The following is a 233,839-nucleotide window of genomic DNA, read 5'->3' on the forward strand; positions in this document are numbered from 1 at the left end:
TACTGACTTTATTAACTCACAATCCATTTGAATGCCCATTTATTAGTGGTCACAGTTTAACACCTAACACGCCCTGGATTGTGGGGTTTTGCTGATGCCATTGGTGCTTCACAACCAGCTTAAACCTGACAATGGTCGAAAATTTTGCCAGGCTTGTATGCCCCATTGAGCTGAGGCCCCTGGGTCCAGGCATGTTTGGGTCAAGGTCCTAGGCCAGAGCCAGCTTGACAAGCCAGGTACTTGGTCCTAGTGGGGTCTGGCCCGGCTGGCCTGAGCCCACTTCAAGTGAAATATACACGTCAAGTGAAATATCTCAATTTGCCAGTTACCTACCTCTCTTTAATTGTATTGAGGACTCGATGCAGCCTTGGCATTTTCCGACATTGGTAATTAATAAAGTGCCAACTGCCAAGTGAGTATGGTATATAAGTTAGCAAAGGACCACTTTTTGGTGTGGTGAGAAGTTGAGAGTGTGATGGAGAATTATTAGCCGAAAGGGTGTTTTACGATATTGGATATGAAATGGAGGAGGAATCTCAACATTTCTAGTATATTAGCAGCTTGGGTTGTTGAGGGAGTTGTGGATGAGCATTAGTTTTGATGCTGGGAATTATTGTGCCATATTAGTTTGAGGAAAATCTAATGAGTTGCATTCCTGGATTTGTTTTATCTTTACTTATATATTAACCAGTTGGGCCTGTAATTTCATCTATTATTTTGTGTAAGTTCCTATGGTGCCAAAGGGTTGACCATCACATTGTCATAATGATAAATTTGTATATAAGAATATGAAACTAGTTAATGGGTTATGGTGTGAACTTCCAGATAATGGCCTATAAGATAGTATTTATTGTAGGTGGGTGCTATGGTGTATGTGTATTCTTACATGAAATCTGATAATTCCATCACATGTAAGTCTCTAATAATTCAGTACTGTTGAATTGAATACCTAGTTTTAGGTTTTTAAAATTTTCTTAACACTTATTACATCGAGCTGTACCTTAAAAGAACTTATTATATGTAGTTCACTGAGTTGAAATTTTTCAGATTGCTGATGTCACGGAATATTTTCACTCTCTTTCATTCAATCATTCTTTTACTGTTCAAATTTATCTTATTTTCTCTTCTGATAATTCAGTTGTATCACTTATGATATTTCCAGTTTACATCTCAGGAAGTAGTTCTTTTGTGTCCATGGATAACGTATTACTTTCTTCAGTCATTGTCTGTGTGCCATTGTTCACTTTTCCATATTATTTCATTGTTTCATTTTGGTTTTTCATGCTTGTGTGCTGTTTTATGTGCTTCAGTTTGGCCCTACGCAATACCGGTCAAGGACAATCATAGAGAATGTGACACCTGAGCTGATTCGAGATTTCTTTTGGGATGACGAATTTCGAACAGAGTGGGATGACATGCTTTTTTACTTCAAGATTTTACAAGAATGCCCTCAGACAGGAACCATGACCATCCATTGGATTAGAAAGGTGTGCTGGAAATATATATTTTTAGGGTATGCTCTGTTGTGTTTTTTTTCGATAATCTCTCTCTTAGACTTTCTTCCTTTTCCTCTTTGCAGTTTCCTTTTTTCTGTAGTGACCGAGAATACATTATAAACCGTCGAATCTGGGAATATGGAAGGACATACTATTGTCTAACAAAGGTATGATTTTTAGTGTTTCTGGATTTCTTTAAGGACCAACTGCAATGTAAATTGGCTTTTGGTGAGTTAATGTTCTATGTTGTTTAGAAGCCTATGTGAGGTTGTGCTTCAATGGCGTCAACCATGTCTTCTTTTTTGCGAGCTTTGCATGTACAGAACAGTGTTTGTATACCACTGGTTGTAGAATGAGAATGGCAGCCAAATATATAGCTAGAAATTACTCATATAAAAAAGGAAAAATTACGAATACAACTGCCCAAAAGAAAAAGGTTGGATGGGTGGGGGAAGAAGTTATATCCTAAATGCTGAACTGCTCTGGTTCATGGTATTTGGAATATGTTCATTGTATTTGGAATACGTTTTTTCTTTGTTTCAATGACGTGACGGTGCTAATCCTAACCAATGACTCGTGAATTAGATAAGAGACTGTGCAAGCAGTTAAGGTTATAAGTAGAGCATGGATGGAATTCTCTGCTTTCTCAATCTGATTATGAAAATTCAAACATTGGTTGTGGATTGTTGGTGGTGGGAGATCCATGGCTTTTGTTTTGAGCGTGAGGCTCAGTTCTAGAGAAAACACAGGTTCAAGCCGATTATCTAGATTGCTTATGCCATCCTTAAAATAGGGGAGGTGTCCACTGGGTTTAATTATGTGGAAGAATACTCAAATATTAATGTCCAAAGACCGCAGACTCTTTTCATGTGCGGCCCTTTGGAATAACTTCCAAAATAGGAAACATACATACTTCTGGGGGAGCAAAAGATGCTTGATTGCCTGTCTTACTTAATATCAATTACTGATACTTGTGCACAATTGTTTCAGAGCACGCCGTATCGTTCATTACCAAGACTTAGAAAGCCGAGGCGGGTTGACCTCTACTACTCGAGCTGGCGAATAAGGGCAGGTATATTTAATTGTGATCTTTTTACTCCTCATAATCTTCTTTCCCCTAAATTCCATTACTCTTCTAATTCTCTGACCAGTGAAATCAAGAAAAGGTGATGGACAATTGACAGCTTCTGAGGTTCTGCTCTTCCATTATGAAGACATGGGGATCCCCAAAGAGCTCGCCAAGATCGGGATCGGAAGGGCAATGTGGGGTCTTGTCAGGAAAATGGAAGCTGGGGTTCAAGCGTACCGGGTGGCACAAGCCACTGGAGCTTCTCCATCGAGATATGCTCTAATGGCTCGAATTAATACGAAGATTTCGGCAGATGGGCTCTCCACTAATTTGAAGGACGCACTTGATGAAATTGGGAGAGATGGAGAGGTTCGAGAGTACGAGAGACCTAAAGAAAGAAAGAATGTGGTGAAATGGTTGATTGTGGGTGGAGTGATAGTGGTTGTTTGTGGGCTTGATAGAGGTTTGATTAGTAAAGGGCTATTATTTGGGTTCATGAGAGGGTTTAATAAACTAGGCAAGAGAAAAGAAGAGAGATTCGGATAAAATTTGGAATTAATATATGTATAACATGAATTTTACCTGCTCTGAGTTTTGATCATAGGAGCAAGACCCCTTGCATTCAGGGTGGCCATATTTGTAGTTGATCCTTTGTAGAGAGGAAATCTCTATTTAGAAAATACACGAGTAATAATGTGAGAAAATATTGGAGACGTTTGTTATTGATTTATTAATTTTCAATCTACTGGGTTTAAAACATGCTTTCTTGGGTTAGGTTTATAAATCATTTATGCGTCTATGTATAACCTGGCCTGGTATATTGGTATTTGGTTGTTTCTAATAGTGTGAATTAGTTCAAGTAGAAGGCTAATCAAGAATAAGGGATGGATTCAAAAAGACATGATTAGAAGTAGTGAGAAAATATATGAGGGTTTATGGTATCGTGAGGAAATATATGAGGGTTTATAGTTTAATTGATAGTATGATTTTTAATAGAGCACAATGACGGATCATGATTCGTATAATAAATTTTTACAGGAATTCAAAACATTATCTAACTAGATAAAGTGAGGGAAGGTTTATCACTATATTTATTTTAGATGCAGAGGGACGGAAAGTAAACAAAAAGATACTATTGATGTATTCATTTGCTAACTATGGAATTCAAATTCAAAACATGCCCTTTTTGGGCAAGTTTTTATAATAATTGGGGCCTTTATATGCTCTTTCCACTTTTTTTAGGGGCTAAAGTTTATAAATAAAATTTTGCCGTGCAAGGATACTATCAATGTATTCATTTTCTAACTATTGAATTCAAATTCAAAACATGCCCTTTTTGGGCAAGTTTTTATAATGATTGGGGCCTTTATATGCTCTTTCCACTTTTTTTAGGGACTAAAGTTTATAAATAAAATTTCGCGGTGTAAATTATAAAAGCTTTCCCGCCCACCGTGGGGTTCGAACCCACGACCACAAGGTTAAGAGCCTTGCGCTCTACCAACTGAGCTAGACGGGCACGTTACATTATTGCATGCCAGATAGAGTTATTTCAAACAAATTGAGTAATAATCGCTTTTAAGTCATTGCTAGCATGTGAATTTAAAACTAAGAAATATGCAGCATCTACATAATGTGATTGCAAAATAGAAATTTGTGACATTTCCGACCGTTAAAGCTATGGATTTCATTTCAAGTCCCGATTGGATTCTAACAGGATGAAATTTCTATACAAAAGATAAACGGTCTCATTGTATACAATCATGTTCTATGAAGCCTAGAATTTATGAAAACAAAATAAAACCTCACTTTAAATCCTCATCTAGATAGCACTTTCGGCAATGGAAATCTCCATGATACATATAAAGTCAATTTCCAACACCGACAATAAAATTTGAAACAAAAAAAATGGTACATATCTTGCTGATCCATGAACACCTATTTTTAGGGTAATATAAACGATTTAGATAATTTGTTACAATATACACTATTTTTAAAGCTTATAATCCTAATTTTTTTCACAACCAAAATGTTCAAGCCAAGATAATCGATGTAAATGTTTTCCAATACTTGAGTAATTTTCGATGAGTTATAAGGTGAGGCTTTATTTATTTTAATAGGGCTGTAGCCCTATCAAACCATTTTCCTTCTAACTTGGCCGAGCCAGTTATGTGTACCCTGCAGGTGACCTGCTTAGAGTTTGATCCCAAGTTAGCAGTTTTTAAATTGCCAGATTTAGCGAGGTCCTTCAAATATTTAATTATCTTTACATAGTAGAAAATCCATACACACTAGGATCGTATTAAACAAGTTTTGCTTGCCCATCTACTTATAATTTCCTTGGATGTATGGGATTAAGACTTCTTTTTTTTCTTTTGGAATATTTATAAGTTGTTATTTTAAGTAATAGAAGAACTAAAATTTTTTATTTTTGTTTTGAAAATGTATATAATGAGACCATTTACTTTTGATACAAGGAGGTCACAATATCATCGATTGTTAGATTTGTTTGAGATCGGGTAGTTGATGGTATGTCATTATTTGGACACAAAGTCCAAAGCAAAATTTCATAAATGTTGTTATATAATTTCATATAATGGATTTTACATTCAATAGTCAAAAGTGATTGTAATATCTTTGTACAAAAAATAAATGGTATGTTTAAAAAATAAGTTGTCCCAATGTTCTAATAAATTAATAAGTTGTTTCATATGGATGAATTTGAGATATCAAAGGATTTCTTTTCCAATTAATGAACAACACATACAAATTTTAACTTCAATCATGAATTTTTATCACCCTATGATGATGATGAATACTACATTCATTTTAATTTACAAAACAAGATTCAAAAAATAATTCATTATACATGTGAACTCAGATGCAAATGTCAAGAATGGGATTCGAACCCATGCCCTTTCGGACCAGTACCTGAAACTGGCGCCTTAGACCAACTCGGCCATCTTGACCGGATGCTCTAATCTTGCCTCAATATTTATTATAATATTAAAAGACTACATTCTAAGCAACCCACAACCAAAATATTGGGACCCCAATTCAGAGTAGGGCAACGCCTGCAACATAAAAATTATATATTTCCCCTTATCGAACCTTCCATTCTGAATGGAAGGCTAAGATTGTCTCAATTACAATCTCATGTCTCTAGACTATTTTATTTTTAATTTTGTTTTTATAAACTATTTTAAAACCGAATTTTGTACGTCCAATCCTCTATTAAAATCGCACTAGCAATAAATATATAAAAAATATTTCAAATAATATAAAATGACTAAAATACCCCTAAAAGTTTAAAGGGGTATTTTGGTTCTTATATTTTATCGAAAATTTATTTTTAATATTTTTTATAGGTGCGCCCCAATAAGAAGATGGAACATACCAAATTTCATATTCATAAAATTTGTATAAAAAAACTAAAAATAAAATATTTTGAGACATTGGATCTAAGATCAAACGGTGAGTGGCTCTCTTGATCAAAATTGGATGGCTAGATGGTAGGGGAAGCATAGATCTTCTATGCTGTAAAGGAAATATAGAAACTTTTCCCTTTATAATATATAAAGTATAAAAAGAAACTATTTACTTTTAGTACAAGGATGACACAATTATTGTTTTCTATTAAAATTCGATTAGGTAGTTGTTAATGTGTCATTGATTAGACTTAAAGTTAAAAAAAACAAATTAAAAATCCTCCAACTTCACACCCCAAGCCATTCAATGTGACATCTAATAGTTATGAATAGTTGTGAACTCCTTGTAACAAAGATAAATGACCTTGTAGTATATAATTCCAAATAAAATAAGTAGACAAGTTTTTTCAAAAATGAAAAAAAAATAACTGTTTAAATACCTATATCAAACCATCCAAACAATTGGACATTCGACCAATGTTATCAAATTTGCTTCGCTTTGGCCAAAAGGCCGAAGCCTTCAGTGAACCAAAGAGAAGCAAAGCATGGTGCTGCTGCTTCGGTCAGATTCGAACCGCTTCGAGATGCTTCGGTCAATTTCGGAACCTTTGGGTTTGGTTCGGGTCTGCTTTGGCTAGCATTTTATTTTATGTTCATTATTTGTATATATTTTATATATAAATATTTAATTTATTTATACTAAATTTTAAAAAAAGTCCGAAGTCTATCCTAAATACACCGCAATACCAAAATGCATTATTTTTTTCACCAAACCGAAGAAGTCTCTAAAGTGAATATGACAACATTGCACTCAACGCAATTTTAGGACATTGTTTTCTTGGGCATATTTTTGGATTTTTTTTTTTTTGGGCTTTTTATATGTTGAGAATGTTGCATTCCAAAACTGAAAGATATAAAATACTACTAGACAGGGTTCTATTTGAGGACATAAATACTCCAAAATAGATCTTAGAAAAATAACATTTTCACGTGGTGGATGTCAAATTGGTATTGGACATTAAGTGTTTCGTAGGAATTTATTTACCTATGAGTTTTGAATATGCAAAAATAAGTGAAACTTTTGTCAGTAATTTATAAATAAATTTTTTTTCGGGTGATTCTGCCCTTGGTGATAATTATCTCTAATAAATTAATTATCAATTCTATGGAGAAAAATTTTGTTGTTGATTATAACTCCAATGTATATTGGTAAAATGAATTTATCATGTAATTTAGGGGGTTTCAATATTATCACAATCAAAACATGTAGTGATAACAATTTCTATGTAGTATCAAAACAAAATTAGCGATTTGAATTTGAAAATAAGCATTTCATTTACCTAGAAAGAGTTTTAAAAATATCAGTTAAGCAAATGGGGAGCAACTGACAAGTAATTGACTTACTTGTCAATGAGTATTTAGTTAAGGACAAGCTTTATATATTTTCCCTGTAACGTAAAACTCATATACTTCTCCTTATCCAACTGTTCATTTTGAATGGAGGGTTAAGATTGTCCCAATCACAATGTCACGTCTCTATATTATTTTATTTTTAAAATTTTTTTATAAACTATTTTTATACCAAAATTTGGATGTCCAATCCTCCATTAAACTCGCACTAGAGAAAAATATAAAAAAATATTTTCAATAAAATAAAATGATCAAAATACCCATGAAAGTTTCAAGGGGTATTTTGGTTATTATATTTTATAGAAAAAATAGTTTTAATATTTTTATAGGTGTGCCCCAATGAGGAGATAGCATATACCAAATTTCATATTCATACAATTTGTATAAGAAAAACTAGAAATAAAATACTTTGAGATGTCAGATCTAAGATCAAATGGTGAGTCTCTTGACCAAAATTGGACGGTTGGATGGTAGGGGAAACATAGATCTTCGATGTTGTAAGGGAAGTATAGAAACATCTCCCTTTAATTAAAGCTGTTCATTATTATCATCATCATCATCCCCAAAATGATTAAGCAAATAGGGAGCAACGGACAAGTAATTGACAATGAATATTTAGTTAAGGAAAAAGTTTATATAGAGCCGAGGCTCTAAACAATCACATTCAAGCCTACATCAAAAATTTCACTAGACAAGATTGTTTTGATGCCCAAAAATCCTCAAATTGATCATCTCAACATCAAGATGCATAAACATGAGTAAAAAATTGATTTTAAGTTATGGAAATAATGTATTTTGTAATACATTTTTTGACCATCAATTTTCAAAATTTTCAAGTTTTCATAGATTTGTCGATCTACACAATTTTTGAAGCTTTAAGATTTATAAATAAAGATAAAAATATATTTTAAGGCTATCACAAAGATTTCCAGTATTGAAACCACATTTCTCGACACTATTTAAAGGTAGGCTCTAATTTGATTGTTTAGAGCCTAGGCTCTATGCAAATCGCATCCGTTAGTTAAAGTAGTACATCATCATCATCATCCCCAAAATAAAATTGGGTAAGAATGAATGTGCATTAAAATAGGTGTATTTGAGGTAATGCATCCATAAAAATATAATATAATTATAATTTATTGGGCAATAATTTCATGCAATGGTTGTATCATAGTATAATACAACAAAGCTTTTAGAAATCCATGTTTGTGGTATTTGTATGATCCAAAATTTTTCACACACACTCTCTTTACCTCAAAAATCAATCCAAAAAAAAAATATTTAATTTTAATTCTAGATATGGTCAAAATGTGTCCCCTCCAACAACGAATCTAGGCCATTCATTTGGTGAATTTCAAGATCTTAGCCTTTACAAACTCAAAATATTTTTTATCTTTTATAATATTGTTCATCTAATCATGATACAACCATATAAAAAAATTGGTAAAGAAAAAAATCCTTCTAAGGCCTAGATCTAAGCATGTCAATAAAATGGACGGTCTATGTTAATTGGGCAAAAAAAATACATTCTACGTTGCATTTTCAAATTTTTATTTTTTGTGATTGTTCATTAGAATAAAAATAGTATATATGTCAAAATTTAGATTTTGAAAGTTGTTCCATCATATTACTATACAACCGTTGCATGAAATCACTGCCCTAATTTATTTCCTAGAGAAAGATAAGGGATTGTCCACAAAGAGATCATTTATTTTTTTGTACATGGAGGTTGTAATCATTCACACTCACTAGATGTCAAATTAGTGGCTTGGGGTGAGTGATGAAATCTGAGAATTCTTCTTTTAAAACTTTGTATCTATTCAATGGCATTTCTATAACCACCTTTTTTTTAAATTTAAGGGACAAGAATGATTGTGATCTCCATGTAGATAAATAATGTATTTGTAAGACGATCTCAAATGATAATAATGATTAAGCAATTTTGTTGGACGTAGGTAGGAGGCTCCAGGCTCTCTTACGAGCCTCAAAGCCAGCCTACTTTAAGAGCATTTCTTTGCTAAGTTACTTATAGAAGAGGTACAGAACTCTCTACTCGAATATTTTCAAATTAGATTTTTTTTTTTTTTTTTTTTTTTTTTTAAATTTGGGGGTTCGTAATGGAACATATATTAATAAATATATCCGTAAAAGACAGAAGGGTAGAGCTTATGTTAACGGGCCGGAGGGCCCAACATGCTTTCAAGATGGGCCCAATGGGCGCAAATCTTTTTCCTTTGGGCCCAAGTAGGTCTTGGCTTGCCTTGAGCCTTGATTTGATTTTGTTTATGTATAGATATTCATCATCATATGAGACTTATCCTAACTATTTGGGTCGGCTACACGAATCATGTTCTATCAAGGGACAAACCATTATTAAGACCAAAAATCACAATATCTTTTCTCACTACTTTTATCTATCCATCACTAAGACCATAAGTCACAATATCTTTTCTCACTACTTTAATTTATCCATTGCAGCGTTCGTAAAATCGAATTGGAATAGTTAACTGGACATGGGCTTGGAAGTGGTTTAACCGGTCTAACTGGTAAACTGGTCAATTCAACCGCTCTAACCAGACAAGTCTCGGGAGGTAAAAAAAGCATTGAAAAAAAGTAAAAGAAATACAAAAAAAAATCTACTAAAATATGAAATGCATATAAATAATGATTAAAACAAAACACATTCAAATGAAATTGAAAATTAATGAACAAAAATGCATTTTAACCCATTTAATATTTTCCAATAGCTATTTTTAAAATTTTCTAAAAAAGATGGGAAAATATAAAAGTGAGTATTAACGACCAAAACAATTTTTAATCTTTACTATATTGTAAAGAATATTTAAAAAATGCATTACAAATAAAATTCTTTAATTTTGAGAATTTATATACATTTTTTTGATTTTTTTTAAAAATACCGGTTGATCACCCTAACCGCCAAAAAACGGAACCGGCCACTGGTCGGTTCCGATCTAATCAAGCAATTAGTGGTTAGATCAGGCAATTTTACAAACAATGATCCATCTCTAAGACCATAGGTCACAATTTCTTTTCTCACTACTTTCATCTATGTCATTTTGAGTCTTTCCCTTTTCATTGTAGAACGTTTATATATTTTGTTAAGTATATATATGGTGTGCATATTATATAATATTTTTCCCATGTCCATATAGGGTTAACGCAACTGAGCTGGGATAAGGCATCATCATTGTTATGGCTAATCGGGGCTACCACCAAATGTTTCAAATGAGGCCTAACCATGGTTACCCAATAGCCATGGCCAAGCTGGTCCGGATCCGGTCTGTTGATAGGGGTGGCAGCGGTTCGGGTTGTGTTTGGGTGTGACCGGACCAAAACCTGAATTCATCGGAGTGTGGAACCCAGATCTAGAGCCGACCCAAAAATTAAAGTATCTAAGTATTTAACTATATTTTATATATTGGGATATGAAAAATATTACGGGACCCAAATCCATCCCGATCCAAGGCTGGATAATGCTTGGGTTCAAGAATTAGATCCAAACCTGTGTCCAATTTTCAAACCCATACCTAAACCGAATCTAGCCAACCCCTCGGGTCCGGGTCCATCGCGACCCTTGGACCGTTGACAGCACGATCCGGGACACACAGAACGAGGGAAAACGGTGGAGAGTGATTGATTGGTGAGGGAGAGGGACACGACCTTTGGACCACACCGTGTCGGAAAGCGAGTGTCGATTATCAATCGTATAATGTGGAAAAAGGGTGCGGTCCAAAAATAGGAAAATAAAATACGCGAAAAAGATGCGTTACCCGATCTGTCTCGTAAGCGGCACTTGCTTCAATCAACACTTCGTGACGTTGCCTTCATTGGACGTGTGTTGCAATCAATTGATAGAGAACGAGTCGGCTTAAGACTCTTTTGTAATATTAAATGAGAGAATATCACTTTAAGGGGTAAATTTTTTTCAAAATACTCATTAAGTTTATATTAGTGCTGTCAGATTCGCATTAATTCATATTTTAGGCTTGGATCGAAGCGAAGGTATAGAAATAAAAAAAAAATTATATAAAAGTTTTTTTCTTTATTTTTTTTTTTTAAATATTTTTATTTTTACTTTTTTACATACTTATAAAAAATATCTATTTTATTTCTATTGAATTAAATTTTCTTTTTTTTAAATCTTCCCTGAAATAGGCTGAAGCACCAAATTATTTTGTTTTTCTCTACCACACTTGATCGGTTTATTTACCTATTTTATTATTTTGCTTAAATACTAGAGGTGCCCATGTTTTTTAGATTGGAAATCAGTAACTCGAGTCATTTGGCTCAAGCAACTTAAAAGTCGAGTACAATGATTTAAACATCATGCTTGTTTCATATTCCAACTTTACAAGAAAAACAGAGGTGATATTTTAACCGTTTGGCTCAAGCAACTTAAGTCGAGGCAAAAAATTAGCTAGATCCCCATCAAATGATTTTTAAGAAGAACCAAAATAATTCATGCTCCCACATGAGCATTTTCTCTTTGTTGTTTTCTAAGGTAAAATTCATTCTAGGAGTCTTTTTGGGGTCTTAAAATTTGGGGTGAATAAAAATGAATTTTAAACACTATTCGATAAAAATAATATAATGAGATTGAACAAAGATCATCAGTATTTCAGATAGTAAAATCAAAGTGTTAGAAACTTAGGAATGAGGTTGAGGTTATGGTGGTAGCATTATCTGAGTCTCAGCTACTAGTCAAAGTTTTCATTCCCATTGACGCATTTGAAAACCACTAGCGCCACTGATCTACCAAAAAAAAAAGAGTGCTATCAACTTCAAATTCTAGGTTCATTTCTTGGGAAATAACCATTTGATGATTGTTAAGTTGGATCATCAGATTTCACAGGTAAGAAGTATGATAAGTAGCTTTCCCGCATGAGAAAACAAGTATACTTCATGCTCCAATCGGCGCACAAAATAGTTGGATGTGTTTTAGAGTGAAATCACTTTCTCAAATTGATTAACATTTTTTTTGAAGTGATTTGACCATTTTAATTATATATTCAAAAATTAAATCAGAAAAGCAAATAGTTACAAGAGTGGACATTGTCCTGTGCACTTAGATATCCACCATTCTTGATGATAAATCACTCTTGGCTAAATATTCTTCGAAATACTAGTGCAATTCCCTAAGGACTGTACACCACATACCTAGGTAAAAACATATGCTGAATAATTCAATAAAAAGGAATAGATAAAATGATGAGCACATATACTATACTCTCACATGGTAAAGTTTATATTTAGGGAAAATTTCATATAGAACCCAAATTTCTCATATTATTTCATGGTAGACTTCTTTTTATTTTTCTTTCAAACGGCATAAAGAAGCCCCTAAATATTTCACCATACACCCTCATCTCTTATCTCCCTCATTTATTGGCTTTTCATAATAAAAATTAACCTCAAAAAAAATCTTTTCATACCATTTCAACCCAAAAACGTTTTTAATGGTTGGAAAGGAAAAAATAGGGTTAAAAAAGTTTTTGAGTTGAAATGGTGTAAAAAGATTTGTTGGGGTTGGTCAAAAGTCAATAAAAGAAGGAGATAAAAGATGATGGGGTATGGTGAAATCTTTAGAGGTTTTTTTATGCTACTTGAAAGAAAGCCATGAAATAATATGAGGAATTAGGGTTCTATATGAAATTTTCCCTTATATTTACTCTTTCGGTTAGAATACTTTCCTGGGAGGATTTTTTCAATTTGAAATTTCAGAAACTACCTAAGTATTATTAAATGATTAATCTCAAAAGAAAAAAAATCTGAAATTCAACTTTTCTAACATATAGATCTCACCCTCTAAAAATTTGATGGTCTCATTTCATCGTTAGATGTTATTTTTTTCCATATGCATAAGACATTTATTCTATTGAGGTTAATCTATGGGTTGTAAAGGTTATATACCCAAAATTTGAATTCCTAAAATTAGAGTAAAATATCTTTGGGCTAAAATGATATATATAGATAATCTCTTACGTGCATTTTAATAAGCAAAAGGTTTATTTACTTCCCCTACTGGCTAGAAGATATATGCTTCTCCCCATCCAGCCATCTAATTTAGATCAAGTGAGCCACTAACTAATTGATATAGATCCGATGCCTCATAGTATAATTTTGTATATAAATTACATGAAGATGAAATTTGATATGTGTTATCATCTCAATGGGGCACACTTAAAGAAAATATTAGAAATAATTTTTTGATAAAAGATAATGACCAAAATTTTGGTATAAAAATAGTTTGTAAAAAAATTAAAAATAAAATAATATAGAGATGTGACATTGTGATTTGAGCCATCTGCGCTGTCCATTCAAAATGAACGATTGGATAGGGGGAACATATAAGTTTTATGGAGTAAGGGAAGTGCAAAAAGCTTCCCCTTTTAATAAATTTCTATAAATGTAAATCATAGCAGTGTTTGAAAAGTTGGATTCCGGCTTCCACTCGACAAGGCATCGAGCCCAATCCAGACGACCGGTTCGGACAGTCTCAATTGAACCAAGAAAATATTAATAAAAAATCATAGAAAAAATGATGGAGAAATTCTAGGCTTTTTTTTTCCGAGGCAGACCCAAAAATTGTAATAAAATTTTGAAAAATAATTTTAGGACTTTTCAGCTTGGAATCATCTTAGGCTTCCGATCCCATCTCAGTTCAGACCGGCAAATTTTTAAGCACTGAACTAGAATAATCAACCCATAATCAAAGTGATCAATGGCGATGGGGCGAGTGGTCCCAATTTCAATGCCTCCATCATGTCCGTCCATTTCCACCGTCAACTATAAAAAGGAAAAATATGTTGTCCACATCATGTGGACGAGTGGGATGATGCACAAATACCCTTCATATTTCACAAGGCCATATCGAATGGCCAAAATTTTATTTATATTTATTTTTTATAATAAATAAAATATCTATCTCAGTTTTAGGGTCCAAGTTTATTTTTATAGTAGAATTGAATAAAATGATTAAAAAATATTGGATAAAAAATGACCAAAATATCTCAATATTTATTGATCAAATCATTTTTTATTCAATTCCAATTATAAATAATCTTTGTTATATAGACACAGATACATATATCTATTTTTTAATTCAATTCTACTTATGAATACCAACCCTTACATAATATTTTTGTCGAACATAACTTTCTCCTATATGAAACTATTAAATAATGTTTAACTTAAGCAAAATATTTTTAAATTCTGACCTTATTTTCTCACAAATGCTTGGGCGTATTAAACTCAGACAACCTGTCATATTTTATATTTTTTAAAGGATGAAATTTCTATAACACCTAGGCTTTATGAAAACAAAATAAAATCGCACCTCAATTCCTAGTTTAAAATCAATTTCGAACATCAAAAATACAATTTGAAACTCAAAAAATAGTAGAGAGCATTTATTTTTAGATTGAAATGGCTAGATTTGTCATACTATATATTATTTTTAGTCTTAAAACCCTAATTTTTTTTTCACCTCTAGATGCATCTGTACGCAAACTACACCCAAGTAAAAAAGTACCAGGAGAATCAAGAAAAAACAGGCCATATCTCCATAGAAAGCCTATAAAGGACCCCATAGATAGAGATAGAGCGAGAGGAGAAAGAGATGAGGAGAGTCTTGGTGCTTTTACTGCTGTTTCTCTCTTCTCAAACTGAAGCTACAGTCCCTTTCACTGAGCTTAAGAGGCAACACTTCCCACCAGGATTTATATTTGGCGCTGGTTCCTCTGCTTACCAGGCAACTAACTCCCATCAATCCTCCTCTTCATTCCATAATTGGTTTCTCAGTTAGTATTGGGTTAATGAATATTGAGTTGATGAATTGGAGTTATTCTCTCTTTATTGGGTTTGATGAATTGAAGTTTCTCTCTCCCCTCCCTCTCTCTCTCTCTCTCTCACAAATTTTTTTTGCAGGTTGAAGGTGCATTTGCAGAGGATGGGAGAAAACCCAGTATCTGGGACACTTTTGTGCATACTGGTTCGTTTTGTTTTCTGTTTTTGGTTTATTTATTTCATTTTATTTTTTAAAAAAGTGGGTCTGAGTTTTAGAGAATTTCAGATAAATGGAGTTTTTTCCTTGAAGGTAGAAGAAATTCTAGGCAGGAAAATTCAGCTTGAGAATTAAGTTGAGTTTCGGCATTTGCTTTAAACAAATTTGGTCCAATAAATGCTTTTAAAATTTCGAGTTCGAAACCATGTTTTACTGCTATTGTATTTAATCTAAACATATAGTGGTGTGGTGTAAATAACAGGGCGTATGCCTGGTCAAGTCACAGGGGATGTCGCCTCTGATCAATATCACAAATACAAGGTAAGCAACCCCAAGTAAAAGAGGAATATAAAACACCATTTAAAAAAAAGAAAAAAAAAAAAGATGAGTAACTCCAAAGCTCTCTAACTGTGAAAGCATTTCCCAAAAAAAGAATTTATTAAAAAAATATAAAGGGACTGATTTGGAATTTGTTGATTTGCAGGAAGATGTGAAGCTTATGCATGAGATGGGTTTGGATGCTTATAGATTTTCCATATCCTGGTCTCGGCTTATTCCTGGTAGTAATTCCTATTAATGATGATAATAATAAGAAAATAGTTTATATAAAGATGCGGCTCTAAACAATCAAATTTAAGCTCGCCTAAAAACTTCATTAGAAGAGATTGTTTCAATAATACTAAATCCTCAAATTGATCATCTCAACTTTATGTACATGAAAAAAAAAAAAAGATTCGAAGTATTGAAAATAGTGTATCTTGTAATGTATTTTTCGATCTTCAATTTTCAAAAGTTTTAAGTGTTCATAGATATGCCCGATCTACAATATTTTTGAGGCTTTAAATTTTATAATTAAAGATGTCTAATATTGAAACAAACATCTTTAGACAATATTTAAAGGTGCACTTTAAGTTGATGGTTTAGAGCTTCGGCCCTATACAAACCACCCCCTAATAATAAATTAGATGGTTATATTTTCCTAATTGAAATTGGCTAAACTTGCATTTGGGAAAATCTTTGATGGGCGAGTGTGGCTAGCTATTGGCCAGCTCGCCTAACCCAACCTTGAAAACCTAGGGCTTGGGCCTTGGAATGTGGTCCGGTGAGAGCCTGGTCACGGGCATGGCCTAGGTTAGGGCCCCTCCAACCCTATAAGGACCTGAGCTGGGCTTAGGCCAGGGCTAGCCTTGGCCAGACCCAGCCCGTTACCAGCACCATGGCCATGTGTTGTTTACCCAGGGTAACCCATTTTCACCATTCTCTTGGCTCATTTGTATTGTAGGAGAGTTATATCACTTAAAAAGTCCATCAAGGTGATTAATTCTACTAATTTATTATACAGTGGTTATTTTTATCACTCGTTCCTCCTTGACAATTTTATTAAAAATACCTAAAATGCTAGCATTATAAATTTGAAATGCCAAAAGCAAGGGAGTTTTGTTTGTCCAAGTAGAGTTTCATACATATCTCTACTTTTTTTAGGTTCCAAAATCAAATTATATATATATTTTTTGTATCGGGTTTGGAGCCTGAAAAACTTACTTTTGTCACTTGGCTTGACTTAAGTTGCCCAAGCTAAAAGACGGAATGATCCCCTCTTGTTCGGCTTTTGAAATACATAGCATTTGTTTTTTTTTTTCATTAAAGGCTAAAAGCGTCTTTTTTGGATAAGTAATATAAAATAAGTAGGGGCATTTTTGGTAATTCAGCTCATTCATATTACAATCTAAATTATCAAAATGCCCATACTTGTTCAAAATTTTAAAGGCATATTATTAAAGTAATTATTTTATTGATAAATTGGTTGAAATATTTAACGTTATACTTATGTCTCTTTATTTAATTTCAAAACACTATGACGTGTCAAAAAAGTTGTAAATGGGTAAATGTTGAATAATTAATCTCTTATGGTATTTAGATAAGTTCCCTTATTATTATTAAGAAAAAGTTTATATAGAGCCGAGGCTTTAAACAATCAAATTTGAACCTACCTCAAAAATTTCACTAGAAGAGGTTGTTTTGATGTTCAAATATCTTCGAATTGATCATCTCTACATCAAGAAGCATGGACATGAGAAAAAAATGGATTTCAAGGTTTGAAAATAGTGTATTTTGTAACACATTTTTTGACCGTCAATTTTTAAGATTTTCAAGTTTTCATAGATCTATCAATCGACAATATTTTTAAAGGTTTAAATTTTATAAATAAATATAAAAATATATTTTAAGACTATTACAAAGATTTCCAATATTAAAACCTCATTTTTCCATACTATTTGAAGGTAGGCTCTAATTTGATTGTTTAGAGCCTAGGCTCTACACAAAAGGCCACCCTATTATTATTTGTTTTTGAATGTTGTTATTATTATGTTGGAAAAAGCTTATATAGAGCCCAGGCTCTAAACAATCAAATTAGAGACCACCTCAAAAATTTCATTAGAAGAGGTTGTTGTGATGCCCAAATCTCAAATTGACCATCTCGACATCAAGATGCATGAACATGAAAAAAAAATGGATTTCAAGTTTTGGAAATAGTGCATCTTGTAACGCTTTTGAACCATCAAGTTTCAAGATTTTCAAGTTTTCGTAGATCTGCTTGATCTATACTATTTGTTTTAATTTTTTTAATTAAAGACAAAAATATATTTTAAGGCTATCACAAAGATTTTCAGTATTTAAACCATATTTCTTAACACTATTTGAGGGTAGGCTTTATTTTGATTGTTTAGACTTTAGAGCCTCAGCTCTATGCAAACTGCAAATGTTTAATTCGTTTCTTGTTTTTACTTTAAAATTTTCACTGCAAATGTTTAATTCGTTTCTTGTTTTTACTTTAAAATTTTCATGATTTTGTATGGAAAAAAAGAAATCCCATCCAATAAAATGTTGGTGTTGGAATTGCAGATGGAAGAGGAAGCGTTAACCCCAAGGGTTTGGAGTATTACAATAATCTCATCAATGAATTGCTCAGCCATGGTGATACTCTCTCACTTTCCTTTCTCTCTTTATCTTCATGCAAATCTCAACAAGGATCCAATTTGAGCAACCTCTTGACAAATCTCAATCGTCCATCAAGATATTGGTCAGCTCTACCGCAATACTTAGATTGACAGAGAACCGTTATAATATAAAGCCCATGAGCTTATACTGTAGCATAGGTCTATTGGATCTAGAGGGGTTTGTGGAAACCTTAAATTTCGCACATATTCACTTTTTCGAGGCAGTGAAAAAAAAAGGGTGTGGTTTGTATAGGGCTGCAACTTTAAACAATCAAATTAAGGCGCACCTCTAAATTTTATCATAAGATGTACTTTTGGTGCCAAAACTTCTTAAAAAAAAGGAAAAAAATTTGCAGCAAAAACAAAAAAAAAAGGAGAGTAGGAAATGACTCTATGCTCTCAACGTAGGCTGTCCATTTGATAAATGGTGAATAAAGGCATTCAAGAACTCGGATCTGCTTTTTTCAAGTTATTATTTTCTAAAAAAGGTGCAAATTTTTAGTTTTAATACATCCCTCTATACTTTTATTGTAAAAAAATATATATACATATTTCTCCCTATTCAACCGATCATTTTAAATGGACAGCTGAGATGGTCCCAATCACAATGTCACATCTCTAAATTATTTTATTTTGGATTTTTTTCTACAAAAAATTTTGACACCAAATTTTGGCATCCATTCTTCTCTAAAACTTGCACCTGTCGAAATATAAAAATAATATTACTAAAAAAATAAAATGATCAAAATGCCTTTGAAAGATTTAAGGGTATTTGATCATTGTAGTTTATCAAAAAATATTTTTTAAGTGTACCCTATTGAGATGATTATTGAGACGATGGCAGCTATCAAATTTCATATTTATATAATGTGTAGAGAAATATTAAAAATAAAATATTTTTGACGGTCAATCAATTGATCAAAATATCACATTACAAATGGAATATATTTAAGAGTGCATATAATGTGCTCCTGCCACTCCTGCGGGAACATTCTGGGTATCTACTTCCTTGGTCAAAACACAGTTAGTTTTTTCGACTAAAACTTTGGAAACCATACAAAAGTTTCTAGATGATTATTTTTAAGAGAAATATTTGAATTTTGAGTTTTGTGACAGTTAAATCTAGCCCTTTAAAAATATGACCGTCTCTATTTAATCTTGAGGCATTAGTTTTTTTTATTACATTGGGAGTTTGTTTCTGAAATTTTTTTCACTAAGATTATTCAATAGGTCGTAAAGATTGCATCCCCAAAATTTGAGATCTAACTAGTATTCCTAGCATGTATTTTGCCCGAGAGAGGAAATAAATAGTATACTCCCTTAGGAGAACGAAGTCTTTTTTCTATATTTAATGTAATTGTATTGGGTAGTGACCAAAGAAATGCCTCAACAAGAAGCGGCACTCAAGTGACAATTGACATCCACTAAAATAGGGTCAAATCAATATAATATAATAAGGAAAAAGTTTATATAGAGCGGCACTCAAGTGACAAATGACTAGTAAAATAGGTTCAAATCAATATAATAAGGAAAAGTTTATATAGAGTCGAGGCTCTAAACAATCAAATTAGAACCTACCTCAAATATTTCACTAGAAGAAGTTATTTTGATGCCCAAATATCCTCAAGTTGATCATCTCGACATCCAAATGCATGGACATGAGAAAAAAATGGATTTCAAGTTTCGAAAATAATGCATCTTGTAACGCATGTTTGGATCGTTAATTTTCAAGTTTTCATAGATCTGCTCGATTTGCACTATTTTTGAAACTTTAAATTTTATAATTAAAGATGAAAATATATTTTAAGGCTATCACAAAGATTTTCAGTATTGAAACCATATTTCGAAGATGCGCTTTACTTTGATTGTCTATACAACCTGCACCATATAATTATTCCTATCCATATTTTTGTAGAATTTTGTTAGATCCTCTAATGACAATGGCATCCGCTAGAGTAGGTTCAAATCCATATGGTAACCTAAGCCTATCACAAAGATTTTCAGTATTGAAACCATATTTCGAAGATGCGCTTTACTTTGATTGTCTATACAACCTGCACCATATAATTATTCCTATCCATATTTTTGTAGAATTTTGTTAGATCCTCTAATGACAATGGCATCCGCTAGAGTAGGTTCAAATCCATATGGTAACCTAAGCCTCCTTTTATGGAGTTTTGTTTTATTTTTATGTGATAGTATGCATCTACTCCCTCGGTCACGGTACGTACTTAGGAAGTTTTTCGCAATCTAAAATTTGGGGAATTATCTAATAATTCTATATAATTGTTTTAAAAAATTCAAATTTGAGTTTTCTATTGCTTAGATCTCACCCTCTAAAAAATTCAAATTTTAGTCTTTTAACACTTAGATTTCACCCACTAAAAATTGGACGGCCTCTATTCAATCGTTAGGATACAAGGTACAATTAAAGAGTTTTTATTATTATTGAGGTTAATCTATGAGGTTGAAGTGCTTAGATCTCCAAAATGGTCCTAAAATTAATCCTAGATGGGTTTCACCGAAGGCATAAATGGACCATATAATAACTTTGGGCTTTCTTATTGGCCTTGGGTCCGATACTAATAACTAATGTGAAAACATTTCCCGGCTTTGGCAGGAGCATGGTGTTCATTTGCTCCCATGGTAAAAATCTAATTTTGGGAGATGCTTGCTCAATTTTTTATGAATTCAATTTTTTTTTAGGAAGTAAAAATATTTCAGAACAAGTAGTCGATGCATAATATTGTTTTTAGGGAAGTGCTTTCCGAGGTACAATTTTCATCTTAAATTCCACCTTTACTTATTCAAATGTCAATATTAGTGATTTAAAAAAAATAAGTGATTTGGTTTGCCGCCCCAAGTCCTGGTTAGAATCGGTTGGTTCGGCCCTTCATATGTCAAAATCTTTGGAAATTTCTTCCATTTAGAGAAAAATTATGTTTTTATTTGTTAGTTCTTAAATCATCAAGGAAAAAACTATGAAAAATGGCTCTCCACAAATCTTCTTCTTTTTTGTGCTTTAATTTTTATTGTATTTCTATTGCCAATTTGCCCTAATGCAGATCGGAAACGGTGATCAGGCTAAAGCGGATCCACCCCACTGGTTCGTGTTTAAAACACTGGTCAAAACAAAAATTTGGTTATGACATGGATGTTGGAACCAATTCATGCATTGAAAACACTTCCGTTTTTTTTCTAAATTAAATTGTTTACATTCCCTCCCACATATTGGTTCAATATAGACCAAATTAAGGGGAGGGATTTGGTATTAGGTCTAAATTCCATGTAAACTTAAGCATCATCATCATCATTTTGAGCGTTATCCCAACTATTTGGGATCGTATGAACCTATAACGATATTTGGCAGTTTAAGGGCCTAACTTTATGTGTTTCTATCACCCAAAGGTTTTGGGTCCTATTGGTTAGGTACCTAATTTGGTATCAGAGCAACTATGACCTAGGTCCAAGGCGACCGGTGGAAAAGGCTACCTATAAAAATGACTACTCGAATAAATAAGTATTAGAATGAAAGCTGCCATAGAGAGTGAGAGCCACCTTAGAGTGAGACCTAACCTCAGCCGAGGGGCGTGTATGTAAAGATCCTCGGTGGTTTAAAGGCCTAACTTTCCGCTTTTTTATCACCCAATGGTTTTGGGGAGTATTGGTTAGGTATCTAACATTCATACCAAAATTCTATAGACTATTTTTAAACTTCTCTATCGATTTGCCATGTCGACTAGAAATTTGGGTGAACTTGAGAAAAATGGCCATAATGAATTGAGTCTCCCTAGTTTGGTTTGGTATGTCAATAATCATTTTAAAAAGTATCAAGTTTTTTAACAACAAATCATACACAATTGTAACGGTGAGTACTGCAAAACATTTGACCTGTAGTGTATTGGTCCGTAATGTTAAACATTTACTTGTTGGGACTTCGTCTTTGTTACAAGAAAGAACAATCACTTCTAGTTATCGGATGTAAAATCGTGTGATTAAGAATGTCTTATTTCTATGCACAAAATTTTAAAATATTTTATCAAACTTCAAATACTGTTCATGTTCCATTCACAGACTAGTGCTACATCTGATGGAAAGGGATGATTGAAATTAATATATTTTCACCAATCCAAAATAAAGAGAGAATCAAGGGAGGAAATAAATCTATTGTAAATTCAAAAAATTATTGCAGATTGTAAAATTAGAATATGCCCTGCCATATAAAGCACACCACAATGGCATTTATAATGTTTAAAATTTTTGGAGTATGAGATCCTAAGTTCACTTGGGGTTGTAAACGGGTATGGTGGGGGCCGACTGACCTGGAGCTGACCTGAATGGGTCCATGTTGGACATGTACACAGGTTGGGTCCAAGTCATTGGACCTGAACATGAGCCACTGGGTAGGGTCAGGTCTTGGTCTAAATAAAAAAAGTCTAGATCTTTTTTATTATATATTTTAATACATGAAAATATTTGTTATAGATATTGTATATATAAATATATCTGGCCGAGCCACCCAAACCAGACCGACCTAAGCCTGGACCCAAGTTGTGTTGTTTGGGTCGACAGGACAACTCAACCCAATTGCCTTATGTAACTCTACTATTAGGATGTTGTATTATAGGAAACAATCGCTTGATAGCATATAAGTGTGATTAGTTTCTGCCATGATAGTTGCTTAACAAAGTGTGGAGGAAAACTAACAAACAAACTAAACTTTCAGAAAAGATTTGCCCCAAAATTTTTCATTTAAAAAAAGAACTAGAAAACCAAAATTATCAAGAACAATGACAAAAGCTTATGTTAAATTATTTCTTAAAAGACAAGGATATTTTAAACATAATGTGAACTTAAACCATGTTCTAAGTGTAAGGAACATGAACCTCACTTGTAGAGTAGAAATAAGGTTGCAGTCTACACCATCCATTTTAGTTGGCAAATGTAGATTTGACAATATCTCAAAAAACGTGTTAGATTTTCGCATTATCTAAGAAAATGTGCCAAACTTACATCATCTAATTAAAATGGATGGTATAAAACACTACAATAAGGTTACCGCCTTATAAAATCCACACCCTTAAGCATAGCGTGCAAATGCATAAAGGGAATTGAGATTAGAATAGTAAAATTTGAGCACACATAATTACATTAATGGGACATGAACATATGAAAATAATTAGCATAATAACTTGAGTTCAATTGAACGTACCAAAGGACATGTCATGTTTCTTATGAAAACAATATAAATCTCATAAATAGCAAATAGGTAAGTGTTTATAAAAAGTATTCATTTATCATTAAAAGAATAATCTTTAAGTTAAATATTCAATTAGTAATGTTAACTATCTATAGCATGAAAAAAAAAAGCAAAGGAATTTATATTGTTTATTGTAGATGTAAAGTTACCTTTGAGAATTTAAGAGCTAAGCAAAATCGTGATCATCTTCACATAATTAGGAATATCTGAGTTTCATGAAAGATATAAATTATAACTTATATTAATTTCTAAAGCTAGAACACATTATGGTAAAAAAACGTGAGTATTTCAAACTCTGGTCCCATATGTGACACTACAAGGTGCGGAATGATATATGAAAAGCACAAAACTCTACCACATATCCTTTTTTTTTTTTTTTTTTAATATATATATATATACCAATTGTTTGTGCAGTTACAAGAGGTTTTATTCCTTTTCTAGATGCTAATTTTTAATGCTCTGAAATCATAAAGGAATTGAAGCTCATGTTACCCTATTTCACTTTGATCTACCCCAATCCCTCGAGGATGAGTACAATGGATGGTTGAGCCCAAAGATAATGTAAGCCTCCTATTTCCTTTAGCCATCTTGTTAATCTCTCTCAAGTTCTTTCTTATTCTACTGATCTCTTACTAGATGGAAAGTATACAATAGGAGCCGTTTATCTTTGGTATAAAAAGTCATTATCCTCTCAGCTGTCAGATGTGAAATTTGACGGCTGGGGGTGTGCCATTGACCTGTGCTCACAAACTTTATGCGGAGAAATGACGTACCCAAGCCTTTCAGTTTTATACCTGAAAGCTTGGGATGTTTGTGACCTTTATGAAAGGTAAAGATCTCATTATATACAAATTCATTGCTACAAGTTAGCCACAATTTTAGTGTATGTATTCCATCATCAATGCCAACTCCTCCCATTCTTTTGTTTATTTAGTCTTTTTTCTTGCTATGTGTTGCAGTGAAGATTTCACTGCATATGCAGAGGTTTGTTTTAGAGAATTTGGAGATAGGGTGAGTTCCTGGAGCACCGTCAATGAACCCAATATCTTACCGTTAATGAGTTATGATGTTGGACTCTTTCCACCATGTCGTTGTTCATATTCTTGGGTAGTCCATTGTTCTGAGGGAAATTCATCAGTTGAACCATACGTCGTTGCACATAACTTCTTACTGGCACATGCAGCAGTTGTTCGTCTATATCGAGAAAAATACCAGGTTATTATATTCTTTGTCTTTCCTTTTGCCTTTATTTTTCCATTAGGCTAGCAGGCAGTTTGTACAGGAGCCCCATTCATTGTCTTAATCTCGGAAAGTGTGTACATTAGGCCAAAGAATATAAACTCTTTGGTTTGTACTTCAGTGGGTATGAGTCAAGATTTCCTGCCATGATACCTAATTCTATAGTTAAAAGGAAAGTATATGATGTGCTACTCATTTATATTTCATTTCTCTGCTGTCAATTTTCATGTATGTTACCAAGTCTGGTGATCATTCCTTTTCCAAGTATTTCTTTGAATGATGTGCCTTCCATTTCTATTTGCATTTTTTGTTTTTAACTCCATTTATCTTGATAAGGCAAACTGCTATGTCAATTTGAAAATATATTAAGCTTTTCAGTTTTCATTTTTACCTTCTCTCATTTTTCTTTTATAGTTGTATGCTTATGGATGTATGTTGGTATGAGTTTATGTATGTGTGCCTATATAAGAATGTATCTATGTATGTATGTATTTTCTTTTGGGTAGCTCAGATGCATGTACTTTATTTATATATATATATATATATATATATATATATATATATATATATATAGTTATGGATTTATGTGCACTTTCATGTTTGCATCATCCCTTATGTTTTTTTCTCAATGAAGAGGATCATTCTTTATGCAGGCTAAACAAAAGGGGAAAATAGGAATCACACTCCTAGCATTTTGGCTTGTACCTCTTACGAACTCATCGACAAATATCGATGCTTCCAAACGCGTTAGAGATTTTCACCTTGGTTGGTGAGCACAAAAAACTGCAATGGAAATTTTAAAACTGAGGTCCAATGTTACTTGTTTGTTCTTCATTAGTAAATGTTTTCTTTTCTGGACTATTTTGTTTAGGTTTATGGATCCCCTAGCGAAAGGTGACTACCCTGTTACGATGAAAAAGATTGTGAAGGCCCGTCTACCAAAGTTTACAAAGACAGAGTCGAAGTTGTTAAAGGGTTCATTTGATTTCATTGGACTTAACCACTATTCTACAATGGGTGTAGAAGATTATCGTTTTACATTACGTACAAAAAGATTGGACTACATTACCGATGTCTCCGCCAAATTAAAAGGTAACCTTTCTCTCTTATTTTTTTTGATATTCTTTACTTCTGGGCAGGACTTGTTCAAAGGAGCTTCTACTCAGTAAGTATCCCTTAGCAGAACTTTGCAAAACTATATTTGGGTTTGCTCTTCTGCCACATCTCCTCATAGAATGAATAGCATGCGGTAATCCTCATGGGCATAGGAAAACAGATGTCAACACTATCTGATCAATGGGTTCGACAGTGATGAATAGAGAGTGGAACCCACCATCAAATTCACGTCATGTTCTGGTTGGCCATCGCCGTCCAACTCATTGATTACGTGGTGATGATCTTCATGCCCACGTATTTCAAATCTTCATGAGGATTGTTTTACACTTTCCTATAGAAGGCACAGAAGAAGTAGACTTAAGTAACAAGCAAAGAAGCAAGATTTTATGGTGATTAGACACCATAGTGTTTAGGGATGGCTCCTCTATAGTCTATACATGAGAACATTTGTGAGGTTTGACATAGTTAACCTCCTTGTTTTCCTCTTTCTTCTTCTCTCTTGTTTTCTTTTTTTGGTGAAGGTTTTACATGGTTAGAACAGTGGATTAAACATTGCTGCATTTGTTTGTTGATGCAGTTTGGAGGAACATTTTTGTATCACCTACCGAGGTAATTCTTGAATACAAGAAAGGAATAAATGTTCAACCATTTGATCAATTGGGGTTCCTCTTTTGAGGCATGAATGATATGTTTTGAATGTGCAGGAAGACGGTTCTTCATTTGAATATCTTTCGCAGGGTTTGCCACGACTGTTGAAGTATATAAAGCAATATTACGGAAATATTGCATTAATGATCCATGAAAATGGTGAGTCTCAAGTGTTTTATAGCTACTTTTTTGCTGCCTTATTATGACTTTGAATTTCTGAATCGTAGGTCTGGGACTTGTTGACAGTCCTAGCACTCCACTTCTTATGGAAGCTGCAGATGATGGTATAAGAGTAAAGTACCTTGAACAATACATGGGAAGTTTACTCTCATCTATAAGGTAATTAACAATCTTAACAAAAATATAAGTTTTCATGACATTCTCCCAAAACCTCAGGTTTAATATTAGACTCTCTCTCTCTCTCTCAATGTGAGACCACAGTAGTGAAATCAGGGTCTTGTAATGCATGAAGTATCTACGTTCACTTTTAGGACTCATTTGCTGCCAAACCATGAATGGGGTATTGTTGGGGCAGAATTTTAGGTGGCAAATTCATGGTGGAGTGGTGCCATTTAATATCTCAAACAGGTGTCCACTTAGGTGTCTCAATGGACCTGGACCCGAGGGGTAAAACCGATCCAGGTCTGAGTATGGGTCCATAAATGGGATCCGGTGGGTCTGGTCCAGGTTCAAGATTTGGACCCGAACACTATTCGGATCTAGGTCCTGTAATATATTTCGGGTCTTAATATATGAAATATATTTAAATATAGTTAAGTACATATATATTTTAATTTTTGAATTGGGTCTAGGTCTCGATCTGGGTCCCACACTATACCAATTGGGGACATTTTGTGGGTGACCACGTGATCTAAAGATCATTGGTATCCAAAGGGTTAATGTATTTCGTTGCTAGGCATGAATGCGGCTTGCTGGTAAAATACGTTGCAAATTGAATTTCTCGTATGATATTGGTTGTGGACACACGTATCTATGGTTGCTTGCACGTGTAAATACATTAGGACACAACACCTTTGTTTAGTACTTCAAGATACTTATTCTAAACCTTTCTACTTAAAATTTTACTATAGAAATGCTTAATATTACTTAAAATTTTTACCACCGTTGTTTTTTTAATTAGTGTACGTACATGTCATGCTTGAAAAGATAATTTTAAAGCAGGTATGTCTTGACACCCATATCTGTATCGGACATTGATCCACATGTCCATGCCCTCAAATTCTGAGAGAAAAAAGATTCTTTTTACTTATTTTTTCCTTCAAGAAGAGAAGGATAGTTTCCTCTTTCTAACTCTTGAAATTTTGAGAATTATGTGTAGGAATGGGTCGAATGTGAAGGGGTATTTTGTGTGGTCATTCTTGGATACTTTTGAGTTTGGTTTTGGTTATATGGCTCGTTTTGGTCTCTATAGTGTGGATTTTGAAGACAAGCATAGGAGGAGGTATCCCACTCTCTCTTCCAAATGGTACACCAATTTCCTTGTTAAAAATAATCAACAAAGAGAGCTTGGGCATTTGATTCTCTCTCATGGGCAAGACCTTCTCTTTTCTCTCAAGTCAAAGTTCCGATAGAAACATAAACTTTTACTCATATGTGAGGAACAATAACATTATTGGGTCCTAAATCTATGAGCAGTATTTCTTTTTATTATTATTTTATAAAAAACAGGTAGGGGCCTTCTCTCCCACTTATTTGCGGAAAAAAAAAAAACCTTGTCACTGTAGTAGGAATATCTTGATTTAATGGAATTGGAACGCTGGTGATACTGGATTGAAAATTTCCATAATAGCCATGTTTTTCTATTTTTTTAGAAAAGCAATTGTTACTTGTAGCTTTGTTTGACTTGGGAATCGTTTGAGTCGAACTAAGGGTATAGGAACCAAATCCGTGCCGTCCGAGCCGGATTCCGAAGTTTGCAACACTGACGACGATCAAAACTGAAAACCCTCTTATTTTCTTTTCTTCTTTTTGGTGGAAATGTATCTCATGCAAGTGTTTATGCTGTTTTGGTTGGAATCAAGCATTTATGATATTAGATGATTAAGACAAGGTTCAAAACCAGAAAACACGCTAAGGCAACGGTCCGTAATAACGAAAATATTACAAGAATAGACATGGGGATATGAGCAAAATATGGAAAAATGGTAAACATCTATTTGAAGGGTCATGGGCTCCAACCCTCCTAATGACTAAATTTAATTTAACACATCCCAATGGACATTAAGGGCTTACCAATATGCAATAAATAGCAGCTAGGGATGCCTATCTTAAAGGGACTTGAATTCGACACAATTAATTAAGCAGTTATAAAATGCTATTATAACAATTTTTTTTTTTTTTTTTTTTTTTTTAAAAAGGAAGACAAATGAGCTATTGAGCTGAAAATGAGGTTGGGATTTTAGTGGTAGCACCGTTGGAGCTTCAGCTAAGGTCTTGACTTCCATTCTCATTAAACAAAATAAATGATTTTAGGGGTTTGTCATCCCCATTGAATTACCCCAAAAACATCACATAGCCTTTTTCCAATTAATCGGGGTCAGCTATATGAGGTCTGCCACATGCTGTATGTCCATAATTCATAAATTTTGGCAAAATTTTACGTTGGTTGCCTACCTAACAAAACCCATCCTCTTTTACTTAAGTATGAGAGACGTTAAGAGAAAGTTTAAGGTCATCACCCTTCTTAGACCATATTATCGTCTTTAGTGTTTATGTAGAAAGGAAAAGGGGATTTTTTTATTTTTTTTGGGTGCAAGAAAAAATTCCATTGATCACTAAGGGATTTAAAGAGATGTAATACGCATCGCATTTGGAGTCACCCTATTTAGTTTTTATTTTCAAAACAAAATAAAAACATGTATCCCAATATTGACAAGAAATGACCATTTAAGCTGGCCTTTTCTTTTGATTGCAACCCCTTTTAGTATGGCAATTTCAGAAAATATCGTATGCATTTATTATTTTATAGTTTGCCCTCTCAAACTATATGGTATAATATAATAGAAATTCTCCCTTTCATAACTAATCATATAATTCTATTATCAATTTTGTAACGATAAAGAGATTTGAGATATAAGTGGTTTTGCACATGAAAACCAAATGAGGGGGCCATTTATTCAATTAATAAAAAAGCAAAGGTGAAACGGATGGAGCAAGCCCAAACAATTGGCTGCCAAATAAAAACTAAGGCATACAAGCCCTTTTGAATCTCTCTCTCTCATGCATAATAATTGAACTCAAATTTGTTGAAGTTCATTATAAAATATGACAAGATTTCAATAGATAATATTAAATAATAACTCTGTAAACAAACAGCTGATCTAAATAGGGGATTTGTAAATAACGCGAATTCCATCCAAATAGCTAAATCCTAATAACCAGGTTTTGGTATAACGGAGGATTGACAATAATACGGATATGATCAAAACCTGGGTTAATTTGGATGTTTGTGCTCGGAGCCGAACGAGCCATTATATATGACTAGAATTGCTCATTTGGATGCTTTTGATATCAGGGATGAAGCACATGTAACTCTATACCAGTTTATGGGTTAATCCAAGAGTAATCAATTTAGCTGGTGATTATGACCATGCACTGATAATTCTAAAAATGGGTCATGAAAAATCGAGTCTCTTTCTTCTTTTTTGAACTCCAAAATACTCGTTATCTACCATTTTGGAAGCAATGTAACAAGGATCTGTGTCGAGTGCATTTAGGAGAATCCCACACAATACAGACACAAGAATTAATTTATACAGAAATATATGTAGACATGTACACTTGATTTTCAGTTAATTTTATTATCAAAGAGTCAAATTAATTTTGGGTGTGTAAGATACCAAGACAGGATCCCACTAGCAAAGAAAATATTTAGATTTTTTTTCTTTTAGTAGATAATATGCATATGAACTATCTTTGCTAGAATTTGTTTTGGTGTGCAAACTTTCTCCATATTTTTTGGGTGCATAACTTCTAAAGCATAACAGAAAAAAGAAAAACTGAGTTTTTACTTTTATGTTTTTAAGAGATCAGATAGTTGACATAGCATACTTGCATTGCCATTTGACTATGTTGTGGTGGTATCATTGAGGGTTTCAATCCATCAGAAGGGGTAATTATCAGATCTCTCAAGCGATGATGCACTGATTTTGTCAGTGTTCCATGACTCAGCCGAGTTTATCTAGACTCACGAGTTCGAGTAGTCCCGAGTTCTGTGCACAACTTGGGGCACATTAAAAAAATTTAAAAATTCAAAGAATTGTAAAAAATATATGAACAGCGTGTAATTCTTTTAAGTGATTTATATGTTTTTGGAAATGATTGATGAGTGTTTTTTGCCATAATCCCCTTTTTTATAATTTTCTTTTTGTGGATTTTCTAAAATCTTCCTATCTACAAAATCAGCTATCTATTTGTAATACCTTTTTAAGCTTACTTGAACTTTTTAAGGTTGCTTTTAGTTTTATTTTACTTTTACTACCTTCATTATATATATTTTTGTGATTTTATTTTTAAATTTTTCTAAAGCCTTTTTGCCCTGTACGGATCGAGTGGACTCGCCCGAGTCACTCAGCCAAGGGCTGAGTACATTGGCCAAGTCGAGTTTTTAACACTTGGAATGTCTTATAAAGATTTTCATGTGGAAGACAGGGGAGCAACCAGTCTTTCCTCGGGCTATGATAGAACTCTTGGAGTACTTCAGGCACTCCTACAAGGATGTCAAGATCTTCATACACGAAAATGGTAAGCACAAGGCACAAGTCTCCCTCTCTCTCCCTGATGCTTGCACACAAAAGGATGAGTAAAACACATAAATAATTGCATAGTGCAGTAATATGTACTGAAGTTTACACCAAGTATGCATAAAGAAAAGTTTCATTCCCCAAACCAAAAGCCAATAAATGTGGAAATCAGCCACATTAGACAATGGTTTTGTTTTTGAACATTCACATTAGACAATGGTCCTTGTTGGAGGATCACATGTACCCTACACTTAGGTGCTTTCGTGCATAATGCGAATAAAGGAAAATAAATCTGGTTCACTCATGGTGAAAACTGTGTTGACTGTTTAATGTGTACGAATAAATCCTCAGGCTTTGAAACGCGACATTCTGATTCCCCTCCTAGTCTCGAAACCGGAAGTGATGATACTCGGGTTCGGTACTTGAAGGTGTACTTGGAAGCTTTGCTCCTTTGTAAGGTAAAATTCTTAAAAACTAAAGATTATATGCTCCCACAAGAGCATATTGTACATTCACTCCCTCGGGTAAAGCCTTATGTAGGAGTGTTCTTTGGACTTCAGAATTTGGGGATTTAACCCAAGGTTGAAGAAAGATTGTACAATTTTTGGATGCTCAGACCTAAGTGTTTAGGAAGTCAAAATCTTTTTTTTTTTTTTTTTTAAATACACCTAGTGATTCTAAAGTAAATTTAACCCTTAAGTAGATCTTTTTTTTTTTTTTGGTAGATTAGTGGGGAATACAGGTCCCTACCTATCTTGGAAAGGGAATCAATTGTTTGTAAGTGTTAGTGAGAATGGAGTTTTGGGCTCAGGTGGTACTACCACATAACCCTGTTTCGCAAAGAGTCAATTAAGTGTTAGTGAGAATTGAGTTTTGAGGCTCAGGTGGTACTACCACCATGTCCCCAGCTTCATTCTCGGTTTAAGTAGGTCTTTTGCCCAAGGACAGCACACCATGCTACCTCGTGAGAGTGCCACACGCACTCATTACTAAACCTTGAGAAATTTGAACTTGCCTTCGACTCAAGTAATAGGCTTCACAATCCGGTGTAGATTATGACTATAAGTTGCCAAAATGTGGTCTAGATTATGATTATAAGTTGTTCTGCTACCTCTTTTAACTAGAAGAAGGATTACAACTTTCTGGGGAAAACAAATTGCGCCGGGTATCTTCAAAACTTTGGCCTTTTCTGTCTGACTTATGAAACCCAATTTTGTAAACAGGAATAGATCAAATATTCAAGGGTATTTTGTCTGGTCTTTTGTTGATTGTGTGGAGTTGGCACCTGTAAAGGTTGTTACATTTGGTCTCTACTATGTGGATTCGAATGACAAAGACCTCAAAAGGTATCCCACCCCCTCTTCTCAATGGCACTCAAATTTCCTTCTTCAAGGAAAGAGGAAAATAAGCAGGCATATGAGCAAACAAGCCTCAATGACGTGTTCAGCAGAGTAAAGGGCTCCTGTGCTCTCCATCACAATATGATGAATAAGATTTTGTAATTTTCCTCGACTTTCTTTCGTAATTGTGATAGAGAGATCCCATGCTTTTATCAATTCCAAATCTGATATATGTGGTGTCATTATCCATGAGTAGGATATGATGCTTTTGCTGTGATATGTTAAAGATATCAGTGGCAGGGTTGCATCAGTTTCAAGAGCCCATACTTGTTGGATGATTTGTTATATGGTCTTAGGTATGCATATGAGAGGTGGTTTGTATACTTGGGGCTGATTAAAACGGGGAGAAATTATGAGCTTATATTTATTCGAAGAAAAGGAAAATTATGAACAAGCAAATATAGCCTGATTAGTCTACTTTAGAGCAGTGTTATAGGACTCCACCAAGTTACTTGGGCCGAGGCTGAGTTTCCTTGCGATGTATGTGCAACTCGGGATATATAAAAAAAAATCTAAGAATACCAAAAAAATATAAAAAATGAATGTTGTATAAATTTTATATTTATGAACCCTGTGTATGATTGTATGGTACTTTTGTATCTTACCAAGGCTAACGCCTTTAATGGGGGACTGCCAGTTTATTGACCTTTCTGAACCTTGTGTATGGTTGTATGGTACAATTTTTAGGAGAGTTATTTGACGATGGTCCCTTCTCTTTTGTGCTTGGTTTCTTCCTGCTAGCTTGATGCCAACTCTTCTCCAGTTCTCGTTATCTTTATTTTCTACTCGGCTGCCGCTTTCTTTCTCTTTTAAAGCCTGTTTTTCAGCCGCTGGTTGTGCCCAAACCCCACGGCTACATTACCAGGTCTCTTTGGCACCATTTATCCTGTGATGGTTGGAGCTTGTTCCAACCCTGGCTTGTAAGGTTTCTATTGATAGCTATATTTTTGACGGTCTTGTTGGTGGTTCAGTTCGAGTGGGACGCTAAGGAGTTTGTTGCCTGTGGAAGCTGTTGTGCTTGGTTTTGCAGGGATTCTGAGGTTGCTAGTGTGTCTGGGCCGTATGTGTTGAGGGTTGCTTGTGCTTTGTTTGTCTCGAATGGGTCATATTTGGAGTAGAGAGCTTAGTCCCGTTATTTCTTTTTTTCTTCTTTCTATTGTATTTTGTAATTTCGAGCGATGCTCTAACTTAATGAAAGTCACTGTTAAATGTTTATATATATATATATATATTTGGGTGGTTTTAGCAAGTGAGTATTTTTTGCCACAGTCCTTACTTTTATATTTCTTATTTTTTATTTTTAAAAAATATCCCCAACTATAAATCAGAATTTTTGATATATTTTTTTATACCTTTTTAAGATTATATGAACTCGGGTTTGCCTTGGCCCAAGGCCGAGTACTTAACCCGAGGTGAGTTCTTAAACTTTAAAGAAACTTAGAACGTCCAAGTACAACTCTTTATGAATGTTAGTGGCACTTATGTTACAAATATTATTCACATGGTTTATATAAGTCAGTATGAAAAGAAAGAGTTTATACTTTATACATCTCCGACTGAGATCGAGTTGTTGTGAGCACAAAGTTGACTTGTTACCAGGCCTCCCACTGGAGCTGTTCTGGATTCTCCCTCAAACTGTTCAACTTTATCATGGCTTCTTGGGGAGGAGTCCATCTATTCAATCTATATCTTTTGGGTGGATTCGATCTTTTTTATTTCAATAAAGTGGGTCTCAAAATCAGATGTGCTGGAGCCCAAGAATTCCTTACGAAGTTCGGGCATTTAAATAATTATCACTTTTATTCTTGACAGTGAATGTCTCCGAGCTGATGCTTCGGAAGGCCCTGCAGATTCTTCTTGCCATAAGACATTAAAAAAATATATATGTAAAACTCTATTATCAGAAAGTGAGATTCGAGTCCTACTTATAGAGAGGGAATTCAAGTTATGGGCTTACGACTGTTTAATGTCTTTTTGATCTACATTCTACTTGACCAATGCGTAGTTGTAATTCAGTTTCTTCTGTTGCTTGAATATAATGTTAAAGAACATTTTATAGGTTATAAGCTGATATTTTTTTGGGTAGATCAGTGGGGATTACAGGCCCGACCCGCTCTTGAAAAGAGTCATTTCTTTTAAAAGTGTTAGTGAGATTGGAGGCCATGACCTTTAAGTAGGGCTCAGGTAGAATGGAGTCCGAGACTTCTTTATGGGTCATTGGAGCTACTACCACCTTGACCTCAACCCATTTCCAAAATGTGGATCATGATGCATCGGCTCTTTGGCTAATTCAAGGGAAGTGTTTGGATACATTTAGAAACCAATATATATATATATATATATGCGCTCTAAGATCTATTTAAAATATATCAATGTTTTTTAAATTTTGAATATCATGGATGTGGTTCTATTTTTTTTTAATGTTGTATAGGTATTTTTAACAAATTTTGAATATATCTGGAACACTTCTAGTATTAATACCTATATGATTGAAATATATCAAAGTGCAATTCACATCAAATTATTTGGTATGCAAAACCCAAAGACTTTATACTTCAGCAAAAGCAAAGCGAATCCGATAAACTCTGGTCTAGAACCGAACCATTCATATTGACTGATGGAGCTCTCAACTGAGTTGTTTAGTCACATAGGCTTCCGGTTTCGTTTCGAAGGTTACTGATGTATCGCATAACCGTTTTTTCTAAACACTGCTGTGAATCGAGGGGAGAGTCGATCTATTTTCTGAACAGGAACCGATTGATAGGAAAGATCAGCCAATTATTCAGTTTAGTTTCTCTTGTATAGCATTGGTATCTTCAAATTCAAATTCTAAGTTCATTGAAATCAGCCAATCACAATGGCACTTTTGTTATTTTTAATACTGTTCTTCCTAAAGCCTCATAACTGTACACAACAAACAATAAATTGAAGTAACCCATCAGGGAAAAAGAAATCAACCAAAATTTACTAGACAGCTGAACTCCATTTGTAATAGCCAATTTCAACTGCACATATTGGTGATGGTGCCTTCAAAACTAGGTCTTCAATATCTGACTTGCCAATAAACCCTTTCTTTTCATGCCGGAATGGATCAAATGTTGAGGGGTATTTTGTATGGTCTTTTGTGGACTGTTTTGAGTATGCAATTGGAAACACATTTGGTGTCTACTATGTAGATTTTGAAGACAGATACTTCAAAAGGCACCCCACCCCGACTTCTATATGGTACTCAAACTTCCTTCATGGAAAGGTGGGAAGCGAAGTTAAGAGGACATGTGTTCCAAACAGAGCTTTCATCCTATATGAGATGATAATCCAAAGCAAAGAGCTCCAATGCTCCACTTCACAGTGGTGATTAAGATTTCAAACTCTGTTAGGCTATTTTGCAATGGAGAGGCCATGTTTTGTATCAACTTTAGAGTATGATTCATGGGGTAGATACCCCTTGAAGAGGATATGGTGTTTATGGGTTCTCGCTATGATATCTTGGAGATTGAGGTTATATCTTGTTGGATGTAGAGTGAAAGTTTTGTTGGATATAGAGTGAAATATAGCATTCATATCATAATTTCTCTCTTTACATTGCGCCAAGTTATTGCCTGTGTATTCTTTTAAAAAGCAATGAGAACCTCTTTCTTTTGTGCGCATATATGCTTAGATAACTAAATAACAAAAACTGTGAATCAAGGTATACGATTATTTTCGAAGAAAAAAAAAATGCCTTCAATATATGATCGTAGTTAATTAAAAGAAAACGCGAAGACCCAAATATATAAAAGTGAGATTGTCTATGAAGAGACCATTCATCTTTTGTACATGGAGGTTACAATCATTCCCACTCATTAGATGTCAATTTGGATGGTTTGAGATGTGTCGCGAAGTCCGAGAATTTACTTTGAAAACTTGTGTCTATTCAATAACATTTTTGCAACCACCAATTTTAAAATTTGAGGGACAAGAATGATTGTGACCTCTAAGTACAAAAAATAAATGGTATCTTTATAGACAATCTCATAAACTAGTAGTCCATCCAAAATGCTATTATGTGGTATACACTAATAAAATAAAAAATAGAAAACAAAAAATGAAATTAATCAAACTTCTCTATTCATAAAAAAGAAAAGCAGCAAAATGCTTAAGTAAATTTGAATCTCGCAGTGAATTCCAAGCTACCTAAAACTCTCGTATAAGTGATTCTATCTCTCGTGATTTATAAGGATGCATAAGTTTAAAAAAAAAGAAAAAGAAAGATTTTTTATTGGGTTGCTCTTCTTCTAATTCTACCTATTATTTTGAGATATACAATTGCTGTGATTTTTTTTGGGATATATTATTTATAATTTTTCGGATATTTTTTTAAGAAAACTCATTGGTGAAATTTTTTATGGAAATAATATTAAATTAATCAAAAATAAAGTTATAGAGAAGAAATTTTTTAAAAAAGTTTTTTTGTAAAATAATAAAATAGATATTTATATTGGTCCCATTATTAAAAATAAAAATATTTCATGTGGGCTGGACCGTATTTCTATAATATGTGGCCTAGAGGTATAAAGTATCCATCTTTAAGATGGATACAAATTGGTGGTCAATCTAAAAACAAGTGTAAACTAATAGTCCAAATATTTTCCGAACATAATTATTATTTCTAGGTTTCAATTTTATTTATTTTTCATATTCATGATCTCCATGTTACAGAATATATAATCCATAAAAACTAGAATCAAATTATATTTTAAAAAATATTTATTATCAAGCCCACAATTCTACAATACGCGAGTTGGCTGCATACAAACCGTGCTATAAAAATGTGATTATGTGACTTTTTGAAGATCTTGTGAAAAATTCAGAATTCTGAATGGATTTCAAAAAATCAGATATGAATGTTTATAGATCTACTTTATTTTAATTATTTTTGGAGTTTAAATTTTTATAATTAGATATAAAAATAGATTTCTAGACAATCCTAAGTATTTTTTACATCAAAATTACATGGTATGATAACATTTTGGAGGTGCGTCTTAATTGGATTGTTTAAGGTTGCAAGCTTATAGAAACTACATACTAGAACAAAATTTATATAAGTTGCAACCTTAAAATGTAGAACTACATATGCACCTTAAAAATTCATCGGAAAAGGCTGTTTTAATGTTGAAAAATATTGTAATCGGTCATATCGGCATCAAGATGTATGAATATGAAAATAATAATAATAATAATAATAATTTGTCCAAAAAATAATGCATCTTGTAACGTATTATCTAGACTGTCCATTTTCAAAATTTTCATATGGTTATAGATCTACTTGATTTTGACTATTTTTAGAGTTTAAATTTTTATAATTAGATATAAAAATAGATTTTTAGATACTCCTAAGTATTTTTTACATCAAAATTATCGCCTTAATTTGATTTGTTTACTGTAGCAACCTTATAGAAACCATGCACTCAAAAATGAAAAGGTTTATATAAAGTTGCAACTTTAAAATGTAGAACTACATATGCACCTTAAAAATTCATCAAAAAAAGCTGTTTTGATGTTGAAAAATATTGTAATTGACTATATTGGCATCAAGATGTATGAATATATATATATATATATATATATATATATATATATATATATATATATATATATATATATTTCAGAAATAATGTATCTTGCAACATATTATCTAGACCGTCAATTTTCAATATTTTTTATTTTTAACTATTTTTAAAATTTAAATTTTTATAATTAGATATAAAAATAAATTTTTAAATAATCCTACATATTTTTTACATCAAAATGATTATAACATTTTGGAGGTGCACCTTAATCGGAAAGCATACCCTTTCGAAAAAAAATCTGATGTTTCTCGAAAAATACAGTTGTATATTAAATGGAGACTTTAAGTATGGCACGAACTACGAAATCAGTGGGCCAAGGTGGAGCGTGGAAACATGGCCACATGAGTTTTACAGTGGTGGTCGTGCCAATGTTATCTTTAACACCGAGGTGGAGCGTGGAAACATGGCCACATGTTTTTTTTTAAACTCTTTAAATTTCCTTTCTGTCTGGCTCATATTATGGGCTACAGAGACAGCAAGAAAGAGAGAGATGGAAAGGCCCTTCATGTTTCTGGTCTTCCTCTTCTTTCTCTCTCCTCAGATTCAAGCTTCTCTCTCTCATCTCACAAGAGACCACTTCCCTCCTGCCTTTCTATTTGGTGCGGGCACTTCTTCATTGCAGGCTGGTACCTCTCTCTCTCTCACACACACACACTGCACCCACCTCGAATTTTCTCATTTCGACTCTCTCTCTCTCTTGTGCAGGTGGAGGGTGCAGCACAAGAGGATGGGAAAAAACCCAGTATTGAAGAGACATTTCCAGATGGAATACGTGGTTCGGATAAACTTAAAGTGGCCGCTGATCAATATCACAAATATAAGGTATTGTGTTTTATGTGCTTTTTTACTTTCTTCAATGGCAATGGCCATGGCCTTATGAAAGACAACAAATAGAGAGCGAATTTGGTGGTTTCCAGGAAGATGTGAAGCTTATGCATGAGATGGGTTTGGACGCCTACAGGTTTTCCATAGCCTGGTCTAGGCTCATTCCTGGTAATGATCATGATCTTAGTAGATGAAATCAATCGTTTCCTTTCTTTTTTTGGGGGGCGATTAATCGATGCTTCTATATTTTAAAATAACAAAAAAAGGTTTTTCCTTTATTTATTTTTCCTTTTTATTTTTATTTTTATTTTTTGTTTGCAGATTCATATATGTAGTTATTTTAGAAGAAAAATGGTGTGGAGGTCTAACCCAATGAATAAAATGTTGGGGCTTTGGATTGCAGATGGACGTGGAGCTGTGAATCCATTGGGTTTAAAATACTACAACAGTCTCCTTGATGAGCTCCACAGCCATGGTAGGATTCTCTCTCTCTAGATGAAATCATTAACCATGGCAACTCTCTACGGAACATAGTTACCTCTATAACCCACGACAAAACCCAGCAAACATTTTTAAACTGCTCTCTATGTTTTTTTTTTTTTTTTTTACTTCTAGCAACTATTACCAACAACACTAGATAGAGACTTGTAAGCAATGAAAAACTGATTTTTTCTCTAACTAAAAAAAAAGAAAGGAAACAGCTTAAAATTTCTATAAGAACCTCTGCTCTATTATAAACAAACATCTCAATCTGCATGAGGCACAATCACAATGTTTATGTACAAGAGGCTCTGATAAAGCATATAAATTGTTTGCACTTTCATACCATATATATGAATTAGGAGTCCAACAACTATCCCGTGACTTGGCGTGGAGCTGCTCAGCCAAAATCACAGCCTGTGACTTTCTTTTGTTTTTTTGGGTAAATCATCTGTTTTTTTTTTTAATTAAATAATAAAAGATAGTACAACTCATAATTTTACAACCCTATAGTAGGAATATCATAAAGTAAAAGTGTTTTAAAATAAAAGAAAAAATTTTACAATAGGAATATCATAAAGTACAAGAGTTTCAAAATAAAAGAAAATTTTACAATAGGAATATCATAAAGTAAAAGAGTTTTAAAATAAAAGAAAAAATTTTACAACTCTACAGTAGGATGCAGTATCATGAAGTAAAAGAAAAACTATAAAATCATTTTTCAAAAAAAAAAAGAAAAAAAAGAATTATAAAATCCAGCTACTTTAGCAAGTACTTATAGTTTCTCTCCAATTTTGGACCCCTTCTTATTCAAATCTTATCAGCCTACGAACCCTTTTTCTCTTCTTTAAATATACTAAATATTCCAAAAATTTGATGTAAGGTATCAACCACATAGTGGACCTAAAAAATTCACCCATAAAGATTGTTTCAATGTTAAAAAACTCAATAATCGATCAATATCAACTCATGGTGGACCTAAAAAATCCACCCATAAAGATTGTTTTAATGTTAGAAGACTCTATAATCGATTAATATCGACTCATGGTGGACCTAAAAAATCCACCCATAAAGATTGTTTTAATGTTAGAAGACTCTATAATCGATTAATATCGACTGCAAGATATATCGATATGAAAATAAGAGTGGATCTCAAGTCTTAAATATAGTAAATCTAGTAACACATTATTTATACTGTCCATTTAAAAAAATTTGAAGTCTACCCCGTACAACTTAGGCCAACTTAAAAAAAATGAGAAAAATCCTATATCAATAAAAATAGAACATTGATGTATTAAATATTTATATATGATTTAGATGCAATTGGAAAAGATTAGATTAATAAGTTTTATTTTTTGGCCATATCTCCGATTTTTATAATTTTTAGATTTTTTTTAAATGTTTCTCAACTAAAATAAGTTGTTTTAATCCATATTTTGTAGACTTTTTTAACTGTATATTTTGTATACTTTTTTAAATGTATGAAGCCTAATGCGTGCTTAGGGGATGGCCTAGCCCTGGCCCACGACTGGCCTGGATCACTAGAGCGCCAGCTGTGGCTAGGGACAGGTCTAAAGGAATCCTTGATCAATCCTGCCCTAAATCCTTGACTATGTAGCCTGGCCCTGACCATGGCCCGGTTCAAGCCGTGCCTAATTGAATTCAAGAAATAAAACATTTAAAAAGAAAAAGAAAAAGAGAGAAAATGATAGGCGAGGCTGGACTAGCCATGGCTTTAGCTACGGTGGCTTGACCCTTAGACAACTCTTGGGTCTTGGGCCTAGGCTTATAAGGTTTAGGCCAGGATAGGCCTCCCGGCCCATTGCCAGCGCAACTTATGTTGGAGCTTTATTCATTACCTCTCACTACTTATTCAACTGAACCAAGCTTGGTCTGCCCAACCTAACCAGGAAATGCCCAGTCCTAAATCACTAAATTTGGAACGAGGCCTAGGCCACTGCCTAAAATCTAGTACCCCAGTGTCCGGGCTGGGTTATTATTTTCATGAATTTTACAAAACAAAAAAACATATATATTTATTCCCCTATGCTCGGCACGATCCCTTTAACAAGGGTTGGGCCAAGCTATCTCACCGAGCCCAAAAGTACGTCCGAGGCATAAGCTAGGGTCCCTTTTGTCAGGTTCGGATATAGCCAACCTCATAGGTTTGGGACCGGACCAGCCCTGACCCAACCGTGCCTGGCTCTGTGCCACTCTTACTTATCCTGCCCTCAAACAAAGCCTGATTTCTATATTTTGTTAGTTTGCAACTTTAGTTACTCAACTTGTTGGCTTGGAAATAAATCTCTATTATATATTACTTGTGCCTTAGTTTTATTTCTAATTGCACATTTGGATGATTCTAAACTCTTCAGGGATTGCAGCACATGTGACCCTATACCACTTCGATTTGCCCCAGTCACTTCAAGACGAGTATGGGGGATGGGTAGACCGAAGAATAATGTAAGCCATCCCCTCATTTCTCTCTAAATTCATATCGAGAGTCTTATCCTAATTATTTGAGGTCGGCTTTTTAATCTCATTATTCATCATCATCATCGTTCGAGCCTTTCTCTCAATATTGTTTTTCAAATTTTGTTATATATAGTGTTGCACTAAGTGATTATAGTTCCAAATATTATTTTGTTATAGCTTTGCTTATGGGTAAGGTTTAGATGCATTCGGGGGCGTACCTGTTATGGCAAGTCCGCCCTCTCAAAATCCATCGCGTCGATGGATTTGGATTTTGGATGCAATGTTTTGTGGGTCCATCATCTAGACCACCACGATCATGAATATAAGAAAAATAAAATAATAATAATGACAATAACAATAATAATAGGTTTAAATTTAAAAAATAAATAATAAGCTCTAAGTGGTCTATTTTCTATACTTTTCTTGGACCGCTCATTTTAATTCTTCAAAGATCATAAATTCTAAACAATTTTGGAGATCTATATTCATGGACAGAGGCAAAAATAGATTTATAGTGATTTGGGATGTGTTTCGGGCCCTAAATACTTCGAAAACCAATGCAGGTGCATGCCTGATGACTGAGAAGATGCTCACAATTTCCTACACACTTCTCTTTTCTTTTTTTGAGTATTTCAGTTTCCAATGTGAACTATACTACATCTCAATCAATTTCCTATCTGATTTCCATGGACAAACAATCTCACTTTTTTTATGTTTTTGTTATATCAGTGAGGACTTCACCGCATATGCAGAAGTTTGTTTTCGAGAATTCGGGGACCGAGTAGTGGCTTGGAGCACCTTCAATGAGCCCAATTTTTTCACACTCGCTGGCTATGATGTGGGTTTGGCCGCACCGTATCGTTGCTCGATTCCTTCATTTTTTAATTGCTCAGAGGGAAACTCTTCAGTAGATGGCTACCTTACTGCTCATAACGTGCTATTATCACATGCAAATGCTGTTCAGTTATACAGAGAAAGATACCAGGTTTTCTTTTTCTTCTTTGCAAATCTCTTTGTACATTTCCAATTATAGATCTTCTAGAAAGACTCGAATTCTAGAAAGACTCGAATTACTTTTTCTGGGTGCAATTCTCATAGGGCCATGGCATTACAAAATTTGTATAGTTGCACTACAAATGTCTGCTGGAAAATCCAGTTCTAGCACCATAAACCCTTATGATAGGCAAATATATATTTGCCTACAATTAGAATTTTGAAGATCGAAAAATGGTACGGATATGGAAAATTTTTAAAGATTTGAAATGGAGTATCTGAAAAATCATGGTGCAGATCGACCATTATTAGCATTTGAAAAAATTGAATATCTGCAAAAAGATGGTGAAGATGGACCATTATTAGCATTTGAAGTCTACTTTTTCTTCAGATCCATGATCATTGAGGTGGAGATGATTGATTTACTGTCTTTTTTAATTATTAAATCCAGAACTGTGCTTTCTAGCTCCACAAATGGTTTTTACCATGATTGTTGAGGTGTAGAATTATAAAACTACGTCCCTATATAATACTTTCCCACTTTGTGATGAATTACAAAAATCTGAAGTTCTGTGCAGCCTAAACAAGGGGGTTCAATTGGACTGTCACTCATGTCACCCTGGTTTCTACCTGCTACAAACTCTTCCAAGGATGTCGCGGCAACCCAAAGAGTAGTTGATTTTCAATTTGGATGGTAAGTATAGTCATATATCCATGTTTCTCCCCAGATACGGCCTCCCCCGCCGTTCCTTAGGCTTAGGCTTCGGCTTAAGGGAAGAATTTACAGTTTCGGTGATGGAGGTCACAGGATCGAACCCTTCGTGTTTGTACTGAAATACATGACTTGGCCTTTCTTTGCCCATGTTTCACAAGTGTTGGACAAAATTGAAACTTGTGTATGTGTGCTTATGCATGAGATAGATATTCATTGTTGCATGCCAATTACCGATTCTCAAACAGGTTCATGGACCCTCTTGTACATGGAGATTATCCCTTGATTATGAGACGGATCGTGGGATCTCGGTTGCCGACTTTTGGAGAAAAGGAGTCTAAACTGCTAAAGAGCTCCATTGATTTCATTGGCCTCAATCATTATACAATATTTTATGTGCACGACGATCTTGGCAACTGGGATATGAATCAAACAGATTATATTACTGATGTTCATGCCAGAGTTTCATGTGAGTTCTTGAGATCCAACATACTTGTTCTTTGTGATGTTTGAAGTAGTCGGTACTAGAAGTCTTATAATCATCCTCTGGAAATTTGTTGATAAAATATCAATTAAATTGTCAAGCCATCTAAAAGAAGAAATCAGTGCTATGCTCAAATAAATCTATTGATCAACAGAGTGGCTACTTTGAAAAGATCATTTCATTCAAGCATCTCCTCAAGCATTATGTTTACAAAATACTCACTTTGTTCCGTTTGTTCTAGGTTCCAAATCCATATCGATTGTTTTCTTGTCCAATATTCCATATCCAAAGCATGGTAAATTTGGCCATATTTTGATAAATAATTGAGGAGATACTTAAGCGAAATTATCTTATTAACTTAGACTGCTTTCTTTGTTGATGATTGTTCGATTTGACTGCCTTAGTGATTTATTGATCCCACTCTTGGAAAAACCGGGCAATCTAACCGCTAATTTACCGGTATTTAAAAAAAATTCAAAAAAGTGTATAAATTCCCAAAAATAAGGAATTGGTTTGTAATGTAATTTTTAATATTCTTTATATTATGGTAAGAGAAATGATTCTATGGGACCTTCTCCCACCAATGTGTGTAGGACCCCTAAAGGATCACCATTAAAGTTGGTACAAATCTCTCGAAAAGTCAAGTTTCACACCTATGTGATACATATTTTAGAGATCCGTGTCAACTTTAATGGCGATCATTTAGGGTCCTACACACATGGGTGGGGGAGGGTCCTATAGGATCATTACTCTTATGGTAAATATTAAAAATTGTTTTGGTCATTAATACTCACTTTAATTCAAAAATAGATTCATTAAAACCCATTTCTTTAATAATTTTCAACTTCATTTGATGGTGTTTTGTTTTAATCATTTTTTATATGCTTTTCATATTTTAGTAGATTTTTTTTTTTTTTATCTTTTTTATTCTTTTCAACGCTGTTTTGACCGCTCGGGACTTGCCTAGTTAGAAAGGCTGAATCGGTCGGTTTAATGGTTTGACTGATTAAACCGCTTTCGGACCCATGTCCGGTTAACTGTTTCGGTCCAATTTATTTTTTCGTTTTCAGGGGATGGTTCAGGTCACTAGCAATGAAAATATGCAGAGAATGTTTCCATATTCTTGTATAAAATGTTCAATTCCAATGCTTTATATAACACATTGTTATCTAAACATACTTCATTTTTTGTTTGAAAATAATGTTGTGCTAATTTTAATTGCAGTTCCTGGTGTCAGTCCATTCGAAGAGGTAATTCTCATACCTCTTATGTGATGAAGCCCTGATTTTGTTGCATGTAGGGCTGCTAACAGGCCCGGCTCTAGCCGGGAGCCATACATAGCCAGAGCCCGATCCAATCTTTTTAAAATGAAGTTCAAGCCTGGCCCAAGCCCGAAACGATTTTGTCAGCCAAGCGCTGTTGCAGTATATTTGTTTGTACTACTTACTGGTATATATTTTCATGTGGTAGAAAGGGGAGCAAGAATCTTTTCCTTCAGCAATGAGTGACTTGTTGGAATACTTCAAGCAGTCTTACAAAGATGTCACGATCTTTATACATGAAAATGGTAAAGCCCTACACATCTCTCTCTCTCTGGAAGGCCTAAAAATGGACGTTATATAATCTGATTAATGTAAAAGAACTAAGGTTTTTCACACCTATAGTAAAGATTTTGCTGTTTGTTTAATGTAACATGTGTAATCTCTCCTCAGGGTTAGCGTTGCCTCATGGTAATACCCCTCCTTCTCTTGAGAGTGGAGATGATGATCCTAGGGTTCAGTATTTGCAAGGGTACTTGGATGCCTTGCTCACCTCTATAAGGTACACTCAATAAACTCTAACCTAAAGGTTAAAAGGTTTTTCACGTACATTCTACTTCACCAATGCATAATCATAATTCAATTTCTTTTGGAAGTGTTAGTGAGAATGGATATCATGATCTTAATCGGATCTCAGGTGGTTATAAGCCAATATATCGATCATTGTAAATTTTTTTTTTTTTTTTTGGTGGGGTGTGGGGTGGGGGTAATTAAGTGGAAATTGAGGGCCCCTAACCATGTGGGAATCGAATCCAAGACTTCTTTATGGGTCATTGTCTTGCCTCATTGGAGGTACTACTGCTCTAACCTCAGCCCATTTCCAAAATAAATGTGGATGATGAATGCCTCAGCTCCTTGGTTTATTCAAGAGAAGTGATTGGGTGCATTTAAAAGCCAAAAAATAAAAAATGCTCTAAGATCTATTTAAAATATATCAATGTAAATGATAACACTTTTCAAAATTTGAATAGCAAGCAACTGAATGAGTCGGATTGTCATCTTTGTTGCACTTCCTTTTGTCGCTCGACTTGAATCTCATTCCTCCGTTACTACACGACCTTCATTCAAAGCAAGTCAAGCAGCAAGGCCTGTGAAGTTCATAAATCAACGCCGTAGGCCCTGACACTTTTAAGTATTGGCGACGTATAAGGGGAGGTGTCTCGATGAGAGTGCTTCCTTGCTGCCTTACCTTTACCTTGGAGAAGTAGCCTGTATTTCTAAAAAAATTTAATGTTGTATAGGCAGTTTTAACAAATTTTGAATATATCTGGGGCACTCATGATATTAATACTTTAGCAAGAGCAACGCTAATCTGATAATACTGGTCAAGGACCAAACCATGCATATTAACTGATGTATCGCATGACCTTTTTTCTAAACATTGTTATGAATAAAAGGGAGAGAGTTGATCAATTTTCTCATCAGGAACCGCTTGATTGGAAAGGTCACCCAATTATTCAGTTTAGTTTCTCTTCTAAAGCATTGGTACCTTCAAATTCGAAGTCTTAGTTCATTGAAAATCGCCAAAACTTTAGCACAATGACACTTTTTTTATTTTTTAATTCCTTTTTTTAAAGCTTCATAATTGTATACAACAAACAATAAATGTAAGTAACCCATCAGAGAAAAAGAAATCAACCAAAATTTACTACACAACTGAACTCCATATGTTACAGCTAAGGTTATAACTTTCTCAAAAAGCCAATTTCAACTGCACATCTTGGTGAAGGTGCTTTTAAAACTTGATCTTGAATTTCGGACTTGCCAATAAACCCTCTTTTCCCATTCAGGAATGGATCAAATGTTGAAGGGTATTTTGTATGGTCATTTGTGGACTGTTTTGAGTTTGCTGCTGGAAAGGCATTTGGTCTCTACTATGTGGATTTCGAAGACGCAAACTTCGAAAGGTACCCCACCCCTTCTTCTATATGGTACTCAAACTTCCTTCATGGAAAGGAGGGAAGCAAAGTTAAGAGACATGTGTACCAAACAGAGCTTTCATCCTATATATGAGGTGATAATCCAAAGCAAAGACCTCCAGTTCTCTACTTCACAGTATGAATAAGATTGCAAACTCCGTTAGGCTATTTTGCCATGGAGGCGCCATGTTTTGTATCAACTTTAGCCTATGATGGGGCAGTGACCTTAAAGGAGGATATGGTGTTTATGGCTTCTTACTATGATATCTTGTAGATCGACGTTTAATCTTGTTGGATGGCAGAGTGTAAGTTTAAGTCTTGTTGGATGTGGAGTGAAATTTAGCATTCGTATCATAAATCTCTCTATACAATGCGCTACCTTCCTGCCTTTTTTATTCTTTGTTATAAGGGATGAGAACCTATTTCTTGTGTATGCATGTATTCTCATGCACGTATGCATGTTTGTGTGAGAGACCTAAATAACAAACAAGAACCAAGGTATAGGATTATTTTTCAAAAAAGAAAAGAAAAAAGAAACCAAAATATATAAAATTGGATTGTAGTTAATTAAATGAAACCGCAAACACCAAAATATATAAAATTGGGATTGTCTGAAAAAATGTTATTCATTTTTTGTACATAGGTCACAATCATTTTCATTCGTATTCATTAGATGCCATATTGGACGGTTTGAGATTTTAAAATTTAAGAGACGAGAATGATTGTGATTTCAAAATACAAAAGATAAATGGTCACTTTATACACTCTCATAAAATAGTAGTCCATCCAAAACGTTGTTATGTTGTATATATTAATAAAATAAAAAATAAAAAGTAAAATATGAAATTAATCAAACCTCTCTATTCATAAAAATAAAGTAATAAAATGCGTAAGCAAATTTGAATCTCACGTTAGATTTCTAACTACTTAAATCTTTAGTATCATTGAATTTATTTCTTACTCTTTATAAAAGTGATATCGGTTAAAAAAAAAAAAAAGAGCCTTCATTGGTTTACTCTTTTTTTAATTTTACTTATTATTTTAGATATAGGATTGTTGTGCTTTCTGTTTTGGAATACATTATTTGTATTTTTTCATAACACTTTTTTTTTAAGGAAACTCATTGGTGAAATGCTTTATGAAATTTTTTGTTAAATGAAGAGATTTTACTTACTCCCACTGTAGATGTATTTATCGTTAAACCAAAATTTAATAATATTAAATTAATAAAGAAATAAAATTATAGGGAAAAAGATGTTTTAAAAAATTTGTAACAAATAAAATACAGATTTATATCGTCTCCATTAAACAAAAGTGACTTTTAGAAGGTCTTTTGAAAACATCATAATTCTTAATGGATTTCAAAAAATAACATATTTCTTGAAAAAAAATCGTGTTTTAAATGAAGACTTGTTAAATATGGTACGAACCAATGTTTAAAATATTGGTGACCCGATCTAAAATTAGGTAAAAATCAGTGATCTGATCCGAAATTGAGCGATCAAGATCAAATATCAGTTGAATGACATCACGACCCCATGATTTTGTACAGTATATAAAATCGTTATTATGGCACGTTTGGAAGTACAACCATCTTTTAATACTTGACATGGCACCATAGTTAGCAAGTCGGGGAATAATAATATATCGGTAAGCCAAAACATCGATAATGAATCGGTTTTGTTTCAAAAAGTTGGTGGAAAAAAATCGAGTAAAAAATATGGATTGCCAAAAAATGAGGTAAGTTACAAAGTCGTGAATAATTCGGATTTGTCTTAAAAAAAAGGAGTGAAAAAATCGGATATGTAAAGATGACATAATATAGGATTATGATTTGTAGTTATTGTATAGATACATTAAAGCCATTGAACAATAATTTTATGACCTAACCTAGTGTCCTTAGAGTGATACTTGACAATTTATTGTTTAAACTTTCAATAAGTCCAACAATAATAGTGTTTATTCTATTGGCACAACACGAAACATATCACAGATTTATTTGGAGCATAAAATAAAATATAAATAATACTTAACACAGGAACTACGTTAATAAATAACAAGAATTGTAAACTAAGATATAGGATTATTGTCTGAAGAAAACAAAAAACTCAAAAAAGACCTTTAGTATAGGATTGCAATTAACTAAAACAAAATACATACCCAAATACGTAAAAAAAAAAGTATAGAATGAGACCATTTACCTTTTATACAAGGTGGTCACAATAATCTTGACCATTTGATGTAAACTTGGGTGGCTGCAATTATTCCATTGACCAAGCTCAAACTTTAAAAGAATTTTTCTCGAATTTTGTGACACATTCAAGCTATCAAATTTCACATCAAATGGTTGTAAAGAATTGTGACCACCTTGTATAAAAGGTAAACGGTCTCATTGTATACAATCCATATGTAAAATAGCAGTCCATCAATTACTTACTGCCGTTAGAGTGATACTTGACAATTTATTGTCTAAACTTTCAATAAGTTCAACAACAGTGTTTACTATGTTATCACGACACAAAACATATCACAAATTTATTTGTAGCATAAAATGAAATATATATAATACTTTACACAATAACTACATTAGTAGATATCAAGAACTGTAAACTAAGACGTAGGATTATTGTTTGAAGAAAACAAAAAAATAAAAAAGAACATCAGTATAGGATTGCAATTAACTAAAACAAAATACATACCCAAATACGTAAAATAGCAGTCCATCCAAAATGCTATGTTGTACACACCAATAAAATAAAAAAATAAAAATAATCAAAGTTCTCTAATATAAAAAAGCAACAAAATGTTTAAGCAAATTCAAATCTCACGTTGAATTCCTTTCTGCTTAAATCTATAGTATACAAAATCTGCTTAAATATGCTTAAATCTTTAGTATTCAAAATCTTTAAGCAATTTTGAATCTCACACAAAATGCTCTTTATAAAGATGCATTGAGTTTATAGAAATATATATATATATATATTTTTCATTGTTTTTGTCTTCCCACTCTACCTATTATTTTGAGTTATACAATTGTTCTAATATCTTATTTTTTGGAGAATATATTGTTTGCAATTTTTTGTAAACTTTTTTAAAGGGAAATTATTGGTGACATATTTTATGGTATTTTACTTTAAATCAAGATTCTTAATTTACTCCTACTATTAATTTGCTTTTCTTTAATAAAAATTCAATAATATTAAGTCAATGAAGAAATAAAGTCATAGGGGAGAAGGTATTTAGTAAAAAGATAAAATACGAGTTGCATCGGTTCCATGAAAAAACACGATTTTTTGAAGATCGTTTAAAAAACTCGGAGTTCTAAACGGACTTCAAAAAATAAGACATTTTTTGAAAAATTCGTATTTTAAACGGAGAATTGCTAACTATATGTGGCCCCCCAAGTACCTTAAGATTTTAAACAATTCACATATTTTTTGAAAAAAATCATGTTTTAAATGAAGACTTGCTAAGTATGATACCAATTTAAAAAATTAGTAACCGATTTAAAATTGAGAGAAAATCAATAACCTGATCTAAAATTAAGCGATTCAGATCGGATTATAAGATCAATGGGCTAGAAATGCAATCTTTTTAAAAAAATGCATTATATTAATACTCAAGGGTTTAAATGTATGAATATCTTAATACAAAACTACAATATATATATTCTAGCCTAAAAACATGGTTTATATACATTTAAATAATAAAAATTCAGCCCTAATATGTCCCTTACAAATCCCATACCCAAAAATACATTTAAACTCATACAATATTCAAATACTCACAATCTACATCTCTATAAAATATTACATAACTTGCACTCGCAATTCCTCATTATATCAAAATTATATGATAATTCTATCTTCATTCTTCATCCTCATCATATATCACAATGTCTCATACACATCATACACTTGATCATAATTGTCCAATGAGATTTCAATTCACATAAACAATAAAGTATAAAATTAAAACTTATATCGCAAGATTAAAGAATAATTTCAATATTTACATAACATGCTCAATTTAATCAATCATGAAGCACTTAATAGATGTAAATACATCAAATTAACATACAAAAATTTATGGGGGAAGCTATCGTTTGAACTTCTTGTGTCCGGGCCACGAAATGGCTTTTTGAGGACTTAATTTGGTCGCATTGTCTTGAGCACGAGTGATAGTAATAACTCAATGAGATAAATCCAATGGGAAAAAAATAATCAGTTTTATTTCACTTAATAGGGATTAAATCATAAGAGAGACATATATCAAAATAGTCCTTCAAAGTTTGAGAGAGATACTACAAAAAATAAATGAGTTATGATAAAACTACACCATGTGGTCCGTAAGGGACCACATTAACTTTTCAACATTAAAAAAAGAACTCAATGGATTATTTCATGTGCTCAAATATGATGAAATTAATCTCTCATCAGTTGTATATTCTCAATAAATATTTCAGAAAAATAAGATCAATAAAATCAATGTAAAACTACTCAAGATCATGTAGTAAGCAAACTAGTCTATACATACAAATGTGCATGGACAACACTATTGCTTTGAGACTCCTAAGATATCAAGTTTTCATAACCAAAAGATAAAAAAAGCTTCTGTAAATTAAGAATTACAACAAGATTATAATAGAAATGATGTAGGAATTGAAATATATGATGAAAAATCATTACCTTAATGAAACATTAGTATTAGGTTGAGCATACATATGAGGGACTACTCCATAGAAGGGTTTCAAATAAAAGCTCAAAGAATAAGATAATGTCATGGGATGTCATGTTTTGTCAAGGGGGCTATCTCTCTCTCTTTGAAGTGAATACTCAAAGTATAGTTATAATTGATCTCATAAGTTACTTTTATACTTAGATCATAAAAATGGATTTGATCTTAATCCTTGATGCTTTAGATCAATGGTACATGATATGCTTTTATCCAAGCTACTCATCCATATCGTATCACCAAGATCAATAGATGATTTTTTGACATATTTCACTCCTTAAAACCTAGGATTAAAGTTATTTTACGTTAAAGCCCTTAACTCCATGTTTTATTTTCCATTAAGTCCAAATTCATGTTTACACTTATGCCCATGATTTTTTAATAATTTGTGAGAATAAAAAAAAGACAAGGACATTGACATAAAGGTAATATGAGACATCCACACAAATATCTTATGATACTACCAATAGGATTTCAACAACTCGAAAGTTTCACATGGGTCAAGCCCATAAGGTGGTGCCACATAAAATATGTCTACACGCCACAAAATCATATGTGGATAATAATATAAATCAAATTAATTCTCAAAATCTCATGGCTTCACACATGCTAAAAATGACACATGTGAGCAAAAACAACATGTGACTTAAATCAAACTTAAGTCATAAAAATATATAACACTGTAAATAACAAGATAACATGTTATAACATAATACCAACAAAATAACTAATGACAAATAGGTCCCCACATGGATATGACATCATCATGATGTCATCCATGAGTATGGAGATGCATGTACTACGTCGCATTCCTACGGCCACTTGGGATCCATGTAGCATGCTTATAGGATGTTCTTGTTTGGTATTTATGTCAATCATATTTTTTATGATTTAAAAATTATGAAATTTTTTTAAAAAATCTCAAAAATTCTCTAAACGATTTTTCAACATTATTACACATTTTTCATTAATATAAAATCTTTTCTCATCAATTTTAGTTTAATTTGGGCCAAATGTAATGAGATTTCTAAACTTATAACATTAGTCGAGGTCTTCCATTTGGGTTAACCCAAATAACATTCCACATGTATCTTAAGCCGATCCAACGGACCTATGCTCCACAATCCATGACAAAGACACATAATTGGTCACATCATAATTGCTGAGTCAGAGCTTCCCGTCACTAAGAGTTCAATGGATTACTGGTGCACCTGGGATATGTTCCTACTCAAATACAGATCTCCTGTCAAAGTACATGTGTACTAGTTCTTTTAAGTTAGATAATACTATAGAAGAGTGGTTTCTCCAAACGACTGTGGGTGCACATATCATGAAACAGTCTCATGTCAGGATACGGGCTCATGTCCTATGAGCCAACTATTCCATATAGAACAAATACGCTTTTAAATACTCAGGTTTTAATATTCTCGATTGTATTATCCAAATTCTGACTTCTTGCATCAACTATGAGGCATTCTAATCAATAAAGTTCTGACTGGGAGGTAACCCCCACACCTCCCCGAGAGTTCACACTCTCAAAATGCATACTCTCAATGTCTCAAGTACTTGAGGTATATGCATATTGGCCCCCGTGCGTTAAACACTCAAATTCAGTATCTCTCTAATTCCCACTGAGCGTAAAACTATTGGCTTCAAGGCCTTGAAATGCCACATAGCCAACATTCTCCCACTTGGCCTTTTGAGGCCTTATTACTAATTTTTTCTCATTCTTATACATAATGAAATAATTCAAAACATCCATTCTCTAGCATAAAAGCAATACTCATATCAAGCAAGGAAGCAAGTTTCAACAACTAAGTTAACTTTCTCAATCTCTTATCATGCACAAGCATAAACTATTGTATGCTCCATAAGCATAGTCAATCAACATGGCCCATTAACAAAATCAATAATCATGAATCAATAAAAGCAAGTGTGGTCAAACATACGCAATCGTAAGAGCAAATTGTCATGAACTCTTTCTATGTCTGGTGTATATCATAAATCACATTTTAAATGTCATGTTTGATCTCATTCATGCACGTATTTAATTAAATATCATGCAGCTTATGTGTCAGCATTTCACATCATACTCATGTCAATGAGTTTTTGACACCTTTCACTCCTTAAAACCTAGGTTAATAAGCATTTTACTTAAAGCCCTTAGCTCTATGTTTTATTTTCCATTAAGTCCAAATTCATGTTTACACTTATGCCCATGATTTTTGAATAATTTGTGAAAGTTAATAAAAGACAAGGATATGTACATAAATGTAATATGAGACACCTATACAGGTGAATAAAAGATCTTATGATACCATCAATAGGATTTCAACAACATTAAAGTTTCACATGGGTCAAGCTCATAAGATGATGCCACATAAAATATATTTACATGTCTCAAATTCATATGTTGATAATAATATACATAAATTAATTTTCAAAATCCCATGGCTTCATACATGCTAAAAATGACACATCTGAGCAAAAAAAAGCATACGACTTAAATCAAATTTAAGTTATAACAATATATAACACTTTATATAACAAGATAACATGTTATAACATAATACCAACAAAAGAACTAATGACAAATAGGTCTCTATATGAATAGGACATCAACATGATGTCATATATGAGTGGGGAGGTGGGGGTGGCACGTGGCATCCCTATGGCCACTTGGGCTCTATGTGGCATCTCATAAGATGTCTTTGTTTGGAATTTATGTCAAACAAATTTGAAATTCTCATTTTTTATAATTTAAAATTGTATTTTTTTTTTCAAAAATCCCAAAATTATCTAAATGATTTTTTAACATCATTACACATTTTCTCATCAATATAAAATATATTCTCATCAATTATAGATTAATTTGGACCAAAGGTAAATGAGATATCTAAACTTCTAATACTAGTCGAAGTTTAGAAGTTTTACAGGTGTCTCAAGCCGACCTAATGGACCTATGCTCCACAGTCTATGGCATGCATACATAATTTGTCACATCAAATCGCTGAGCCAGAGCTTTCCGTCACTGGGAGTTCAATGGATTACTGGTACACCCCTGTGGGACATGTTCCTGCTCAATACATGGGTCCTCTCAAAGCACATGTACACTAGTTCTTTTAAGTCAGATAATACTATAGAAGAATGGCTTCCCCATACGACTGTGGGTGCACATGTCATGGAACGGTCTTGTTTCAAGATACATGCTCATGTCCCATAAGCTGACCATTCCATACAGGACGAATACTCTTTTAAACACTCAGGTTCCATTATCTCAATTGGATTCTCCAAGCCCTGGCTTACCACATTAACTATGAGTCATTCTAATCAATAAAGTCATGACTGAGAGGTAACACTCACACTTCATCAAGAGTTCACACTCTCAAAACGCATACTCTCAATACCTCAATTACTCGGGGTATAAGAATATGGGCCCCAGTGCACCAAGCACCCAGATTCAATCTCTCTCTAACTTCCATAAACGCAAGACTATTGGTTTTAAGGCCTTAAAAGGCCACATAGCCAACATAAACCTCCACGCTTTGATGCGAATTGTTGTCTTAATCAATTAAAAGTTGAAATCTATTTCATGGAACTATCAACGACAAAAGCTAGCTATGCATTACTACATTAAATACCCCCTTCTTCTTTTATGTAGTGTGTTGTGCTGTTGCCGTAATCAATTAAAAGTTGAAATCTATTTTCATGGAACTATCAACAACAAAGGCTCGCTACGCATTACTACATGAAATACCCCCTTCTTCTTTTTTTGTTGCGTGTTGTACGCCGAGATGTTGATGGATCCAATCATCTCTGTTTCAAATTTTTATTTGTGTTATTAGCTTTTACATATTTTCTCTTTTGAAAAAAAGTCAACTCATTAGCTTTTATATATTTTCTCTTTTGAAAAAAGTCAACTCAGTTTTGTAAAACTTATAGGGGGTTTTATTTTTGTTTTTAATCATATAATATGAAAATATTTTTTCATAATTTTTAATCATATTTATTATAATATTATAATTAATAATTATACATTGATAATCAATTATTCTATTTATTGCGTTGTTTGAATTATATATTGGAAAAAGTTTATATAGAGCCGAGGCTCTAAACAATCAAATTAGAACCCACCTCAAAAATTTCATTAGAAGAGATTGTTTTGATGCCCAAATATCGTCAAATTGATCATCTTGATATCAAAATACATAGACATGAGAAAAAATAGATTTCAATTTTTGAAAATAGTACATCTTATAACGCATTTTGGACTGTCAATTTTCAAGATTTTCAAATTTTCATAGAACCGCTTGATCTACACTATATTTGAGGCTTTAAATTTTATAATTAAAGATTGCCGTTCAAAAAACAAATTAAAATTAAAGATGAAAATATATTTTACGGCTATCACAAAGATTTCCAGTATTGAAATTGCATTTCTCGACACTATTTGAAGGTAGGCTCTAATTTGATTGTTTTGAGCTTCGGATCTATGCAAACCGTAACCTTATAAATTATGTATTATATTATATTTTCTTATAGTTGTATATAAGATTTTTTAATTAGATGGTATTATAAAAAAAATTAAATATTTTTTTATTTGTACAGTCAAGTAATGATAAAATATAAACTAACCATTTCAGTTTTAGTATATAATATTACAATTAGTTAGGTTGTGATACCTCTGGATGAGTAAAGCGGAACTAATAAATGTTTGATACTTTGATGTGATCCTAATTTCATTTGATATGAAAAGTTTTTTTTGGATTCTTATAATATGAAAGTGTTTTTTAAATATTTTTAAATTATTTGATGCAATAATATAATATTATATTTTAATTAATAATTATACAAACATCCAAACATGAAAAGAACGTTTCAATATTCACTTATTTTTACAAAGTAATGACAGTACATAATGCATCACTCCTAATTTTTTTTAAGAACTAAAAAAATATTATTTTTTATTATTTATAGTGATTTTTCGAAAAAAAAATTGAGACAAAAATTATTAATTCAGCCAATTTTTTTTATCCAATCCACCGATCTACGGATCCGACGTCATGTATGGGTGGAGGTCAATTCGAATGACGGAACCGATTTTTTAAACCTTATACGAACTATGGAGTACGTTCCGTTGAGGTTTGGAGCGATTTCCATCTCTTTACATTTCCATATCCTTTGGGTGCATATTATGAGCCACAGGTTTGAAGGCAACACAACACAGCAGGAAAGAGAGAGATGGAAAGGCTCTCCTTTCTCTCTCCTCAGATTCAAGCCTCTCTTTCTCTCTCTCATCTCACAAGAGACCACTTCCCTCCTGCCTTTCTATTTGGTGCGGCCACTTCTTCATTGCAGGCTGGTACCTCTATCTCTCACACACACTGCACCCACCTCTAATTTTCTCATTTCGACTCTCTCTCCCTTGTGCAGGTGGAGGGTGCAGCACAAGAGGATGGGAAAAAACCCAGTATTGAAGAGACATTTACAGATGGAATACCTGGTTGGGATAAAATTAAAGTGGCCGCTGATCAATATCACAAGTATAAGGTATTCTGTTTTATGTGCTCTTTTGCTTTCTTCAATGGCAATGGCAATGGCAATGGCCTTATGAAAGACAACAAATAGAGAACGAATTTGGTGGTTTCCAGGAAGATGTGAAGTTATGCATGAGATGGGTTTTCCATAGCCTGGCCTAGGCTCATTCCTGGTAATGATCATGATCATAGTAGATGAAATCAATGGTTTTCTTTCTTCTTTTCGAGGCGATTAATCGATGCTTATATTTTTTAAAATAACAAAAGAAGGTTTTTCCTTTATTTATTTTTCCTTTTTTTTTTGTTTGGAGATTCATATATGTGGCTATTTTAGAAAAAAACTGGTGTGGAAGGAATGAAATGTTGGGGCTTTGGATTGCAGATGGACGTGGAGCTGTGAATCCACTGGGGTTAAAATACTACAACAGTCTCCTTGATGAGCTCCACAGCCATGGTAACCCTCTCTTTCTCTCTGTTGATGAAATCGTTAGCCATGGCAACTGTCTCCCTACAATAAGATCCTCACTACCCCACACCCTGGTGTAGAGGGGCTCAGCCAAAATCGGAGCCAGGTTGGAGCTGGGATTTTTTTTGTTTTTTGTTTTTTAGGTAAATCACCTATTTTTGTATTTTTTTTCAATAAAAAAATAAAGCTAACGTACAGGCTCATAATTGTATAACTCTTCAGCAGAGCGAATTGTGCAGCTTCATTTGGTAAAAAAAAAAAAAAAAAACTATAAAGTACCATTTTTTAGTTAGAAAAAGTTTATATAAGGATGCAACCTTATAATGTAGAACTACGGATGCACCTAAAAATTCATTGGAAAAGGTAGTTTTAATGTTGAAAAACCCTTTGATTGATCATGTGGACATCGAGATGTATGACCATGAAAAATAAAAAGATTTTAAGTCTCCAAAATAGTGTATTTTACGACATATTATCTACACAGTCCATTTTCAAGATAATCTTAATTATACTTTATATCAAAATTATATAGCATAGTAAGATTTGAAGGTGTACCTTACCTCTACAGCTACATATGCATCTGTATACCAACTGCACCCTTTTTAGTTTGGCTAGGCTCTAAACAATCAAATTAGAGCCTACCTTCAAATATTATCGAGAAATGTGGTTTCAATACTAGAAATATTTGTGTTAAAATATATTTTCATCTTTATTTATAAAGTTTAAAGCTTCAAAAATAGTGTAGATCGACATATCTATGAAAACTTGAAGAATGGGTTAGCCCTGGCCCACGACTGGACTGGATCACTAGAGAGTCGGTATGAAGGAGCCCTTAATCCTTGACTCAATAGCCTGGCCCTGGCCTTGACCCAGTTCAAGCACGACCTAATTGAATTCACAAAAGAAAACATTTCAAAAAAAGACAAAAAAAATAGAGCAAATAATAGGGCACGGCTAGCCATGGCTTTAGCCAAGGTGGCTTGACCCTTGGAAAATTCTTGAGCCCTGAAGCCGCCCTGGCCAACTCTTGGGTCCCGGGTCTAGGCTTATCAGAATAGGCCTCTCGGCCCATTTCTAACCCTACTTGTGTTGGAGCTAATTCTGTGCCTCTCATTACTTATTCAGTTTAGCCAACCTTAGTCTGCCCAACCTAACCCTATTCAATGACACTCTTACAACCATCCATTTTGAAATTTAAGAGACAAGAGTAATTGTAACCTCCTTGTACAAAAGATAAATGGTCTCTTTATATGCAATCCCCTTCTTTTGGATTTTTTAGTTAGCAACTTCAGTTACTCAACGTGTTGGCTCGGAAATGAATCCCTATTGCATGTTACTTGTGCCTTAGTTTTCTAATTGCATATTTGGATGCTTCTAAATTCTATAGGGATTGCCGCACATGTAACCCTCTACCACTTCGATTTGCCCCGGTCACTTCAAGACAAGTATGGAGGATGGATAAACCCAAGAATAATGTAAGCCTTCCACTTCTCTCTCTCTAAATTCATCATCACCATCATCCAAGCCTTATCCTAATTATTTGAGATTGGGTTATTTTCTCTCAGTATTCATCATCATCATCCGATCTTTTCTCTCAATATTGTTTTCCAAAGTTTGTTATATAGTGTTCTGCTCAATGACTATAGTTTGAAATATTATTTTGTTATAGTTTTGTTTATCGATAGGGTATAGATGCATTCAGGGGCATACCTATTATAGCGAGTCCGCACTCTCAAAATCCATCGTGCAGATGGATTTTGGATGCAATGTTTTGCAGGTCCATCATTTAGACCACCACGATCATGAATATAATGAAAATAAAATAATAATAATGACAATAGCAATGATAATAGGTTTAACTTTAAAAAATTAAAATAATAAGCTCTAAGTGGTCTATTTTCTACATTTTTCTTGGACCGCTCATTTTAATTCTTCAAAGATCATAAGTTCTAAACAACTTTCGAGCTCTATATTCATGGACTGAGTAAATAATTCGAAAACCAATTGAGGTGCATGACTGATGACTCCCACGACATCCTACACACTTCTCTTTTCTTTTTTTTGAGTATTTCAGTTTCCAATTTGAACTATACTACATCTCAATCAATTTCCTATCTGATTAATATGGACAAACAATCTCACTTTTTTTATGTTTTCCTTATCAGTTAGGACTTCACCGCATATGCAGAAGCTTGTTTTCGAGAATTCGGGGACCGGGTAGTGGCTTGGAGCACCTTCAATGAGCCCAATTTTTTCACAGGCGCTGGCTATGATGTGGGTCTTATCGCACCATATCGTGGCTCGTTTCCTTTATTTTCTAGTTGCTCAGAGGGAAACTCTTCAGCAGATGGTTACCTTGCTGCTCATAACGTGCTATTATCACATGCAAATGCTGTTGAGTTATACAGAGAAAAATACCAGGTTCTTTTTCTTCTTTGCAAATCTCGTTGTACATTTCTAATTATAGATCTTCTAGAAAGACTGGAATTACTTTTTCTGGGTGCAAGCTTCACTGAATTTGGTAAAGTTGCACTGCAAATGCATGCTGGAAAATCCAGTTCTGGCACCAGAAACCCTTATAATAGGCAAATATATATTTGCCTATAATTAGAATTTTGAAGATCGAAAAATGGTACAGATTTGGAAATTTTGTGAAGATTTGAATTGGAGTATCTGAAAAAACATGGTACAGATGGACCATTATTAGCGTTTGAAAAAATGGAGCATCTGCAAAAACATGGTGAAGATGGACCATTATTAACATTTGAAATCTATTTTTTCTTCAGATCCATGATCATTGAGGTGGAGATGATTGATTTACTGTCAGTTCTTGGGAATTTCAGTCCATTGGAAGAAGAGGTAATTCTCATATCTCTTATGTGATGAGGCCCTGATTTTGTTGCATGTACGGCTGCTAACAGACCCGGCTCTGGCCAGGAGCCATACATAGCCCGAGCCCAACCCAATCTTTTTAAAATTAAGCTCGAGCCTGGCCGGAGCCCGAAACAATTTTGTCAAGCTCAATGCAAGCCCTGTCGCAGTATACTTATTTGTACTACTGACTGATATATATTTTCATGTGGTTGAAGTGGAACCAACCAGCTTTTCCCTTCAGCAATGAGTGACATGTTGGAATACTTCAAGCAGTCTTACAAAGATGTCAAGATCTTTATACATGAAAATGGTAAAGCCCTACACATCTCTCTCTCTCTCTCATGGGTTCGAAGATTAACCACATTAGCGTGTCTCTCTATCTCTTTTGGAAGGATCACCAAAACCCTAAAAATGGACGTTATATAATGTGATTGAAGGAAAAGAAACTAGGTTTTTCAAACCGCTAATAAAGATTTTGCTATTTGTTTAATGAAACAATTTATAATTTCTCCCCAGGGTCATGGTGATACCCCTCCTCCTCTTGAGAACGGAGACGATGATCCTAGGGTTCAGTATTTGCAATCGTACTTGGAAGCCTTGCTCACCTCTATAAGGTACACTCATTAAATTCTAACCTGAAGGTTAAAAGGTTTTCACTTGCATTCTACTTGACCAATGCGTAATCGAAATTCAGTTTCTTCTGTAGTGTGAAAATAATGTTAAAGAAAAAAAACAGTTTTTTTGAAAGTCTTAGTGAGAATGAAGGCCATGACTTTTAATTGGGATTTATGGGGCCCTGGTGGTTATAAGCCGATATATCAATCATCGTACCTTTCTTTTGTGCGTGATAGTGGGAATTGAAGGCCCTTGCCCCTTTGGGAATGGAGTCTAAGACTTCTTTATGGGTCATTGGAGGCACTACTGCCATGACCTCAGCCCATTTCCAAAATGTGGATCAATATGCCTCGGTTTGGCTAATTCAAGGGAATTGTTTGTGTGCATTTAAAAACCAAAAATAAAATATAAAATATGTGCTCTAAGATCTATTTAAAATATTTCAATGCAAATGATACGTTTTTGAGATTTCGAATATCATGGATGTGGTTCTAAAATTTTTTAATGTTGCGTAGGTATTTTTAGCAAATTTTGAATATATCTGGGGCACTCATTGAAGTGCAATTCACATCAAATTATTTTGCAAGCAAAACCCGAAGACCTCAAACTTCAGCAAAAGCAAATTGAATCTCATAAACACCGGTCTAGGAACGAGCCATTCATATTGACTGATGTATCCCATAACCTTTTTTTCTAAACATTGGTATGAATCAAGGGGAAAGAGTTGATCGATTTTCTGATCAGGAACCGCTTGATTGGAAAGATCACCCAATTATTCAGTTTAGTTTCTCTTCTATAGCATTTTTTTATTTTTTTGGAAGCGACTCTCAGCTATAGCATTGTTACCTTCACATTCAAATTCTAAGTAAATTGAAAATCGGCCAAAACTTTAGCACAAACCCATCAGGGAAGAAGAAATCAACCAAAATTTACGACAGTTGAACTCCATTTGTTACTACTAAGGTTATAACTTTCTCAAAAAGCCAATTTCAACTGCACATCTTGGTGATGGTGCTTTCAGAACTTGATCTTCAATGCCTGACTTGCAAATATACCCTCTCTTTTCATGCAGGTGGATCAAATGTTGAAGGGTATTTTGTATGGTCTTTTGTGGACTGTTTTGAGTATGCATTTCTAAAGACATTTGGTCTTTACTACGTGGATTTTGAAGAGAGAGACATCAAAAGGTACCCCACCCCATCGTCTATATGGTACTCAAACTTCCTTCATGGAAAGGAGGGAAGCAAAGTTAAGAGGACAGAGACGTGTGTACCAAACAGAGCTTTCATCCTATATGAGGTGATAGTCCAAAGCAAAGAACTCCAATGCTCCACTTCACAGTGATGAACAAGATTTCAAATAAAAGTTAACCTTTGTTATGGCTTCAAACTTTGTTAGGCTTTTTTTATAACGATTTCAAACTTTGTTAGGCTTCTTCTGCAATGGAGATGCCATGTTTTGTATCAACTTTAGACTATGATTTATGGGATAGTTGTCTTGAGGAGGATATGGTGTTTATGGGTTCTCGCTATGATATCTTGCAGATTGAACTTATATCTTGTTGGATGTAGACTGAAAGTTATCTTGTTGGATATAGGGTGAAATATAGCATTCGTATCTTGTTCTCATCCCTTATGTAAAAAGGGATAAGAACCTCTCTCTTGTGTGTGCCTATATCCGCACGCATGTATGCATGTTTGTGTGAGAGAGAGGGGGAGAGAGATTCTTGAAAAGCCTACGTGAGATAGAGATAGAGAGAGAGAACGGGCGAGAGAGAGATCATCCTATAAATGTCCGAGAGAAAGAGGGAGAAGGATTCTCATCTTCATCATCATTCGAGCTTTATTTCAAATAGTTGAAGTCAGCTACACAAATATTTTTCCACCATTCTGTTCTACAAAGGATCATTCCCTCAGTAAGAGGGTAAGTCGTCATATCTTTTCTCGTTACTTTCTTCGATGTCCAAAAATGTCTATAAGAAAGAGAGGGGGATCCAATATTAGGACAGCCTATGTGAGAGAGGGAGAGGTTATTCTATAAACATCTGAGTAAGGGAGAGTGATCCAATTCTAGGAAAGCCTATGAAAGAGATAGCGATCCAATTCCAGGAAAGCCTATGAGAGACTACGAGAGAGAGTGTGTGAGAGAGAGTTTTTTTTTAACACAGTCAATATACATAAGGTCCAAGAGATCTTTGAGTAAAGTTCAGGAATACCAGATATAAACTAGAGGCTATCTGCCTGCTTACCAATTAGCCCTGTAATAATTCCTGCAAGGAAAATGTTTCCATAGCCCATGGGCTTATGCTACAGCATCGACCCGAGCTTTTTTGGACTGGAATTTTGCACATCTTTGGATAGAAAAAGAAAATTGATATTTTCTTGAAGGCCTAGATCCATCGGCCATCAATTGGATGGCTCGCGGTAACAAAAGATGGCGGACTCATTTTGAACTTCGATTTTATTTGAATTAAAAAAATTGGATCGCCTATGTAGATGGCTTGAGTCAAACTTTGGGTTCCACCATATCCCTCTAACTCAACGCGAATGGGCATATGCTACAGTATAAGCTAGTTCACGTACAGGATCTTTTTCCTCCTAAATTATATTACAAAGCAAGGTATATATGACGTCAAATCTTTTCAAACATGCAGCAAAGAGAATGGAAGTAGGTTCCAAGTTAAAAAAGGAAAAGAACTGTTCAAGTTAAAATGCTTATACAAATGAAGATTCAAACTATACAACAGCAAAGAGAAGCCCACCCCTACAAATATAATGCCAAGTACAGTTATAGCAAATGAATAATCTATACAAAGCCTATAATAACGGATGGAATTCTCGGGTTAAGAACATGCATATTTTAACAGTTCGAAAAGAACTGACAAAACTTGGCCAACTCATTCATCATGAACACATTGCTTTCTCCAATAGCTCTTGCAATTCCCCATTTTTATATGCCTCTGTCAAGAATACCATAATTCAGGAAAATAATGGTGGCACTAACCACATATACACATTTAGTTGGTAAGCATAGATTAAAAAACTTATAGAATAATAGTAATACAAGGTGACCTTTCTATATGTCTCCACAAGCATATAATTTATATGTCAAGAGTCATCCAGCCGAACAATCTTGATCACATGCTTAATTATGAGCTGATAACAATGCATACATTAATTATAACCAACCACGGTCTATAAAAATGTCCACAGAGACACACAGAAAGGTTTTCCATAATAATATTGAAGCTTGAGGATTCAACTGTTCAGGTCCAGCAAAGTGACCAACACCAGGTTGTGTTTTCAAGAAACAGGGGGATTTGTAGTATAGAAATGGGAACAGATTAGAATTGGATTTTACCCCAAAGAAGTTACTATACATATTCAATTACACATACCCAATAAAGTGGGAAGAGATTAGAGTTGGATTTTACGCAAACAAGTTACCATACATATTCAATTACGCATACCCAACAAAGGTTTTTTTTTCGCTTTTTTTAAAGCCATACTAGATAAGCTGCTCACCACCACGAAATTTCAGAATGACTTAAAGAACTCAGTTTGGCATCTAGACATGCATTGTTTCTCCAGGGGTTATGTTTATTTACATTCAAAATGACTTAGGGCACGTTAAGAAAGGGTATTGAAACTGCCAACACCTACCCCCATTCAAGAATAGATTTGGGAAGAGTCCCCCAGCCCCTTTCTTTTTCTATTTCATGGAAATGCATTGGGAAGCCACAGCTATCGCATTTGTGATTTCAACAGGCCGCTCTCCCAAACCCAGCCATAAATGCAGGTTGCTTTATCTCCTTTTATTTGCAAGTGACGATTTCATATTTCTTAAATAATCAACCATGATTAAGGGCTGAATTTGCACATAAATCAATATATGTTTCGGCGAGAATTAGGAACCAAAACGGTATGTGTAAATCTACAGTACTCCACCCCAAAAAGCTTAATCATATAGAACTAATAAGTGGGCGTGAAGTTATATACATATGAAAATAAGGAATTAGTTACTAAGTGCAATGCATGTCAGTATTCAGCAATAACTAGAAATTATTACAAACAGGTGATATATTACGCATATAATGCATGTAAATGTAATATCTTCAAAACACTATTACTTGAGAATGAGGCAGGGGTCATGGTGGTAGTACCACCTGAGCCCATTTAAAGGTCATGGCCTCCATCCTCACTAACACTTTCAAAGAATTGAATCTTTCCAAAAACGGGTAAGGGCTTGTAATCCCTACTGATCTACTCAAAAAAAAAAAAAATCACTATTATTTAATAATGTAAGCATGCATTTATATAACAATGTGGAGCATAGCATGCTAAGAGGATCATCATAGAACTTCTACTTCCTTTGTAATTTATACTATGTCCTATTTTTTTAATCTTCATTCTTCAAAAATTCAAAAATATGAACTCACCAAAATGATTTGCAAGAATTTCCTTAAGTAAAAAGCCGAAAAGATGTCAATGTAATATGAATGAGATGGTTGATTGTTTCAAGAAAGAGGCAAAAGAAGTTTTAGGAGAATCTTGAGGGAAATGAAACTTCAATAAGGAAACTTAGGGGTGGAATGATGAGGTTCAGAAAGCCATTAGTGAAAAACGATCATGTTATAAAACTTGACAGTATAATAGAAATGATCAAAACTTAGAAAAATATAAAAATGCTAAGAAAAATGCTAAACAAATAGTAAGTAAAGCTAAATTTAAGGCATAAGATAATCTATATAATAAACTGAAAACAAGATAAGGTGAAAAATATGTCTTCAAATTAGCAAAAATAAAAGAGAAAAAGTGTAGGGATCTAAATCATATTAAATGCATTAAGAGTTAGGATCAAAGGGTCTTGGTGAAAGATGATGAGGTAAACGAAAGGTGGAGAGTTTATTTTCAAAAATTATTAAACGACGAACACAATGGGAACATAACGGTAGAAAGAACTGGTGATACAAATGAGGGGAGAGGTCATAGATATATTCGTAGGATTATGATGTCGGAAGTGAAAAAAACTTTAAAAAAGATGAAGATAGGAAAGGCTTTAGGATTAGATGGTATACCGATAGATAGGAAAAAGTATTGTGGTACCTATTTACAAGAACAAAGGAAATATACCAAATTGTGCGAACCATCGAGGGATAAAGCTTATAAGTCATACTACGAAACTTTGGGAGAGAGTGATTGAGCAACGACTAAGACATGAAACGAGTGTATCTAAAACCAATTTGATTTTAAGCCAGAAAAGTCGATAATTGATACTATTTTCCTACTTAGGCAACTGATTGAGAAGTTTAGGGCGAAGGGAAAAGACCTCCACGTGGTATTTATTGATCTAGATAAAGCTTATGATAGAGTACCTCGAGATTTGATTTGGTGGGTGTCAAAAAAGAAAAGAGTTTCAAGACACTACATCGACTTGGTGAGAGATATATATGATGGAGTGTTAACTAGTGTGCGAACAACTAGTGGAGAGTCGAGTGAGTTTTCAGTGACAATAGGTCTACATCAAGGGTCAATATTGAGCCTGTACCTCTTTGTCTTTGTTATGGATGACTTAACTAGGCACCTACAAGATGAGATACCATGGTGCATGTTGTTCGCAGATCACATAGTTCTAATCGATGAGACCCGAACGACGTCAACACAAAGTTAGAACTTTGGAGGGATGCTCTAGAATCCAAAGGTTTTAAAATTAGTTTTAAAATTAGCAGGACTAAGACAGAGTATATGGAATGCAAGTGTAGTAATAATATGAATAGAAACGAAGTAGTCAAGATTGATGGCTAGGAAGTACAAAAAAGACCACACTTTCGACATCTTGGGTCAATAATCCAAGAAAATAGAGGGACTGAGGAAGATGTCGCACAATAGAAATAGAGCTGGGTGCGCAAAGTGGATATGTGCAATTGGATTTTTATGTGATTGCCGCTACTAATGAAGTTGAAGGGCAAGTTCTATAGGACAGTTGTGAGACCAGTTTTGCTCTATGGGGCTGAATGTTGGGAGGACAAAAATACAACATACCTATAGAATGAATGTAGCGAAGATTAGGATATTGAGATGGATGAGTGGCAAGACAAGAAGAGATAGAATTCAAAATGAATCTATTCAGGAGAATTTAGGTGTGGCACCAATAAGTAATAAGATGAGAAAGAGTAGACTTAGGTGGGCTAGCCATGTGTGGCGCCGACCAAGTACAACACCTATTAGGAAGTGTGAGTTAGTTCAAGTGGAAGGAGTTAAAAAGGCAAGAGGTAAGCCCAAAGATGTGGTTGAAAGTAGTTCGAAAAGATATGGGGATTGGGGACATATGGTCTCAAAGAGGATATGGCCTTTAATAGAGCAGAATGACGGACCAGGATTTGTGGAGCCAACTCCAATTAATTGGAAAAAGACTATGATGATGATGAAAAGGCCGAAAAGATATTAGTTATTGAATGATTTTCCAAGTCAATAAATCATTTTATATCTCAGCAAATATTAGATTAAAAAAACATGCTGTTACAATTAATATCCATACTAGCAATGGAAACATGATGGAATATCAAGATGATTCAAACTTCGTTGAGTGAGGCATCTTACCAACTGTAATATCACAACCACCAAAAAATTCTCCATCGATATAAAGCTGAGGAAATGTTGGCCAGTTCGAGTACTCTTTCAATCCTTGACGCAACAATTCATTCTCGAGAATGTTGAAAGTTTCAAAGGGTACATTCAAAGACTTCAATATCTGCACAACTGTGTTGGAGAATCCACACATTGGGAAGTCCTTGGTCCCCTTCATAAATAGGACCACTTTGTGTGATGTAACAAATTTGTCCAAAGTAGACGTTAACTCAGGATTCAATGCTGAAGAGACATGAACAACATGTAATAAGCATATAGAATTTTTAAATAAACCAAAACCTAGAAAAACCTTTATATATTTAATATTTATTAATCATATATATATATATATATATATATATATATATATATATATATATATATATATATATATATATATATAACCAAATTTCATACTTCAAGCTTCAATAAGATAACAGGGAAAACAAGTTTCTTCCCAAATTAAACATTTGTAAAATCCTATATTCAGTGAATAAACCTCAATTCCATAAAGTTCTAAAATCTAGCCCTTTATGTGTCAAGCCCTAAGATTGTCCAACGGTTATGCAATTAAAATAGCATGGAATTGACTTCGAAGTAAGTCAGAATCAAAGTGTCCGATCTCAAGCTCAAACACAAGCAATCAACAACAGAGAAATGGAAATAGAAATCAATGAAGAAGAGAAATGAAACAGAAGATCAAATGTCTCCGCACCTGCAAAACATTGAACCGATACTCTGTTGCTCTCAGATGCCCCATGAACTGGAAACCCAGGGTTACTGAAGATTCCAGAGAACTTGATGGGAGGCGGCAGTGAACGAGGAGAGAGAGAGGAAAAGCGGCTTCTTTTGCTCAATCCCCCACTCTTCTTGAGAGAGAAAGAGGAGTTGAAGCATGGAAGAGTAAGAGAAGAAGAAAGAGACATCCTCAGAACGGAGGAGAGATAGAGAGAGAAAGGGCTTTATAGAGAGAGAGAGGCCTGAAGAAAAAGGCCCTAAATCTGGGTTTTCCTGAGGTTGAGCTGCTGTCAATTTCGTCCTAGAAATTCCCTTGTTTTTATATACGTGATGGAAGTTTCATCTCCCCTCCCTCTCTTTCTACCGCCGTTTAGAGAGAGAAACACAGCACACTCGTTAGCCAGGTATTACAGCATGCGGCCACAAGCATAAAAAATCCATATTAAAGATAGATGGATGCAAATAGGTCGTCCATCTAAAAAAAACTGAAACTAACTGTCCAATTATTTTTTTAATTCTTAAAAGTTATTTATGTTTTCATATTCCTGATCTATATGTCTTTAAAAATTAAGTCCAAAAATCCATTTCAAAAATAGCTTTTTCTCATTTCTATATTAACTCATAGAAACCATGTCTATTATATAATTAAGTGACAATTTTAATAGGAAAAAGTTTATATTAGGTTTACATATTAAAGTAAAATTGTATACAATGAGCTATTTACCTTTGGTACAAAGAGATCACAATTACTTACAATCATCCGATATGAAATATGATAGATTGGATATGTCACAAAGTTCGAAAAAAAAAAATTGAATTTTGAGAATGGCCAATGAAATAAATACAGCCAACCACCCAATTTCACATCCAATAATCAAGATTAATTATAATCATCGTGTACTAAAGGTAAATGGTCTCATTGTATATTTTCTCCCTTAAAATGTATATCTCTAAAATCCTTCGAAAAAGGTTGTTTTGATGTTGAAAAACCATCCAATTGATCATCTCGATATCGAGATATATAATTATGGAGAAAAAAAGAGATTTCAAGTCTTAAACAATGTACATCTTGCAACACGTTATATGAACCGTTCATGTGTATTTATAAATTAGACTTATTTTTTAAGTTAATAATTTTGTAGTTAGAGATAAAAATATATTTCCACACTATCCTATGAATTTTCGACACCAAAATTATATATCATAATACGTTTAGTCAATGTTTCCATCAGTTCTTATTTTTATCAAGCACACCCTTGTGAAAGGTCTGAATGCCCCAAATTTTACTACCAAATGCTTTATAAATAAAATAAGAAATAAATTCTCTAAGTGATCCGATCAAGATCAGATGCTCAAAAACTAAGTTGCGACATTATACCTGAAGTTATTTCAATCATCCATCCATATCAAACAGTTGGAATCACATGTCTATTATATGTAGGTGGTACCACACGCATACTTTTTCAATTTAGAAATTTAACTATTTTTTTTATCTTCAAAACTGAAATCTCAAAATAAAAATAACTATTATGATTTAAGATACTATTGAACGTTATGTATTAGAAATTATACGTGTATCTACGTGCCAAATACTCACAGACATCTATGTTGTTATAATATGAAAAAATATATAAAGAGACCATTTGCTTTTAATTAAAAGAGGTAATAATCGCTTTTGTCTTATAGATTTCAAATGAGGTGATTGTGAGTATATCATTGACTAGACTTAAAGTTTAAAAATACATTCTCAAACTTCACAAAATGGCCGACAACAATTGTGACCTCATTGCAACAAATTGTTTACAACCCTCACAATATAGCTCTCTAGGTAACTAAGTGGTTTCAACTCTTTCGACAAATGAAGATTGGCTCACTCAATTTCAATATATTCACCCACTATATGGGATGGATCATCTAAACAATGAATGGTGAAATCAAGAGCATGATGGCCTTCTACAATCGAATCATCCCCTGCTCTCCAAAAACATAACAATAACCCTTGCCTGAAAATGAGTAAGAAAGTCTTGTTTTAGCATGCAAAACATAAAAAATAGTCAACAAGGTCTAAATTAGTAAGAAATTTTTCTCTAAGTCCCCATATACGTATAATTTTATACCTCCTTATCAATGTCACCTACCAGCTCCGATCAAGACTAAAGGCTATAGTTTATAATGTATATAAAAACCCGACAATGCAAAAATAATTAGGAGGCATAAAAATTATGATCATTGCTTTATTTTCTTTCATCGAAGTAGGTTGAACCAACAAATATTCTAGTCTTCCAATCCATCTTCAGGCTAAAAGCCTAGAAATGAGGGGCAAATTTCATCAATGGCTTCCAAATTCCGGTGGTTGGTTTCCCATACATACATCTCTGGCCTTAAAAATTAATTTAAAAAACAATAAAAACCATAATAACTAATAAGACCTTTTGCTTTTGGTACAAGGATCTCACTGTAGGGCATTGGATGTTGACTAAAATCAAAGCCTAAAAGAAAATTATTTTTATTGTGACGCCTCCAATTTTTTAAAATTTTTCATAAGTAGATTTCTTTTTAATTTTCATGCCTTGAAACTCCTTCTATGTGAACAACTCGAAAAACAGATCACAACACGTGAGCCAACCATTCCAATCTGGACATTAGAAACCAGAAACAAACATTGACCCGAAAAAGGAAAGAGGAAGTCAACGCCAATGTCTCCCAATTTCGAGAACTAAGGCTTTTCTTATTAAAGAAATCATCCAAGCCAGTATTATTAGAACTAGACTGAAACAGCAGGTATAACTGGTTGGAGGGCAAACAAGAACACAAACCTGTTCGATTCAATAAAATTTCAGATCTTCAGAGAAACTGGATTTTTAATGTGATTTTCGATTCAATAAAAATTCAGATCTTCAGAAAAACTGGATTTTTAATGTGATTTATCAAAAAACTTTGATTAGCTTTCGTTGGTTCAACCAGGTCTTCAAACCACTAATTAAACCAGACCAAGCACTTCTCTGGTATGGAGACCAGTCTGGTTCTGATAACACTGATCCAGACAACATGCAAAAAGTATGTATTATCTCCACAATTAGCATTGCTCCCAAGTCCAGCTCACCAAGGAGAGGCCCATCTCGAGAGAATTTAAAGGACATCATCAATGTCCAATCAAGAAACCATTTAGTCCCTCTAAAGAGAAAAGTAAATGAAAACCAAGCTCACTCATACTGCAAAAAGAATATCGTCCCAAACCTTGAATCAAGCAACCAGTTCCTTATGAAGAAAAAATGAAAAGCAAAACCCAGAATTTACATCAAACAACAGGGGGAAATGCAATAGTCCCAAAACCCCCCCAAAATCCTTTTTTTTCTTTAAACAAAGTCAAATTCTCTCTATGACTCTGAAACCTTCACATAAAGGGCCCCATCCTCGCAAGGTGGGGGGCCCTCTGGTAAGGGTTACCATCTTGTCTCCCTTGGGAAGGCGCTCTCTCCATCATTGAAGCAATGTACCTATGGTGAAAGTAAACCCGACCGCTCATGATAGGCTCCGAGCTCCCTCCATTCTGAGGATTACCAGGACTTGGGAAGAACGGACCCCACCATTGGGACTCTCCTTCAATGGGGATCCACGGGAGAGGGCCAGCAACTCCTTCACGAGCCCACCCATAGAAGCGCCTGCCTATGCTACTCCCACTACCATCTCCTCCATCTTGTCGAGCCCTAGCGTAAAAGCCATTATTAGGGTTATTGGTGTCAGAGGAGATGAGGGTTAGGCCCCTCGGTATGATCCTCCTCAAGGAAGGGGCAGCAGCTGTGGCGAAATGGGCCCCCCGTAGAGGAGGCGACCCTGATTGCTGGTTGTAGATGTGGGCACCACGCGCATGGGCCCTGTCGGGGGGAGCCACAAGTGAGGGCACGGCGCCATTGCCTGCACGCGAGGCCGACCTGTGGCAAAGATGATCAATCCACTGATTAATGATTGATCATCCTCTTGTGCATGAAATTTGAAGTATGGCACAGACCATGTGACCGTGATAGTGGTACAGTCATGGGGGTAATCACTATCGCGTCTATAGAATGGTCAGTGATGGAGGAAGAGTGGGGGCCACTCAGTGTAGAAAAAATCAAACCGGAATGGTTAACAGGACATGGGCCCGGAAGCAGTTCAACCGGCCTAACCGATAAACCAGCCGGTTCAACCGTTCTAACCAAGCAAATACCAGGCAATCAAAAAAATGTTAAAAAAATACAAAAAATATCTAATAAAATAAGAAAAGCATATTTAAAGAATGATTAAACAAAATACATCCAAATGAAGTTGAAAATTAATAAATAAAAAAAATGGATTTTAAAGAATTGATTTGTGCCGATGGGTATTTTTAATTTTTTTAAAAAAAGATGGGAAATTATAAAAGTAAGTATTAATAGCCAAAACAATTTCAATATTTTCCATAATGATGAAAAACATTAAAAATGCATTACAAAACAGAATTTCTTATTTTTTGGGCTTTTATATAATTATTTTAAATTTTAAAAAAATACCCGGTCGGTCACCAAAACCAACCGAAACCAGAACCGACTAGTGGCCAGTTCTGATCTAATCGGGCAGTTACCGGTTAGACCACCCAATTTTTCCTTCAATGGTTCCACCAGATATGTCATCAGTTAATTGTATGTTCCATTCTGCCTCCATATTCGCCCAACCCATTATTGATTGGATGGAGATGACCCATTGACCATCCCGATACCATGATCACAGGCATCTCGTTATACTTCTCCCATGTAGTCCAAGTCAAAGAAAACTAGTTTGTCTCGCACAAAAGTGCTTCAGTATAGAAAGAGCAAGTGTACTACAGCCCAGCGGACTGTGTTATTCCAAGGACACATGATCACTGTTGACTCCAACAGATGGATGGCTGTAGAATAACCGTACAAGGTGAATGTCACTTATAGGTCCGCACCTCCAGTTAATCTCCAACCGTCAATTGGGGGAACAGACACTACTTATAAACTTGAAGTGTCGACCCTAGTCTTACTTTTTTGAACTAGTATACTTTCCCAAGAAGAGAGTTAGCTAGAAGCCAATGGACTACAGAAAACCTATAGTCCATTGGGACATCCCCGTCCAATGAAATGGACAGAGAAGACGCTGGACCACACCAGAACAGCACATGATATCAATAGTGGGCCCCCCGCTCTCCCCCTCAAACATCCATTTGATTCTACAAGGATGACCCTAATAGACTACATGTTTTTCCATGGTCCATTGCATTAAAGCTTACTGTTCAAACCAACAATACAATACTCACCCGTGCAGAAAAGGAAGCGGATGCACAAACGATCCAAACCTCTGAGGACCATTTGGTTCATTCCTAGTCGACCTGGAAGCAGATTGAGAAGCAGGTTGATCGCCACTGTTGTGCAAGGTTCCGGTTGCAGGGATAGGAAGCGAAGGTTGTGGCCAATTGTGGTGGCGAGGCTCAGTGGCAATGAAAACATGAGAGCCCAACATGTCCCCAGTGGCGGCTACTCCAGCCGAGCTTGGATGTCGATGAAATGAAGCAGCATCAGCAGCAGCAGTATCAGAACCATTTGATGGTGGGGGGTGATGTATAAGGTTAGAGAAGCCATTGAGAGCTAGGTAAGGGCATATATGAGCACTGCTTGATGCAGGTAAAATGTCTGGAAACGGTGTGTTTCGCAGGTCTTGATCTGTGGAGATATCGCATAAGAAATTAATGCATCAGAACACATTATATGATGGATCAGGTGAAGGCGGAAGTCAATTAGAGATCGGATATAAAAGGCTGAGAGGTACTTACAAGTATTTGATAGGGCTTCCCCTTCCCTGCAAAAGAAAAGGAAGAAAGAAATTGTTTAGTATCCAAAATTGTTTAGTATTCATCATAGGAAAATCTCACAGCTTATAATAATATGCATTTTGAATAGAAATGGCTTCATCAATGGGTTTCTTTTTTTGAAATATCATCAATTGGTGTCTTTGGTTTTATGATCATAACATGCCAAACAAAATGGACATAGTAGAACATGATTTATGCATCGATTTCAAAACTAGATAAGGAGAAAAATACGAGAAATGCTGAGAGGCTCCAATGGAGGAACATCATGGCCATCCATGCCCTCACTTCCAAATTAAATTTTTCCACGAACAAATTACTAGATAAAATTATTTCAAAGGGCAGGGCAGTCTACATGAGTTAATAGCCTCCATAAAATTTATAAAATAGCTACTGTAACAGAGAGCTAACAAAGCCAAATTCCTCAAAATCGTCCTGCAAATACAATCTTTGTCACATCAAGCAATGCAGTTGCATTGAAAACAAAGTGAATAAAATCACAAGAACATTTTATAATCTTTTTAAGGGAAGTCCAATTTAAGAATCCAAATTTAATATAGTGAGCATCGAAACATTCAGCAGATTCAACAGGTATCCATTCCCACACCCTACCAGTTATATAAATGCAATTCAACAGGTATTCATTCCCACACCCTACCAATTATATAAATGCAACAAGCTGTGGGAATAGCACTTTTCTTTTATGTTTTTTGGTGGAAGGAGCAATGAAGCATCACTCTAAACCGTAATTGTGCAACATAACAACAAATTGTTTGAAGAAAGTTCTGAGCAAACAAGCTTACTCAAAGGCTGATGATAGTTGTGTAAATCCACGGAATGGACACCATTGAAGCCCAAATGGCTGCATCAAGTAATCAAATAGCAAAAATGTCAAATGTAAAGAGATTCAGCAACCATTAAGCAGTAGAATATTCCATTTCTTAATCTGCAAGTATAACCAGGAAGACATTGACTATAAATAAATGAAGTAAAAGATGAGATAAAAATGATGCAGCAGAACATGATAAATAGAGATACAGACATCCCAACACCGATACTGATCTCCTAAACCAATGAAGATAACCAAACTGTAACAATAGAAAACTATTAGGCAAGCTAAAAAAATCACATAGTATTGGAGATATGCGGCTTGTTTCGATGATCAGATTCACATGCATATGCATGTGCTGCGTGCACACACACGCACACAATAATTTAACGACTATGGAGTAATTTAAAGTTCCTTATTTATTTAATAGAAGTTTCTGACTTCATATTATTAATTAAAAATGCTGGGAACTACCCTATAAACCCAGGCATCCCTATTTAAACTTAGACAAGGATGTCGTTTTCCAAGTAAATGGAGCACGCTGTTGTAAAATTTTGTTCCATACTATGTTGGATCATTTTCCCTATTCGGTCCCCACGTTAAGAAACTCAAAAACTAGTGCATGGGAACTTTGTTTCCAAATCAAAGGATCTCGCTCCCTAATATTACAATAAGTAATGCCATCTAATGGAGGAACTCAATCCCCAACACACAAGGACCGTGTTCCCCACATTCGAGGCTGCACAAATATTGATCCCAAACATAGGGATCTTTGTGTAGCTTCTATCCATCAATCCCGCCCTTGATCCCGGAACCATTCCCGATCCTATTCCCAACAACTGTGGTCTAGTTATAGCAGGTTCATCATCATTAAAAAGCCTTTTCCCAACTATTTAGGGTCGGCTACACAAATCCTGGTCCGCCAATGTCTCTATCAAAGCCCATACCCTCAGTGAGGCCATAGGTCCCCATATCTTTTTTTACTATTTCCAACCATATCCTTTTGGGCCTACCCATTGCCCTTTTTAGCCTTTCACTTGAACTAACTAACACCTCCTAATAGGTGTTGTACTGGGTTCAGTGTTTGCAAAATCGAACCAGAACAGTTAACCAGATATGGGCCCAGAAGCAGTTTAACCTGCCTAACCGGTAAACCGGTCGATTCAACCATTCTAACCGGGCAAGTCTCGAGTAGTCAAAAAAGTGTTGAAAAAAATAAAAAAAGATATAAAAAAAAAATCTACTAAAATATGAAAAGCATATAAAGAATGATTAAAACAAAATACATTCAATTTTATGAAGTTGAAAATTAATGAAAAAATGAATTTTAAAGAATCAATTTGTGCCTAGAGGTAATTTTAAAATTTTTTAAAAAAGATGGGAAAATATAAAAGTGAGTATTAATGACCAAAACAATTTTTAATCTTTACCATAATGTAAAGAATATTAAAAAATGCATTACAAACCAAATTCTTTATTTTAAAAAATTTATATACATTTTTTAATTATTTTTTTAAATACCGGCTGATCACCAAAACTGCCCAAAACAAGAACCGGTCAGTGGTCGGTTCCGATCTAACTGGGCGGTTACCAGTTAGATCGCCCGATTTTTCCAACAAAGACTGGTTTCGCACTACACATGGTCAAGCCACCTAAGTCTACATTCTCTCATCTTATCGCCTATTGGTGTCACACTTAAGTTCTCTCGAATGTATTCATTTCAAATTCTATCCCTTCTTGTCTTGCTACTCATCTATCTCAACTTCCTCATCTCAACTACACTCATCCTATGGATATATTCTTTCTTGACCGCCCAACATTCCATCCCATAAAGCAAAGCTGGTCTCAAAGCTGTCTAATAGCGTCGATTCAAGATTCATGAGAAGTTTTGACAAAGTTTTACATTGGCTGCCTACCTAACACAGCCCACCTCCTTTTTCCGACATTGGGACAGGTTAAGGGAAAGTTATAACAGGTTCGAAGCTTTAAATATACAGACACCTTAGGCTTGGGTTGCATCAAATTGCATAGCAGGTGCAACTAGAGGGCCATAAAACCCATGAAATAATGAATAAACTGAAAAATTAAATAAAATAAATTGGATTTAATATTGGATTGGGTGGGTTGGGGTTGGGGTTGGGGTTGGGGTTGGGGAAGGGAGAAAAGTCCCCCGTTCATATTAAAGGAGGCCCTCTATTGAGCCAACAAAAGCCACCCTACAATCATCTCTTCCAAACACATCGAAGTTGAAGATAGGCTCACCTTAACTACTATAAAAACTCTTTAACACGTAAAAATTTCAAGACAGCCATCAGCCTATAGAGCTTGATTTCTTGGTAATGAGATGAAATAAATGAAGCATGAAACCAAAAGCATCCCAACATTCCTTCAATCTTTCTAGCATGATTCTCATGGCGAATATCATAAATGTCAAAGCATTATGAGTGCATGAGTATTTGAAGAAGAGTGGCTTGCCCGCCTCAAATTTTGTACAAATCCGCCAACAGCTTACCAGATCATAGAGGTCTTCATGGACCCAATCTTCTATATTCAGTTCAGGTAATGAACGATATCCATTTGCATTGAGCCACCGGCCTCTCTCAACTTTCCGACAGTTTGGGCATTGCATGGCACCTTTTGCATTAAATGCAGAACCAATGCAATCTGAGAAAGAAAAGTACAACAACTTAGTCAACAGGCATAAAGCAGTGCATATATAAGTAAATATTAAGTGTGACAATAGGGAGAAATCCATCATGGACAAGGTACAAATTATACAGTTAAGCATTTTCTAAACTGCAGGAATCACGGTCAATTGTCCAGGGTAACCAAATGAGACCAAAGTTATATTCAAAGGCACAACCTCAGTCCGAAGAATATCACATGCCATGTTTTGTACATTTTGTACACCAAAGAATAGTGGCCTAGAGCACAATGAATACCGAACCACATGCAAGGATAGGAGCGACACAGTTTTTAAGGATGTAGAGTTACACTACACACAAGAGCAACTACGCCATTAAAGTACAAACTTTCAATGGGATCACTTGGTGGCCTAGAGCACCATGAATACTGAATCACATGCAAGGATAGGAGCGACACAGTTTTTAAGGATGTAGAGCTACACTTAACACAGAAGAGAAACTATGCTTTTAAAGTACAAAATTTCAATGGGATCACTTCTATAACCAAAGGATTTTTCTCTTTTATTGCTAAAAAAATTATAAAAAAAGAAACAGACATCAAGGTGAACTCAGTGATTAAGCCCTTCCAGCTCCACTAACACAGACTCCCAAGAAACACTGCTAAGTGCCAGTGCATCAGTAACACCGTTGGCCTCCCTGAGTTCATGGCAAATGAGAAATGACCCAAAGAACATATGTATAAAAAAATTCTCATTGAATGAACACCAAAATTGCTATGGGACAATAGCGTCCTTTGTTGTCTACCACATCAAATTCAGACTGTCACCTTCTACTAAAATGTGTCTGGAGGGAAAAGTTTGAGACCTATGAGATGGCATGGGCCTCAACTAAAGCATTGCCAATGTATCTATTACATCTATAACCAAAATCATACAGAGGGATGCCTCTAGTTTTTAAAAAGGGGGGCTTCCCCCACATTAAGCCCACATATTAGATTTTAGGGTTTAAGGAAAAAGAAAGAAAGAGAGAGAGAGAAACAGAGAGAGAGAGAGAGGGAGAGAGGATTCAAAGGAAGAAATATAAAAGAACTAAATATAGAACCATCATCTTTTTACTAACTAAAATGCATACAATCGCAAAATAAGCAGCCTTAGGGGGTGAACACTATTCATGGTTCTTTAGAAGAAATTCTAGGATGGAGAAATGGAGGGCTATGTGCTATGCTACCAATTGCCTTGTCCTTCCTATTTTTTCAGACAAAATTACCCCCCACTCAATTACTTTTGTTTGCAAAACTGAACCCCTAGACCAAGCTTTACCTATCTCTAAATTATGGCCAAAAATGTAACATCTTGTTCCACATTCCCTAAAAAGCCGCTTTCCTGATTTATATATTCTCTAATAAATGTGAAATTTAAGGTTGTGCCATTTGCTTTCCAAGAAAGACCTCTTTATAATCACATTATTTCATAAGATCACTCATTTGGTAAGGATGGCTTAGGGTGTCCCAACCTTTGGATTCCTCCTTAGATGGCCAGATACGGATATGGGAATGGATGGAGAGAGCATGGACACAACTAGATCATCATCATCATTTTAGCCTTTTCCCAATTAATTGGGGTCGGCTAGATAATTTATGGAAAATACAGGACATGCATATTGCTAGGCATATTCGATTTGAAACATCGATAACATATTTTGTAGCTTGAATATATAACACATAAATGCATGCTTCCAATACATATATACATATATACATATTATACACATCAACAATGCATGAATATAGTATTTTATTCATAATATATTTTTTATAGTTATGTCAAATTATATTTACAAGTATCTTAGGAATGTATGGTATTAGTATCAATGTCGATACGAAATGATATGACAAAAGGCATGTTAAGCATATACAAGTATCAGTACATCATAGGGTTTCCTCTCTGAGAGCGGATGGCACCCCAACGTTTCCCTTTCCTTCTAAACAATCATAAGGACCTCCAGTATCCAATTCATCATCATCATCATCCGAGCCTCATCCCAACTATTTAGGGTCTTCTAAACGAATCTTGTTCCCCTATTCCGCTCTATCAAGGGCCATACCCTTAGTCATACCATAAGTCAGCACATCTCTTCCCACTACTTCCATCCATGCTGTTTTGGGCCTTCCCCTTGCACTTTTAGAGCCTTCTATATGAACCCAATTGCCCCTCCTAGCTCGTATTGTTCTAATTCTTTAACCGAACAAGAGAATGATTTCAAAATTATAGATACTTCTCCATATACAAGATAACCTAAATCTCATGACTACCAAAGCTGGATAATCCAGTGTTCCACAGGTTATGAATTTTAGTACACTACGGTCACAAGTGGCCACATATTGTATCTAGTATCCTCAAAACCAGCCAGCTTTACATGGATGAGGACATGGGTATCACCTGTCTATTGTCAACATAAAGTAATAACACTTGTCAAGAAATTTCCGACTCGGACGCAGCATATCTATGACTCGTAATGAAAAGCAGAAGTGTTGAGATTCATGCACACACATACAACACTTTTAGGAAAACCAAATTGGCCATCCGGGTATCACCGGATCAAGCACATCACTCTTTATGAAGCCTAAGAAATCGATTGTTCCAAACCTTTTTTTCAGAAAAAGATACGATCCGAAAGTAATGTTATTAAAGGATATGATCTCCAATATCCAATTACATTCTAAAAATAGGGTTAGTGATTTTTCAATAAATAAAGCGGCATGCTACTGTTCCTTAGTAGGTAGATGAATTGACAGGATTCAAACAGGGATTATGCAGCAGCTAACGATCAAGCTAGGAGCCCATATCCCAACAATAAAAAGGTTATCCAGCTTGGTTTGTGGCTGGGAAGAACTTCAGGGTCAAACCTTTAACTTCCCTCATGCATAATAGATGTATGCCACTAGGCTAAGGCCCAAGAGACTCATGCAAAAATTTTCATAGTAAACGTATTTCGTGCTATTTAATAATATAAATGGTAATTAGTTCATGACGGTTACCCACAAGAAACATTGGATGTCCCAAGAAGTGCATCCTCCTAAAATGGAACTTATGCAACAATCTTACTATTAGTAAAATTAATATTGTGCAGACACTGTCATTTTCCTCACGAAGATAGCTTCTCCTTTTCTCACAAAGATTCCTTTTTTGGAAACTTCTCATTAACCCAAGTCAGCCAGAGAGGGAAGACTTTTACCAAGTACCCTTTTTGGCCTATATAGACAGAAATGTCAGTTCAATCCACTTCTCCAGGAATAGAGATTTATTTCTTTGAATTATTAGATCTGTGAAATTTTCATAATTTTACTTAGATGCACTTCTGCATGTGTGTGCGTGTGTCACATGTATCGCTTGGTCTGATTACTAGTTTAAGGGAAATACTAGAAACACCCTCACATTTTAGATATTTGAAAAAGGTTCTTAACTTGAAAATGCTGTTTTTAAATAATGAAGGATAGAAAACGTTCAACTTATATGTAAGGCTCGCATGATGTAATGAGCCAGTGTGCATCGTGTCTCAAATCAGCAGATTGTTCCTAAGAAACTGTTTTTGCCGCTTGGGCTCCCAACGATGCAGAAGCAATTTAATACCCACTGTATTTCAAATGGATAGTACTAGATACTCCATATTCAGACAAACACATGACAAACCTCAAACATCAAGTATCATAGACGCATGCACATATAAAAAAGGAGGTCACCTAAACATGCACAAATATATTGATGATAGTATAAGCTAAAAGCCACACATATAAATATGTGCAAAAACACATGAATACAAGACAGAACCAAAGCAAGAGCGGAAGACATGCAAGCAAAAATGCCCACTAGTACATGCAAGCCTGCCAAATTTTTACCTCATCAAATCTATAGATGAACTGTCAAATTATGCTCCTCGCTTTCAAATTGAGAGTGTGTTTTTGTGAGTAAAGCTATTTGTAGTTGTAAACCATCGTCATGAAAGGATGAGAACCTTCCTTTGCTCTACTAAAATTTCACCCTTCCCATTTTGAACAGTTTTACTAGGCTAAGAACCAATTTACTTCTAAACTGACCATACCACGGTCTTAGAAATACGGGACTAAAGAACGTAATAAGTTAAAATGTATTTTCCATTCTACTTTTCATGGGCTAAATATCATTGAATCCTCTTCCTCTCAATTACGCATAGCACATTTGGCCATTCTTTGTTCATGGGAGGCCAACTGGCAACCAGGACAGCCTCCCTTAGTGGTGGCACTGGTGATGAGAGGGCAGTGCAATTTTCAGGGTCTTTTTCAGAAAGAATAACGAGAGAAGAGTGATCAAACAGAAATGGGGCATGTCAAGGGATATAACGTATATTTTCGGTTAGGTTTGAGCAATAAATTGTCAAAAATTTTAAGATAATCCAACAATTAACCCCAGATTATTGACAAGTATTGACATCAGAAAGCCCCACAGGGAGCATTTTTTTAATCAATTTTGAAAGTAAGAAGTCGTAAATGAAGAAAGCCAAAAAAAAAAAAATTCAAGATATGCGCTTTAAGTATAGGCTAAAAAAAATTAGAAAAGGAGCTGAACATGACTTCAATGCAGCCCCCAGAGGGCATCTGTCACTATTACCGAAAGTATACGAGGCAGAAATCCCTCATTTAGTTGACACGATACCATCAGATCCATACACAACAAAACATCTATTCATTGAATGTGCTAAAAATGGCTATAACCTGTTTCCAGCTTCATTAAATCATGGCAGCAAGTAAACCGCAGATCAAAATAACCACGTGGACTGCATTAAGCTTGTGCAGACGCAACCTAAAAGTAACATCCCAGAATTGAAAATGGTAGCAAAGTGCCCACTTCTAAACAAATATCTAGCTAACTGCTTCAGTTCATGCATTTAAAATTCAATCACAACATTCTTTGAGAACTGAAACCCATTGCCAAGTACGGAGGGAAACTAAAACCATTTTTTATCAAAACCAAAGCCCAGTTGAATTGATATATAAAAGAAATAAACACGATAAGAGAGGCAATGTACCCCCAATTGTGTATCAGTGCTTGCTAGAATATCACACTGCCATATATGCAATCCTAAAATGCTTCTGCATCCCCACCATGAACTCACACACCAAAAATGGGTGTTCCAAAAATATTTGCACCCATGTCTTGCAAACGCTCAAACACCATAAGCACCTGGCAACACCACTAAGAAACATCTAATCTAATCTGCAACCTGTGAAAAATGCAACCTTTGAAGGATCCCCTAATATGTCATGCAGTATACACATTACACAGGTCACATTTCTGCAGAAGGATACAATAGAAGGTATTCATCCAAACTGTAACAGAAAGAAAAGATTCTTCCATAGAGAAAGTACGGAGAAAATTGGAAGTAATTTACTCAAGCAAATGTTAAATTTCTATGAAATAATAATGAGGGGGCCAGTGATGCTGCTACCAATAGAGAGAACTGGATCAATCAGGACCTCACAATAGCTCTAAAAAAATAAAAAATGTCAATTTAACCCGACATGCAAAGAAAATCATATAGGATGAACTAACAATTAAAATATATACAAATAGGATAGAGTAGATTCTATGCACAAAGATACCAAATTTGCAGACATCAAGAACAACTGTGTAGACACCAATAAGAGAGAGAGAGAGAGAATATGTAGAATAAATAAAAACAATCAATGGCTCTCCTGGATCTAATTAAATAGTTAAATACATGATCATGAATTAAACTGGTGATCCAAGAAGCCCTAAAAAGAAGAACTTTTGAGATGCCAAAAACAAAGAGAAGATTATAAAGCTCACCTAGATGAAACTGGTGCCCACATTGTAGCTTGGCAATGGACCTATCACCTCCTTCTAGTACTCCTTCGAGGCAAACGGAGCATGAAATAGCAGACATGCTTGCACATTTCAAATCTCCATTTTGATCATCTGAAGAGCCGGAACCCCCCGTATCCATAAACCCTAGAAAAACTCATGCAATTGTTTAAAAATCAGCACTTTAGAAATCTCCGACACAAATAAAAGAAAAAACCCTAAAAATATCTAACAATCCCAATGTGCATGCAACCCTACAGAGATCCTCCAAGCTCAAGCACGAAAATGCACCCAAATTTTGTAACGACACAGTTTCTCACTCTGACGAGCTTCAAAACGCTAAACACTTTATTAATCACTGTAAATCCACAAGGATCAACACCCCAAAAACTCAAAAGAAAACCCAACATACAAATCCCCAAATTTCTCGATCAACCCCAAATATTCTCAAAAGAAAACTCAACCTTACCCCAAATCCAACCATGAGACACTCATTTTACAGACGATCAGGGCAATTTGATTGCGAAAAGGGAAAAATGGGAGGTTTTAAACCGAAATTGAAAGGAAAGAGAGAAATAGAGGAAGAAGAGAGTGAGTTAGACAGTAATTTTATAGACGATCACGGCAATTTGATCCCGCAAAGAGAAAAAAGGGAGGTTTTAAGCCGAAATTTAAAGGAGGAAGAAGGAGAGTGAGTTAGAGAGACAGATAGGGAGGGAGAGTCCGAATACAGGTTTACATAAAATGAGATTATACAGCTCACACACCTCTTGCTCACCAAAAGAAAACCTCGGTAATTTTCTAGAAAAAGTGACGGTGTTTTTAGAGAGAGAAAATTTAGAGAAAGGGGGAGTTGTTGAGGCCTTCAAAACTACCCACCCCCGTAACAGATGAACCAAAACAGGTCCAAGGCTCCCACCAAGCTACGACGCCTCCCTTTCTTTGTTTAATAATTTTTACTCTCTCTCTCTCTCTAACGTCCCTCCTCTTTATATATCTCTCTCCTCGCAGTCTCAGACACGCAATTTTTCTCTCTCCTCTCGCCTTTGGACATTTGTTCCTCTCTCTCTCATCCACCATTCTTTCACCCTCTCTTTCTCTCTCTCTAAATCTCTTTCTCTCTCTCCTCTCTCTCATTCACGCACGCGTGCGTTTTGACATCGTCAACTTTAGGATGCTCATTTTCCCGTTATTACACGCCTTGTCAACGCCCACTGATCCATTCGTATTTTCAGTTTGGTAATAAAAGCCAAAGTTTTGTGACAGCAGTTGGGTTCCCTACATGCTGCTAGCTCCTTTCTAACCGTCAGATCTTAACATGGACCGTTCGAAATTGTTTTTGAAAGATAGCTCTCTCTTTATCTCCCCCCTCTTTAAAGCTAGAGACAGAGATGAGCCCGCATCTCATGTTTCACCAAGCTTCCGCTAGAGAGAGAGAGAGTGGTGGGGTATGAGTGAGGGTTAGTTATTTATATAAATCCTTGTAAAATATATGGATTGTTTTAAAAAAAAATTTAAAAAATTAGTACTTTTATACAAATTCTAAAAATGTTTTAAGCAGCTCGTTATAATTAATGGCATTTTTTTCATGATATTATGTATGGAACGGCATGGTCAATTTATCAAAAAGTTGATTCTCGAAAAAAAAAAACAAAAAAAAAATCCTTAAAAAAAAATTATGTGGGATTCATCGAATCTAATCTGATAAGTGAGATTGCAAATAACTATTTATAATTAGTGACAAAATTTTGAACCACTTACACAAGGTTTTAATGGGTCTTGGGCAAAGAAGCCAAGCTCCTAAAAGTGAGCCATAGGTTCCACTTTTAGTAGAGAAGCCAAAGGCTTCTAATGATTCATCTCATCACCAACCTAACCATGGTCCCAACCTTAGTTGTCCTTTTTGCATAGGACCAAGGTGCATGTTTGGATTGTCCCCATTTGAAAATAGACAAGACCACACAATAGTTGTCTCTTTACAAAGCCTTAACCTCCTCCATCTCTTGAACAAAGTGCACAAACTTTTAACTATGCTTATTTATTTAGAGAAGCTTAGGAAGAAGAAAATTGTCTCAAAATATAAATAATCAATTATGATAAATTAAGGTCAGAGACATTGCCAATATCTGAAAAAAGACACTAGCTATACTATCTATTTTACATACAATAATTTTCTTTGATTTAATACAGCAAAGAGCTTCCATATGTCTCATGTACCTTGGTGTCTTCACCATTGTAATCTAGAATTTTTTTCATATATGCAAGTGACCCAAATTGATTGGATTTTTAGATGAGGCTTCCCTAATTGTTTGGATTTTTACGGTTTTTTTTTTTTAAAAAAAAAATACATACTTAAATTCTTGAGTTTAGCAACACTTTTATTTTTAAAAAATTTATCCTTATTTTAATTCATGCATTTTTTGACTTTACTTCTTAATTTTTTATAAATAAAATATATTATCGTTATTTGAAATTTAATTACAAAAATTATTTAATTTCAAATTATGATATTATATGTGAACAATATCTTAAATAGAGAATAATATTTAAACTAAAAAATAGATATTAAACTTTTAGAAACTAAATGATTTGGGCTTTGGCTTTTGCCAAAGCCAAACGGCTTATCTTCCATCCTTGTCTTTTTCTAAATAAAAGCACTGTTCAAATTTAAATTGCCCTAAAAATATACTGCCAAAACTTATCTTTTATCCCTCCTTTTCTTCCAAATGGCTACCCATGCATGGCATCAGATACTTTACCCGCTTGGTTCCACTAAAGATAGATATGTGTATCTGGCATCATAAATTAAAGACTTATCCAATCACATTTGTATATTCATAAAAAAAATTTATTAATCTCGACCATTAAATTAAAAAATATAAATCCCAATTATATACAACGGTCCAGATCATTCCAACCCCTTAAATAAAAAGAACCTTTTCACCAATCTTCATGCACGTGCATTCTTTTTTTTACATATAAAGACTTTCAAGTATCAAATTTTGATCAGAGAATTGAAAATACATCAAAAATATTATGTGACATTGTTGTTGGCTCCATACAAAATCATTAGTTAAGCCTAATCCAATTATGAGTAGATATTGGTAAAATTTTCTTATTAATCTCAACCGTCAAATTAAAAAATGCAAGGCCCGCCTATGTTAAATGGTCTATATATTTTAGGGATTGTATACTATAAGTTTAATCCAATCATAGTTGCATATTCCCAAAATTTCCCTATTTGCCTAAACCATTAAATACAAAATACAAACTCCTAATATGAGGAGTGGGGAAGCCTAGCCTTTTTTACAAAATATTTTCACGTTAAAAAATTTCTTTGTGGTTAGGTGTGCGAATATTTTCATAACAATCACCGGTCAATTAGTGTGAAAAGATGCACGAGACCAATTGATATAGAAATATTCTCACACTTAACCACATGAGAAAATTTTTTTCACATAAAAATATCTCTCGAGAAATATGTTCAAGTGAACCAAACGTGTAGTTAGACGTACTTCTTTTTTTTAGACATATTAAGAAATTTATCATATGTAAAGTGTCGTATAGGCTATCACTTAATATTATACAACTGTCACTTAATATATTTCAAATAAAGATATTGCAAGCTTCTATGTTTTAATTTAAATTTGCATAAATTGCATTAATTAGTAAAAGATTGTGGGTTAAACTACGATATGCAAGCCGAGCCTACAGATCTAGGCTCAGTCCCATCCCAATCTCAATAACTAATAGGTTTGGGTTAGGCTTGGCCAACTCCAGTAAGGGCTAGGCCTAGGCCTAGCCCATTGCCACAACTACCTCATATATAGAACGATCTAAACCGTTGCCGACCCTTAAAAAGGAGGAACCTTTGATGTGTTTTTACACATCACTTATATGTGGTTGGAGACCCACAACCCCACAATTATCTGATTTTGATTGATCGAATGGCTAGGAGTGAATAAAAATAATATTATAAGTTATCACTAGCTAAATTTATCAGGTAACAATTAATGTGTGATATTATTATTATTATTATCAGCCTATTCGATAAAAATATTAATAGCTAGATGTTTCTAGACAAATGTAAATAATGTGTGCATGGACACACATAAAAAGCTCACCCAAAAAATCGAAATTAATAAAGCTCATCTAAACTTGAATGAGTCGTGCAAAATACATCACATCACTTCAACAAATATGAGCAATGATACTAAATGGTGGACTACTAAAAATCAACATTCGACATTTTTGTGGCTTTTCTTTTCTGATGGTACAATATAAGGTAGTTTATATTTTAGTACAAGATGGTCACAATTACTTAGAAGTTAGATAATAAATTGGATAGCTTGGGGTGTGCAATACCCTACTCAAGGCCTCTAAGAAAATTTCTTTTAAACTTTAACAGTGGTGAATTAAATACCCCCAACGGCCTGATTTCACATTGGATGACTAGGGGGTCATTGTGACCTTCTTGTACTAAATATAAAGAGTCTTATTATATACTCTTCCGTTTTTGTTCCTAAAGATTATGGTTTTGAGATTAGCATGCATGACACTTTTTTAATGCATTTCATACTTGAAGTCAATCGGTAAAAGATACAAAGTGGTTCACCAATTAGAGCCCATCCCGAACTAGCAATCCGTTGGTTCCAATCGGATCAGGCGATTCCAATCTAAACCATCTGTTTTTTAAACATTGTTTTGAGCATTGCACTAATGCTATTTTTAGATAATTTTGAGAAGTATGGCTTGCTCATATCCTGCATTTTACTTAAGTGATATGGTTCAATGTATCTGTAATAGTCTAAAAGATGCATTGTCCCTTGACATTACTCACCCTGCTCTTTAAACACCTTTAATTAATAAATGTAAATGACAGTGCACCATAAAAAGCATTTAATTGATTTATCAAATATCCTATTAGCATCTATGAGAAGTTGGTAGAAGCAACACAAGGTTTTGGAATTAGGTTTATTTTTTTAAAAAATAACGGGAATATTTCTCTCTCTTTGGGCTACAATGGTGCACCTTCTCTTGTCATGGAGGGTCTTGGAAATTAGCAGAAGTAACACAAGGTTTTGGAATTATGTTTTATTTTTTATTTTTTAAAAAAACATCACTCTGTCTCTCTCTTTGGGTTGCGGTGTTTCTTCTCTTCTCATGGAGGATTTAGGGATATTTGTTTTTGCCTCTCAATGAAGTTGCTGTAGACCATGCAAAGGGGGGACTATATGTAATCATTAAAGAACTCAAAATCTTTTTTATAATTTTTTAATCTGCTTATAATGAGCCGATCTATAAAGTTTCTATACTTCCTCTACAGCGTAGAAGATCTATGCTTCCTCTACCATCCAACCGTCCAATTTTGATCAAGAGAGTCATTCACAATTTGATCTTAGATCCGACATCTCAAAATATTTTATTTTTAGTTTTTTTATACAAATTGTATGAATATGAAATTTGATACGTGCCATCTTCTCGTTGGGGCGCACCTATAAAAAATATTAAAACTAATTTTTTGATAAAATATAATAACCAAAATATCCCTTGAAACTTTCAGGGGTATTTTGGTTATTTCATTTTATTGAAAATATGTTTTTATATTTTTTGCTAGTACGAGTTTAATAGAGGATTGGACGTCCAAAATTTGGCGTCAAAATAGTTCATAAAAAAAAAATTAAAAATAAAATAGTCTAGAGACATGACATTGTGATTGGGACAATCTTAGCCCTCCACTGGAGGGTTGGATAAGGAGAAGTATATAAGTTTTATGCTACAGGGGAAGCATAAAAAGCTTGCCCCCATCTTAATACTTCTATTTAACACTATTTTTTCTTTTCCAAGTGAATGGGCCATATTTACTACATTTTCTCTCTCCTAAAAAAAATATTTTCTATATTTTTAGTCGTTTTCTTTGTATAAACAACTAAGGCCTAACATAGTTTCTATAATCCCCCAAAGCCATATGTAGAAATGCAGTCAGCTTAATATTTTATTTTTTGTATAGATTTTTTATCCTAATTTTTAGAAAATAAATAATCCTTAACATGAATGAGTGGCACGACAAGAAGGGATAGAATTTGAAATGAGCACATTTAGAAAAATTGAGGTGTAGAACCAATAGGCGATAAGATAAGAGATAATACATTTAAGTAGGTTCGTCATGTGTGGTGTAGACCTAGTATAACACTTGTTAGAAAGTACGAGAGTGGAAAATTCAAAAAAGATAAGGGGTAGACCCAAAAGGAAATGGTTGAAAGTAGTGATAAAATATATGGGGATTTATAGTCTCAATAATGGTATGGCCCTTAATATTGTCGAATGACAAATCGAGATTCATGTAGACAACTGCAATTAGTTGAGAAAATGCTTTGACGATGAAGATATAATCCCTAACATGGAGACCATTAATCTGTAAAAAAAAATAAATTTTAAAAATTAAAATGATATTTTTATGAAAGACATTTTAAAATTTAAACTATTGATTTTACCTCTCTTTTCTTTTTCTTTGTTTAAGCAGGGGCCATAATTTACCTCCATCTTTGGTTTTAAGGAGGGGCCATAATTTACATCCATCTTTGGATTGATGGTTTATGCCCTGATATCAATATGCATTAAATGATCGCGTAAATAATTACATGATTTTTCAATGGGAAAGTCCATTACATGTAAAAGATATTCATAATATTTAGGACCCGGTTTCCAGGCGGCCAAGCCTGCATATGTAGAAATACGGGCCTCTTAATAAATATATTTTTTAGATGAATTGTAAGACTTAGTTTTTAAAGACATGTAATCTCTAATGTCGAGATCATGAATATGAAAAAATAAATATATTTTATAAATTAAAAATAATAATTATAGTAAGAAAATATTTGGACCGTTAGTTTCTATTGTTTTTAGATGGAATACCTACTTGCGTCCATCTTTAACATGGATGCTTTACACTTTTCGGAAAAACATATGTAGAAATGTGGTCCAGTCCGCATGAAATATTTTTCCTAATAGTTTATCTATGATTCTAATTAACTATAATAATATAAATTATTATCTTATATTTAAATTAATTATAACCAATTTAAAAAAAGTATTTGTATTATTTTTAAATAAATTAATAATATTTATTTTTAATAATTCTATATCATTATCATCATAGCTTTTTCTCAATTAATTGGGGTCGACAACATGAATCAGTTAATAATTTTATATAATTTTTCATAATTATAATTAATGAAACTATATTTATTATTGTTATTATGCATGAATTACTATATTAATATTAATAAAATTGTAATACATATTAGAACATTTATAATTAGAAATATATAATTAAGATATTCATAAAATCATAATTATTTTGTTATTATTTTATTAGTAATATGTTATAACTATTAAAGACATCCTCAGATTAAATTAGTTTATTAATTATTTTTATTTTTAAAATTATAATTTTTAATATATAATTATATTTAATATCACCTATAGTTTTAAATAATTTTAATTTTTAAACGTATGGTCATAAAATTTGTATATTTTGAAATAAACATTAAAAAATAACATGCATTTGGCATTTTATTTTATAAAAGATACCTTTTCTATTACATAATTTATTTATGTGTGATTAGGCCCTATGTTTTGAATGTGAATGGGCTTTCATAGATGCCCCCGTATAAAAAAAATTTAAATACCAATTCATCTTCAATTTTCAAACTTTAGAATTCAAGGTCATACTAAACAACCGTAGAGTTCAAGATCCATTTGAACTTAGGTGGGAGTTAATTGTAATATTTTCTTTTCAAATTAGAAAATTAAAAGAGAGTTAAAGAATTCAGAGCTTCCTATTAATTTTAACTTGAATTTAGAACATTGGAAGAGACCAATGGTAGGTATATTTTGAATTCACTCAGTAAAAAAACTAATATCTCCTTAAATATTATTCATCAGTTAATTGTAATATTTTCCATTCAAATTAAAAAATTGGAAGAGAGTTACAAAATTCAGCACGCTATCAATTTTAATTTACAAGACTAATGATGATTATATTTTGAATTCACTCGTAAAAAAAACTAATATCTCCATTAATATTCTTCACCTTAAAAGTAAATATTCCATATTTATCTTTCTTTTTTTTCCACCGTGAACCAACTTTGCTGCACGTTTTACAAATATATTACTTCACCAATTGAGAATTAATTTTTATAATATGAAAATTCATGTTTGTTAATACATGAGTTACTACATTAATATCAATAAAATTTTAATAAAAATAACATAAAATTAAATACATATCCATTATATTTATCATTATTATAAAAATACCTCCAAATTTCCGTTATTACACCTATATCCATTTTTTCAACTTCATAACTTTTTTTTAACATAGAACTACCTTGTTTTTTAAAAAACCTAAATATTTACAGTTTTAGGTTTTAGGTTTTTGAAAACCGAAATCGGAATTAATTTTGAATTTATTTCTCTCTATTTGTAGGCAAAATATCTTATGCTGCAGTGAGTCTTGCCCTTAAGATTTTTGAAAAACCGAAATTGGAATTAATTTTGAATTCATTTCTCTTTATTTTTCTAGGCAAAATATCTTAGGTAGCAGTGAGTCTTGCCCTAAACATAGAAGACGGACTCTGGTTTGCAATGAAGTCGGTGAGTCTTTCCTCAAAGACATACAAGAATGACTCTTGTTTGACTCATGTATTAACGAACATGAATTTTCATATTATAAAATTTAATTTTCAATTGGTGAAGTAATATATTTGTAAAACGTGTACCTTGAAGGTTCCCACAAATAAGAAAGAATGTTGAATTTGTTCATGGAGTATATGGAGGTGGAGACCGTGTCGAGAAAACCAAACTATTACTGGAAACTGCCATTAAAGCTTATACACCTCTATTCTGGGATGATGGGAGTTATGCAAAACCTTCACCATTCTTTTCTTCTTCATTGTGATGTTAAGTTCAATAGAAGTTTCACTGTGATGTTAAGAACAAGAATGTATTGTGAGTAAGTGAATCTCAACGGCAAGAATGTGGTATTGAAGTTCAAGAGAATGTTTCCTTGTGATGTTAAGGACATGAATGTGATATTGGGGTTCAAGAGAATGTTTCATTGTGATGTTAAAGGGCAACAATGTGCTATTATTAGTGTTGTGGATAAATGAAACTTGCCGATTTTCGCTATGCGAAAAGGTTTTGCTGAAAATAATGACACACTTGATTTTTCCGACGAGTTTCTTTATCTTGCCGCAGTACTTCGAAGATCCATTTGGATTTTTGGACGAGTTTGTTTATCTTTCCACAATTTTAAAGTAGATCGCATCTGAAATTTTGAAGAAAGAGAACAAGCCATTACCTTTCATATATGGCAATTGTGGAAACAACAGTAAAGTAAGCCGAAAAATTCACCGGATTTTCATGTTTCCGACCTGATTTTCTTGAGAAGTGTCTTACTCAACGGCTTTCGATGAAATTTGTACTCACGAGGGAGTTCAAAAAAGGCCAAATTAGAGGATTAAACTCTAGAGAATGAGATATACAAAGAAAAACGAGAACATGCCATTGCCTTTGATATAGGCAATCGTGGAGATGGCCATAACGAAGTTGGAAAATTCACCGGAATTTCATATTCCTGATTTTTTTTTACTGAAACCTTAGAAAATTTGAGATTTCTGAACGCAAATTAGAGGATTAAAATCTAGTGAACAAGAGATACAAAGATCGGAGTAGTGTGTGAGAAAAAAATGAAAGAGAAGCAGAAATTCAATTTTTGAAAAACCTATTTAAGTCCTATTTTGGTTTTTGAAAAATAAAAAATGGGTAGTTTCATTTTTTATTTTATTTTTATTTTTAAATGTTATGCAGTTGAAAAGCCAGTTATAGGTGTAATAAAAAAAACTTGAAGGTATTTTCACATCGTTAAATTGGTTTATTAATTATTTTTGCTTTAATATATACACCATATTTAATATTTTGAGTTTTTAAAAGTATTAAAAAATAACAAGCATTTCGCATTTTATTTAGTAGAAGATGCCCTTTCTATACCTTATTTATATGTGATTAAGTCACATGCTTTGAATGTGAATAGGCTTTTTATAGATGCCCGGCCAGGCCTTCCCGACCTTAATAGATGCGCTATATAAATGCTTTATTCCAAATATCCAGTATAACTGTTTTATTCCAAACACCGTTTTAACTTCAATTTTAACACTTTAGAGTTCAAGATCGTCCTCAAAAATATTGTAGAGTTAAAAGATCCATTTGAATTTGGATGAGAGTTAACTGCAATATTTTCTTTTTAAAATTAGAAATTTTGAATAAAGTTAAAAAATTCAAAGCTTCCTATTAATTTTAATCTTAAATTGGAACATTAATGGATTTAAATGAGAGTTAATTGTAATATTTTCTTTTTCAAATTAGAAAATTAGAATAAAGTTAAAGTTAAAGAATTCAAAGCTTCCCATTAATAACTTGAAACATTATCTTTTGCTTATCCAGACTCATGGCGAGCACTTCTCGAGCCCGTGACAATGATGGTAAAACAACTGCTTACTCATGGCGAGCACTTCTCGAGCCGATGGTGACAATCACGGTAAAACTACCCCTTTTATATAAGCTTTTTACCCTTTTATATAAACTTTTTCCTTTTAGAAATATTATTTATATTATAAACTTTTTTCCCTTTTACATAAACTTTTTCTTTTTAGAAGAATTATTTGTATTGCAACTACAAGGAGGGGTATACATCGTTTTCCTTATAAAGCATTATCATTATAATCAATAGATTAAATCCTTTGGATATCTTCACCGACTTTATATCATTATAGCATTCCATCAAGACTTTAGACCTCAAATTTATCCTGAACATACCTATTTCACTCAACATCCTCAAATCCAAACCATTGGATAGTATAATTCTAATCTCCTGAATTTTTGGATATTTCAACTCATTAGTTGGATCAGCAATTCATCCCCAATACAATTCTTTTGATATTATTTATATAAGACTTGGAAAATTAGTGATGCAAGAGTTAGAAGAGCAGTAAGAAATATTTTTACATTATTTATCGAAGACTTAGTTATACAAGAGTTAGAAGAGCAGTAAGAAATCTTTTTACATTATTTATCCAAGACTTAGGAAGATTTGTTAGAGAAGAGTTAGAAAAGCCGTAAGAAAGCAAAGCTTAGCCCAGCCATCCCAATTAGAAGACCGCCTTCTTAGAAAGCGGAAAACAAGAAAACAGGGTCTAAACAATCAAATTAGAACCCACCTCAAGAATTTCACTACCTAAGTTTTTTTTTACTCAAATATCCTCAAATTGATCTCCTCGACATCAAGATGCATGGATATGAGAAAAAAATAGATTTCAAGTTTTGAAAATAGTACATCTTTTAACCTATTTTTGGACCATCAATTTTCAACTTTTTCAAATTTTCTAGTATTGAAACCAATTTCTCGACACAATTTAAATGTGTCCTTAACTTTGATTGTTTAGAGCCTTAGCTCTATACAAACTGCACCCATTAATAAAATAAGAACATTTAATCTTCTTTCCATTTTTTTTACCCGTACAAATTACAAGGTCGATGCTTTTATCCGAACCCAAAAAAGTTGTGATTAATAAAATTGGAACACATTAACTCTTTTTTCCACTTTTTTTCATTTTACAAATTACAAAATACTTTTATCCAAACCCAAACTTTATATAAAGTTTACACCTTATACCGTATAATCAAAGTATCATCTCGACATCGACATCGATGTATGTGAATATAAAAAAAAATAAATTAATACCTAAAAATAATACTTCTTGCAATACATTCTCAAAACCTTCCATTTTCAGGCCTTTCATGCGTTTATAGATGCACTTTATTTAAACAATTTCTGAAGTTTAAAATTTATAATTAATGATAAAATAGATTCTCGAGCCATCATAAAATTTTACGACACCAAATTACATCTTATGACAGTTTGGATGTGCACCTTACTTCGATGGTTTAAGGTTGCAACCCCATGCAAACCATACCGTTTCATAAATCCCTCGTCCAAACCCAAAAATAATAATAATAATAATGGAAATGGGTTAGTATTGGTAGGAATGGACACCCTGGCCGATAGGATAAGGCTTAGATGGTACTACCACCTTGACCTCAACTCCAATCCTACATTTTAATTTTTCAAAGATCATAAATGACTTCTGGAGCTCCAAATTCATTGATCCGAGGCGGAAATGGTGACTTTCGGGTTCAAAACCCCTTTGAAACCCAGGGCAGATATATGACTAGGCAGGCTCACCAAAAACTTTTCAAAATGTTAATCCATCAAATTACCAGTTCCTGGCAACACCTAAAATACAAGATATACCAGTTGCTCACCAATGCATTGCACACAAACCCATATTTTGAAATAAAAAGGATAAATACTTAAAACTTTGCAATCAAATGGAAAAACAATTAAAAGAAATCAATCGTGAAAAACTCAATGCATGGGAAAAAGTACAATGATCCAGACCAAATCTGAAATTTATGGGGAAACTCCAACGAATGAAACAAAGTACAATGATCGAAACCAGAAATAATTCTGAAGACCAAATCTGAAAATTCAAAGATCTGTGTAACTTACCCTAAAAGAAAAGACTATAGCATTATTTTATCAACCCAAGGAACAAAGAGCTTTCTAGGTTAACGCATAATGCTCATAGGGTAACAAATTGAAGAAGAATTCCAGGTAAAGATGCCAAATCCCAGGAGTTATATATAGTTTTGGAGAACTGCATTTTACAAAGGAAAATTGTACCATCCCGTGCCCACTGGCTCACCAAATTTGACCAAGAATAAACTCAGATTATTGATTCAACGTACCCAAGTGAGAGAACAGCCCCACAATATCAGGCTCTAAGACCAGCTCCTACTTTAACAAGCTCCTCGAGTTTCTTGGTGATCTGGGTTTCTGTCAGCCCCTCCAACCGAACGCATCTCTCAACACCAAAATCTACAGCAAGAAATCAGAGGGACCAACTGTGTAAGAAACAAAAGGTTACACTAAAAAGAAGAAAAGAAAACTAAAGCATAATTTTCCCTCAGCAGTAAACTTCACTCAATGCATCAAAGGAAACTTTAACCATCCCAAAATGGCTGCAGAGAGAATGACCTTGCATCAAACAAAAATCCCACTTTCTTCAAAAAAAGAGATCGAATTTAAACATGATTTTCGTGCACCAATTTGTCTAGACTGTTAACAATAGTTTTTCTCTCATTTGTCATAGTCTAGCACACAGCATTGACTATTTGCAGCTAAAAGAAGAACTATTAATGGGATGGGATAACAGCTAAGTTCTTTAGTTTGGATTGGATGCTTAACCGCATGTCTTGAGACAATCAACGCACTGATGGTTGGTGGAAGAGGACGATTTCCTGATTTCAAAAAATAACATCAGGAAGTGGCATATTCACAAAATTTACTTAACCGTCAACCATTTTGACAAAGTCCGAAAAAATGTTCTCTACCATTTTGAATCAATCTGATTCCTTTGCAGTCTATTTTGGGTATGAAAAGTGGTCACTATTTGAATGAAATAAACGAAGAAACAACAGTGATACTCATACTTTCCTACTAGCCAGTCCACTTGCCAAATCTATCAGTGCCGACCCCATTGACAAGCAATGTGCAATAAATGAATATCTCTAATGTGCAGCAGTGTGGTGGTCGTAGGTGGGTGGCTGGTCTGTGAGTGCATTCTGAGGGATATGTGTTGGGTTCAGAAGATCAAATATCAGAAGTGCTATCCACTAACAGTCTTGGTCCTTTTTGTGAGTCAGACAACACAAGACATCAAATTTTCCAATAACACCATTTAGAGGAAGTTGCAAGATAACATAAATGAAGATTTCATTTGGTTTAGAAAAACAAAAAAGAAAAATCTCATATTCAAAATTTGGTGGGATACAGGGGCTGCTCTGAAACAAAATTATTTTAGCGCACAGCAACACATGATTTAGAAGGAACTTTGGAACTCAAATTCAGCTACTCCCAACTCAGAGAAAGACAATCTGGTTCCAGTTAATGGTAAGAAATTCAGTGAGAGGGGAATAAGAAACAGTCATCCCTCAAAAAAAAAAAAGAAATAAAGAAGGAAACAGTCCTTCTAATACCCAGTGACAGGGAAAGGAGACTGATAACAGTGATGGGTTTTGGCTTGTTGATAAAGATTGCTGTGGCCTGCTTCACTTGTTGGTTACAGTTGGGCATTACTATGTAAAGAGGACTCTCTCTCTCTCTCTCTCTCTCTCTCTCTCTCACACACACACACACTGTAAATAAGGTAAAACTATTGTGAGGTGCAGAATGAAGAAAGTTTTAGGGTGATGCCAGAGATGAAGAACATTGTCATGGTTGGAGATGGGCTGCAAAAGACAATTATCACTGGAATTCAGAGTTTAGAATGAGGAAAGCTGATATTGTGCCACTCAATTATTGGTTTGTATGTCTCATCTTAAATTAATACGAAAGAAGACCTCTCGAAAAAAAAGTTGATGAAAGCTGAAAAAACCCCATCTTATTTCACGGTAAACCCTCCTTCTATTTTTCTTTCAAACGGCATAAAAAAACCCCTAAGTATTTCACCGTATCCCCTTATCTCTTATCTGCCACATTTATTCACTTTTGGCCACAAAAACTAATCCCAACAAATTGTTTTATTCCATCTCAATCCAAAGTGCAAAATAGGGTTAAAAAAGCTTTTAGATTGAAATGGAATAAAACAATTTGTTGAGACTAGTTTTTATGGCCAAAAGTGAATAAACGTGGAAAAGAAGAGATGAAGGAGTATGGCGAAATACTTGAGGGTTTTTTTATGCCGCTTGAAAGAAAAATAGAAAGAAGGTCTACCGTGAAATAAGATGGAGAATTAGGGGTATGTACGAAATTTTCCCAAAAAAAAATGTTGATGAAGTGTAGCTCAGTCCATATATCAGCGTATGCGAGAGAGAGAGAGAGAGAGAGAGAGAGAGAGAGAGAGAGAGAGAGAGAGAGGTGCATTGGCTCATTAAGTAGGAAACCTGTGTTGATATTTGAATGAAATAAAAGAATAAAATAACAGGTGATACTTGTACTGACCAACTAGCCAGTCAACTAGACAAATAATTTGGAATAAATACGACATCTATAATGTACAGCAGCATGGTGGTAGTAGGCGGGTGGTTAGTCTGTGAGTGTACAAGTGCTGAGCAAAACCTATACATTGACAAAAATCTGAATCTCCAAGACAAGCTCTAGAAGTGTATGGTTAGGAAGCATGTTACACAGTAGGAAGGCTCTCCCATTTCGCATCATCACAACTCACCTCCATCCAGTGTTTTTCCATATGTTATAGACATTTCTCGAGCAATAGCACTTCATCCTTATTAGATTTCATGCTTATTTTAAACTGTTCAATATGGAGTTGTTGCAAACAGATAGGAGAAACGGCCGTGTAAGTGCATGGGAAATTTCTCAATGTTCGTGTATTCCGCTTTCAATGTTGTGGTATGAGACCATTTGCACATTTTCCTTTACATTCACCCTTTCGATCGAGATTAAAAAGCCCCAGCAGCCACAGAAGAAGTTCTGGGAGGCATTGAATGCAAGGAAGCTAAGAAAAAAATCATACCACTGAACACGAAAAAAAGAAATCCTTTGATATAAGGGTGTGGTTTCTATAAGGTTGCAACCTTAAACAATCCAATGAAGGCGCACCTCCAAATTTTATTCTAACACGTAATTTTGGTGTAAAAAATTCTTAAGATTATCTTAAAATCTATTTTCATATCTAATTATAAAATATGAAACTCCAAAAATTGTTAAAATCAAGTAGATCTATAAACATATGAAAATTTTGAAAATGGACGGTCTAGATAATGTGTTGCAAGATGCACTATTTTAGGGACTCAAAATCTTCCTTTTTTTTCATATTTATATATCTCAATGTCGAGCTGATCAATTAGAGGGTTTTTCAACATTAAAACAACCTTTTCTGATGGATTTTTTACGTGCATCTATAATTCTACATTTTAAGGTTGCAACCTTGTATAAACTTTTTCCTTGAAATAATTGGGTTCAAACCCAAGCTAAAGTCATCTCTGTCTATGAAACAAGTTGAATGATTTGAGCTGTTTGATATTTGTGAATTGAACAAGAAGGACAAATATCGAAGCACCCATAAAACAAAGATAATAAAGCCCCATGGGCTCATGGGCATTCAAAATCTGAATGAGGAGAAGGCCACATGTAGGAACTGCCATAAAAGTAAAAGCATGTCTTATAATATTTGCTTGTTAAGTAGGGAAATTTAGCGAGATCCTTTTGCACATATCCCTATTTTTTATTTACTACAAGACACATTGTTGGCTGTAATCAGATAAGGCAGAAAGCAGGGACTATCATTTCACACCACCTTGACATCTCTCCTTTTAAGCCCATTCAACTCTTTCCTTCTGATCATCTACTCTTTACTTTTGATCATCTTGTTATATTTACTTTGGTTCTTTTGAAAGTCAAGAAATAGCAAAGAATACGTCATCAAAAGATTATCTTGCTTAAGGTTTACTACTACTAGAATATAGGAAAACATTTATCCATTGTACAAACTAACAATTTTAACACCATTAGGCATTTCCCAGTGTGGCTTTGACCCTAAGTAGGCCAAACATATTTCCTACATAAAATGAGTGCCTAGTAAACACAAATCGACTTTGCTTCTAGAAATGATATCATTTTGATTGAGTATCTATATCCTAACCAAGTTACTTCCTCTTGGCAGAGTTTTTGTAAAATTAATTTTCCTCCCTATTAGAATCTTGTGGAAAAATGAGCCTTCTCTTTGGGACCCTAAAGAATGTGCAAGAAAGCCTTAGTGAGTATCTTCCTCAAGTCTTAAACTCCTCTAGAGCTTTGTCATTATGCATAACTCTCTAGTTTGGAAGCATGAAGAGACAAGTGAGTATCTTCTGCTAGTGTTAAAATCTCTATTTTTTATTTATTATAAGGCACATTGTTGGCTCCAATTGGAATAGGCAGAAAGTAGGCACTGTCATTTCACTCCACTTGGCATTCTAACCAAGTTACTTCCTCTTGGCGGAGTTTTGTAAAATTAATTTTCCTCCCTATTAGAATCTTGTGGAAAAATGTGCCTTCTCTTTGGGACCCTAAAGAATGTGCAAGAAAGCCTTAGTGAGTATCTTCCTCGAGTCTTAAACTCCTCTAGGGCTGTCATTATACATAACTCTCTAGTTTGGAAGCATGAAGGGACAAGTGAGCATCTTCTGCTAGTGTTAAAATCTCTATTTTTTATTTATTATAAGGCACATTGTTGGCTCCAATTGGAATAGGCAGAAAGTAGACATTATCATTTCACTCCACTTGGAGTTCTATCATTTTAACCCCTTTCAACTCTTCACTTTTGATCTTCTTGTTATATTTACTTCAGCTCTTTGAAAGTCAAAATACAGGATGCCCTGGGATTTTTCTCTTTGGGCTTGGGCTAGCTAGATTCTCAAGAAATGGCTATTGGAGATTCTAACACCGGATTTATTTTTATTTTTTTAAGTTATCAAAAAAAAATACACCGGTGACACGATATTACATCCAACTGCCATTATCATGGAATCCAAGATCTCCATGCTGTAGACCAAATATAACTGCCATTATCATGGAATCTAAAATCTCTGTGCTGTAGACCAAATATGTTGCATAGATCTCCGTGCTGTAGACCAAATATGTTGCATGGATTTGACACAAGTACTGGGTGATGGATTCCTCATGCCATGAAGAAGAGAACTTTGTAACATGGTTATGTTATAAAGAGATTAGTATTCCATTTATGATAAGTAGCTAAAATAATCAATTATACTTTATTTTCAGAGTTTCATATACATCTCCAAAATTTACATGTCTGCTCAAAACAAGAAAAAAGCATCAAATCTCTGAAGTTATGCAATCAATGGTTAATAAACAAGAAGAATTCCAAAGAACCTGCATCTGTATGTGTGTGGATACCAGTTGGACATGGGTCGGCACTCAAATAGAAGAATCCATGTAGCATATGACCAAAATAACTTCGACGGTGAGGAGCCACTTTCTGGGGTCACTCAATAAGATAAATATCCCAAATTTTTCCACATATTTCAGTGCAAGAAACCACTTAACTAGGAAAAGGAAAGAAGATCAAAGCATAAGGAGCCTCATGCTTGGCCCTATCGATGTGAATCGCTGATAAAATGCTCATATTCAGGACATTTCAGTGGTATCACTTACCGAGGCAAAAAAATTAGGAAACACCGGCTTGGGTCTATCAATGTAAATTATTAAACCAGTTTCCCTAGCCAGAGAAGAATTAAAATTCAATATGATCAAGTTGGATATAACTTTTGCCCTCTTTCTTTGAGGGAAAAATTACACATGTATGCTGTGCAGATAAAATAAAGGGAATTGCATACTACAAGACCATTTACCTTTTGATACAAGACAGTCAAAATTACCGACCATTTACCTTTCGATACAAGACAGTCAAAATTACCCCTAGTCATCACTTGCGAAATTTGGCAACTAGTAGTTTATTACAGCGTTCGAAAATATCTTTTGGGCCTTTAGCCTGGTTAATGGCACACGGCAACGTGGCTAAGCTAAGGATGGTAGCAATCTCCTTAAGCCAAAGGTAAATAGTCTCACTCTATACATTTCTCATAAGGAAACAACTCTAAATGCTTCTCATATAATTTCAAGACACATCGTCCATGTTTATTTCTCAGATAGTTCAGGTTTATTGAAGCAAAAATATAATTAGTCCGAAAAATGATCAAAACCCCATAAAGTATAAGAGGAATTGTAGATAAAACTCACCATATCGAGCCCAGAGTTGAGGTTCAACTCCACTGCACTCTCTGACTAAAATAGGAAAAGTGGGGTTCAGCGTCTTCAAATCTGTATAATTCCTCTGAACAAATTCTCTGCCCAAAATGAGGGGAAAAAAAAGAAAGTCAAATTAGTCACCCTATAACATTGAATCTAAAGCAAACAAAAAATACTTCATACAAATTAAGAGAATTAAGAAGAAGTCCATAGTTTAAGAATAGCGATTCAACAAACTTAGAATCGAACAACCCAAATTAAAAGGAAAAAGATCTCCAAAAAGACCTAAATTAGAAAATGAAATACCCAAAGGCGCAATCTTTAGACAATATATTAGCTGAAAAATTGAAGGTAAACAGATAGATTTAGGGAAAATTTCTACAAAAATGAGAAAGGAGGATAAAAATTTTCATCTTTTTAGGGAAATTATCTAAAGAAAAATATCAAAATAAAAGATAAAAATAAAGCGTGGATTTGGTGTGACAGAAACCTTGTAGAAGCACTAGCAGGCGATGTCTGGCAGAAGAGAACACGGAGTTCCTTGAGGTTGCGAGACAGATGCCCTCTCCATGCCATCTTTGCTCCCCAACTCTCTCTCTACTTTTTACTCTCTCTACTGTTTCTTCTCTCTCTCTATAAAAATGCCCCAAACAGGACACTATACAGTATGCAACCGAGGGAGAGCACTCCAGGTTCGGGTCCACATCTAAGATCTTCGACCCGGTCCAGTACCCGAAGCATAGACCTGACCTAGGTCCGGGAATGGGTCCAAAATTTGGACCCTACGCGTTGGGGCCGGGTCTAAAAAATCTTTTGAAAGATCTCAGACTTCCGGATGCGGCTATGAATAAAAAAAAAGAAAAGGGAAATTTACGTTTAGACCTGGTTTTTTTACTATTATAACGGTGTGATTAAAAAATAGCATATTATTATACGGAATGATGGATCTTTGATTTTTTTAAAATTTTTAACAACATTGCCATTGGTCCGATTTTGCAAAAATCGGACTGCTTGACTACCCCAATACTTATCTCGACTTTTTATGTATGAAAAAAGCGGTCCAATAGTTAAAACATAGTACCACATTCTGTTGAAAAAACATAGTGAACAAAGAGGTCCAATGTTATAATCATCGAGCTACATTATATTGCAATTTTTTGTGAAAAATCAAGCAGTCAGTTGTTTCTAACATTGGACTACATTTTGTTCAATTATTTTTCGATTTTTTTACCATCGAACTGCATTTTGTTCAATTTTTTTAAATGAATGATGCAATCCGATGTTTGAACCATGAGACGGTATATTGTTGTAGTTTTCTTGTAGAATCAAGGTGTTGGATAGTTGTAACATTGAACCGCATTTAATTGAACCAAGAAAGCTTGGTTCAATGGTCTATTTGGTTGATGAACAGTTGGCCCAAGTGGTGGCAAACGACCAACACGAAGGCAAAAATATCGAGAGTCCAGAGAATGAAAATTAGAGGAAGAAGAAAGGTGAGGTGGGAAGAAGGAGACAAAGAAGGTGAAGCTGGATGGGGATTGTGGAAGAGGCGCATAATGTGAGGGTGGTGGTTTCAGGCGAGAAGGTGATAGTGCTAGCACATGGGTTCGACACCGATCAGTGCCCTAAAAGCACTTGGTTCCCCATCCGGTCCATGACCACAAAGTGATACCACTTGAAGAGAAATTTAGCTTTGCGAATATGAAAAGCTCAAATGCTAGAAATAGAGTGATTTTTCAGAAACAAATTTCTCTCCTAAAATTTGGGCCTTTTTGTTTTCTTTATCTGCAGAGAGAGAGAGAGAGAGAGAGAGAGAGAGAGGCCCGAGATAGGAGAAAGAGCGAGAGCCGAGAGAGAGGACCAAGAGCATGCCAGACAGAAGAGAGAAAAAACTTCAAAGCAAAGTTTTGAGGGCGTAAATAAAGCTGTCTGATGTTCGAAATACTGGACCCAGAGTAAATTTGGCAAAAAATAAAAAAAAAATCTAGATATGTCTTTCCAAGTAATAACGGGCTATTTTTAGGTAATATCATTATAACGATAGAAAAACTCGGTCCGTACATAAATTTTCCAAAAAAGAATTTCGAGAAGCGATTTGTCTACAAGGAGACCATCTATCTTTTGTACAAGAGGTCACAACTATTCTAGCTCATTAGATATTATATTGAATAGTTTAGAGTGAATCACGAAGTCAGAGATTTTATTTTTTTTAACTTTGTGTCTATTCAATGACACTCTTACAACCACCCATTTTGAAATTTAAGTGACCAGAATAATTGTGACCTCCTTATACAAAAAATAAATAATCGCTTTATAGAAATTCCTAACAAGTTATCTAGGCCGTCTATTTTCAATATTTCCAAGTATTTATAGATCTTCTCTATTTATACTATTTTTGAAATTTTAAATTTCATAATTAAGAATAAAATTAGGGTGTGATTTGTATAAAATTGCAACCTCAAACAATCAAATTAAGACGCACCTCCAAATTTTATCATAAATATAATTTTGGAGCAAAAAACTCAACTCGAGAATCTATTTTCATCTCTAATTATAAATCTTAAGCTTAAAAAATGTTTCAAATCAAGTAGATCTATAATCACTTGAAAATCTTGAAAATGGATGATCTAGATAATGTGTTATAAGATACACTATATTTTTAATACTCGAAATCTATTTATATTTGGGAAAAGTTTATATAGAGCCGAGGCTCTAAACAATCAAATTTGAGCCTACTTCAAAAATTTCACTAGAAGAGGTTGTTTTGATGCCCAAATATTTTTAAATTGATCATCTCGACAGCAAGATGCATGGACATGGGAAAAAAATGGATTTCAAGTTTTGGAAATAGTATATTTTGTAATACAATTTTGGACAGTCAATTTTAAAGATTTTCAGGTTTTCGTAAATTTATCGATCTATACTATTTCTTAAGCTTTAAAGTCTATAAATAAATATGAAAATATATTTTAAGGCTATCAAACAGATTTTCAATAATAAAACCACATTTCTCGATACTATTTGAAGGTCAGCTCTAATTTGATTGTTTAGAGCTTAGGCATATACAAACCACACCCTTTATATTTCCACATTCATACATCTCTATGTCCAGATAAATCTTGCAACCTTATATAAATTTTTTCTATAAAAATATTTTTTTAATCATTATAATGTTTGTGACATCGGAACTACGTCTCTAATTAAATTTAAAAAATGCACCTCATTAAAGTGTAAAGAGGGCGCCTTAGACAAACCTCCCCGACAAACTTCCACAAAATCATGCCATTTTTGGCCTCTCACTATACTCTTTCCACAAAATCACAATTCCACGTTATTTTTCTCAAACAATCGACTAGCTCCTAGTGGAATATGGAATACATTCATGCAAAAGTACTAGATGATTTTTCTGTTATGAAATTTTAGAAAGAAAATTGTTTCATACGGGCTAGACTGCATTTTTACATATGCGGTCTAGAAAGTGTAAATCATCCATTTTTAAGATGGATGCAAGTTCCATCTAAAAACAATAGAAACTAACAGTCCAAATATTTGTTTACTAGAATTATTATTTTTAGTTTTAAAAGTTTATTTATTTTTTCATATTCACGATCTCCATGTTAGATATTACATGTCCTTAAAAATTAAACCTTAAAATCCATCTAAAAAATAGATTTATTAAGAGGCCCCGCATTTCTACATATGCGGGCTTGGTTGCATAGAAACTAGGTCCATTTTAGAATTTTGAGTATTATTAGATAATTATTCTTAAAAAATATTAAATTTTGAGTATTTCAATACTTAAATCTTTCCCTCCAAATTAATATATATAGTCCTAGCCCGAGTTTTACCTGAGGGAGCAAGATAGTATGCTCCTGCAAGGGAAGTATACCTTATGAGATAACCCTAAACAACCTACCCACCTCTTGTGGGACATCTATGCCCATGTTTTCATCATTATTCCATTCGAGCATCCTTATTGATGAGAAGTTTATGATTATTTTCTAATTTTTTTTGTTTCAATTTTTAAAGTTTTAATGATATTTTTATTTCAGATCTTAAAGACCTAAAGTTATATCTAGATGAATATTGGCACTTAGATATTTGTGTTTTGGCTCTCAAGCCAAAATAATTCAAAGTATTAGCTTTGTACCCTTACGTTTTCACTTTGAAGCCAAAACTTATGAAGTATTGGCTTCGGAGCCCATCCCAAAACAATACAATTCTACATTTTTGCAACTTGGTTTTGATCATATATCCGGAACAGATATCGAGTAGGTTTATCTTGGAAGAAAAAAAAAGAAAAGAAAAAGGTTAATAATATAAGATACTCTTTGGAAAATTTTATACAAAAAATTGTTCGAACATGAGTACAAATTTCCCTCCATTGGATGATTTTTTACCTTGGCCAAAATGAAGGGCAATTTTATGTTTTTGGGATAAAAACGTTTTACTACCAGCATTGTATATTATGAGACAATTTACTTATTTTTATAAAAAAATTACGATCATTTTTAACTATTAAATATAAAATACAATAAATCAAAATGCGTAACTCGAAAAATTTTATTTTAATTTTTCTAACTAAACAATAACACATACTCAATTACCCAATTTCAAATCCTCACTACCCAATTTCAAATCCTCTTTACACATTTCCTTTTCCTTCTTTTTATTACCTCTAAACTCGAAAGCAATTTCGATCATTCATGACCATCTTACACCCTACCCACGCCAAGGGCAATTACGTCTTTTTCGATAAAGACCATCACCGAGGGCAATTTCGTTAGTTTTACACAAAGCGAGCTCGTCATCCGCGAACAATGGCGAGCCCCGTGCTTTCCACGACCAGAGGAATGTACAGCGAAAGCCTAACCAGAAAACCCTAGATTTCATGGCCATGGCGAAGCCCTAAACACGAACTCCTGGTTCTCCATTAATTTATCCTCTATTTTCTCGGCCATCCATGGAACCGGGAGTTCCTAGGCGAACCTATATTAGGTGGGCAAGTTTCTGTGGTTTTGGACTTGGAATTGAAGCTGAGATATTAGAGGAGTTTCAGAGTAAAGGGGGCATAGGATAATGGAAAAGAAGGTTCTTTTAGTGGCTATTGACAATAGCAAGGAGAGCTTGTACTCTCTGGAATGGACTTTGGACCATCTCTTTGGTCCCGTGGGTGGGGAGGACCACTTCAAGCTGGTGCTCATCCATGTTAAGTTGCAGGCCCTTTCGGTTCTTCGCTTTGCCGGACCTGGTAAGAACCCATTCCATGATTCATAAGAGAAATTTGGTCTTCTTCTCAATGGTAATGCTGATGGTGTTGATGATAAAGTGGTGGTGCATTTCTTTTCTATGGTTTCAGTTTGAATGTGACATGCACTTTTGTGGAGTTTGGGTTTGAACTTTTGAAATGAGCCTTTAATGAAGTGGATATGTCTTAAGATGGATTATTTTATTATATATATATATATATATATATATATATATATATATATATATATATATATATATATATATATATATATATATATATGAATTATTCTAGAACACACTGCAAACCTAGAATTCAGTACTCCAAATTTTTAGTGTGGCTCGAGAGAGAGAGGGCAAATTTTAGTGTGGTTTTTCGACAACATCATGGATTACATGCAAATGTCAAATACAATCAGCAAAACAAATGTGATATTTCTCTTTCAAAGAAATAATTATTTACTTCAAAATAAACGTGATATTTTCACTTCAAAATGCAGTGATACTTTTCCTTGTTATTTCAGGGAATCAATCACCCTTTTTTTTGTTGTAGTAAGTACCCTGGAAGATTATAGTTAATGAAATGTGAATTGGTGAATTCATAACAGGGATGGGCGATGTGTTGCCAATTGTGGAAGCGGATATAAAGAAGACGGCATGTTCCGTTGTCGGGAAGGCAAAGGAGCTCTGTCATAAAAAATCAGTGAGAATTAATTCCTTGAACATCAAAGGATATCGAAAAACACTATCTGTTTTTCTTTTCTTTTTTTCACTTAAAAAGTTTCAGTTTTTAATTGATGATTTGTTTCATGTAGTTATATGATTCCTCCTGACTTCCTATGCATAGTTCATTGTTTAATTGCCAAAAGAAAATAAATAGATCGAACCTTGAGAGTGTACCGCATGATTAGGAACAAGGAATTTAAAACTCATGGATTTATTTTGTGGATTTATTTTGTGTATGGTAAGTCCAATAATTTATTGTCCAAATGAAGCTTTAAACTCTTTCTTTCTTTTTTTTTTCTTTTTCTTTCTCTTTTAGTTGAATGGTGAATCTAATGATTGTTGTTCGTTGATGAAAGAGCGTGACAGATGCTCTTTACCACCTGTTCCCCAAAAAAATATATTTTCTAGTTATCAAAATAAAAGAACAAAAAAAGGAAAAAAACCTTAGGCAAAAAGAAAAAGAGATATTCATCATATAAATTATTCGACATTTTATCTATATTTTTTATTTTATTTCAAAATACACATCAAAATACTCGTGACCATGAGTTGGAATAGTTGAAAATTGCATATTGTGAAATTGTTGAAAAGTTAGGTGTATTTTGATAAATTTCCCTAGGGAAAAAAGAAAAAAATAAACTCCTCCAATTATCTCTTCTTCTTATTATTTTTTTTCTTTTTTTCTTTTTCTTAAATAACAAACCACCCAGCAAATATCTGAGTTAGCATTTGGTGTTTTTAAGATGAAGCTTGGTCACTGAATGAAGGGATTTTGTGGAATTCTTGGGGATAGGTAAAGGACTTCGATGTGGAAATTGTAGAAGGGGATGCTAGAAGTGCATTGTGTGAGGCTGTGGAGAAGCACCAAGCTGACATGTTGGTCCTCGGCAGCCATGGCTATGGCGCCTTCAAAAGGTTTGCCTGAAAATTCTCTCATCTTCCCCGCACCCTTACCTTCCCTTTTTTGTAAGTTTGAGTTTTGCATGTTTCTTTTGTATGTGATTTTCATGTTTTGCATACCAATGGATGGATTACTAAGTTTTTAATGTCCATGCATTTGAGTCTTGCTTTGAGCACTGCAAATTTCTAGCATAAATTTCCCTATTCTGAATCTGGGCAGTCTTTACAGTTTAACATTGCTTGAAGTTCTTAAACTTTCAATGGTCATGTATCTCTTTCCCCTATTCCATCTTCTTTTTTGTATGTGAAAAACTCATGTCAATTGTGTTCCAATTTCCAATGCATTTTGACTGCATAGATCTCTCTTTCCGAGTAAATTCCGATTAACTATCATATTCTTTTGAGGTTTGAATAAACAAGTTATTGGTCTTCGAATTTATTAATAAAAAGATAAGAAAACAACAAATTTTTTTGGGGCTCAGAGATATTTTTTTTTCTTGTAATGCTTGTAGGGCCATTTTGGGGAGTGTGAGTGATTATTGTGCTCACCATGCTCATTGCACTGTGATGATCGTGAAAAAGCCAAAGACCTGCAACAAGCCCAAGCACTAAAAGAAAAACGTGATGGATTTTGCCGATTGATTTGTCCCTTAGAAATATTTTTGGTTGAAATATTTTTGGTTTCAAATGACATGTGGAACTAGGATAAGATCTTGTCTTTTAAGTGTGCTTGGATAATCTCTATATTATGCTAGTAGAACAACATTGTTCTCCTTCATTTGTGTACTGATATTGTATTCATTTTTTGAGTTAGTATTTGTGGTTCGAAGTTTTTTCCTTAATTTAGATCTAGCAGATTTTCACACGAAGATCATCATCTCAAATCCAAACTATTCACAATTATGTGTGAAGAAATTGCTTTTCTTGGAAGATGAGATACATCTTGTTTTTCCTCAAATCTGCATGGCCTAACTAATAAAATAGAAACCAATGTTATCAGTGTCGCTTTTCTTTTGCTGATTGGGCAAAGTCTTCGTTTTAGACCCAAAACTTAAATGAAGTGAAAAACCCAACGATCCAAATGAAGAAAAAAAAAAAAAATCATTTTTTTTAAAAAATTATTTAATATTTTCTTAGGTTTCCCCTTAATTATCACCACCAAAACTCCTATTTGATTTTTATTTTTTAAAAATAGTTTTTAGATCACTGATTCAGGTTAATTCGCACTGATCTGGATCCTTGATCTTGTTATCTGACATGAATATATGAGTGGAGATCCACCTCACTGGTTCGGGTTTTGAAATATTGATTTGAATATATTATTGCACCAAGGGTATGGTCTTGGTAAAGCAGAATGGTGGATTAGGGTTCATGTAGCCGACCCAAAAAAGTTAAAAAAAAGCTTTGACGATGGTAATAATATATTTGAAATTTGACAAAAAAAAAAAGAAAAAAAAGTTATTGATATGTTACCATTAAAAGAAGTTAGCCACACATTGCGCCCAACCATTGAACATGGTCAATACTAGTTAGCTAACATTTATGAGGCATGTTGATTCCTTCTTCTCAATCATCGAGTACAGTTAAAGCTAATACTAGGCAGGCTAATCAAAATCTTTACGGCAATTTATTCAAATACTTATGAGAGATCAGCTATTTGACCATCAATGATCTATCATATCTTTTGATTAATTTTAAAAAGAAAATTGTTTTATGTGGGCTGATCTACCATATCTTTTGATTAATTTTAAAAAGAAAATTATTTCATGTGGGCTAGACCTCATGACTATAGATGCGGTCCAAAAAGTGTAAAGCATCAATCTTAAATATAGATGCAAGTAGGTGTTCAACATGAAGACAACAGAAACTAACCGTCCAAATTTTTCTTATTAGAATTATTATTTCTAACTTTTAATTTTTTTATTTTATTTTCATATTCGTGATCTCCATGTTAGAGATTACATGTTCTTAAAAATTAAGTCCAAAACTCCATCTCAAAAATAGATTTATTAATAGGTCCACATTTGTACATATGCGGGTATGGCCGCATAAAAACCAGGTCCTTTTAAAAATACCTATGAAAAGACACATGATCGGGAATGTGAATAGTTGCAACTAGGTAAGTATTGAATAGTTCAGTTCTCATGGATATTTTGATAAATTTCCTGGGGCATCATAAACTTAAACCCCGGCAAAATTCATTAGATATCACCACAACACCATTCTGATGAGCTGGTGTAACGTATCGAGTATCAAAAAGTGTGGGCACTTAGGCAACCCACAATGCTGGTTCCGAAAAAACGACACAAGGTAAAATGTGGAAAGGTCACTCCTATTGCTAAAGTAGTTATGGCAATGGGCCAGGCGACCCGGCCTGGCTTGAAAAACTAGGGCGTGGGCCACAAATTTCCTAATATAAATAGGCTTTGGACGCGGTTAGCATGCAACCAAGCCTGCACATGTAGAAATGTAGGTTCTTTAATAAATTTATTTTTGAAATAAAATTTGATCCTAATTTTTAGAGAATATATAATGTTTAACATAGAGATCATGAATAAAAATAAATAAATAAAATTTAAAAATAAAAAATAATAATTTTATTGGACCATTAATTTCAATTGTTTTTAGATAAACCACCTAAAGATGGATGCTTAATACCTCTAGACCGCATATTGTACAAATGGAGTCCACATTTTGTACAAATAGAATCCAGCCCGCATGAAGCAATCGTTCATTGTCTGCTAATACGCAATCCCTATTTTAACCCCTTAAATGCAATCAGTCCACCAACTGTGAGACCCCCGCAGGAAGGAGCCAAACCCAGGAAGGCAAGACCGAATTTCGCCGAAATTTAACTGAAATTTTCAAACCCTATGGCATGACACGACCTCGTCCTCTGGTGTACTCTGATAAACCCTCCTCTTCTAGTCTTCTCTGGTTTCAGGCTCTCTTATTATAGTTTGGCCTATGAAACCTTAATCGCCATTTTTGGTCCTTCTTCTGAGCTTGAGAACTCCCCCTCTTCTGCTCTTTAATGGAGGGCAGGCAAAGCATGGTCGAGATAACAAAGGCCATTCCTCCTCCTGGTCCTATTGCTCAGGTTCAGACGAAGTTGAAGGAGCTTGAGTTAGGGTTTAAGACATGGCTTTCGAAGCAGTCTTTGCCAGTCGAGGCGGCCATTGTTACTGTGACAAGTGCGGCGCAAGGGGCGGCCATTGGAGCTTTCATGGGAACCCTAACTGCTGATGCTACTTCTTCTCTTCCCACTGCTCCTCAGGCTGGGCTTAACCCTCAGGCCATGGCTTCTCTCAAACAAGCTCAGGTAAGCCCCAGGAAGCGTGGCCCTTTTTCCTCTATAGTTGCATCTCTGTCTTCTCTCTGGTTTCTTGCTCAGTGATGTCTATTTCTGCAAGAATATGATTTTTTGGGTTATAATTTGCAAATTTTGTGGATATAAATGATTCATGGTGAATTTTTCTCTCTTTTATTTTAGACTGGTTATTTGCAAGGTGGCAATATTGGTGACATATTGATAGCTAAAAGCATATTGAATCTCCAGTAATATCTCTTAGCTTGCATTGATTTAATCCTATTTGATTTTATCATATTCTAAGCTCGGTATCTATTGTATGAAGCAATTGATTTATTGCAGTATTCATCTCAATCAACATATATTGCTTTCAAGAGATTCGACTAGTTTTATGCTATTAGACTACTGTAATACATTATCGTCTATGAATTAAGGATAGAAATGCTTAAAAGGATCTATTTATTGATTTTTTAAAGATGCATACACCGCACTAGAGAATATTTGAAGTTCTTTCCTTCTGAAATTTTTGCCTGTATGTCCCACTTTCACAGCCTCTACTAAGAAGTAATATCATATTTCCCATTTCTGCTGCTTATGTGTCGATTCATTCACTTCTACCTTCTAATGGCAAGGGAACAATAGTGTTATCTTTGATCTGCGCATAAAGAAAAGAATCTCAATGATATCTACTGCTTTCAAGAAATTGATATCATTTCAAAGTGTATTGTTCTTAATGCCATATGGTTAATTCCAGTATCCAATAGAAGAATAAGGTTAATAATGTGATATATGCAGGCTCTTACAGGTGGTCCTCTTGTGCAAGCTCGTAACTTTGCGGTCATGACAGGTGTAAATGCAGGGATATCTTGTGTCATGAAACGAATTCGTGGGGTGGAGGATGTGCAGTCTAGGTATGCCTTATGTTACTGTTTTAACTGTTTCTCCCATTGGTGTTTAATGCTGTCCTTTGCCATGGTTTTAAGAATCTGATAATCAAGAAATGTTCCATTCATGGGCTGCACCTTTTGAGCCTCTCTTTAATTAATTTAATTCCATTAGGAATTTATCCAGAAACAAAATAAGCATTGTGTTAGGAAATTATCTTTAGAATTCATTGTAAAACAAATCCCTGTTTATGTTTCGTTCCACATGGAATATATACAGAGTATATTATATCTAAATTGCATACTTAGTGTACATTGTTTTTTATGCTTGCATGCTGGAGCATGTGTACATATACCTTTGCTATGTAACATGTTCCCTACTTCAAGTTAATTTTTGTGGAAATGCTCATTGGACTGACAATTAAGCTTGTTACTACTTTGCAAATTGCTTGGAAATGTGACCTTAACAACTGCTTATATTGAACCAATCTGCAGTATGGTGGCTGCTTTTGGTTCTGGGGCTATGTTCTCATTAGTCAGTGGCATGGGGGGTCCAAATCAGGCAGCCAATGTCATTACATCCGGGCTTTTCTTTGCTCTTGTTCAAGGTGGACTTTTCAAGGTTTGTATGACTAGGACATGATGGTTTTTTTTTAAATAGATATTTCACATTATTTGATCGTTCCATTAAATATAATGAAAAGTCTAGTGCAAACAGAACAAAAAAGAGAAGTTCTAAATGGTTCGCTGATTAATTTGAAGGAAGTGTGTTAATCTAGGAATAAACCAAGAGCAGCTGGGTTTGACCTTGTCTCTCTAGAGATGATAGTGGTGGTATTTTACTGTGTTGCTGGTAATTGAGTGGTGGTATTTTACTGTGTTGCTGGTAATTGAGTGGTGGTATTTTACTGTGTTGCTGGTAATTGACTTGAAAACATGGAAGAATGATCAACTCAGAGGCTTTTTTGAGTTTATGGCCAATGGTTAAGAACTCGAACTTAGCTCAATACTCGTATGACTCACCTCACCGAGTCTTATAAAACTTGGATATTATTTAGAATATTCACTTTATTTCCTAACACTCAATTAAGACTTGGCATGGACTAGGGATTCAGGGAGTCTTTAAACACTGGCACAAGCTTAAGTAAAAATGATTTTTTGTAAAGGGAAAACCAATGTTTTTTTGTAAAGGGAAAACCAAAATACCGCGTGCCCACACCCAGGCGGCCCTACACAGGCGGATGTACCTAGGCCGGCTAGGCGGGTGCCCAGGGACATGGGCCTTTTCTTTTCTTTTTTTTTTATAGATATCAAAAGGGAAAAAGGGGTAATTTTGATCCCCCCAAAAATGTTTATTTTCAACCCCTAAAATTAAAAGAACAATTCCATAAACCCTTAATCTCTTAGCTATACCTATTTTTGAGAATCAAAAATATTTTTTGTGGTTTGAAGAAGCTTCCTAACATTTTTCACTTATTATGGAATATGGAGAGTTGGAGACTATTACTAATACATATCCTATTAGACTTTTAAATTTTTTATGGTTTGAATTTTGAACGACTTTGTTCTCAACTTGCGATATGTCATATGTTTGTATATAAAAAAATATCTTATAATAATACAATATTTTAAAATGCGATAAATTACAAAATTGACACACATATATATATATATATATATATATATAGAACTTGTACTACGGGGTGCCTACCTAGGTGCTGGGCATCGGGCGCCAGGCCGGCCGCCTAGCATTTTTTTAAACTTTGGGTAAAACATAGGAGCTGCCCTAGGCAGCAAGGAAATGAGAATACCTAGTTGCGCACTAGGTGGGTTCCCTAGGCAGGCGTGCATCTAGTTGTCGGCCTTGGCGCTCTCCTTAAGGCGGGTGGGCGGGCGCTTAGGTGGTGCCTCGATGCAGGCTGGCTGAGGATGGATATAGGCCCATGGCCAAGGGTATTTTAGGTATTTTTCCCCTGCTAAAAATGGGGAAAAGGGTTTTCCAAAAACCCCTTTTTCATGTTTTAGAGAGATAAAAACTCTCCCAAAACTTAGATTTTTAGATTTTTCTTTTTTTTTCAAAATCGAAAAATTTTCAACATTTTCAATTTCTTGCAAAATAGAAAGATGTACTTCTAGATATTTTTTTGAGCTTGGAGTGGTCACAGAAGAGAACTTTTGGCAACCAAAGGTCACTGATTTGGGCCTACATTGATTTCATTTTGAAAAAGTTGGTGCATTACGAAATCTCAAATTAGGGTTTGGAATTTTTGTGTCAAATGTGTTATGATTTCTTATTCTTTCATTTATTGTTTTTGTTTTATGCAATGTTCAAAAAATGGAGGCGGGCGCATAGATACTAGGGCACCCTAAAGTGTTCCTTTTTTATTTATTTATATATCATGATCATCGTCATCGTCATCATCAATCATCATCATCATTCGAGCCCTATTCCAACTATTTGGGGTAGGCTACTTGAATCCTGTTTCGTCATTCTGCTCTATCATGGGTCATACTCTTAGTCAAACCGTAAGTCACGATATCTCTTCTCACTACTTTCATCCATGCCCTTTTAGGCCTTCTTTTTCCGCTTCTAGAGCCTCCCACTTGAACCTTCGCCCCTCTTAACGGTGTTGTACTAAGTCTACATTGCATATGGCTTGATTCTACTTTCCCACATTTTATTGCCTATTGGAGCCACCCCTAAGTTCCCTCATATGTATTCATTTTGAATTCTGTCCTTTCTTATCCATCTTAGCATCCCCATCTCAGCTACACTCATCCTATGAATGTATTATTTCTTGATTACCCAACATTCTATCAAGCATGACTAGTCTTACAGTCATCTTATATAACTTCCTATTTAGTTTCATTGGTATGCGGCGATCACATAAAACTCCAAATGCATATCTCCACTTCGCCCACCCAGTTCTAATTCTATGCGTAACATCATCTTCAATCGCTTCATTCTCCTAGATTATTGACCCAAAATATTGAATATAGATATGTGTTAGCGTACTCCTGCATATGGAGTATTTCTTTAGTGTACTCAATATTTTTTGACACTTAATACACCCTTACTCTACAATGTGGTCACTTTATTATTTAGGGGTGTTTTAGGTAATTAGTCAAAGACAATATAAATTCTTTATAAAATGAAACACATTTATTGATTATAGCGGAGAGTGACATCCTCCACATGCGGTGTGATATCACCCACATGCCACATTAATTACAACTAGTTTCTCATAAAAATATCTATTGTATCCCTCTTAATGACAGAAAATGCCTTTGCTTGAAAAATATTTTATTACAAAGCAAAGGTAATAAATATCAAAAAATATTGAGTACATTAGGAAAATACAGCATGTGTAGGAGTACCCTAACATACATACATATATATATATATATATATATTGAAGATACTACAAAACGCCTATAGGATAAAATGAATAGTGATTTCGCCGATCCTCTTCACCATCTAAAGTTCATCGTACGGTCACGATTGTCCGATAGTGTTTTATTTTTCATTTTTTTTCTGCAAATCGGAATGACCTAAAATTTGAAGGATGTGTTCATCAAAAATAGGTGAATCTACAAAAAAATATAAAAACATATTTTACAGGAAAAAATTGACCAAAATACCTCCAGAAAGTTTCAGGGGTATTTTGGTCAACATTGTTTTTCAAATTATATTTTTTTTATATTTTTATTAAGTGCACTTCACTAAGATGTACATACGCTTTAAATTTTAGGTCATTCCGATTTGTAGAAAAAAAATGAAAAATGAAATACTACCAGACAAGTGTGACCGTGCGATGAACTTTGGATGGTGATGAGGGTAGGTGAAATCACTGTTCATTTTCACCTATAGGCGTTGGGAAGACTTTTCCTATATATATATATATTTATATATATATATATATATATAGATATATATAAGAAAACACTAAAAACGCCTATAGGAGAAAATGAATAGTGTTTTTGCCCTGCCACGGACTTGCTATGTTTGTGGCGATTTATTGAACGGACCTGCAACGGATGGCGTAACGTCCGTGTCGCTTCCGTGTAATTTTTTGACCGTCACAGACCTAGCATGTTCGTGATGGTACCGCCACGGACTTGCTCGTTTTATCAACACCACGCAAATTTTTCGGACAGTAATGAGCGTATATGCGAAAACACCGTTCATTTTTGCCTATAGGCGTTTCGTAGATTCTTCCATATATATATATATATATGTATATGTATATATATGGCACGTTTGGGAGATGATTGAACTGTTTCATCTGAAGAAACTGGGTTGCGGCCTGCTTCAGCAAATATTTCTCGCATTTGTTGTTCAAGAGTTTCTTTGGTGGCATGGGGATTGGTTTGGAGCATATTTCTGAGATATGTACGGAAGTCAAATGAAGTGTTGGTGGTAGAAGTATTATAAGTAGTAGGATTGGGATTATAAATAGGTTTCTCTGGTGGTATTCTTTTGGGTACAATAGTATTGGGATCCATGTTGAAAATATCCCACCACTTTACAGAGATGGTTTTTCCCAAGCGAGGGATATAGGTATAATCGGCTGTATTATTAAAAGTAACCTAGTATTCCCATTTCATAATCCATGGGAGTTGATATAAGGTGATAAAATATAAATGTGGATCAATATTGCTATCAATCTTATTGAATAATTCAAATTGCTCATGTGCTTTCTTAAAAGCAAGAGGTAAAATATCACTTTTAGAACCCCATATAAGAAACCAGTTTTTGAACCAACTAGGGAAACGTTCAAATATAAGCATCCGGAATTGGATGTACCAACTACGAGTATTATTTGGATTTTGATAGGAAAATGTTTTATGCCATGCCTCAATATACTCTGCATACTTATAATATTTATAGGAAAAGTCTGAATTATCTAATTTTTTCCCTTGGGTGGGGTTGCAACCCCACTCCTCATAGGATAAAATCTTTTTTATTTGCATTTTAGAGTATGCAATAACTCTTGTATTTTGTTGATAATAATGGACCGCAGAGATGGACCCTGTTTCCATTAATATGACTTCATAGTATTCTTATGGTTTTTGGCTGAACTCATTGGGGTCTTCTTCTTCATCTTCTTCATCCGGGTCTATTTCTTCCAACGGAAAATATCGATTGGCACGGTTGGGAGATGATTGAACTGTTTCATTTGAAGAAACTGGGTTGCGGCCTGCTTTAGCAAATATTTCTCGCATTTGTTGTTCAAGAGTTTCTTTGGTGGCATGGGGATTGGTTTGGAGCATATTTTTGAGATATGTACGGAAGTCAAATGAAGTGTTGGCGGTAGCAGTATTATAAGTAGTAGGATTGGGATTATAAATAGGTTTCTCTGGTGGTATTTTTTTGGGTACAATAGTATTGGGATCCATGTTGAAAATATCCCACCACTTTACAGAGATGGTTTTTTCCAAGCGAGGGATATAGGTATAATCGGCTGTATTATTAGAAGTCACAGAGTATTCCCATTTCATAATCCATGGGAGTTGATATAAGGTGACAAAATATAAATGTGGATCAATATTGCTATCAATCTTATTGAATAATTCAAATTGCTCATGTGCTTTCTTAAAAGCAGGAGGTAAAATATCACTTTTAGAACCCCATATAAGAAACCAGTTTTTGAACCAACTAGGAAAACGTTCAAATAGAAGCATTCGGAATTGGATGTACCAACTATGAGTATTATTTGGATTTTGATAGGAAAATGTTTTATGCCATGCCTCAATATAGTCTGCATACTTATAATAAATATAGGAAAAGTCTGGATTATCTAATTTTTTTCCTTGGGTGGGGTTGCAACCCCACTCCTCATAGGATAAAATCTTTGTTATTTGCATTTTAGAGTATGCAATAACTTTTGTATTTTGTTGATAATAATGGATCGCAGAGACGGACGCTGTTTCCATTAATATGGCTTCATAGTATTCTTATGGTTTTTGGCTGAACTCATTGGGGTCTTCTTCTTCATCTTCTTCATCCGGGTCTGTTTCTTCCAACGGAAAATATCGATTGGCACGGTTGGGAGATGATTGAACTGTTTCATCTGAAGGAACTGGGTTGCGGCCTGCTTCAGCAAATATTTCTCGCATTTGTTGTTCAAGAGTTTCTTTGGTGGCATGGGGATTGGTTTGGAGCGTATTTCTGAGATATGTACGGAAGTCAAATGAAGTGTTGGCGGTAGCAGTATTATAAGTAGTAGGATTGGGATTATAAATAGGTTTCTCTGGTGGTATTCTTTTGGGTACAATAGTATTGGGATCCATGTTGAAAATATCCCACCACTTTATAGAGATGGTTTTTCCCAAGCGAGGAATATAGGTAAAATCGGCTGTATTATTAGAAGTCAATGAGTATTCCCATTTCATAATCCATGGGAGTTGATATAAGGTGACAAAATATAAATGTGGATCAATATTGCTATCAATCTTATTGAATAATTCAAATTGCTCATGTGCTTTATTAAAAGCAGGAGGTAAAATATCACTTTTAGAACCCCATATAAGAAACCAGTTTTTGAACTAACTAGGAAAACGTTCAAATAGAAGCATCCGGAATTGGATGTACCAGCTATGAGTATTATTTGGATTTTGATAGGAAAATGTTTTATGCCATGCCTCAATATACTCTGTATACTTATAATATTTATAGGAAAAGTCTGGATTATCTAATTTTTTCCCTTGGGTGGGGTTGCAACCCCGCTCCTCATAGGATAAAATCTTTTTTATTTGCATTTTAGAGTATGCAATAACTCTTGTATTTTGTTGATAATAATGGACCGCTGAGACGGACCCTACTTCCATTAATATGGCTTCATAGTATTCTCGGGTTTTAACTCCATTTGTGAGATTGAGATGGTTGATCAAATAAAGAGGAGCAAGTTTGGTTGGGTTCATATGGGTATGTTGATTCTCGATGGTTATATCCATGAGAAAAGCTGCTTCTGTAAATGTGGAACGAGGAGCATTTGGATTAGGCCTTTGGGATGGCCTAGATTGAGCCGGTGTAAAAGCTGGGGTTGATGTATTATGTTCCGGGTAGGTTATTTGATGTATAAGTGAAATGGATGGTGAGAGAGTAGCCAAGGGTAGACTTTCAAGTAATGATGGTACTATATCAAGAGGGCGTTTCTCGCTGTGAGAATTGCTGCGAGTGCCCATTGTAGTGGATAAATCAGCGTATTATTTTTATTAGCTGCAAAGAGCTGTAGTGCAAGTGAGAGTGGTGTATCGTCGTTGGCGTCAGTGTGGCCCTCCCTGCAAAAATTCACGGGTAAGAAAATCAGGTAAGGAATTAGAAGAGCCGTGCAGATGTTCAATAGTGAAATCGAAAGCAGAGAGAATCGCCTGCCAGCGAGCAAAAATTTGTTTGGAAACAAGATTGTGAATATCTTTTTGCAGAATATCTTTTGCTGCCTTGCAGTCTGTGCGAATAAGAAAGCTTTGATTGAGAATATCGCATTGAAATTTTGTTACATAATGAACAATGGCAAGGAGTTCCTTTTTGACGGTAGAATAGTTTTGTTGGGTTGAATTCCAGGCCTTAGAAGTATACCTGAGGAGTTGTTCATGGTTATCAACCTGTTGTTTTAGGATTCCTCCTAAACCCAACTCTGAAGCATCACATTCAATTATTTTAAATGCAGTAGGGTTAAGAAGAGAAAGGCAAGGTAAAGATTTGACTTTTTGTTTAATTATTTGTACCGCCTTGGTATGAACAATTGTCCAAGGTGGAGGATTCTTTTTCAATCGATCATGTAATGGTTTGGCATCAATAGCAAGGTTTTGATAGAAATCAATAACATAATTTAAACAACCTAAAAATCTTTGAAGTTCTTTTTTATCTAACATTTTATCTGGAAATTTATCAGCAAATTGAATTGAGCGATTTATGGGAATAATAGTGCCATGATGAATATTATGTCTTGAAAATCTAATAGTAGTTTGGAACAATTTAATCTTTTTAGCCGATACTACTAATCCTAATTTAATCTTTTTAGCTGATACTACTAATCCTGCATGCGTTACTGAATTGTTTAAACTCAAACGGGTTAAAGGTTTTATTGCTATTTGTATAAGTCCAATATGTAAATATTTATAAATATGGAAAAACATAAAGAAAATAATTATAAATATTTACATATTGGACTTATACAAATAGCAATAAAACCTTTAACCCGTTTGAGTTTAAACAATTCAGTGCTCGTACGCCTAATAGATACGAGGCACAAGAAGTTTTCGGACTCCCTTCTAGGTATGGTTGAATCCAGCCTTTGTAGTGGACCCATTTACTTTAATTGTTTTCCAAATTTTTATGTTTCATTAACATACCCTAATATCCTAGATATATTAACAATAAATCTTAAAACCCACGGATTCCATACGACTCTTGGATCTCAAAACTTAGCCATTGTATATCGTATCTATTATATAGTCATGAATACTCTTTGTCCTAATATTATGCAAGCAGATACGACAAACAAACTGTATTATTTCAAACAAATATAGAAAAATCAAACACCATTATTCTAAGAACTATTGCATGGTCAGATATTATTCTACCCTAGTCATGGTCAATTCAAAATGACAACCAACCAAAAGAGGTACCAATAAATAATATCCTTAATCAAATTATTGAACATCAAAATGGTCATATAGAAATAAAATTTCAAACTAATAGACGATTAGTACAAGATGACTTAGAGACAAATAGAAAAAGAATTAGAAAACCAATAATTCCAGCAAGAAAATCTTGTCATACAACCCCAGAAATAATCATTCTTCCTCCAGCAACACATACAGGATCCTCAGATTTACAATTAAAAGGAACAAAGAGAACAGCAGATCATGTGGTTATACCTACTTATACATCTGAACCAGATATAGCTGATTTTCACATATTAACCCTACAAGTCGAAGATATGGAAATAGATAAATATCTCCTAACATCAAAAAAGGAAAAAGTAGATATCGAATATCTAAAAAATGATTGCTCGGCATCAGAAAATCAAGGAATTAGAGAATGGTATCTCAAAGCTTTTCAACCTAGATTAATAGAAATATTTCATAAAAAATATAATAAATTCCTAAAGAAAGAAAAACGAATTAAAGGATTTTTTATATGGTTACAAGACATATGTACTCAATATAATATCCAAATTCATCAATTTGATATTCAAACAATAGAAGAAAAAACTTATACAAGTACGGATGGAACTAGTACTTAAAGTATTCATCCACCTGAGAAAAGTATAGTACTCAAAGGTACAAAATCTCCACCTTTAAAAGGAGAACCACCACAGACCTTATACGAGATTATCGCAACACTTTATAAGGTTATACCCAAAGACATAGGTAAAAAGCATGAATTAATACCCCATTTATTGGAACAAAACAATTATACAAATTTATATATGCAATCCTTAGGAAAACAGGCAGAACGCATAGAAAAATTAATTACTCTGCAACCTCAAATAGTAATCCGTCGTGTTCCTAAAGCTGTTTTGTTCAAACCTCCTCCAGAACTCAATAAAACTAAATTTCATATTGGAGAAGATAACAAAACCTTAATGGATCAGTTAATCTCCAAATTAGCTCAATTGAATATCAAAGGAATCCCCTCTCTAAAAATAAATCTCCCTGTACCCATACCTAGAGTCCCAGAATCATCCGATAAAGGTAAACAGAAGATTCCTGAGCATGATAATTTAATGCTTCAAGAAGAAGAACCAACCATAATAGATAACTTGCATAATAGAGAACTAGCTTTTATGGATACCTCAACCAAAGATCTCAATCGAATAGCATATGGTAAATCATGGAAACCAATTACAGCTTTACTGTATTATAAAAGACCTACACCTGTTGATGGCCAATTAGAAGAAGATGCTATACAACAGGCAGTATCATATTCCGGCAGATCAATTGTAAATTGGACTATTGATGGCTTATTTGATTTAAAAATATTAGATGTAATGCGACGTATGACTATGTTTGCATCAGCCAATAAAATAGCTGGCAACCCTGATCAAGAGGTTGCCAAAGCAATAGTCAATGGATTTACAGGATGGCTAAAAGGCTGGTGGGATTTTTATGTTGATGATGAAACAAAAAATAAAATCCTAACCAACACCAGACAATGGACAGCTAGAAATGAACATAATCAATAAATAATTTATACAGAAAGTGATGTTGTAAATACTTTGATTTATACTATCACCCTACATTTTATAGGCAGTACATCCTCATTAGCAGCAAGATCAGAAGATTTGTTGTCAAATCGAAGATGTCCTACCCTATCCCATTATAAATGGTATAAAGATGTATTCTTTTCAAGACTATAATAAGAGAAGACTGCCAGCTTGATCATTGGAAGGAAAAGTTCATTGCTGGTCTTCCCTACTTATTTGCTGAAAAGGTCAAAGAAAGATTAAGAAAGAAACATAACGGAGTTATTATTTATTCTGCTTGTACATTAGGTGAATTATCAGCAAAAATATGTGCTGAAGGATTAGTCTTATGCACAGACCTGAAACTCAAACGCCAACTCGACAAAACACAAATTACTAAACGAAAAGAGCTTGGTGATTTTTGCGAACAGTTTGGTTATCACATAGATCACAAAAATAAACCAGAAAAATTGTATAAGAAAAAGAAAAAATACCATAAAGACAAATTTCGACCAGACAAATCACATAAAAAATATAAAAAGTCTAAAAAACAAAAGTTTATAAAGAAATTTAAGCCTCATGACAAACATAAAAAAAAAATACCTGTATGTTACAAATGTGGAAAACTTGGACATTATAAGCACCAATGTAAATTAAAAAAGAAGATAGATGCTTTACACTTGGATGAGTCATTAAAAACCAAAATATATAATATTATCAATTATGATAATACATCCTCATCTACTACAAATTCAACTGAATCTTTATTAGGAAATATACAAGTTGAATGGACAGATTCTTCAGATTCCTCTTTCGCATCAGATACAAGTTCATCCAATCTTATGGAAGAAGCATCGTGTGCTTGTCCAATTCAAACACATAATCTCCATACAATAACACAGGAAGATAATTTAATTGTAGATCTCATAGAAAACATCACAGATCCCGAAGAAAAAAGATCTGTAATTACTAAATTTATTAATCTAGCAAAAACAAAACCAAAACCACCTCCTATAGTCAAAACCCAAGATGAATATAATTTTGCAGCCATTATGAAAAGAGTAAGTGAACAACATATGACTGTCCAAAAAGAACCTTCCATTTCAGAATTAAAACAAGAGATAAATGAAGTAAAAAAAGAAGTACTACAGCTAAAAACAGAATAAAAATTTTAGAATTACAAAATTTATCTAATCACAATTCGGATACAGACGAATTAGAGTTTAATCATTTAGTTACAACATATGCTCCTTTCTCTCCTAGTCCAGAAGAAAAAATGGAAACTCTAGAATCTTCATAGAGTAAACCAGTTTTGGTAAATGATAGTCCTACTTCTGTCAATCTCATTGATAGAATCATTACACAAAAATGGTTTGTACTAGTTACCATTATAGTAGCAGAAGACTATAAATTCCAAACTTCAGCATTAATAGACTCAGGTGTTGATCTCAATTGTATAAATGAAGGACTTGTACCAACCAAGTATTTTGACAAAACAACTCAAATACTACATACTGCTGATGGCAGCAGGCGTTTTATCAATTATAAATTATCAAATGCTTCTGTTTGTAATAACCAACAATGTATCCAAACACCTTTTATTATGGTCAAAGGACTAAGTCAGACAGTAATTCTAGGTGTACATTTCTTGCATTACTATATCCTCTTTCCATAGACCATACAGGGATAACATCCACTTACCAAAACATCCCTCTAAAATTTGAGTTTATTAATAAACCAAAACTAAAAGAAATAAATAATGTTAAAATCCAATTGAAAAACAAAGAAAATTTTCTCTGCACGTTAAAACAAGAAATTAGATATAAGCATATAGAAGAACAATTACAAGACCCATTTATTGTAAACAAAATTCAAGAACTCCAACAACAATCGAAACTTCCATTTGTAGTGAACATCCTAATGCTTTTTGGGAAAGGAAGAAACATAGTATAAGTCTTCCATATGAACCAGGATTTGATGAAAGACAAATTCCTACAAAAGCAAGACCAATTCAAATAAATACTACACTATTAGATATGTGCAGAAAAGAAATTTCTGAAACTCCAAACTAAAAAACTAATTAGACCAAGTCTATCACCATGGAGTTGCGCAGCTTTTTATGTCAATAAAAATGCTGAAAAAGAACGTGGAGTTCCTAGACTTGTTATTAATTGTAAGCCATTAAATAAAGTATTACAATGGATAAGATATCTCATTCCCAATAAAAAAGATTTATTAGATAGAGTAGCTAATGCTTGTATCTTTTCTAAATTTGATATGAAGTCAGGATACTGGCAGATCCAAATTAAAGAAGAAGATAAATATAAAACAGCATTTAATGTTCCATTTGGACAATATGAATGGAATGTTATGCCTTTTGGATTAAAAAATGCTCCATCGGAATTCCAGAAAATAATGAATGATGTTTTCAATGCTTATTATAAATTTATGATTGTTTATATTGATGATGTCCTTATTTTTTCATAATCCATCGTAGAACATTTTAAACACATTAATACTTTTATACATGCAGTAACGCATGCAGGATTAGTAGTATCGGGTAAAAAGATTAAATTAGGATTATTAGTATCGGCTAAAAAGATTAAATTGTTCCAAACTACTATTAGATTTTTAGGACATAATATTCATCATGGCACTATTATTCCCATAAATCGCTCAATTCAATTTGCTGATAAATTTCCAGATAAAATGTTAGATAAAAAAGAACTTCAAAGATTTTTAGGTTGTTTAAATTATGTTATTGATTTCTATCAAAACCTTGCTATTGATGCCAAACCATTGCATGATCGATTGAAAAAGAATCCTCCACCTTGGACAATTGTTCATACCAAGGCGGTACAAATAATTAAACAAAAAGTCAAATCTTTACCTTGCCTTTCTCTTCCTAACCCTACTGCATTTAAAATAATTGAATGTGATGCTTCAGAGTTGGGTTTAGGAGGAATCCTAAAACAACAGGTTGATAACCATGAACAACTCCTCAGGTATACTTCTAAGGCCTGGAATTCAACCCAACAAAACTATTCTACCGTCAAAAAGGAAGTCCTTGCCATTGTTCATTGTGTAACAAAATTTCAAAGCGATATTCTCAATCAAAGCTTTCTTATTCGCACAGACTGCAAGGCAGCAAAAGATATTCTGCAAAAAGATATTCACAATCTTGTTTCCAAACAAATTTTTGCTCGCTGGCAGGCGATTCTCTCTGCTTTCGATTTCACTATTGAACATCTGCACGACTCTTCTAATTCCTTACCTGATTTTCTTACCCGTGAATTTTTGCAGGGAGGGCCACACTGACGCCAACGACGATACACCACTCTCACTTGCACTACAGCTCTTTGCAGCTAATAAAAATAATACGCCTGACTTATCCACTACAATGGGCACTTGCAGCAATTCTCACAGCGAGAAACGCCCTCTTGATATAGTACCATCATTACTTGAAAGTCTGCCGTTGGCTACTCTCTCACCATCCATTTCACTTATACATCAAATAACCTACCCAGAACATAATACATCAACCCCAGCTTTTACATCGGCTCAGTCTAGGCCATCCCAAAGGCCTAATCCAAATGCTCCTCGTTCCACATTTACAAAAGCGGCTTTTCTCATGGATATAACCATCGAGGATCAACATACCCATATGAACCCAACCAAACTTGCTCCTCTTTATTTGATCAACCATCTCAATCCCACAAATGGAGTTAAAACCCGAGAATACTATGAAGCCATATTAATAGAAGTAGGGTCCGTCTCAGCGGTCCATTATTATCAACAAAATACAAGAGTTATTGCATACTCTAAAATGCAAATAAAAAAGATTTTATCCTATGAGGAGTGGGGTTGCAACCTCACCCAAGGGAAAAAATTAGATAATCCAGACTTTTCTTATAAATATTATAAGTATGCAGAGTATATTGAGGCATGGCATAAAACATTTTCCTATCAAAATCCAAATAATACTCATAGTTGGTACATCCAATTCCGGAGTTGGTTCAAAAACTGGTTTCTTATATGGGGTTCTAAAAGTGATATTTTACCTCCTGCTTTTAAGAAAGCACATGAGCAATTTGAATTATTCAATAAGATTGATAGCAATATTGAACCACATTTATATTTTGTCACCTTATATCAACTCCCATGGATTATGAAATGGGAATACTCATTGACTTCTAATAATACAGCCGATTTTACCTATATTCCTCGCTTGGGAAAAACCATCTCTGTAAAGTGGTGGGATATTTTCAACATGGATCTCAATACTATTGTACCCAAAAGAATACCACTAGAGAAACCTATTTATAATCCCAATCCTACTACTTATAATACTGCTACCGCCAACACTTCATTTAACTTCCGTACATATCTCAGAAATATGCTCCAAACCAATCCCTATGCCACCAAAGAAACTCTTGAACAACAAATGCAAAAAATATTTGCTGAAGCAGGCCGCAACCCAGTTTCTTCAGATGAAACAGTTCAATCATCTCCCAACCGTGCCAATCGATACTTTCCGTTGGAAGAAACAGACCCGGATGAAGAAGAAGACCCCAATGAGTTCAGCCAAAAACCATAAAGAAGCCTGACCTGATAAAGCAGATTCTCAGCCATGCCACCTCATGCACCGACATAAAGATTCCCACCCGTACCATGTCACCTTATGTCACCATCAAGATACTGTTTCAGGATACTCGCCGTACCAGACCACTGTGCTGCCGACATAAAAGACAAACAATTATTATTACAGATGCTTCTTTAAGTCAAATCAAGCATCTTTCTTTTTCTTTACGTCTTTTCTCTCCTCTTTTCTTCCCATCCTTGTCTCTTCGGCATCTTCTTTTGCCACGACCTTTTCATCCGCCTTCGCCTATAAAAGGAGGCATGACTCCTCATTCTCAGCAGGTCTCGAAGCGCTCGAAAGCTCTTTGCTCTCTTCTTCTCTCACAAGCTCTTTACTCTTCTAAGCTCTCTTCTTCTAAAAACCTTCTCGACCTTCACTCCGGCTCCACCTATGCTGTCCTGACCTTACAGCTCATTTTGTCAGTTTGAACATATCCTTATCTTTTTTTTGCTTCAATCACAACCAGGTTCTCTCTTATCCTAGTCTTTAATTATCTCTGTTTTATTATGTGCGACTGTAATTTCTACACACTCCCATCGTATTGTCCTCACAACTGGAAGTTGTTCTCCAGTTATTGTAATAATATGTAAGATGTAAGTGTCTGTTTATGCTTTTTGTTCTTATATATATATATATATATATATATATGGGAAAAGTTTATATAGAGCCTAAGCTCTAAACAATCAAATTAGGCCTACCTCTAAACTTTCACTAGAAGTTGTTATATATATATATATATATATATATATATATATATATATGTATGTATATAAGAAAAACAATGTGTCAGCCCAAGGGCTGATGTAATTGTATAAGCTCAATGGCCCTGATTGAATCTTGGACAATCAAACAGCGTTGCACTCGTGTTTCAGCTTTGAATTTTAGTTTTTTCTGCAAATTCAAATCACTTGAAGTTGGAGCGTCTACTATTGAAAAATAGGCGTACCTAATTAAAATATTAAAAAATACTTTATAAAAAATAAATTAACCAAAACACCCTTGAAGGTTTCCCTCATCTTATCGCTATTGAAGTCATACTTAGATCTTCTCGAATGTTTTCATTCTGAATTCTATTCTTTCTTGTCTTACCACTCATCCATCTCAACATCCTTATCTCAACGACCCAATATTCCAGTAATTCAGGATTCATGAAAAGATATCGCAAAGTTTTCCACTAGTTGCCTACTGCCTACCTAACACAACCCTCCTCCTTTAGTCGGGTTTGGGACTAACATGACCGGTATGGGCCGATCTGACGGTCATGACCTCATTTCGTGTTTGAATTTTAATTTTTTTTCTACAAATCCAAATCACTTGAAATTTTCGGCATGTGTTCTTCAAAAATAAGAGAATCTAATAAAAATATCAAAAAAATATTTAACATGAAATAAAGTGACCAAAATACCCCTAAAATATTTCGGGGGTTTTTTTGTCAATATTGTTTTTGCGAATTATTTTTTAAATATTTTTATTAAGTGCTCCTTGATGAGAAGAACGCATGTCTAAAATTTCAAGTGATTTGAATTTGTAGAAAAAAATTAAAATTCAAACACGAAATGAGGTCATGACAGTCAGATTGGTTCAGATTCAATCTGGGCCATTGGGCTCATATCTTCTTGTTAGCCCACCGGCTAACAGTAGCATCTTCCTATATATATATATATATATAGATATGAAGGAAGTTTTTGTAAAGTGATGCCCTAAACAGTCAAATTAAGGTAAAACCTCAAAAATTCACTAGAAGAGGTTGTTTCAATGCCTAAAGTTCTTAAATCAATCATCTCGACCTCAAGATATATGGACATGTGAAAAAATGCATTTCCTGTGTAGAAAATAGTGCATCTTGTAATGTATTTTATGGACCATCAATTTTTGAGATTTTCAAGTGTTCATAGATTGGTTCGGTCTATATTATTTTTTAAACGTTAAATTTTATGATTAGAGATGAAAATAAATTTGCAGGCCATCACAAAGATTTCCATTTTTAAAGCATCTTTCAACACTATTTGAAGGTGCACCTTACTTTGATTGTTTAAAGCCTCAGTCTTATACAAACCACACCCTACATATATACATGTATAATTACCATGAGAGCCTTATCCCATCTATTTGGGGTCGGCTAATATATATAGGAAAAAGTTTGTATAAGGTGTCAACCTTATACTTCACGCGTAAGGTGCACCTAAAACTACTATCAGAAAAGGATTTTCCTATGCTGGAAAACCCTCAAATTGATCATCTCGACCTTGAGATTCGTAGACATTAAAAAATGGTATTTCTAGTCCTAAAAATAGTTAATATTCTAATACAATATCTAGGCCATCCATTTTAAAGATTTTCAAGTGTTTATAGGTCTGCTTTATCTTCACCATTTCTGAAACTTTAAATTTCATAGTTGAGAGAAACAATAGATCTTATCATTGTAAGGCTTTGCGGCACCGAAACTGCATTTTCGGCATAGTTTTGATGTGCAACTTACTTCAATAGTAAAAGGTTGACACCTTACAGGAACCTCACCCATATATATATATATATATATATATATATATATATATACACCCCTACTCTGCCCAAATGGCCCCCTCCCCTCCCCTCCCCTCCCCTCCCTTCAAGTTGTTTTTGGGCGGCTGCCTCTGTGTTTTTGAAGACTGCTTACGCATTAGTTTGAAAGACTTATTTTAAATTCAATTTTGTTTAAGTACTTGCTAATGCAGAGTTTTTAAGCTTTACTATATGCACACTTTTCTCGACATTATCACTTCCATATGCATTTCTTTAAGGATATGCTTCAAATGCCTTTTCTCTCTATTTTGCATTAGTACTTGACTGAGAAGTTATTCCTTTTATCTTGACTTGCAAAAAGTTACAAGACTCAGTTCTCTTTAAACAATGCGCTACAGTTTCTAGACTGCATACAAAAGCTGACAAACAAAGCTGATTTCCCCCATTATTTTTCTCCATTAAACATTTGCTTGTCAATTCACGATGGATGTTGCGACCCTTTCTTTTAGATCCAAGATTTGAAATTAAATTATTACTGAGAGGAAACAGAATATAAGCAACTTGAAATTTGTGATAGACATTCATGGAAATGTATTTGTTTTCTTTTCCTTGGAAATTGTTGACGATTATCTTGTTCTTTCTGTTTACAGTTAGGTCAGAAATTCTCTCAGCCACCAGTAGAGGATGTCTATTACACCAGGACGAGAAACATGTTGACAAACCTTGGACTTCAAAACTATGAGAGTAACTTCAAGAAAGGTCTGCTAACTGATCGTACGCTACCTCTACTCAATGACAAGTAAGTCGAGGCATTCTCCCTGGTTCTTTCATTTTGCAATAGTCTTTACATGAGATCCATTATAACCTCTTTTAACTTCTCATATTGTTCTTTGCAGTGCTCTTAGAGATGTGAAGATCCCTCCAGGGCCTAGGCTTCTCATTCTCGATCATATTCAAAGGTGTATATAATGCATCCCAACCTTTGGTTAATGATTCTTGATTCATATTTCTTATGGTATGAACCTGCTACTTTTAGCAAATATCATCGGAATTCGATTTTGAAAAATGCTTTATTAACCTTTTTAATAAGGAAGAAGAGAGAAATTGTGAAAATTTGGAACTAGCTCTGCCACAAGCCTGGAAGGTGGGCCATTGTAAAAGGACTTCTTTCAAAATTTGTGACCCCAAATCCCGAAATATCTTGATTAGTTTTGGACCAATATGCACATCTTCCCCCCCCCAAAAAAGTCTCTTTCCAAATCTCTAGTTGGGTTTGCTGCTAATGTCTCATTTTGCACTCTCAGGGACCCAGAGCTGGTGAAAGAGAGGAGATAAGGATGTAGCCAAAAGAGGAGGTGGGGATGTAAGTTTTGGTACATTTTTAGCTTGTTCCAATGACATTGTGTTTTGATCTCGTTATGTCGACAAAAATAGTCTTATTGTTTATTCCCTTGAAAATCACCAAAAAATCGTCTGTCTACTGTTATTGCAATAATATAGCAAGAAACATGGATGTCAGAACTGTTGAACTACATCTCATAAAAATGAAAGGGTGTTCAATCACATACCTTGATGGCAAAAAATAATATCGAAAAGAGAAGTGAAGAAACTAGTAAGCCTAGAAAAACTTAATTGCGGATATCCAACAAACTGTAATTTAGCGTTTGACCTCCTTGAGGCTATGCGCAAAGTAAAGAAAGGTGGGGTCTGTCGCCCGTTCTTTATAGTATGCGATAACTAGGGTCTCATCATCATGCATGCTCTTTGTTACAAAGCTGCGAAAACTAGGATGAAAACATCAGTCAACACGGTAGCTTGGCACACTGGACGCTATTCTACTTCTGTGTACATGGATATGCATTACCTCCCTACATATTGATGGTATTTGTTCTTTTTCTTTTTTTTAATGGTATAGGGTGTTGGATATCTCATGCCATGAAGAACAAGATTTGACTGCTTTTCTATAAGTAGTATATATATATATATATATATATATATATATATATATATATATATATATATATATATATATATATATATATATATAAAGAGAGAGAGAGAGAGGGGGGAAAAATCTAAAAAACGCCCATGGGCAAAGTGCTATAGTGTTTCACCTGTATGTGGCGGTTTATTGAGCCGATTTGTTGTTCCGCGTGATTTTTAGACCATCACGGTGACTCATGGACTAGGGCCGGGACGGTACCGCCACGGACAGGTTAGGTGCTGCTTGATTTTTTCCGACGGTGATGAGCCTATAGGCGAAAACATCATTCAGTTTTGCCTATAGGTGTTGCGTATTCCATATATATATATATATATATATATATATATATATATATATATTATTTTTAAAGTTCATCTTTCTAACCAATTAAGAAACAAAGATCAAAGTCTCTATCAATGTAGTCAATTGTCAACAAACAAGAAGAAGATTCCAGAAAAACCTGTGTCGCTATGTGTGGTGGTATTGTACCCAAACAAAAGAATCCATGTAACCTAGCATAGATGTGTGTTCTTGCATGCGTGTTTGAGAGAACTTAGAAATTGCAGAACTATGAAAACTTACAATTGCACCTTAAATGTTGTTCTTCAATAAGTAGCTTGAAATGCACCTTCATGTAGGTGAAGAGCTGCTTCTTGTAAAAAACTGGTTGCTCGTGAAATATATATATTTTTAAAGGAAAAAATTTATATAAGGAATCAACCTTATATTATAGAAGTAAGACATACTTTAAAAGGGATTGTATGCTGAGACCATTTATTTTTGATACAAAGTGGTAACACAATTATTTACAACAATCCGATGTGAAGTTTGATAGCTTGAATATGTCACAAATTTTGAATATTTTTTTTTTTTTTTAGAGTTTAAGCTTAGTCAACGGAATAATTGCAGCCACCTAATTTCATATCCAATAGTCAAGATTAATGTCTCACCTTGTGCCAAAGGTAAATGGTATTTTTTATACTTTTCTTATTTTAAAAATCCATCAAAAAGTATTTTTTTATGTTAGAAAAACCCTCCAAGTGATATCTTGACTTCAATATGTATGATTATGAATAAAAGACGGATTGATAAAAATAGTGAATATTGTAACATAATATATGAGTTGTCTATTTTGAAGTGTTTTGAGATCTATTTGCCCGACTTTTCGAGCTTTAAGTTTCATAAGGACTGAAAATAGATGTCCAGGACATCGAAAAAAATTTCCAACAAGAAAACTATATTGTTTAGCAAAGTTTGGTGGTGCGTGTTACTTTGATTGTTTGAGCAAGCCGCACTCTTTTAAAAATCAATGACAAGTATATAATTACATTGAAAGGGGGTTTTACTTACACATCTTTTGCTAATTTTTGACATACAAAGCAATTGGAATGGTTATATTTGGGGGATTCCCCTTCCCCCATTAGAAGAATGTCTTAATTTGTTTTTTTGCCCTCCTTTCTTATTTAATTTTTTATTGGAATTATGGAACCCTAATATGAGAGGGGCTCTGTAATCCATATGGTAAATGGTAATAACTTCATGGCCTTTTAGATCATCACCATCCATCAATGGGTTGGAGGGCGATGGAAGGGATGGACCTAGTCCTACCAAAAGAAATATTTAATTCATCTCTATGTCCAACTCCTCCTCTATTGACATCTTACTAATGTTTGGTTAGAGGGTGATAATCCGCATGTTTAAATGTTGTTGCTATGACCACAAGGCCTTGTTTACCCCATAAAAAGTGACCATAAAGCCTGGATTATATGGGAGAATATACAATGATACCGATAACGTTTTCTTATTTTATTTAAATTTTTTTTTTGAAAGGAGTTTGGCTTTGGTCACACCACTTTTTGCGGCAAAAAAAGGCCTGACCGCTATTTATTTAGGATAATGGGGCACCCCCACTTTCGTTCATAAGATAGGAAATCTAATTCAAATTAGATTTTGTTTCATCTTTATAGTAAATTAAAATAATTTAGATAATATTTAAATTTGATTGTATTTCAAATTTAAATGGGACATCTACATAATATATATTTAAATTTGATTGGTTTTAAATTTTAAATAGGAATTGAATTTGGTAAAAATGAATAAGGTTCATATATTTTCATACAAAAGTTATGTCATCGTATAGTTCTTCTATTTGTCGGAAAATTATAAAACAATACAATCCTATTCAAATGAAGAGATTAATAAATAATCTTATTATAAATTTCCTTCTATAAAAAAAATGTAGTTTGAAGATGTTTAGAGCTCATTATAAGATCTTTATCTATCTCAAGACAAAGATTTCTCTCTCCATCACACGCTATTTTTATTTTCCTCCCATTCTCTTTCTAAATTATTTTTTGGAATGCATGAGATCTCTCTCATACATCACTTTTTTCTCTCTTCACGCCCTTATTTTTATTGTCCTCCCCCTTTCTCACAAAATTTTGGAAGTCACGTACGCCGTCTCTTTAACCATAGGGCCACAGGGAGGCCCGTCACTGTCTCTCTTCCTGTATTGAGCAACAGAGGTTTGTTATATCTGAAGAAAAGAAGAGAGAAGTCTGGCCAGAGAGACATCTATTTTTGAAGAAAATAAGAGAGAAGTCTGGCCAAAGAGACATCAACTCATAATAGATTGAGCTCTAATTTGTTCCTATAGGATTTGCAGAAATCCTAATTGATTTTTTAACTTTTTTAAACCGTCACTATCTCATAATTTTCAGCAACATCTTAAGGTGCAGAATTTTCGGCAACACCTTAAGGAGCAAAATTTCGGCATCATCTTAGAGCAAAAGTGTGTCATTGATCAGGAAATTGGATCTGAGATGTACCAAGTCCTGACAGGATAACTCTAAGCGCTTTTCAGTAAGTCTTTTTCGTAGTTTCAATTTATTTTTAGTATTATTTTTTATTTTTTGTAAATTTTTAAGAACTTATTTGGCGAATAAATTAAGATGGAAGTTAGTCTTAAGGTCTTGGATAGTTTTTTTTTATTTTGGTAATGAAAAATAAAGATCCGACATTGTTATTTTGATTTTCTACCAAAGCTCATGTAAATGGAATGTGGGTATGAAAGTTTTTTGAATTTAATACTTTGAGTTTCACATAGCCACATTTTCAATCATATTTTATAAATTTATATATAATGTATTATATTTACATATATTCATATTAAATCATATCATATTTTATACATTACATTATATATTATACATTTATATATTTATATTTATGTTAGTAATTTATATTTATTATATTATATTGCATTATATATATATATATAATAAATCTATATTATAGTAAATATTAGATTATATATTATAAATACAAATATATTTATTTTATCAATATAGTTGTATTATATATAATATAAAATATAATATTTACTATAATATAGACTAATATAATTATATTATATAATATATAGTCTAATATTTAAATATAATAAATATATATTATAGTAAATATTAGATTATATATTATAAATACAAGATGATGAGCTATATCGGGTAGCCATAAGCTTTGAATTTGAGGATGGAAGCCTTTGAGAAAGGTTAGAATGGCAGTTCTCGCTCCTTGGGAGGTACCGAATATATTTATTTTACAAATATAATTATATTATGCACTATATAATCTAATATTTAAATATAATAAATCTAAATTATAGTAAATATTATATTATATATTATAAATACAAATATATTTATTTTGCTAATATAATTATATTATATAATATAATCTAATATTTAAATAAAATATATAACTATATAATATTATAATATATAGCATATTTCAATATAATATTATAATTATATAATAATATATTTGTATTTATTTATCTTATATAATATATAATATAATATATAATATTATAATATTATAATATTATAATATATAGTATAGTTATATATAATATATTCAATTATATATTTGTATTGATCTTACTAATATAATTATATTATTTAATATGTAACCTAATATATATAATAAAAATATATAGTATATTTATATATTTATATTTATGCTATTAGATTATAGTTGTAACTAGTATAATTGTATTATATAATATTTATAATATAATATTTAGATATATATTTGTATTTATCTTAGTGATATAATTATATTATATAATATGTAATCCCATATTTAAATATAATATAAATTATATAATATTATAGTATATAGTATATATATATATTTATGTGTATGTTATTAATTTACATTATATTATATTCTATTATATAATCTACTATATACTAGAATATAGTAAATATAACATATATTATGTTATATATTATATCATATTATACATATCACGTATTAAATACTATTTAAATAAATATAACTATTTATTTTTAGTTATAATATTGTATACAAAATATATTTAAATACCAAACAAGTTACTAATGCATTACACAATGGTTTTTAAGCATGTTAACAAATATCGGGAAAATAAAGTTTGCAAAATATTTTCATGTAAAGTGTGTACATACATAAATATTTTTCCTGCCCTAAAATGCTTTTTGGGTAATTCAGTTGGGAGGACAGGCCCTACCCATTTTTTCAAATAGATTAGGATTTACATTTTAAAATTTTATTAGTGCGTGGTGTTGGTGGTGGGAATGAAACCACAACGTGGTGCCTTTCTCCCCTAAAAAAAATTGATTATCAAATCATACATATGTGAATCGCAATTTTCCAATATCAAATTGCGACCAAGATAATTTGAAAATAAACTGGTTTATAAGATTATCATCTCTTATTTACAAAATAAACGGTCCTATTTGTATAAGGAGTTGAAGCTACGAAAATAATGGTCCTATTTGTATAAGAGGTTATGTTTCTCGACTTGTTGTTAGAGATAGAATTTATTTGCCAAAATAATCTATTTATATTGGGATTTAAGTTTATCATAATCCTATATTTCGTATTAAACTATTGAGTTAATCTACAATATATAGATCCACTTGTATGCATTCTCATGCTTACCATCAAGAAATCTTGAGTTGATTTATCCATATAGTTTAATCTACAATATATAGATCCACTCGTATGCATTCCCATGCTTACAATAAAAAAATCTTGAGTTGATTTATCTTTGTATGGATATTTATTTTGTTCATACACTGAGGTCGTATACATTCTCATGCTTTCCATAAAAAAATCTTGAGTTGATTTATTTATGGATATATATTTTCTTCATACACCGAGGTTTCTAATTTTTGCAATTTGACAGGCGATCTATACCAATGTCACCAAATTACCTAGCTCCCCTCTTATCAAAGTACCTAGCTCCTCTCCTGCCCCTCCAAGACTTACCTCCAAAGCCGACAGTTTTTTTGGATCTAGATAAGACACTGATCAAGTCGTTTAACACACAACCTCCAACCTTTGATTTTAAGGTGCAAGTGCTTCGCCCACCTCGCATGCCAGAAAAAATCTACAAGTTTCAGAGTTTTCTCGGAAGAATGACTTATTATATTAGCAGAAGGCCAGGTATAGATGAGCTATTAAGCTTCCTCCATGGAAAATATGAGATAGTTATTTTCACCGCGTCTACTAAAGAATACGCTGATCCAATAATTGATAAAATTGATAAGTACAGGGTTATCAGTTATAGACTCTATAGAAACTCATGCAAGATAGTAGATGGGAAGTGTATCAAGGATTTGTCTAGAACTGGTCGTAACATAAAAAGACTCATTATAATTGATGACAAGCTGAGCTCTTTTTCTCTGCAAAAAAATAATGGGATTCAAGTGAGTGCATTTGTCGGTGATCCTGGTGATAAAGGACTGCTTCAACTTCTTAAGTTCTTTGAGATTGCTGTAGATTTTGAAGATATGAGAGAGGCCGCTACTTGTTATCTATTTAGTCTTCTGAAGATCTGAGTAGTTTTGAAAGATGTAATATTTAAGTAAATGCTTGTTACCTATTTAGTCTTCTGAAGATCTGAGGAGTTCTGAAGATCTGAGTAGTTTTGAAAGACTTAATATTTAAGTTTTGAAATGCTTGTTACCTATTTAGTCTTCTGAAGATCTGAGTAGTTTTGAAAGACTTGATATTTAAGTTTTGAAAGAAATAATATTTACTTTCTTTTATGTGCAAGAAATTCTGCCTGAAAAACCTGTTTGTACTCTCACATAAAGTTATACAATCTCTCCCTTTCTCTCTGTAACTAATTAAGTTCATGACGACTTATTACAATTATAATTGAATATATTACACAATACTTGTCTATATTATGTCACAAAGCAACCAATTGTATACTCCTGATATTAGAAAATGGAGATCAATCGACTTTTTTTACAAATTTTTCCATGAAAGACTTAATAATAGATATATAAGCACGTTTAGCCATGAGATACATTTACACCGCCATCTGGTTAGTGCAACTAGAAGGCAAGTTCTTCATTAAAATCCTTTCTATTTAATATAGGAAAAAGTTAATATTAGAGACGATCAAATTAGAGCGCGCATCAAAAATTTCACTTGAAGAGGTTGTTTTGATGCCTGAATATCCTCAAATTGATCATCTCGACATCAAGATGCATGTAAATGAGAAAGAAATGGATTCTAAGCTTTGAAAATAGTGCATCTTCTAATACATTTTTAGGCCGATAATTTTCAATATTTTCAAGTTTTCATAGATTTGATTATTTTTTAAGCTTGAAATTTTATAATTACAATTGAAAATATATTTTAAGGCTATCACGAAGATTTCTATTATTGAAACCACATTTCTCGTACTATTTGAAGGTGCGCTCTATTTTGATTGTTTAGAGCCTTGGCTCAATACAAACCTCACCCTTCAAAAAGACATGTCTCCACCGGCTGCCAACAGTCTTTCTTTGGAATTCTACTGAATGGCCTCCTGTTTGTTTTAGCAACTCATCCTACGGTCTCCTCACCAAGAGCTCTCCGGCAACGACAGAGGAACCAACCTGTCTGCAATGGCGGGGCGGCTTTTTTGTTTCACAATAAGACCAGGACGATTATCCCTACCCTCAGTAGCTTACGAGTTTACGTCCATCCCTAGATTGTTTAGGGCCTCGGCTCGATACAAACCTCACCCTTCAAAATATATTGTAGAAGTTAAATTGTAGTTACCGTTGCCCAAAAATAGACACCCTATACATAAAAATATTGTGTGGGATAGTAAAATTAACCATTTCACAAGAGCAACTAATGTGTGTGTATATTGACAAACTATTACTTCTATTTTCGGGTAGTCTTTCCTATTGTCATCTTAATTAACACCAACGAGGACAAAGATAAACCTGTTTATTGTACCCTCTCTATCAATCCTAATGAAATTATATTTAATAAATAAAACCAAATCCATCAAATCCAAACTTAACAATGTTGATCTTTTCAACAATTACTTAGGATATATATAATCTTAATCAGCACCTACTTAGATAAAAGATAAACCTATTTATCGTACCCTTTCTCTCAATCCTAATGAAACTATATTTAATAAATAAAGCCAAATCCATCCAATCCAAACTTAGCAATGTTAATCTTTTCAACAATTATTGAGAGAAAGCCATTTTGAGCCCACATATATCTCCAAAATAAATGGAATAAAAATCTAAAAAACCTCTTACTAAATATATATTTTTTTCTTTTAATTTCAAATGATGTCCGTTTCCCTTGATGCACCTAACTGCTAAATCTTGACACGAATGTTAATTATCTAAAACAAAGTACGTCATGTAAATTAATAAAAGGGCCATGCCCATTACACAGATTCATATTCACAAATTAGTTAGATAGAGAAGGCTATTCTCAAATTAGTCCGATAGAGAATCTATTGCTCTAAAGGCTATTTACAGGTTGGTCAGAGAGAGACGCCATTGTTCTTTTGTGAAGCTTACTTTTGAGGTAAGTTGTTCCGGTTAAAACCCATATTTTTTTTTTTTTTTTGTATTACACTTCTTTCTCTCTCATGGTTGGAAACTTGTAAGGGTATAGTCTTCCTTTGTTTAGTATCATCAATGGAATTGATTTTTTTTTTTCACGAATATGTTTACCTGTGTTCTGTTTCTTTGTTTTTGCATTACTCCGGTCTTCTTAATTAACTAGCCCCCCTTTAGTTTCATGCATGGGTTCTTTAATGAAAGGGAATTCTTTCTTATGAGTCTCAACCACTTCATTTTTAGCTGATTTTCATTCTAATTTTTTATGAAGTAGCTGATTTTCTTTTTTTTATTGTTGTAATCAATTCTCAAGCTCAAAGCTACAGCAATGGTGTTTTGGCTCCATAACTACCGTCCTCTGCAACACGACTTCTTTTCTTCTCCTTAAAAAACCGTTAAAAATAAAGAAACACAAAAGCTCATCTAAAACCATTAAAAAGTAAATGAAACACAAAAAGATCATCAATAGAATAGAGAATAAAATCCACTGTAGAAAAAATAAACCATAAAAGACACTCAACAAAGAGTAATAAAACAGTAAGAGGAGTGAAAATTCTCCATGTAAGCTTTCTTGGGTGGCCCTGGAAACTCTCTTCAAAGACAAAAAAGGAGATAAAACGACGAAAAAGATCTTTCTCTTCTTTTTTTTTTCTTTTTTTCTTTTTTTTAAAAAAAAAACACAGCCAAAACAGAAAAACTATAAAAATTTAAGGGTTCTATTTTTTGGTTAGATTATCAATACACGTATATCCTCAACTCCTGGATAATAGGGATACAAATCTAGAGATGTTGATCGAATATTTTTTTTAAAAATTCAATTAGTTGATGTCCGATTAGGATATAGGTTGAGAGAGAGAGATTTTCAATACACGTATATCCTAAACTCCAGGATAATAGGGATAAAAATCTAGAAAGCTTATCGAATATTCATTTTTTTAAAATTCAATTGGTTGATGTCTTTTTTTGGGTAATTAAATGTTAGTAGGTTGGTGTAATTGGTTGATGTCTTATTAGCATATAGGGCTATTCCCTGAAGAATCTTAATCGAATGTTAATCAAGATTAGGTAGGTTAAATATGGGAGATAGATAATGAGAGCTGTTGATACATGCTCTAACCTATTCTATGTTTATCTTTATCCATCTATTAATGGCACTATACCTTATCTAATAACCAAAACCAACTCTTATCTCATGAAACTCGTAAGGACAATTTATATACTTAGCTTTGTAGACCAATTTTCGTTTCATTTTCAATTCTTCAACAAGAGTTTATTGAGATCTCTTCTTCCCTTGGCTTCATTGTTCATTTCAACCAAAGATTTTGTAAACTCAGGTATGTTATGTGCTCTTCTTCTACGTTTATTTTCATTCTTTTTGGGTAAATGTCTATCTAGTGGAAGAAAATGCGACCATGAAATTCTAAGGTCACGTTTGGTCAGTGCTTGAAACACTTTTGCAAACTTTCTTTTTACCATTTAAAAAGCATTGTGTAATTACTTTCTTTTACCACTGTGTAATGAATTACATATGCTCACTTATTTGGTATTTAAATATATTATGTAAATATATTAAATCTATACATGAAATATTTAAATATTATAACTAAAAATATATAGTTATTATTTAAATTCTATTTAAATATTATTAAAATGTGTATACATTAAACATAAAATATTTTATAATATATGTAATATAATAAATATCTATTACATAAAAATATATATTATATAAAATATTATATATAAAACATAGAATATTATATAGTATATATTATATTATAAATATCTATTACATAAATATAATAATATAATATATATATATATAAGTCTAGGCTCTAAACAATCAAATTAGAGCCTACCTCAAAACTCTCACTAGAGGTTGTTTTGATGCCCAACCACATCAAGATACATGGACATTAAAAAAAAAATGGATTTCAAGTTTTATAAATAGTGCATCTTGTAACGTATGTTTGAACTGTCACTTTCAATATTTTCAATTTTTCATAGATCTATTCGATCTACACTATTTTTTAAGCTTATAATATGTTTTCTATTTTTTGTGCAAGTTCGACTCTTTTTGGTCATTTTTACCTCCAAATTACTTTCATTTTCGGAAAAGCAATGTCGGATCAAGTTTATTTTTTCCAGTGAATGGTTAGTTTGGACATCAGATGTCTGCACCCATTTTAAACCTGCAGGTGTGTTCTTGCATCCTTCACCCATAATTATAATAGTAAACAGTTGTGTTTTTGCATCCAATGTCTAAATCCACCCATTTATAATTTTTTTAACAAGAGCTGGTCGCGCTCATTGTATTTTTCTAAATGAACGATACGTTCAGAAATCCAAAATGCTAACCCATCCCCCACCCTAAAAAAATAGAAAAATGTGGTATTACCTTATGACCCATACTTCAAGCCATATTACTTACTTTTTTTAATGGATAGTATGGTCACTGGATAGGGCAACAACTAATTGGAAATATACATGGAGTTTTTTATTCCTAATTGGACGAGGATGTGTAATTGACTTGAAATATGTGATACACTTTGAGCTATTGGATTTCATATATGATAGTTAGAAATGCTTGTAGCTTCTTTATACCAAAAATGATTATAGTAAACAGTCTCTTTGAATATTAGTTAAAGCATGCAGTCAGTATGGAGCCTGGGCTCTAAACAATTAAATTAGAGCAAACTTTCAAATAGTGTTGAGAAATGTAGTTTCAATTCTGAAAATATTTGTGACAGCCTTAAAATATATTTTCATTTTTATTTATAAAGTTTAAAGCTTAAAAAATAGTGTATATTGATAGATCTATGAAAACTTGAAAATCTTTAAAATTGACGGTCCAAAAATGCTTTACAAAATCACTATTTCCAAAACTTGAAATTCATTTTTTTCTCATGTCCATGCAACTTGATATCGAGATGAACAATTTGAGGATATTTAGGCATAAAAACAATCTTTTCTAGTGAAATTTTTGTTGTAGGCTCCAATTTGAGTGTGCTCTACATAAATTTTTCCCTTGCTTAAAAATAGGCATATATATATATATATATATATATATATATGATCCTATGAGACCCTCCCTACACCTATGTGTGTAGGACTTCAAAGGATTACCAATAAATTTGACACATATTTCTAAAATAGTTATATGGGTGTAAGATTTGATTTTTCTAGAGATTTATACCAAATTTAATAGTGATCCTTTGAGATTCTACCCACAAATATAAGAGAGTTTCGTAATATCATTATATATACATTCTACAACATTTACGCATCATTAGTTATCGATGATGGACGGATCATAGTTCATGTCTACTAACAATGTCAATATCCCTGTTGTGTACAACTCATCGTACACAGCTCATAATTACTTATCCTAGCCATTATTGAGTACAGTTGAAAGCATGCTACACAAATTTTTGTACATACTTTTCATTTTGAGCGTAGCATGCGTTTGAGCTTAAACTTGGGGGATTAAGCATTTCATTAGGTTATGCTTTTACTTGAAATTTTAATTATTTGTTTTGAAATAGCGCGCCGCCGACCTTATTAGTTGATAAAAAGCTTTGGCGATGATAATGATAATTTGAATTAGCCTTCTCCAAAAATAATTGTCCCGGTGTCCTGGGCAAGAGTTTGGTGCAACCCACATGAGCACAACAGGGTGCAAACCACATGAGCACAACAGAGAATGAGAGAAGTAGGTAATGCAGTTTAGAGTAACTAAGGTGAACCATAGAAAGAAAAATTGTTTACTGGATCATCAACTTCAAGTGAAGAAATACGGGATGCTGATTGGGCAAGATTTTAATAAAAATATATAGAAAAAAATCATAATATAAAATTTATTAAAAGATCCATTTAAACTATTTAGTAATTTATCCTTTTGGAACTTTTTTGCTCCTAATTATGGAATTTAAAGTTCAAACAATGGTACAGACCAAACAGATCTATAAAAACTTAAAAATGGATGGTTCCTATAACATATCACAATATATATTATTTTTAGATTTGAAATCCTTTTTTTTTCCTTTGACATATTCATATATAATGAGGTCGAGATGATCAATTAGAGTATTTTCTAGCATCAGAACAACTTTTTTTCCAGTAGGTTTTTTAGAAACATCTTAAGGTTGACACCTTATATGAACTTTTTTTTTTATCTGGTTACTTTTTTTTTTTCATCTTTAAGGAAAAATAGTAATAATAAAAAATAAAAAAACTAGCATAAAAAATACTCCACCGTCTTTAAAATCACTTAAAGAATCCAAGTTTTAGGAAGAGATAGGAGGTTTATTTGAAACTTCTAAGCATAATCATACATTGTAATTAGTAAAACAAAAATGAAAATTGAAATACTACCTGACAACTGTGACCTTACGATGAAGTTTGGATAGTGATACGAGTAAGTGAAGTTACTGCTGTACGCCCATACGCAAATGGTCCAGATTGAATCTGGGCCATTATATAGCCAATCTGATGCTAACGGATGTCCGATAGTGTTTAAATTTTAATTGTTTTTTTACAAATCCAAATCATTTGAAATTTTAGACGTGTTTACTTATCATTAAGGCGCACCTAATCAAAATATAAAAAATAATAATCTCAAAAATAAATTGACCAAAATACCCCCAAAACTTTTCGGGGGTATTTTTATCAATCTATTTCATGTAAAAATATTTTTTATATATTTATCTTAGATTTATCTACTTTTAAAAAACACATGCCTAAAATTTCAAGTAATTTGGATTTGTAGAAAAAAAAATTAAAATTCAAACATTATCAGACATTCGTGATCATCAGATCGGACCAAATTCAATCTGGACCGTGGGAATTTACTGTAGCAGTCGCACCTGGGGGCACAATATCTTTTCCCTATATATATTTGTAGGACCTTAAAGGATCACCATTAAATTTGACACAGATCTCTAGAAAAGTTATCACATGGGTGTGGAATTTGACTTTTTTAGAAATGTGTGTCAAATTTAATAGTGATCATTTGGGGTCCTACACACATGGATATGAGAGAGTATCATAAGATCATTATTATATATATATATATATATATATATATATATATATAACTTTAGAAAATATATTTTATCACTGTGAAGATAAGCAAAGTTAAAAATTTAAACCTGTAAGTTATATTCCATTATTGTGATTTTAAAGAAATATATTTCATAGCATTCATAATTGCATATGAATATTATGTTATGCCAAAATACTTAGGAACTAAAAACAGAAAGCATATTTGATGCATTGGGGGATGTAGGTATTAGGTGCATTCAGTGAAACATCAAACCTCTATTATCAAAATGGACGGCAAGAAACGTATCCATACCAAAAACTAAAATGACCAGACAATATAAAAAATGTCATTTTAAGATTTCATTTATTCTTTTTTCAAATTCATGATCCCCGTGGTTGAGATTATCAACCCTACAAATTTTTTTATCCCAATTCCACCTCAAATAGAGATGTGACGGCAAACTCATCCAAAAATAATCGTTTAATGAATTAATAAAAACTATTTTCAAAAGCTTGTTTATGATTATTATTGTTTTTGTTGTTATTGATGACGTTGTTATTATCACCTCATCATCATTATAATAAGAATAAAAGAAAATATAAAAAATGGTGTTGAAATTAATCAGGTATAGCCTCAAAAAAGGTTAAAGAAGTTAAAAAACTCCCTAAATGTCCCTCCTCAGTGTTAGGAAACTACAACAATCAAAGGTATTTTGGTTATTTTAATCTCAAAGATGCTTTAATTGAATTGAATGATAGATGTACTTATTTGGGAGGTAAACTTAGCAAGCTACCTATGGTTGTTCTAGCTTTCCAATGCAATTTGGGATTGTTTTCATGTTTTTCTTTTTTTTAGAGGACATACCTGTGAGAGGTTGTTCTAGCTTTCCAATGCAATTTGGGATTGTTTTCATGTTTTTCTTTTTTTTAGAGGACATACCTGTGAGAGATAAAGGACATTAAAAAGATACCTTTTAGTGTAAATTGTAATCTTTTGACCCTTTGAGTGGTGTTGTAAGGGATTTTAACCTTTTTTTAATACTTTCCCTTAGAATAATTTGATATTTATTTTGAAATTATAATCTATATTATTATTATATTATGATATTATTAATAGGGTGCAGTTTGTGTAGTGCCAAGGCTTTGAACAATCAAAGTAAAGGGTACCTTCAAATAGTGTAGAGAAATGTGGTTTCAATACTAGAAATTTTGTGATAGTCTTAAAATATATTTTCATCTTTAATTATAAAATTTAAAGCTTCAAAAATAGTGTAGATTGAGCATATCTATAAAAACTTGAAAATTTTGAAAATTGACTATCCAAAAATGTGTTACAAGGTGCACTATTTCAAAAACTCGAAATTCATTTTTTTTCTCATCTCCATGTATCTTGATATTGAGAAGATCAATTTGATGATATTTGGACATCAAAACAACCTCTTCTAGGGAAATTTTTGAGGTAGGCTCTAATTTGATTGTTTAGAGCCTCGGCTATATATTAACGTTTTTTTTATTAATAATATGATATATCATTATAGTATACTTAATATTATTATATTACTATATTTTATAAATTTTCTATTTATATAATTTAACTATGGCAAAAACTTGGGTGGCCCAATAGCTTATGGAATAGTATAAGGCCTAATGGCCAAGATAGAATCTGGGCCAATCTAACGAACGCAGATGTTTGGTAGTGTTTGAATTTTAATTTTTTTTCTACACATCCAAATCATTTGAAATGTTCTTTTCATCAAGCTACACCTAATAAAAATATAAAAAAATAATTCTCAAAACAAAATTGACCAAACTACCCCCGAAATATTTTGGAGGTATTTTGGTCAATTTATTTCATTTAAAATATTTTTTTTGATATTTTTCAAAGATTCACCTATTTTTTATGTACACACGTTCAAAATTTTAAATGAGTTGGATTTGTATAAAAGAAATTAAAATTGAAATACTACCAGATATCTGTGATCGTCATATTGGCCTATATTCAATCTGGGCCGTTGTACTCATTTTTTCCTATGAGGGCTCACCCTAGCATCTTCCTTTAACTATTATATATGTAATTCATATTTGAATGTTTATCATTATAATTAATATTTTTTATTTAGGAAAAATTGCTGAAAACCCCCTAAACCCTACTCTCTACACACTCTATCCCCACCCCAAACTTTCCTCACTTCTTTTTATAAAAAACCATATTTTATAACTAAAACCCCCCTAACTTAAAAAGTTGTAATTTTTTTGATGAAAATACCCCTTCCTATACATTCACCGTACGAATGACAAACCCCAATAATACTTTCGCCGGACCGCGGTACTTATTTGCCGAACTCTTGACATATGCCAGAATGAATTACTGAAATACCTGACTGCTTATTTAGACAGTGCTACGCCGGACCATAGATTACTAAGCTGGAGAACCCTACTCCTGTTTCTAAAATGTCGGACTGAGACAACGAATTGCCGGACATACGTCTCCAGTTAAAAAACCACCGGAGCGCAGCACTATAATGCTGAAGTTCTTCTTTAAGTGGCCCACAAAATGCCAGAATGATCGAGAAAATTGTCAGATTGATGCTAACAAAAACCGGACCGATGATCGCAGTAAATAATCGGCGGATTACAATACAGAAATGCCAGACTGTTTGATGATATCGTTGAACTGCTCAAAACTAAAGCCGGACTGACCTTTGCCACAGTGAACACCACCGGACCGCCGCGGTGACTTTGCCAGGCAGCCATGAATCTGGCAAGAATATCGTCGAAATGCCATTGAATCCACGAACACAATCGCCAGACTACCGCGTGATTGTGCCGGGGTGCCATGAAGCCAGGAAGATAATTGCCGGACTCCAACGGTGCCTGTGCCGGAATGCTCAAGAGTTGTCGGACTTCCGTGAACTTTGTCGGACGGCCATGTGTCCATCCACCAAATCGTCGGACTGCCACGGTTACAGTGCTAAATCACCTGGTGCAAGGTAAGGGTAAAAAAAAGAAGAAAAAAGGTAAATTAAAAAGGAGGGGTAATTTTGGATAGAGTGTCTAGAGAATACGTTTTAAGGGGTTTTAAGCAATTTTCCCTATTATCTATTCATGATTGAAATATCAATTACTGAATAATTACAAATTAAAATATAATCACTTCTTTCTTTTTGAAGTAATTCAATGGGAGAAGATAGGTCCCTACCCATTTTTGAATTAGTTGGAGGTTTTTGAAGCTGATATTGGAAATGAAAACCACAACGTGCAACGAAGATATGGGGTGTGCTACCACCACAACCTCAACCCCTTTCCCTAAAAATATAACTAGTTTCTCGTCAATTTTTAATCATCTCACCAAAAATCTGTCGAAGTACATATATTTTCACTATCCTATTGTAAAATATCTATTACCTAAAAATCTATTATCTTAAATAGATAGGATTTGTTTTGTCCGAAAAATAAAAAGATACCCTACGTGATGCTCTATATCCCTCGTATGCATTACATCTTTTTTCTAAAAATAAGGTCACGATTTTATTCTTGCAAGCCTTTTATAATATAGTACCAATAGTATAGATAAAACCATTATGTAATAAAAATACAATAACTTTAAACTTTCATAACACCAATGATATGGCGTGTCCATTTTATGATGCACTTGCTATTTTCAAACTTAGAGACTTATAAGCGTGAATAACGATAAACCAGTAATCCCTTTGAAATCAGAATCCTAAGATAAAAACCATTTTAGCATGATCTTCAACATATTTATCATGTCATTCTCAACATCAATTTCGTATTGATTGTTTTATATAAACTCTGCATTGTCATGTAAAGTCTATGCTTTTATTTTCACCAAACGCATTAAAAAACTAATAACGATTTCTTTCATTTTCACCAAACGCATTCAAAAATCAATAACGATTTCTTTCATTTTTACCAAACGCATTTAAAAATCAATAACGATTTCAAAAAACAGTTAGGGGCTGGTCATCCCCTTTGAATTATTCAAAGATATATATATATATATATATATATATAAACTATATATTAAATATTCGAGATATTAAAGATTTGAGTCATCGGAGTGGATCAAAGATAAGGTAAATATTTAATACTTTTTTTTCAATTTTTTCTAGAAGTTACATATTTAGTTACTATGCTCCAATTTAATGTACTATAAAGTTACACATATTTAGTTACTATGCTCTAATTTAATGTACTATAAAGTTTGTAACCAAAATTAACTATGATTTTGGTTTAGAACAATTTGTGACTAATATACACTATTGTGCTCATCATTATCAATATAAAAAAATCATCAATATAAACAAAGCTAAAAAATAGGAAATTAGTTATTAAACTTGCTGACCTATATTTGGTTATTATTTGGTTATTATAGTGCTCAAAGAAATATAATTTATAATATTCATAATTATGTGTGAATATTATGATATACCAAAATAAATAGGAAAAATATTTTGATAAACAAGAAGAAGTGCGTCTACCAAAACTAAAATATCTGGTTTAAACAAATATTAAAAGTGTCTTTTTAAAATTTTAGTTTTTTTCAAAGTTAGATTATCATCAACCTTTAAAATTATAGATCCCAAATCCATCTCTAAGATAGATTTTGAAGGAGGGAGAATGAAAACTCATCAAATCGATATCCTAAAAAATATATATTTATTTAATATATTAATAAATATATTATTCTAATTTGATGAACCATAGGACCTCATTATTAAATATCACGAAAGAGTATCCTAAAAAATGCATATTTATTTAATATATTAATAAATATATGAATCTAATTTGATGAACCATAGGACCTCATTATTAATATTACGAAAGAATTGTGACCCTTTGATGAAGAATCCCAAATGAACCAGACTTGAGATTAGAGTATACCAAGTAACCATGGCACTAACTAACTGTTGTACTTTGAGATTTATTTTCGTCGATTTTCCATGTTCTTCGTTGTTGTTCTTTTTTTTTTTTTATGATTTAGAGTATACCAAGTAACCATGGCACTAACTAACTGTTGTACTTTCAGATTGATTTTCATAGATTTTCTATTGTTCTTCGTTGTAGTTTTTTTTTTTTTTTTTGTGGCAAAAAAAAGTAACTAGGAAGAGATACCAAATAACCATGGCACTAACTAACTGTTGTACTTTCAGATTGATTTTCATAGACTTTCTATTGTTCTTCGTTGTAGTTTTTTTTTCTTTTTGTGGCAAAAAAAAGTAACTAGGAAGAGACCTAGCACATTATGAGTATATATGAGCATAAAAAACCTGAGCCTCATTATATTTTTTTTGTGTTAACTAGGGAGAGGGCCTCTATCCTGATAGAAGAATTTGATAGGAATTGCGCCTACTCAGGTAGGAATTGAGCCGAGGACATAACGATAATTGAGCCGAGGACATAACGTCACAAATTGTCAAGCACTAACCAATCCCATTAAGCTCAGGCTCTTTTTCAAACGACTCATTATGTTTTATATAGATTTTGTACAAATCGTCCAAAAAAAACTTCAATTTATTATGATTGCAACTAACCATTTAACTTTGTGAGGTTGAAATTCATGGATGGTTGATACCAATTCGGAGACCTACATGAGATCTTCATCATCATTGTTTATTAGTGATCTTCATGGCATATTTTGGCATATTTTGGATTTAAGTGTAGCTACGCGAACAAAAGTTTTTATTAATATTGATTTTTTTGAAATAATATGAAACAATTATGTTTAGAATATCTGCCTAAATTTTCATTTTGCATTGGGAATTATGTTTATTGTAATTTTATATTTTTTATTGAGCGCTTGAGTTTAATAAATAATATACATATACTTACTCTCATGCTTAAAATAAGAAAATAGTAGTAGTTGATTTGTGCGTGTTTTGATAGTTTTTTCTTCATTTACTATGGGCTTTCAATTTTTTAATTTGATAGGCATTTCCAAGAGCTTGATAATTCACAATTATTATAACCTTTGTTCTCCTAATTTTCCTTCTTTAAATTTTTCACGTTCACCAAAATTTCCTTGAAAGTTCATAAATTTTCTACCGACATTGATTCGGTTATCTAATACGCTACCCATAATTTATGATTTGATTGGAAAAAAAAAGTTCAGCACCATCTATTAGACTTTTTACTAGCACTGCCCATAATTTAAGATTTTATTGAAAAAAAAAAAAGAAAATACAAAGGAGTTATTTTTACAGTGTTGGCTAAAGAATATGCCTTAATTCATGGATGGAAAAGTTATTAGTATCTAAAATATAATTTACCATAAGTCTTAAATTTACAATAAGTCTTTTCCGACACTCAAGTGAACCACTTTATTGAGGATTCAAATGATAAAAAACTTATATGGATTCTATCTTTTTGGTCTTCTGAAGATATGAGAAAGTTTTTAAAGAGAATTATACTTGTAATTGACTCTTTTACTCGCTCAACTGTAATCTTATTTATAATTTAGTCAAGAAGCAACCCACATAGCTTGTTTAATCTGTAGATTTAAAACTCACGATCTATATATTTAAGGTAAAAACAAATTTTTAAAAATGTTTTATATGGTCCCATGATGTATATATATAAAAAAAAAATCCATGATATATATATAGAAGGTAAAAACGAAATTTCTAAAAAGGTTTTATATAAATCCATGATATATATATATATATAGAAGGTAAAAAGGAAATTTCTAAAAAGGTTTTATATTTTCTTAAGAACTATGAAGGAAATATAGTACCAAGAGCTTACCAAATATTTATGAGTTCAAATTGAAGATCAGTAGGAAATCAGTGGGATCCATAAAATTACAATTCAGAAAGACTCCAGGTCATGAGAGATCTAGGATCTTTAAGAATCACCGGTAGATCCGACTTAATATCGCCAAAAATCCTACCAGAAAACCCTAAAACTGAAAATAAACAAAATCAATCTAAAAGTTAAATTAAAAATAAAATTAAAAGAATGAAAATAAAATAAAGAAAACATACCCCTGGCGTGCACACCAAAGAACCTGGAGTTGGCGCCTATTTCAAACTGCTCCTTCACTTTTTCTTGAAGAGTGCTATTTCTCCCGAACAAAGATAGTGGGAAATATTGTTTCGTTGTCTTTCTACTTGGAGAGAGAGAGCGAGGAACAGCTTAGCATATTACATGCAGAGGTGAGTGACGGAAAAGAGTGTTTCAAAACCAATAAGCATCAACCCCTCAAGTTATATGGTTTATTGTTAAATCTTTTTCAAACGTTGGGTTTACTACTGTAGTTTAAGGTGTTTGTTGTGTAATTTATCCCCCAAAAAAAAGAAAACTTGTTGGAGGTGTTTGGCCCTCTAATTAGTAATGTTTTTGAAGAAGAATCGTTGTAATTTTGAAATTATAAAGCAGCGTTTTAGTTGTGAAATGACACTTTTTTGTTACTTTTAACTTGTTTTCTAATTTGGGGTTGTGTAGTTTCTTGCTGGTGTTGGAATCGGAGCTCTTGAACTTCACGGCGCTCAAGCAATTGCACGTAGAGTTAGAAACCGAGTTTTCATCGTATGTAGCCTTATAGACACCGGAAAGGATGTACAGTTATGTCTGCAGGCATAGTAGATAACATGCCGGGGAGTGCAGAGGAGGTCGCGAAAATGTTCACTGACATTGCAATGGGATAGCCCTTCGTAATGATACTTTCAAAGAGGTGATGAGGAAGACAATTGAACATTGCAGGAGACAGCAGAACAGGTGGAGGGCTTAGTGAGTGACTCATGGATGCCCATCTCCCAGCTTGTTGCAGAGCATCTATTGATTGTTATGTGGCTTTAGTCCCTGTACTCGATAGTTGGCAATTATTCTAAATTATGTCAATAGCTAAAGAATCGGTCTTGGGCATGAGTGATAAGCAGTTGACAATGGCAATGCTATATTTTAAGTTTTATTCTTGTTGTTGAACTACCAAAAAATTGGAAAAGGTCGCACTCTTAGACCCTCTGCTTTGGCTATCATACCCATATCTCTTTCTCTCCCCTTAAATAGCACATCTATTGTTGGGTTTATGTAGCCATTATGAGAGCATATAATCAATATTTGATATAGTGGAACAAAGAACTCTAGTAGAAAAGTGTTTCGGAGGGACCAAAAGATTATGGTCTAGAGGGGCCGAGATAGGCAAATGTTATTTGTCGATTCTCAAACTTGGTTTGACGTGATAGGACAGTCGAGTTCGAGAACCTTATTACCTGAGCATGGAATAAAACATATGAGGATTTATGGGTTATCCCTTTATGAGGTTGGAGTTGTCTACGGGAGCAAACCAAGGGACTGTATGACCCTTGTGTATGATGGTTGGCCTCTAGAGACGATGGCCAAATCATCCACTGAACCATCATACGCCATGTATATATAATAGCCATATCAGAAAAATAATATATCATTGAGGGTGTAGCAGGCACATGTACCATAAATTACCCCTCTGCACCATAGAGCTGTGGTTGCATTCGGTCTTGGTGACTATGAGTTCGTCTTTAGAGAAGAACCTGTAATCCATATACTAAGATTATGTCCCATTGCATATTAACTGACTTTTACTAGCCTAATCATGAACCTCTACAGTGGTCTATGGGTCATGGAAACTGCTGGGCCTGTTTGAGAAAACAAATATGAATTATAATCCACAGTAGAAGATGAAATGCTTTAGAATTATTAATTTTTAGACAATGGATCTTATTTCCATCAAAATTATTTTGGTGCTAATTGATTTTTAAAATAATTATTTAAATTTTTGAGAGAATCTAGATAACTTATTTTTGTAAAATGAATTTATAAATAAGGAATATTCAATTTTTGGTATTTAAATAATTATAAAAAATTAAAGTCTATTACCCAAGTACTAAAAATTGACTTTCTTATTTTAAAATTAATGTAATAAGATGAGGGCCCATTGGGGGGTGTGCATGGGGCCCACTATGGGAGCCCTATTTGGCACATCCTACTATTGGTGGGAATTCTTTACAAAGCTTTGAGATTCACTTATTTAGGATGGGTTATTTTTTTTAGGAATCATTTTTTAATATGCTTTTATGGAGTCCTAAAGAAATTGGACTTCTAAAATTAATATTCTTTATAGAAGTATGAGTCCGGTTCTAGCCTGACCTGTTGCCATCCCAATTTTTTCTCTCTTCCTTGGATTTCTATTCAAAGTTTCGAACAACCTAGAGAGCTCAGAAAACTCTGGTTGGCGCCTATTATAATCACTCCATAACTTGGCCCCCTAAGTTATTACTTACCCTATCCAAAATAACGTTTTAGTTTTAGGAATGGGGAATGGGTTTCTCTTTTCAATGTCAGTTCTTTTTTACATTTAAAAATAGAGAAAATATAGAAAAAATCATTTACTTTTGGTATAAGATGGTCACAATTAATCTTGACGGTTAGATGTCAAATTGGGTAGATGCAATTACCTTGACTTTTTTAGGTTTAAAAATAACCATGGCCACAATATTACAAACCTGGGAGCTTTTGCTTAATAGGGTGGGCTACTCCAAAATGAGGGTTGTTCTTCATAAGATGCCACTCCAAATATTATTATGAATCCTTTTTTAAAACATTATTGCTGCCTATGCCCATGGTGTAGGGTGAGAAGTTGGTGAACCTTGAGTCAGTGTGCGTGCTCCTTCACACGTTACTTAGCATATTTCCCCCGTTAGCACCTACTCAAAAGTAGTTTAAAAAAGTTTGTATAAGGTGTTGACCTTATCGAAGGCTCTTCTAAAAATCCATTAGAAAATTAGAAAATGTTGTTATAAGGTTGGAAAACCTTGCGATTGATTATCTCAACCTCGAGATATATAGCTATGAAAAAAACAACATTCAATTCTTAAAGTTAATGCAACTTATAATACATTATTTAAACCATCTCTTGTGAAAATTCTCTAAGTGTTGATGGATCTGCTTGATCTATACTAGTTTTTTAGTTCTAAATTTTATAATTAAAGATAAAAATAGTTTTGAAGCTATTAAAAGAGCTTAGAGTATTAGAACTACATCTTCTTGTAGAATTTAAAGATGCATCTTACTTGAATTGTTTAAGGTAAGCTCCCTATATATACTGACATTCGCATGGGGGCTTGTGCCAAACCGCTCCAGCCTTTAATTTTTATTTTTTCATCCATAGTTTAATATAATTACCTTTTATTTAATTAATTAACTTTTTTGGGTACCTTTAGGTGGTATATAAGGCGATTCATGAAACAAAAGAGGTGGTATCTAATTGAAGACCTTAGAAAATTGATGGCGTGATTAGTTGGCCAAAGAGGGAGTACATTGAAATATACTATATGTTCTCCGTCTTTTGAGTTGTTTTTTACCCCCACGTTCTTTGATTTGTATTTTATTGATCAGCTGAATGCGAAAAGGCTTTATGCTTCTAGGGGAGCATATTGTCCATTTACTCCCCTGGGTGAAAACTTATCTAAGAGTACTTTTAGGTTCTCAATTTCGGGTTGGTATACTTTTATAAGCAAAAAGGACTTTGGAAAAACGAAAATTTTTTCATGCCCTCTTAGTTGCATGTCGTTCATTTACTCCTTCTATCAGTACACTTTCATCTCCCAAAATTTTGAGATGGAGCCTCATAGACCTAGCGACAAATCTCAAAAGGAAAAATATTTAAAAAAATAATCAATTGGACTTTGTGTCCGATAAACTCAATATGAAATATTAATCTGGGGCAGTTAGTTTTTGAATGGTCATATCTAAGTGTTTATAAACTCAAAAAACCCTTTTTTTCCATTATTTGGAAATACTCATAGTGATTCTTAAATGGATCTCAAAATTTAAAAAAAAAGTAAAAAAAAAAAAAAAAAAAGGAAAAAACCTCACATATCAAGTATCTTACATTTTACCGATTTTTAACACTATTATCGAACTCATGATTATGTGTATTTCGATGGGCTTTTTGAAAATAAGCCAAAAGAGATGGGTAAATTGAGTTGATAACTTTTGGGTATTTTAATAAATATCCCACCAAAAATCCCTTTGACCCATAAAATGTAAGATAGTTGATAATTTTGGATGCTTAAATTCTAAACATCCCAAAAATTGTGGATTTCATGGATGTTTTGAATTAGGGACTTTTATTAAAAAATACGGTAAGATTTTCCCGTGATTTGTAGGAAATAACTCATCGATTTGCAGTCTTAGATTGGGAAGCCATTGAAAGCCTTCTGAACCTGTATATCCAAGAGTTTCCAATATTTTTCTAAATGAAAAAAAACCATTTTTTTATAATACTCGCCAATTTCAGTGGGGGACTTGGCTCACCAGTCTCATTCGAGTTAACCAAGCTAATCAAGTTATTTTTACAGTGTTGGCTAAAGAATATGCCTTAATTCATGGATGGAAAAGTTATTAGTATTTAAAATATAATTTACCATAAGTCTTAAATTTACCATAAGTCTTTTCCGACACTCAAGTGAACCACTTTATTGAGGATTCAAATGATAAAAAACTTATATGGATTCTATCTTTTTGGTCTTCTGAAGATATGAGAAAGTTTCTAAAGAGAATTATACTTGTAATTGACTCTTTTACTCTATTTATAATTTAGTCAAGAAGCAACCCACATAGCTTGTTTAATCTGTAGATTGAAAACTCATGATCTATATATTTAAGGTAAAAACAAATTTTTAAAAATGTTTTATATGGTCCCATGATGTATATATATATATAAAAAATCCATGATATATATAGAAGGTAAAAAGGAAATTTCTAAAAAAGTTTTATATTTTCTTAAGAACTATGAAGGAAATATAGTACCAAGAGCTTACCAAATATTTCGACATCTGGATATTGATGGTCATAGCAATATTCCGATTTCTGGACATTGATGAACATCGATAGTGGTGAACATAAGGGTATGGAAAAATCACCAACAGAAAACTCATAATAATATTTTGATCTCCATGAATGTCGATGGCCCATGTAATATGAATGGGGTTTTATATTTTCTGGAGAACTATGAAGGAAATATAGTACCAGAGCTCACCAAATATTTAGCACCAGAGCTCACCAAATAGTTCTACATCTGGATATTGATGGTCATAGCAATATTCCAATTTCTGGACATTGATGAACATCGATAGTGGTGCACATAAGGGCATGGAAAAATCACCAATAGAAAACTCACAATAATATTTCGATCTCCATGAATATCGATGGCCTATGGATGGGGATCGAAAAAATCGAATAGCTTCGGCGATGGCCACATTAGAGCCTAAGGATGGGGATAAAAAAATCGAATAACTTGATCGATCTGGTCTGCCTTTCACTCATCGCTTCCATTTTTTCTTCTCCTTCCTATTGAATTAAAGAATAGAGCTCATTTTCAGGACGATGAGACCTTTGTTTAATTGATAAGCAAACTCGTCCCGGGTAAACAACCTTTCTCTTTCGATCCGTTTTGTAAATTATTTATGTTCATGTTCTCATAATTCTCATCCAAGAATAGCTTCAAAGTGTTTTGTAAATCATTTATGTTCTTGTTCTCATGATGCTTGTCCAAAAATAGCTTCAAAGCTAGTCTTTTTATTTCCTCTTTATACGGAGTAGAGGTCGATTTTATGCTTGTACGGAATAAGGTCGATTTCACGCCAAAACGCCTTTTAGTACCCGGTCTGTAATACCTTTTCCGAGGTGTGCCTCGCCGCCCTGATCTTCCTTGGCAAGATGGTTAAGGCTTGGCAAGATGGTTCAGGTCCTTGACAAGATGGTTAAGGCTCGGCAAGATGGTTTAGGTCCTTGGCAAGATGGTTAAGGCTTGGCAAGATGGTTCAGGTATGTAGAAGAAGTGCGCTGGTATCCGATAGGGAGGAGTTCAAAATCCCCTTCACCCTAGCGAGCGAAACGTCTTAAGAAAGACTCTATGGAAAAATCAAAATTCTAAATTATCTAATTAAGTTCATAATCATCATTTCTGTGAAAATATGTTACACAATAATCACGGGGGTAAATTACATTATATAAAAATCAATTGAATATTCAACGTTGCATGACAAACTTTTCCATGAAATATAAAAATAATTGAGATACAAAAATTAAAAAAATGACCTTGTGAGACCTTCTCACACCCATATATGTAAGACCGCAAAAGATAACCATTAAATTTCCACATCCATGTGCTAACTTTTCTGGAGTTCTGTGTCAAATTGAATTATAATCTTTTAAAATCCTACATACATGTGAGTATGAAAGGGTCTCATAGGATCATTAGTCCTTTGAGGTCCTTACATGTGAGTATGAAAGGGTCATTACTCTTTTGAGGTCTCGTAGGATCATTACTCCAAAAATAATATCTTGACAATTTAAGCAAACGCACACCTCAAACATATTGCATGCTTTCCTTGACAATTTAAGCAAACAGCACAGCTCAAACATATTGTATGCTTTGCTTTACTATGAGAAAAAAAATAAAGAGAAAGTTTATATGGAGCCAAGGCTTTAAACAATCAAATTAAAGCCTATTTCAAAAATTTTACAAGAAGAGATTGTTTTGATACTCAAATATCCTCAAATTGATCATATCAACATCAAGATGGAATTGTTTTGATACCCAAATATCCTCAAATTGGTCATATCGACATCAAGATGCGCGGACATGAGAAAAAAATGAATTTTAAAAATTGAAAATATTACATCTTGTAACACATTTTTAGATCGTCAATTTTCAAGATTTTCAAGTTTTTATAGATCTTCTTGATCTATACTATTTTTTAAGCATTAAATTCCATAATTAGAGATAGAAATGTATTTTAAAACTATAACAAGGATTTTGAATATTGAAATCACATTTTTTCAAGTTTTTATAGATCTTCTTGATCTATACTATTTTTTAAGCTTTAAATTCCATAATTAGAGATAAAAATATATTTTAAAGCTATAACAAGGATTTTGAATATTGAAATCACATTTCTCGATACTATTTAAAAGTGGGCTCTACTTTGATTGTTTAGAGCCTTGGCTCTACGCAAACCACACCCAAACAATAATAGCTTGACAATTTAAGCAAAGTCGCACCCCACTTTCTTATGAGATAAAAAATTAATAGCTTGACGATTTAAGCAAAGGCGCACCACATACTTGATGCATACGGTATAAAATATACAATTGGGGCATCCACATTTCATCCTCAAGATAGACAGTAACGGTGAAGTAATAAACTAGATAATTGTTGGGCTTGTCTACAAAGACACCATTTATCTTTCGTACAAAAATGTTACAATCATTTTTTTCTTTTAAATTTCAAAATGGGTGGTTGTAAGAATATCATTGAAGAGATCCAAAGTTAAAAAAAAAAAAAAATCGGACTTTGTGACTCACTCCAAGCTATCTTATTTGACATTTAATAAGTGGGATTATATTGTGACCTCCATGTACAAAAGATAAAAAGTGCGATTTCTACAAGGTTACAACCTTAAACAATCCAATTAAAGTGCACCTCCAAATTTTATCATAACGTACAATTTTGGTGTAAAAAATTCTTAGGATTATCTAAAAATCTATTTTTATATCTAATTATAAAATTTTAAACTTCAAAAATGGTTAAAATCAAGTAGATTTATAAATATAAGAAAATCTTGAAAATGAACGATCCAGATAATGTGTTGCAAGATACACTATTTCTGTGACTCAAAATCTTCTTTTTTTTTTTTCATATTCATACATCTCAATGTTGAGATGATCAATTAGATGATTTTTCAACATTTAAACAACATTTTTCAATGGATTTTTGAGATTCATATATAATTTTCTACATTTTAAACTTCTATAAACTTTTTCCACAAATAAATCATCTCTTTGTAGAAATCCTTTGTTCCACTTATAGCTAGAGTTCATCTCTACCGTTCATCATGAATAAATGGTAGATAAACTAATGTAATAATCATTTCAGATATAACTCTACCAAACCTCATGCGTCGAGCATTGATCTAGACACACACATGCACCCACCCTTGTCAAGTTTGAATATTGTAAGCCAAACCCACACTCACATCACCTTAATGGAACTGGGTTAGGCCTGCACTTGGATTTGGTCTTTTCCAATTTGTCGGACCAGGACCTAGACGTGAACCATTGGGTCTAAACCCAATTAAAGCCCCTAATTATCCTAGAGAGATGAATTTCAAACAAACTAAAAGCAAAAATGGAGTCATAGAAAATTTTAAACATACACTCTTATTTATTCTCCCATTGTTAAATATCCCTAATAATAGCTGACAATAAAATATATAGGACTATTAAGATGATTATAATAGTCAATATCAAGGTGCTGTTACAATACAATGACATTTGTTTTTTAAATATTCAATATCTTATAAGCCAAAAGGCCACTACTATAGCATAGGCCACACAACCCATATTCAAAGAAAGGTGATGATCCGAAAGATTAAGAACGATCGATAGATTTTACCTCACATTTTTGTTCATGTGAAAAAAAAAATTTATTTGAAGTCCCTAGATGGAAGTATAGATGATAAAAACCAAATTTGGTTCAAATAAATACCTAATTTCCCTTTACGAGGCCCGCCTCATCCCATCCCATTTTGGATTTAAAATATAAAATCTACCAATAAAAATAATATCTTTATTATATCACGTTCCCTAGACATAGAAAACTTGGCAATCAGCTCGTGGTGAGTTTTTCAAATGCCGACCAAATGGCACCTAAACGGTTTCAAATTTTGAGAGATAATTGGGAGAGGGCTGGGGTTGTGGTGGTAGCACTGCGACACTTAGTCATCATGTTGTGGTTTTCATTCTCATAGATCCTCGAGATTATTGTCAGAAAAACCGGTTTTACCCAGCCTGTTGGGATCTATCGCCAGAAAAACTGGCTCTACTGGTTGAGCTAGCCTGTTGTATTGTCATTTTTTTATTATTCTGAGCTTTTCTCTACAACTTCAATAGGTTTTGTCCCGCGATTTTCTCTCCCAACTTTAATGGCAGAAATCTCTAAAAAAAAAATAGAAGACAAGAGCACTAATGGCGATCAAAGTACAAATCAAGCTTCTTCTTTTATGCATCTGTACCTTATTTGAAAGGCAAATGGTTTCATGGTATTCTTTTTAAAAAATAACTCCTAAACTATTTGATATTTGAAGTTGAGGTTTCTATATGAACCCTGTTTTTATACGGCCAAGCCCATATGTAGAATTGCGGGCTTCTTGATAAATTTATTTTTGAGATGGATTTTAAGACGTAATTTTTAAGGACATGTAATCTCTAACATGGAGATCACAAATATGAAAAAATAAAAAAAAATAAAAAATTAGAAATAATAATTCTAGTAAGAAAACATTTGGAGGACTGTTAGTTTCCGTTGTTTTTAGATGGAATACAAACTTGCATGCTTTACGCTTTCTAGACCGAATATGTAGCTATGCGGTCCAGCTCGCATGAAACAATTTTTCTTTTTATACTGTGCCCTCCTTATACTATAGAAGTAAGGTGGACCTACAAAATTTACTTACAGATCTATTTTCGTTGTCAGAAACCTTATGGTGGCTTAAAAATCTATTTTTATCATTAGTTATAAAACTTAAAATTTCAAAAATCATACAAATCCAATAATTCTATAACCACTTAAAAATCTTGAAAATAGATGGTCTATATAACTTGTTACAAGATGTGTTATTTTTAAGACATGAAATTCATTTTTTTTTCTTCATAGCTGCACATCTCATGGCTACGATGATCGATTGGGGTTTTCCACAATGTCGAAATACTCTTTTCCAAAGGATTTTTAAGGTCCACATGACTTCAATAGTATAAGGTCACAACCTTATCTAAATTTACAAAATTTCATCAAGTCATCAAGTATTTTGGGAGATCTAAAAGTTCTCAGCCAGCATCTTTTATGGGCAAGAAATCTCAGCAAAGCTTAAATGTCGATCCAAATCATGTCACATCGATCCAAATTTGACAAACATTTTATATGCCTTTGGTAACATGTTCATGGAATTTCACATGATTCAGATGGAGTTTGGTCATGATTCGAATTTCGAAGTTCTGTCACTCTCGGATTAAATGACTATAAGACATTTGCGATGATCATTAGAATGGTTAAAAGGATAATTATGGTAATTTTAACAGTTCACACCCATGTAACCTATAAGATTCTATAGGGTGTTACCATTAGACTGTAGAATTAAATTGCACCTCAAATATCCATTAAAAAAAATTGCTGTTTTCATGTTGAAAAACCCTCTAATATCCATTAGAAAAGGATATTTTATTTCCATACATCTCTACATCGAAATGTATATGGGGGGAAGATCTTTTAGTCCTAAAAATAGTTCATTGCAATATATTATCTGGACCACTTAATTTTAAGATTTTCTATAGATGATTGAACCATTTGGAGTTTAAAATTCGATCATTAGACATGAGAACATATTCTTAGGCCATTCTAAAAATGTTTTACTTCAAAATTACATCTTATAACACAATTTGGATGTACACCATACTATCTTCAAGAGAGAGAGATATTCTAGTGATGAAACCTAAAAGAAATGTATAAAGATTTCAAATATTAGTGATGAGCACCCTTATCAAATATCATCTACTAATCACATTATTAATTCTCAATTTTAAAGGCTAAAAGGAAGTCGAGGTAATGATATATTTTAGGATAAGGCATGGAAAAAGTTGAGTGTATGGCTAGGGTCAAATTAGCAATTGTTATTTGAGTGCTTAAAAAGTATCAAACTCAACTCAACTCAACCTCAATATTTTTTTAAAAATTTATCACCAGCAATTTAACCTCAAGGGATATTTGATTGGCAAATGTTGGGCCCCCAAATTGAATTTTTTGCATAATTACTCCATGTTGCAAAAAATTCCATTTGACTCTCTCTCCATCACCATTGCCACTATCACACCACCACCACCGCAACCACCAACACCACTACCTACGAGCCGCTGCTACAGCCAGGACATGACCACCACTGTCACACCACATAATAACAATTCATAATTCAAATTACAATAGTTAAACACCCATAGAGAGCAAATGATAATTGATCAAATAATTATTTTATCTTCGATCAATCAATATAAGTCTAATAAAACTTGGATTTTAAGCTCTAAAACAATTGTACTTTTTGATGTTTTATCTAATCCAGTCAAATTTTAAGTGCTCAAATATCTTCCACATTTGACGAGGACCGGTAATAGATTTATGTATCATCACAAGACTTTTCGATTCCAAAAGTACATTTTTGATAGGTTTTGAGGTGTGGCTTCACTTTTCAATTAAGGATGCGGTTTTTATAAGGCCTAGGCCTTATAAAAATAAAATAAAATGTAAAGCCTTATCTCAATAGCTCATCTGAAAAACACTTTGGACAATAAAGCTCCTGTAATGGGTCTGAAATATTTTTTGATAATTGAACAAAAAATTTGTAGCTCAAAAAATAATATAGCTCTCGTCGATTTGTCAACACTTGAAAATAGCCTGTCTAAATAATGTGTTGTAATATGCATAATTTTTGGGGCTGGAAATCCTTATTTTTTGGGGGATTGTATATTATAAGACCCTTGCTTTTGGTACAAGGATGTCACTATTATCTTTAGTCATCAAATATAAAATCCAACCGCTTAAAATACATCATATCGTTCAAAAAATTTTATTTTAGACTTTATGCCCAATCAATGACATACCTCTAGTAACCAAATTTCATATTAAATGGCGAACAATAATTGTGGCTTCCATATATCAAAAGTGAATGGTTTCACTGTATATATTTCCTTTTTCTTCGCAGCCAGACTAGATGTCAAGATATTCAATTTGAATGTTTTTCAATACTGCAACTATAATTTTCGATATGATCTCGAGATATGAATTTAAGTTTTTTTTTTTTTTTTCTTCCAATAAGGCCTAGTCCGTATTTTAGTCTTTTCGGCCTTAGACTTCACGTTTTTACCTACACAAAAAGAAATATTTTAAGGAAAAAATTTATATAGAGCCGAGGCTCTAAACAATTAAATTAGAACCCACCTCAAAAATTTCACTAGAAGAGATTGTTTTAATGCCCAAATAACTTCATATTTATCATCTCGACATAAAGATGCATAGACATGAGAAAAAAATGGATTTCAAGTTTTAGAAAAAGTGCATCTTGTAACACATTTTTGGACCGTCAATTTTCAAGTTTTCATATATTTGTTCGATCTACACTATTTTTTAAACTTTAAATTTGATAATTAAATATGAAAAAAATATTTTAAAGCTATCACAAAGATTCTCAAGATTGAAGCAATATTTCTCGATACTATTTCAAGGTGCACCCTATTTTGATTGTTTAGAGCCTCGGATCTATACAAACCGCACCCATATTTTAAAGACTTATAATCGAGTGTGTAGATACCTTATTCCAAACCTTTTGTTGTTGTGGAAAGCTGGAATCCTTGATTGAGAGGGCAAAGGGTAACCACTTGGTGCCTGTCGTGTGCATCTCCCTATTACTATTCTTAGTCAACTTCTTCCAACTATTAAGGACAAGAATAAAAGACTTTACTCCATAATTTAATGTTTCGAGCCAATAATTTAGTGTTGATTCATTTTATATTATTTTTTGCTTTTGATAACGACCTACACTTTGGTTAAGGTACCACCATGTATTTACAAGATTTGACTTTGTGTACGTATAGTATCAGGAACGTACCGTACTGTGTGTTTACTCCCACCGGTAAAAAAATCTATTCCTTATTTCTTTATGAATTTTAGGCCCCACTTTATGATCCTAGGAGAGGATCTTTAAGAAATTTTGAATTTTGTGTTCTTAAACATGATTATTTAGAAATGGGATAATCTCTAGTTAATTTTAAAAAGTATTTATTAGAGTTTAGGCATGTTGAGTTCAAATCTAACAATTGATGATAATTGTGATCTCTTTATATTAAAAGTAAATAGTCTCATTTTATACATTTTTTATATTGTAATTTGTAAAGGAAAAAGTTTATATAAGGTTGCAACTTTAAAATGTAAAACTATAGATGCACTTCAAAAATCTATCGAAAAATGTTGTTTTAATGTTGAAAAACACTATGATTGATCATCTCGACATGGAGATATATGATTATAAAATATAAAAAGAATTTTGAGTCCTAAAAATAATACATCCAACAGCACTTTATCTAGACCATCCACTTTCAAGATTTCCATATGTTTATTGATCAACTTGATTTTAACCATTTTTGGAGTTTAAAATTTACAGTTAGATATGAAAATATTTTGAGATAATTAATTCTAAAAATATTTTACATCAAAATTATATGCTATAATAAAATTTGGAGATCCACCTTAATTGGTTTGTTTAATGTTGCAACCTTATGGAAACCACACCCATTTGTAAATCAGAATCTTTTTTTTTTTCTTTTTTCTTTTTTCTTAAACGAAATTGCATTTCTCACATCAAACTCTTAACCCAATTTTTATAAGTGGTGAGGCTTGGACATCTAATATCTGACCCATTCTTTCACTAAAAAGAACAATAGGCATGTTCAGACATCTAATGTCTGAAGCCCATTTGTATTTTTTGAATTGGGAAATGAGTCATGGGCACTTGTGTTTTTCTAAATGTGGGGTGGGATAGGAAATCTAGCACCAAGTTTAGAATCAAATGTTTGAATCCATTCCCCACTTAAAAATAAAGAAAGATAAATTTACTACATATCAGGAAACGATGTAGTATTACTGTATGATCAATACTTTTTGGGCAATGTTACATTCAACTCATTCTTTTAAAAATATATATTGTATTGGGTTTGCATAGAGCCTAGGCTCTAAACAATCAAATTAGAGCCTACGTTCAAATAGTGTCGAGAAATGCGGTTTCAATACTGAAAATCTTTGTAATAGCCTTAAAATATATTTTTATATTTATTTATAAAGTTTAAAACTTCAAAAATAGTATAGATTGACAAATCTATGAACACTTGAAAATATTGAAAATTGACGTTCCAAATATGCATTACAAAATACACTATTTCCAAAACTTAGAAATCCATTTTTTCTCATATCCATGCATCTTGATGTCGAGATGATCAATTTGAAGATATTTGAGCATCAAAACAACCTCTTCTAGTGAGTTTTGAGGTAGGCTCAAATTTAATTGTTTAAAGCCTCGGCTCTATGTAAACTTTTTCCTTATTTATAACCATACGATATGATATTTAATAGCTTGAGTGTGTCACAAAGTATGAGGAAATTTCTTTTAAACTTTTAGCTTGGTCAATAGAATAAATGTAACCACCCAATTTCATATACAACGGTCAACATTAATTATGACTATCTTGTACTAAAGATACCTTACTTGTACCTATTCCACAATTGGATGTTCAAAAAATCCATATTCCATGATTGGACGTCCACACCAAAGGTACCTTGAGAATGGTAAACAATAAAAAGTGGGCTAGAGCCCAAAATAAAAATAATCTATGGTCTTTTTATTAAAGGTAAAAATTTATATAAAGACAATGCTCAAAACAATCAAATTAAAGCGCACCTAAAAAAAATCACAATTAGAAGTTGTTTTGATATTGAAAAACCCTCAATTTAACCATCTCGATCTCAAGATGTACAAACATCAGATAAAATAAAAAAGCTTGGAAATAGTGCATCTTTTGTTCAATTATCTAGACTGTTAATTTTCAAAATTTTCATCTGTTCATAGATCTGCTCAATATACATTATTTTTTAATTTTAAAATTTAATAATTAGATATAAAAATAAATATTTTGGTAATATTTAAACGTGCATTTAAGACCTCAACCTTAAATAAACCATAATTCCCATGTTAAAGAGGTTTTTTTTTTTTTTTGGTAAAATTCCCTTCATTTTGAAAGAAACTTTTACAACTTTTTTGTTTCCATTTCTTTAAAAGCTATAAAAACGAGTTTTACAACTTTTTCCCTTTAAAAGCTATAAAAAAACGATTAAAAAATCCCTTTCATACAAAACTCCATTGCTTGCGCACCGTCCAATAAACACGTGTCAGTCAGTCGCGTAAGGCGGCATGGAAGGGTTTGAACGGTTCCGATCTTCCCATTCGGTTGAGAACGGTGAGATCGCACAACCTTTGAAATCGTGACCGTTGGTACATTCCTCCCGTTTTATATTATGTATTTTACCCGCCTTGCGTTGGCGACTACTCTTCCTGAACTATCGTGTTCCTTCCTACTTCCTACGCGTATAAAAGAGAAAGCTTTCTCTCTCTGTTACCTAAATAATTTAGAATTCTCTCTCGAGCGTTAAACGGAACTCCCTCTCTCTCTCTCTCTCTCTCTCTCTCTCTAGCATTGATTCAGAACTCCCTCTCTCTACCATTAGTAGACAAGTTTCTCTCTCCTACTTTTAAGAAGAAGCTTTCGAGACTTTCCCTGCTTATAAGAATCTCTCTCCTCCAATTTCCAACGGGACTTTCTCTGCTGGGGTCCCTCTCTCTCTTCCAATTTTCAAAGAGAAGCTCTGCTTGAGTTTCTCTCTCCTCTCTTTCTCTCTAAATTTTTTATTGAGTAGCTCTGCTTGAGTTTCTCTTTTGACATATATTAAGGTTCCTCTAGTCTCTGTCTCTCTCTCTGTCTCTCTGTTTACCATGGATTCGACCTCCTCTCCGCTCTGTATGAACACTGTAGATATCTCTGGTGTTCTAAGGCACCAAACATCGAGACCCAATTCAAGGTTGTCAAAAATAGCGAATTTCTCGCTCCCAATCTCTTCTTTCTCTCTTTACAGAGCACCCATCAGCGCCCCAATTGCTCCCCTCTCCAGCCACTATGGTTTCAGAGCTTCCATATCGCAACACAGTTCAGAACTTTTGAAATTGGGTCAAGTTCAGAGCCAAAAAAGCAGGAGGAGGTTCTCGGTTTCAGCTGTTTTCGAGAGATTTACAGAGAGAGCAATCAAAGCCGTGATGTTTTCCCAAAAGGAAGCGAAGAGCCTGGGCAAAGACATGGTCTTTACCCAACATCTTTTGTTGGGTTTGATTGCAGAGGATCGAAGCTCTGACGGGTTTCTCGGCTCTGGCATAACAATTGAGAAGGCACGAGAAGCAGTCGTTAATATTTGGAGTGAGAGCTCTACACCCATGGCTGATTTGGGCGGTGCAGCTTCTGCAACCGATGTGCCTTTCTCATTGAGTAGCAAGCGTGTTTTTGAGGCAGCAGTCGAGTATTCGAGAAATATGAATTACAATTACGTTGCACCAGAGCACATTGCAGTCGGGTTATTCACTGTTGATGATGGCTCTGCTCTCAAGGTCATTGAAAGGTTAGATTCGTAGCTTTATCTGATCAAATTTTCCATGAAAGGTTATTCTTTTTCTGCATCTATAGATAGAGAAAACCCACCTTGAACTTGAAGAAAACGAAAAGCAGAACACTGAGTTTTATATGTTGAAATTATTCCTTGAAAAGTTAAGTATCTTTACTTTCCTTGAAGTGAGAGTAGCCCCCACTTTTTGAGTTTTGCCTGAATCAGTTTATTTCATAAAGGAGAAACAGTATTCAGAATGGGAATCATATGTTTACCCAATGTGCAGAAGCTCAGAATAACACGAATATTCACGAATCATCGAGAGTAGGCAATGGCATAAGTATGCAATGAACCAGCCTATAAGAGACAATACTTGGTATACTTTATCTTAAGATGGTAGGGTGTGGAAAAGAAAAAAGATCTTGAAGGCTTAAAATTTTAAAATTCTGAATCCATTGTTTATTATATCTCCCAATCTGTAGCCACCAGAATTCAAATATTGGTAGCTAGATTTTATACCATGTAATAAAGCGGAATCACTTGTACATCTCCTTGGTTTGCTATCTAAGTGTTAGCATTCTCCATTAGCCTTGTGAATCTCATACGATTCTATATGAAACTAATGTCTGTCTCATCAATAATGAATTAAATCATAATTCTATAATTTAACTTGTTAGAATCTTTGTATGCAATGCACATTATCTTACTTTGTGATGATCTTTATAAGTGATGTACTTTTACACTGTTAGAATGGATATTATGAGACAACCTTTGACTCTTGAATCCTCTTTCATCTCGCTTAATATTGCAATATCATGGATTTTATGATTGTAGATTGGGCGTGGACCCGGACCACTTAGCATCTATTGCAGTCACGAGGCTTCAAGGTGAGCTAGCCAAGGACGGTAGAGAGCCATCCATTTCGTCAAACAAGCCTCGTGAGAAATCAACTCCTGGCAAGAGCTCTATCTCAAGAGTCTCGGATAGAAGGAAAGGTCGGTTCTCTATGGGTCTGGATTTTATGGATGTAAATTTTATCAAATTTAAATAATCATATTTCTTTCAGTGGTTCCTTATTTGGATTTTTGAATAAGAATCTTGGATGGAAGTTTTTTTTCTTTGGTCATTTTCCTTTTACATACGGAAGATATACTCATGAAATAATCTTTGGATGAAATTTTATTCAAAACTAAAAGCCTGGCCTTGACAACTAAGTTCAACTGTACATTAATAGAGGAAATGTATATCATAGCCTATGGGACTATGGTATAAGGTACTCCGAGCTCCCTCTTCTGCCTGTTCCATTGACTAGTGGCTTGAGATTAAATGCACCTGGGTGAATGTACCTTCAAACTCTTCTCTAGTTGATCTCCAACCATCCATCAATTGGAATGGAAAGTAGCCTTGGTGTCCTGATGCCATAGTCCGTGACGATGGCTCTTCCCCAGTTTTTGAAGTATTTGATCCTTGTGCATATGTTTGCATAGTTCCTATACTTTGTCCCTTCATTTAGCTATTTATGTGCAGAGAAAAGTGCATTGTCTCAATTCTGTGTGGATCTCACTGCTCAAGCTGGTGAGGGCCTAATTGATCCTGTAATTGGGAGAGACAAAGAGCTCAATAGAGTTATTCAGATCCTTGGACGAAGAACAAAGAACAATCCAATTCTTTTAGGAGAACCAGGTGTCGGGAAAACTGCTATTGCTGAAGGCTTGGCTAACCATATTTTGAACGGAGAGGTTCCCTTGTTTCTTTCGGTATGCTACTATTTACTTGTCAACCACATATATATATATATATATATATATATATATATATATATATATATATATATATATATATATATATATATATATATATATATATATATATATATATATAAGTTATGTTAGGGTACTCACACTAATGGAGTAATTTATGATTGTACTCAACAAAATTTGGACATTTATATACCCTTGTATTATACATAGAGCTTTTTTTAGTAAGGGTATTTTTGGGCGTTAGGAAGGGTGTGATATCACCTACATGAAGCATTAAATGCCACTAGTGTGCTCCATGTGGGTGATGTCGTATCCCATGTGGATAACATCACACCCTCCTAATGACCAAAAATACCCTTATTAAAAAAATGCTGTGTATAATACAAGGGTATAAGTGTTCAAAGTTTGTTGAGTACAATGATAAATTACTCCATAGTGTGAGCACCTTAACATAAACCTATATATATATATATATATGTTTCATTTATCTCTCAAGTCTTGAATCATTTCGGCTAATGGAGAATGCGAACACTTTATGTGCAGGGAAAGCGTATAATGTCCTTGGATATTGGTTTACTAATGGCGGGCGCCAAGGAGCGGGGGGAGTTGGAGGCACGAGTTAATAACATATTGAGTGAAATCCAAAAAGAAGGTTTCTATTTGTGTTTCTTTTTAGATTTTGCTTTTCATCCTTGATTGAAATGTTTGTTAGCTTTGTAAGATGAACTTATGAACCAGGATATGTTTGTCTTTTAATCTCACATGGCCTGCCTTTTTCTTGATGAAGGTAACATAATTCTCTTCATTGATGAAGTGCATACACTCATTGGGTCTGGATCAGTTAAAGCAGGCAAAGGGTCAGGTCTCGATATTGCCAATTTGTTGAAGCCTTCTCTTGGGAGGGGTGGTTTACAGGTAAATTAGTCGTCATGTGCTAATGTTTCAGTCAATATAAATTATTTGGTAAAACTGAAAGAATAAAAGGGTGCCATGCTTTATGGGGTAGTTCTAAGGGAATACAGTCTTTTCCTTTGGAGGTGTTTGTTTGTCAATGATAAATGGCCCTTTAATCCCTTTTGCATGGAGCTATCTCTTATACAAAATATGAATGATCTACCTCTTAATCACGTAAAATTAATTGTGAAAACAGAGTTATAAGGTTCCAATTTTGGTGAACTTGATTGATGATCTGGTGAGAAAATGACAGTTTCCTGTGACATTCAGTGTATGGCTTCTACAACAGTGGATGAGCACCGTCAACATTTTGAGAAGGACAAAGCATTAGCCCGGAGGTTTCAACCTGTGCTAATAAATGAGCCTAGCCAGGTAAACTTAATGGATGCCTAACAGGGTAATATAGTAGATTTTGACGCTGGAGCGTAAGATACGAATAGTTCTTTTGAGCATTTTTCATTTTGGTGGTGGTTTTTTAGGAGGATGCAGTAAAGATATTATTGGGTTTGCGAGAGAAGTATGAATCTCACCACAATTGCAGATTCACCTTGGAAGCTATAAATGCAGCTGTCCATTTGTCTGCAAGATATATTGCGGATCGACATCTTCCCGACAAGGCCATTGATCTCATTGATGAAGCTGGAAGTAGAGCTCGTATGAATGCTTTCAGGAGGAGGAAGGAACAACAAACCAGTATCCTTTCGAAGAGTCCTACTGAGTATTGGCAAGAAATCCGAGCTGTTCAAGCTTTGCAAGAGGTGGTTTCTTGTTTTTGAACTTAAAATATGCCTATTTTGGTCAAATGGCTTTTGTCATGTGGGCCAAATGAAGTCTTTGAGGTCAGACCAAGTTTAAGCCAAAATTATTTAAAATTCTATTATTTATTTATTTATTTTCTTTTAATGTTAAGAGAAAAATGGCACAGGTTAAGAATTCATCTAGGTTTCAGAAGATTCAAATAAAATAAATTTTATTCTTTTTGGGAAAAATTTGCACTAAGATATTGGTATGGGTGTAGGCTCTGATCCTTGTTACCCCCTTTGCAAGTGCCAACACAAGCTACATTTGGAAGCTTAGAAGTAAACCTTCACTCTGTTTTTGCCAAATTTTGTTAGAAATAACCCCTTACCGAATTTTAGGCAAGTCCTTCTGAAAGTGAAATTAGCCAAAATTTGGGATCCCAGGACTGGATTTGGTCGATCTTTCAAAATGGACATAGGTTAGATTCAAGTCTTTCCTTGAATTATGCTCAATACTAAACATTAGGAATAACATTTTTTATATTCTTCAGCAGGTCCTAGCCAATAAAAATACATACTCACTGAACGATGATAGTGGAGACAGTTCCGTCATGGTCCCTGGAGTTAAAAGTGAAGTTGATCCTGCCCCAGAACCAAATGTGCCTGGCTCATCAGATGAAAATGAGTATGTATAGGAATGGCAATTTGTAAATCTCTCCCTCTCCCTCCCTCCCTCCCTCCATTTTGACTTTAACTAATTTTGGTATGTTTCTTGTAGGCCTGTTATGGTCGGGCCAGATGACATAGCCGCAGTTGCTTCTTTGTGGTCGGGGATCCCAGTACAGCAGCTAACTGCAAATGAACAAATGATGTTGTATGGTCTTGATGAGCAGCTCCAGAACCGTGTGATTGGTCAAGATGAGGCTGTCAGTGCCATCTCTAGAGCCGTAAAAAGATCACGAATTGGCTTAAAGGACCCCAACAGACCTATTGCCGCCATGCTCTTCTGTGGCCCAACTGGAGTTGGTAAAACTGAACTAACAAAAGCCTTGGCTGCAAGTTACTTTGGATCGGTGAGTCTTACGTGGACCAATTTTTTGTAATATTGACACACTTAAGAACTGTCACATTTCGCAATTCTTTTATATTTTCTTCTTCTTCCTCTTCTTCTTTTTCTCTCTCTGTTGAGATATGGCTAGTTTGGATCTGTAACACCTTTTAGGCCAATTTTTTGTTATGTAGGAACTGTTATTGTCCATTCTTCTGTAGTTTTGTTCCTTTTTCTTGAAATAAGGGAGAAATACATGGCAAATAGGCCCAATAAGTCTAAATTTATTCACTAGTTTTCTTTCTCTTTTTATTCTTTTCAGTCTTTGGTTCAAGTTAAAATATTGTGCAATGAATTTGCTTGGGATCGGCGAGGTCTGAGTACTAATTAAAATGATATAGGTGTGCATATTTACACTAATACATACTGTAAAGGTGGAATGCTCAAGTAAAACTCAAGGTGGGCCAACAAGGTCATAGCTCAACATGCCTATAAATACAGTTATCCAAGAGCCTTTTCTGTTTGTTATAGTCCATCATACATGGCTCAATTGTTGGCTTTGTCGATATAGCTTCAACCATTTTCCTTGGGAGTGTTACTTTGACTTTCCTATTTATAATTTGGCTTTGTGGTTTGCATCATTTAGGAGGATGCCATGATAAGATTGGACATGAGTGAATTCATGGAGGCCCATACTGTGAGCAAATTGATTGGATCACCCCCTGGATACGTAGGCTATGGTGAGGGAGGGACTCTCACTGAAGCTGTTCGGAGAAAACCCTTCACTGTGATACTCCTCGATGAAATTGAGAAGGCTCATCCACAAATATTTAACATCCTGCTACAAGTGTTTGAGGATGGCCACCTCACTGATTCTCAGGTATGTCTAGTAAAGAAATTTGGTTTTATTAGAATTTCTAGCTTCCATTTATAAACTCAAGTTAATGCACTTTTTAATTTTTCTGTATTTTAAAAATTTAATAGTATTAACATTAAGACCCCCCATCCAAATATGGGAATGGACAGGGCCGGAGAGTATCTTTCAAGAATACTCTGATCGTTATGACATCAAATGTGGGATCAACCTCTATTGCAAAGGGTGGGCGTAACACCATCGGCTTCTTGATTGCTGACGACAAGGAGTCAAGCTCTTATTCTGCAATCAAAGCTCTAGTTATGGAGGAGTTGAAGGCATTTTTCAGACCAGAGTTACTCAACAGGATAGATGAAGTGGTCACTTTCCGGCCCCTCGAGAAGAGACAGGTTTGCTGCCTTTTTAACCTTAAAAATCTTGGATATAAGAGCACTGTAACACTTGTTTTTAATCATTAAAAAAAAAAAAAGGAAAAGAGAAAAACTTACTATGGTGCTTGTTTCATGTTTGGGAAACTGGTTTTCTAAGTAGGTAACTTTACTTTTAAACACGACTGGGCATTCTTCCAAATTAATTTGTGAACGCATATCAGTAGGTTAATTATAGATGCATCAAGAGTCAGCTTCTTTTTAAGAGAGAGTGTTAGGAGTTAGGACCTTTAATGAACTTTTAATGAATTTGAGATTTTGCAAAGTGTGGTTGATGATGTCTCCTTTGCAAACTGAATCTCTTATTGCGAGTTGTTACTAATTGTCAATTTTGATAGTCGATACTATGGTGCTCGCCATACTCATGAGGAATATCTCAGAGAGATATTCTTGTGCTTGTTTCTCACCATAAAACATGAAAGAGTATTGTGGCTGCTTCTTGGTTCTTACCGTCTTTAGTTATTTCTTGCAGATGCTAGAGATTTTGAATCTAATGCTTCGAGAGGTGAAGACCAGACTTCTTTCTCTAGGAGTCGGCCTAGAGGTCTCTGAAGCCATCAAGGATCTCATTTGTGAACAGGGTTACGACCGAAGCTATGGGGCTCGTCCCCTACGAAGAGCAGTGACCCTATTGGTCGAAGATGTTCTTAGTGAAGCCCTTCTTACAGGAGAGTACAAGCAAGGAGACACTGCCTTAATAGATGTAGATAGCACTGGAAACCCATTTGTCACAAGGCACGAAAACCCGGATCGATCTGATCACAATATGCATTTCTCTTCAGTGAGATCAGCTTTGTGATGCCCAAGAGTATATAATATACATTATGTGCATACATACATACAGAGTCTTGATTCATGTTTATTCTGTTGGGACCCCATGGGGTTTATTCTTCTTTGTATAGTTATAAGTGAATGTTTATTTTTATTATGAATTTATCTATAGGCATTATTCTTTTAAAAATGGAAAAGCAAAAGAGGTCCTAAGAGCTGTGAATTTATCAGCAAGCCATGTAAGTTTAGCATTCAAGTTAAAAACATGTGGTTGTGTATATGAGGATGTAACCCTAAGGTTGCATTAATCTACGCCGTACATTTATTGGAATGATGTGAATTTGGCATTGCTCAAAAGAAATACCTTTTTTTGGTGTTCTCTTAGAGACATATTAAATCTACATCGTTTAATTAAAATACACAGCGTAGAATACTTCAATTACAGTTCTACAAGTAAAACGGTCCGCTCTATACAAATCAGCCACCTCTGCCAATAGCTTGAGAAGACACTTCTATTGGGTGGCATGAAAAAACTGGAGCTTCTCCATTTAAGCCCATTTTAACACTTTTGAAAGCTGTTAGCAAACATGAAAAGTGATACTTTAGCTGGAAATTAGAACTTCCAACGGTCGAACACACCCTTGAAGTTAGAAAAGAGAGAAAGGGAGACAAAATGACATTTACATGAAAAACAATTTATATAAGGCTGGGGCTCTAAAGAATCAAATTAAGGCGTACCTCATAATTTTACTGGGAGATGTTTGAAGAAGCCGTACGTCACGCTAAGCTATAACAAAGGGAAAAAGCTCGCTTATCTTATGGCTTAGCTTGGGTAAACGGCTTTGAGCAAGAAAGTTAGTATGCTCGTTAACATGCGTACGAGACTTAGCATTCGAGAGGGAGCTTTTTCGATGCCGAGAAACTGTCAAATCGATCATCTCGACCTCTAGATATATAGATGTAAAAAAGTTGAATTTCAAATCTTGTAAATAGTGCATCTTATAATGCATAATTTGGACAGTTAATTTTCAAGATTTTCAAGGTTTTATAGATCTGTTTGATCTAAACTATTTTTGCAGCTTTGGATATTTTTATAATAAGAGATAACAATATATTTTCAGGTTATCACAAGTATTTTTAGTATTGAAACATCTTTCAACACTATTTGAAGTGTTGTGCGTGGAAGCTCTAAACCTGATGGGTTAATATTTTGCAAATAAAACATAACACAAAGATGAAATAAATCATCGAATACATACCACAAGAATAAAAAGATTTACGTGGTTCACCCAAAGAGGCTACATCTACCGGCACGGCAAACTGAAATCCACTATACCAATGAACGTTACATTAAAGATTTTGGAATAAAGACTTATCTCTCTAAACCTCGACAAAAACCTAGTCGAGCAAACTCTTTTAAACCACTCTCCCTTCTCTTTATTTCTGAGAATCATTACCGACAACACCACATAGAGACCCGAGAGCAACGAGAAACTGACTATCTCTAACTAAAAGGGAAACCACCCAAAATCTCAATAAGAACCGCTTTTCTACAAGAAACAAACTTCTCAATCTTCGAGAGTCTAAAATCCTTTCTAACAAGAAAACTTGCATAAATTCTCTCTAACATGAAAACTTGCATTTTATGCACAAGGGACTCTGCCTCCATCTTTCTCTAGATGAACCACCATTCATATATGGTGACCCAAATTGGTCGCACAAATTCTCTACATATTTATCTCATATATATAAGATTAAGATTCCATATTAAATAGGAAACTTCCTATTGATGTACATTTTTATCTCATATATATAACATTAAGATTCCATACTAAATAGGAAACTTCATATTGATGTTACATATATCTCAAAAGATCAAAAAATGTATCCAAGAGTCCTAACCCTTTTTGGATTTTTAATTCCCTTAGTAAATTTATCAATATCAATATCAATCCCACATAATATGAGATTTTTTGATGTTGGTGATTTTGGATAGCGCCAAATCCAACAATCTCAACCTTGATTACAAAACCACCTGCTCACCATGCCAACATCCATTTGATAGCTTCATGGATTCTTCATCTTTTGCCAAATAAATTCATTCATCATTCTTACTGAAAAATTAGTGTTTGCCATCATATTTTTCCACCCCGAACCTTGCATTCGAAACCTTTATTGCCGTGCTAACATCCTTGGATAGCTTCATGGATTCTTCATTTTTTGCCAAATAAATTTATTCATCATTCTTACTAAAATATTAGTGCTTGCCATCATATTTTCCCCCCCTGAACCTTGCATTCGAAACCTTTATTGTCGTACCGAAAACCCCAAACCGGGGTTTTGATACCACTTGTTATGTGCAGAAGCTCTAAACGGGTAAATATTTGGCAAATAAAGTGTGAGAAAAAAAGCATCAAACACATACCATAAGAACACTAAGATTTAAGTGGTTCACCCCATAGGGGCTACATCCACAAGCACTACAAACTAAAATCTACTATACCAATTAAAGTTACATCAAAAGATTTTAGAGCAAAGAGTAACATCTCTAAACCTCAACAAAAACCCAGTTAAGAAAACCCTTTTAAACCACTCTACTTTCTTTTCATTATTTTTGGCAACTATTACCGACAACACTAGATAGAGAGATGCGAGAGCAACAAAAAATCGATTTTCTCTTTAACTAAAAGGGAAACTATTAAAAATCTCAATGGGAACCGCTTCTCCTCAAAAAAACAAACGTCTCAATCTTCGGGAGTCAAAAGATGGCACTATCACAATGTTTCTCTCTATAGAAAGCTTTCTTTCATCTTATGCATAATAAGCTTTACCTACCTCTCTCTCTAAAAGAACCACTATTCCCATATGAAGATCCAAATTGGGCACACGAATTCTCTACACAAGATTAGGAGTTCATACTAAATAGAAACTTCCTATTGATCATACATATATCTCAAAAAACCAAGAGATATATTCAAGAGTCCTGCTTCTTTTTGGATTTCTACCTCCCTTATAAAAATCATCAATATCGATCTCAATCTCATAAAATATGAGAATATCTCAATCCTATATAATATAAGAATATCACAATCCAAATGAGAATATATCAATCTCACATAATATATGATTTTTTTAATATAGATGATTTTGGATAGGACCAAATCCAATATGATTCTGTCATACTTTGATTGTTCAGCGCCTCAAACTTACACAAACCACTTCCCTTTACCCACATTACAAAAAAAACCAAGACTACACTTTCTATGCAACTTATCCCAACCTTACTCTTGCTCTCACTTTTTTCCCCAAATTGGACTTTTTATGCAAATACCCCCTCAATTCAAAAAGTTAATTTTTTAAAATGAAAATGCCCTTCTCGTACACAAAAAAGCATTTTGACCGGATGTTAATGTTGATTGACCGACCCCAGTAGCACATTGCCGGACGCACCAGTAAACCGTCAAACCCATGTTATTTCTATCAGACCGAACTTGTCAACAAACGAACCCCATGTTAACAAGAAAACATCTACTGGACCGAATTTCCCAATCACCGAACCATACATGCAAACTATCGGAGCGGCTCTATGATCGTCGAACCCCTTTTTGATCCAGTAACTTCTACTGTCGGACCGCAACAGTGACCTACCAAACTACGCATAGAACATGAGGAGAGAGAGGCGTGGGTAGGGTTAAAATAAAAGGAGGGTAGTTTAGTCTTTTTTTTTACTTTTTTTTTATTTTGGTGGGAGTACTTGCATGGAAAGTGTGTTTTGGAAGAAAAAATGAGAGAAAAACTTAGGTTGAGGATAAGTTGCATAGAAAGTATACTCTTGGGGGTTATTTGTAATTTTTCCTTATTTTGACCTTTATGGATGCTAGTGCCAAATATCTACGATAAGTTCAGTTTATCTTTATTTTATCATGATGAGTTTTCTTATTGATATTTACTAATAATATTATGGAGAACAAAACAATAGAGGAGTTTTAAAGCTTCTCGTTATTATCACTATAAAAACCTTCCCTAAGAATGAAATGTGTGTAACTCAAAAGCAAAATCATTGTTTTTTAAATTTGAAAAGGCGTATGTCATCCACTTATAAACAATTCTAAAATATCAATGAGGGAGTTGGGAGCAACTTGTAGGGAATTGATAAAAGAAAACTAAAATTAAAGCTATGAGTAACTATTTTTTATATTTTAATTTCCATTTTTACTATACATTAGCTTTGGCTTTTGAATTTTTTTTTTATTTAGCTAAGTTTTCATTGCCAATAATTTAAATTAAAAATTTCGAATTCTTGATAAAAAATCTATAATATATATTACATAAATATATTAATTTAATTGTTTTTTTGGGTAACTGTATTAATTTAATTGTTAGATCTTAATTAAGATTTAATACTAAAAAAAGTATCAAATCCTAATTGTCAATAAATTCCTTTTTACAATGACAAACATGATAATATCCCAATAACAACAATTTTCACCAGGGTAGTGCAATAACATCACAACATCAATTTTGAACCTAGAAGATCAGAAATTATGTTTGTGAACAAAAATTAACACTGTACCTTTAAGGCTGAAGTTAATGTTTTCCAAGTATGTTTATGAGCAAAAAACACAGAAGTCCATGACTGCAATGTACAAAGTAAAAATTTATTTCATCTTAAAAATAAAAAGATAGAACTCTAAAGTCGATTTTTTTCATAAAAAATAAACTAAACATATTTTAAAAAGAGAAAAAGTTTATATAGAGCCAAGGCTCCAAACAATCAAATTAGAGCCCACCTCAAAAATTTCTCTAGAAGAGGTTTTTTTGATGCCCAAATATCCTCAAATTAATTATCTCGACATCAAGATGCATGGACATAAGGAAAAAAAATGGATTTCAAGATTTGAAAATAGTGCAATCTTATAATGCATTTTTGGACTATCAATTTTCAAGTTTTCATAGATCTGTTTGATCTACATTATTTTTGAAGCTTTAAATTTTATAATTAAAGATAAAAATATATTTGAGAGCTATCACAAAGATTTCCAATTTTGAAACCGCATATTTCAACACTATTTGAAGGTGCGCTTTACTTTGATTGTTTAGAGTGTCGGCTCTATACAACTGCACCTTCTAAAAATAAAAAGATATTAGCCAATTCTTTCTAAGAAAATTGTTTCATATAGGCTGGACCGCATTTCTACATATGCGGTCCAAAAAGTGTAAAGCATCCATCTTAAAGATGGATGCAAGTAAGTGTTCTATCAAAAAAACAATTAAAACTAACAGTACAAATGTTTTCTTAATAGAATTATTATTTTTAGTTTTTAAAATTTTTTTGTTTATTCATATTCATGATATTAGAGATTTCGTGTCTTTAAAAATTAAGTCTTAAAATCCATCTTAAGAGGGCCGCATTTCTACATATGCGGGCTTGGCCGCATAGAAACCGGTTTTCTTTTCGTTTATGGGATCAAGAGCGGTCCTTTATATTTCATTTTGAGACTAGGGTTTTTGCTTCTCGCTCCTCCTTCCCTGGACGTCATTTACGGTTCTTCTCTTCGGTGATTAATTTTATTCTGATACTATTGTTTGATGATTTATGAGGAGAGTATGCATCTGATATCTTGATTTGGGGTTTCAAATCAGTTGTTTAGATAGTTACTCTTTGTCTAGCGTTTGGGATTTGTCATTAATGAGTCAGAACTGATTTAGGGTTATTTGAACTTGTGCAAAGTTGAGATCTCACATGTCTGTTTGGTGTGCCCATCAGATAAATTGCATCGTAAACTAGTATTGTATCTTATAATACTCAATACCTTGTTTCTCCATGTTGGATTTTCACACTGTTTCGATTGCAGGTACGTGGACCTTTACTTTGTAAGGATTTAAAAATCTTGGCAAGATGCAGAACGAGGAAGGGCAAAACATGGATCTCTACATTCCGAGAAAATGGTGAATTTTAATCTAAACATATGACTATTGTAATAATTGGTTGATCAGGGTTTCAGGTTCCCTCCTATCGTTCCTATTGATTGTTTTCTGCTATTATAGGCAATGTTTTTTTTTTTTCGAATGTTATTATAGGCAATGTTAAGAAAACACTTCTCAAAAATTGCAAAAATGTATATAAAAAAAAAACTTGTTAAAAATGATTAAAAATGAGTAAAAAAGTTTGATTGTACCTGTGTGTCACTATTGTATGTAACATGAAAACATTATATGGAAACTGGTATATGGAGAAATCTATATTTATGTTGAAACAATAAAGAAAAAATCCAAAATAAAGGAAAATATAGAAAATAAAGTGCATAATAAGAAAAATTGAGCAATCATAATATCAGTTATATATAAACACAGATATACATAATTTATAGGTGATCTTGTAAGATATATAATCTCTTTTTTTTGGTATTACCAATTTTGTATACAAAACTTGCCTCCAGGACTAGTAATTCGACCGATTCCGAGTCTACACCGAGTTTCAAATCACTGATTATTGGACTACTTTTCGTTGTTCAATATGCTAACTCAAGATGAAATATGTCATGATATTTCTAACTGGAATGGTATGCTACAGCTCGGCCACAAATAGACTTATCACCTCCAAGGACCATGCATCGGTCCAAATTAACATTGGCCACGTAGATGAGGATGGGATTTACAGAGGCCAATTCACCACGTTTGCCCTTTGTGGATTTGTCCGTGCCCAGGTTATTATTTCCACTATATCACTTCACTGTCTTTTATTTCTTTACTTGTAATCTCGTGAATTTTTTTGTTGATTTTTTAATGATGCTGGTATTTGGGGTTGTACTAGTTATTTTCATTTTGATGTGTTTTACACAGATTCCCTTCCCCTTGTATGTTTCTCATGTAGGTTTACCACTAATAGATTATCTGGAGATTACTATACTCTAATTGTAGGTTACAAGCTAACAATAAGAAAAAGTAAATCTTATGAGTTACGAATTCTCGTTTAAAATTGTATGAAGTTGGACCAAGAATGTATATTGATTTACTTGTATTCTGTTGCGTCATGTCCTCCCTGCGTTGTCAAGAATGGAGTTTCAGTTGACTAATTTTTGTTTTGTAACTAGAGACTCCAGAATCTAGATTTATTATGGCAAAAGTAGGGTGCATATGATGTTCTTTTTACTGCTTCTGTCAAGCCTTCTACATGTCTCAGTTTATCATCCTTCATATTGCATCTTTCTATAAAAGGCGAATATTCTACTACTCTTTTCCACATACGTCCAGAAAATTTACTCCCTCTCTAGGTTTTCTCGCACCTGCCTATCTGTCTTCCTCTTAATTGGAGAACCTCATAAATCCTAATCTCCTAATTTTCTCTTAATGGGCTTCTAAATTTTATGTGTAAGTACTAAAATGTACTAAGTTAAAAATGGTATGAGTAACGGGAAATTTTGATTAAATTTGAATGCCAAAAGACACTCGGGACATTCTCCAATCTGACAATGATTTTAAAAGAGAAGCTCTTTCTAACAGGCAAATGATCATGTAGAGAAAATCAATTGTTGTATTGCCCTCACATGCTGGCAAAATGGCATATATCATAAAACTGCATAGCCAACTACTGAGATGCTCAAGAGTATTCCACATAAAAAATTTCTATCTCTAGTACTGTATTATGCATGTCTGTATTCAATACTTGTGTATTCTGAATGGTCTATTTTGGAGGAGATTGGAGCTAATAGGTTGCAGAAAGCATATCAGACTAGCACTCACACTATTGGCAAATTATTTAAGAACCATGTGAACTTTCACAAACTATTACAACTTGTGTGAAACATTGTGCAAACGAATTCTATGGCACAAGAAATGCTCTTTTACAGTTTGACATAATGTTAAAGTGTAGTGTATCATATCGGTATGAGTATTGCAGGATTGTTTGGAATAAGACCATTTACCGACAGTCAAAAGGTTTACAGTCATCCCTAGCTGTTAGATGTAAAGTCAGGCCACTGGGGGTGTGCCACTAACGTTCTCGGAGCCCTAGAAAATTTATTTCGGACTGCAGGTAGACTGGTCATACTGCTTGGAGAAATTTATCGCATGTAGCGTATCAATTGTATGACTTTTTACTCAATTGTCAAAATACACCTGAAATATCAACTATTTTAACACCAACTATTTTAACTCATGATTATTCGTTCTTTGATGTTTTTGTTTTTGAAATTGAATAGAAAGAAATGCACAAGTTCATCTTTTGGGTGCTTTTTGATATATTTCCTAATGTTTATTTCCCTTTAGAATACCACTATATATAGATGGTTGTATCTTTTGGTTGTCATGGATCTTTATACAATAAATATGGCTTGATTGAAGATGGTTGTTTGTTTGTAGGGCGATGCCGACAGTGCGGTGGACCGGCTTTGGCAAAAGAAGAAGGCTGAGTTGAGGCAGTAGGATGTTTCAAATGACTTGAAGCATCATTGTGTTTTATGGAAACCTTAATTTTCATTATACAAAGACTTTGGGTGGGCCTATGGCTCTGTTGATTGGACTCGTTTTGCTTTTGAGGTTAAGCAAGCCATTTACCTTCTATGCTTCAGGGATTCCTTTGAGGTTATGATTCAGTAAAGTATTCCTTACGTTGGCTAGATGTGAAGGTTTAACTGTGCTCTTTGCTCAGTTTTTGTTGAAGATTCGATTTTGTTTCAGATGAAACTATTTCAATATGCTGCTTTTTATATTTATATATTTATTTAAGGGTGTGGTTTGAATAAGGCCAAGGCCCTAAACAATCAAAGTAGGGCGTACCTTCAAATAGTGCTAAAATACGTAGCTTTAGTATTAGAAATCTTCATGATGGCCTGAAAATTTATTTTCATCTCTAAATATAAAATTTAAAGGTGAAAAGTAGTGTAGATAATGTAGGTATATGAACACTTGAAACTATTGAAAATTGACCGTCTAGATAATACATTAAGTTGGTATAGATCTTTAGAAAGTTATGACATGGATATGGGATTTAATTTTTTTTATAGATCCGTGTTAAATTTAATGGTGATCTTTTGGAGTTTTACACTTATACATATGGGTAGGGGAGGGTTAGGATCATTTCTCGTACATTAAATGATGCACTATTTTTATTGACTTGGAATTTTTTTTTTTTTTTACGTCTATTCTTTTTGAGATTTAGATAGCCGAATTGAGGGTTTTTTTAGCATCAAAACAACTTTTTTTAGTGAATTTTTTTTTTCATCTTGAGATCGAGATAGTTGAATTGAGGGTTTTTTAACATAAAAAAACAACTTTTTCTAATGAATTTTGGAGGTGCGCCTTAATTTCATTGTTTAGGGCTCACCCTTGTATCAACTTTTCTGCATTTAGTGATTGCTATTTGATCATTTTAGAGAGGTCAAATTTCAATAAAGGAAAAAAAATGAGGTATATTTGTGAAAAAGAGGTTTAAAGATCAAGGACGGCCCAGAGGTTGGTAAAAGGGGTTTAAAAGATAAAAGGATGGCCTTGAGGTTGGTAGCAAGGTGGAGAGCAATATTCGCCTAATCAAATTGGAACCTGCATAATCAAATTGGAACCTGGTAGCAAGGTAGAGAGCAATATTCGCATAATCAAATTGGAACCTGGACACGAGTTAATCAAATTGGAACCTGGACATGAGTTTAGAGAGCAATATTCGCATAATCAAATTGGAACCTGGACATGAGTTTAGAAGTGGTTTAACTGGCCAATTCAACTGTTCTAACTGGACAAGTTTCGGGCTTTCAAAAAATGTATTGAAAAAAATAAAAAAGATACAAAAAAACTACTAAAATATAAAAAGCATATAAAAATGATTAAAACAAAACACATTCAAATGAAGTTAAAAATTAATGAAAAAAAGAATTTTAACGAATAGATTTGTGTCTAGAGGTATTTTTAATTTTTTTTAAAATGATGGGAAAATATAAAAGTTAGTATTAATGATGAAAACAATTTTTAATCTTTACCATAATGTAAAGAATATTACAAAATGCATTACAAATCAAATTCTTCATTTTTAGGAATTTATATATATATATAGAGGAAAACACTACACAACGCCTATAGCCGAAAATGAACAGTGATTTTGCCTACCCCCATCAATGTCCACGGTTCATCGCGCGGTCACAATTGTCCGGTAGTATTTTATTTTCTTTTTTTCTTTTTTTAAATTGGAATGACCTAAAGTTTGGAGCGTGTATTCATCAAAAATACGGGAATCTTCAAAAAATATAAAAAAAATATTTTACATATAAAATATTGACCAAAATACCCCCGAAACATTTTTAGGGTACTTTGATCAAATTTTTTTCATGAATATTTTTTTATTATTATTAGATGCGCCTCAGTAAGATGTACATACCCTCCAAATTTCAAGTCATTCCGATTTATAGAAAAAAAATGAAAAATAAAACACTACTGAAAAATCGTGACCGCATGATGAAACTTTGACGGTGATGAGGGTAGGAGAAATTACTATTTATTTTCGCCTATAAGCATTAGGAAGACTTTTCCATACATACATATATATATATACCCTCATCACTGTCTAAGTTTTATCGAGCGGTCACAATTGTTTGGTAGTATTTTATTTTTTATTTTTTTTTCTATAAATCAGGCTGACCTGAAATTTGGAGGGTATGTACATCTTACTGAAGCGCATCTAATAAAAATATAAAAAAAATTATCTGTAGAAAATAAATTGACCAAAATACCCTCAAAAATTTTCAGAGGTATTTTGGTCAATGTTTTTCTTGTAAAATATTTTTTATATATTTTTCGAAGATTCCCCTATTTTTGATGAATACACACTTCAAATTTTAAGTCATTTCAATTTATTGAACAAAAATGAAAAATAAAATACTATCGGACAATTGTGACCGCGCGATAAAATTTGGACAGTGATGGGGGTAGGTGAAATCACTGTTCATTTTCGCCTATAGGCATTGCGTAATGTTTTCTATATATATATATATATATATATATATATATATATATATATATATATATATATATATATATATATATATATATATATATATATATATATATATATATATATATATATATATATATATAGTAAATAGTAATCCATCATCAAAAATGCCCAAAACCAAAAAGGGCAGGTTCTGATCTAACCGAGTGGTTAGTAGAGTTATATCACCCGGTTTTTCCAACCAGAGAGAAAATTCTACTATAAATGCTTGCAGGAATTAGGTGGAGAGAGAAAAGAGAGCGTTATTTGAAGGGAACCTTAATATAGAGCCTAGGCTCTAAACAATCAAATTAAAACCTACCTCAAAAATTTTACTAAAAGAGGTTGTATTGATGCCCAAATATCATCAAATTGATCATCTTAACATCAAGATACATGGACTTGAGAAAAAAATGGATTTCAAGTTTTGGAAATAGTGCATCTTGTAATGCATTTTTTTACCATCAATTCAAGATTTTCAAGTTTTTATAGATCTGTTCAATATACATTATTTTTAAAGTTTAAAATTTTAAAGAAAAAATTACAAAAACCCCCAAAAATATACTATTCACTCAACTTACCCCCACCCAAACTTTTCTTCACTTTTTTTCTCTCAACAAGCTTTCCTCGCAAAAACCCCCCAAAGCAAAAAGTTGTAATTTTTTGGATATAAATATCCTCACCGTACAATAAAAATTCAATTGGTTGTCCCAAGTTGCCTATTGCCGAAGCGAAGAACAAAAACACCGAACCTCTTTGAAATTACTGTCGGATAGCAATAGCCACTGTTGGAGCGAGATCAAACAATGTCGAAGCGCGCTACCACGCCACCGGAGCGATGTGCTCCAAAAGAGTATTACCGGAGTGCAGAATGTGTCGTCGGAGCGACATACTAAACCGCTGGATCGAAGTGGCTTACTGTCGGAGGGGCTGATCTGACTGCCGTAGTGCTCTGGCTCCAAAAGCTTGTGTTCTGGAGCATGTTTCTATAGTGCTGGAGCACATGGGAAACGCTTCTGGTGCGTAGAAAAGGAGTATGAAGACAAAAAGGTATTTTAAACATTTTTTTACTTTTTTTTTGGATGGGGAGTTTTTGGAAAGATAATTTGTTGAAGGGAAAAATATGAGAGAGAAAAGTCATAACGGCGTAAGTTGAGGTTTCATAATTTTCCCAATTTTGAATTATAAAACTTTAATTTGATTGTTTAGAGCCTGGCTCTATGCAAACCGCACCCTTATTTGAATGGACATGGGCTTTTCAAACCTGCCGTGGCCTTTTCCACATCTGAGGTGAAACAACATTTGCAAATTAACCCAATAAACAGCTGTGTGCAATTTGGATTTCATGAAAAACTAAAAAACGCTAGGGCGAAATGAATAGCGTTTCGCCCTGCAATAGCTCTCGTAAAACCGTTGTGGTTCGCCCTGCAATAGCTCTCGTAGAACCGTTGTGGTGTTTGTTTGAAAAGTAGCAACAGTTCTTATAAAGTTGTTCCGATTTTTCGTGTTTTTCATATGAAAAATCGACCGCACCGACATGCTATGTCTATTGCAATGTCTGCTATGGTCGATTTATCCACACCGTCTAAAAAAATTGAATGACGTCGTGCATATGGGTCAAAATACTATTTATTTTCCTCCATAGGCGTTGCGTCGTGGTTTTCAGATTTCATGGATTAACAATATTCATAAAATCAACAGAAAATGTTTTGAGGATGATGATTGGGGAGATTAATAAGCCAAAGGGCCATCTTGATAACCATGTTTTGAACAACAGTTCTTTATACTACAAATTCACATCATATGCTATTGGTTACATAAAAAAAGAAAAATTATATATAAACAGCAATATATGAGAGCAGTAACCAAAAGGGCCACCTTGATTTTCAGGCCTTCTAGACTAAAGTTCCCTAATTTGCAATGGGATTCCGCATCAGCCAAAGAAGACATGCTCCCGTGGGAGCATGATGCATGTTTATTCCCTCTTGTAAAATCCTAGCTGGGTGTACTCTTGCAGCCTCAAACTTTTTCCTCGACTTAGTGATTCATCTGAAAATAGAAAATTTGTACACTTTTGAAAAAAAATAACATCTTAAGAATTTTTGGACAAACACAAGTGTTCAAGAAATTAAATTTATTTATCGGCTTTCTTTAAAATATTCAAGTAATTATAAAGTGGATCCCAAAATTTTGGATAAGAAAAATCCTAGTAAACAGGTCGTTTGCTCTATGGAGCTAGTTTATAGTGGTCTTGCAAGAGTATGCTATATGTGTGCTCCACATTACATGTTTTAGAGTTGTATACAACTATGCCATTATTTTTCATGTGGAACCAGAGTTTTATTAGTGCAACTGGAGTTCTATTAAGTGCAATCGGAGTTTTATGTGATCATACATACTAATGAAGCCGAAGAGCAAGTTCTAGAGGACAATTGTAAGGCCAACTTTACTTTATAGCGTGGAATGTTGGGCGATCAAAAAACAACATATCCATAGAATGAGTATAGTTGAGATAATGATGTTGAAATGGATAAATGGTAAGACAAGAATGGATAGAATTTGAAATGAATACTTTCGGGAGAATTTAAGTGTGGGATCAATAGATGATAAGATAAGATAAAGTAGATTTAAATGAAGTTGACCATGTGTGATGCAGGCTCAGTACAACACTTGTTAGGAGGTGCGAGTTAGTTCAAGTGGAAGGCTAAAAAAGGCAACAGGTAGGCCCAAAATGACATGGCTGGAATTAGTGAGAAAAGATATGAGACCCATGAGCTCGTTGAGGGTATGACCCCTAATAAAATAGAATGACATACCAAATTTCATAAAACCGACCTCAATTAGTTGAAAAAAAACTTTATTGATGATGAGAAAAGGTCACAAATACCCCAACCAATTAATTGTAAAATATGACAAGTAACATGGATAATTCCCCCACAAAATCCCAAGTAAATTTTCTAACGACTTGCTCTAATTGTTGGATTTTACATCTTGCACCAACAATAAATTGTTTCATTGCATAATTTCCCGTCATTTTTGCAACAAGAGAACCGACATATATACATCAGTATTTTACCTAACTGACGTAGATTTTCACCCGATAAGCCCCTTCCTTTCAGGTTCAATAATTAATTTCCAGAAAGTTTCTATCTTGCGAAAACCACTTAGGAAAAGTGCTTCAAACATTTTTCAGCAATGGCTTAAAATTCCTCAATTATCATCTCAATCATCACTGAGCCAAACTTCAGATATAAACGCTCAGCTTTTAAAGATAATACACTAATTCCATGAGATACCCTTTATCATACTGAAAAGTCGTCATTTCTAGCTTAAAGGCATTTTTTTTCGCATCATCATCATCACTTGAATCTTATCCACACTATTTAAAATTGACTACACAAATATTATTCCATTTTCCTCTTACCCCAATCTAACCATAAGTTACAATATCTCTCTTACTAGATGTGTCAATGTCCTTGCAACCATGCTTTTACCTTTTTCAAGCATTCCACATGAATTAAATTACCCCCTAACCATTGTTCTATGTCGACTCTGCCAGACTACCTAAATCTACTTCCTTTTATTTTATTGCCTACTACAGCTATCCTCAAGTTTCCTTATATATATACATTCCAAATTCTATCATTCCTCATCACAACACTCATCCATTTCAACGTTCTCATCTCAACTATTTTATTTCATGAATATATTATTTCTTAACTGCCTAATATTATATCTCATAAAGCATAGCTTGTATTAAACTGTCCTATAAAACGTCCCATAAAGCATTTTTTATTAAATAAGTTCTACGTTAAAAAATATCCTGCCATATTGAAAACATATATCTAAGACAATAAATTTCCCAAAAGCAAAGTTGTATCCAAAATTTGGAAGATACGCCTTGTATGTTAAAATACTATAAAAGTGCTTAATTTTTATATGTACTTTTATAATTAAAGATACGCCCTGTATGTTAAAATACTATAAAAGTGCTTAATTTTTATATGTGCTTTTATAATTAAAATTTTACACAAATTCTTCCCCAAAATCGGTCAAAGAGCCTTTTGTGGCCAAAAGGAAGGTACTTTCGCCATGATTTTCAACAACAATACTATTCTGTAAATATCAGTGTTACATGAACTCCAATCTGTATTTGTAAGAAATCACAAAAATACCCAACGTTCAGAAAGGCTTTACCTTTTTAAGTCATTGCACCTTATGAATTAAAAACTTATACAAGGAACGTAAATGGATCATCAACTACTGAATCAACCAAGGAGATAAACTGGCAAAAGAAAAAAAAAACAAAAAAAAAAGAACCGAGAATTTTAAGGTACATGCACCTCAAAAATACATAAAAAAATGCAGGAAACGGCAAGCGAGCCAAGAACTCTAAGGCCGGCCCCAAGTGTACAACATCATAATCTTTTACATAGTGGCAATCTTTCTATTTCCTAAAGATTGCCTCATATGGCGCATGTTGGCATCTGGGTTTTCGCTCCCCCGTGAAGAAGATAAAGATGAGATATATCAATCACCTTGCACTCTTGTGTAGCTTGAAACCGAAAACCCGAGGCACATAGGTTTGAACTGGCTTTGCAGGCTTTGCATTTGGGTAGGTCAATAGGTACAAGTGAGGGAATGTTGTCCCAATGTAAGCTCCATCCATATCTGATACAAGTCAAGCCCACAATAACAAAACCAACCATGCATTCCATGATTGTAATAACATGTACGTTCTAATATTTGCTATAACAAATCATGAACCACTACCATAATATTACCAATACACACATGCATGGGGCATAAAACTACTAGCAAAAATTGTGGCATAAACACTCAAGGATGCTAAATGATGAAACCCAATGAACTAGCGGATCTATGCCATGGATCAAAAGATAGGGAAAAGGGGAGAGCTTTTAAGATTTTAACTTCACCAGAAAGTACTAAGTTATACATCAGCAAATCAAGAAAATCTTGATATGCTTAAGATCTGAGTGTTACATATTTTCCAACCAGTTCCATAATAAATTTGACTCCCATGAAGCAGTGAGCTAACCAAGTCCGTACAGCAAAACAAGCAGATTTCATCCAGATGCGAAGGGAAGCAATATACCCACTTAATTAACCTTTGCGCAATGGAACCACATCTGGATTTGTTTCAATGATTTCTTACTACTTTTAGTTTGTAACCAAATAATAACACATAGCAACCCAAAGGCCTATGCACCCAGACTACCCATTGATAATGCAAAAAGAAACTTCCCTAGAAGACTGCCAATGAACATGTAAACAACCCTTGGTTTCCATGACCATATGCAACAAGATAATTACCGGGGATAAATACAGAAGGAAATAATTTTGAAAATTTCAGATCAACAATCACATGAGTAATAACCACAGTAAGTAATACGAGAGACGCATAAGGAACACATGAATGAGAAATAAAGAAAGGAACATAAGACGTGAATTAAAGACTAAACTGAAGACCCCTCTCATAATTATGCTTGTGACAGGAATATCAATAAATAGAAGGATACTGCTCTGGTACTTGCATCTCGGAAAATAAATATCTTCACATTTTGGACAGAATAACTTCACTGAACCATTGCGTGGAATGTCTGACGAACCCACAGGAAGGCACGGTTGTCCTCCGCAATAAACACGGGGGCACCGTCCAAAATCAACTCTCTTGTATTTCTCATGCTGAAACCACAGCTAGACCAAATCAACACTAGCCCAGCTTGTGACCAGGATGCTAACAGAAAAATTTAAAATGAAAGCACATTCATACCATGGCAGCTAATCCTTTGCTTGTCAGGATATAGCGTGCATGGATAAGGCCATATAATATTTCTGCAGCAGATTCAATCTCATTGTGCTCTTCTCCATCTACCTCACCTGATATTGGATCACATGCACCATAGCAATAAATTTGAGGACACATATTTCAAATGCTCATACAAAGTAAAAACAATCTAGATTCACAAACACATGCATACACGACTGAATGAGATAGTCTGAACCATTTATCTATTGTAACATGGAAGTCACCATGATATAAGTTAAGCATGCTGTTGTAGCCCGCAAAAATGCACAAGGCTATATCTGGAAACTAACTTTACTATATTTAGGGTTTGGTTGAGTCATCGAGTTGTTCTCTCAAATTCTCCTTGACCAACCTATGGAATATTCTAACAGTACTTGCGTTCTTTTATCTTTGATTAATGCTATCGAACATTTTTCAAAAGGGAAACACAGCAAAGAAGTTTCTCTTATCACAATTTATAAAAGACAAGCAACAAAAATTAAAGAGATAATATTCAGTATAACCATAGAGAATTCATTCAACTCTTGATGCATTTATTGTGCAAATAATTTTTGAAGCCAAACAGAAGTATGCTCACAAGAGTCCATACCAGAAGAAGACTAATAACTAGGGGCAATCAGAGCCACTCCATATTTAAAATTTAAGACTAAGTAATCAAACGTGAACTAAAAAAGGTTGTGGTTGGGTAATAAGGGCGAAGCCAATCTCTGTTAAAGGGGGGGAGCCAATCTCAGTAGGTGACTTCGAATTCACGGCTATAAAGCAAAACTTTGTACTAGCAAATCATTTGACATGTTCATTGGCAGGCAATATACAGTACAGAGCTCAGCATACCTAGGTATAAATAGCACATTATCATCATATGGATCTATAATACTACTTTAAACTGATTTTTCCATTCGTACTAGTCTTTCCATTAGATGAAATTATCACTTATACAAAAAGAAGTGTCTCTTCATGAGCTATCACTTGTGGCATTTTGGAGTAGGCATCATGTGTTACTTGAACTGAGGAATTGGAACATGTGTCGAGTTTATATCCCAGAAATATACTCCCAGATAATAAAATAAAAAGAATATTCAAAATAAAGCAATGCAATTTCCAAATCCCCAAGTTTCAAATTGGGAACATACGCGTCTCAAAATGATTATAGTGCTTGCTGACACATATAAAACCATGAAGGAGTGAAGTAAATGAGAAGATATGAACAGAGGAATTGGCACATGCATGGAGTTTATATCCCTGAAAGATACTCCCAGATAATAAAATACAAAGAATATTCAAAATAAAGTAATGTCATTTCCAAATACTCAAGCCTCAAATTGGGAAAATACAGGGCTCAAAATGATTATCGTGCTTGCTTAGACATATAAAACCATGAAGGAGTGAAGTAAATGAGAAGAAATAACTTCCACCACATACCGCTCAAAGAGTCATTATCCAGGATCATATCAAGTGCATAATCATAATATGGAACCTGTCCTGGAAGACCACACAAGTTGAAATCATCATGTATGTAATCTTCATCAACTTCACAAAGGAGCTCATTTCCTCTTAAACGGCAAAACCAGGAGATCCACGATGAATCGTCTCCCTCTGAACTACTCAGATCTGTCTCCTCACTTCCCGTATCTGATAATTCTTTTCAAACCAAAAATAGAGTGCATGGAATGAAGTCAGAAACGTAATGATTGCAACCTAAAAAAAAAAAAAAAAAGGATACTTATCACAAATATCAAACTAGGTACAGAGCAGATACAGCCAATATAAAAGAAGTATCGGTAAGTGAAGTATACATTGTTACAACTTAGTAGCTCAAAAGTAAAATGACTTATTTATGGTGTATAGCACAAAAGGAGAAAGGCAGATAAAAATGCTAAATAATAATGGCAACAAAAGCATTTAAAGCGGTAAAACTCTGTTACTCCCATTTGAAAGGGACACATTTATCTACATATATCAAGTACTTGAACTCAAGAGCCCCAGTTCAACTACCACTAGAGCAGCAAAGCACTTGTTCAACTACCAGTAGATCTACCAAAGCAGTTGTTTAGCTACTAAAGTTACCAAGCCCAAGAGTTCCTGTTACTATCTACTACTAAAGCTACGAACTACTACTACTAGAGCTACAAAGAACTTGTTCAGCTATCACTAGAGCTACAAAGCACTAGGGTTACTGTACTAGCTCTTGTATAAAAGGTAAAGCCTTAGATAAGAGTCAGTTGCCAAAAGTCTAACTACAGCAATAGAGCTACAAAATCATTAATAGAGCTCCCAAGCACTAGAGTTCATGTACTAGATCTTGTATAGAAGGCAAAGCCCAAGATAAGAGCTGATTCAACTTGCCCAATGTGTTTCCTGGCTCTTCAAGAGCCTAGCTTTGCCCAACCGAAAGGCGATAAAGCTTACTTAAATCAATGATATTTAGATTGGACCGGTGACCGCACTGGTGAGGGACCGGTCCAGTCAGACCGGCCAGCCAAATAGGTTCACCAATCAGACAGGTTGGTCAATTTAATTTTTTTAAAAAAAAGAGGAAAATAATTAGTATACAGACAACTAGTGGAGAGACAAGTGAATTTCAATGACAAAGGCCTACATCAGGGATTAGTGTTGAGCCCATATTTCTTTTGTTTCAGTTATGGATGAGTTAACTAGGCACCTCCAAGACAAGATACGGTGGTGTATGTTGTTCAAAGATAACATGTTTTATTCTATGAGACTATAATCGGTATCAATACAAAGTTTGAACTTTGGAGGGATGCTCTAGATTCTAAAGGTTTTAAATTAGCTGGACTAAGATAGAATACATGGAATGCAAGTTTAGTAATAATAAGAGTAGAAACAAGGAAATAGTTAAGATACATGGCCAAGAAATACCTAAAAGAGAATATTTTCGATACCTTGGTCAACAATCTAGAAAATAAAAAGATTGAGGAAGATGTCATACATAAAATTAAAGACGGGTGGGCAAAGTGGAGATGTGCATTCGGAGTTTTATCTGATCGCAACATACCAATGAACCTGAAGGGAAGTTCTATAAGACAAGTTGTAAAACCAGCTTTACTTTATGGGAAAGAATGTTGAACAGTCAAGAAACAACATACCTATAGGATGAATATAGTTGAGATGAACAGGTTGAGATGGATAAGTGGAAAGACAAGAAAGGATAGAATTTAGAAGAAATAGAAACATTAGAAAAAGTGTGACTGGACTTGGCAGGAGAGGCCAAATTGCCCCAAGTTCTATGTACAACTAGGGATTAGATAAAAAATTTAAAACAAAATAAAAAATTGTAAAAACTCCCCCTCACCCCCTCTAAAAAATTTAAAACAAAATCAACTAGTGTCACTCTCTTTCTATTTAGCTTGCTCTAAAGCATCTCTCATACATGGAAAGATGCTTCTCTCTCTCTCTCTCTCTCTCTCTCTCTCACACACACACACACACATAGGAGAGGAAGATTATATTCGTTAAAGACTAGAAGTTACAAGAGGTTTAAAAAACGTTCTTTGATTTCCATGTTGACTCTTCAGATCGCCTCAACACTTGTCCTTCTCGATCCAAGTTTGATGGGTCTTACCTGGTTTTATGGATTTTATTTTCCTTTCTTGGAGAGAGAAAGAAGAGATATGAGAGAGAGCGAGAGATCTGCGAGAGAGGAGGGAGGGCTTGTGGAAGACGTAGCCCGAGGGAGGTCACATGTCCGGGCACGTGGCTAAAACACCCATCCCCCTTCTCTTTTCCTATCTATGTTTTTTTTGTTCTTTTTTGAAACGTGAACTACTTGGGCCAGTTACAAGACTTGCCCGAGTAACATGGCTCGGGCTAGGGCCGAGTCCTTGGCCGGAGCCGAGCTTTGAAACATTGACTAGAAAAATGGAAAAATTTATTGGAAACAAAACTAACCCATTAACACCAAGCCAAAATTCAATAGACCCAAATACACTACTCTTTAAAAATGAGAGATATCAAATAAGTCAACTAATTATTGAAGGCCTAACAAATATTCAAATATATTTGTGTCGATGTGTGTGCACGCGAGTGTGTGTACATATATATATGAAGGCACAAAACAAAAGCCCACAATCGACATTGGCACAAATTGTAAAAGACTTGAAAATCAAAAATGCAAAAAAAATAAAAAAAGCAAAAAATAAGTTTCTTTTTTTTTCTTGCACTTTGGATCTACTTTTTAAGAGCTTTAACAAATTGTAAAAGCACTTCAAAAATGAGAAATACACAAAGAAATAACTTTTAGCTTTTGTTTTTCCTTTGCATCTTTTATTTTAAATTTTTAAGATTTTACCAATTGTAATAGCCTTTCAAAAATCAGAACCGCAAAGATATATGCAAAAACAAATTTTTTGTAAACACCTTAAACCCAAAAGCAATTTTTTTCTTTTTTTTTTACTTTTTTAAATCCAAAAAAATACTTAAAATAAATTACACACATACTTTGGGGTGGAATATTTCGTATTTTGGTCTGGATATTTTCAACCCAAGCCTTTGGTTTTCGGTTGAGAGAGAAAGAGTAACCAAAGCCTCTCTCTCTCTCTCTCTCTCCCTCTCTCTCTCTCTCTCTCCCTCTCTCTCTCTAATGTTTTTTTACACCCAAACAAAAAAAAAAAACTAACCTTTCATTTTATAAAAATGCCCCCCTAAAAAACCCAAAAGGACAAACAAAACCCTTTTTATTGAAAACCAAAAAATAAAGGTAAAAAATGACCTTTTTCAAAGCCCAACAAAATCATTCGCGCAATCCTGTACAAGTAAACTAGCCGATCCAGACATTGAACCAACCAGTTCGCCGCTCCAGGCCCATTTCAATGGACCAGCTAGTCCAAGGGCCCAAACCAGACTAAACAAGCCACCAGTTTCCTAGTGCCCCATCGTCTAGCCTAAATAACTTCGACTTCAATGAAAACAAGAACCACTCATACAATAAGATTTCACATGATGATCTTATGTCTGACAAGCAAATTAACCCCCCAAAAGTGTACAAATGATAATAGTTCAATATTTTGCAAATAAAAAAACTAACACAATAAAGATCTTAATTTGTAAATATCATAATTACAATAGAATATTTGATCAGAATTTACAAAGTCGCCCCACCAAAAAAGAGGAAGACAAAAACATTCCAGCAGGCACTTAAGGTAAAATAACATCTACAAGTGCGATGTTCTTTTTTCTTTTTCTTTTTTGGGTAGTTTATACCATAGTTACCAGAATCTCTCCACCGACCTCGCGCTTCCAATTCCAAAACCCGATTCTGCGTTTCTGTTAAGGAACCTCCACATAAACTGTTTTTTAGAACCAAAGAAACTCGATTCCTTAATTTCGGAATCTCAATTCGACATATCTTTAAATATCTTTCTTCAGAACCAAGGAAACTCGATTCCTTAATTTCGGAATCTCGATCCAACGCATCTTTGAAAACTTGAACCCATTAATTGTGGGTAGACGTTCTCAAATATGTGGAATCAGGATTCTAGCGAGGATTAAATCTTGATTCCATGTCAATTGGAGTAAAAATCTTCCTTCGAATGCTTCTAGTAATTGTAGGGTTTCATTATTTTACTTGTGCCACCCTGAATGGCCTTTACTTTAAATTTAAAATATAATTGGTAAATACAGCACATACAATTAAAAGTAAAACCATGGCGTTGACATAATCCTATTTTGTCTTTATAATAATGAAGTCAAAATCACAATTTAAGAATACTTATCTTTTGTATATAATGACCATAAGTACAATAGTCAACACAATAACTTTAAAATTCGACAAACCTTCTACTAAGAGACATCCAATATAGGTTCTAAAGTTGATGAGGCTCAAGATGTGCTTGTGGCTTCCTTCTCCATAAAAAGGAAATCTTGATTTCTGGTAGGGGACATCAACCTCATTCCATTGTCCATATTATTGCAATCTGGCATGGATCTTTGATTTATATACTTTAAAAACTTGATTTCAAATATGTTAGAATCCTGATTCGAAACAACAACATATTTATTTCACATATGCCAGAAACTCGATTCCATACATGTCGAAAACTCGATTCCACATATTAAAGAATCTTGACTCCTGCAATGTCGATTCCAGGGGGATGGGAATCCCGATTCCAAGGAGGACGGAATCTCGATTCCATAGGTGGATGAAACTTGGATCTATTTCGATCGAAACACGATTCTCAAAAACTAGGAATCTCATTCCTAGTGATTCCTATTGTATGGACAACAATTCCTAAGACAATAATCTTCTAGCCGACTACGATTCACCGATTTTGGTTCCTAAAACGATTCGGGTTCCCAAGCGCTTCCAACAATTATGGTTTATACACATGCAATACTCAATATCTACAAGCTTCTTCATGCATACAATGCTTTGAGAGGCACAATGCCTTAAACATCCAGACAGACAGGGATAAACTTCGTCAGACCAAGAAAAGGGGAGGGCTGGGAATCAAGAACCTCAGAACCCAAAATAAGGCATTTCTAGGCAAATGGTGCTAGAGTCTATCTACTTTAAACAACCAGCCGTGGCTTGAGATCCTTAGACACAAACTCTCCTTGGCTGCCGGATTTTAGAACAAACCAGAGGTCATTTGCTCAGCTTTCTTTGCCTTCAAATCTCACATAAGATTTTACCAAGAGAAGGAAATCGCATCCTTTTTTGGCATGACCTTTGGATGGGTCATACTCCTCTTAGGGACAGATTCCCTTATCTTTTTTCTCTAGCCAGAAAGCAAGAGGCTACGGTAGCCCAAGAAATGCTTTTCGTAGGTTCATCTAGCTCTTGGAACTTTGTTTTCAGAAGAGCTCTCACAGACCTAGAGATTGGAAACTTTGCCACCTTGTCTGCTGAACTTCCTCTCCCCCTCAAGTCAAGATCGAATTATTTGGTCTCTATCCCTGATGGGAACCTTCTCGATCTCCTCTTTATATCACAATGCCTCTCTCCCACCAACTTTCCCTCTAGGTCCAAGCGTTGTTGCAACCAAAGCATGGACTTCTTTCGCCCCACCCAAAATCAAGATCTTCATGTGGCTAGCCCTCTCCCAGAGATTCCTCACTGTTGATCAATTGCAAAGAAGAGGGATCCCGATCCCTAATCGATGTGTCATGTGTCTCGAAGCTGAAGAGACTAATGACCATCTACTACTGCAATGCCCATTCACCTTTAACATTCGGACCTCCATCCTCAAACTGGTTAATGTGCAATGGGTGCTACCAGAAGAGGTGACTTCCATCCTCACCTCCATCCAACCTTACCCTTGGCAAAAGGCTGGAATTCTCCTTTGGAAATCAACGGTGGCAGCCGCTTTGTGGGCCATCTGGCTTGAGCACAACAGCAGAATTTTCAGGGAGGAATTCTCAACTTGCTACAAAGTTTTCAATAAGCTCAAGTCCATGATAATATTTTGGGCGATCAATCATCAGTATTTCAAAGGAGTTGCTGCCACAACTTTCAGCCAAGACTAGACAAATATCCTTCAACTCCATCAACCGCGCCTGCAAAGGGCTTCCCGATGGAAACCCCCCCCTCCCCACCCCCCTTCCGAGCACCCTAAAACTCAATATTGACAGGTGCTCTCTTGGCAACCCCAGCCCGTCAAGTATTGGAACAATTCTCAGAGACCACCTCGGTACTACTGTGGCTGCAACATCTAAATATATTGGCCACAATGGCTCCATGGAGGCTGAAGCAGTAGCTCGCCTGGAAGGCCTCAAACTCACACAACCCCTTCAACTGCATTTGCTTGTGGTGGAGGGTGATTCCAAGAGTACCATCACCTGGGCACAATCTCTTTCTTCCTCACCCCTCCTTCGTCCTTGGCACACGTCTTCAATGAGGTTGACAATCTTTGCAGGAATATGTCCATCGTGTGGATGCATACATGGAGGGAAGGAAATCAGGACGTTGACTCCCTGGCTAAAGAAGCAACGGCAATGGATAACATTTAGATCTGTTAGTTTGGTTTTTTTGGCCTTTCCTTGCGTTTTGTGAATCAACATGTTTTCCTAGGTTGTTGTGCCTCACTGTAACCTCTTAAAAGAGGATTTTGATTCTGCTCTTTGTTTTTTCTCCTCCTTGAGCATCCTCGCTTGTGGATTGCCAAGGATTATTCTCTCTCATATATTAAAGGTTAACATTATCAAAAAAAAAATCCAAGCTACACATAGGTTTGTAAACATCAATGCCATGGCATGGGGAGGCCTATGCTTTTAATTCTAGACTCGGAAGGCACGGGGAATAAAGTGTGCAGGCCTTGATGCATATTTCTTCTTGCTCAAGGTCAACAACTTGGAATCTTACAAAAGGAAGGGGAGTAACACATTTTTGGAGATTTGAGACTCTTGTGAAGATCCTCATATTGTTTGATATCTCATAGAAATCAAGTTGCCATCAAGTACATGAAATGTCCAAGAACCCCATCCAGTTCATCTGTCACGTAGAATTCTTAGATCATTTCCAAATATAAGCACGAAATGGACATTGTTGTTATTCTCATATCCCCACCATCCATAAACAACCCTTTCTTACAAGAGTACCTCTCAATGGCCATGGCAACAAGAGAATGCATTTATGCTGCAAATGGCAGCATCCCTCTTAGCAAACTTTTCCCATTTGTCATCCCTTATCCTCCTCTCCATGAGGCTCTTCCACGTCGATATAACTGTCACATATCTTAGAAGTTACTAAATAAATAGCATAAAGGAACATGGCGCAATGGTTTTTCACACGGCTTTTTTCCCACAAAAATCATTGTATTCAATTAGAAAGTACAATGCTCCTGAGCAAATCTCCATTGTAGTTGCGGCAAAGAATCTAGTCTATACAAATTTCAGTAACAAAAGCATCATAGAGGCCCTAAAAATGACATAATAAATATATTCAACTTAATCAACTAAAGATTCACACTTGAGATTTGTCAAAAGGAAATCATCCCCACACTCCAATTATCCTTACAATAGCATTACAATAACCACAACTCAGGACGAGAGCAAGTAAACCCTCCATTTTGGTCCAAAACAAAAGGACACCCTGCAAGTAAACCATTTCTCTCTCCCTAAACCCTCTCTCTCTCTCTTTCTCTCTCCTCCCCCACCCCCCCTTTTTGAGAAGCCTCTTTTTCTTCTGAAAGTCAAATAAAGAAACCAATTACATCAAGTTGCTTAAACAGCATACAAGCATAGACATTCCTTCTAAAAGTTAAATAAAGAAACCAATTACATCAAGTTGCTCAAAGAGCATACAAGCATAGACATTCTCGACTGGGGACAGCAAGAGAACAGAAAAAGCAAAATAAGAATGAGGGAAGAGGCTCCAACCTCACATACAGGACCTATCTCCCATTTCATTCTGGGCTAAAGCATCTGCAATTTTGTTTTCCAACCGGGGGTGTGGACAAAGGTCAATTCCCTACCATTAAATACTTATATCCTCAGATATATGGGCCATCTTCCAAGGGTGGGCACTTGCCCTCTTGAACCATTGAATAACAAGTTGTATCCCATTGACTCATCATCCAAAGACTGTTAATACGAACAAAATGCAATATCTCAATCCATGAACTGCATACCATGCGCATCCATAACAGTGTCTCCCATGCAAAAACCACCATCACATGCTCCACTATGAACTTCTTGGAAGTTCCAGAAACAACATTAGCCCAACACTCAAGCACATCTCTACACAACTAAGCTTAAAGTAACACAACTAATGATAAGACTATGCAGCTTACTCCATATGAAGGAATCCAACAATAAACTTTGAAACAAAACCCACAGAAGAGAAGCAGAACCATAACCATCACAGTAATATCAACAACTAAAATTATACAATCTTGTATTCTACAAACCAACAAGGGCATTGAGGTGCCCCAAAAATCATAGCATCGAATGAGTAAAAGAAAATTGACAAAGCGAAAAATACGAAGGATCGGGTATTAGAAACATTCTGCACCTCTAACTATAAAAAAAAAAACTATCTGCACCTCCAGATTACATCTTAATTCAAGTTTTTGCTAGGAAAGGGTAACCTTAACCCACTGTCATAGATACCAAAGCACCTTCAATGGCATATTCTAATTATGATTATACCATGTTGACATTCATGTCGAATATCATTACATGGGCCTGCAGGGATTAGAAGCATATTGAGACCATCTCCCCACATCGTTTCATATATTGTTCTTTTTGTGATAGATCCTTATTTTAATTCTATCTTTCCTCTATCTTCTCATCTCTCTCCCTCTATCTGCTCAATCTTTTCTAATTTCTAAAGTACTGCATCTGTTATATTTCTGAGCACCCAACTTGTGGGTTGCCGTCTTTTCTGATTCAGCTTATGTATTTACAGTTTTTTCTCTTTCAATACAAGTTAACCTTTACATCAAAAAGACATTCATGTCTAATGCAATCCTACAAAATGTAAACCCAAACGCCAAAAGAAACCACACCCATATATGACACCAATTTCATCACAGCAAGAAAATTTTCAATTATAGAACCATCACAGAAACCAGTATTAGGAACAGGAAATGGATAACACAGAAGAGGAACCATGTCCCCTACCAAATAATGAAATCACAATCTAAAGAATTTTAACACAAAAACAAGGGAGCAAAAAAGAGTAAGAACCAGAAATCCAGCAAGAGGAATAAAAAAACGCAACTGCTTTGCTTAATTTCAATCATTCAAACCACACAAAAAAAATACCACCAAAGGAACAAAAAGTAAACAAAGTAGAGAGAGCATGAATTAATGAGAAAGAACAATAAGTATCCCAATTAAGGCTCAAAAAAGGTATATACCCGGAGGGGATTGAACAGTGAGCTTGGTCTCTTTGCTCCTTGGCCCAGAAGTCGACGCATTCTCCGACCTTTTCTTTGTGGTCACAAGGGATCGAGAATCAGCATTATTCACCAGACCCTTTGAAGATTTACTAGGGTTTGTATCACCAGGGCTTCCCGAATTGAATCTCACCGTACCCCTCAACGAAGTCCCATTCTTCAACATTATTAACCCGCCTCTCTTCCTCCTTCCTCTGCACCAAGGAAAGGAAGCCCTAGCAGTAAATAACCTCCGCAAAGAAAATGAAACCGTAACCAGAAAGAACCTCTGAGAATATGGAAACCCTAGCTAGAAAGAACCTCTCTGCAAATTCCCAAGCAGAATGGAAACCCTAGATGAAATGCTCTCTGTTTTGGTGTTCTAATTTAGAGCTAGGCCCTGGAATTGCAGGTAAGGGGCACCAAAACGGGGTGGGGTTTAGGGGAAACCCAAACCCTAATTTTTTATGCATTGATCCATGGGAGAGAGGAACAGGCACGGGAGGAAGGGCACCGCATTCGTTCCCAAACACACTAAGAAAACAAAGTGAAAAAAAAAAAAAAAAGGACGATTTTCTGGAAATATTATTAATATTAAAATGGAAAAAAAAAGAGGCAAAAAGGCCGTTTTGTACGCCCTCCGTTAAAAGCCGGCACATCATCTTTGGTACTAGTATTTCGAGGTTTACCAGATATGCCCCTATATCTATGTTCAATGACGGCCCCCCTTTTGAGCTTCCTATGAGGGAATGGAATTATAGGAAGCTAAATATAGTGAGGAAATTATTTTGATACTTTTGCTACACATATAACTCGATTTACTTGCCCAAAAAAAAAAAAAACTCGATTTCACATTTGGAGATGATTGTAACTTTTTTGTATTCTTAAGCGATCTCATAATAATTTTTAGATCGGCTAAAAATACTGAATCATGTAATTTTGAATCGGCTTGACCAATTTAGAGAGGGAGCAAAGCTATAAGGAACAACAATAAAAGCTCTCAATTTTTCTCATTCTCATTTTTTATCAATCTTCCCCTTTACACTTCTCTCCCTCTCTCAAACAAAAAAATTACTTAATTTCAAACTCAAATTTATCAAATTCATCTTCTTCTTGTAACTCGAAAGCACCCAACAACCCAAAAAACAGCCCAATAATGGTGGTGAAAACTGAAGAAAAAATATATATATATCCTGAAAACATAAAAATATTTAGGCCGTGCTTGTTTTTCTGAAAGTATTATTTCATAAAATATTATTTCATATTTTGAAAAAGTTATGCGTTTGTTTACACTTTTCATGAGAAGTTCAGAAACTAATCTTTCACAAAAAATTCTTATTTTTTTGTTAAAAAGTAAAAGATTAAGTTATTAGATAAACTTAATCTTTAATAATTTTTTTATTGATCACTATTCGCTATGCATAATATAAATATATAATATTAGTATTATTAATATGATATAATATAATAATATTATAACATAATATTATATAATATAATATTATAATTTATAATATTATATTCTATTATATATTTATATTTATTTTATTAATATAATTTATATTATAAGTATATATTAATTATATATTATATTCAATATATAATATTACTATATATTATATTATATATAATACAAATATAAATTAAAAAAATATATTATATTATGTTATATATTTATATTTATATAGGTAATATGCATATGTTATCAAACACAACACAATACCCATAACTTATTTAAATTTCCTGAACAAATCATTAAACTTTTCAAAAGATATATTTCAGAAAAACAATTGACCAAATATTTTGCTAAAATCTAAATTTTGAAAGGGATTCAAACAACGCCAATTCCAGGCAGACTCGGCCATTTTAAAAACGTTCCAGTCCAAAACTTTTTTATATCAACGTTGAATGGTCCACTAGTATACAATCCCAATGGATAAAGAAGACATTGAGGGATAATTCCCCTGGAAAAAGTTTTTATGGTACATTCTTCCTCATTTCCAGTGGATTTAATTTAAAATAAGTATGATTTCACTTTGGGGAATAGTGGTGAAATGAAACTGTCAACAAAGTGGTTCAATTTAATATAAATATCATTTAAGTACCCCGTCAACATTGAATTCAAATCATGAATAAACAAAGTTATTTTGGTAAGGGTGCGGTTTGTATAAAGTAAAGTGCACCATAAAATCGTGTGGAGAACGGTAGTTTCAACACTGAAAATCTTTGTGATAGTCTTAAATTTTATTTTCATTTCTATTTATGAAAATTTAAAGCTTTAAAAATAATATAGATTAACCAAATCTATAAAAACTTGAAAATTTAAAAAATTGACAATCAAAAAATACATTTCAAGATGCACTATTTCCAAAACTTGAGCTTCATTTTTTCTCTTGTCCATACATCTTGAGGTTTTGATGATCAATTTAAAGGTTTTTTAGCATCAAAACAACCTTTTATAATGAAATTTTTGATGTGCACCTTAATTTGATTGTTTAAAACCTCGCACTTATATAAACTTTTTCTTTTTGGTAATTTATCAATGGCTTAAACCAAATACCAAATGACATAAATATCCCTACTTATTCCAATTTCCAAACCTTTTATTGAGAATTCATCCTTTAGGTTTCTACCAAGCTGCCATTGTTCGAATCGACTTGAGTGATCCTAGTTAGTAATCCTAGTCAAATGATAAACCTACCCCTACTATTTTAGGTTCCAAACTCAATATATATATATATATATATATATATATATTTTTTTTTTTTTTTTTTTTTTTTTTTCTTAAAATTCTTGTTACATGCTTGAAATCCAAAACAAACGGTGCGTACTTTGATAATTTGACTAAACTCATGTTATGTACCAAAGTACCAAAATATCTTTGCTTGTTCAAAATTTAAAACCTTTAATAGAGCCATTATAAGAATTATTAACTAAATAATTGAAGAACGAAAATGACCTTAAAGTAACCACTTTAGTGGTCGATTGATTGGACCTGCAAATTTTTTGAGGTAGTTTTACCATCTTCCCTCAATTATTAATAAATTGGCATTCACTCAATTATTAATAGGTTGGTATTCACTAATTAAGTTTCCGCTCATTCGATCCACCCCTTTAAAGTTCAAAGTTTGATTTCAAAGATGTGGATAATCAATGGAAGTAGTTATGAAAATGTCACTGTCCTCTGTTGTACATAACAAAACTTTCATTGCAGGAGTCCACGATCGTAGAAATCCATGTGTACTTTCTCTATTTTATATGAGTAGGACCCAAAGTTCCCCCACGTTGTGCATAGTAGTGTGGTGTCAGATCGGCCACCGAACCGGTGGGAGATTTACCTTGTGAAAACCATTTTCACAATCACTAGTCAAATTGGTTGACTGGATCTTAAAATAAAATAAAATAAAATAAAATGTATACCATAATTTAAAAAAATAAAATATATTCCATTATTTACCTAACTCAATTAGCTGGTCAAATGGGTTAAAACCAAATGGTGTGAGCATCAAAAAAAGGTCAAGCACTAGTTATGATCAATTTTCGACTAAGCATAATTTTTTATTAAAAAGCATACAAAGAGACTATTTGCTTCTAAACTTAATACAAGGTGGTTACAATCACTCGTATCCATCATATTTCAAATCGGATGAAGTGGTTGTTAGTGTGTCATTGATTAGACTCAAAATTAAAAAAAAAAAATCTCGAACTTTGTGTCACGCCCCATACCATCCAATTTGACTTCTGATGCTTAGTAGCAATCATGACCTTATAATAAAGATAAGTAGTCTCATAGTATACAATCTATTTTTTACCTTAGTCTCATAGTATATAATCTATTTTTTACCTTGGATCAGATTGGAAAAAGTTCTGGTCTAATATTGATAAGTAGGGTGCATATACATCTCTCTCTCTCATTTTTGAAAGATAATAATAAAACAAAACTAGATGTCACATAAAGTCCAGCCCAAAGAAAATTATTAATAATTTACAATAAGGGAAGAATTAAGAGCGGCCTGCCTAAAGCCAGTACATTGCCTCCTGATTCGCTTCACAGTAGACATCAACGAACGAAACATTTCTCCAAGAGCACAAGTACCTAATCTCAAATGGAATTGACTGCAACATCCAAGGACATCGTTGTAAAAACCCCACCCCAACAAAAACAAAATATCATGGGTTCAAATGCAAGGGAAATACATCAAAACATGATTCAATACAAGATTAAGAATCGGGAAATAGCAGTCAGTATACAAGGGACAGGAAATTGTCCGCTCTGATATATGCCCAATATGGGACAATCAAAATCGTATATGGACATGAGTGGTTATTTCGAAGTTCCTAGCAACTGTTACAAATCAGTGCATCATTCTCATGAAACTCTAAAGAAAAGGGTTATATAAGCCCCATTATATCCATCTTTTTCTTTTCCAAAAACCCAACCTTTATTTGTTTGATAAGCTCACCATTTCCTAAATATATTAATAAAAAAAACGGCATAACTGATATATCTATTATAACATCCACTAAAACATTATAAACCCTGATAAATCAGCTGCAATCACATTTTCGGCTCAGGCCAAAGCTGCTCTAAACCTTTACATAGGCATTTTGACCCAAGCATCAAATGTAACATTAAAGACACACCAGCTGTACAATCGCATCCGAATGGCATTCTCACATTCCATTACTTTTTTTTCTTTTTTTCCTTTTCATGGTCAAGTAGCAAGTTAGCAAGTACAGTGATTTAGATGCAACAAGGTGATTTTTGAGACTATACTGATATATTATAGTAGTACAAAAATTAAACATACCGATCATGTGATCAAGAAATCATGGATCTCCTACTAAACTGGTTCAACAAAGATGGATCCATCCCTTCAATGCTCATCTGCATCTTAACTGCCTACAAATATAGGGATACAATCACTCATCCAAGAAAATGAAACCACTGAAACAAGAGCAGATAGTTCCAAATATGAGGCTTTTACATAAGGGAAGTACACCATAAAAAATGTTGCATGGTACTGTTGTATATGGCACACCGGAGAAGCATCCACCTTCCATTCCCAATGACAGATGGTGACAGTGATGGTGATGGATGGTGAATGTCCCAGTCGGTCCAACAAAGGTTAATTTCCACCATCAGGATACCTAACTGTTGTATTCTATTAAGAGAAAGGAGTACAATTGATCACTATCAGGATACCCCTTTGATGCACATATATAACATATGCTAGGGGTGCATAGCATAATTTCACCATATACAACATACACAAGGTGCGGCATAGCATAATTTCCCATTAAATAATTGGTTTCATATACGATGCCTGCATTGAAGTTTCCCACAGTTGTTAACAAGGGATGGCTGGAGTTTGACAGTCTTCGAGCAGTGGGGAGACACACCCCATCCGTCTCTTTCTGAAATCTGATGGCTGGAGATTCCTTGAAGTGTAGGAAACTTCAATAAAGAAACAACTGTATGAAACTTCATGTGTTCATTGTATACATTTTCAAAAAAAGGGACTACAAATGCTATGAGAAAGTACAAAATATTACTAATAAATGAAAAACTAGTCATTATTGGTCCTCAAACATATATGAAGTTCCATATGTACCTGCTCTGGGACCCCAAAATGAAGCATACGGCAAAACCTTGCTAGCCTTGGATCATCATCAAACTAAAACAGAATGTAACAGAAGTCAGTTCATCAACACCCGGGTTTAGATATATAATCAAGTATCTAAAACATAATCAAGAACCCAACATGTTAGAACTAAATGTCCTTCATGACTCCCATTAAAGCAATCATGTTTCATAAGGTGTGTAGCAACAACTAATGTCCTTGTCTGTTTCATTTGTTTTAAGAGCTCAGAGACAGAACCTTCGAGTCCTGATGATAACCGTACAACAGAATATTATATAGGGCCATAGGTCAGCAGATATATTTGAAGGTTGAGCAAAGCCTGATCCATAAATTCAATTAAATTGTCCAAGGGTTTTCTCCAATGGCTGTAATACATGGAACAAAGCTTTGATTATAAAAAAATAAGAAAGAAACGAAAATAGAACATAAGAACATGTGATGACAGCTCCAAAGGATTCGAAGAAAATATGGAATAAGAAGCAAATGGAAGGCCGGTGGAGCCATGAATGCCCAAAGCGACAAAGAAATAAGCAGCTAGCAAATAGAAATCGAGTAGGCCAGCCCCAACTAGCAAAAAAAAGACAGTCTCATGAGCTGTAACTGGGCCAAATATTGGACGCAGGTGGACAGCCCAAAAAAGCTGCCTGCTTAGGTTGCTAAAATGTGGCAAACTGATATGTAATGCAATTTCTTTTTTTGTCTTATGGAACAATGAAAATTTATCGCTATGTCCAAACCCAAAACTAGAAAGAAAATAAGGTTTCAGTGGTGTGATGTACACTCAGTTTAATTCTACTAGCATCTTTGGCCAAATCACATAATGCTTCATATTCTCAAGTGCTTTTTTAAGTAAAGAAAGCATCAGTTAATCAAATGAAAACTCAAACAAGATGACAAAGATCCGAACCGGAGGTTGATTTTGGCTGGGTGTTGAAGGTTGTACCGATGTTGATGGTGTCTGCTGTGGGGCATGACTTTCACTGAAATTCAAACATGGTTTTCACAATGTTAGAGGAAAATAAGCACAAAAGAAAATGACAATGTAAACACTACATGAAACAATGTTAGTACAGGGAGATAACCATGATAACTAAGATTTGAATTATTAACAAATATAGAATAGCTACATTGTAATAACTTAAAATAATCCCACTATTTTAAACTAGTCCCACTACTTTTGTTTTTATTTTGGAGGGGTGAGGTGGTGGGAAGGGGGGGGGGTTAGGGATTCAAGAAAAAATTAAGGTTTCCTGATAGACAGAAAGGATAGGCACATATAGTAAAGGTATTTGAGTAAACTTGCCACATTCCTATCACATTGGTTGGGCCACATTTGAGCTTCCCAGGAAAACCCTAATAGCGAAGTCCTGATGCCAAACTTATAATTACCACTTGATGCATCTCTCAAAATGTGTACCATTTCAAATTGCCCACACAATATGCATCAAAGCTATGTGGATTTTTTACCAATCGTCAAAGTTATATATATATATATATATATATAGCAATAATTACTGGAGACACACAATATGCCTTGAGAAAATTTACTATGGAACAACTATCAACCTGTGTTTCAGTGTCATCATCATCATCAAAACCTTTTCCCAATTAATTGGGGACGGCCCGTGTATCAGTGTGCTTTATTGAAATACTTCTTTTCATGTCACAGTCGGACTCACACACCTGCTCCCAAGCACCAAAAAAGGACCCAAATACAACAAAATTGAACATTAGAGCATTTCCACCTGATCACCGACATTTTGTATCTATGCATAATAATGTGATGATCCTCCGTCTAAGATTTTGCGAATAGTTTTATGCTCATTAATAGAATCAACATCCAATAATATGTAATATTCAGTTCATTTCATCATTGAAATCAGGCATTCAAGGTAAACTGTCCCATGATTACTTAGTTAGCAACAGTCACTTGTGGTCAAGCCACATTACATATTGATATGGAGCTTCCATTGATATGTTTAGGACCTTTTTTTGAAGAATGTTAACTAGATATACTTAGGACTTGCACTCATCTTCACCATAAACAAAATGTGATTAACAAACATCCTGCCAAACGAGTATAAATGAAATGGAAACCAAAAATTTCTCATGAAAATGAAACTAAAAAAACAAATAATGAATGTCAATCATTAACAAGAGAAGCAAGTTGAACAAAGTGAGTAATGATATAGGAAAAATAATCAAATAAATGGAAGAGTCTAACCTCAAGGTCATTATCGATCCATATGTCGGCTCATGGGATCTTTCGGCAGAGGAGCAACTTCCATTTGTATACTCAAAACAGCGCTCCTTGACTCTTGAACCATCCTTAATTTCTTCAATTCCATCTATACTCCTCAGTTTGGCCTCCAAAAGTGTGAGAGTTGCATCTAAACGCAGTATTCTCCTGAACAAATTGAATTAGATAAATAAAACAGTATGCGTAGCAAAAAACTAAGAAGCAAACTAGAGAAGTACATTCAGCCCCTAACATGATTGAATATCTATCCAAATCATCCATGGAAAAATTAATTTCTGGATAACATGGACTTGGCAATCAACCACCGAGGTAGCTTTGACAAATGGATTGCAGAAATATTAGATAGAAATATTCATGTAAAACACCAACAACGGACATAGGAGATGTGGAATTTTCAAACTTCTATTTCCAAACTGTTGCCATAGCATTACTTGACCGGGTTCATAAATCTGGCAATTGGGCAATGGAATTCGAAATTTAAATTTTTGGAGATCTAATTAGCTTCAGAATCAATTTATACTTCATGTGTAGAATCCAAAACGGCAAGCCGAAAAATTCACACATTTTCTTCCAAGTTAAAGATGTTAGAAAACAAAACTCAACAAAGCCTTTCTCTTTCCATACAAAGCCCCTGCCGCACCCAACAGCCCACCCTGTCCACAACCCCCCCCCCCCCCCCCCCCCTCCACACACACACACAAAAAAAAAAAAAAAAAGAGAAAAATAATCACGATTTTCTATTACTTTTGGGGCATGTTCTATTGTTTTTGGGTTTAACAGGGGCAACTTCTCCATCGTGATTCATTTGGCACATAAGTTTTCAATGGTGCAAGAATGAAGTATTAAAATCATAGAGTGGTTCTAGATGTCCCTTCTGAAATTTTTACAATCATTTATCATATGAGGATACAGACACATGGTAGGTAAAAAGACAAGAAAGGCACAGGCCATATCAACATTCAAAGAATAATAACATGAAGTCATCGATTAGAAATAACTAGAATAATAACACAAAAGTTGGGACTTCCAAGGAGTCATATCATTTAGATATTGGAAAAGTCGATGGTATTAACTCCCAACTTGAAAGAATGAAACCCAAATTCAGATTATTTTCAATTAACTTTAACTGTTAGCAACATATGCATAACATGCGCCAAATCCCACTGGAAACAACCGCCATCGCTCTCCCAACATTTCTCAAAACCACCAGTACCTTAAACCAATTGTTCTTGAATCAGACATCCTTAGGCCCCATCAGTCAATAACCACATCTGACACAGGCCTAGCAAGTGACCCCAAGTAACAACAGTGAGGTGTGGTACCCATTCCACTGATATTACAAACCACTCTAACTGGGTTTACGTTTGGGTTTTCAAACAGCTTTCTGAGAAAAAGTCCACCCAACTCTTTAGCAAAAACGAGCAAAAAGAGAAAAAAAAACAACGATTAACCAACTGATTCCTGCTCACAAACTCAAAGAAACACTCGAAGCTCGGCATAACTCAATTAAGCCAGTTTCCTATAGATGAAATGGATCAACTATTGGAGTCCCCTTCTACAATTCTCTCGTCTCTCCAAGCTCCCAATTGGACTTTACCTAAACAAGGGTCGTTCAGAGATTCAGACGATACCTGTTGTATAGGGCTATTAAAACCTGTCTTCCCTAATATCATTAATGATTCATAAAGCCTCCTATAAAAAACGTATTCACTTTTGAACCACCTAAACATAACAGCCCATATTTTCTTCAAAATACAAGCAATAGTTGCTTCAAGAAGATGAATTGTGAAGTAGTATTTCCACTACAAGGTTTAGTAGAAGCCACCATAGCCAGATCAAGACCACCAGACCAGAACAAACATGGAGGAACCTCTCCTCCTCCCCAAAACAAAACCCTAAAATTTCCCTCATTGATGTCTTTTGTTTGCATGAATTTCAATTAACAGCTTAAATTTAGTGAAATTAGCTAACAAAATGTGAGCAGTAAATACACTCGAACTATGGGATCCTTGCAAAAGCAATCACCAATCAATAACAACCCTAGAGAGAGATTCAATTTCTCTTGCAAAGGATCGACAAAGAAATCCCTTCCTAGTTTACAGATAGAAACGAAAGAGAGAGCGACAGAGAGAGAGAGAGAGAGATGGAGGCATAAAAATTGAATAGAAAATTAACCAAGCGTCAATCACCTGTGAACATCAGCTAGCTTTTGTTCGCATAGGGCCGAGAACCTGTTCAGGAAACGAGCTGTGTCCACTATGAATATGTTCACCTACTCCATTGGAAACAGAATTTGGAGAGAGAGAGAGAGAGCAAGGATCATCACACTGTTAAAAACATCAAAAACATCAATAGGAAAAAGGAAAATAGAGAGAAAGCAAGAGAGAGAGTTAGAGAGAGAAAGGGTAGAATAGTTACGAGATAGAGAGTTCTTTGATCGGAGATGGACAAGGCGTTATCTTCTTCTGAAACCTCCTCAACCGATCTCGAAACTACAATTCTCCTGTGCATAGTTTCCCGCTCTTCCTTGACAAAATGTTTTCCGGGTTTCTTTATTTATTGGATAATTTTAATATTTTTGAGAAAGATTACGTATGACATAATTTAATTAGGGGTTTAATTTGTTACATACCTGAATCTCTTAAAAAGAAGTCGAGATTTATACCAATAAAGGAAAAAGTTTATATAAAGTTGCAACGTGTAGAATTACGTACCTCAAAAATCTATCCAAAAATATTATTTTAATGTTAAAAAACCCTATAATTTATTATATAATGGGGAAGTATGAATATGATAAAAATAAGATTTTTAATCCTATAAATAATGCATCTTGCAACACATTATCTATACAATATATTTTTAGGATTTTTATATATTTGTCGATCTACTTGATTTTAATTATTTTTTAAAATTAAAATTATATAATTAAGTATGAAAATAAATTTTTAGATAATCCTAATTTTTTTACATAAATTATATGTTATGATAAAATTTAAAGGTGCCTCTTAATTGGATTGTTTAAGGTTGCAACATTATAGAAACCACACTTCTATATTAAAAAAAAAATTAATTGAAAATTAATTCCATAGGATCATATTTTACAATATAAACTAAATTTTAGTTTTATTACTTTATTTCTAAACCAAATTAAGTTTATGTTTTTGGTATGTTCGTACTTTTCAACATCATAGGCTTATTAAAAAATAAAAAAATAAAAATAAAAATATTTAAATGCCTTAAATTTTATAGAGTTATTTTGATGGTTTGTTATTTTAAGATTATTCTTTAAATATTTTTTTATAGGCGTGTGATGCTTTAGATATACGCAATTTGAACTTAACTAGAAAAAGAGTTCAGGTTTAATTGGTTAGCGCTTGACGAATTGCAACACTACATCCTAGGTTCGATTCCTAGGGTAGGTGCGCTCTCCCCACTAAGTCACCCAAAAAAAAAAAATTTAAACTTAACTCGATGCATAGGAAAAGAACAAAATTAACACACACTTACAATATTAAAAGCAAGGCTTAGAGCGAAAATTATGAAATATGGGGGAAGTGGGTGTATATGAGGCCGTGTGTGTAGGGTCCTGTGGACCCTTTAACGCCCATCTTAAAAAAAATCCCCCAAAAAAACACATTTTGAAGCTTAAAAGTTTTAAAATTTTCATATTCATGATCATTGCCCTAGATCATGAATCTTTAAAATTTTATATCAAAAATCTATCTTTAAAGTGGATTTTAAAGGGGGACTGTATTGTACACATGAATACTCATAAAAACCCCATCATTTTAAAAAATAAAAAATAATTTTCTACAAATTTCCCAAAATGAGTTTAGTGAAGTTTTTTTATAACAGCTAAATTTCCTACCTCAAAAACCACCTTTTTAGGCTTGCCCAAGAAGGGCCCCATATTTTGATGAAAATATATGTGTACAGCCCCATGCCAAACTTTCAAGCAATATTTCTCCATATTTTTGGAATCACACAACTAATCCAATTGCTATTTATTTGTGTAAATTTACAATTGTGATTCTAAAGGCTTAAAATTTGAAATGTTAGAGAGAAATTGTCGAGAGAAATTATCTCAAATTACAAATTTAGAGATAAATTATCCTAAATTTATAGAAGGAAAAAATGCCTCAAACTACAAATTTTTCGAGTGAAAAACTCTATGGAAATATAAAAACCTTGTGAGAAAAAGTGCAAGGATAGTAAACAATGGATTTGTGGACTGGGATTATTTTCATCTAAAAAACTAGTATAGTTTATATAAGGTTGAGGCTCAAAACAATCAAAATAAGGTACATCTTCAAATAGTATCAAAAGTTGTTGTTTCAATCCTACAAATAATTGTGTTTGAAAATTCATTTTATTATCTAATTATAAAATTTAAAGCTCAAAAAATAGTGTAGATCAAGCAAAATCAATGAACACTCGATTGAAAATTGATTGTCTAAAAAATGCAATACAATATGCACCATTTTTAAAACTTGAAATCCATTTTTTCTTATATTCATATATCTCTTAAGGGCATCTCAATAGAAATGATGATTTTTTACCAAAGAAACATATATGAGAATTTTTTAGGTGTTCCCATCAGCCCCTCTCAAAAGTCGAGATTTAACAAAAAGAAAAAGTTTATATAGAGCCGAGGCTCTAAACAATCAAATTAGAGCTCATCTAAAAATTTGTATTAAAAAAGATTATTTTGATATCCAAATATCCTCGAATTGATCATCTCGACATCAAGATACATGAGAAAAAAATAGATTTCAAGTTTTAGAAATAGTTTATCTTGTAACATATTTTTGGACAGTCAATTTTTTAAATTTTCATAAATTTATTCAATTTACACTATTTTTTAAGCTTTAGATTTTATAATTAAATATAAAAATATATTTTAAAGCTATCACAAATATTTCCATTTTTCCAAATGAAGGTGCGCTTTACTTTGATTGTTAGAGCCTCGGCTCTATACAGACCATACCCTTGACAAAAACCCTCGTAATTTCGTTCTCAAAAGTCACAACAGAATAGCATTCCCCTCGGTATTTCAAGCTTGTAATCATCCAATTATGCCCGATACGCGCCATTAAAATTCTTGCTCAGAAGCTCTCTCTCTCTATAGGTCTGTTGTATGGAGTTCTCTCTTCTTGCTATTTTATTAGTTTAAGATTGGAATTGAGCATACTAGTTTTACGTGAACCACATTCAGTTCAGAGAGAGAGGATTTTCTCTTTGCTTTTTCAGGGGTTGTAATGGGTCCTTTATTCGAGTGTTTGTTCAATAATTACTGTTTTAGGGCTTAGATTGAGTTTGAATGTTTCTTCGAGGGTTTTGAGGCTTAGGCTTTCTTGCCCTATTTGTTGTTAAATTACTCATTGTTTCTTGTTTATTTGTTAGAAACATGAGCTCAGAAGAATATATAATTGGTGTTTATTTTCCTTGTTGTTATATTTTTCTTCTTTCTTTTAGTTAACAAATCCCTTATGCTTTCTTAACAAATCCCTTATACTTTCTACTTTTGTTTCTGTTCTTTCATTTCCATGGTGTGCCTTTGTTTTTTTTTTCTCTATTTGAGGTTTTTGGCGCTTTTCTGTTTTGTTTATTCCTATGACTATTTCAACTTGATTTTCTAGTAACTTGAACTAATTAATTTAGGTTCCATTTAGTCGACATTGCTTTAGAGGTTGTTTATTCGTGGATTCAATTGAATAATTGACAATTGCACCTTTCTATCTCAGTTCTATAATTCATTTTCTTTTTGTCCCTCGACTGGGGATTAAAGGTCACATAGACATCAAAACTCGGATTTTTCTCATTGATCTGCTAAAAAGAAGTATCTATTCTATTTTTTTTGGTTTTTTTCCTTTTTTTTTTCTTTTCATGTTCCACAGAAGTATGAAACTCTTAATCGATCCAGATTGCGAGGTGTTGAAATTAGGGAAGAAGTAGATTCTTATTGTACCAAGCATATGCATGCAAAGATTATGCTTAGGCAGGGAAGGAAAGCTCCCACTGTAGGTCTATATGGGGTAAGCCCGAACATGATAATATCAATGTAGTTCAAACCAAGTTCAAGTCAAAATTGTCACCTAAATCCATGGTGTGATGTCTTCATGCTTATATCATTTCATATTGGTAGCTTTTTGTTGTGTGTGGTAATAATTTTGACTTTTGAAATGTTGGTTTTCTTCTCTTAATCAGGAGTATAGGACTTTCAATTCTCGATTTGAGGTACCACACTTGCTTCCTGATTCTATTCTTGCATACCTTGTATATCTCCTTTTTTTTTGTCATCTGTAACACAGATAAAATAGTGTTTATTCCAAGCTACAGTGTAAATACTGCTTTATGCTTTTGGCCTAGCTTGTGTTTTGTTGATGCTGATTATTCACTTGGTCTGTCCTTTTTTTCTTTTTCTTTTTTTTTTACTTAGTTATATTTAGTATGAGTTGTTGAACATATTCACAGGCACACATCCCTACACTGATTGCAGGAAATCTGAACATGTAATGATGCTGGAAATGAAAAAGAAGGGTCTAATTAGCGAAGAAGATGCGTCTTTATTGTTACAAAGGTACTCTCTCTTGATTCTTATTTGACAGTTGATTTGATTATTCACTTGCCTCGGTTTCATAATCATAAGCTCTGTAGCATCAATTTTTCCCTTGATTGCAATTTATAGAACTGTACAGTAAGCAGCGTGTGAGTTTTTATCATGAAATTGCATGCAAAGAATGTTACTGGTCCTTTTTTTGGGCGCCATAGGGTGCAAATGCATTAGTCGTTGACCTTAGGGTCATTTTGTCTTTTGGGATGTGACCTTAGAATGCCTTAGTTGCCCCTCATGGTGGAATAATTTTGTTTGTTATGGCTTAAAATCTTATTTTCGATATCTTGGGTCGATAATCCATGAGGATGGAGAGATTGAGGAAGATGTCACACATAGTATTAGAGTTGGGTGAATGAAGTGGAGATGCGCTTTTGTAGTCTTATGTGATCGTTGCATACCAATGAAACTAAAGGGGAAGTTCTATACAACGGCTGTAAGATCAGCCATGATTTATGGGACGGAATTTTGGGCCATCAAGGAACAACATATCCATGGAATGAGTACATGTGAGATAAGGATGTTAAGATAGATGAGTGGCAAGACGAAAAGGATGGAATTTAGAATGAATATATCTGAGGTAACTTAGGGATTACTCATTCATTTTATACACATTTTGTATAATAGGTGTTTGGACCTTGGGTTTCTGTGCGGACGTGCACTAAATGAAATTTCTATAGTCATAGACTAATAATACATATGCAGGTACACTGCCACAACCATACTTGCCTTGCTTCAGGAAGTTGCACAATTTGCTGGTCCAAAGGTTGATTGGAATGTATTGGTTAAGAAGACTTCTACTGGAATTTCCAATGCTAGGGAATATCAGATGCTGTGGCGTCATTTGGCCTATCGAACAGCATTGGCTGAAAAATTGGAAGATGATGCTGAACCTATGGTTTGTCTTCTCTTCCCATTAATTTGGGAATGTGTTTAGCACCTTGTCTTTGATATTATGCTCTTATTGTTTGCCCCTTTCTCTTGGTTCTATACCTCCGGTTATTGTCCTTGACCTTGCTTCTATATATTTGTTGTATAAATTAGTGAGGCTTTTCAAATGCTCTGCTTAAATACTGCCAGTTGTGCTGCCTGCTGGATTATTTATCTTTTTGTTTTTAAGTACTGAGCTTCTTATTCCTGCCTATTACATCTGCAATGAATATCTTATGGTTATACATTTTTTAGGACTTTACACACTGCTTGACTTATGGTTATACCTTGGACTATAACACTGCTTGACTTGCTCATGTTTCTTTGTGCTCCCTTATGGGGAAGCCATCTAAATAATTTCAGAAGAATTTATGACTTACATTATAACTATATATTAGTGTTGCCTTGAATACCTTAGTAAGTAACCAATCTGACCTAACTTTACCACCAATTATTGATGTTTCCTTTATTTCTCAAAAACTGTCACACTTCCCCACTGTATTAAAGCAAAGATCCTATATTTTTCTGTCACGATAGATATTTAAGTGCCGCTGTACTTTTACGAAACCTTTTCTTGTCTTTTTAAAAAGTCCAATTGAGGCCTTTGCATACCACAGCTCTCTATAGAAAGGAAATCTTAATTTTTAAACTTCAACCTGTAATGATTTTCATCAAACTTTGAAAGGGACATATGATTCATGCCTTCTGCGGCATTTTCATGAGTGCTCATGATTATATCCATAAACATGCTCCAACTCTTAATCTCATATAGTACTGGGTTTGCAAAAAGTAACCAGCTCTTTTATGTATTGTCACCTAACTACTCCAGCTATGGAAAACTTTTCCATTAAGTAAGGGGATTGCAATATTTTATTGTTCAATGTGCGATTTCTTGCCATACATTAAGATTATAAATAGGGAAAATATCTCCATACCCCCAGTTTTTAAGTCTCATTTCTCACTAGACCCAAAGTTTTAGAACATATCTTGATGCATGGAGATGCCATGTATTATATTTTATAACCCCCTAGACCCACTTTACACACTTTGACTCTCTTTTTCTATCCTAAACAAATTTTAAAAGACGTCTTTTATTACCCAACTCTCTCTCCGTTTCTTTCTCTCCACGTGTATTCCAACCCCTCTCTCTCCATTTTCTTTGCATAACCTCTCTCTCTCTCCGTGTGTATGCCAACATCTACCGACCTCTTTCTCCCTCTACTTTCTCCATGTGTATGTTAACTGAGCTCTTAGTCTGCAGTAGCTTCCCTTCCGTTATTCGATCAAAATCCTGAATTTCACCTCTCCTAGGCTCCACTTCAAATAAAAGAACATTACTATCTTTGTTTATGGGCTTCAAAGAACCAGGATAAAAGTAGTCCTGATCTATCTCTCTACCATGAAGATAGAAAACCAGTGAACCATCTGATTCACTAATGGTTTCAAAGACAGGGGCCCAAAGTAGAGGGCTATTGAAGCCTTGAGGACCGAGTTCTTGAGAAATTATGCGACAAGCGACTAGAGAGAGAAAGCCCCACATGGCATATACCACATTCCCAAGCTCTGGGTTCTGATGAACCCACATTCCAATCAGAGGCCTAACACTAAGGAGAAAGCGACAAAGCGCTTTATAAGAAGCCATGGATTTTCTCCATAGGATCAAATCCTCAGCTTTAAGAGCACCCAATCTCTCGCACTGAGAGAACCAGACCTTATTAGAAATGGCAAAACCAATGAGGCTTTTGCAACACAAGCTAAGGTTACAGACATCTCTGGGGCAAATAAATTTTGATATCACAGCGAGCACATCATCTGGTAACGCTTGGAGGAAGCTCGAGCTTCGATATTGGGCATCAAGCTCTTCATGGGTTCCAATTTCTAGAGGACCACCATAGCTAAGAGAAGGATCTGGCTTCTCTTGTAAAGGGCAAGCCATGGCCACCATGTTCTACCGTCGAACCAGCAAGAAGAGCCTCAAAGAAAACCCATCAAAGAATTGTGCATTCGGGTTTCAAATTCTGAACAATTATTGACATTTCATCAAATTTACAGAGGAACCCATCAAAATAAAGTTTCAAATTTCAATCTCTCTCTCTGAAACAGTGAACCCTTTAAACCTAGACGAAAGAACACTATTTCTTCTCTAATCTCGATTCAAAAAGAAATACCAATTCATGCAAGACCAGAAGAAAGCCACAAACTTTGCCTTCCACTATAAGTCCAAAAACTACCACAAACTTTGCCTTCCACTATAAATCCAAAAACTACCCAAGATTCAGCCACAACTGGAAAAGTGACCCAACTCAGGGTTCTCTCTCTCTACCTCAGATTGAGCTAATCCAACAAAACGAGATCCAAGACTTTCTCTCTCTACTCCTAATCCATAAACTAACCATGATTTTATAATCCTACTTCCTACAAGTCCATACCCACAATCATGCGTTAGACCACCATCATGCAAAAGCTCAAAAACAAGCGAGAGAGAGTCTAGAGAGAGAATCTAGAGAGAGAGTAATAAAGTGAGATAAAATGAAAGGGACCTCTGGCGTAAGAAATTGCAGAAACAGGGCTCTTCAGAGCATCAATGGCCTTATATAGAAAAAAGATCGAATTCCACCGTGGGCGGCCAGCGATTGAGGTACCGCAATATTTTTAATGGTGGGTTATAGAGAATTCATGGCCCACATTCGTGTGTTTTTAGAGAGAGAGAGAGGGGTTACTTAACCAGAAAAAATGGAGAGAGAGAGAGGGGTTTGGGAAACACGTGGAGAGAGAGAGAGAAACGGAGAGAGTTGGGTAATAAAAGACATGTCTTTTAAAATTTGTTTAGGGTAGAAAACGAGCGTTAAGGTGTGTCAAGTGGGTCGAGGGGGTTAGAAATAATATATGGTATCTCCATGCATCAAGATATGTTCTAAAACTTTGGGTCTAGTGAGAAATGAAACTTAAAAGCTGGGGGTATGGAGATATTTTCCCTTATAAATAACCCGAATATTGGAAATTGGAATTGTTGCCATTTGGAATTTTTTTTTCAGCTTGCTTCAGTTATATACAAAATCATTTGGTAGGCTGAGTATGATCATATTTGCAGGATGATGATAGTGATTTGGAATTTGAAGTGGAAGCCTCTCCCACTCCTAGCAATGAGGCTTTGGCAGAGGCCACAGCTTGTGTAAAGGTAGTTCTGACCCTTTATTAATGGAAGTTAGTTGCTATATTTGTTGATTAAATTGGTAAAATCTGCTGTCCTAATATTCACTATCAATTTAACTCCATGCTATACCCATCCTTTCATCATGTTGACCTTCATACTTTGTCGGGCAGCTTAAAGATTACTTTGTCTGAACAAATTGTCGCTTACCATCTGCTTTTTAAATGGCTAACCTGGGTTTGAGAAACCATTAAAAAAAAGCTGGGTTGGAAAAACTTTCAATTGGTGTTGATCTTTTCATTGATTATATGCTGAGTGGTTTTGCTTATTGACCACCCATGCCTTAGTTGAAACCAATGGTTTAAAAACCGGATCGGTGACCCGGATCGGGCTTTTCAAAAACCGATCCGGATCGGCGAATCGGCGATCCGGATCGGCGAATCGGCGGTCCGGATCGGAATCGGGTGAATCGGTCAGAATAAAGCTTCAAAAAAATCCGAAAAAATTATTAAAATTCATTATAAATATTGTTTTTTAGGAATTCAATAAAAAATGAGGGTACTCCATTAAGAATTTTCATGTTTTTGGATGAATATGCGAATATTGATATGTCCTATGTTTGGCAATTTTTTTACCTTTGCTAGCATTAAGAATTGCCACCATCTGTTTTTTTACATTACTAGGGACACTAGTGCATGCAGAAACTTCTCCCTTAACCCCTGCCAAGTGTTGCTTGAACCTATGTACCCCACTACTTATCACTCTTTGACAGTAATTACAAATAATTTTGTCTTTCTTGTTGAGATCAAGTCTGACCCCATGTTGCCATGCAGGGTCTTCTATAGATCTTGACATGATTCAACTGTTTTAAGATGTAAAAAGTTTAAATTAACCTGACAGTTCAAAAAGAAAAATAATCACAATATGTAGTGATAATATGTTGCGGTAGTTCATGTAGTCATATTCGTTGTTATTTGTTATTGCAAAATACCTTTTTTGACAATAATATTTCGTACATATCAATTACAAACATTTAGAATAATACAAAATGCAAGCTCCAAACATGGCTACAACTCAATTATCAAGAACATACATTTTTTGCATTAAAAAATTAATAATAAAAACAATTCTTCAAAGAGCCGGCTAACATCAGTCATTCCAACTTAAAAATCCATGAACAACAAATAAAAAAAATACAGTTTTGTATTGAAAATATAATAACATGCATTTTTTTGCATAAATAATCCATCAACATACAATTTTTTCAACAAAAACTTTAACAATAAAAATTTAAAATATGGTTTAATACCTCATGATAATTAAAACCTTGTCACGATTTTCACATCTTTTCGGAAAATCATCAATTTTCAAAAAATTCGATCATGAAAAAAAAAAAAAAAAAAATTACAGCAAACTCAAACAATAAAAATTAAAAATTAGGTTTAAATGTTTAATACATCATGATAATCAAAACTTTATCACGATTTTCACATCTTTTCGAAAAATCATCATTTTTCAAAAAATTCGATCATGGATAAAAAGAAATAAAAAAAAAAAGTACAGCAAATTTTCAAAAAATTCGATCATGGATTAAAAAAAAAATTAACAAATTTTCAAAAAGTTCGATCATGGATTAAAAAAAAAAATTCATAAATTTTCTAAAAATTCGATCATGGATTACAAAAAATTCGATCATGGATTACATAAAATTCGATCATGGATTACATAAAATTCGATCATGGATTACAAAAAAAAAAAAAAACATAAAAAAACAAAAAATTCGATCGTGGATTACAAGAACAAAAAAAAACAATTCCATCATGGATTACAAAAAATTCAATCATGGGTTACAAAAAAAAAAAAAACACAAAAAATTCGATCAAGGATTACAAGTAAAAAAAACAAACATTTTGATCATGGATTACAAAAAAGTTGATCATGGATTACAGAAAATTCGATCATGGATTACAAAAAATTCGATCATGGATTACATAAAATTCGATCATGGATTACAAAAAAGTCGATCATGGATTACAGAAAATTCTATCATGGATTACAAGAAATTCGTTCATGGATTACATAAAATTCGATCATGCATTACAAAAAAAAAAAACAAAAAAAAACAAAAAATTCGATCGTGGATTACTAAAAAAGAAAAAAACAATTACATCATGGATAACAAAAAATTCAATCATAGATTACAAAAAACTCTATCATGGGTTACATAAAAAACAAAAAACAAAAAATTCGATCATGGATTACAAAAAAAAACAAACATTTCGATCATGGATTACAAAACATTCGATCATGGATTACAAAAAATTCTATCATGGGTTACAAAAATAAAAAATAAAAAATAAAATTCGATCATGGATTACAAGAAAAAAAAACAAACATTTTGATCATGGATTACAAAAAATTCGATCATAGATTACAAAAAATTCTATCATGGGCTACAAAAAAAAAAAAAAAAAAAAAAAAAAAAAAAAAAAAATTTGTTCTTCACAGAGTCGTTTTACATAAGCGATTTTAACTCAAAAATTCACCTCCAAGTGAATAAATTACATCCAATTGACTATATTTTCTGATAAACAACAATATAAGGAATCAAAAACCTAAATTTTTAACACATTATTTCTAATATATCATGAAAACAAAATCAAAAGGCGGAAAAAAAAAAAAAAAACAGCGGAATTTTTTTCCCCTGACATCTCACTGTTCATATCAAATTTCTTGCTGTAATTGACCAGATTACGTAAAATTAAAAATTTTAAATCATACTAGACACAATAAAGATTAAAAACCCTAATTATTGAACTCATTTTGTTCAAAATATGCCATGAAATAAATCAAATGGCGGAAAAACAAAAAAACCCAAAGTTCTTACCTGTTTTTGTGAACCGAAGCCTTCAATCTCCAAAAAAGTCTGTTTTTCTCAACGATTTTCACAAATTAGTAACAAAATCTTTTGATTCACAGCTTTAAGATCAATATGCCAACAAATTTTGAAAGATTCATGCCCTATTTGGCATGAAATTTCAAAAATGGCGGAAACCCTAAACCCCGAATTTTTCTTGATCCAAAAACAACCAATTTTTCCACCATTAAATCGTTAAAAAAGCTGAATAAAGCTTTTTACAGCCTGAAAAACAGATCACGTGCCGAAAAAAACAAAAAAAATGATCAAAAAATGACAAATTTGAAAAAAATCCGTGAAGAACACTGTGCAACCCGTGTTCTTCACGGACTCGCCGATTCCGCACAGTGAATCGGCGAGTCACTGTGCGGAATCGTCCGGTTCTCTCTAGAACCGGACGATTCCCGGTTTTTGAACCGATCCGGTCCCTTTTTCGTGAATTCCGAGTCGAACCGGGCGAGTCCGGTTCGACTCGGCGATTTTTAAAACGCTGGTTGAAACTAATTTAAAGAATTGATCAACTTAATCGGGCTGTTACCTGAGTAGAGTCGAGGCATGAATGATAGAATACATAGAGATGATCATCCATTCCTGTAGCAATGAACAATGTTATAACTCATGAGATTCGCGCCACTTCAGCTGAATGGAACTAAGTCTTCGGGTTCGGCCCCTAAACTAAAGTGAATGGATCCACTCCATATTCTTTAAAATATCAGAAACATGCCTCACATGTTTAAAAATATTATAAATATGCCTGATTTACTTAAAAAAATCAGAAATGTGCCTAATATGGTCAAGATTTTGGAAAATATACCCCATATATTGAATTTTTATTTGTACTTTTATATATTAATTGTTTTATTTTTTATTTTTTGAGGTGGTGTTGACTTTAGTTTTGAGTGAAATGGGTCAGAAAAAGAGGGTGTAAGGCAGCCCAGATGCTGGGTGCTTTTACCAAAAATAAAATACAGACCAACAAATGCTATATATTCAAAAAATTATGGCATAACCTTTGATACACCAAGAAAGGTAAAGGGGAGCTCACAGGACCGATAGCTCAAAAAGGTCCCCATCGTACTGTTTGAGAGTGCTTCTTTAGCGAGGCTGTCGGCTTCTGAGTTGGCACACGCCGTATGTCCCATAAGATGTGCATAGGCCTTCATATGTCAAAAATTTCATCAAAAGATGTGCTCGAGTCTCCATGCACAAGGTTGCACTTTCGGAATCCCCTGAGATGACCAAAAGAGCGTTTTGGGTTTACACATTTAAGGCCCTCAGGGATGGCAATGGTCTCTGCCGTTGTGGAATCTGTGTGACCAATGAATTTGGAGAAGGAAGAAAGGATCATCCTGTCCTTGTCTTTAATGATACCCCCCATGCCACCCCGGTTGGGGTTGCCAATGGACCAACCATCAGTTAGTTTGGTTTGGCCTTGCTCTTGTGGTTTCCAAAGGGACGCTTGTAGGATTTGCGTGGACCTCATGGCTGGATAGATAAATGTTTGGATTTCTGTGATATTTCTTACCAGAAGTTGCTGAAATAAAAAACTTATTGTACTAAATCAAGTTTAGCATGGCCTGCCATTCTTGAATGAAATCAGCATAGGAGTGATGCTTGAAGAGCTTATGATTCTAGCCCAAAATATTACCCAAGTTCTGATCCAGTCTTGAAGTCTTTAATGAGCTGATGGTGGAGGCCTCCCTCGAAAAATCCTATTATTTCTTTTGGTCCATATCAACCACAAAGTGGTTGCCATGGATGCACTCTAAAGAAAAATGTCCGACATTGACTAGAGGGCATATTTGAGGGAACTAAAAAATGGTGGGAACAGATTTGGGAATCACCCACATCCAATTGAAGAGCTGCATCAAATCTCCCCACATGGCCCAAGCCAAGTTGCAGTAGATGCAGAGGTGTGCGTTGGTTCCCTTTGCTGCTTTACACACCTTTGCTGCTTTACACATCACGCATCGGTCAGGGATTGGCCAGCCCCTTTTTGTTAGCTGGTCCACTGTCAAAGGCCTCTAGGATATAGCTATCCAGCTGACCACTTGGACCTTGGCTGGAATAGCTATATGCCACGCTCTTGCAGCAAGGGAAGGTAGAGTGAGGGGAAATGTTGGGGTTGTCGCAGCTTGCGATAGAAAGAAGACACTGAAAAGATCCCCGAAGTGGCTGGTGACCACATCATTTAGTCAAGCACCAATGGAGGGGAGAAAGATGGACTGCAGGAGGAAGGACAAGGACTTGAATTCAGCCAATTTTCTGTCCTAAAGAGGCCATCTGAAATTGGGATTCCAGATTCTTAAATCACCCAAAATATTGAACTGGACAGCCATAGTAGCACGTCGATCTCAAGCCAAGAGAAACTACTTCTGCTCTTGAAGTGTAGGACTTCCAATCCAAAGGTCAGTCCAGATCTTGATTTTATTTCCCATCCTAGGGCAAAAGCGAATGTTTTCTTTGAAAAAGTTGTAGCTAGATATCAAGCAATGCCACACCCCTGAATACCCGACTATTAGCCATGCCTCTGGGTAGCCAACCAGATTCTATGCAGTGGAATTTGTGGTGAATCACCTCCCTCCATAGTTGGCTTTCCTGTATGGCAAAGGTCCACCACCACCTGCATAGGAGGGCCAAATTGTTTTTTCTGAGACTTTGAATGCCTAAACCACCCTGCTGTCAAGGCGAACAAACATTATCCCAGGCAATGAGATGAAATTTCTTATACCCCCCTCCCTCCAGACCATAGAAACTTACTTATCAGCTGTTCTAGGTAGGCCACCACTACACCCTAAGACTTCTTCCTTATCTGCTGAATAGCGCAAGTGCTTCTTGTTCCACTTAAGCGAAAGAGCTCTCCAAAATGGATCTGATACACAATGGCAAAGAATACGGAAATAATATTAGCTTGAGTCATGTTAGCTTGGGGTTGAATGATGCTTCAAGGCTGCATGTATTCCTAGTTCGTTGACTCAACACTCGGCTAAACTCTTATATGCCTTGGAGTCCAGTCCACTCAGGTTTGGGATGAGTTTGAATATAAGGTCGTGGTAAAAATACAAAAAATTTATAACAAAATAAGTATTTCCTTAAAAGAAAATCTGTTGGAAAAATATTAAAGACCATGGAAACTCCAGATAATCAAGAGAGAGAAGTGCCCTTGTTGATGATAAGGGAAGCGTACAGCTATGGGAAAGTGAGATAAAGAAGCCAGAGTGTAATGAGGGTTGACCATGAAAGGAATATATGAGCATCCTAAAGTGTGGCAAGGGTGGGTGTAGGTGAACAATTGAGTTGTTGGTTGACAGTGGCAGGATTGAACATATTCATGTCAATGACAGTAAGCCATAAATGCCACAATGTACTGGCATTTTCACAAACTTGAACTCTTCTTAAAAGGTGAAAAACTATTGGATTTCATCACTACTACTAGCAGGCTTTCATATTTGCCTCCCAGTCACAAATTATGACTTTTGAAAATCATGAAAGTTTTTTCTTAACATCTTGTATATGTACAAGTCAAAAACAGGAACTTTGGAAATATCAGAACATATTGATTTTTCCAGTTTTCTGAAACATTCGACTTTCCTTCTGTGCTTTGGGCCAAAATCTGGGTAAGCAATTTTTCGAACTAGATGTGTTTGTTATTATGATTAAGATAGGTATTTTTAGAAGTTTATTGGGAAAAGATGGCTATCTTCGTGAACGCCATTTTTTACCTGTAGACAATTGCGGCTCTTATTTTTATTTATGCTGATCATATCTAAGATGGCACAGCTGTTGAAAATTTGGTTACCAGGTGCTGATTGCTTCAAGTGACCCTGGCCCCTCGAATCGCACCATCATAGAAGCTCCATTGACCATAAATGTTCCCAATAATGCCCAGACCCTTCCTGCGCAATCTGAGAATCGAAATTCTTCTTGCACTGGACAGGGAACAAATATTACTGTTCCAGTTTCTGTTCAGAAACAACCTTTGCCTACAGTGACTTCAGCTGAAGGTTTGAATTCCAATGGGGTGGCAGGGCTACCAAGGAGGAAAAGGAAACCATGGACCTCCGAAGAGGATAAGGAACTCATTGCTGCCGTTCAAAAGTGTGGTGAAGGGAATTGGGCTAACATTCTAAAAGGAGATTTCAAGCATGACAGAACGGCTTCACAGCTCTCTCAGGTATTTTATGCACCTGTTTGCTGTTTCAATTAGAGCGTGGTATACTTGTATGAGGTTTCTTTTCTTTTGTAAATATATATTTATATGAGCTCATTCGAACATTTATGGGGAAGTTATATTATAACTGAGTTGATTATGGGAACTGTAGTATATTAGGGTCATCTCCCTGCGTGCCTCCCTCCCTCCCTCCATGTGTGTATTTCTGGATGCACATTGATGTAGATATGTGTGTATGTTTTTTAGGGAGTCTTTTCATGTTTTCTGTTTGCAGAGATGGTCAATTATCAAGAAGAAACAGGCCAATTCTGATTCAAAGGTGGGTGGTAGCTCAAACAGTTCGGCCCTTACTGAGGCACAGCAAGCAACCCGGCAGGCTGTTTCAATTGCTCTCAATATGCCCATCTCATCGAATACATTGTCTTCGGGTTGGTATAATCTTTTGACCCTGATAAGCAATGATTTAAAAATAGGAATCAGGCATTGAATTGGCAGCGTTTCTATTTTGATTCACCAAGTCTAACTCGGGCAATTCCTGAGTTAGTTTGGGCTTACAGTTATAAACGACAAAGTATTTAGTTAGTGTTCTATTGATTGACACTCCTTGTGGTGGCTGCTGCATTTTTCATTTGAGCTTTTCGTTTATCCCTCGCTTGTACTTTTCGACATTTGAATTTTCTAATACAAAACGATAAGACTATTTATATTTGTTAAATGGAGCTTACAATTAATGTTGACCATTGGATGTGAAACTGAGTTTATTCCATTGACCAGGCTCGTAGTTCAAAAGAAAATTTTTCAAACTTTGTGAGACATCCAAGCTGTCAGATTTCACATCAGATAGCCATAGATAATTGTGACCTCGTTGTATTAAAGGTAAATGGTCTCATAGCATATAATACCCTTACAATATAGGGTCATGTCTCAACCGGAAGTATTATTTTTTTGTTCATATTGGGACTTTGGTATCAGCACCTCTTTTACTGTTGAATTGTGCATTTGGGGTCTTTGGTATCCACACTTTTTTACCGGTTAATTGCTCATATGAGACAGTTTAGTAATGTGCTTAAAATGATTGATCACTTGACATCACTGCCTCAATTCAATAAAACAGGTGGTTCAGGGACTTTCTCATCCATAGTGAGGCCTCCAGCTCCACTGTTTTCCCAAGTACCACAGCAAGGCCCAGACCAAGCCCACCGGGGCCCCTCCAAGGCCAGACCACCTGCAAAGAAAGCGACACCAACCCAAGGCCAGGCCCAAATGAAGCCCACGAATGGGCCTAATCCCTTAGTGCAAGCAGCTGCAGTCGCTGCTGGGGCCCGCATCGCCCCAGCCTCAACAGTTGCCTCTCTTCTCAAAGCTGCCCAATCAGGAAATGTTGTTCACTTTGGTCCTCCCAAGCCCCTGGCTGGGCCCAGTGGGCCTGTGAAGCTTTCTGGTACAAGGCCTGCCAGTGGGATAAACGGGACCACTATGTTTACCGGGCCCAGGCCTGCCAATGTCCACTATATCACTACGAGTGACAACCCTACACCACCTGTCTACACTGGCATGACACCTACTTTTCAGAGGCCCAATGGGTCTGGGAGGGGGAGAACCCAGACCCGGCCCATGAATGCAGATATGGGTCCTGTGGGCCTGGGCTCGGCCCGCATGGTCAGCATTGGTAGTAGCAGCACTAGTGGAGTAGGGGAAGGGGTGAAGGGTGAAGAGTGTGTGAAGGTGGGTTTGGCCGAGGAGCTAAAAGAAACACCCACAGAGAAAAACCAGTCAATGATTGAAAGTACAAGCATGGAGAGCTCAGGCGATTTAGAGAGAGACTTAACTAAAGAGCAAATCCAGCCAGCGATTCAGAATGTGGGCATGGGCAATAACTCAGGCATTGCAGAGATTGATTTGGCCAAAGAGAAAAGCACCTTAGCAATCAAGGTTTTGGTTGCAGAAGAGAACTCGGGAAATGTAGAGAGAGGCTCGGGCCAAGTGCAAAGCCAGCCATTGATTGAGAATGCAGGCGATACAGAGAGAGAAAAGCCAGACATGGTGATAGAGCAAAACCAGGTGGTTAAGAGATTGAGGACAGAGAAGTCGGGAAGTGTAGAGAGTGGGAAAATTGATTGTGTGGACTCTGGAGGATAAAGTTGAAGAGAGTTAAAGACCATTTCAACCAACTAGAGAGTTTAATAGAGAGAGAGAGAGCATTTGGTTCTCTAACTAGAGAGAAAAAATGCAGGTAACGAAGGAAGGAGTTTTCTTGATGAAATTAAAAGCTCAACTCGAGAAAACGCATATTCAGGACTTCTTGGTCGAGGCACGCTCTCTCCTTTCTCCGTCTCTATTTGTAAGCTGTTTGAAGATTGTTCCTTTTTTATCTATTTATGATTATTCTAAACTCTTTACACTCATTTTCCTGTTTGGTTTTATAGTGTGATGAGCTGTGGGACATGAAGGCGCGTGATTATGATTTATGGATCTTGTCGAGGCACTAAGGACACGGCAATCACCATGTGACTTTGTAGAAACTTAGATACCTCTTAACATTTTCTTTTGTTAAAATCTAGTTAGAAAAGCGCTTGAATGTCGCCTCAAATTTTACCTCCTCTTTATCTAAATGATATATGTATTTCAAAGACTAATGTTGGGGTTGGAAATGGCAATTGAGTCTTTTATTTACTTAATAAAGTGCATCACTACTTAAAAATAAGTATTTAAAAAAAATTATTTTATTATAGAATGGAAAATCATATCCAGTCTAGTAAGTTTTATATTTATATTATTTCCTATATTTGTTTAAAAAGTTACAAATCTACACAAAAGATAAAATTTCTCTTAAAATGTAAATCATATTTAAAATAATTTTGTTCAAAGAGCATAGTTTTAAAAAGACAAATTAAAAAAAATCTATTAATAAATATAAATAAGTTTGAATTAATAATCATAACTTATAATTATAATTCAAAATACGTATGATTTTCATACTTATTTTAGATTACACTTATTTTGATATTTCTAACCTATAATTATAGGAAAAAGTTTATATAGTGCCGAGGCTTTAAACCATCAAATCAGAGCCCATCTCAAAAAATTCACTAGAAGAACTTGTTTTGATGTCAAGTATCTTCAAATTAATCATCATGACATCATGATGTATGGACATGAGAAAAAAAATGGATTTCAAATTTGGGAAATAGTGCATCTTTTAATGCCTTTTTGGACCGTTAATTTTTCAAGTTTTCATAGATTTGCTCAATTTACGCTATTTTTGAAGCTTTAAATTTTATAATGAAAGATAAAAATATATTTTAAGGTTGTCACAAAAAATTTCATTGAAACTACATTTCTCCTATTTGAAGGTGCATTTTATTTTGATTATAAAATAAGTATAATTTATAATACAAAATAGATATAAATATACTTTATAAGAATATTTATATTAAAAAAGGGGGGAGGGAGAGAGTGAGAGAATGGTATATTTATATTAAAAAAGGGGGGAGAGAGGGAGAGAATGGAGAAAAGTGAGAGGGATAAAGAGAGATTTAAAAAGGGGGCAGGAGAGAGAAGGAGAACAAAAAAAGAGAAATAATCTATTTGCATGTATATGGGGAGGGAGAGAGAGAAAGACGGACAATGGAGAAACATGGGGTGGGCGGGGGGCGGGAAAACATGAGAGGAATAGAGAAAAACCAAGTAAATTAAAAAAGAGACTGAAAGAGAGGAGGTGATGACATTTGGTATTTCCATACATCGCGTTTTAAATATAAGAGATAAGATATTAACACAATTATAAGGTGTGAGAAAGAGAAAAAGAAGATAGAAAGACAATTAAGCGGGCTAAAACGAATATAAAGGAGTTTGCCAAAGAAGCCGGAATTGTATATTAAAAGGAGGTAAGGAGGTCACAAATACCTCAAGCTATCGGATTTCAAATTAGATGTAAAAATTAGATGTAAAGT

The 233,839-nt window shown here is 34.0% G+C and overlaps 14 protein-coding genes, 2 non-coding genes and 1 pseudogene across 76 annotated transcripts in view; 10 read left to right on the forward strand and 7 right to left on the reverse strand.

Annotated features, from left to right (window-relative positions):
- The window catches only part of LOC18434637 (uncharacterized), a 9,205-nt gene extending 5,883 nt beyond the window's left edge, over positions 1–3,322 (forward strand). Inside the window, exons 3-6 of the mRNA XM_088869979.1 lie at positions 1,311–1,487; positions 1,580–1,663; positions 2,487–2,568; positions 2,648–3,322. Of these exons, the coding sequence (XP_088726105.1) occupies positions 1,311–1,487; positions 1,580–1,663; positions 2,487–2,568; positions 2,648–3,111 (807 nt within the window). The 3' untranslated portion in view covers positions 3,112–3,322. The remainder of the gene's footprint in view (positions 1–1,310; positions 1,488–1,579; positions 1,664–2,486; positions 2,569–2,647) is intronic.
- A 686-nt stretch (positions 3,323–4,008) lies between these two features.
- On the reverse strand, positions 4,009–4,081 carry TRNAK-CUU (transfer RNA lysine (anticodon CUU)). Its single transcript has one exon. It is a non-coding gene; the product is annotated as a tRNA-Lys (tRNA).
- A 1,369-nt stretch (positions 4,082–5,450) lies between these two features.
- TRNAL-CAG (transfer RNA leucine (anticodon CAG)) lies at positions 5,451–5,531 on the reverse strand. The gene has a single exon. It is a non-coding gene; the product is annotated as a tRNA-Leu (tRNA).
- A 9,494-nt stretch (positions 5,532–15,025) lies between these two features.
- On the forward strand, positions 15,026–36,413 carry LOC18434634 (beta-glucosidase 31). Of its 4 annotated transcripts, none has more exons than XM_020667397.2 (13): positions 15,026–15,171; positions 15,348–15,411; positions 15,686–15,744; positions 15,908–15,983; positions 18,328–18,399; positions 24,156–24,243; positions 24,642–24,897; positions 25,575–25,690; positions 25,793–26,013; positions 26,615–26,646; positions 26,742–26,844; positions 26,913–27,024; positions 36,025–36,413. In XM_020667397.2, the coding sequence occupies exons 1-13, from the start codon at positions 15,040–15,042 to the stop codon at positions 36,029–36,031; spliced, it is 1,338 nt and encodes a 445-aa protein (XP_020523056.1). In that variant the 5' UTR covers positions 15,026–15,039; the 3' UTR covers positions 36,032–36,413. The 4 variants fall into 4 exon arrangements, with proteins under 4 accessions (XP_020523056.1, XP_088726106.1, XP_011623510.2 ...); XM_088869980.1 differs by lacking the exon at positions 36,025–36,413 and adding an exon at positions 32,672–33,107; XM_011625208.3 differs by lacking the exon at positions 36,025–36,413 and adding an exon at positions 28,025–28,772.
- A 2,503-nt stretch (positions 36,414–38,916) lies between these two features.
- Positions 38,917–48,022, forward strand: LOC18434633 (beta-glucosidase 31). 2 transcript variants are annotated; one of them, XM_020667327.2, is made up of 12 exons: positions 38,917–39,083; positions 39,163–39,279; positions 39,375–39,450; positions 39,686–39,757; positions 42,138–42,225; positions 42,967–43,222; positions 43,809–43,924; positions 44,191–44,411; positions 45,651–45,676; positions 45,897–45,993; positions 46,139–46,247; positions 47,536–48,022. In XM_020667327.2, exons 3-12 carry the CDS (start codon positions 39,390–39,392, stop codon positions 47,756–47,758), a joined length of 1,269 nt encoding a protein of 422 aa, XP_020522986.1. In that variant the 5' UTR covers positions 38,917–39,083; positions 39,163–39,279; positions 39,375–39,389; the 3' UTR covers positions 47,759–48,022. The 2 variants fall into 2 exon arrangements, with proteins under 2 accessions (XP_020522986.1, XP_006844762.1); XM_006844699.4 differs by having other exon boundaries at positions 38,917–39,079.
- A 9,537-nt stretch (positions 48,023–57,559) lies between these two features.
- LOC110007277 (beta-glucosidase 32-like) lies at positions 57,560–63,397 on the forward strand (annotated as a pseudogene). The gene is made up of 10 exons (XR_002280955.2): positions 57,560–57,756; positions 57,832–57,948; positions 58,050–58,108; positions 58,318–58,389; positions 59,789–59,876; positions 60,567–60,822; positions 61,188–61,260; positions 61,491–61,585; positions 61,792–61,889; positions 62,963–63,397. The product of XR_002280955.2 is annotated as a beta-glucosidase 32-like (transcript).
- Positions 63,398–64,569: 1,172 nt separating this feature from the next.
- CXIP1 (CAX interacting protein 1) lies at positions 64,570–69,546 on the reverse strand. Its single transcript, XM_006844698.4, has 3 exons — positions 69,232–69,546; positions 68,490–68,759; positions 64,570–64,849 (listed from the first exon to the last, which is right to left on the reverse strand). The coding sequence occupies exons 1-3, from the start codon at positions 69,440–69,442 to the stop codon at positions 64,794–64,796; spliced, it is 537 nt and encodes a 178-aa protein (XP_006844761.2). The 5' UTR covers positions 69,443–69,546; the 3' UTR covers positions 64,570–64,793.
- A 2,895-nt stretch (positions 69,547–72,441) lies between these two features.
- Positions 72,442–85,361, reverse strand: LOC18434631 (E3 ubiquitin-protein ligase IPI1). Of its 3 annotated transcripts, none has more exons than XM_011625207.3 (7): positions 85,311–85,361; positions 84,417–84,578; positions 78,441–78,592; positions 75,903–75,961; positions 75,064–75,089; positions 74,551–74,953; positions 72,442–73,186 (listed from the first exon to the last, which is right to left on the reverse strand). In XM_011625207.3, the coding sequence occupies exons 2-7, from the start codon at positions 84,571–84,573 to the stop codon at positions 72,649–72,651; spliced, it is 1,335 nt and encodes a 444-aa protein (XP_011623509.1). In that variant the 5' UTR covers positions 84,574–84,578; positions 85,311–85,361; the 3' UTR covers positions 72,442–72,648. The 3 variants fall into 3 exon arrangements, with proteins under 3 accessions (XP_011623509.1, XP_011623508.1, XP_006844760.1); XM_011625206.3 differs by having other exon boundaries at positions 85,199–85,361; XM_006844697.4 differs by having other exon boundaries at positions 84,901–85,361.
- Positions 85,362–96,941: 11,580 nt separating this feature from the next.
- LOC18434630 (NADH-ubiquinone oxidoreductase B8 subunit) lies at positions 96,942–103,973 on the reverse strand. The gene is made up of 3 exons (XM_006844696.4): positions 103,814–103,973; positions 103,315–103,421; positions 96,942–97,431 (listed from the first exon to the last, which is right to left on the reverse strand). The coding sequence occupies exons 1-3, from the start codon at positions 103,897–103,899 to the stop codon at positions 97,328–97,330; spliced, it is 297 nt and encodes a 98-aa protein (XP_006844759.1). The 5' UTR covers positions 103,900–103,973; the 3' UTR covers positions 96,942–97,327.
- A 4,357-nt stretch (positions 103,974–108,330) lies between these two features.
- LOC18434628 (universal stress protein PHOS32) lies at positions 108,331–111,038 on the forward strand. The gene is made up of 4 exons (XM_006844695.4): positions 108,331–108,574; positions 109,179–109,273; positions 110,090–110,211; positions 110,709–111,038. The coding sequence occupies exons 1-4, from the start codon at positions 108,403–108,405 to the stop codon at positions 110,806–110,808; spliced, it is 489 nt and encodes a 162-aa protein (XP_006844758.1). The 5' UTR covers positions 108,331–108,402; the 3' UTR covers positions 110,809–111,038.
- Positions 111,039–113,138: 2,100 nt separating this feature from the next.
- On the forward strand, positions 113,139–133,295 carry LOC18434627 (chloroplastic import inner membrane translocase subunit HP30-2). Its single transcript, XM_006844694.4, has 6 exons — positions 113,139–113,518; positions 114,302–114,417; positions 114,886–115,012; positions 132,381–132,529; positions 132,627–132,689; positions 133,035–133,295. The coding sequence occupies exons 1-6, from the start codon at positions 113,231–113,233 to the stop codon at positions 133,063–133,065; spliced, it is 774 nt and encodes a 257-aa protein (XP_006844757.2). The 5' UTR covers positions 113,139–113,230; the 3' UTR covers positions 133,066–133,295.
- Positions 133,296–139,179: 5,884 nt separating this feature from the next.
- On the forward strand, positions 139,180–139,602 carry LOC18434626 (uncharacterized). The gene has a single exon (XM_006844693.2). The coding sequence runs from the start codon at positions 139,180–139,182 to the stop codon at positions 139,600–139,602; it is 423 nt and encodes a 140-aa protein (XP_006844756.2).
- A 29,537-nt stretch (positions 139,603–169,139) lies between these two features.
- On the forward strand, positions 169,140–176,743 carry ERD1 (Clp ATPase). Of its 2 annotated transcripts, none has more exons than XM_006844691.4 (12): positions 169,140–169,993; positions 170,813–170,973; positions 171,506–171,735; positions 172,282–172,390; positions 172,526–172,653; positions 172,963–173,064; positions 173,172–173,450; positions 173,984–174,117; positions 174,211–174,505; positions 175,127–175,360; positions 175,507–175,743; positions 176,255–176,743. In XM_006844691.4, exons 1-12 carry the CDS (start codon positions 169,320–169,322, stop codon positions 176,579–176,581), a joined length of 2,910 nt encoding a protein of 969 aa, XP_006844754.1. In that variant the 5' UTR covers positions 169,140–169,319; the 3' UTR covers positions 176,582–176,743. The 2 variants fall into 2 exon arrangements, with proteins under 2 accessions (XP_006844754.1, XP_020523077.1); XM_020667418.2 differs by having other exon boundaries at positions 173,987–174,117.
- Positions 176,744–182,063: 5,320 nt separating this feature from the next.
- On the forward strand, positions 182,064–185,171 carry LOC18434623 (small ribosomal subunit protein eS21). 2 transcript variants are annotated; one of them, XM_006844690.4, is made up of 4 exons: positions 182,064–182,111; positions 182,409–182,502; positions 183,128–183,260; positions 184,915–185,171. In XM_006844690.4, the coding sequence occupies exons 2-4, from the start codon at positions 182,453–182,455 to the stop codon at positions 184,975–184,977; spliced, it is 246 nt and encodes an 81-aa protein (XP_006844753.1). In that variant the 5' UTR covers positions 182,064–182,111; positions 182,409–182,452; the 3' UTR covers positions 184,978–185,171. The 2 variants fall into 2 exon arrangements, with proteins under 2 accessions (XP_006844753.1, XP_011623507.1); XM_011625205.3 differs by having other exon boundaries at positions 182,064–182,098.
- Positions 185,172–191,627: 6,456 nt separating this feature from the next.
- Positions 191,628–204,844, reverse strand: LOC18434622 (casein kinase II subunit beta-1). 3 transcript variants are annotated; one of them, XM_011625202.3, is made up of 6 exons: positions 204,521–204,844; positions 204,182–204,414; positions 194,784–195,002; positions 193,326–193,432; positions 193,072–193,237; positions 191,628–192,202 (listed from the first exon to the last, which is right to left on the reverse strand). In XM_011625202.3, the coding sequence occupies exons 2-6, from the start codon at positions 204,384–204,386 to the stop codon at positions 192,066–192,068; spliced, it is 834 nt and encodes a 277-aa protein (XP_011623504.1). In that variant the 5' UTR covers positions 204,387–204,414; positions 204,521–204,844; the 3' UTR covers positions 191,628–192,065. The 3 variants fall into 3 exon arrangements, with proteins under 3 accessions (XP_011623504.1, XP_006844752.1, XP_088726108.1); XM_006844689.4 differs by having other exon boundaries at positions 204,182–204,535; XM_088869982.1 differs by having other exon boundaries at positions 194,784–195,059; positions 204,182–204,535.
- Positions 204,845–208,054: 3,210 nt separating this feature from the next.
- LOC18434621 (uncharacterized) lies at positions 208,055–214,747 on the reverse strand. Of its 15 annotated transcripts, XR_016057982.1 has the most exons (10): positions 214,523–214,607; positions 214,294–214,376; positions 212,069–212,251; positions 211,411–211,527; positions 210,752–210,824; positions 210,082–210,209; positions 209,815–209,877; positions 209,527–209,657; positions 209,011–209,102; positions 208,055–208,315 (listed from the first exon to the last, which is right to left on the reverse strand). XR_016057982.1 is itself a non-coding variant. In XM_088869983.1 (8 exons), the coding sequence occupies exons 4-7, from the start codon at positions 211,434–211,436 to the stop codon at positions 209,022–209,024; spliced, it is 243 nt and encodes an 80-aa protein (XP_088726109.1). In that variant the 5' UTR covers positions 211,437–211,527; positions 212,069–212,251; positions 214,294–214,376; positions 214,523–214,607; the 3' UTR covers positions 208,055–208,315; positions 209,011–209,021. The 15 variants fall into 15 exon arrangements, 4 of the variants coding, with proteins under 4 accessions (XP_088726109.1, XP_088726110.1, XP_006844751.1 ...); XR_016057976.1 differs by lacking the exon at positions 211,411–211,527 and having other exon boundaries at positions 214,523–214,747; XR_016057979.1 differs by lacking the exon at positions 210,082–210,209 and having other exon boundaries at positions 214,523–214,747.
- A 2,391-nt stretch (positions 214,748–217,138) lies between these two features.
- Positions 217,139–232,568, forward strand: LOC18434619 (uncharacterized). Of its 36 annotated transcripts, none has more exons than XR_016058004.1 (10): positions 217,139–217,232; positions 218,002–218,139; positions 218,312–218,341; positions 218,579–218,684; positions 219,423–219,615; positions 222,739–222,825; positions 229,518–229,889; positions 230,161–230,318; positions 231,001–232,197; positions 232,313–232,568. XR_016058004.1 is itself a non-coding variant. In XM_088870003.1 (9 exons), the coding sequence occupies exons 4-9, from the start codon at positions 218,620–218,622 to the stop codon at positions 231,170–231,172; spliced, it is 1,047 nt and encodes a 348-aa protein (XP_088726129.1). In that variant the 5' UTR covers positions 217,139–217,232; positions 218,002–218,139; positions 218,312–218,341; positions 218,579–218,619; the 3' UTR covers positions 231,173–232,291. The 36 variants fall into 36 exon arrangements, 11 of the variants coding, with proteins under 11 accessions (XP_088726129.1, XP_088726121.1, XP_088726125.1 ...); XR_016057988.1 differs by having other exon boundaries at positions 230,161–230,314; XR_016058007.1 differs by having other exon boundaries at positions 218,604–218,684; positions 230,161–230,762.
- Positions 232,569–233,839: the final 1,271 nt, after the last annotated feature.

The sequence above is a fragment of the Amborella trichopoda genome, chromosome 6 (genome assembly GCF_054954075.1).
Source record: "Amborella trichopoda isolate Santa Cruz 75 chromosome 6, AtrichopodaSantaCruz75HAP2 v2.0, whole genome shotgun sequence".
In the NCBI taxonomy this organism is placed as follows: Eukaryota; Viridiplantae; Streptophyta; class Magnoliopsida; order Amborellales; family Amborellaceae; genus Amborella; species Amborella trichopoda.

What these genes read in the sequence shown, in the direction of transcription:
- LOC18434634 (XM_011625208.3), top strand. Translation starts at nt 15,040, where the DNA reads ATGAGGAGAGTCTTGGTGCTTTTACTGCTGTTTCTCTCTTCTCAAACT. An exon ending in TATATCGAGAAAAATACCAG is followed by an intron (nt 24,898 to 25,574) that starts GTTATTATATTC and finishes TTCTTTATGCAG; the next exon opens with GCTAAACAAAAGGGGAAAAT. An exon ending in AGTTTACTCTCATCTATAAG is followed by an intron (nt 27,025 to 28,024) that starts GTAATTAACAAT and finishes AATTATGTGTAG; the next exon opens with GAATGGGTCGAATGTGAAGG.
- LOC18434623 (XM_006844690.4), top strand. Translation starts at nt 182,453, where the DNA reads ATGCAGAACGAGGAAGGGCAAAACATGGATCTCTACATTCCGAGAAAA. An exon ending in CTCTACATTCCGAGAAAATG is followed by an intron (nt 182,503 to 183,127) that starts GTGAATTTTAAT and finishes GGTATGCTACAG; the next exon opens with CTCGGCCACAAATAGACTTA. An exon ending in GTGGATTTGTCCGTGCCCAG is followed by an intron (nt 183,261 to 184,914) that starts GTTATTATTTCC and finishes GTTTGTTTGTAG; the next exon opens with GGCGATGCCGACAGTGCGGT.
- LOC18434628 (XM_006844695.4), top strand. Translation starts at nt 108,403, where the DNA reads ATGGAAAAGAAGGTTCTTTTAGTGGCTATTGACAATAGCAAGGAGAGC. An exon ending in TCTTCGCTTTGCCGGACCTG is followed by an intron (nt 108,575 to 109,178) that starts GTAAGAACCCAT and finishes AATTCATAACAG; the next exon opens with GGATGGGCGATGTGTTGCCA. An exon ending in AGCTCTGTCATAAAAAATCA is followed by an intron (nt 109,274 to 110,089) that starts GTGAGAATTAAT and finishes TCTTGGGGATAG; the next exon opens with GTAAAGGACTTCGATGTGGA.
- LOC18434621 (XM_006844688.4), bottom strand. Translation starts at nt 214,615, where the DNA reads ATGCACAGGAGAATTGTAGTTTCGAGATCGGTTGAGGAGGTTTCAGAA. An exon ending in ATCAAAGAACTCTCTATCTC is followed by an intron (nt 214,377 to 214,522) that starts GTAACTATTCTA and finishes CCAATGGAGTAG; the next exon opens with GTGAACATATTCATAGTGGA. An exon ending in AAGCTAGCTGATGTTCACAG is followed by an intron (nt 212,252 to 214,293) that starts GTGATTGACGCT and finishes CAATTTGTTCAG; the next exon opens with GAGAATACTGCGTTTAGATG.
- LOC18434631 (XM_011625207.3), bottom strand. Translation starts at nt 84,573, where the DNA reads ATGGATACGGGGGGTTCCGGCTCTTCAGATGATCAAAATGGAGATTTG. An exon ending in ATGAAGACCTCTATGATCTG is followed by an intron (nt 75,962 to 78,440) that starts GTAAGCTGTTGG and finishes TACTTGATGCAG; the next exon opens with CCATTTGGGCTTCAATGGTG. An exon ending in CAACTATCATCAGCCTTTGA is followed by an intron (nt 75,090 to 75,902) that starts GTAAGCTTGTTT and finishes TTTCTTTTGCAG; the next exon opens with GGAAGGGGAAGCCCTATCAA.
- LOC18434630 (XM_006844696.4), bottom strand. Translation starts at nt 103,899, where the DNA reads ATGGCATGGAGAGGGCATCTGTCTCGCAACCTCAAGGAACTCCGTGTT. An exon ending in CCTGCTAGTGCTTCTACAAG is followed by an intron (nt 103,422 to 103,813) that starts GTTTCTGTCACA and finishes CATTTTGGGCAG; the next exon opens with AGAATTTGTTCAGAGGAATT. An exon ending in TCAACTCTGGGCTCGATATG is followed by an intron (nt 97,432 to 103,314) that starts GTGAGTTTTATC and finishes TTCTTGCTGTAG; the next exon opens with ATTTTGGTGTTGAGAGATGC.
- CXIP1 (XM_006844698.4), bottom strand. Translation starts at nt 69,442, where the DNA reads ATGTCTCTTTCTTCTTCTCTTACTCTTCCATGCTTCAACTCCTCTTTC. An exon ending in ATCGGTTCAATGTTTTGCAG is followed by an intron (nt 68,760 to 69,231) that starts GTGCGGAGACAT and finishes ATGTCTCTTCAG; the next exon opens with CATTGAATCCTGAGTTAACG. An exon ending in TGGTTGTGATATTACAGTTG is followed by an intron (nt 64,850 to 68,489) that starts GTAAGATGCCTC and finishes TATTCTTGACAG; the next exon opens with AGGCATATAAAAATGGGGAA.
- LOC18434622 (XM_011625202.3), bottom strand. Translation starts at nt 204,386, where the DNA reads ATGTTGAAGAATGGGACTTCGTTGAGGGGTACGGTGAGATTCAATTCG. An exon ending in CACTGTTCAATCCCCTCCGG is followed by an intron (nt 195,003 to 204,181) that starts GTATATACCTTT and finishes TGGTTTGAAAAG; the next exon opens with AATTATCAGATACGGGAAGT. An exon ending in GAGATGCAAGTACCAGAGCA is followed by an intron (nt 192,203 to 193,071) that starts GTATCCTTCTAT and finishes GACTTGTATCAG; the next exon opens with ATATGGATGGAGCTTACATT.
- LOC18434633 (XM_006844699.4), top strand. Translation starts at nt 38,948, where the DNA reads ATGGAAAGGCCCTTCATGTTTCTGGTCTTCCTCTTCTTTCTCTCTCCT. An exon ending in TGATGAGCTCCACAGCCATG is followed by an intron (nt 39,758 to 42,137) that starts GTAGGATTCTCT and finishes TAAACTCTTCAG; the next exon opens with GGATTGCAGCACATGTGACC. An exon ending in GTGTCAGTCCATTCGAAGAG is followed by an intron (nt 45,677 to 45,896) that starts GTAATTCTCATA and finishes TTCATGTGGTAG; the next exon opens with AAAGGGGAGCAAGAATCTTT.
- LOC18434626 (XM_006844693.2), top strand. Translation starts at nt 139,180, where the DNA reads ATGACTTATTATATTAGCAGAAGGCCAGGTATAGATGAGCTATTAAGC.
- LOC18434619 (XM_088869993.1), top strand. An exon ending in GCGTCTTTATTGTTACAAAG is followed by an intron (nt 218,685 to 219,422) that starts GTACTCTCTCTT and finishes ATACATATGCAG; the next exon opens with GTACACTGCCACAACCATAC. An exon ending in ATCGAATACATTGTCTTCGG is followed by an intron (nt 230,315 to 231,000) that starts GTTGGTATAATC and finishes TCAATAAAACAG; the next exon opens with GTGGTTCAGGGACTTTCTCA.
- LOC18434627 (XM_006844694.4), top strand. Translation starts at nt 113,231, where the DNA reads ATGGAGGGCAGGCAAAGCATGGTCGAGATAACAAAGGCCATTCCTCCT. An exon ending in TTCAAGGTGGACTTTTCAAG is followed by an intron (nt 115,013 to 132,380) that starts GTTTGTATGACT and finishes TTCTGTTTACAG; the next exon opens with TTAGGTCAGAAATTCTCTCA. An exon ending in CTACCTCTACTCAATGACAA is followed by an intron (nt 132,530 to 132,626) that starts GTAAGTCGAGGC and finishes TGTTCTTTGCAG; the next exon opens with TGCTCTTAGAGATGTGAAGA.
- ERD1 (XM_006844691.4), top strand. Translation starts at nt 169,320, where the DNA reads ATGGATTCGACCTCCTCTCCGCTCTGTATGAACACTGTAGATATCTCT. An exon ending in GAGTGAAATCCAAAAAGAAG is followed by an intron (nt 172,391 to 172,525) that starts GTTTCTATTTGT and finishes TTCTTGATGAAG; the next exon opens with GTAACATAATTCTCTTCATT. An exon ending in GGCTCATCAGATGAAAATGA is followed by an intron (nt 174,118 to 174,210) that starts GTATGTATAGGA and finishes TGTTTCTTGTAG; the next exon opens with GCCTGTTATGGTCGGGCCAG.